Source organism: Chelonia mydas, chromosome 9, assembly GCF_015237465.2.
Source record: "Chelonia mydas isolate rCheMyd1 chromosome 9, rCheMyd1.pri.v2, whole genome shotgun sequence".
NCBI lineage: Eukaryota > Metazoa > Chordata > Testudines > Cheloniidae > Chelonia > Chelonia mydas.
In genome coordinates this window covers 36,815,573-37,103,930 of record NC_057855.1, presented here as the reverse complement: position 1 = coordinate 37,103,930, position 288,358 = coordinate 36,815,573, and the positions used below count along the sequence as shown (strand labels likewise).

Here is a 288,358-nt window from a genome sequence, read left to right as displayed (position 1 = left end):
TGCTTTAAAAACGGATGGTAAGATGTGGCCCTATATTATATATTTGTGTGTTTGTGTGTGTGTGTGTGTTAAAGCAAGTCTTGCTAACAAACATTTGTTCCCAGGAATTTATTGTAGTATTCAAACTAAACTGCTGGAAAAATAAAAGAAGTAAAGTCTGACTAGGAGCTGAAGTGACCACAGCAGGATATGACGCCAGGAGTGTTGTAAAGACTGTCTGTCCTTAAAGAAGGTACTATTGTGCATGTCCTTTTATTTATAACTTGGTAAGTGCCAGCAAACTCGCCTCCTTTACACTCTGAAGTGCCAGCCCGGCTTTGCACAGTGCTCTTTATTTGCAATAGTCTATTCAGTAACTGTCACTCTCGAGCCTCAAGTTATTCAAGACCTTAATCAATCAAAAGGATGAGAATCGTTCAGGTTTTCCCCCCTTTGAAATAAAGGAAACAATGAGTTCTAGGCTTAAAGTTTCCCCTTTCCCTTTACGATTTTGGGAATTTTTCTGTTGCTGATTCTGTTCTCTTTGGGGATTAATGTTAGTTTAAAAATGTATAACTAATAAACTGAGTCAGCCCGCAATAAATAAATAAATAAATAAATAAACAACGAAGAAGTCACAGGTCTCAGACTTTACTCAGTGAAAACTAAAGGGCACTGTAAAAAAGAATTTTAGACAGCAAAATGAAGGTAGTTTAGAGTGGAAGATTTGACGAAAGAGCCCTGCATTGATGCTACCATTATTTAAAAATAGACAGTAATTTAAACTAGAGTCACACAAATGCCATAACGATTAGTTATCTGCCTCCTAGATGTTTACGAGGTTCCGGACTGTTGATTCTGATCTCTCCGACCCTGCATATCAGAAAGAAAATAAAATAAACTAGATCACTTTTTAAATGCATCATATAAAAATGATTCAGCCCCTCTGGACTCCGACATTTGGGAACAGAGCCGGTAGGAAAACCTTTTTTTTTTAAAGAAAGAAAACAGGTTACTAATAAAAGTTTGTATACTTAAAAACTATTTTATATATTTTTCTACTATCAAAGTGTCTTAATTATTATTTATACCTAAAATACTGAGAGGAAAACTGCAGCTGCATCTGAAAAAACCTGGAGAAATGCTGTTTATCAAATTATTCTGTTTTTTTTTTTTTTTCATAGCTATTTATATTCCCCGTACATTACAATACTGACTTGTGGTCATGTTTTTAATGCACACGGTAATATAAAGATGTTTTAACATTGAAACGTACAGCTTGTCTAGAAAGTTTCCAGAAGTTTAATTTAGGCCACATGATTTGCCATTTAATTTTAGCTTCCTAAAATGAATATGTGGGAAATATATTGTTTGGTTTTAAAAGTTGAATCGTGCTTGAAAAAAAATCTAGAGCTAAAAGTGTGTGCATGCGGATTTCAGATACCCAATAGCAAATAGCTTACAATATTTCATAACCTGCACGATTTCAATGTAGGGAGCTCACCAGCAGTTGTACATTACAGAGCCCTGAAACTGGAAAATGCAGACAGATATTATTGCCACATTGCTGATGAAGTACAGCACAATCATTTTGACACCTGAATCTGGAACCGAAGTGTGTAGTATGATATAGGAATCCATGTATACACGATATAATATGGTACCACTCTCTGTTTTAGAAATAAGACGGTGGTAACTCACGGAGAGTAGCTGCACTGCAATGATAGGTGTTACATGAGTAAACTACATTGTTTCACTTCCCCACAGTATGTATTTTTCCTTTTGTCACTGCCCTGTGAGTGTATATATGGATTTAGCGGTAACTCCTGATAGCTTCACAGCTGTTATCCGGAGATAGGTTGACTCCCAAGCCCTCTTGGGCCGGGATGCATTTGCTGAAAGTCATTGCTTCGGTAAAATCTACAATGATACGATTTCGCTCACGTTGAAGGGATTTTTGCCATTGACTTCAAAGCCAGTAGGGTTAGACCCCCGAAGTGTTAACTTCCATTTACCTCACACAACCCTCGCCCATGATTTTGTGTTCATGTAGAAACTAGCTCAAGTCACTACCCTTCTGCGTGCAAGTTGCGGGTGCAAAATGGATTGGCTGGAGGGGTTATTTGGCCGACCACATTGCCAGTAAATCGCTCCATGTTCTCTCTCTCTGCCGATAACTAACATAATCTCTATTCCTCTACAACAGTCGCTGCCTTTTCTGGCTCAGAGTAGAACGGGCAGACTAAACTGGGCTTGATACCCAGCCACTTCGGTGACCACAGGATAGAACTCTTCTCTCATCTTCCCTGCCTAGCCAGGCCCCATCGCCGGGTCACATTATGGAGCCTTTCCTAGCAAGGAAGCCAGTTGTTGCTGTTGTGGTTGTGCCAGCTGCAGTCAATTGGGCCTCTGTACCAGACACATTAGCCCCCTTCTCTCCGCCATGTCAGGGCTCCGTTGAAGTGAGTCCGAGCCCAAGAGTTACATAAAGCAGAGAGAGGCTGGCTGGAGTCGGAGCTCGTAATTGGAAAACTAGTACCCTTTAGGGCCCACAGGCGGAAAAAGTGAACTCCAGAGAGCAACACCGCCCCAAGCCTGCCTGCAGTTTGAAACCTCTGCAAGCTTAAGTCCCGTCAGTGTTTTCCAAGAAACAGATTTATTTTCTCGACGGGGGGGGGGGGAGGGGGAAAGGGGGGGCGAGCATGTTATAGATATTATTTCCTTTTGCACCTCAGAGTCATATATGGCTGTATATTTTCCCATGGTAGGGAGCACACCCAATCTTCCTATATCATGCATGGAAAATTGTTGAATATACATGTCTTTCTTATTCAGTCAGAGGCTTCTTTCACGGCACACAATTCAGCGGGTTCCTGGGGATTCAGAATTGCCCCACAAACCAGAACGGTACGGAATAGGAAGGGGAAAAGGAATAACAAGACGCTCCATTCATTCGAAGTAAAGGCAATACAGCATTTCAAGGGTAATGTCTCTTTACTTGCTATAGTTCCTCCCTGGTGGCATGTTTCATTCAGAAATAATATGGTCAGCATAAAATGTGGAGCCTCCCGCTCGCTCATATAGCACGTAACAACCGTTTGCTTTGTAGGAGGGGAACGAAAATGTTTCATTGACTCGGGGCCCGATCCTGCGGCCACTGAACTCCATGGCAGTTGCTCCAGGGTTTGAACGGGGACAGGATCGGGCCCTCCCGGACATTTTTATAAACGCCAGGTTCTATCCTGCTTCCCAGTCAAGACAATATAAAAATGCCCGTTGACTCGAATGGGGCAGGATCAAATCTACAAAGTCTGAAAATGATTTTTAAAAACCACTTGCCCTGGGAGTTTGGCCTGTATTTGCAGTTTCTGGGTCGTGGATATCAATGTCACAAAAGTCGAAATAGTCCCTCATCTTCTCATGCACAGGAACTGTTAAAATTCCAGGCAAAATGATTAGACATGAATGCCTAGTCCCCCATATTAGAGTCTTTAGTCCAGCAGAGAGGATTTCACGGTTTTCTAGTGGAAATAGCTAAAAATACTCCTGCTAATTACAAAGCCCTTCCAGGCCAGGTGCACTTTTAATTGGATTAGTAAATGCTCTATATTAAACCTGCAGCACATCAAATGGGCAGTGAAAATTAGAGCTATTAGGAACAGAGGCAATTATTTATGAATGATAACAGTACTGTTTTCTCTTCTATTACAAAAAATCAGTTATAATGTTTTCGGGGCTCTCCAAATGCAGTGTGAATTGCTGTTATTCTTATTTATCATGAAGATTGTTTAGCCTGAATTCACCACACAACTACTTCCACGGCAAAATTTATCTTAAGTGTAAATTAATTTTGGACCATGTTTTGGAGAAAGAGAGAAAGAGAGAAGTCCGTTAGGTAGATTTCATTCTTCACTTTGTGTTTAGCTGATACGTTTGACAATATATTCGATTGGAAAGCAGGCAATGGTGTCTAGAGACAAATTCACATGTGGACTTGTAGTTCTAAATTGCCCATAAAGGAGCAAGACATCTTGCTGTCCGGATGATTTTGAATCTGGCCACTTTTTTCACAAAAAGGAATTTGATGGTTTCTACCTTACCTGGTGCCTGAAGATTTTGTTGTTGCTGCTGGTTTTGTCGGTCGATTTTTAGTAGGGAAAGAGTCCTGTGCCCCTTCCGCCTCCCCCCCCCCCCCCATGCCTGTTGTTTTGTTCTTTTTGTGTATCTAGAAATAACAGACAAAATAAAAGAAAGCATAATTCTGGGCACAGAGGGTGCTTTGTTTCCAGCTAGGGAATTTCTGCTTTGGAAGTTTGTAACCATATATCTTGCATAAAGGATGCACCGTTTTCTTGCTTTGAGGATGTTCCAAACTAGGTGTTGAGGATTTTCTGTGGTTAGCTAAGGAGAAGCAAAGGTTCACAGAGGAAAGGATGCACTTTGATCTTGGACATTATTCTGATACATTAAGAAGTAGAAGCCCAGATTGAAAGTGTTTGCTTATTGGTAAAGGGTATACATTTTACTCGATAGGATTGTATTTTTGTGCTGTAACAAATCAGATGCAAGCTCAGTTGAACAACTATCGACCATTTTGGAACGGAATTAAGGACACGTTACTGCAAGCTATAAAACCTTACTGAAGATAAACTTCAAAGAGAGACCAGTAATTTGGGATTCGTATTGTAAGAATGTTCAAAATTTCTTAGGCTTAGATTTTGGATTACATATTTTTCCATCACATATAAATAGAATGTAGAATATCCATAGATAGATAGATAGATAGACAGACGGTGTAATGTGGAGTGAAAACTTCTACAATCTACTAGCAAATTTCACTAACAAACCAGCTAAAACTATTCATAATCCAATCTCTTCCCTTAAAAAAAAAGCGGCAGCAAATTGTGTGCAACAAGTGTTGCTATTAACAAATAAAAAGAGAAAGCAATTTAGAGCAAGATTTTGACGCTCTTACTCGCATGCGAGTAGGAATTTACTTTACAAATGGACTCATTGATATCTTCTTGTGGAGTAAAGTATTACTCCAGGTAGTTAAATGTGGCAGAATCTGGTCCTTAGTGAGAAATAACAAATGAAAGGTCCTCAGGGAAAGATGAATGCTATCCTATGCAAAAGGTAATGATTAGTGACTATTGGATGAGATAGGAAATGTAGGACTTCCCTCTGGTTCTAGAATTAGGCAATTGCCATAGCAAATACACGCGCACCAGGGTATCTGCATTTTATAGGCTTTAGACAGTAACACCATAACGCTAACCAAAGGAATATCTATAGCAATGGACACGAAAAACTAAACAAGGAAGCATCGTTTAGATTTACAACCTGGCTGAAGAGAAACCAAAGGCTTGACAGATTTTCCCGTTCTCGAGAAGAAAATAAATCTTAAAAAACACAACAGTACCAACCAACAACAACATCGTTGTTTTTCTACAGGTTACAAAGAGCTATACCGGAAAGCCCCTAGCTGTGAAGTGTGTGTATGTTCTAAAGTATTGTTCATATCTGCTCAAGACAGTGCAAAGCAATGGGAGAAAGTTGCAAGAGACAACATGTCTGTGGAAGAATTACAAAGTGACATGTTCCCTTTGGAGTGGTTGGGTATGGTCTGGTTTTAAAAATCCCCGTGCTGGGTTAACAGCTCCACTAAAGCTTAGTAAAATATCAAACATATAAAGATTACCTCTATGGTATCCATTGGCGGACACACTGTCCCCCCTTTGCTTCGTCCTGTCTGGGAGAAACGTGACCAAAAACGGACCCAAACTCCAGAGAGCCTTCTTGCCTTCAGCCTTAGTAAATATTTTGAGACAAGTAGCCTAAAGATTAATTGTTTGAAGGACATTTTCCCCTCGAAACATAATACTATTTGGAGAAAAAATTAACAGCAAAGGGCCAGGAAGATTAACATTTGGAAACTTATGAAATGTAATCTGCATATCTAATTGATTCCCAGCATATCAGTTTAAAGGATAAAGATGTATATCTACGTGATGGATATTGCATTAATAGGCACATAAATAAAGGTTGAAAAGTCACCACTGAAACCTTTGAAGTTTATTCCATCGCTTTTATGTCGCATCCACACGTCTCAGCGCCGTCTTTGCTCCAGTTTTTCAGTTAGTTGGTTTCACAAAATTAAAAGGTGTTTGTAAAATAGCACGTTAGTTTTTGAATAGAGAGCTATAAAACACTTACCTTTGGGGGCGGGGGGGGAGCGCGAGGCTGCGGCAGGTGTACAAAGAGATCAGCACATGGAGTGAGGTGAAAGGAACACTCAGCAATGGACATAGAGTAATCAGCTGTTTGTAAAAGGAAATGTTTTCATACTGGGCCATGGAATCTGTGCGCGCGCGCGGGGTGAAGGGGGGGGGACTGAATTTATGCTGAGAACACCTTGAATTTAATTTAAAATCGAGTCCATCTGAATCAGAGGCAGCTGGTTCCAGAAGGCAATGCTAGGTTTATTTATTTATTCATTGGGATGGTGGGGGAAGGAGGTATATTTTTTTCATCTGTAGAGCTCAGTACAATATGGTATCAATGGAGCTCATTTGGACAAAATCCAGGGTTGACACTTTTACCATGAAAAGGAGGAAATAAAATAAAAGCCGACTGAATAATTGTCTCAATTCTCAATTGATCTAATATGACTCTATTGTTATTGCCAGGTGTCACTGGGAGAGAGTTGGATTCATCAGAATATAAATGTGTGTCTTCACTTTATGCTGATATGGCCAACATTCTGTTCTCAGTGACACTGCGAAGTAACTCCATTGAATCTGGTTTCACGGCTTCCAATAAACAGGGACTGAGAAACAAAGGTTAATAAGAGTAGTGAGAAGAAGACTTACTGTAGCTCTAAATTCTCTGAGGGCCCCTTTCTTCAGCAAAAGGGACATGTAATTGTTGGCTGCCTGGCAGAGGTAGCTATTGGAACAATGACTGAAACGAATCTGGGAGTCGATTCCTTGTCAATATTTCTGTCTTCATTGTGAAACCCGATTCCATGTAGCGGAGAGGGATTATTATTGAAAGAACCCTGAAACACTTAACCCTACAAATGACAGGACCAATCTCTTTCTACAATCTTTTTTAAAAACTGCAATAAATGCAACATGTATTTCACTAACGCCTCACCTTTCTGATTACTACCAGATCCTCCAGTAAAAGTTACTACAGCTGCCCCTTCATAATAATAAATGCCTTTTCGGGTGAGTATAGAGGTGCACCTATTATCTTATTGCTGATAGATACGGGTAGAGAATAGTGTTATATTCCCCCTCCATTTAAAATCTGTTAAGAGAGAGCACGTTTCTGCTTAGCCTGTAATGGGATCCATGCGCTGGAAACCCTGAAATTGCTGTCCAAACTCTCTCTGTTTTAAAGGATCTTATTTTACTGCTTTTGCACCCTGGAGTGGAGGAAAGATTTGCTCCAGAAAGCACTCTCCGAAGAGATCCAATTCATCTAATAATTTGCGCGTATTTCTGCAGAAAAATACGTCCAACGAAGTCTACTTTATCCCAAGCAAGTATTAAAGGGGCAGGATGTTGAAATAAAAACCTGTTGCGTTTTTGCTATTTATTCCATCTGCACTGGCGTCGTAATTGGTGGGAGGAAAGGCAACCTTTGGACAAACAGCAGAAGCACTGTAAAATCTTACTGTCTACTGGTATTGATGGTATTCTTCATGTAGGTGAAACTGCAAGGTAAATCCAGCAAGGAAAATAGGAGGAGGAATGGTTGGTTAGTTGCCAATAAATCGGTGGAATTAGCATTTTAAAAAGATGGAACTGAGCTGAACTTTGACTAGTCTCGGGGGGGGGGGGGGGGGAGTGAGCCATCGGGAAATCAAAGACATTTTCATTTCATACCGCAGGTATGTCGTAGATTACCGCACCAGCCTTAAATATCTGTATCTGGCGAATAGGATTTCACCTATACAAACCAGAAATGTATGGACGAAAAATGTTAATCAACATCCCTCCGAAGCTGTAACAGTGGCATTTTGAAACGAACGTTCTAATCCTTGTTACTTCCCTATTAATTGTAACACCAGGAATGACGGTTCATTCTTTCGGTATCGCAATAGACTTCAATGGGGTTGTTACTGTAACAAAGCATTATAAACTCGAGGCTTGATCAAATGCGTTTGTATTCAGAACAAGGGATTTTCATAATAGCGAAAGAAACACGAGAAATACATCTGGCTCTTTTTACCTATGCCTAATTTAGCTTAAATCCATGTTTAAGCATTCCAGGTCTTCCAACAGGTAATCGGTACTAAAAGAGTTTGCAACCCCTCATTTGAAAGACAGGTTTCAGAGTAGCAGCTGTGTTAGTCTGCATTCGCAAAAAGAAAAGGAGGACTTGTGGCACCTTAGAGACTAACAGATATATTTGAGCAGAAGCTTTCGTGAGCTAAGTGAGCTGTAGCTCACGAAAGCTTATGCTCAAATAAATTTGTTAGTCTCTAAGGTGCCACAAGTCCTCCTTTTCTTCATTTGAAAGAGTCGCTGCCATGTTATACTGGTACAGCAATGATTTTTGTATGACACGACACAGGCAGAAATTTTAAGAGGAAAGCGGTCTTTCCAGCACAGACATTGAATTCATTAATCTGTATGTCGCCTACAGCTATCTCCTTTCACCACTTATTCTTTTAAAGGTGAACTGGATTAAAATCGATTTCGAACGGAAAAAGAAAAGATCACTTCGATATGGAGGATTGATACGGGCTTGCTGTAGTTCTACACCGCGAAAACAAAGTTGTTTCATTCACCCTGTATGCAGTATACAGTTTGGACAGAGTAGATAGTCTAGACTAGACGCCAAGTATATAGTCTAAAGCGGAGTGTTACCGCTGCAGTTGTTCCATGGGTGTTTGGCAAATGTGAAGAACACCGGCTGATCTCTTTTCTACCGCTTTTAATTTTTTTGCAGTCACTGCGATATAACTGAGATCAAAATCTGACCCTGTATGGACTGGCAGTAGGCGTAACTGAAAGTTTTCGGCCTGTTGCGTGGAATCTTGGTCCTATGAAGTCAATGGGAGTTTCGCCATTAACTTCAGTGGGCCCAGGACGTCACCCCGACTGCAGCTGGCACCAAGATTTCTTCAGCGATATATTACAAAATCACTACCCAGACTAGCAGCTAAAAGTCAGATTCTTTTTTATGGGAAGGGGAAACATACAAGGAACCCTTTCATATGACTATACTTGGATCACATATTGACAGCATTTAATAACCCAAATGCAGAATATATACTCCAAAGCAAAGAAAGTACTTTGTTCATTAATTTCTGTTAGCTCTGTTGTTTGAGTCTCTCTCTCTCTCTGTAGGAATCCACAGAGGTAAAACTAAATTTAAAAAAATCCACAATGCGGTCGTCGGCCCTAAATCAATCAGTAATTGAAAATGTTTACGTTAGTACAACTAAATGGGAGACCACAAGAAAAGAAGAGGTAATAGCCAGTCATCACGAAGGGAGTTAAAACTAAAGACAAAGTCTGACTCACAAGAAAGCCACCCACTGGTCTTCTTTCTGACGTCCTGGTTCAAAATGGACAGCGATGAAATGACCAAGTAGAAAACTCCCCTTTCTCTGCCAAACAGATCTCACCCCTCTTGCTCTAACTCTTCTAACACGTCCGAATTGTCATCACACCTATTCCCCCCGCAACAGACTCGGACCGTTTTAGCTCGAACAAAAGAGGAAAGGCCTCCTGATATGAGGAAGAAACCCCCTCCTGCCAAAAATTACTCCGAAGAGTCAGTCTGGGCTGAGTTGCTCTCAGACACGAACTGAGGGTCGGATCATCATCGCACTGAGAGGGTATTTGGCACACTTAATATTAATGGGAGCAGGATCGGGCCCGATGTCTTCTCTACTGAAGGAACCTCCATGTTCATCTGAAAAGAATGCTTGCTGGTAGTAAGGTAGACCTTATTTATTCAAGTTGCCTTTTAAAACAGGAATGGTAGCGAACAGAAGTAACCAGGAATGATCACAGAGCTTTTGTTCTCGCCCCTTCTCCTGGTTATTTAGATACTTAATTTAGCATGGGTATCACAGATGTAAACAAACTATATGGCCAAGGAACATTTTCAGAGCCATAAAAAGGGGTGCCGTCACTGTTGAGTAACACCTTCACTTCAGGTTTCAGAGTAGCCCCCCTGTTAGTCTGTATTCGCAAAAAGAAAAGGAGTACTTGTGGCACCTTAGAGACTATACAGCACTGAATGCATCCGATGAAGTGAGCCATAGCTCAGGAAAGTTTATGCTCAAATAAATTTGCTAGTCTCTAAGGTGCCATAAGTACACCTTCACTTCAGAATATTTAATATGTGCTACATAGATGTCATATTTCAGGTTTCAGAGTAACAGCCGTGTTAGTCTGTATTCGTAAAAAGAAAAGGAGTACTTGTGGCACCTTAGAGACTAACCAGTTTATTTGAGCATGAGCTTTCGTGAGCTACAGCTCACTTCATCGGATGCATAGCATATCGTGGAAACTGCAGAAGACATTATATACACACAGAGACCATGAAACAAAACTTCCTCCCACCCCACTCTCCCGCTGGTAACAGCTTATCTAAAGTGATCATCAAGTAGTAGGGCCATTTCCAGCACAAATCCAAGTTTTCTCACCCTTCCCCCCCCTCCCCCCACGCAAACACATACAAACTCACTCTCCTGCTGGTAATAGCCCATCCCTCTTTGAAACCTCTCTTTATAATGCGCATGATAATCAAGGTGGGTCATTTCCAGCACTATGGAAGGTAGCCTATCTCCCCTTGTTTTTTTCCTACACCCCCCCCCCCAAGACGTTCTGGTTAAACTTGGATTATTGCTGTGCACATTGTAAGATGAGCTATTGCCAGCAGGAGAGTGAGTTTGTGTGTGTGGTTTTTGGAGGGGGGTGTGGGGGGGGGGGGGGTGAGAAAACCTGGATTAGTGCTGGAAATGACCCACCTTGATTATCATGCGCATTATAAAGAGAGGTTTCAAAGAGGGATGGGCTATTACCAGCAGGAGAGTGAGTTTGTATGTGTTTGGGGGGGGGGGGAAGGGTGAGAAAACTTGGATTTGTGCTGGAAATGGCCCTACTACTTGATGATCACTTTAGATAAGCTGTTACCAGCAGGAGAGTGGGGTGGGAGGAAGTTTTGTTTCATGGTCTCTGTGTGTATATAATGTCTTCTGCAGTTTCCACGATATGCTATGCATCCGATGAAGTGAGCTGTAGCTCATGAAAGCTCATGCTCAAATAAACTGGTTAGTCTCTAAGGTGCCACAAGTACTCCTTTTCTTTATAGATGTCATAGTATAGGAGCTCATTCCCCACCCAAAATAATTGCAATAGCATCAGAGAGAATTTTATAATTTTAATATTAATATATAAAACAAGTAATGTTTTGATCATCCTAAAAGTACAACACAAGGTATTTGCTAATGGGGAACATTTTTTTCTTGTGTATATAGGGTCCTTCTGTCTTGTGAGCAGCACACGTTTTAAAGGCTTAATTCTGTAATCCAGACAACTGGATTTTGTTGCTGGACTTTCTATTTCCTGAGCTGATTAGATCAGGTTTGCTCACGGTTGTGATTTCAGCTTTTCATAGAAGACAATCCCCTCAGCTAATTTAAAAAATAACCCCCAAGTTACACCTGCATTTCTGATCTCATTTTTGCATCAGATTTCAGAACACACCTCTTTCCCTTTGGAAGCAGATTGAAATTTAAATGTAATATTTTCCCCCACTTCTCATCCATGTTACTCAAAGAGCAGGATATTTTTTAGTAAAAGTAGATATAACCCACATTTTTCTGAGAAAAGGGGGCTGATTCTGAACCCACTAGAATAAGTGGCAAAATCCCAGAGGCTGGATGATTGGGTCCAGATGCTACGAAATATTGTTTTATTTATTAATTGGCCAGCAGAGAGCACCGGCAACATTTATTCAGAATTCAGTGCTGGTTACTTCCCCTATTCATTCAATTAGTAACTTTGGAAGAATCTGTGCCCACCTGTCTCTCTCCTTTCCCTCTTAGCTGAAAGAGGGGCACTAACAATGCAAAGCGCTTGCTTTCAGAAGTCATGTTTGGCCTCTGTTTTGAACATACTAAACACCTCATTTACTATATAGGCAGTAAGACTTTTCATCCTTATATAATACGCCTCAGTTATTCTTTCTGGAGGTTGGGGTTAGAAAGTTGTGAATTTTATAAGGAATTAAGGACTTGATCCTACAAGATAGCTAAGCACAACTACGTAGGTAACTTCAATGGAACTTAAGCAGGTGTTTAAGTGCTTTGTTGAGTGGAGATTGATTTCAGCACGTGCTTAAGTATTTTGCTGACTCTTGACCCAATATTGCTTGTGTGAGTCAAGAATAATATGAACAGATGTAGTACAAGATTCCTAACACAGCTCTCTCTGCAAAGGCCCTTCCATCCTGATGGCTCATTTGCTATTCCTTGCGCCAAGGCTGCCAGTGACGATGAACCACATCATGGTTTTGTGAGATGCATACTTCCATTTAGATTTTAACACCATGCTTATCCCCAGGAATTGAGAGTCTATTCAAGATAGCGCCTTCAGATTTATTTTCAGATAGCAGCATATAATCTGGAGACTCCCAAGGTGGCAGGTAAATGTATTAATCTATTATTCAGACGCTCAGGATATGGGTCAAACTCTCACATTCTTAATCCTTTCTCAAGCAAAATTTTCACTGATATCAATAGGAAAACTCTCACTGCCTGAGTAAAAATGGAATAAGAACTTCATGATTGTGCTACATAAGTTTTAAAACAATATTGCAGAGTGAAGATAAAAGATACACACCTGACCCACTGCTGTTGGAACACGACTAAATTGCTATCCTTAAAAATACCTATATAGATCTTAACCTTAAAAACTCTCCTACTCTTCCCTCTCCTTCAGCAGTGAAGTAGAAATCATTTGAAGCATCACTAGCATGGAACACATTTCCCATTTCATTTGTCTATTGCAGTAAGAGAGGATGTAAATGGGTATTGAAAATGTAACCAAGTTTACTACCTGAATAAAGGTAAGAGTAGGGTTTTTATTATAATTATTTCAAGTAATTCCACCCAATTTTTTTAATGAGTTTCCAACTGATACAAGAAAAATAATTTGTCATGGACAAATATTGCCAGCTAATCAAAAACGTTGTATTTAAAACGTGGAGCTAAAGCTAAGTTAACTTTTCCCTTCACATTTTGTAAGTCATAAAGGGCCTAATTATACCTCCAAACTTTAAACAGATCTCCCTGTATGGCAGTGTGGAGTTTTGCTTGCTTGAGATTCCCACAAATAAACATTTTTTGCAAATTTCAACCATTGTAAATAACAAAGAAAATAAAACTTAAAAATTGTACTATGGGTGTACAGAGGTTTTCCTGGATATAAAAAGTTAAAGGGAAAAGAAATAAAATCTTTCTTGTTTTTGTGACACAACACGTTAATAGGAGAGACAGATGGGCTGAAGAGACGCTGCATCTGAACTACATCTGAAAAATAAGCCTGGGTCCAGTTCTGCACCAAAGTTGCAGGGGCAGTTTCATATCATGGTACTGTAACAGGAAACACCCACCAAACTGAGCCCCAGGTTTTGTCCATCTCTTTAAAGCAAACCAATAAATATCATTTGTGCATCAAGGATCAAAGGTCATACATGCCTACATATATCTTCCTAGATACATACAGAGGGCTGTATGGCCATTGTTGTGACCACCTCTTCCAAATATTGCCAATTTCTAAATGGCTCAAATACAACAGAGAGAAGGAGAATTTGCAGTGTGACTGCTGAAATAACAACATGGAAGTCAAGGAACTCAGTTATAATGAAGATCCAATCTGCACTACAATTTGCAACTAGGGTGCCCATATTTCCCAAAGGGAAAATGGGACACCATGCGGGACCGGCCTGAGCCTTTCCCTCCCCCCTGGGACTGGCCTGAGGTGCCCCCCCCCCTGCTGGGATGGTGTAAGCTGCTTGTCCAAGCCCTCTTCCCCACACAGGGCCAGCCCAAGCCGCTCTCCAGAGCTCCGCTCCCTGCACAGGGTTGGGCTAAGCTGCTCATCCGAGTCCTGCCTGCCCCCCATGCCAGGCTGGGGTCATTGCTCACTCAAGCCTTGCCTCACCCCCCTGCATGGGGCTGGCATCACCCCTTCCTCTCTGGATGTTCCTCTGCACTGCACCCCCTTTTTTTGACAAAAGTGGGCATTTTTCCCATTTGCTCTTGCCAACTGATTAAGTCAGTAAGAGCAAATGGGACAAATGCCCACTTTTGGAAAAAAAAAAAAAAGCCAGGATGGCCAGGACAGGGCTTTAAAAAGGGACTGTCCCAGCCAAAACGGGACATATGGTCACCCTATTTGCAACCCTGTTGTATTATAAAACCAGACTATTGTTTTGGGCAGCTCAGGGCCCTGCACCACTACAAATTGTGACCATGATGTAACTGGGTGAAGGGACAAGTACACTGAAACCACATCTCCTGACTCATTCATATTTGTAGGATGAGAGGGACCTGCATACAGCTGGTGTGTCTGTGTGCTTTTATTATGCAATAGTGTAACCACCTGTAGGGACTTGCTCATGTGTCTGATGTGGTAAAGTGACTTGTGGTTAATACAAATACGTTTTTAGGTGTCTTATGGCAGTCAATTATTTTAGCAATGTAAATTGACTTTCTGTGATCTAGAATATATTTGTTATAGGTTAGCAGAAGGAATCCAGGGAATATTCTTTAGTATGCACATAGGCAAAGCTCTCATTGATTTCAGTAAGAAGATAGTCAAGTCAAGAGAACTGGGAAAGCACATTAATTTGTATTTTTGAGAGTTTAATTAAGGTGGCCATATATGTGAAAGTGGCTCTGTATCTTTTTGATCACTTGTCAGATACAGTAATTTCAATCTGCAGAGATTTTATACTGTTTTAGACAAAATCCTGCTTCCATTGGGAATTTTGACTTTGGACAAAACAGCGCTACCTGCTGACAAAGGACAACATGGACCTTAAAATAAGAACATCAATGTGAGAGGCAAATGGATTTACAATACACAATATGATCCAAAATATATAAACAAGAAGTTGTATCAGTAGAAGGAAATAGTTGTTTAATAATTTCCCAAAGCATAGATGTAGCCAATAACCTAATTTTTCAGAAGTGACTTGTGATTTTGGTTGCCCAAGATGAGACACTTTAAAGGACAAGAAAAGAAGTGGAGCCGCTGTGCAGTGAGGAAGAGGTGAAGATTAAGGATAATCTATGTATGGTCCCAAAACTAAATGAATACTTTATCTCAGTTTTCAATCAGGATGACAATGAGGAGTGGAGGGGGCAGCAGGAGAATGGTTAACAGGAATGAATGTACAGAAATGGAAACAAGGTGCAAGCAAAATTCAAAGAGTTTAATGTGCTCAAATTCCGAGATGGGGGGGACCGGATAATCTCAATCTCAGAATACAAAAAGAACTGGCCCATGAAATTGCAAGTCTGGTAGCAATTATTTTTAGGAAATTATCAATTTGAGGGTGGTATTGTATAACTGGAGAATAGCTAACATCATACCTATATTCCTCTTCTTAGTGTATGCGCAAAGTTCCTCAGGTAGCATGTGACCAGGATTCGTCACTCAATTTGGTCCGCTGGTTGGATCATTAGCTTCCCCGGCCCAGGCCGGGTACTGACAGGAAGTGTGACATGAACGCTGATCCATGCCCCCCATATGTATATTTAAGAAAAGGGGGAAAAGGTGATTTGGGCAACCAAAGACCCATTAGGCTGATCTCAATGGTACACAAAGTTTTAGAACAAATTTTGAAGGGAATAATTGAAGATATGAAGGTAAACAGAAAATAGGATAAAATGCAACATGGGTTTAACAAAGATAGGGCACGTTAGACTAACTTTGTATCTTTCTTTAATAAAATAACAGATTTTTTTGGACAGGAAAAATGAATAGATCTAATCTATTTGGACTTCAGTAAAGCATTTGACATGGTACCACTTAGTAAGTTATTAGTTAAGATGGAGAAGATGGGATTAGTTCAAGAATAGTAAGGTGTATAAGGACCTAACTAAAGGAGATGAAAATGGGTTGTGCTGAAAGGTGAACTACCAGTCTGGAGGGAGGTTACTAGTGGAGTTCCTCAAGATCGGTCTTATTTTCATTAATGACGTTGATACAAAAAGTAGGAGTGTGTTAATGAAATTTGGTGATGACACAAAGTTGGGAGGTATCATCAATACAGTGGAAAATCAGACGGTTATATATCAAGAATTGGATGGTTTTTAGAGGAATAATGGAAGTGGGATGAAATTTAATACTATGAAGTGCAAGGTCACATATTTAGGGACTATTGAGAAGAACTCCTGCAATATGGTGGGAGTTCACTTGGAAATGGCAGGGGAAGAGGGAGACCTAGGTGTATTAGTAGATGGCAGGATGGCTATGAGCCATCAACATGACGCAACTAAGAAAAAGACAAATGCAAGCCTAGGACATATCAGGCAAGGTATTTCCAACAGAGAGAGGGAAGAATTAATGCTACTGTACAAGGCACTCATGAGACCTCATCTGGAAATCTGTGTACAATTTTGGGGGTACCCGTGTTCAGGAAAGATAAATTCAAACTGGAACTGGTACCGATAAAGCTACTAGGATGATCAAGGAAACTGAGAGCCTACTTTATGAGAGGAAACTGGAAGAGTGTGGCTTGTTTAGCCTTGCCACAGACTAAAAGGGGTATGACCGTTCTTTATAAATCAGGGTGTAAACACCAAGGTGGGAAAAAAGCTATTGAAGCTGAAGGACAATGTTGGCCCAAGTACAAATGGGTATAACCTGTCTATGAATAAATTCAGGTTGAAAATTAGATGGATTCTAACTATCAGAGGAGTTAGATTGGGGAAAACAATTAACCAGTTTTAAGATGGAGTTTGATGAATGTATAAATGAGGATTATAAGACAGGGTTGCATGCAATAGCAGGGGACTAGATTTTGTGACCCAGGAGTTCCTATGTCCTATGCTCCTAAAGAGACCTGATTTTCAGAGGGCGGGTAATGAAGCTTTTGGGGTTAGATCACAAAAGTACTTGAGATCCTAACTGCCACTTTAGGTCCAACGTTTAGGTACCACAGAGATTCTCAAAACCTCTGTTCAGCTGCTGCCTAAACTTGGAGGCTCTAAAATCCCTAGATGCTGGAATTTCCATGGTTAATTTTCCCTAGGTACCTACAGTAAGTTTCTGCCAGTGAGCATGCGCACAGTTGCCTTAGCCTAGACACCCAGACACCTAAGTGGGATCATCAAACTAGGAGTTCCCCTGCCTTTCTCGTCTGTAGGGCCCAAACCTGTAGACACTTTCAGAGCATGCCTAAACCCACATAAAATAGTGTGGGAAGAGAGGGTTAAAGGAAGGAAGAGGAAGCAGCCTCTCTTAGAACCCTTAGCCAAGTGGTTAGAGCTCTCACCCAGGATGTGGGACACCTACGTTCAGTCTCCCTCCCCCTACTGTGGAATAGGGATCTGAACTTGGGTTTCCCATTTCTCAGGTGAATGCCCTAACTATAGGAGCATGGGATATGCTGGTGTGGGTTTCAATCTCTCCTACTGAAGCTGTTCCACTGTATATAAATAATTAACATGCATAAGGCCAAAAAGAGTGAAAATGACAATTAGTCAAATTAAGCCCCTCTCCTTGGCATTTCTTATGGGCTAAATTGTGAATAGTGCTCCAGTTATGGAGAAAAAGCAGATGTGCCCTGAATGTCAAGTGGCTTGCTTTAAATTAAACAGTAGAGAGAAGTAAGGAGGCCATAAGATAGAAGTGAGCTAACCCCTGAAAGTAGTAAGGGGCCTGGTTTCCCTGTAATTGGAGCACTGCTTATGCAGCTCCCCATTCAGCATGCTGCCCTTTGTGGATCCTATTCTTATGCCTCTAACTCTCCCCATTAATTGTATATGGAGTCTAGGGACCTGACTCAGGCCTGTGGATTCCAGTGGGTAGCAAGGCACCTAAAAGTTATACATTGCAATGTTGAGCAGTGCTAGGTCTACAAATTATGCATTGCAGTGCTGAGCACTGCAAGACCTAAGGACCTTTGTAGATCCATCACTTTCTGAAAATCAGACCCCTTTCAGGTATCCCAAACTGGGCAAATAGAAGCACCCAAAATCACTAACAACTTTTGGAAATGCAGGCCATCAATTTAAGTACTAAAGCAATATTGGTACCTTTGCACATAAGTGTACTTTGGTAGAGCACTCCCATGCTTGATGTCAAACATCTAAAAGGTGGCTACCTTTTATTTTATATGAATATAAAAGTAACTGCCAAGGATTCTTAACATCCCTGCTCATGTTGATTTTTGAGTAATATCAAAGGAATAGAAAATTAGTTCGGTAAGTAGACTTTAGAGGTTTAGAAATAGATTAGATACATTTATGAAATCTTCCATGGTTTTCTGACAAACATGTTTTTTAGAATATTCATATCTGCAATTAAGTAATTAACATTGTGTGACTATATACTGATGGCAGGCTACTGATGTGAAGATCACATTTAAAAACATAATTTCTCCCCTGTAATATGTTTGTTTAGTCAGAATATTTTCAGGCCCTTTCAAAGGAGAAAGCAAAGACAATTAAAAGTTTCTAGCTGTTGTACATATCATTGAACATGCACAAGTATGATGTGTCATTCTATATTCTTTATGAAAATATGCTTATGATATGAATATGACATAACTGAGATATACTTTATGCAAGATGGCTCATGTGGAAAGGTTATGATTTACTGAATATGATTATCCTATTTCTATGCATGTATCATTTCTGAATCTGAAATTAGGAATATTGACTATGTATCTATATTTCAGCTATGTTACTTTGGGTGACACCTGCTGCTAACACTTCAGATACAATAATGAAAAAACCTGACAGTGCTGATGGTCCATCAGCCAGAGATAATGGACTGTAAAAGAGTTTAGTCTTCCTGTGAACATGTGGGTCAGCCTGTGAAGAATGGCTACAGGGGCCTACAGAGTCAGGTGGTCTTGTCACCTGATACTAAAACATTACCTGGGACTTCTTGTAACTTTCCACTGGAAAGGAAGGGGGGTCAAACTAGGAAACAAAGGACTCCTGCCTTACGCAGATCCTATTTGAGGGTGAGGATGAGGTAATCCAGGTCCTCAGTTCTCCTCAGCTACCCCACCCAAGATGACTGCTGGAACAACTAAGACTGAACGGGGGAAAGAACAGGCCCAGGCTGGAAGGGGTCTGGCCTGTGAAGATTATTAGAACCACATTTAGCGTGAGAACTGACATGTAACCAGTTTCTTTAGTTAAGCTTAGATTGCATGCTCTTTTTATTTTCTTAGTAATCTGCCTTGTTCTGCCTGTTACCTCCTCAACTACTTAAAATACACCTGTTATAGTTAATAAATTTATTTCTGGTTTATAATACAACTCAGTTTATGTGATTTCTAACTGGGGGGGGGGGGAAGTTGTGCATACCCTTTTCCACATTGAGGGAAGAGGCAAATATAATATGTTTTTGGGTCTGTACTCCAAGAGAGGTAGACATCCGAGTGCTGGAGCAAGTCCTTTAAGATGAGTCTTCCCGGAGCTGATCTGCAGCTGGGTGTGGCCCTGCCTATGTGTGTGTATTAGAGGAGGTTTTAAGAGCATGGCTCAGCAAGACAGGTTAAAGGGGGAACACAGAACAGGTAGACTCAGTGGTTATCTCAGCACATCAGGTGACTTCCCAAGGGGTCCAACCCAGCGCAACAAATACTTGCTACAAATGTTATGGTGCTTTAAATAAAGAGGGACGCTAGAATGGAGTTATTTTGAAAGGTTCAAATAAAAAGAAGCAGCTCTATGACATGATAGAGTGTCAGGGTTAATCCTGCCCCCAAAACTTACAAAACAGAGTCCCATACACCTAGGGAAACAGCATACACAACGTTATAGCTTGTAAATTTAACATGTAAAGTATCCATTTCCAATTTAAAAAAAAAAAGTGCTGTTTATTTGAGGACACAATCCTGCATCCCCACCGACTTCAGTGAGAGTTTTCCATAAGTAATGACTACAGACATAAACCCTAGATAGGAAAGAAGGCAAAATCAAGACCTTTTACAACACTTTATCAACTCAGAGGAAAATCTTCCACAGCACCGGCCTCTGGCTGTGTTGACCAAAACAAAAGCTCATAGAATCATTGAACTGGAAGGGACCTTGAGACGTCTTTTAGTCCAGTCCCCTGCACTCAAGGCAGGATTAAGTATGATCTAGACCATCCCTGACAAGTATTTGTCTAACTTGCTCTTAAAAATCCCCAACGATGGAGATTCTACAACCTCCCTAGGCAATTTATTCCAGTCTTAACTACCGTGACATTTAGGAAGTTTTTCCTAATGTCCAGTCTATACCACCCTTGCTGCAATGTAAGCCCATTGCTTCTTGTTCTAGCCTCAGAGGTTAATGAGAACAATTTTTCTCCCTCTTCCTTGTAACAACCTTTTATATACTCGAAAGCTGTTATCTTGTCCCCCCTCAGTCTTCTCTTCTCCAAACTAAAGAAACCCAATTTTTTCAATCTTTCCTCATAGGTCATGCTTCATAGACCTTTAATCATTTTTGTTGCTCTTCTCTGGACCGTCTCCAATTTGTCCACATCTTTCCTGAAATGTGGCAACCAGAACTGGACACAATACTCCAGCTGAGGCCTAATATACCTAAGATGGTATATCAACTCCCTCCCTTCTACATCTATGGGCTGGATTCTGCTCTCAGACACACTGGTTTTACTCTGGAGTAAACTAAACTAAACTGAACTGAAGTCAACTGATTTATTCCAAATCTTCTGTGTAAAAATCTGACCCACCATCTTTTGGGTTTGGATCACTCCCTGTCATGGTAAAAATCATTAAAAGGAAGCTCAGCCATAGGAAAACTATCAGGAGTCTGAGATTTGTGGAGACAGTGTCACAGAGGCAACTCCCCTTCAAATCCCCCATCCCCATGTATTTAACATTTTAAAAACACTGAAAAAACGTAAGAGTTGTGGAACTGAGATGGTTATAGTAACAAATATACCTCAGTTCAGTTACATGGATTTTCTTTAGCAACAATTTTACCTGATTTTTTTAAACTGATATATGATCAAGGCTAGATTTAGCATAAGTAATCTGTAGTTTCAAGAGAATCCAGAAAACAAGCAGAATCCAATCACTGTATAGATGAATTCTTCGCTACTATGGTGTAAATCCAGAGTAACACTATTGAAATCAGCAAAGTTACTCTAAATTCACATAGATCTGGTCTACTGTCTGTGTTTCAATACCATTTTAATTTGACTCAGAAAAATCATGAAGGTGTATAATTTTGTGGAAGGAATAGAAAATACAGAGATGAAGCATATGCTTCCAACTGGGAGAATATGACACTGTTTAAAACTGTGAACATTATTGGTTCTTCACTAATAAAAATACTGATGAACTAATGCTATATTTGCATTAGAAACATGTACAATTAAATTATAAATTAGTGGATATGATATCCATAAGAATGTATATATTTTAAATTCTTGTTTATTTTTTCCTCAGTAAACATTACTGGGGAAAATGTCATCTAATTTACATACATTTATTCTTAAAATTATTTATAATGCTTTACACACTCCTATAACACCTTCTATCTCAGGATCTCAAATTATTTTAAACTTTGTAATGAATAAAGCCTTAGAACCCACCAGTTAGGGAGGTAAGTATTGCTATCCAATTTTACATGGATTAACTGAGGGACAGAGAGGTTAGAACCAAAATTTTCAAATGTTTGTGTCCGAAGTTGGGCATCCCAATTATCATACAGAAACTTAAATAAAAGTAGTCTGATTTCTTAGGTGCAAAGTATCCACATCTACTACTCAAGTCAATGCTACGCTCAGTTTTCAAAGGTATATTTTTATTTAGCTGCCTAATTTATTAATCCAAGTTTGAAAATACCGGCTTAAATAACTTGACCAAGGTCATGCAGAAAGTTAGAGCAGCGCCAGAACAGAATCCAGTAATTTATCTCCCCATAACATTTTTATTTTCTGTTGTGTGAAAAGGCTGGCGCAGATTTATGTGTTTATGAATATAAGTGACACAAAGATCACGTATGGTTTTCATCAAATACTTTCATTATAATAGATCTTTGTACAAATACTACATTTTTACAGGTTTGTGATAATCAAGACAATGCACACTAAACATCACTTCTGCAGTCATAAAACACATCACACTTAAAATAAATCTTCAGCTGCTGCTTTCTGCTCCTAAATAGTCAATACATTTCTTTTCACTTGTCATAAATAGAAGTGGTCAAGTAAGGATCTATTAATAGAATACTTGTCAGGATAGCATGCAGAAAGCTTGCATAAATACACAGGGAATAATATACAACCACCTTTAAATTCTCCAATTGTTAAGCACAAAAATTATCATTTCATTCCAATACAGTACTATGTAGAAATATGGAAGAAGAAGCAGTTTCTCATTCCAGATATAAGAGATAACAGCTAATTAAGTTTTTTTAAAAATTCAGGCACCAAATGAATTATCCTGCAACATACAATAGTACGTACATAGAGTGCTCTCCTTTGTACATTACAAAAGAAATTATATGGCATTATTTTTCATCTCTCATTATGAATATCTCACCATATATGAAATGCATTAAAGCCCCAACCTGACATATACAAAGTGTTCTCCTGGCCTTCTAGAGAAATTCATAATACAGAAGAGAAACATATCAAGAAGGGGGGAAAAACACTGTCTAGTTGTAACTATCATAACTGAAGGTTAATTATCAATACGCAAATGATACTATCATATTCCACTTTTACTGTGCTGTTGAAAAAAATCAATATTTTAATGTGGGATTCCTTTCACCATATAAAAGTTTAATGAATGGCCAATCAAACATTATTCTGTGCCTCAGAAATCTGTCATCCCAGTTTTAGAGCTATATTCTATTAATTAAACCACCTTCTGTAAATTGTTTAAAATGCACAAAACAGTGTTTCAGTTACTCACAACAACAATCTCTAAAAAAGAAATAGTAAAGCCTATTTTAAACAACCACTCAGGAGCCTGGCAAAAACTCATTTGCTTTATAGAGGCTGTTTTCTTATATGGGGGAACAGAGGTCTATTCGATACATGTGGGGATACTTTGGCGCAGTCTCTTTAAGACAGGAGTTTAAGACAGCTCTTTTGTACATGTACTGTAGTTCCTTTTTTTTACGGTTAAAAAGGGGAAAGTACAAAATACAATGAACACAGTCATCTCATTCTGATCATAACAACAACAATGCATCTCTTCAATTATCTTCCAGGTGGGGGCAACAGTAAGCCAGTTTTCTTTGATAAACGGCTCCATCCCCTCTGCATTAGCAAGCACAGAAACAAGGGTATGCTGATAAATCATAAAAGTGGGGAAATGGTGTGTGACCCTTTCCTACCCCTTGACTTTTCCTAATTTCCCAAGATGCCAAGCCATTGTATATCTGTTAGAGACATATATCTTACCCTCCAGTTGGCAAGAAGATAGCTGATAGATCTTACGCCTTAATTCTCCCACCTTGTTTGCTCCCTCCATCATACATCCCTCCCATCCCTCTATACATGTACACAATGCATTCATCTCAAACTCATTAATTGTCCATGATAGAGCTGAGACAGCATTCCTTCTATTATCCTCCCTTCCTTGATGTAGTGAAAAATAAATAATACTTAGCACTTATATAGCACTTGATATTTTCAAAGTGCTTTACAAACATTAACTAATTAGTCATCACAACTCCCTTTGAAATAGGTAAATAAGAATTATTATTCCCATTTTACAGAGGAGAAAACCACAATACAGAGATGCTAAATCACTTTCCCAAAGGCCCCTAGCAGATCAGCAGCAAGGCCAGGATTAGAATTCAGAAGTGCCTGGCTCCCGGTCTGTGCTCTATGCACTAGACAACACTTTTCAGAGTAGACAACACTGCCACTCAAAATAATGGCCCTGCATCCTTATCCACTAACAAGATCCTACTCTCCCAAAGGAAGGATTTGCATATCAGGATTGAGTCGAAAATAACTGACCCATCTCTTCCAATTCTCCCACTGATGGTCTTTCCCCTTAGGCTGGGAACATAAGGGAGAGAGCCATAAGAAGTTTGCATGTGTGGTGAGTAACAGGTAACAGTTCAAGTGAATTTGGAAAAATGGTTTCACCTCTCTCCATGACTAGGACTTTCCTTACACCCACAGACTGGGATCAAGAACTGTGTTCATGACTTTTGTGGAGGAAGTAGCAGGACAAGTGCATTGAGGTACAATGGTCCCACTTCCTCAAGACCCCGGCCCTGCACCCTCAAATCTGAAGCACAGATAAGTGCCCCGTGCACGTAGGAAAGAAGGCAAGTGCACTGAGGTGCAATGGTCCCACTTCCTTCAAGCCTCTTGCAGGGTCCCGACTCCTCAAGTGTGGAGCACAGACAAGGTAAGGTGCGTCCTCCACGTGCACAGAAGAGGCCAAGTGCAGGGAGGGCCAGCAGGTCCCCCCACCCCCAGGGGCTCCATGTATTCCCCCGTGGAGGCAGAGAGGCGATAAGGAGTGCAGGGTGTGTGGAAGGGACGAGACCAGGCCAATGCACCGAGGCTATGTAGTCCCCGTTCCTCTCACACTCGCCCGCCCTTTACCTCCCGGGACGAGAGGGGACCAGGCCCGGCGAGCGCGTAGGTGGCTGGAAACGCCCGGGCCGAGTACCCCGCCAGGCCCCCCGCTTTCCCGCACCCTGGGGGGGGGGCACCCAACCTCAGGCGGCGGCGGCAGCTGCAGGAGCAGCAACAGGCGGCCGCGGCCCCAACGCTACGTGTGGCTCCTCCTGCCGCCTGCAGCAGCAGCAGCCCGCCCCCTGGGGGTCCCGCTCCCGGGAGCCGCCCCGGCCCCCGCCTCGGGTCGGTACTTGAGCCAGCAGATGAGCCAGGTGACCACGACGGAGAAGAGGGCGAGGATGCTGGCGACCGAGAGGCAGATGGGCCCCACGGGGGAGGGCGAGGCCGGGCCGCCGGGCCCCGGCTCCCCCCCGTACTGGTTGACGAAGATGAGGCCGGTGAAGAGCAGCACCACCATGGAGAGGAAGGAGAACACCACGCACACGCAGCCCGCGCTCAGCGCCGCCCGCTTGCAGCTCTGGCAGCTCTCGTAGCCCCCGCCCGAGGAGCGCGGGCCGGGGCGCTGCGGCCGCGGGGCTGGGCCCGCCTCGTGGGGCGCGGCGCGCGGCTGGGGGCCGGCGGCGGGGCGCGGCGCGGGCGGCAGGCTGTCCTGGGGCAGCGGGTCGCGGGCCCGCAGCTGCAGGGGGAAGGCCTCGGCCAGCTTGGTGTTGACGGGCAGGCTGTGCACGCGCTGGTCGGGCAGGGCGGTGCGGTGGCGGCACACCGGGCAGCAGATGGTGCCGCTGGCCCCGGCCCGCCATGGCGCAGCGCCCGGCGGGCCGGGCTGCGCGGGCGGGGGGCGCTGGGCGGCCCGCAGGTGCAGCTGGCTCAGGCACTCCTGGCAGAAGGTGTGCAGGCACTCCAGCAGCTTGGGCGCGCGCCGCTCCAGGTCGAAGTAATTGTAGCAGATCTTGCACTCGTAGTCCTCGTAGTTAGGGGGGTTGGCGGCCCGGGCCTCCTCCTCCGACCCCCCGCCATCCGCCGCCTCCCCATCCTGCTGCTGCCGCCCGCCCGCCGCCCCTAGGCTGCCGCTGCCCTTCTCCGCCAGCTCGGCCATAACATCTTCTCAGCCGGGGGAGGGAGGGAGCGCCACCGAAAAAGAAAAGCTCGACCCTCCCCCACCGGCCTGTCTCTGCTCAGCCGGGGAGCTGGAGCCCCCGGCTCGCTGCCCGGCTGCCCTTGGGGTGCAGGCACCGTCGCATGGGAGGATGCCGAAGGGAGAGGCGGCTAGACCGGGTGGGGGTTGGTCTCCCCCTTAGCCCTCTTCTTTAATGCATGTCTCGTAACTCTTGCATCCTCCTCTAGCTGCGGGATTCCAGCCTCTCCTGCGTGCGCGGCCGCCCCTCCGCAGTAGCCTCCTCGCCCCCTGGCTCCTGAGTCTCTCCCTTCTCACCATCAGCAGCAGCCCCCCGGAGTCGCCGCTTTGCTCCTTCCCTCCCGAGAAGCGAGCGAGCGAGCCGGTGATGTAATGCGGGGTTCCTGCTCCGAACAGGCTCGGGCGGTAGGGGAGAGACAGACTCATACACCAGCGGTTGCCTCTGCATGATCAGCTGTGAGCTCATTTCTGTGTTCAAGGACGAAAGCCCACTGATCACAAGGCCAGCTTAACCTTTTGATTGTAATTAGGAAGCCCAGCGCCAGGCTGGAGCAGTAAGAGAGAGTGGGGTTTTCTTTCTTCTTGAAAATAATGATCTCTTACAAATGCCCTACTGCTGATGATTCTGAAGGAGGTTTTTCTTTGTTAGAATTGAACTGAGATCTAATGAATAGACCAGCACTGAGCCCTGATATGGGACTGTTTCAGAGTCAGAACAGGAGCTGACTACCAGATTAGAGACATGTATTTAAACAATTGTGCTCTCTCACTGTACTCTTTTATGTTTTAGAAATGCAATTATGAGGCCAATCCCACTGAAGTCAGTGGGATTTTTGTTATTCATTAAACTAAGAGCATATTCAGACCCCCTATATAGGATTTTTTCCCCATAGCACATTACTAGCCTTTCATTTACTTCAATCTTTTGACTTAATATAGGTGCCTTTACTGAGGATCCTCTACGGAAGTGTGATTTGTTTGTGGGTGTGGGTCTGGTTCAAGGACAGTTTCAGCTTATGTTGCCCAAATTTTTTTTCTTCAGCTCACTGTCAGTAGATTTGGATCTGGATATATTTTCTCACTCTTCACATAATTTTCTGCCAGGACCAAATATGGGACCAAACCCTCTTTGCCATGCTCATTTGAATGTAATATTATAGACTTAAATGGCACTACTTGTGTGAGTGAGTGGAGTGTGATTTGGCCCATGTTCATACAGAGGAAGCAGTGCTATTACTTTTTACAATTTGTGGTTTGTATTGATTTAAAAAAAAAAATCAAATATTTTGTGGCGCTATCATGGATATTTACATTTTTAAATATGTGTGGATTTCATGCAACTAACAAGAGCCATGTAGCAAATTTACTACAATAAATATGATCCTTTTTACCCATAATTTTGCCTTTTTATATACTTTTATTTATCTTTTGTTGTTCCTCCAATGTACCTCCCATCAGCTTTCAGAATTCCAAGTGGACTGCCAGATGGTCTATTCTTTACTAGCAATACCCATTTTACTAACTGCCTAGCATTATGTGAAGAATCATCAGTGGTTCTTTGAACCTCCAGTAACCTAAAAGAATGTTCATGATGGAGAATCCTGGATAAGTTCTCACAATCTTTAATTGTGATAAAAGATGTTGCATTGATTCTGTCAAAGGTACTCCAGTGAGAAGTACAATTTAGGATTAGTAGGTTTGATCTGGCTTTCTAGAAAATCATTCATTATGCTCTGACTAAGGCTAACTAGTGCTAGTATGATGTTGAGTACAGTTGCAGATACAGCTTTGTTCTGTTAAATAACGTTTGGTTACCAGTACACAGTGTTTTCTTTTTGGTGAGCTGCAAGGAACATACAGAGCAATATGATTCACCTTCCTTATGAATGCTGGAAATGCAAGATATTTCATGCATCATGGAATCTGGAGATGAAAGTAGCTTTGAAGGTTTCCTTCTTCACATTCTACCATTGCATTACAGCATCAAGTGCTTTGTCTGGTCTCATTTAAAATGACCCAAAATGATGATGCTTTCACCACTTCCAATGAGGTTATATTCCACAGTCTAACAGGTCTCACTAAACAAAATTTTGTCCTGTTACTTTTGTGTAAACCTGGATTAACTCCCCTGGCTTCAATTATTATATTATGATAGGCAAATTAGTTTCTCTAGAATGCACAATACTGCTGGTAGTTCTGGACATTTTAGTACCAGAAAGATTTGTACAAAATGGGGGGAACTGAGGGAGGTAAATACATTGTTACTTGTTCAGAGGGACTGATTTATCAGAGAACATTAAAACAAAAGGTGGATATTATTTGCTAAATGATAAGGGCAGATTAGAAAACTCTCTACACATATCTGAATGGTGAAACCAAGAGAGAGAAACTTATTTAAAGTAGGTGGTCATAGCGTAATGGGATAAAATTTAGTAGAGGAAAGAGTAGGCTGAATATAAAGAATAAAGCAGTGTAACACTGTACTGGTACTCAGGACATCTGGGCTTAAAGATTCCAAGGCCAGAAGGGACCACTGAGATCATCTTGCCTGAACTGCTGTATAATACAGGCCATAGAACTCTGCCAAAATAATTCCTTTTGAAGTAGAGCATATCTTTTAAACAAACATCCAGCCTTGATTTAAAAATTGCCAGTGATGAAGAAGCCACCATACACTTGGTAAATTGTTCCAATGGTTAATTACCCTCACTTAAAAAAATTTACACCTTATTGCCAGTCTGAGTTCTCCTAGTTTCAACTTCCAGCCATTAGATCTTGCTATATCTTTGTTGGCTAGATTGAAGAGCCCATTATCAAGTATTAGTTTCCCATGTAGGTATTTATAGTCTGTAATCAAGTTACCCCTTAATTTGATTTGAGCTCCTTGAGTCCTTCACTATGAAAGGCGTGTTTTCTAAACCTTTAACCTTTCTCATTCTCTCTGTTTCTCTTGCTGGCTCTGGCTCGTTGAGTGATCTTGGACAAGTCATTTTGTGCCTCAGTGTCTCCGCTGGTAAAATGGGAATAATGATACTGACCTTTGTAAAACACTTGGAGTTCTACTGATGAAAGGAGCTATATAACAGCTACATATTATTATTCTCCAAACAGTAGCTCTATTTTTTGCTTATTTACCTCAAAATGTAAATTCAAAATCACTCTACTGAATTCTACAGACTTGTAGGTTCAGTCTCCCTTCTGCAATACAGAGAGAGATTATTGCTTTCATAGTCCATAGTGTGCTGTTTCCATGTGTGTCCCAACAATCACACTTTTCTAAAATGCCATATTGATTTGCAGGCCCAGAGCTAATCTGCCATCCACAATCACCCTCAGGTCTTTTTCAATATTATTGTTTTTTCCAGTGCTGCATCTCTCTCCTAATGAATATCTGTGTTTTGGATTATTTCCCCTCAGATGCATTGGTCTACATTTTTTCCTACAGTGAATCTCATTTTATTTCCTGTAATATCTTTATTCTTATGGTTTCCTCATATACCGTTTTCTTCCTCACTGTGGTTTTTGACACCTCCCAGTTTAGTATTATCTGCACATTCAAGTAATGCACTGTTTCATTCTTCCAGAACTGTAATACAGTTGTAAATAAAATCATCCTTGACACCACCAGCTTGATATTATCGTCATTTTGCATTACTCTCTTTCAGTTAATTTTCAAGCCATCTGAAAGTGCTCAAACCCAAGTCACTTTGAATTAATTTTTCACATCAGATTTTTTTGAGGCACTGTATCAAACGTTTTAATGAAGTCCAGATCTATCTTCTGCATTCTCTTGTTTTAACTGCTTGGCCTTCATCTATATGTCCTGATTTCTCATATCTGATTTATATCTGCTTTGAGGTCAACTGAAGCTACACCTAATAAGGATATGCACGCTCTAAAACTTGGGAAAGCCTGTTATAACTCTGGCTTGAAAAACACATGGAACAAATTGAGAAGTTTGGGCATAATTATAAGATCAACAGAAATAAATGCTAATTAGCTAATGGGCAATATGTAAAATTCACATCTTGATAAAACAAGTGAAAAGAGGCATTCACTGGGTAAAAGCTTCACCTTAGCTATAATGATTGCTAGTGTGAACGCTATGATGATGTATAGACACATTCTGTCTAAGCAATGCTTATTGTGACATGCAGTCTCACAGTCTCACAGACCATTAGTGTATTAAAAATGTAAGCAACATGAAGAATCACATTAGCTATTGATATCTCTCTGTGTACGAGCTATGGGATATTCATCTATGTAGGGATGCAAATTGCTAGCAGTCATCTTTAACAGCCTTAACATGGAGTCACAGACAGTCCTCCTGGGTTTTCTGGTCTGTCTTGTCACCCAATTGAGTATATCTTTGTGGTAGATGGCTCCTTACATCAAGAATCACAGCAGTATTCAGGTTATTCCTGATTTCAAAGGACCGGTCAATTGTGCTTTAGGTCTCACACCAAAGCCAACACTCATAACTAATTCTATAGTAAACTATATGAAGATTTATTAAATAGAAAAAGGGAATTAGAGTTATTTACAAGGTTGAAGCAAGCAAACATAGACACACTAATGAGTTACAGTCTTAGGTGTCAAAAAGTAATATAGGCTTCTATAATCAGCAAGCATTATTTGACTTTTAGGGCTAGCCCAGGCTAAGCAGCTGGGGATCTCTTGCTTATGCCTAGAAATACCTTGCCCCTACCTCTCCCGAGTCCAAGCAGCATGGACATGCTTAGTTCCTTTGGTTTGGGGTTTTTATTTCCCTCCTACCAGGTGCTCTCAGCTGCAAACTCAGCTGATGGGAGAAGTCCACTTGCATGACTCATCTTAAGTGGAGAAGAGCACAACAATATGAGTCTTCAGTTCTTTTGTTGACTATTTCTCAATCCAGATGTAGGGAGTTTACAGTTGTGAAATCCAACCAGAGCCCATCTGGTATTGATGGGTCTCCTTTTTGTGGTGGGGCATAACAATTTCTGTAGAAGAGCAGCTTTTCACACTAGTTAATGTCCCTCTCCTGTATGGTGATTCATACAGTCACAGAGGCTCACAATACAACTGCTCAAATATTACATTACCATATGGAACACAAATATTATAAGTCAGATTAATGCATGCAGCAACTCACAAGCATTTAATAGAGTCAAAACACTTTCTTATAAATCTGATACCTACTTTATCAATATTAACCCACAAGTGAAGAAGTCTGATTCCAGCTATGTATTTGTCAGTGTTCAGTAGAAATATGAGGACCTTGGCATGAGCTGCCAGCGTCACAATAACTAGTACATACGTTAATCTAAACAAGGATATTGGTAAGCATAACATGCCAGCCCTCCTCAAGGGCCCCTGATAGCTGGAAAGTGCCCCAAAGCATCCAACCTCAGTTTTCTCCCTTCTCAGAGTCCCTCCAAACACTGTCTTGGGCTGTGAACCCTTGTCACAGGGTAATTTATTATACACATCTCAAAGGAATAAACTAAAGTCCCATATCTTCAGGACTGTCCTTAGGCATACACAGCTGCGTAGGGCACCACTGGGACCAGGGATGGCCTTTTTGGGGAGGGCAGTTGGGGTGGGTGCCTGGGGTGTGTGCCCGGGGTGGCCCGCCAAAGAGGGCGCCATGCGCTGGCCTGGCCCGATGTTCCATGCGCACCGCAGCCAAGGTGCTGGTTCCTCTCCAGCCCAGCCCCTCTCCCCACTGCTCTCGGCTGGTGGGCCCAGGGCTGTCTTCTCCTCCCCTTTCCTCACCCAGCCCACTTGCTCCTCTCAGCCAGCAAGCCGCCAGCTGAGGGCTTCTGCCAGTTACAGGGGCGGAGGGGAGCTCTCAGCCGCTGTGGCTCCGCTCTGGCCCCACCTCCTCCCCCCAGAGGCTCGTACTGCTTGGGGGGTGCGAGGGGTGGGAGGGAAGGTTTTGCGGCAGGCCTGGGTTTTTCTGGTTGCCGTGCCACTGCACACAGCTGAGCTCTCCCTTGGTGCCGCTCCCGCCTCCTCCCTGCACTCTCAGGCCCCTGCCAGGCCTGGGGCAGCACTGGTGGGAGGGTGCTGCGCATGCAGCTCCCTGCCGTGCGCCTGCCCCAGCCCTGCCATTACTTGAATGCTGAGGCTGGGAACATGGGGTTCCCGGACCATGCTGGGCAGGAGGCGGCACCGGCACCCAGTGGACGGACACCCTGACCAGTGGATGCTTCTTGTTCCAGATAAGCCCCCTTGGCCGGGGCCCCACCGAGCAACTGAAGACCCAGTTCCCCCTGCCCCATCCCCCCCACCAACAGGGCAGCTCGGTATCCTTTGCTGCCTCATCCCTCCCCTCCCGGTCCGCTGCAGCATCTGCTCCATTCAAAGCTTGGTGTGTGTCAGCAATGGAGGTGTGGGGGGGTACGACATAGTCCATCAGCATTATAGTGTGCTTAATTTGTTTAAACTGGTTTTAATAAAGTGCATGTAGTAAGTTTTCCAATATTGTAAGCTTATGTTTGTGTTGCTAAGAGCAAGTCGGGCACAGGAGCACCAGTTTAATAATACTGCGTAGGACCTCATAAATCCTAAGGATGGCCCTGCATATCTTAACTCAGTGGCTCTCAACCTTTCCAGACTCCTGTATCCCTTTCAATAGGCTGATTTGTCTTGTGTACCCCCAAGTTTCACCTCACTTAAAAACTACTTGCTTACAAAATCAGACAAAAAATACAAAAGTGTCACACAAATTTGTTAGTCTCTAAGGTGCCACAAGTACTCCTTTTCTTTTTACGGATACAGACTAACACGGCTACTACTCTGAAAAGTGTCAGAGTACACTATTACTGAAAAATTGCTTACTTTCTCATTTTTACCATATAATTATAAAATAAATCAATTGGAATATAAATCTTGTACTTATATTTCAGTGTATAGTATATAGAGCAGTATAAACAAGTTGTATGAAATTTTAGTTTGCACTGACTTCGCTAGTGCTTTTTATGTAGCTTGTTGTAAAACTAAGAAAATATCTAGATGAGTTGATGTACCCACTGGAAGACCTCTCCGTACCCACAGGGGTACGTGCATCCCTGGTTGAGAACAACTGTCATAACTCAAACCCTTCTGGCTCTCTTGTCTTTTATCACGCTTAACTCTTCTTCAGTCTGAGTCTGAAGGGAAGTATCCCTGTGCACTGCAATACAGTTCAGACACACAAATGAATTACACATACAGTGTCTACCCACCCCAGCCTTGATCTCTCCTGGATCCTTTCCCAGCTGCCTGCCCTTGGCAAGGACACTAGTCACAAGGCTGCTCCCCTGGGCATTCCTTCTCCCCACACTCAGGGACTTGCAGGAAACTTCCTCTTTACTGTTCTGCAGCCCCTTGGCTTCCTTCAGCTCTGGTTCTCTCCCAGTTCTCTACCGCTTATACAGGACAGTGGACACAGGGCCACCCCCTGGCCCTTCTTCTGGCTCCAGAGTCTCCATCATCCAAGCCTTCTTGCTTCTGACTCGTCTCTCCTTTCTACTGACCAAGACTCCTTATGTACTCTCCTAGCAGCAGGTGCTACCCTGACCCCTAATCAGGGTGCATCTGTTCAGTCACACAGTCACTCTTCCTTAAAGGGGTTCAGTCACCCTGTGACAGTAAGCAATTAATGTAGATGATTGCCAAACTTCCACTTACCTTGTTCTTTTGCTTCAATTTATTTTGGCTGGTTCTAAGATTAGTACTCATGGGTACACAGTAAACATCTTTTATATATATATATATAAAATCCCAAAATACTTTACAAATTATGACTCCAGTCCTGCAGACACTCATATGTTTTAATGTTACACAAATGAGATCCCCACTGAAGTCAGTGAGGCTATACGCGTATGTAAAGACATGTGTGTGCAAATGTTTGCAAGATTAAGGACTATATGCACACAACACCATTGAAATGCAGTAATCCCTGAGCTACGGGGCTCAGAAAAAACATGGTACACAGAAATACTGCAATTCAGATATTTATCTATCTGCTTGCTTACTTACTTAGTCTTTATCGCCCTAACATTTTAGCACCTCACAGACATTAATGGATTTTATCCTCACAACACCTCTATGAGGTAGAGAAGTGCTAGTCCCGGTTTACCAATAGGGAACTGAGACAGGATGGATTAAGTAATTTGCCCAAGATCAAACAAGAATTGTGAGGCTGAGCCAGGAATTGAGCCGAGGGGTGAAATCCTGACTCCACTGAAGTCAATGGCAAAACTCTCATTGACTTCGACGTAGTCAAAATTTCACTCTGGGTATCTCGAGTCCAATTCTACTTCCCTGCCTTGTATGTATAAGGATACTCTGGTACAGGACAACCCATGGGAAATGATCATTTCTTATGTCTCATGACTATCTGAAGAGTGACTGTATCCCTGTATCCACCAATGAATGTTATTACTTTTTCTAGGTTAGTATTTCTCTACATTTTTGAGCATAGCTTTTCTAGATGCACCTATTGCTGCTCCATTGATGCTATCAAAGGAAAGGGTGTTGTTGGAGTCAAAGCAATCATGAGTAACCTCTCTCACAAAATTTTAAAGATCCATACATACCTTGCATCCCCATAGTGTTCTTTCTGAACAATAGTGAAAATGTTTCAGATTTTGCACTACAAGAACCTCTCTTCCTTCTAAAGAGTTGGATTTGCTCTCCACTCTTTCCATGTTTCAGTTATAGTATTAATTTTTTTTTATTTGGGCTTTCAGATTGTTAAGACCAGTTCTTAGGGGCAAAATATATTAATTGAAGAAAAAAATAAAAATTTAAGTATCTACAGGAAAGGACGAGTTGACATTTGGCTGAACCAGTGTCTAAGGCTTTGGATGCTATTCAGCATAAATCTTGTTATCAATTCTGAGCAAAAGTGGCAAACAACTTTTAATGAAATACAGATTGTTCACTTTGCAATAATCTTTAATATTTTTCATCCTGCAGCTTGGATGAACTGAATTATAATGTTGGGCCTGATTCACTAGTGCATTGCTCCAATTTTATGCTGGGTAACGCCACTGATCTCAGTGGAGTTACACTGGTGTAAAATGAAGTAATGCATTTGGTGAATCAGTCCCAAAATGTAATAAAAGAAGTCACATTTTCCACCCAGCCTGTGTTGGCATAAATTCCCATAGCAATCATCTATCATTAAATTGTTTTAGCTATACACAGTCTCCATGTTGTTGTATTATAGACATATTAAAATAGATTAGGTTTGATATCTGGCTTATTTTATATATGAAAGACGCAAATGCTAGCTGATGAACACGTGACCCAGGAATGGACCTGATCCAGCCCAGACACAGGTAAATCTCCACTGAGATAAATCCATGTGTACTGATCCTGAATTAGGACTGTAGCATCAGATCCAGTATGGTGTCTCAACAATTCAGTATGAGGGCCAGTAGTAAAAATAAGTGCTGTAACATCTGTTATTTCAGACACATAAAAGACACAAATGCTAACAAAAAAAATTGAGAAAAAAATCAACAACCATTTTCATTCACTTTAACAAAGCAGGCAGTCTCATAAATTGAACTTCTTAATTATTAAAATTCATAAAAAATGAAAGAATATTTTAATAATTAAGTAGTTTAGTTAGGGCCAGATGCAAAGCCCATTGAGGTCAATGGGAGCTTTTCCATTGACTTCAGTCTGCTTTGGATAAGACCCTTAATGATTAAAAATTCTTTCCAGTGATATCAAAAGTGCACAGATGACATTTTAGTATCAAGGAAAAACATTTTTTACTGTATTCCTTTCTCTACATTTCTAGGCTGCATTAAATAAGTAAACCCATGGCTCACATGGTAAATATTTAACAAAGAACTCTTCTTCTCTTCCATCTTTTCACACAACTAATTCATTTACATAAGCAAGAAGACCTGAATTTCCCCTTCCTATCCAGTTTCTTCTCTCTTTTGAGGATTGACCAAAACTGTGTATTGTTTTTCATGACATGTCATTATATCACAAGTTTTAAGAGATCAGCTTCTGCTTTCTTCTTCACGTTAACAATTTACTTAATACATTGTAGTTCTGAATAATTTATTGTTAAAGTGCCTTCTTACCTTTTCCCTTTTGGAGCTGTTGCAAAAACTAGTGCAAATGCTGCATACTGAATGCAGTATGCCAGAAAAGAATTTTAATTTCCAATAATGTTTGCACTCTATGGTGGGAAGGTAAAGAAAAAAAAAAGATTACATTTATACCCAATCCCATGTGTCAGTCATAGATATCAGAGTTTAAGGCCAGAAGGAACAATTAGATCATCTAGTCTGACCTCCATTAATTTTTACCCAGTTACCCCGCTTTGACATTTAAAGTCTGAGGTTGAGATTTTAATTGCAGTGTAAGGGATTTAGACACTTCCTTTATTACAATCAGTGGAAGGCAAGTGTCTAGGGGCCTAATTTAGCAGTAGTTCAGACTAACTTCATGCCTTACTTTTGAGACATACAAATAGCCCCCTTATAGTCAACCCTCTTTTACAGAATCTAAGGCCAGAAGGAGCTATTATAATGCACATTTTAAAATCAAAATACCATGTGGTACTAATGCCTTGGAGAAATCCAAGTATATTATATCAGCACTGTTATCTTTATCAACCTCACCTGTAAACTTCTCAAAATAAAAGAGAACAGATTAGTTTGACAAGACCATGAGACCATGCCGACTGGCATTAATTATATTTTTATTATTATATCATATATTAGCCTCTAATTCTTTGTTGCTAGAGTCCTGAAATAACTGTTCTATTATTTTACCTGGGACTAGCATAAGGGTAACCAGTTTATAGTTCCCTGGCTCATCCCTTTTATCCTTTTTAAATATTGGAACTACACTGGCAGTCCTCCAATCTTTTGGAATTTCCCCAAGTTTTCCAAGATTTCTGAAAAAAATTAACATTATGGTTCCTTCAGTTGAATAGGAGAAATACTGTAATATTCAAGTACAGATGATGCTTATATAAGTATAAGCCTGATCCTTACCCCACAGCTGTGTATTGTACTGTAGCTGCTGAATATGGCTCTGTATCAGTTATCTCACAAACAGATTAAAAGATCCAAATGCTACTTAAAGCTAAACTGGGTGTTTTTAGAAGCAAGTTATTCCCCCAGAATTTGTGCACGCATCCAGATAAGTACCCATTTGCACATGCAGTAACTGGGTTAGACATGCAAATGTGGATTTTGCCAGTGCAACAGGTACAGGTAAAACCTCGGTATCAAAGTTTGACCTCTTGGCTCTTTGATACAAAATATGGTTGGCTCCAGTGTTTCAGTCACGACAGACTGTTTTAAGGATAGAGACAGACCTGAGCTGCAGAGTTCAGAATTGGATCCAAATCTCAATTTCCTCAAAACTGGACGATTCTTAAAGATATAAAGTTTTGGCTTGGGCCTGTGTCTAGCTGAAGAGTCATCACATTCATGAACTTTAAAATATTATCTTTTTTTCCCTCTTAGTGTTAAAACTAGGAACCTTCCAAGCTGTCTAGAGCAGACCTACACTACGGTCTCGGAGTGTGATTCCCTGCTTGTGTACACATACTTGGACTAGGTCTCACTGAGCTAGCCCTAGCATAAATAGCAGTGTAACTGCGGTAGCATGAGTAGCAGCAGTGCAGGCATGGCTGAGCTGTGCTGAGTACATACCTGCCACTTTCAGGCATGGCTCAGCGGTGGCTCCAATGCTGCTACCATGGCTACATTGTTATTTATACTCACACGAGTTCAATGAGCGCCAGCGTGAGTAAGCATACACAAGCAGGGGAATCACACTCCTAACATATAGCGTAGACAGCCTTTAAACAGCTGAGCCATTACATCCACAATTAACTTTAATGCTCCACTCCAGTCCGAGACATACTCTTCCCACCACTCTGACCATTCCACTCCTCCATTGTTGAAGGTTTCTACACTGGTTTCCCCTTTTCTTCTGCATTAAATTTGAGCTTCTCCTCTTCACTATCAACATACCCAGTGCCCTACGTGCTCCCCGGCAAGTGGGTCCTAAATTCAATGACAACCTCTGCCATCTTATTTCTACATCAATCTGGAAATTCTGCAGCACTTTCATTAAAATGGGGGAGGGCGAGGTTTATTGATTTAAATATGGAAATCAATAAACACAGTCACTACAGTAACCCTTGGCATTTTTTATATTCAGTTCCATTTCTTTTACACTCTCCTACATTTACAGTGTTCGGTGTGCCACAGCTTTTATATCAACTATACTGCAAAAGTTGCGAGGAAGACGCTGGAAGGTTTGGAAGCTTTGGTTTATGGCACCCAAGATGCCACAAAGGGCAGTTTGGAACCGTGGAATAAGCATATAAATTGAGTATTTCTCCTACACTGGTCGGCAGTGGAATAGTTAACAATGCTGATATTTCGATTGTCATCTTTAGGTTTAAGAATTAACATCCCAATGAGCTACAGAGCAATATTCACCTCTCAGAACCATTGTTTCAAGTGGACTGCAGCCATCACTGGAAGAATTTGCAAGAGGGGCAGGGGAGGAAGACCTTCAATCTGGGTTGCACTGTCTTAAGCTACACAATGCAAGGAGTTAATATGACCCTAAGCATTGTTTTGCCTATACATTTTTAGTAATAGTTCCTTGAGGCAAGGGACCATGTGTTTGTCTTAGGGTTGGTCTACTCAATTTTTGTACTGATTTAACTAAAACTGTAGAAAAAACAATTTAGTTACATTGGTACAACTCTCTAACATGGATGCAGTTATACTCACATAAATGCATTTATGTCAGTATAGCTTTTACTGAAACAAACTATACGGATCGAAACACCTTTGTATCAGTATAACTGAGTCCACATGCTTGGGGGTTGCATTGATTTAATTAAGTTATTTCAAACAATTTAGTTAAACAGGTGCAAAATTTGAGTGTAGACCAGCCCTTTGTTTTGTATAGCACCAAGGAAGCTGTCAGCACTAAAATAATAAGTCAGTGTGGCTTCGTGGATAGAGCACTGGACTGGGACTTAGGAGACCCAGGGTCTAATTACTGGCTCTGCCACTGGCCTACTGGGTAAGTTTTGGCAAGTCACTTCACCTGCCCGTGCCTCAGTTTTCCTGTCTGTAAAATGGAGATCAAGATATTGACCTCCTTTGTAAAGCGTGTTGGGATCTACTGATGAGAAGGGCTAGATAAGAGCTAGGTATCATTATAATGCCCATTTTCAAACTTAGGTGCCTGAATTTTTAGGCATTTAAGTGTCTACTTTGGCACTGATTTAGGCCTGATCCTTCAGGGGCTAGAAAAGGCACTCACTGAAGCCAATGGCAAAGTCTCATCGACTTTGATGGTGCAGGATCAGAATCTCAGTGCTCTTCACACAGGCACCATCAAAGTCTCTACTCCCTACATTTCTCAGCTGCATGAGGCTGTTCTATATGTAATCACTGTGAGCAGTTTGTTCAGCACTGTGGGAGATTTGCTTGAAAGGCTCTGCATAAATGTCAGTTATTATTATCATCACTGCCCACCATTAGCAATGTTGAACTAAGATAGGAATTATATTTGGGGTGAAATCCTGGCCCCATTGAAGTCAGTGGGAGTCTTGCCATTGACTTCAGTGTGGCCAGGATTTCACCCAAGATATTTATTCAGAGGGTTTTTTTTAAACAGTTCTTTTAAACATGTTTTGTCCAGTCAGACCACAATATTATGTACACATGTTCAACCAGATTTTGTCCAAAAGAGAGAAAATATTGAAGGGTTCAGGGGGTTTTGCACTCAGACTATCGTATCTAGTCAGGGATTACAATTACAATTGCTGTGTTTTGACCTGAAACGACAGTTTGTGTTTTTTAAAATTTTGTGTCCACCCACCAAAAAACCAATGTGTTAAAAAATACCAGATTAAAAAATTATTTTAAAGGGATTAAGCACTCAGTGCCTGATCTAAAGCGTATTGAAGTTTATGGGAGTCTTTCCTTTGACTGTAATGGACTTTGGATCAGCCTCTGAGAACTATTCTATACTGTAGAAGTTCACTATCTTTGTACTCTACAAGCATCTGCATAGAGAACCCCCCCCCCCCCCCACTCTCCCATACACACACAGAAGTTTGACCTGGCTGCGTTTTTTCTGATACTTCAGTTGTGAGGTCGGATGAAGACACAGGATTTGCCCCACCTCCAAAAGGTTAGGGAGTGTGTCCCTCTCCCGCAAGTCTGCAGGTCTTACAGGACCTTCCAAAGGCAAGTGTTGAAGTCTCTGCACTGCCATGCCAGGTCCCTGCAGCCCAGGGACAGTACAGCTCCTTGCACCAGCTATGTTGTCAGCCCCTCCTGTCTCACTGTGGCTGTTCCTGGATTACCCTGTGGGGAAGCCATTCAAATGTCTTTTGACACTGTCTGCAGTTACTTATAATGCATTGTCCTCCACAAGGGCTGCCTCCCTTCTGTTCGCACACATAAAGGGGAGCACAGGGGCTTTAGAAAATATCTCACAAAATAATTATGGGGAGGTTAGTTAATTGAGGCCTATGTCTGAAATGCTTTATTTTTAACACATTTTTAGTGACTACAGAAAGTAAAAGATGGTCAACCATGAAGACTAAAATCCTGTCTATCCAAAGAAGAGAAGGGTCACAGGGAGTGACAGTGCTGGGCTCCCTATACTCTGACCTGGAAGGATCTGATATAATAGAGGATTCATGCTCTATGCCCATGGCGTCCTTAGCCTTTGCTGAGCTGGCCAACAAGAGTGCCAGTAAGTATCAGTGATGATGCTGGTGTGGAAACTTCACCACTAAGCTTTCACCTCTGCCTTTAAGCAATCATCAGACAGTGATAACCTTTCGGGTATGTCTTCACTGCACAGTGAATCTGAGTGATAGGCCTGAGCACCTGGGTTAGCCTAGCCCAGAGGTAAGCGTCCCCACACCAAAACCCTACCGACATTACTGTGTGTTCATGGTTTCTACACTCACTCGCACGTCTGGGGGTGTATCCCATAGTTCTTCATGCTGAAACACTCTAGAGTTATTTCTACTCAGTAACCCTCTCCCCCCTTGAAGCAGCAAGTCTCAGAACCTGAGTCAACTGACTCTGGCTTGTGGGGCTAAAAATAGCAATGTAGATGTTCGGGATCAGGATGGAACCAGGGTTCCAAGACCCTCCTCCTCACTGGGTTTCAGAGCCCAGGCTCCACCTTGAGCTCAAATATCTACACAGACTTTTTTTAGCTGCAGAGCACGAGCCCAAATCAGTTGACTCGGGTCTTCTTTTGCAGGGTAGATGTACCCTTGGCTTCTTTCCCAGTCAGTTGTGGGAGAACTTGTCTGTCCTTTGTGCAGGAACTGTGGAAATGGCATTGGAGGAATAACAGCACCCACATGATTTAACCTGCATCTGTACTGCGAAGAGGGCAGGTTGCAGCCCAAATTAAACCAGAACTCATGTTCTAACCCACACACCCTCAACCAGGGAGGCTGGCTCAGGCTTAAAGCTTCTCCAAACCTGCCTGAGAGGTATTTCTGTGTGCACGGTAGGGAGGCTTGGGCTAAAACGCAGGTAAAAGCCTGAGTTAACCATGCAGCAAAGACATACCCTCAGCCACTACCACCTTGATCTGGATCAAACTACTGCTACTACTAATAATACCCCCTATATTGTGCTTTTCATCAGTAGAGGATAATGGCTTGATATAACTTTATTAATCCCCTGATCGCCACTCCCAAAACATCACAAAAGACCAGCAGGAGAAGATATATATAAACCATTTACTGTGGAGATATTCTCCAGTGACTGATCTTAAATTATTATTATGATAATGAAAAAGGCCCCAACTGAGATCAGAGGCCCATGGTGCTAGGCATGGTACAAACATAATAAGAGACAATCCCTGCCTTGAGAGCTCTAACAGAAAGAGACAAAGGGTGGGAGTGGAAACAGAGGCTCAGAGAGGTGAAATGATGGACCCAAGTTCAGACTGCTGGTCAGTGTCAGAGCTGTGACTAGAACCCATATCGCCTGTCTCCCAGTCCACTGGGCAATTCACCAGACCATGCTGCTCCCCATAAAATATAACTATTAACAAAACACTGCTTCACCCCTTTGTCACTGGCTCTCCCAATTTTCAGAAGTCCAATTAATGTTTAACTCAGGACTGCACATCTGAGCCTTACAGTTCACAAAATGAATCAAAAGTCTCTCACCGACCTAAATGCAAAGTGCACTCAGTCTTTGACCAGACCTGGCTCCCTGAGCTAAGGCAGTGGGAAGGTCCTTCCTCTTGGCTTCATCCAGAACTGCCACTTGATAGAAGCCGCCCCACCTTTTTATCTAGTCTGCTGGGCCCTGATTGGCCTCTGTCTCCAGTGCCGTCCCCAGATATTCTGGGGCCCTACGCAGCCCCCCCGGGGGGGGAGGGGAGGGCTGAGGTAGGGTGGGGCCGGGCCCTAGGCCTCTGTGGGGAGGGGAGTGGGGGGACTGGCTTGGCGGGCAGGGGGGAACCACCCCCCAGCACTCACCAGTAGCGCGGCTGGGCCCAGGTCACTGCACTTCCCGCCACCAGAAAGTACAGGCCCGGTGCTGCTGCAGAGCTCAGAGAGTGGGGGCGGGGCTGGGGCGGGGAAGAGGTGGGGGCGGAGCAGGGGTGGGGGCCCTGAGGAAGAGTCGTAGCAGGGGCTGGAGCAGCACGCAGCTGCGCAGAACACCAAGAAATTTGGTGCCCCAAATTTTCTGGTTCCCTAAGCAGCTGCGTACTTTGCTTGTGGGTAAGGACAGCCCTGTCTGTCTCCTCCCAGCCCTTCTAGTCTCTGGAGGACCAAGTGTCACTAGTTCCACCAGCAACTGACCCTGGGAGGCCTTGCTAGGTAACCCCTGGAGGTCCAGACTTGCTGCCCTTCTCCTTAAAGGGACACTTCCTGGGGCCAGGATGCACGAAGGCAGTTGGGTTTCTGGAGGGGGCAGTGAATGCCTGGTACACCCTATCATACCCTTACAAAAGTGTATGACTTTTTTATGGAAGTTACTAATTTAACCTTTTTTAACCCTTTATAAAACCAACACATGTTCAGCAAGAGTAACAATGTGCTTCTGATTCTGTTAGACAAGCCTAGCAACTCTGACATAGCTAACAAAACCCCAACATTATAAGGGGCAGCAAATTGCCAGAATAAATGTCAGAACAACTTTTCAACCTTCCCCCACCAAGAATGACTATAATTCTGGACGGAGAAGGACATCTGATCAGAGACTTGGTGTACATTCCTTGCATACTCTGCTATAATAGCCTACTAAATTTCATATCTGAAATGAAGAACAGGAACTTATTTCTAAAGGCTTGATTTGATATTAAATACCCCAATACAAACCAAATTAACAGTTGGAATGACTTTCTTATGGGAGTGAAAACTAAGGTTTCTAAGGTTACAAAGAAAAATTCTCCAATAATTAGCAAAAGATGTAGCCCCAGCAGAGTCAGGGAGAGTCTCCTACACCCTAGACTTGAATGATAGATTATTTTCTTTGAAGAGTATTTAGTCCATGAGTTTTATATACATCCTCCCACATAGCACCTGGCATTTTGGGGGTGCAAATAACTGCAAGGGCATATGAGATAATTATGCCACTAATGACATCAAGTTGGGCCCACAAAAAATTCATTGAAGTCACTAGAGTTACTCACACAGGTGTAAATCTAGAGTATAGGATCTGGCCATGCACTCATAGTGTTTTTTTCACTTGCAGAACTTCAGGAAAACAATGGAAGGTCAGGTTAAAGTACCATTCAGCATTAAGGTTAAGATTAATAGGCAGATAGTGAAACCAGTAGAAAACAAATCTGGCATGGCAATGATTTAAAAACAACCTTTAAACAATTTTCTCAACCACAACAAAAGAAAGAGGTAATTAATTGTTCATGTTAGCTCACAGATAACCTCTTAGGGATTAGCACATATATCAAACTGTGAGACACAGCATGTGACTCTTTTGTAGTCTTGTAATGCCTCTGAGCCCAAACCTTTTTAAACCTGAGGACATGTCTACACTACCGGCCAGATCGAGGGGCAGCAATCAATCCAGTGGGGGTTGATTTATTGTGTCTAATATAGATGAGATAAATCGACCGCCGATCGCTCTAGCGTCGACTCCGGTACTCCACCTCAACGAGAAGCACAAGGGGAATCGATGGGAGAGCGCGTGAAGACACCGCAGTAAGTAGATCTAAGTACGTCAACTTCAGCTACGTTACTCATGTAGCTGAAGTTGCGTAACTTAGATCAATCTCCCACTATAGTGTAGACCAGCCCTGAGTTACCTCTGCATCTGAACCTGCTTAAGCCTGATGAGTCATCCCTGAACCAGAGAGTGTGATGAGTCATCAGAGGCAATTACCTGCATGTCTTGTGTTAGGCCCCATGCGATCCAACCAGGGCTCAGCCAATCCAGGTGAGAACCCATCCAGGTGATTCCAAAGCAGATATATAGGGTCCTAAGGGAAACAGTCTCTCTAGTTTCTTCAACATCATTATCTTGTTGGGAATATGCCTATTGCTTCTGCTCTTACTCTAGCCCATGCCTGTTTGAGCTTGCATGTGCTTCTGCCTCAGTTGGCCACCTGGTGACTCTAATGTGTCTGTATTGACTGACCTTCAGACTAAGAGGAAATTACCAAATGTGTGGAAATTATTCCTTAGGATTATCATAATGTGTTGGAAGCTATCCTTCCTCTCAGCCCCTTCCAATCTGCCCTTTCTCATCCCTCTGCCACAAGACCCTATATAGCACTCTAAACCTAGAGCCATTTCTCCTCTAACATCTCAACAAGAGATATTGTTTTACACAAAAATATTGATCCAATGCATTTCAGTGTTTATTTATTTTTACAAACTTGTCTTATCTATTTGAACATCTGAAACTTCAAGTAAGATACCAGAAACTTGTCAAAAATGGTTTGAAATTCAAAGGGGCTTTCTAGATTCATTATAATAGGAATCTGGACCTTGAGTCTCAATCATGGCTTGAATTTGTAGATGTCAATGCAAGAAACAGCTGGGGGGGTGCTTCTTTCATCAGGGCCCATCTGCCTGGGGGCACTGTGGCTGCTCTCCAGCCACTAAAAGGAACCAAAAGGATGGAAGGGGCCACTTCCATCAAAGTCCTGCTCACCTGGTGACTGATGAGCAATCATGGCTCAAAGCCTTGCTCCTTCTCCAGCTGCTGCCACTGTCTTTGCAAAGAATGTGTGCCTGTAATTATTTTAAAGTTATATACAAATAAATGGGAATAATACAATAAATGTCTTCCATATACCAGCCAACTGACACTCCAAGCCCTTTGTTTTCATGTCATATCAACATATCAGGTATGTAATGCAAATCACATAGGTAGCAAGCCCACTTACCTGGTGTGCACCATTGGAAGTACAGCTGTGAATAGACAATAGCTCTGTAAGTTTAGTGGTGCTAGCATGATATTGAGCAACCCCACTTCTTCAGCTTGTGTGCGTGATCGACTTGTCTGGGTCACAAGCCAGGATGCAATACTATACATACTGGCCCAGCGTACTCACTTCCCCTCTGGTGCAAGCAGATGGTGACCATTCATCCTTCTTTAAAAAAGGATGAAACAGCTCCCATCACCCCAGATTTAGTAAAGTAAATTGCCTCTTGGCAGAGACCTGATATGCCAAATTTTGATACAGAGAAAATAGTTTTGCTATGATGATCAAAAATAAGGATTGTTACTGAACTGCTGACATTATTTAACTTTAGATAGAATTTACACATTAGAGAGGTGATACGCTCCAGCAAGTGGAATCTGGTAGTATTTTTTATCCAGCAAATACCCTAAAAATACCTTAGGCTTGAATAGAGACTGGGAGTGGCTAAGTCATTATGCAAGGTAACCTATTTCCCCTTGTTTTTTCCTACCGCCCCGCCCCAGACATTCTTGTTAAACCCTGGATTTGTGCTGGAAATGGCCCACCTTGATTATCATGCACATTGTAAGGAGAGTGGTCACTTTAGATAAGCTATTACCAGCAGGAGAGTGGGTTTGTGTGTGGGGGGAGGGGTGGGGTGAGAAAACCTGGATTTGTGCTGGAAATGGCCCAACTTGATTATCATACACATTGTAAGGAGAGTGATCACTTTAGATAAGCTATTACCAGCAGGAGACTGGAGTGGGGGGAGGTATTTTTTCATGCTTTGTGTGTATAAAAAGATCTTCTACACTTTCCACAGTATGCATCCGATGAAGTGAGCTGTAGCTCACAAAAGCTTATGCTCAAATAAATTGGTTAGTCTCTCAGGTGCCACAAGTACTCCTTTTCTTTTTGCGGATACAGACTAACACGGCTGTTACTCTGAAACCTAAAAATACCTGCCATTTGGTGAAAGCAAATGCATTCCAAAGGCAAAACATTTGCTCCTTGGAAGTATCTTTATGAACCAAGGATAACAGACAACTCTCATAGGACCAGTTATCAGAGAGGGGGATGGAAGAGGCAAGGAAATCCCCTACCTCCCTCTATTTTACATCAACCACTAATTACAGAGGTATGAGTAATGTCATTTTATGCAAAACTGTGTTTAGAAAAGGAAGGCAATATATCGGGCCTTGCCTACATTGAGAATTTTCCCTAATTCCAGCAATCAATGGTTAGCCACTGAAAGAGGTGCATTGGTGCAGCCCCAGTGTAGAAAAGAAAAGAAAAGCTGCAGTTTGCAACATTGGCACTTACCCTGGTTTCATTCTTGACACCAATGAAAATCACAGCTTTCCTTGTCTACATATTTGGGCTGCATCAGTCCAGCTACAGTGCTAGCTGGCTATCATTTGCTGGAATCAGGGCAAATTCCCAACGTAGACAAGGTTTACTGTGTTGTATGGTTCATTTGATATTTTATTATGAACAATCAAATTGGATGATCTACGTTGTTCCTAATGGACGAAGATTGACATTTTTAGACTTGCTAATGACCAGTTCTTCCTACAGTACCTTCCTTACATATATATGAAAAAAAATTTTTACTGCCAAATAGTCTATCAGTGTTCAAAAAAATATTTGACATGTGGGATTTTTTTAACAGGATCAGTGACATTGAAGAGGATTTTAATTTTTTTCAAAGAAAGTCCAAATGTTGCAAATAACAGAAAGCTGAAAGTCACTAGCTATGGGCTGTTTTAAGATGACATCTGTAATGTGGGCGGCTTCAGAGCTGCCTGTTTTTCTGAGAATGAAAAGTAAAGAGAGCGCTGCGATGCTCTCTCATTTAAATGAATCAACTGAACGTTTTTTTGGGTTGGTTTAAAAATATTAGTTACACTAATCTTGTGTGTGCAAACAAAAAATAAAATCTCTGAATTACAGTATTGCTGGTAAAAGATTTTCAGAACAAATGAAAATATTAGTCACGAACATTTCAAAAATATTAGTTATAAATAAAAATAAAAACATGTCTTTTGCATTCCAAAATCAGGATAAGTAATACGTACAGTAGAAACAAAAGTTGGAGTAAAAAAATAATTCAACAGCCCAATTGGTTTATGGACTTAGTCCTGCCTTTGTGTGGCTTATACAAGGGTCAAAGGGCATATTTGCAGGCTAGTAGGTCCCAATCTTGAAAAAAATTATATCTTGTTACATCTTTTTCCTAATTAAATCAGCTGTTGGGAGCAGTGACTCTTTTTATTTTATGTTTGTATACTACCTTGCAAAGTGGGACCCAAATCTTGTCTAAGCTCTGGGCTCACCTGCAATACAAATAAGTCAATGATATGTCAGTGATACCTGTCAAGTCCTGTGATTGGTCAATCACTATTCAAAAGAAGTCAACCAGGTAGTTTTTTTGTGTGAGGCTCTCTATTTCTACTTTGCTTGGTACACAGTGAAAGAAAAAAAAGCAGAGTATTGCTTGGGAGATCTTCTTTGTGGGTCTGACTCTCATGTACACTAAGAACCCTTCACATTACTCTGGCAGAGAGTAAAGATCAGGCCCTGTGAGCCTGTCTTCAATCCTGCAAAGAGCTCTGCATGGATGAATGCCCACACACACACGGTGTCCCAGTAAATCAACGTGGCTTCATGTAGAATTTTTTGCAGTTTCAGGGCCTTCTTCAGCAAAAGTTGACTGCACAGCATTTATATCTACAATCTCCCCGGGCAGCCTGGTGTCAGGCTGTACCACATTAGCCATGTAGAAATCAGGCACCCTGAGGTTTGTCAAGATACTTTGCAAAAATCCAGCATTATTCATTATTATTTATTACAGTTTTTATGTGTATTATGGTAGCACCTAGGAAACTCAATCAAGGTTCATGGCCCTATTGTGCTAGGCAACATACAAAGAAGACAGTGTCTGCCCCAGAGAGCTAACAGTCTAGGTATCCAACAGGATATATCTGGTGGTCAAACAGACAAACAGGTTGAAGAAGGAAGGAGGGTGACATAATTAAACAGAGAAATAGAAGTGTCAGATAACAAATACTTGACAACAGTGACTCACAGCAGAGATAGATTTTAAGGAGGGATTTTAAAACAGGTAATGTTACAGCTATATAATGCTGACAGAATGATTTTCCCAAGTATAAGGGGCAACACAAGAGAAAACATGGAGTTGCCTGAGGGAGACATAGACAAGCAGGTATCTTTGAAACGTATCTTCAGAATAGTAATCAAACCCGAGGTTTACCCAGTTTAAAGAACTATGGAAGATTCTGCAACCCAATGGAGGCCTTAGGAAACTGACTTCCCCAGAACAAAATAAATCCACACTGCTCCAGGTGAGTTAATGTCTGTAGATAACCAACCTATTTCCATTGTGGAAGTCATACACTTTTGTGGGGCTTGTGAAAGTAGCGGATCTTCATTAGCAGCTCCCCTCGCACAAATTTTTGCCAGCAATGTTTTATCTTTGATATCTTTCACACATAAAATGCTATTTCTTTACTGTTGGCATATGGACACAAAGCAACACTGGCCTTTCCAGCATTTAACGGCATTCTGGGAAGACAAGAGCTCATAAGAAGACAAGAGGTGCTGCATTGTGTGTCTTTCAATAGCAGCTGCCCAGGATCTGTCACTTTGTAGGCATTTCTCAGCATGCTGAATAAATGGCAGTTTATTAGCATCCATGTGGTGCTCAGAGAGAGTGGAGCCAACAGAACAAACACGTGGGTACATCTTGAGCTCCTTCACTCACACACTGCAATTCTGTGTTAATGGTGCAGTATCAGAACCACCATTCATGGGGAACTTGATTATGATTAGCTGGAAGCTGATCACCCGTTTTAAGAATTCCTTCTCCAATATCCCCTAACTGCACAGCAAACAAAAGCAATTAGTCCAAGCTGTTTGTGATCTGGTTGAATTCCCACTGTCTTTATACCATCCTCCTGCTTCCATCTCACAAGAGTCTCACAGAGAGTGTAATCCAAGTCCTAGAACTATTAAAGGAGCTAATCCAGGAGATTAGCCTTGACCAAGACAGCATTTCTGTGGTATTCCCCTGCAGTTCGAGTGCTGACAAGTTGCCTAAATGACAACATCACAGCCACTAAAAGAAAGAGTTTAGGAATCACTTCACATGGTTCCAAGCACATCAAGACAAAAGTCGCTGCTGGCTGCTGCCTAGAGAGGGGCAATATGGGTGCCAAGACAGTCAGCCAGGAGGAGGTTGCAATAGTCAGTGCAGGAAATGATCAGGAAATGAATGAGAGTTTTAGCTATTGAGAAGGATGTTGTGGAGGGAGAAGGAGCATGATTTGGCTCCAACTTGAATGTGTGGGGAGAATGAAAGAGGAAGGTTGGAAATGATCCTCTGGTTATAAATCAGGGAGAAAGGAGGAAGAGGAAAGGACTAAAGTGGAACAAGAAGGAGCTCAGTTTTAGCTCAGGTTGAGCTTAGAATGTGATTGAGACATCCAGGAAGAGATTTCTGAGATACAGGTTAAGATGTGGGATTGGACAGAAACTGGAAACAAATCAGATGGTGTAGCTATTAGAGACATTTCTAAAAGCATAAAATTATCTGTATTTCTCTTAGAGGATAAGACAATAATTACTTATGACACTGTCATTAAATTCATATGTTATTTCCCACAAACACTGAGAACATCCTATGGATAGCTGTACACTCTTAGAAAATGTGTAGGAATTTCTGTATTAGAGTTATGTGAAACTGAACCATCCCAACTTTCTTGTAAAATTAAAATCATTTGGTGAAGAGTAATTATTTAAATGCTATGCTAATCATCAATGGAAATTAGCAATCCCATTTTAAGCAATGCAAATCATAAGCAATTACATAGCATTATCTGGTTACTTACACTACAAACAGAAAAGTTAATTACTTCTACCCAAGACAGATAAATTTGCAGCAGGCAGAAGCTTTGACGCATGCTCTGTTAGCAATTCATGAAGATGCTTTCATCTCGCTGTGTTCTACAATTCACTCTGCTTTTGGACCAATGTTACCTAAAAATAAAATTTGGAACCAAATACGTAATATGTATTTATAATAAAATTATATCAAGAATTATTATACTCAGGGTCAGATTAAGGCACAGGCAACGTAGGCACGTGCCTGGGTCTCAACACCACTCACTCAAATTTGAGTCATGATGGGAGAGGTGGCAGGGCCAAACCTGAACACGCAGTGGGGAGGTGTGACCTGAAGAGCCCCTTTATGCCCACTGGCAAAGGATGCACCCAACAAACTACTGTCAGAATATTTAGGCAAAGAGTGTCTTGTAAGGGATCATATGATATCTGGCGACATGCTGGTCATGAATATCATTGTGTGATGTATGTATGGGTTGTGTGCTGGAAATATGTTCTTAAAATATGTTCTGAAGGCAGTTGACAAACAAGCCTGCTCTAGATAAAGGAATGTGGATTTACCTGCTGGCATGGATCAAGCTAACAGACAGATGAGAAAAGGGTATGGCTTGATTACAAGCAAAGAACAATGAAAGTACATTTGCATCTAAGGTAAATGAAGTGATCAAGGCAAAAAAGGAAGCAGTTTGACCAGAGGATGAAGAAGGGGTTTGGCACCTACACCTTGAAAAACAAGCAGCAGGGGAGAGGAACATTGTCTGGGCTTACTTTCCAATGGATACATTTCAAAGGCTTTAAGAGGGAAGAAAGGGGACTCCTTTGTTATCCACCACCGAGGGAACAAAGGGATCAGAGCCCTCTGATTCTGTGAATGGTGGATCCTCCAGCCTAAAGGACCGGAGATGCTGATAGCTTGATGTAAGTGAGAAAGGTTCTTAGGCAAAGATTTCAGATTTTTGGCATTAAGTATTAGACACTAGAAAGCATGTTATTTTTGTTTTGTTTGTAACCGTATCTGCCTCTTTTTTCTCTTGCTCAGTATTACTTAAATCTATGTTCTTTATTAATAAACTTATTCTTAGTTTTATTATAGACCAGTGTTTCTCAATGACCAGTCCATGGCCTGCACCAGTCCCTGAGATTTCCCTGAAACAGTTTAGGAAAGCAGCAAGCTGGTCCCTGGTATCAAAAAGGTTGATAAACACTGCTATAGACCATCTCAGTGCTGTGAATTAAAGTAAAGTGGGGTCTTCAGCTAAACTAACAGACTGGTGTGTGCTCTGTCCCTTTGGAGGCAGTGGACTTGGTAATTTCTGTGAGTGTCCAGTGATAGGGGTTAGATACTGCAGAAAGATGTCTCCGGGGAACTCAGGAACTGGGGTTCACTAATTTTACCTGCAAGGCAAGGTTTAGGTTTGATGTATATAATACACATTTACTTCCTGTTTACCTTTAAAACTTTTAAGGACTCTACTTTTTGCAGAGACAGTCAGCCACATTGTGTTCAGTTCAGTTTTAGGAGAGACATAAACTCTGTTGCTCGATCATGATGATTTTAGTTTATTCCTATCTTGTTTTGTTCTTCTCTTAATCTAAAAGAGAGGACATTGTGACAGAAAGGATTTGCTTATTGTTATTAAGAAAAAGCATAACACAGAGTATGCAGGTTTGAGACCCATTAGAGTTGTGCAAGACTTTTGTTACTAAACCAACCTGGTTTTGTGTCATTACCTGCTGAAAACAGAGATCAAACTTGTTAAGAGATTCACCAAAAATTGGACCTATTTATGGTTTTTGCATCGTACACATGAAAAACTGAACATTTTCCATGGTCATGCTGCAAAACCAGGTGAACATTGATAGTTCTGGTTGTGTTTAGTTTTTGAGATTTGGACAGAGCTGGGCAAAAAATGGAAAATATTTTTCATAGAAAATTGTTTTTCATCAACTTTTTCTGTTCAGATTTGGATTTCTTTAAATCAGAAGGTCAAAGTTATATTTAAGAAGTGTGAATACATGAGGATGAAAATACAGAGGTTCACACTCCCATGTGAATGGCAGCCACTAAATTTCACACTACTTTAAACACCATCTTTCATCTTATAAACTCTACAATTCTTCTGCATAAACTACTAAAGACCCCATGCCATTCCCATTGAATTCAATGGGAGTATTGGCGCTGACTTTAGTTGGAGATTTGGCAGACCTAAAATGTATGTGCTTAATAGCCTAACAGGTATATAAACCAAAGAAATCTATAATAGGCATATAAAAACGGTGTTCAGGGTTTGTGGTCATAAAAGTACATAATAAAATCTTATGTTCTTTTGACATGTAAATACTTTTAAGATACAAACTATCAAGCTGTGGGAAGAAAGATTCAAAAATGAACAGTGGGGCTCTGAAATACAGAAGAGTTGAGGAGAAAGAAAAGATATGATACAAAGCTCAGAGAGAAAATTTGTTTTAACCATGTTGTGAAGGTGTGTATACATCCCTCAAAATGCTTGTTCATAAAGGGACCAGACTATTTCTCCAGAGTAAGGAAAAAGAACATTCTGCTCTTTCAAAATATTGCCTTAAATTCAACATTGGGAATAAGTTTCATCAGATGACGAAGCAGTGGAGTTGCTAGCTGAACAGTGCTTGCGGCACTGCCTTCCCAAAACTAGCAAGCTTGACGTAGTCACAAAAGCATGAAGTAACCAACTAGCAGCCCTATGATAACAGGACATTGCAGATGTGGGCTGGTGAGGCTGCTTCCTTTTTGAGTCTGGACCTTTGACTCAGGATAAGAATGAATGGATGATCTTTGGTCAAGGCCAAAACCCCTCAGAAGTAGGTCTGTGGTGCCCAGACTAGTGCACTCTAGCTCCACAGTGCCAAATTTTCCACAACATGCTGTGTCTGACAGGAAAGATATAAAGGAGCCCTCTTCTCTAGTGCTAAACAAAGGCATCTGATGTACATTGTTCATCCGGGCCTGCTGTCAAGCACATCAGCTGATTGTTGCTCTATTTGTAGCACACATGTCCATGTCCAGATGAACCCCCAGATATTTTAGTTTATACTATTTATTTTGGAAATCTACAATTCTACTGCTTCTGTGCACAATTGATAGTGTTACCCTTTTTTGATCCAAGCAGCGAGCCATAATTCAGGGTCTAATGGGTTGTTTAGTTAGGAGAAGAAGCTGATGTTGGAGTCAAGTATTTCTTTGATGCAACCCTGCTTATTTACAAAGTCCTGTTTCCCCGAACACAGCAGAAATAAAATAGCAGGAGACCCTTTCTTTGTTCATGGTTCCAAGCCCCTTTCCAGCCAGCATTTAGCCCAAGAAGCTTTCTCTTTTTAGGCTTTCCTCAGGACCATGTTCCCAGTGCTTGTTCTGGCTGTGTCCTTGGCTTTCTACTTTTTCTTGTGCTTCTGCCCTGCTTTTCTCTCCCTCTCTCACACCCACACCACTACTAATCAATGCCCTAGCCTCTGCAGTTGCCATATCAGTTCCTAAGGAAACTTCTTTGCCTACATGGTTCAGCTTCTACTCAAGCCATGCCGCATGCCTGTGTTTTTGGCAGTGCTCTTATTGTTTCAGCTACCTATTTCCATAAAGTAGCTTAATCATGTCTTACGACTATCTTAAATGGAGGGCTGTTATGGCCAACAGCTTCAGTGAGGTTTCACCCAACCGAAAACTATAGGCTTGCTACTGAATCCAGAGAACATGGTGCTGGTTGGATTGGATATTGGCTGATATTTATAAGAAAGGACTATCGTCTCTGATAAAACGGTTACTGTCTGAAATGTGACTCTGCAAACAGCATCTTGGCATCCATATTTATTCTCCCTGAAATATTGTGGGTTTTTTAGTTTACAAGTCAAAACAAGACTTGTCTGACTGCCAGGACTGCAAGCTCAAGCTGGTATTTGAAAACTGAGCTGAGTTCTTACATCATCATTATCTGCCCCAGTTCTGGAATTTGTACTAAGCTGTTAGCTTTGTTGATGCTGGAGGCAAAATTGTATCGCATCACACTAATGACTCTAGCTATAGTTAAGGAAGTAGTTTCTTGTAAGCCACTGAGTTCTAATCTTTTATGCTTATTATCAGCCCAAAGGTGATTTTTCCTTGTGAATATTTAGTTGAACTCTGCCTGGCCATTTATGTACTACTGAGGTACTAAAAAGAGGTAGTTTCTCTAGTTTTAAAAGTTTTCTTGGCATCTGGATAATATATCATTAACTTCTTTTTAATACTTCAGACTTGCCATGGATTTAGTTCTCCATCATGATATTGTTTTTAATACATTTGAAGACAGTTTCATTTCTAAATAATGGACAATCTTGTATTATGCATGAGAAGTCTGGACCAAATCTTGAAGTTTTTTCCCCCTCAATTTATTCAATGCTTCACATCTTCAGATTCTATTGATGACAGTTGGAATTGGAGGGACTTAGCAGGAACTTAGCACCAAACAGGATTTTTCCAAAATAAGGACAAAGTATCCCTACTCTTGCTTTGAACAAGAATAAATAAAAAGAATAAAAACAAGAGCAAATCTTACAGTGATGAAACAACAACTTTCAGAGCTCCAGCAAAAGAGTTGTATGTACAAATCTCCAGTCCTGTCTATATTAGAAATATTTTTTTAAAAATTCTCTGGTGTAAGCAACATTGGGGGCCATTGTGTGTACAAGCTACTGCTTTCCACCACCAGTTTAACCAGCATGGGCCAAATTTATAAAGGTACTTAGGTGCTCAAAGATGCAGATAGGTATATAATGGAATCTTCAAAAGTGTCTAAGCTGGTAAGGCGCATAACTGGCTTATGTTAGTTCTACTACTGTCTCTTGGACAGTGTAGAGGCCACTGAATACATTATGTGTAGGGCCCTACCTAATTCATGGCCATGAAAACCCTGTCACGGACTATGAAATCTGGCCTCCCCCATGAAATTTGGTCTTTTGTATACTTTTACCTTATACTATACAGATTTCATGGGGGAGGTCAGAATTTCTCAAATTGGGGGCCCTGACCCAAAAGGGAGTTGTGGGGGGGGGGGGGAATCTCAAGGTTATTTTAGGAGGGTCGCAGTATTATCACCCTTACTTCTGCGCTGCCTTCAGAGCTGGGCGGCCGGAGAGTGGTGGCTGCTGACTGAGGGCCCAGTTCTGCAGACAGCAGTGCAGAAGTAAGGGTGGCAATACCAGACCATGCCATCCTTACTTCTGCGCTGCTGATGGTGGTGGCTCTGCCTTCAAAGCTGGGCTCCTGGCCAGCAGCGACCACTCTCCAGCTGCCCAGCTCTGAAGGCAGCACCACCATCAGCAGCAGCACTGAAGTAAGGGTAGCAGTATCACAACCCACCCCCTACAATAACCTTGTCACCCCCCCCCCCACATACACACACACTTCTTTTTGGGTCAGGATCCCTACAATTACAACACCCTGAAATTTCAGATTTAAATAGCTGAAATCATGAAATATACTATTTTAAAAATCCTGTGACCATGAAATTGACCAAAATGGACCCTGAATTTGATAGGGCCCTAATTATGTGACTCCATGATGTCCTGTTCTAAGCCAAACTGGTGTGTTACAGAGTAAAATTCCTGTGAGGGACAGGTGTCTGTTGATGCCGTCCACAGCTATCATGTTTTAGGTCTTCCAGGGTGTGTGTCTTCTATCCTGCTTTCTCCTTGGGTCAAAGTCAAAGATGATTCTCACAGGGAAGTTGGTAGGCATTTGGAGCAGACGACCATACCCCCTTGGAGAGCACTGGGCAACCATCTGAGAGAGTGGGACCTGTTTATTTAGAAAGTGAATCTCTTCATTCATCTTGACAGCAAGGGGGCATTTTTCAGTCAGATACTGACCACTGATGCATTATATATCCTCAGCTTCCTCTATTTATCAAGGTGTTTGATTTACAAAAAACATTCTTGATGAGGCACCCCATTACTGATGGCACTTTTGCAATGCAGGCTTCAGGTTCTTTCTCAATGCAGCCCATCTTATAAACAGCAGAACTGAGGGAGGCGAAATCACTGACCATCTCGACTGGATGATCACCCACTAAGACGCTAGAGCCTGCAGGATGTTCAAAATCACTGATAGGAAGAATTTATCCCAATTAATATGCAGGCCAAATTTTGCCAATGAGCTTTCCAGGGTGTGAAGTGCTGCAGCTAGCTCAGCTGTTGATTTGACAAACCGGAGCTACGTCATCAGAAAAATCAGCACTGGTGAGGTTTTCATTATCAAGGCTTTTCTCTAAAATACATTTACTTAGTGTATGGTCTAGCACATAGGCTATGACAGCATAGCCTGCTTAGACACTTTTGTAATTCCCACTAGATATCTTTAAGTACCTAAATAACTTTGTAAATCTGACAACGTTTTTAACCCTGTTTAGATCAGGTCTAATGAACGCAGTGCTTAAACTGGAGATGGTGGCCGATAGTCCTACACATAGGACTTGTTTGTCGGAGGTGTGAATATCTGCAGCTCCCATTGATTTCAATGGAGGTTGGGGGTGCTCTAAAGTTCTGAAAATCTGACATATTTTTAAAAACCAGTTTTCCCTACCTATCTTACTACTTAGACTGAAATTCTGGATTTGTCTTTCTCCTTGTTCATAATATTAATTATTTATATGCTGAGGTCTGTGCAAATGGCTATTACCAGCAGGAGAGTGAGTTTGTGTGTATGGTTTTTGGAGGGGGGTGAGGGAGTGAGAGAACCTGGATTTCTGCAGGAAATGGCCCACCTTGATTATCATACACATTGTGAAGACAGTGGTCACTTTGGATGGGCTATTACCAGCAAGAGAGTGAGTTTGTTTGTGGGAGGGCGGAGGGTGAGAAAACCTGGATTTGTGCTGGAAATGGCCCAACTTGATGATCACTTTAGATAAGCTATTACCAGCAGGAGAGTGGGGTGGGAGGAGGTATTGTTTCATGGTGTCTGTGTATATAATGTCTTCTGCGATTTCCACAGTATGCATCCGATGAAGTGAGCTGTAGCTCACGAAAGCTCATGCTCAAATAAATTGGTTAGTCTCTAAGGTGCCACAAGTCCTCCTTTTCTTTTTGCAAATGGAAAGAGTTTATTTACTCACTGTAGTGATTTCTGTCTCATACAACAGCACAGTGACATCATGGGCCTGGTTTTAGCTAGCATTTTTGCCACTGTTGGTCTATCAAAAGAAAACATAGTAGCAAAACTGCACGAGTCCAGTGTATTTACTAGCACTTCCACTGTCATTACCACAAGTAGAACTGCAGTGGTGTCACACCAATGGTAGAAAAAATGCTGAAAATTTCCAGTGTCGATGTTCATGCCCTGCTCTGGAAGCCATACACCTTCCCCTCCATCTATTAGAGCACTCGGAGATTAGCTGTTCAGAGCTGCGCATTAGGGTTAGGAATGGGAGAAAATGCTTATTGATAAATGAATTGTACCACTCAATTTTTTTTCTAAATTGTACTTCCTGTTTCTGTACAAGTTTATAACCCATGCCACACTATGTTTCTGACCATTCCCTCAACAGCACTCCGCTCCAAACACAACACATCCTACACGCTGGTAAGCCTCTCCACACCACACACAAATGCCACCCCTTGTATGCAGGCAGTACAACACAACATAACACTCACATAGACACGCAAGCTCTCCATACCACAACATGCACAGCACTCATACAGCAGCCTTTCCTCTCCCTCTCTGCCTGCACACAACATAAAATACATACAGAGATACCCATAAAGACATACCACTTGCAAGTCCTAATACCCAACCCCACATGTTATTTCCCCCATTACTCCAATACTGCACTGACTTGAAGGAGGATGCACTTCTCTTCATTCCCCCCACCTCACCCAGGGGAAGGCCCAGCTTGTATCTATCTATCCGGAGTCTTGTATGGTGCTCACGTCACTATGGTTTCTGTAGTGATGCCTCTTCACTACCCCTTGGGAAGGGAGGCCACTCCCAGAGAAGGTCCTGTTCCCCTCCTACCCACCCAGCCACTTCCTTTAGAGGGAGCAAAGCAATGGTGCCTCTTTGCATCCACTCAAAGGGGAGAACATCTCCTGGCAGCATCAGTTCCTCTCCCCTTTGTAGTCCAGTGCCAGAGGTGCTCCTGCTGTGGACCACAGGCCCATGACTTTGTGTGCATGCATGCATTCCCCTGCAATGTTTGTGTCAGTCACAAACAATAGAGTAGAATACTGACTAGCAACAAAACATTGCATCCACTATGATTCTAAAATAACGGAAACATTATTTTTAACAGAGATTTTGAAAACACCCCACCCACACACACACACCTAAATTTTAGGCCTGATTTTAGTTGCTAGTCTCCCCTTATGCCCTTCACCTTCAGCCTCCATTTTCAGCAATGGCCTCCAGCACTGCAAGCACAATTTTACACCTGCAGTTGCACTTGGGTGTAAAATTATGGCTGCAGTTAACTACACCTCTATTTTAAATTGTAGCCAACACCCAAAGGAAAGAAGATGCGTGATGTCTTGTTTTGAAATAGACAAAGATCAGATAGACCAAATTCACTGCTTGCATAAGTAGGTGAAACTGAGGAAGGTAGACGTTCATTTACTTACACCAATAGTAAACTTGACCTTGAAATTTCCTAAAACAAAGCAGAGCTTTGGCACAAACTTTCTTGGGAAAATGTAGTGAGTAGCTGGCAAAGACTCTGAGTAAAGTTTATGCTGAAAAGGTAGGAAGGAAATAAATGCAGCTTGCCCCCTCCCGCCCAAGGCATTTTCCTGAGGGGATCTTCAGTTTGTTTTCTCCAGTGTCTACCAGGGTCTTCAATGGCTTATGCTTTCTGTAGTTGCCCCATAAATGTATTTTTCTCTTTTTCTTTTTAATAGTTCTCCAGTTATATTTCTTGAAGACCGCCTGTTTGCACTGGAGTTACTGAGCCACTTTTCAGGTGGCCTAATTAGTCCTACTGCTACTTAGCCAAACACAACCATCCAGAGAAGAACTGAAATGAAAAGCTTCTAAACAAAACAGCAGAAAAATAATGCGGGAATTCCCACAAGCACAAACATCCAGCAACTCTTGGGTTCCTTCTAGCTTGAACTACCATAACAATAGCCTTCCTTGCAGTATTTTAGCTAAAACCAGAAGTGCAAAATAATATTTTAAAAAAATAAATAAATATTAGCCCAATACTTTTTAGCCCAAACAAAGTTTAGGTTCAAAGGTAAGATACAAGTTTGGAGGCAATTCTTATACGAGCTCATTCACTCAACTTTAATTTCATGGGTCAAATCCTGCTGGCTGTCTTCAGGAAAGCTTCTCATTGATTTCAGGGGGCATTTTGGCTGAATAAAGACTGAACAAAAATCAGGTAAGGATGTCAGGATTATTATTTCTATTTGAAAATAATTGGGAGGCATTTACATATTATGATAAGGACAATTTAAATACTTAGCTAGGCTGATCAGATAGATATAGGATTTGTGCCTGCAAAATAGATCTTTAAAAAGAAATAGCTGTTCCAAACTGTCCCACCTGTCACATTCTGTCAATACCAAAAACTATTCTGTATCTATCTGTCATTACATTGTTTCCTTTTTGTTCTTGTTGTTGCAAAGTTTGGGTGATATCCTGACCTCATTGATGTCAATGGCAAAATTTCCACTGACTTTAGTGGGGCTGAGATTTCACCCTTTGCAACCAATATGTTTACAACTTTTCATGTAGTTTTTCATATTGATGGATAAAATGGGAATGGAATGTCCTGGGGGATATTTCCTGTAATATGAAGAAACAGTCAAAGAATATATGAGGCAAATTCATCTCTGTTGCAACTTTATTGAAGTCACTCCAGGGATGAATTTGGCCCTATATCTGGAATTGAGAAATACAGATGTATTTCTTTTGTTAAATATTCCACCCCACAGAGGTTTGCTGAGTCCTAAAGAGAGAAAAGGCAGTGGGAAACAGTTTTCCCAGGTATTTATGAATGCACCCAAAGTATTATGCAGCCTCAAAGATCATTTCATAAAAATCATTTGTATAACACCTGCTTTTACACATAATAATGCCTGAATGGATGTCCCGCACCCTAAAGCTCGCGTGAACTGTTTCTGCATGATGCAAGGGAAACTCCATGCTGTTGTCCCAGGGGAAATCATGCTGACAAATAAGCTGAACTGTTTAATCATGAGAGCAGATGAGTTCACACAAACTATTCAAAATGCAGTTCTACCTGAAAAGTGACTGCAGATGGATTTGTGGTGGCTCAGCGCCTCTAAACATCAGACCCTGAGTGTCTCCGTTTTGGGAACCCAGAAACTGAAGCACTCAAAATTAGTGGCCTCTTCTGAAAATTTATACCTACAATATTTGACCAAGGCTGCAAATATCACACAAAGGGATTTAGCGCCTAATTGCCGGTTAGCTTTAGGCTACACCCCTCTCCTCAATATTTCCCTGGGCTAGTGTGGGGAATAGACAGACCTAGGTGTAATGTAGGTGATGTTATACTGGTGCAGAGCACAGGGATACTGACCTGCATACAGCTGTTTGAGGGAGGAGATGCCGAGGCTGGAATGTGTTGCATATACATGTGCAGAGAAGAGTGAATGCTGGGCCCAGAGTGGGGTGCAAGTTGCAACATCCACATGCCTGTACAGGGAGAGGGAGATACTGGGGCATCAGAGGAAGATGGGGTTAACATACCTGTATGGGGATGGGATTGCTCTAGGTCAGAATGGGGCCAGAGTGCTGTCAGCCAGTGTCAGAATTGTTGCAGAGTGCACATCTGGTGGTGGGGGTGAAGAGGTGCTAGGACTGCTGAGAAGTGAAGTACAGATATATCTTTGTGAGGCAGACATACTGGGTCAGAGTGTGGCATGGGACTCTTTCACACACAGCTATCTATGTTTTTTCTATAACATCCATCACTAAGTGTAATTCAGGTAAATTCCTCTGTGAAATGCAAGGGGGTTCATGCTCTTCTTCTCTCCCTGCTTGGATATTGTATATTAAATCACTGTTGTGGTAGAAATGCTTTGCCAAATACGAAGATTTTGAGAGTGCTCTGGAAGTGGTCAGGATCTAGATTAGTCTGATCCCCTCTAGAAGATTGTTCTACAGCCAAACCCCTTGAACAAAAATATTTTATCTCCAGCTAACAAGCTGGAGCTTTGTAAACTGCACAGTCCCAGAAGAGCACAGCTGTCTTGGCAGGTTATGATTAGAAGCATGGACACTCGTGTATCTCAGTCTTCAACCTGTAGTTAGCTTTGAAAATCAGGACCAAAGGTTTTGTTGAACAATGGAAACAGTCTGGGAGTTCAAAAGAGATAGCGGGGTGGTGTGCTCACAGCAGCTTGTACCATTAATAATGCAGACACTACTTCCCATACAAGCTAGAGCCTCTGCATTGCATCCTTGTTCAGTCCCAGATAGAGCGAGTGTCAATAATCTAGTCTGGACATGACAAAAGCATGGATAGCTGTGGCCAAGTCCTCATCCAGGAAGAGTTACATCTAGCAAGTTACAGCCAGAAGGCAGCTTCCCCCCATTATTGATGCTACCTAATCATCTAGGTGTAAGGATGAATCAACCAGGACACAAGACTTCAATTTTAGCACAGTTGCCTATAACCACTCCCCATATCGTCTCAGTGCTGGGGGGTGGGGTGTCTCATTGGGAGAAGAGCTCAGAGGGGTGCACACACCCCAGTGCCAGGGGGTGTGTGTCTTGGTGGGGAGATGGGCTTAGAGGGGCACACACAACCCATGGTGCCAGGGGGAGGGGACTCAGAGGGGCACACACACCCCATGGTGTCAGGGACAGGGGCTCCGAGGGGCACACACACCCCATGGTGGCAGGGGGAGGTGACTTGGGGGGGGGGGAGATGGGCTCAGAGGGGTGCGCACACCCTGGTGCCAGGGGGTGTGTGTTTTGGTGGGGAGATGGGCTCAGAGGGGTGCACACATCCCAGTGCTGGGGTGGGGATGAGACAGGCTCGGCGGGGCACACACAACCCATGGTGCTGGGGGAGGGGACTCAGGGGGGAGATGGGCTTAGAGGGGTGCACACACCCCAGTGCCAGGGGGAGGGGCTCAGAGGGGAGACACACCCCCTGGTGACGGGGAAGGGGACGCAGGGGGGGTGGGAGATGGGCTCAGAGGGGCGCACACACCCCATGGTGGCGGGGGGAGGGGACAGGGGAGATGGGCTCAGAGGGGAGCACACACCCCATGGTGGCAGAGGGAGGGGACTCGGGGGGGGGGAAGACGGGCTCAGGGGGAGCACACACCCCATGGTGCCGGGGGGGGGGAGTTTTCGGGGGGGAGATGGGCTTAGAGGGGCTCACACACTCCATGGTGCCGGGGGAGGGGTTTCGGGGGGGGGGGGGAGATGGGCTCAGAGGGGAGCACACACCCCATGGTGCCGGGGACAGGGGCTCAGAGGGGAGCACACCACCCTATGGTGCCGGGGGAGGGGTTTCGGGGGGGGGGAGATGGGCTCAGAGGGGCGCACACACTCCATGGTGCCGGGGCAGGGGTTTCGGGGGGGGGGGGAGACGGGCTCAGAGGGGAGCACACACCCCATGGAGCCGGGGACAGGGGCTCAGAGGGGAGCACACACCCCATGGTGCCGGGGGAGGGGTTTCGGGGGGGGGGAGATGGGCTCAGAGGGGCGCACACACTCCATGGTGCCGAGGGAGGGGATTCGAGGGGGGGAGACGGGCTCAGAGGGGCACACACACCCCATGGTGCCGGGGACAGGGGCTCAGAGGGGCGCCTGGTGCCGGAGTGCGGTGCAGGGAGCCGGACGGCGCGGGCACGCCGCAGGCAGCCACGGAGCCAGGCGGGGGAGGCCCACCTGCGCGGGGCGGAGCTGGGGCCGGGGCAGGCGGCTGCACCTGTTCAGTGACCCGCGGCCGCCGGCCTGGGGCGCTGCCTGTGCCGGGGCTCCCGCAGCGCGCAGGCGACTCGGGCGCTCGCTTCCTTGGAGTATGGCCCGGGTGCTCCGCAGCCTCCACAGCTCCCAGCCTGTCGCCCGCTTCCAGCGCTGCTGCGGGCTCTTCCCCGCCGCCGGGGAAGGAGCCGGCGATGGGCTGGCGGGGACCGTGGGCGGTGGGGACCATCTCCCGGCCCGGGACACCTGCCCCGGGGGCAGCCCCGCCAGACGGCGGCTGCCAGAGGCCAACGGTGTGAAGAGCAGCCCCCCGCCGCAGGTAACTCGCCAGCCAGGACTAGGGAAGCCCCCACCCTAGCCCCAGCCTCAGCCTCAGCAGCGAGGGGTGGTGGCGTCTTCTCATCGCGCCTATGCCCCCACTTCCCCGGTGGGGTAAATGCGGGGGAGTTCCCATTTCCCTCCCCTCCTTTTCCTGGTGCATCAGTGGCTTTGGGATATTTATTGATTTCCATGTCCTCTCTGCCTCATTTCTCTTGCAATCTTGGGGAAGGAGGGGTGTTTTCAATGATCTTGTTCTCTGCCTTCCTTCCCCCCTCCTTTATTCCGCAGGCCAAAGTGGAAGGGCGTGTACCCCTCGGGGAATTCCTTAATAACCTTTTGCTGTTAGAGGGTACTTTACTCTCTTGTAGGTGGATGCAGAAATTCATCATGATTTAAAAGTGTGAAGCTTTACTGGGAGCCTGGGAACTTTGGAAAGAGGCACTGAGGGACTGTAGGGAGTGGTGGGGTCACTTAAAGCAAGAGCGAGTCAGAAAGTTAGAAAATGACATTTCAAATGAAAGCGAAAGAGGCTCTGGTTATGTTTCCATTATCGGATCAGTTCTACTTTGCGCTGATACCAAAGGGTGTAACCTCTTTAAATCTTGCAGTCACTTTCATTTTGGCAGCGCCCTTGAACTCAGTGGGGCTCTGTGTGGGCATAAAAGCTGTCCATGTGGCTCCAGTTATTGGATCAGGACCTAAGATTGCAATTGTTACATGAAAAAAAATCAGAACTTTTTGTACCCTTCCTATAAACTTACCTGGAGAAACAGGTGGCGCATTTGCAAGTGGATGGGAAACAATGTGAGGAAAAAATCACAACTATTCAAGTTTGAGTAAATCAAGGCAAGTCACATGGGAAGATTTTTAATTTCCTAATACAAGACATCCTTAGGAAGAACCTGCAGCCTTTATCTAGGCAAAGTCAATGGGAGTTATGCCCACCCTAGCCTTGCAGGATCTGTCCTTTTGTTTCAACAATTGAACTTCCTTTTTAATGTTTCTCTCAGTGACTTATTCTTGTAGGTACAAGGTATACAGTGTCATTTCTTGACTCTTGTAGTCAGTAGATACCCTGCCAAAAGTACATATTAAATTGTATAATTTATATATATACTTGTATAATTGTTGCACACTATTTTCTAAATTAAAATAAACTTTATACTTAGAATTTCTGTTTGCTAGGTCTGTTTATGCTAGTGACTTTCAAAAACAAGCATGAGTAACTGAATTTCACATTTGAAGTTGTACAGTCAGATTCTTTGTTGATTGCTACCTAGAGTTTAGATTTGCTTTCATAATTTGCTTTTTTGTGTCTATGCTGTTGTTTGTTGCCATGAACAGGGCTAATGTTACAGTGTATATATATATATATATATATATATATATATAGCAGTGACTTTTTGTACAGTTGAAACTAGAAAATGAGACCATTGCTGTCTGTGTACAAACTGCAAAACAGATGGAATGCTGACTGGCTATGTCTGAACAAATAGAAAGATTGTGGCACTTGCTGATGGTAGGATAGCCTCCTGAATAAATCTCAAATGTGGAAAAGTTGAAGGATGTACTAAAATGTAAAAACTTTCCCTGAAGTGCCACTTACTATTATGAATGTTTCCTGAAATTAAGATGGAAATAGTGAGGAGTCTGATGGCACCTTAAAGACAAACAGATTTATTTAGGCATAAGCTTTCGTGGGTAAAATCCCCACTTCACATGCATGGAGTGAAAACTACAGATGCAGGCACAAATATACTGACACATGAAGAGTAGGAACTTACCATACAAGTGGAGAACCAGTGTTGACAAGGCCAGTTCAGTCAGGGTGGATGTGGTCCACTCCCAATAATTGATGAGGCGGTGTCAATACCAAGAGAGGGAAAATTGCTTTTGTAGTGAGCCAGCCACTCCCAATCCCTATTCAAGCCCAAATTAATGGTGTTACATTTGCAAATGAATCGTAGCTCTGCAGTTTCTCTCTGAAGTCTGTTTTTGAAGTTTTTTTGTTGAAGGATGGCTACTTTAAATCCACTGAATGCATCCGATGAAGTGAGCTGTAGCTCACAAAAGCTTACGCTCAAATAAATTTGTAGTCTCAAAGGTGCCACAAGTACTCCTTTTCTTTTTGCGAATACAGACTAACACGGCTGCTACTCTGAAACCTACTTTAAATCTGTTATAGAATGTCCAGGGAGATTGAAGTGTTCTCTTACTGGCTCTTGTATGTTACCATTCCTGATGTCTGATTTGTGTCCATTTATTCTTTTACATAGAGACTGTCCGATTTGGCCAATGTACATGGCAGAGGGGCATTGCTGGCACATGATAGCATATATCTCATTAGTAGATGTGCAGATGAATGAACCCCTGATGATGTGCCTCATATGGTCGGGTCCTCTGATGATGCTAGAGTACATATGGGGACAGAGTAGGCAATGCGGTTTGTTACAGGGATTGGTTCCTGGGTTAGTGTTTCTGTTGTGTAGTTGCTGGTGAGTATTTACTTCAGGTTGGGGGGCTGTCTTAAGCAAGGACTGGGCTGCCTCCCATGGTGTGTGAGAGTGAGGGATCATTTTCCAGGATAGGCTGTAGATCATTGATGTGCTGGAGAGGTTTTAGCTGGGGGCTGCATGTGATAGCTAGTGGTGGTCTGTTGTTTTCTCTGTTGGGCCTGTCCTGTAGTAGGTGACTTCTGGGTACCTGTCTTGCTCTATAAATCTGTTTCCTCACTTCCCCAGGTGGGTATTGTAGTTTTAAGAATGCTTGATGAAGATTTTGTCGGTGTTTGTCTCTGTCTGAGGGATTGGAGCAAATTCGGTTGTAACTTAGGGCTTGGCTGTAAACAATGGATCCATGCAGGGAAGTATAGCAGTCAATAGGTTTCCAGTATAGGGTAGTGTTTATGTGGCCATCACTTATTTGCACTGTAGTGTCCAGGAAGTGGGTCTCTTGTGTGGACTGGTCCAGGCTGAGGTTGATGGTGGTCTACAGATTGTTGAAATCCAGGTAGAATTCTTCAAGGGCCTCCTTTCCATGGGTCCATATGATGAAGATGTCATCAATGTAGCACAAGTCGAGGAGGGGTGCTAGGGGAAATAGTGTCCATGCTTAGATCACTGGGTTATTGATTAATCTGAAACTTCAAAATCACCTAGGGATACTGCGGTTTATAAAACTTGTCTGGTTTTCATTTTATCTATTTTTTTTTTTTAAGGCTATGAAGAAAATCTGATCTGAGGAGCATGGCCAAGTTTGTCAGTTTATAAGACCATGTCAGAAGAGGGAAAGGTGGATGACAAGGCAAAGTACTGGGGATGTTGTAGAGAAAAAGTGGTGTTGGGAAAGGAGATAAATATAGCTGGTTTCTGCATAGGAGATAGAAAGATAACATGGTTCAGATCCTCAGTCGCTGTGAACTGGCATAACTTCATTGAAGTAAATTTGCATCACTCCATTGACATGGCAGAGGATCAGACCCCGTAACTAAAAGGTTGTCTAACAGGTCAAAAAGCCACAGGTGTTGATATATGATATATGGATATACGATAAGTGTTAATCAGCTGTGGGATGGGGAGAACAGAACAGAAAGTAAATAAAGACTTGGTTCAAACACAAAGTTGCACCAGTTTAACTAAAAGTGTGATTTTTAAACACTTAGCTAAATCAACGCAACTTTGTGTAGACACATCAGCCTAAACCTGGTTTATATCTGTTTTGCTTGCTCCTGTAAATTCATAAGGGCAACCTTAAGTTGATATTGATTTTAAAATTGGTTAAAAGTGTCTCAGCACAGGGGTTTGCTTCAACTAAATTGATTGAATTAAACTGGTACAAATTTGTGTGTATACAATCCCTAATAGTTATAGCCAGAAAAGGGAACTAAAGAGCTAGAGTGGGGATAGATTAAAAATTCTCCTCTATATTTTGTCAAGTGAAAATCAGAGTGAAGTCTTCTTGACTAAAAACAAAGCCTGGGTCAATGAGGTGCACAGCACTAACTAAGGATACTAATTCAAGAAATTATTTGTAAGTTCTTATTCCAATTCTAAATGTAAAAGAAGCATTCTGAGGTGAGATGTTGCCTGAATTACCTTAATTTTTAAGAAGGCTGTTCTCTCCCTCCAACTATTATTATGATAGAGAGATGTTGACACCCCCATCGCTTCTAGACCCCCTTCTAGATTGCAGCCAGCAAGAACATCCTAAGGTCACTAAGCCAGACTGATAATTCACTAGAGGTCTCCATTGAAGTAGCTACACCAATGCTGCTAACCCCAAAGTGTAATTAGTCTACCTTAAAAACAACGAGGAGTCCGGTGGCACCTTGAAGACTAACAGATTTATTTGGGCATAAACTTTTATGGGTAAAAAACCCCACTTCTCCAGATGCATGGAGTGAAAATTACAGATACAGGCAAAAATATACTGGCACATGAAGAGAAGGGAATTATTTTACAAGTGGAAAGCCAGTGTTGACAAGGCCAATTCAGTCAGGGTGGATGTGGCCCACTCCCAATAATTGATGAGGAGGTGTCAATACCAAGAGAGGGAAAATTGCTTTTGTAGTGAGCCAGCCACTTCATCTGTGGATACAGACTAACTTGGCTACCCCTCTGATACTAGTCTACCTTAGTCAGCTCTGTCCATTGCGAGTGTGGCTGTATACAGGTAGTGCTTTCCTTGCTTTCTCTGGTCTTGACCAAGCAAGGAAAGCGCTGAAGGATTGAAATTTACAATGCACATATTTAGTCTTATGCATTTGTATTACACACAGAAAAAGTGCAAGAAGGGCCTGGTGCAGTGTGCATGTACAGTTGTCTCCCATTGCATCAAATTGGATTTGTTACAGATCATTCAGGAAAGGGCAGGGTGTGTACTTGGAGTTGTAATCTTTCAAGCTCAGCTCACAAAATAAACTCACCCACATGAAATTGTGCAAGTGTTCCAAGTATGCTCACTCATGCTCTTAGTTCTTGGGATCAGCTTCCTTTCATTGGGGTCTAAATACATGGGTTCTGCTGTTTCTCCCTACATGGCTTTTCTTCCTAGAGGCTTCTTGAACTCCGCTCCCCTTTGGAGGGCCTCAGATGCCCCATTGGTCTCTGCTTGGCTCTTTCTTGATTGGAGGGTCAGGAAGACTCACTCATGGTACTGTTCCAAGTCCTCTTGCTTGTAGTGTCAAAATGGTCTGCAGTCACAGTAAATTACGCAAATCTTCATAATAGGATCCTCCCTTCCAGAAATAGTTAATACAGAGAAATAGTTAATACTTTAACTGTCAGAGAAAGTTGTTATAACAATGTTGACATTTAAAATAATTGGTTTTCTGAGTTAATACACACTGAGATGAATGGATCAGTTCACACCTCTGACTTATTATTTCAGATTCTGCAGACATAGGCAGAGGAAGGATAACATGGTGGTTACGATGCTATCCTGAAATTTAGAAGACCAGGGTTCAATTTCCTGCTTTGCTACAGTCTGTGTGAGACTTTGTGCAAGTGTCACTTTTGGGCTGGGGGCGGGGGGTACATCAGCTCACCATCTGTAAAATGAGACTAATAGTACTTCCCAGCCTTATGAGGATAAACACCTAAAGATTGAGGTGCTCTTTGGAAGGGATTGGAAAAGATGAGGACCTTTAGTAATAGAGGTGCTTAAATATTTCCTAGGGACAGGTCTACGCTACTGAGTAAGTCGATCTAACTTATGTTGCTCAGGTATGTGAAAAAGTTCCTTCCCCAAGCTACACAAGTTTTGCACTGTTCATGCCGGCACTATTGTGGGCAGGAGATGCTCTCCCAATGCCATAGCTTCTGCTTCTTGCCAAGGTGGAGTAATTATCCGACGGGAGAACGCTCTCTCATTGGCATAGCGCGTCTTCACCAGATGTGCTATCGCAGTGCAGCTGTGCCAATGTAGCGCTGTAGTGTAGACTTGCCCCTAATCTTGATTATACCTGGGGCCAACCATCCTTTAATACTTCCTGATTTCCTGAACATCTTTGTGGTTTTAGTGTAACAGACTAACTGGGGTTTCATTTCTGAATTTTTTTGCTTTTAGGGAGTTTAGTCATGACAGTTTCTGAAGTCCTTGGCAGTTGAACACAAAACCATTACTGAAAAAACTTGCCCCATGTTATTTTGGCAAGTGTTCAGATTCCTAATCAAATGGAGGCTCTAGACAAACTATAACTGCATTTTAAAACAAGGTTCCCTTTGCTTACCAATAGTGTCCCAATTTCTGGATGATTCTTTCTTCTGTAGATAAGATCAGATAAAATTTTCTTCCTACATTTCTTTTAAGTTATAACAATAATTTAGGGATAGGTGAGAAATATAAATTTCCCCAAATAAATAGTTTGAATAAATGTTGTCTTAGCTTTGATGTCTTAACATTTCAACAGATGCTCAAGGGCATCTCATTGAACTATGGAAGGATATCTATATTTACTCTGTAGATACATTAATTGTCTAAAGGACTCCTGATGGGTATAATGTTTCCATATTGGCATCAGCCTGTCTCTCTCTCTCTCTCTTTCTGTCTTTTTTTTTTTAAAAGTGAATATAGTGCTGACCTCTGATAAAGATGTACTCTTGGTAAGGGTCTTGTAAGTTGACCTTTGTATAGATGAAATCTGTCCATAGCTGGAATGGGTTAGGAGAAATTGCACATCTGTTAATTCTAGATGCATTGCAGCCACATAAATGCAGTAATCAATGACTACTTGCAGACTAAGATATTGTTTAATGTAAAGGAGTTTGGATCATGTTTTGGAATCTGAAATGCTTTGATTTTTTTTTTTTTTTTACAATAGATTTTTAGCCTCTGTCCTCCCCCAATATATTTCCTTACCCTTTTGAAATTCAAACATAGATGCTTTGCTATATAAGGTCTTATTTCATAATGGGTTTTCAGGCCTCAAATGTGGCACTTTTTCTAGCTCCATCTGCAAAACAAGAGCAAAGAAAAACTCAACTCTCCTAGCTGGATAGTGTACCTATTATTACGGTGCCAGGAAGCAATACACCCCTCTGGATTCTATTATTAGAAACATCATTATTTCCAAGGCCTTGTGTACTTTGAGCTTGACCTAAACCAGGGGTCTCAAACTCAATTTACCTTAGGGCCAGGGCCAGTTCCAGTCCTCAAATCCTCCCAGTGGGCCAATAATGTCATTCATGCCACCCAGAACCCACCCCCCCAGAACTCTGCCCCCCACCTGCCTAAGGCTCTCAGAGGGAGTTTGGGTGCTGGGTGCAGGCTCTGGACTGGGGGTGGGGTTGCAGGCTCTGGGAAGGAGGATGGGGACAGGAGGGAGTGGGGGGTGCGATGCTTACCTGGGGCTCCAAGGTGTGGCGGGCTGGGGGGCCTCCACATGCTGCTGCCCCCAGGCACCGCCCCCGTAGCTTCCCATTGGCTGCAGGGGCAGCACGTGGAGACACAGCCCCGCCGGGCTGCAGGGAGGGGCTAGCAGCCACATGGAGTGAGCGCACAGGAAGCAGCTCGGCTCCGCTGCACTGACAGTGGTGGGTGGGGCTCCGGGCCATTTTAAATCGCCTGGGGGACGTGTGTGGGGGGGAGCACCCTGGGGTGGTTGGTGGGGCCAAGGGAGAGACCTGGCCCCAAAATTGCTGGAACCCTGCAGGCTACATTGGGGAGGTTCTTGGGCCGCAGATCGCCCGCAGGCCAGGAGTTTGAGACCTCTTACCTAAACTCTGAAACAAGACCCCTCACTTCTGGAGCTTCTGCACCAGCTTCAGAAATGAAAAAATGGAGATTTATTATTAGGTAAGAAAAATTCCATTGATAAGATGCATCTTCTGTTTAATTGATTTTACTTGGTAATTCAGGATTGGTTTGTCAAGAGCTGAATAAGAGACCTTTACTATAAAGTAAAACCCAGGAGCCTCACTGAAAGCTAGAACTAAGACCTTTTCAGCCAAAAGGGCAAGGAGATACAGCTGCTGTAATTTAGTCCACATTTTTAAAAACCAGCCTCAGATATGAGTGTGCTGCTGGAGAGACTTGGTGCCTGATATTTTTTCAGAGGGGCTGCTGAGCACCTGCAGATCAGCACTGCTGAAAAAGGGGGGCCTAAGCTGTCTGTTCGTCCTTTTTTTTCTTAGCTATTGTCAACCCACTACGTTTGCTTAGGAAACTCGTCCATTTGGTATGTACCCAATTTTTGCTCTCATCAAGGTTGGGGGTTCCATTGTTTCTGTGGAAAGCAGCTGTTATGGGAAGTTTTAATCATGCAGAATGAGGGGGGAGGGTTCCTTAGGTAACTTGGGCCAGTCCTATGGAGGACTTTGAACATGAAGATTGAAGTCTTGAATTTCATCTAAGATTCTTCAAGGGGAGTATATGTATAACAATCCCCCGGAGGGGTTGTCAGTGGGCACTGAACACAGGACCTCTAGTTCCAAAGCACAGACCTCTAGGACTTGAGCTAAAAGACTAAATTTGTTAGTTGGGACCAGCCACAGGTGGCTATCTGTGGACTAGCCACAAAGTCAGACATACGTTTGCCATTGTTACCAGTGTTTGGTAATCTAAAACCTTACTGAAGGGTGGACTCATCACAGTCCACCACTGTCAGGGCCACTGTTCTAGTCCCATCTTCTTTCCTGTCCTTGGAGGCCATTGTCTTCCATCCTAACGCCAAATCTGCAGTCCTGGAATCCTGGCAACGATTACAGTAGGCATTGCTAGTGGAGGAGGTAAGTTGCTTGATTTTTATGTAATTTTACTGAATATCTTAATCTTTTATGCTTATGTTTTTTGTCTTGTAGCTGAGTTAATGGTTTCTCATTCTCCCCCCATACTCCAGAGATTCACAGAAGTGGATTATACAGGACAGGTCTAGAGGAAAAGGACCTTCCTAGGAAAGTCATCTGACCCCCAACAAGTTACTCTTCTCCTTGCCAGATGTGGTGATGGTCCCTACAAGACACTTACTACTCATCTTGGGCATGGGGAAGGATTGCTGAGTGCTAGAGTCTCACCTGCTGGTAAGATTGAGGTCTAGGATTTCTTAAGGTTGGGTGGGTAGCTTTGCTTAAGCCTTGTTTACACATGCACAAGTTGCACCAGCCTTAATTAAAATCTCTGAAGGACAATTAAGCTTAAACTGGTGCAAAACTCTTTGTGGGAAACACCTGTTTAAAATGGTTCTGTGTAGCTTGCATATTTAAATCTACCTACACTCGCTAAATTTAAATCCAGTTTTAAACCTAAATAAAAGTTACCTATAGGGATTTGCACTGGTTTAAAAATGGTTTAGTTTATCTGGAGCAACCATGTGTAGGTCATTGTTTAGTGACAGTTTTGTTGTTTGTCTTACTGGAGGTCAGCTATGTTTCTTCCGTTGTTTTTCTCAAAGGTGTCTGGGATGTGTAAATTGCTGCAGTCAGTTCCCTGATGTCTACCAATCCTGATTCATATTAAGATAAGTTTTTAATATTGCAATATAAAACTACATTCTCTCCTTCCCTGCCCTCTTCTATGTAGTATGTAAGAGGAGTCTAATCAGTGTCATCTTTCATTTTACAGGAGAAGACCATACCATGGCTTTCACCAGTCCAGTTGTATTGTATTAAAATATGTATTAAACATTTGTATTACATTCAGTGGTGTGTTTCCAATAAGCACTGTTCAGTGATGACAGAGTTCCTTGGTTAGGATTAGCCTGTTTAAAAGGGGAAAGGAGCTGCTGTATGGAGAAGAGGATACAATGCTCTAAGCATTGTGGGAGGGAACTGGGAGGTTCAGTGACAACAGTCCACCTGCAGTGCCAGTTTTCCTCAAGTCTGGCAGCATGCTGATGTATAGTGAATTGATGTATTGTTAAGCCTTGATGAAGAAGGTGCACTCAATGTTATTGGCAGAACTGTGTAGTTAGGAGCACTCCTGGATTTGAAGGGTCTGCTCACCTTTTCAGGTGCCTGAATTTGTGGTTCTAATAGCTTCTCTTCAGTGTTGATAGATCATTAGGGTCTCTAGATAGTAGGAAGATGACTCAGTGCTGACAGTGGGTTCAAACTACTGCTCTCCTGGCCTCAATGACACTTCCTATAACTTTTTGAATCAGTTTGGCCTGGTCTACACTAGCAACTAATGATGTTGGGAAGAGTGAAGGAAGGACTTGCTTCCAGTGGTGCTGGAACAATTTTTATAGTGGGGGTGCTGAGAGCCATTGAACCAAAGTATAAATCCTGTATATGATGGAAACCACTTCAAGCCACTGCAGTTCAAGCTGCAGCATCCCTAGTTCCAGCACCTATGTTGCTATCTACAACCATCATCAACAATGGATCACTCTCTTAGTGTAGATGAAGTTAATGCACATCAGTGCTACTGTCACAGCTAAAATTAGAGCACTGTCCACTAAGCTGGTTATAACATGGCTTTGCCTTGTAGAGGAGAGTCTACCTGGGACCATAACCATCTTCTTAAACCACGTTAAAGTTTTACTTAGTCCAAGTTTAGAAAATTTTGATTTAGGATTTTAAATTCAGCTGCAAAGGAAACCAATTTTCCCCTCACCCATATCAATGAACTTACAAAATTTGTTGCACTACACTGGAGGAAATAAATTAGCTACCTACCTGAAAGTGGAACTGTGACACTATCAAATTTTGCCTTGTTGGTTTCTCTGAAATCTTGCTGCCTTGTGCCACTCGTCAAATTGTCATGAAAATAGAAACCTTGTTCTATAGCCAAATGAACAATATTAATTGAGCCATAGGCTAAATATACATCACAGTTGGTAGCAAATGACAAACTTTCATAGTGAAATTTCAAGCTTAGAATTGACTTCTAAAGCCAAACATTAAGAAAACTTTCTGTATTAAAAAAAAATAAAAACCCCCAACAACCCCAGAACCTTTGCCTTCCATGCTGGTTTTTCTACCAGTGAATGATGATGATCCTCTTACACAATTGCACTGTGTCATCCACAAAAAGCCAACAAACTGAGAAATAGCAAACACCTGGACATATTAGAAAAGGCGAACATATGCATTCCTCCTCAGGCTCTCCTGAAGTAACTTGCAGCCTTACAGCTCTCCACAATAGACCAGTCAACTTTCCTCTCAATCCCTACCAAAATAAAAACAAAGGGGTGATGAGATGAGAGGAATTGAAGAATGTATGTGGGCGGGGGGCAGGGCCGTCCTTAGCCATAGGCAGAATAGGCAGCCGCGTAGGGCACCACTCTGCCTAGGGCACCACTGTGCTGGGAGTCCGGACAGATGGGAAGCAGTGGAGCATGTAAGAGCAGGGCTGCTGGGTCCTAGAGAGAGCTGAATGCAGTACAGTCTGAGGGAGGAGATTGGCTGCTGGGGTCTCTGGGAAGGGGAGGGAATAGGGGTGGGGAAAGGAGGAACTCACCTGTGAGTGTGACTCTCTCCCCTGTCATGAGGTGAGGCAGGCTCGGCGGCTGCAGTATCCTTTGTTGCCCCCCCTAACGTCCATTCTTCTTTCCCCCCCCACGGAGCACCCCTCTCTCCCCCCTCCCCTCTGGCAGGGCTGGGTTGGGGGTGGGGGGGTGGGGGGCTGACTGGCTGCGTGCTGAGGAATGAAAGTGACGGTAACTCACCTCCTCGGCCAGGATTGGAATGGTCACACGCAGCTGGCTGGGCCAGATAGCATGTGTGAAAAATCAGGATGGGGGTTGGGGTAGGGTAACCAGATGTCCCACTCTTATAGGGACAATCCCAATTTTTGGGTCTTTTTCTTATATAGGCTCCTATTACCCCCCTCCGCCTGTCCTGATTTTTCACACTTGCTGTCTGATCACCCGAGGTGGGGGTAATTGGTACCTATATAGGACAAAGCCCCAAATATTGGGACTGGCCCTATAAAATCAGGACATCTGGTCACCCTAGCTGGGAAGCGCATCTCTCCCCTGGGCTGGCAGTGATCCATCTCATGCGGGGGGAGGGGAGCTGCGCAGGGCAGGATGAACTGCTGTGGCTCCATGGGTGCCCCGTCCCTGAGATCAGATGCTGTGCTAACTTCACCATAGGCTGGCGGTGGTGCCCACTGGTGTGTGATTGGAACTGAGGGTTTGCTGCTGCACCCCAAGGGGTGGATTTTGGGGTACTGCAGCTTCCCACCTATCTCCTCCTCTACTGCAGCTGTTGGACCAGCAGGCTGGGGGGTGAGTGAGCCAAGCCTGAAAACAGTACTGTGTTGCCATTTAGATTCATTTAACAACTCTATTTGCCAAAAATGCTTGCTAACAATCCTGAATCCAATTTCAATATTTTTTTTTAAATCAATATCTTAGCCAAAAACAGAAAATTAAGTTGTTGACAATTATTTGTGACAAGTTTGGTTTGGGGCAAGGAGTGGGCCAGTTTTCATCAGAGAAACAAAAAATGTTGACTGGCTTTCCTATAGCCCTGTTACTGCTAAATAGAGCCCTCCAACAACTGTAATATGCTCATCTCCTTACTAGTGTATAGAGTGACCGTATGTTGTACTAAGATTCTCTTGCTTTTTTTTTTTTTCCCAGTGAGTCAGTGAGGTTGGGCAGCCAATGTCTTACGTTTTCACAATGTTTGTCCAACTTTCATAAAGTAAATACACGGTTAATATGAGTTTAAGAAGGCCAGGGACACTTCCTTGTGAAGAATTGGTGCAGCAGATCATGCTAGAGCTGTGGAAATGTCAGTTTTTGATGGAACGTTAGAGGCAGTGATTTATCATGTATTTCTGGCCGTGCCCAAAACGTGCTGCTATTGCGAATGTCTTTCCAAACAAAAATAAGGCACAATAGGACTCCTGTAACATTTCTGTGCTACCTTAATCTAGATGAGATGATTCTGTGCTGACTTCATTTTGGTCACTTTGTGCTTTACCTGGGAGTAAAGCTAGGGTTATATTTTGCCACTGTTTGGAAACCCAGCTTATTTAACTGGATAATGCCATTGATCTATTTACAGTGTAAGGTGGATATAGAGTTGTAACTAACATTAAGACTGATGCCCACTATACATTTAAAACTAAAAAGTGGCTTTGTGAAAATGACATGGGTTTCCAACTCTACTGTGTCTCAGTCAGGGTGGAGCACCTTGTGAGGTGTCTTCACACTAGCTCAAGGTCACAGACTCACGACTATCCTATATTTAGTTATTTTAAATCTGATAATTTAAACAGTTATTTCTTTAAAAAACAACCTTATAAGTTATGTTGTATCAAAAACAACTTTCCAGGTCACAAAAAAGAAAATGGAAAGATGAAATAGGATTAGCTGTACAAGCACAGAAGGGTTCTATACTTAAGTTTGTACATCATGAAAACAACGAAGTTGATCAAGATCATCAAGTAACTGCTGAAGACAATTTTTATGCAGACGAAGCTCATGAAATGCAACATCACACAGAACAATCATTTGAAACAGATGCAGAAACAAAACAAGAAATTACAACAGTTGAAACTGTACTAGCATGGGATATAGATAACACTGACACATGGCCGCAATCTTTAAACAACTAATTCTGTGCCATTATACTTGAGAAAGGCCCTGGAGAATAAAAGGTCTTGAATAGGAAATTCACAGAAAACAATTACTACAAAAGACTTTCTAATGGTGAAATTGTCAACAGATGGTGGCTTGTGTACTCTAAATGCAAGGATGCTATATTTTGTTTCCCATGCAAGCTTTTCAATAGTTGCAATTTTAAGATAGCAACCATGGGTATTAATGATTGGAAAAATTTTAGTCATGTATTACCGCAACATGAAGAGGCACAACACCACATTGAAAGTTGCACAAATGGTTTGAGCTGAGTGTAAGGTTAAAAAAATCAGACAACTCTTGATGCCCAAAATCAAAGATTGCTGGAGTCAGAGAAGTAGCATTGGCGTCGTGTTCTTGAATGTCTATTATCTATTGTTGAATATCTATCGAGAAACAATCTTGCTTTTAGAGGAAGCGTTGAGAAATTATTCCAGCCCAAAAATGGCAATTTTTTGGGCCTTGTACAACTGCTGGAAAATTTGACATGGTGATGAGTGAACATCTCCGAAGAGTAACTGAAAATGAAATACATGATCACTATTTGGGACCAAGAATTCAAAATGAACTGATCATGCTAATGAGTGATAAAGAGAGAGACAAAATTGTTTTATTGGTCACTTTGGCAAAATATTTTGCCGTAATTCTAGATTGCACTCTGGACAGAAGTCATCAAGAACAGATGTCGTTAGTAGTGAGATTTGTCGACATTAGTGATTCATCACAGATTACAGTCAAGGAATCTTACCACATTTTTAGAAGTAGAAGAAACTATAGGTTTTGGACTTCTTCAAGCTCTCCTTGATGAACTAAAATGAATGGGATTGTCCGTAATGAACATTAGAGGATAAGGTTATGATGATGGTGCCAATATGAGAGGATGCATTTCTGACGTGCAAGCTAGATTGCTGGCAAAAAATCCACGAGCTTTTTTTGTTCTGTGTGTATGCCACAGCCTTAATTTGATTTTGTGTGATATGGCCAAGTCTTCTGTAGAAGCTATTTCTTTTTTTGGTTTGCTGCAACGCATTTACGTGCTCTTTTCAGCTTCCACTCGACAATGGCAAATATTCAAAGCACATGTCAATGGTGTTACCGTTAAGCCTCTATCTGAGACACACTGGGAAAGCAGAGTAGAAAGTGCAAAAACATTGAGATATCAATCTGAGGAAGTTTATGAAGCACTGGTTGCTATTTCGGAAGAAGCTAGAGATCCAAAAGCTAAAAGTGAAGCATAGTCATTGGCCCCTGAAATATCCAGCTTCAAGTTTCTAACATCTGTCGTAATATGGTATGACATTCTTGTTAAAATCTCAAGTGTAAGCAAAATAATGCAGAGTCCAACGATGCAGCTTGATTCAACACTTACCTTACTAAACAACACATGAGACTTTTTAGTGAAATACAGAGAAAATGGATTCAAAGAAGCACAGGTTACAGTCAGAGAGCTTGCACAGGCACTCAGTGTAGAACCAAAATTTCCATGTCCAAACGTGACACGAGTTTCAAGGAAAAAATGGCAAGCAGAATATGAAGAAGCAGATGAGCCCATAGATGATCCAGAAAAGAAATTTGAGGTTGAATTTTTTAATGTTGTGATTTTTAAAGCAATATCTGCCGTTGATGAAAGGTTTAATACCTTATGAGCACACCATGAACGGTTTGGATTTTTGTATGACACAACTAAATTCAACAAAATAGGAAGACAAGAGCAGCAAATGATGAAGTGCAAGAACCTAGAGAGCCTCCTGAAGCATGGTGATAGTTTTGATTTAAATGGACTTGAACTGTACAAAGAATTGAGTACACTGTCATCAACGTTGCCGCATGCAAAATCGGTGATGGACATTGTACAGTTTATTCATATCAGCAAACTTGTTGACATATCCTAATGTGTACATTGCCATTTGTATTCTACTCACAATTCCTATAACAGTAGCATCAGGAGAATGGAGTTTCTCAAAACTAAAGCTCATTAAAAACTATCTCCGTTCTACAATGAGTCAGGAACGATTGACTGGTCTTGCTATTCTTGCAATCGAACAAGACATCACTTTGTCTTTGTCATACGATGACATTATTACTGATTTTTGCAGCCAAAAAAGCCAGAAAGATCGCTTTTAATTAAAAACAAATCCTTGTTTCAATACCTCTTCATAGAAATTTCCAATAAAATGTTGACAAATTAAAAAAATTATATTATTTGCATCATTCTGTCAATAAATCAGAATTTTTTTCTATAGCACTACTTCTTTAGTGCTAGTCCATCAGCATTACAGTGTGCTTAATTAAGTTAAACTGTTTTTAATAAAGTGCATGTGGCAAGTTTTCCAATACTGTAAGCTTGTGTTTGTGTTGCTAAGAGCAAGTCAGGCATAGGGGCATCAGTTTAATAATCCCGCCTAGGGCACCATAAATCCTAAAGGTGGCCCGCGGGGGGGAGGGAACCTTGCTAGAGAATAGATTGAGAACCACTGGTCTGAGGCAAGTAGTTTTCCTGTCCAAATATGCAGCTGCTGATCTTTTCATTTTAGATGTCTAGAGCACAACTGAGTTCACAAATTTCTTCTGATGGCTATCTCTTGAAATCGGGAGGATGGGGATTTTAGTCTAATTCTGTAATCTCTCTCCATATAGCTTAAATTTTCACCATCTAATTTTTTCTTAAAACAGGATTTTTTCCATTCCTCAGATGTTTTGGCTTTAACAGAAGTAGTGTGAGGAATGAGGAAAACAGGACTTGCTAAAACATTTCAAATGTAGGCTCCTTGGTACCCCTCAGACCATGGGACAAACCTGGTTTTCCTCTCTAATGAAAATACAGAGGAACAGTTCTTTTGTGCAATAAGGAAGTAACAATGCAAGTAGGGAGAAAATAAATCATTCAATTCCTTTCCCTTCCTTTCTTGTTCCTTCCAAAACAAGCATCTGCCTTCCAGTTGGTGCTTAAGAATGTGGAAATCCCCCTCTTTGCAATGCTATTTCCTACAGTCTATGCCAAAGTTGTTCAAATTTTGTGACCCCAAACACCACATTGGATACCTCTGAAGAGGCTGAGGGATGCACCTTCCACACTTATCAAAAATATACACCGCTTTATTTATTTATTTGCGCGGCTTCCTTAATAGCAATCTTTTGGTTTGAGTTAATCATCAATTAAAAAAAGAAGCTGTTGAATAGCTTTGTTTTCACACTGGAGGATGTTCTTAGTTGCACAGGCTGTGTCCTTGGCCTGACACATGACCTGATAGAAGAGAGAGTAGATATTATTATAGACTTCTCCAAATTTAGCTTTTATGTTGGTTCAATGGGCAATTTTCTATCTAAATGAACTATGCTCAGGGATGAATTTGTCATTGAAGTCCTGAGTTTTGGGTGGGGGGCGGGGGTTCTGGTAGAACCAGAAATGAAGGAAAATCTCGGAACTGATTAAGAGGAGAAAATATTGAAAAGTAGAAAATGTGGGGGCTGTGGGAGTTAGGCTGGAAGCAAGTCAGCTACATGGACAGAGCAGTACACGGGGTTTAAAAAAGTTCCACTTGTTCAGCTTAACCTGTATTCAGCCTTACTCTGAGTGAAACATGGTCACACTGTTCATTCCCTGAAGTGCAGCAGCTGGCAGCATGAGCTATGGAACTTGGTCTGAAGCCCTCTAGATCCCTGGATTTTGCAGACACAAACCTAGCCCAGCAGTGGACCCCAGTAGAAAGAGGAGTTAGAGCTGTAAGTAGACATGGCCAGGCTGCAAGATACCACCAGGAACCTAAAATTGTTACTTTGCCTTATTGGGGAACAAGACAGAGAGGTCTGCACCACTCTGAAACTCACCACTGCCTCAGTCCTAGAAGCCCTGAGGACCTATTGCTCTCCAAAGCAAAACAAAGCTATGGAAGGACACAGGTTTTTTCACTAGATACCAGTCCAAAGGGGAAGGGATGAAGCCTTATGCAAGAGCCTTATGAACACAGTGACTGCTACATACAAATTTGGGGAAAATGTGACCTCATAGTAAATAACCTGAAATATAAGACAGTACCTACTTAAGTTTGTGTTGGTGGATGATAAGCACCATGGACCCTTCTTGGGGAATATAGCCATACAAGCCGTGGATCTGATCAGGGTGCAGTGTCCAAATTTTATAGCTGCAGTGCAAGTAGAGAAAAGGGGAGTCCCAATGGACAATGGAGACAATTTTAAGTGCATATGGGGATGTTTTCAAAGGTGACAGCTGCCTTGAAGGAAAGCTGTGACTCGACGTAGACCCCAGAGTAGAAACTGTATGCTTATTACAGAATAAAATTCAAGCAACACTATGTAGTCCAGGATGTGAAAGTCTGCAGAGCTGGGGTATTGTAGTATCTGTATAGGAGAGTACAGCCTGGGTGAGTAGCATGGTGATAAAGAGGCCATCAGGTAGGTTACACATCTGTGTAGACACAAAGCCATTGAATGGATTTTGAAAAGATACTATTTTCCACTGCACACAATTGATGGCATTTTGATAGAACTTTCCAAAGCCAGAGTCTTTGCGATCTGTGATGTGAGGAATGGGTTTTGGCATATAGGAGTGGATAAAGAATCCAGTATGCTGACAACCTTTGCAACAACATTTGGTCATTACAAATGGCTGCGCATGTTGATGGGCATAAGCCCAGCAGCAAAAGTGTCAGTCCCTTAGGGAACATGGGCCTTCTGACTCCAGTTCCACTCATGATACATCTTCCCTATTTTAGACAGTTTAATATCAACATTAAAACAAATAATTTTTGCCCAGATCCCACCCTCGTCCCTTTGGCCAGAGGCTGCTAGCACATAGCTGAGCTGGAGTCTAGTCTTCACCACAACACAGCTGGTTAAATAGTCTTTCAGATGGTCTGGTTTCCTGTTGAGGAGAATAAACTGGGAGTGACCTCTCCCAGGCTAGCAAACTCTTGGTGGAGTCTCTTCCCTCTCTGTGGAGGTGACCTCCAGATGATTCTCCATCTCTGTTCTGTGATTATCTCTGTAGGCTTTCTCTGGGTGTTGTCTGCTGGTTTGTAAGTGTCTTCTGTCCCTTTAGATCACTTGTCCCTCTTGTACAGTCACCCCGTGAGAGCTGGCTGCCACTGCACCCCTCATGACTCCCTGAATTCACTTCACTCCTCCTGGTGTTTTTTCAATGGCTGGATCCTCACAGGAATTCCTGTCTTCATGGCCAGTAGGTAAGGCTAAAATTTAATCATGGAGGTCACGGATTCCGTGACTTCAGCCATCCCTGGCTGGGAGCTGCAGGGTCCCCTGCCGCCTTGGACAGCAAGGGGAACCCCGCTGTCGCTCCCAGCGGGGGGAACCCTGCTGCTGTCTGGTGGGGGGACCCCCAGAGTGTCTGGCTGCTGTGGGGCAAAGGGGGAACCCCCACTGCCCCCTGCTGCTGCTCCTGGCAGTGGGAACTCCTGGAGCTCCTGGCTGCTGCGGGGGGCAGGGAGACCCCCGGAGGGGAGCCAGCAGCAAAGGGGGACCCTGGAGCTCCAAGCCCACCCACGGCTGTCCAGGCTCCTCCTTTTATTATGGATATTTTTAGAAAAAAAAGTCAGAGACAGGTCACAGGCTTCCATGAATATTTCGTGGATTCCCCATGACCTGTCCATGACTTTTACTAAAAATATCTATGACAAAATCTTAGCCTTACCAGTAGGTCATTGGCTAACCTGTTGTACTTTAGCGCATGCTTCCTCTGATTGTTCTCTATCTCCTCTGTGTTATCACCATCCTTCTGGCTGCAACAGGCCTCCTCATTCATAGCAGGGTTTTTGGGCTTCGTCACAGCAACAGACTATTTTAGAACTCCTGTGAGGGGGTATTCCTGTGTGCCAAAGATGCTCGCAAGGGATCTGAATCAGAAGAAACAGCCTTGTGTAACACTCTTAGCAGCTTTCACAGCTGATTCCACCTTGCCATTACTCTGAATATGCTAAGGAGGAGATGTGGTGGTCAAACTCCCATTTTCATGCAAATTCCTTGAATTCCTCCAAGGCAAATTGGGGTCCATTGTGGGTGAATATTGTGCCCAGAATGTCATCTCTGTGGGCCTTCAGTTTCCCAAACACAGACTTGCTTCCTGTATCAGGTAGGGCATCAGCCTCCCAAAATTTTGAATAATAGTCCACTGTAATCATGGTAAATAAGTCCATTCTCATTTTCCCATAGCCAAGTGAACAGCCTATGTGGTAAGTCTTTCTGCTGGTGGTTATCACACAACTGGCAGGTTCAAACCCTTCTGTCATGAAATGGAGCTGTGTATTCATTCCTGGCCTGTAAACATACTCTTGAGCCCACATAAGACCACTGTCAATGCCCAGGGGCAAGGCACGTATTTTTTGCATTATCTCCTTATATGAGAGTCTGGGACAACAGCTCTGTCCTCAAAATATGGTTTCCATTCTGTACGCTCAGCTCATCTTTAGTTTGAAAATATAGTTCTGCTCCTATGGGTAGATGGCGTTTGTCTGCTGGCCACACTGCTAGTATCACAGTATCAGCCAAGAGGGACTGATATTGAGGGGACCAGTGGAACAGGGAACGCAAGGAGTTAGGCTGGAATTAACTCAATACCATGATTAGAATAGCCCACAAGGTTTAATAAAGTTCCATGTATTCAACTTAACCTGTATTCTGCTTCACTCTTTACTACTGAAAGAGGGAGGACGGAATTCAGGTAACCTGAGTTCTAGCATTTCCTATCTTGAGTGCCTCTCTTTGCAACCTAAATGTTTTAATTTAGGGTTTATTATTATTTAATTTCCTAATCTTTAAAAACAGTAAAATAGGAATTCTATTGCCTAGAATCCGAACCTGGGTCACTAACAGTGTTTGGATCTTTACCTCCACAGCACCGACCTCTGCCATGTGTGCTAACATAGTAATTGGGAGAAGTAGTAGGCTGACTGTGGGGTAGATCAGGCACTAAAGCTGGTTGGGAACTCTTCAGCTTTTTTTTCATTAGAAAATATTGATTTGTCAAAACAAACTTTTTTCAGACACTTACGTTTGGACAAAATTTGTGTCAGGAAGGCTTCTCTGGTCCAAGATGGCATTTCAGAGAAAGAGAGAGACACCCACCCTTACAGAGCAGGGACTTGAACCTAGGTGAATTACCTAGCCACGGGGCTATTGGCTGTTCTTGGAGGCTGTGTCTGTGTGACCACACATTCCAATTTGGACCTGAGAAGCCTTCCTGTTAAAGCAGATTATTTATGTGAAAAGTTTCAGTTTAGACAAATTAGTCTAGTTTAATTTTTCATTGAAAAAAAGTATGTTAAAACCTTAAGAGTTTTTCACAAAACTGCATTTTTGTTTTCTGGTCAGCACTCACACACACTACCAGGAGGTTTCAAGATTATTTGCTGACACAGCAGAGGAACATAGAAATGCTGGGCCTTGGGTGAATTTCCAGGTTTTGCTAGGGAGTGTGCTCTAGGTGTTAATATTTGTGCTTCTGTTTTCCCCTCTTCCTGTCTCCTAGCCACCCTCACGCTCTCTCTCCCCCCTCACCCGACAGCACAAAGTACAAGGGAGAGTCTGCCTGCTCTCAGTTGCTGTGGCTAGCACCATAGCAACCTGTGGTAGCCAGGAAGATCAATTTCAGGGAAAGCTTGCTCAGCCCACACTTTAAGCAGATGGAATCTCTCAAATTTTTTTGCCAAACTCTCTAACAAGCCTTTACTGACGATGTATGAACAGATTTCTTTCAAGGGCTTCTAACTTGGCTAAATTTGGGCAGATTTTCATGGGACATGAAAAGATATATTCCCTGACACCCTCCCCATCACCACATTTTGTTCTAGTGTGTGGAGTTTTGGAACCCTGTCCAAAGAAATGGTTGTGTAAGAATTTCATCTGGGCATAACAATTTCCCTAGACTCATTCTCTGAAACAGCTGAACCATTTTAGCAGAAACTTTCCAAAAATATTCAGCCTAATTATTCAGACTGTTGCCCCCTTACTAACATTCAGTGGGGGTGTTTTAGTTTCTAGCTCCCAGTATTAAAAAGGGGGAAGGGTCGATGGGGAATCAGGACCCTGAGGCTGACAGCCCCCAGGAACAATGGGGAGAGGCCAATGGTCCAAGTCAGCCTGAATGACAGAGCGAGCAGGCTAATCAGGGAGTCAGGAGGCCAGGAAGGTCCCGTCCGCCATGTGAGCTGGAATTGCCTGGGTCACACAGAGTGGGGCCAAGCTAAGGAGAAAGCAGGGGCCCAAGCTGAGCTGCGGAGCAGAGCTTGTGCCAGATCCAGAGAGAGCAGACCCTGTCCTGGGAGCAGAGCTGCAGCCCCAAAGCCAGAGGCACAGCCCAGAGAGCAAACTTGCCCTGGGAACAGAGCTGCAGCAACCAGAGCCAGAGGGGCCAGAGAAGCAGCCCAGGAAGCAGGTCAGTGCTGGGAGCAGAGTCACAGGAGCAGCCTGCAGAGCAGATCTGTCCTGGGAGCAGAGCTGTAGCAACCAGAGCCAGAGGGGCCAAAGCAGCAGCCCAGGGAGCTGGAGGCAGAGCAGCAGCAGTGCTGAGACAGAGTGGTGGAGCTGGAGCAGTCCAGAGCTGGGTGCGGTGAGCAGCTGCGGAGAGTGAGGGGGACCCTGGGCAGCAGGCCCAGCACAGGGAGACACCTCAGCCAAGAGGCTCTGCAGGCCAGGCTTGGATCGTAACCCCGACAGGGCGGGGGCGACACTGGGAAGAAGGGTCCTACCACTTAGAGCCTGAGAGCGTGAGGCCACCACCAGAGCAAGTGTCCAACCCGCAGTATCCCTGCAGCACAGCCAGGGCCTGAGAAGAAGGCCTGGGACTTACAAGGAACAGACTGTGAACTGCCCTGACATTCCAGAGACACTGTTTGTGATGTTCCCTGCCACAGAGCTGGTTGATGTGTTTCCTTTCACCTTTCCCATTTTCCCTTATTCTTTTTAAAATAAATTGTTGATGAAATAACTTGCATTTGCTTTAACTTGTATGTAATGGCCAGTGGGTCAGAGAAGTGCCCAGTGCAGAGAGAGTACCCCGGAGCGGGGACACCCTAGCCCCTGTCCTAGGTGACCACAGCAGGGTTGGGGGTCAAGCCCCCCAGGAATCCTGGGCCCAGCCTTGTTGGGGTTACGAGGACTCTGCCAGACAGGAGAGTGGAAGGGGAGTCCTCAAGGGCAGGGAGGCCACTGGGTAAAGGAAGTGGGAGCGAGGACCCAGATCCTTTCGCTAGCCCACTTCACCGGGGTAGTACAGAAGCCAGGAAAGTTCCCCACAATAGCGGGACTATTCCCCCACTTACATAAGGCAGACACTCAGCCTGGGAAACTTCAGCCTGAATAGTTAAAGTCTGGAAAATGTATAAGTAACTGTAATGGGGTCTTATGTTTACCTAACAGTTCCCAAGGTAACTATAAGTTATGATACCAGCTCCGACTATAGTAAGACTTTCAGCTGTCCAGCATCTTTCTTGGCATTAAATATTTGGTCTCACTGCTAAACAGCAAATTGTCTTGTAATCTGCATAATGATTTATGCTTTTGAGCTGAAAGTCCTGGTTTTCTTAGCTCTAGCAATAGAGTCTCTTTTTTAGATCCAGAGATCTGAGCCCAGCTGCAGATGACCTATGCAGGGTCATCACAGTGACTTGAGTCTCATATTGTAGGGGAGAGGATACAATTGATTTCTGCCTCCAAACACTGTATAATAGGATGAAGTTGATAAATGGCAGCAACCTTCTTGTAGTAAGCACAAAGCAATGGTTTACTATAAGCTAGGTTCAAACTTAACTTATTGTTGTTGCTAGTCAAAGAATGAAGAAGTGGCAAATGTTAACTAAGCATGTGAAAATCCTTTGCACAAATTCCTAATAGTGTCTCCCGAAGGGTATGTCTACACTACAAAATTAGGGCAATTTTATAGAAGTTGATTTCTAAAAATCAACTTTGTACAGTTGATTGTGTATGTCCTCACTAAGTACGTTAAGTCGGTGGAGTGTGTCCTTGATACTGTGGCTAGCATTGACTTATGGAGCAGTGCACTGTGGGTAGCTTTCCCGCCGTCTCCATTGCCCATTGGAATTCTGGATTAAGCTCCTAATGCCTGATGGAGCAAAAACATTGTCAAGGGTGGTTTTGGGTACATGGTATCAGTCGCTCCTCCCTCCCTTCCATGAAAGCAATGGCAGACAATCATTTTGGACCTTTTTTCCTGGGTTACCTGTGCAGATGCCATACCACAGCAAGCATGGAACCTGCTCAGCTCACCGCTGCTGTTGTGAGCATTGTAAACTCCTCACACGTTATCCTGGAGTATGTGCAGAACTGAGTTAAGAGACGCCAGCACAAGGATGATTGTGATGAGGACATGGACGCAGATGTTCCTGAAAGCATGGGCTGTGGCAATTGGGACATCCTGGCGGCAGTGGGGCTGGTTGATACAGTGGAACGCCGACTCTGGGAAATGTGCCAGTCATACTGGATGACTTTGCTGCAATGGGGTTCCCTAACTGTGGTGGGGCAATAGACGGAACACATATCCCTATCTTGGCACCAGACCACCTTGCCAATCAGTATGTAAACTGCAAGGGGTACTTCTCAATGGTGCTGCAAGCACTGGTGGATCACCCATATCAGTGTGGGATGGCTGGGAAAGGTGCATGCTTAGGAACTCTGGGCTGTTCGAGCAGATGCAAGAAGGGACTTACTTCCCAGACCAGAAAATTACCATTGGAGATGGTGAAATGCCACTAGTTATCCTTGGGGACCCAGCCTACCCCTTGCTCCCATGGCTCATGAAGCCGTACACAGGCAGCCTGGACGGTAGTAAGGAGCAGTTCAACTGTAGGCTGGGCAAGTGCAGAAAGGTGGTAGAATGTGCCTTTGGATGTTTAAAAGCTCACTGGCGCTGTTTGCTGACTAGGTTAGACCTCAGCACAATCAACATTCTCATTGTTGTTGCTGCTTGCTGTGTGCTCCATAATATCTGTGAGAGTAAGGGGGAAGATATTTATGGTGGGGTGGGAGGTTGAGGCAAATCACCTGGTGGCTGATTTTGAGCAGCCAGACACCAGGGTGATTAGAAGAGCACAGGTAGGCATGCTGCACATCAGATAGGCTTTAAAAACCAGTTTCATGACTGGCCAGGCTTTGGTCTGACAGCTGTGTGTGTTTCTCCCTGCTGCAAGCCCATCCCCTTTGTTGATTTTAATTCCCTGTAAGCCAACCACCCTCCCCCCTTCAGTCACAGCTGGCAAAGGAAATAAAGTCACTATTGTTTTGAAACCATGCATTCTTTCTTTATTAATTAAGTAGAGATAACTGACAAGGTAGCCCAGGTGGGGTAGGGTGCTGGAAGAGGGAAGGACAAGGCCACATTGCTTATTGTAGCCACACTACAAATCAAAACTGTTTGAATGACAGCCTTCTGTTGCTTGGGCCATCCTCTGGAGTGCAGTGGCTGGGTGCCCAGAGCCTCTCCCCCTCCCCCACACATTCTGGGGTCTCTGGGTGAGGAGGATATGAAACTTGGGGAGGAGGGCAGGCAGTTATACAATAGATGCAGCGGGGGTCTGTGCTCTTGTTGGCTTTCCTGCAGCTCCAACAGACACTTCATGTTCATTTGCTCCCCCATTAGGTTCAGCATCACAGCCTGCCTCTGCTCTTTAGGCTCACTTAATGCTTTCCTGGCCTCTGCCACTGAATGCATTAAGCTGTGTCCTATCAGTGTGGGAGGACTGCATGAGCTCAGAAAATGTCATCATGAGTGCATTTTTTTCCTCCTTCTAATCTACAATAACCTCAGGGATGGAGATGATAGGAGGAGCATAGAAACATTTGCACCTTGGGGGAGATAAAGGGAGAATAAAATTTAAGAGGATACATTTGAGACCAAAAGGGAAACTTTCACTGTGAATCAAGCAATTCACAGCAGACAGCACATGTGCTTTAGGTACAAGGTTGCATTTTGCCTTTTATATTGAGCACCTGTCAGTATGGTGACACATCACACATGGCTGGGCAACAGAATTCAGTTTCCAGGCAGCCATTGTAAGCCTTTTGATATGCAGGGTTGGCTTCTTCCACCTTCATAACATGTGGGAATGGTTTCAAACTGCAGCGCCATCCTTTTCCATAGCAAGCAATGCTGGTTGGGTTTTACATTTAAAAAAGGAGGGGCTGTGGTTTCCGGGTGGATGTGCAGCACACACCTCCCCCCAACACCACTGCCTGGCTATTCTCTGGGACGATCCCTTTTAGCCAAGCACAAACAACCCAGCATGAGTGGGGTCCTTTTACTGTTCCTTACAAAAATTCCCCTATTTCAACCAGGTGACCAGGAATGATATCACTCTCCTGAGGCTAACACAGAAAGATAAATACCAAATGTTTCTTGAATCTGACCAAAACCCAGGACCATTCGCTGCCATGCTTTGTGCTGCAGTGTTTCCAGACTACTTGCTACTGTCTTGGCATGGTAAAGTGTCCTACTGTGAAGGATGAAATAAGGCAGCCCTCCCCTGAAACCTTCTGCAAAGACTTTCAGAGTACTCCAGGAGAGCTTCATGGAGATGTCCCTGGAGGATTCCTGCTCCATCCCCAGACATGTTAACAGACTTTTCCAGTAGCTGTAGTGGGTGCAAATGCATCCTGATTCTTCAGGGCAAAACACTATTGCTTTTAATCCCTGTACTGTAGTTACAAATGTGCACTTACCAGAGCTGCCTTTCTCCTGCTTCAGGGTCAGGGATCCTGCCTTGGGAGGGTATTGGCTCCAGGGTGATGAAAAGGCCTTGGCTGCCAAGGAGAACGGATTCACCACTTGCCTGCTGTGCATTCTTCTCCTCCTCCTCCACAAAATCCTCCTCCCTGTGGTGTGAGACTCCCCCCTTGCAGGTGTCCACGGACAGTGGTGGGGTAGTGGTAGGGTCCCCCCCCTAGAATGCCATGCAGCTGATCATAGAAGCGGCATATATGGGGCTCTGACCTGGAGTGACAGTTTGCCTCTTGTGTCTTGTGGTAAGCTTGCCTGAACTCCTTGATTTTCACGTGGCACTGCTGTGTGTCCCTGTTGTAGCCTCTCTCCACCATGCCTTGTGCGATTTTGGCATATATATTAGCATTTCTTCTTTTTGATCGGAGTTCAGCCTGCACAGATTCTTCTCCCCATACAGCAATCAGATCCAGTGTCTCCCTTTTGGTCCATGCTGGAGCTCGTTTGCAATTCTGGAGGGACTGCATGGTCACCTGTGCTGCTGAGCTCGCCATGCTGACCAAACAGGAAATGAAATTCAAAATTTCCCAGGGCTTTTCCTTTGTACCTGGCTAGTGCATCGGAGTTGAAAGTGCTGTCCAGAGTGGTCACATTGGAACACTCTGGGATAGCTCCCGGAGGCCAATTGCATCTGCACTACCCCAAATTCGATCCAGAAAAGTCAATTTTTAGCGGTACTCTCCTCTCCGGGGAGCAGTACAGAAGTCAATTTTAAGAACCTTTTAGGTCGACGGAACAAGGTTGGTTGTGTGGTTGCATTAATTTTAAAATAGACCTAACATGGCCAAATTCAACCTAACCCCGTAGGGTAGACCAGAGCTGAGGCTTCAGTGTAAAGAGTAAGTTTCCTTCAATGTTGTTGACCCTTAGACCAGCCATCCTAAATTTTAATCATCCAAAGTACTTAACAGACTCCAGCTAGGTCAGTTAAAACTATAGTTCTATCATATTTTCAGGATTTCAGACAGGTGTCTGTGTTTCCATACATGTTTTCCCTCCTCAACTCACTGTTAAACAAGAAAAACCTTTGTAAATTTAACATTCTCTACCCCCTACTAAAAATTGTTTTAATTAACATGTATAGAAGCCAGGATGAACTCTGAAAGGTATTTATCTGCCAAGATCTAAGTTCAGTATAGTGCGTTTCTGCTACAACTGTTGACAATTAGAACCTGATGATTTGGGGTGGAAGGTGGGAATAATAAATTTCCTGAAAAATACATTTTTTTCTTGAGCACCAAAGGTAGTTGTGAATTTGTCAAATAGATATGGCTGAAAAATGATTTTTTTCTAAGTCAAAATAGTTTTAACTTACTAAAATGGTCAGTTAAAAAAGTTAAATAAAAAAAAAATACCCCAAATGAAATGAAAAACTGAATTTTCTTTTTGGGTTTGAGCAAAATATTTCATTCAACCCTAAACTATTTGTTTTCATATTAGTGAGAAAAATAAAGATATATATGGTTTAACTGAACTGATTTTGGGGAGGGCTGGGTGCGCTCCCCCTCTGAACTGAAAAATCAGTTATTCGTTCAGTTTGATAATACATCTCACAGCAAGTGTAAATGGGGATCTTTATGCTGCCTAAGAATTTGAAGTCAATTGCATAAAACAGCATTATGAGCTGCATTTAGCGTTCAGTATTTCTCCTCCCCAGGCTAGGCTACCACTTGCGCACACAAAACTTTAGCATTGGCTGGTAAGCAAAGGAGAAACTGATTTTACACATTTGTCTAGCTTTTAAGTCCTAAACATTCAGGAAACAGTTGAATTTTTAATTTGAAAAGAACTTTTCAATTGTTACAAATAGAACAATGCTTTGACATCTTGGGCATATCTAAACCCAAAACAAAGTAGGGGGCAGTAGAGTTCACGACTTTAGGGGGTTGGCCAGACCACAAGGTGAGAGAGAGCCTATAGCACAACTTGGATTTTTTCCTGAACCATGTGGTTAACCCTGAATGATGGGTATGTGCACTTCATTTGTGCTGATTGAATCTCAGTCACATGGAACATAAAGCTCTATTCTAGGCTGAAAAGGGAGTCTTATTCACAAAGGCATCAATGAGTCTGAATCAGACTTGCTCAACTGACAAATAAAAATGTTTCTTTCCATTAGTGCAACCTCATCTGGAGATCAAACTATGCTCTGTTCTCCCCCCGCCCCCAATGTAGAATTTACCCATATCCCTGACACCTGGATCAGAAGTATTTTAGGTAGGCAGCTACATTACATCTTGTCACAGCCTTGGTAAATCTTTGCCTGGTGGACACTCACTAGGCTGCTGTGTTTGGGTCCTACCACATTGGACTCTTGCACTTTTAGGCTTCCTGAGCCCGAGCAGAATCCAGGAACTGCCTGTGACACTGGGTTTCTAGGCACATACTCAGGGGACAGATTTTCCATCTAGCACCCTTTCACGGAGCTGAGACACCACAGTTCAGCTGCCTAGGCCCTGACACTAGTGCTGGATTCCGCAGCAGCATAAGTATACCCTTCCCTAGTGCTCCAAGGTTTTGGGTTTACCAGTTACCTTTCCAGGGATAGTTGAAGCACATAACACACAGGCTTTGTAAAGGCCCTATCACAATAAATATACAGAGCTAGACAAAACACCTGTATGCATTTGTCTCTATTTCCTCACCACCCTTGAGCATTTGGGGGGCTCAGGTCAGAGTCTTTTAAATTGTCCAGCATCTTTCCTCTCACCCTTCCCTCCTGCATATAGCTTCTCCTTTGGAATAATGCGACTCTCCTCTTACTCCTGTAGCCAGCTTTCTGGTCTCTTCTCCCTCTCTTTCTAAAATGGCTAGTCAGAGACCCCTTTCTTCTCTTATAACTGTTTGTCCCCTTTGTCAGGTGACCTGCTGATCAACCTTTTCAGGTGGCCAGTCCCCACCAGGCAATTTGTTGCTTAGTTATCAGCGCACCTGAGCTGACTGGTTTTTCTGGGTGGTAGCCAACTTTTTGTCCAAAGAGGCTTCTACGTGAATAGAGGATCAGCAACGTTTAGCAACCCTCATTGTTAGTCCTGTGTCACTACCCTCTTGGAATTTCAGTCCAACATGGAGATGAGAAGACAAGGGAGAAGGCAGACAAGCTCATTATTCAAAATGGAGTTTATAGACAAAGATATATATGCAGAGTTCAGAATCCTCAACAGGAACTCATAAGTTGTACATAGATTCCCCAAGTCATGACACACCTTAATAAACTACATCTATAATACATTTCAGGTGGGTTACAGTCATGGATAGCAGAGATTTTCTCCTCACTCCCATGGAAAAAGACAGACTTTATTTTGAGGGGGGTGAAAACTATCGAATTGTCATTACCAATAGCTGCCCTTCATTTCATTTATAATCCTTTAACTTAGGGAGAAAATATTGAATGAACAGGGACAAAAACAACATTTGGTCTATAATTATAAACGATGGATATATTTTACCATTTGCACACAAAACTGTGTCCTGATAGCCTATAATAATAGTTTGAGTGTGGCTCTGCTGGAATTTGTTTGGTCTCTTATCCTTTCTCTGCAGACTTCTGCCATGGCTTCTTGCTAGAAGCAGAATTTAGTAACATTATACTGAAGGGTAACATGTTCCACTGGAACATCAGCATATCAGTGTAGCTACCTGGTGTTGCACTGAAGCCAGAAATAAATGTACATTTTCCCCACTCCTACCTGCCAGTGCATTAGGAAGGACTCAAGTGGTTAACTTAATCAGAGCTACATATTCAGGTAGCACTGCATCTTATGAATGTGCAATTTTGTTTTCCGAGTTGATGTTTTTCAAATGGAACTATGTCCTGGGGTATTATACGCAAACCCTTTCCAAAAGTGTTCTTAAAATTCCCATTTCCACTACACTTTTGTGCATGGTATTTGTGCAAAACCGATTGCAACTCAGCTGGATGCCTCTCGCTCCCTGAGCCAAGTGGGCTGTGGGCTAAATTATTAAAAACATACCTCATAGAATATTAAAGACATCAAATCACTTCAGCAGGTTAAGTACAAACAATTTTTAGACTGTCTCAGGAGACTCACAAATTATTTAAATGAGCTATTCTTAAGAAGAGGTTGGAGGGATAAACTGCTATGAACATGAGATAATGTCAAATGTTCATCTAAATTAATTGCAATAACTTTCTGTATAAAGTAGTGATTCAAGTGCTTCAGCGGTCTTAAAATGGGATTAGCTCCCACAGAAATCCCATGCCAGGGTTAGACAGGGGGTAAAAAGGGGACTGTGCTCTACCAAAGCTCCTACCACGATCCCAGCTTTATTCTGAAATGATTGTCAAGAAATAGTAAATGTTACCATAGTTAGCACCCTATGGAAATGAATGTGAGGAGGTTCCACCTCTTAAAGGGACTGATCTAATTTTGCTTATGGGCCTCCCATGCTCAGAGTATTTCATAACCATAAGGGTTAGAAACTATTTTTTTTAAAAGCTTAATTTATGCTGAAACTGCTGGGGCCACCAGAGAAACGCAGATCAAGTATTAATGAAGTGATAAATCTCAAAGCTTGTTCAAGTCTACTACTACTCAGGACAGACCATGTTACTGTAAGCTACCATTTCCCTAGGAAGCAAACAGGTGTGAATGCCAGAACTATCACACACACTTTTTTCTTAAAATGTTTATCTAAATGAAGGAAAGTAACAAACAGTGCAGACCAGAGTAACAAGTTCCCACACCCTATGCTACTCTATAGTGTTAGTGAGAGAGAGAGAAAGATAATGACATAATAAATACCTCAAGCAGATTCTACTGGGGATGAGGAAAGAATAATGAAAAAAAATTCCCCAAATGGATCCATTTCAAATCCTGAGAAGTCAATAAAACTAACATTTTTCACAGAACTGTTTCCATTTTTGGGCCAGTTCTATTTTTAAATAACTTCTAGTTACAACAGTCTTTATCTGATTTCTTAAGAATTGAATAACTGACCTTGGGAGTGTGCTGCTCATTTTCAGTTTAAGACACATGAGCACATAATTCCTAACACAAAGATTGTTGCTTAATGGAGAATGAGCACACTAAGGAGTGAGGATTCTTTTGGGATAAGCATAAGTATGTCCAAATACAGTTTAATGATATTAGACACAAAGCACCATCGTCGCTAATTAGTCCATGTTATGTTCTAATTGGCATACTAGACTCAAGATATTTGGCATGATTCTTCCTTAATTCATTCAGTGCTGCAGAACTGCTAAGTTTACTTACGGAGATGTCTGTTACTAATATATGACTTCTACTACTAATACATGGGGGAATAAGCCCATCAAATTGGTGTTTCAAGAACACTGACTTCTTTTCTGTCTCTTGTCTATCTGAAGTGAATTTAAATAAATGATCTTTTCTTAGATGAGTTAGTTGAATGGATGCAGCTCCTTTAGGTTTCTTGCTATTATCATCCTCAGGCAATTACTAAAAGAATTACAGCTGCATGACATTCCAGGATGTAATCCAGACCAGTGAGGGGCCGATTCCCCACTTGCCCTGCAATCTGAGATGCCTCCCACTGCTTTGCTGTTGTAGTTCCCAACCTACATGCAGGTCACACCCTGAGTGTCTGCATATAGCCACAGCTCTGGTCCAGAAGTTCTGACTCTAGCCGCCTGTCAGTAAACACCAGCCACACTCTGGCTTCCATCAGCTTTGGTTACTAGGTGCAGGTGACCCCCAGCACACTCCCAGATTTCCCCTCAAAACGGTGTGCTTTGCACTGTCCAACCCTCTTCTGGACAGTACAGTTGTATTAAGTCCCTTGCCCCTTTAAGGGGGGGTCAATATACAACAGTCTGCTACCTTAAATGCATGCTTAATACATGCATCCGACAAACTGGGTATTCACCCATGAAAGCTTACGTTCCAATACGTCTGTTAGTCTATAAGGTGCCACAGGACTCTTTGCCACTTTTACCTTAAATGAAGTTATCCAAACAAGTCACAACACTGGATTAAATTTTAATGAAAGAATAAAATAAGTGCATTTATTTACAGAGAGAGAGAGAGATTTCAAGTGAGTAGACGAAATGAAGCATTAAAGTCAGAAATGGTTACAAGGAAAATAAAGATTAAACTCTTTCTAAACATAACGCTCTAGACTTGGTTCAAGGAGAAGTCCCTTACCACATTTCCAGTAACACTGCTGACCAAACTCTCAGGCTAGGATCTGCTCCCAAAGTCTAATGGCTGTTTCTTTTGTCTTTTTAGGAGAAAAGAGAGCTATGAATAGGGAGAGAGAACTTGGCATGGTTTTGCCTCTCACTTTTCTAGTCCAGTCCCCCTTCAAGATGCATTTTCCTGAAGGTTACCCCTCAAAGCAAAGTTTATTCAAACAGAAAAGAAGGCAACATGGTTCCTAGTAGTGAAAGAGGATGCATACTGTTTCTTCTTACCTCTGTTTGCTGAAATGCAGATTTTCCTTGTTTCTTATCTCCCCCCCTCACTGTCCGAGGGCTGTTTGCAACTTTATGTAATGTGACAGACCTAGACCAGGGAGGTACAGGAATCTGGTCCTATTGGGATCCAGGAAGTGGGCGGGCAAAGCTCGCCCACTGCTAAAGGATCCCCCCCCAGCCTAAGGGGGAGATCCACAGGACCTGGAAGCCAAGTAATTACGGGGGACAACTAATGAAGAACAGGGACGGGAGTGCGGTCAAAGGGTCAAAAAAAGGGAACCGGATGGGGACACCGAGCAGAGGACCCCGGACAGCGCCCACCGCTCCTCAAAGGCATCAAGGGAGTCGGTGGACGCCGCCCAGAGGAACTCTGCCCGGAGGCGTGAACGGACAGAGGATCGGAAATAGGCCCCGCAGTCGCAGGAGACTCCATCGGCCAACCTCCTCACCCTGGTTTTATAGATGGCCACTTTAGCATCTGGTCCTATTGGGATCCAGGAAGTGGGCGGGCAAAGCTCGCCCACTGCTAAAGGATCCCCCCCCAGCCTAAGGGGGAGATCCACAGGACCTGGAAGCCAAGTAATTACGGGGGACAACTAATGAAGAACAGGGACGGGAGTGCGGTCAAAGGGTCAAAAGAAGGGAACCGGACGGGGACACCGAGCAGAGGACCCCGGACAGCGCCCACCACTCCTCAAAGGCGTCAAGGGAGTCGGTGGACGTCGCCCAGAGGAACTCTGCCCGGAGGCGTGAACGGACGGAGGATCGGAAATAGGCCCCGCAGTCGCAGGAGACTCCGTCGGCCAACCTCCTCACCCTGGTTTTATAGATGGCCACTTTAGCATCTGGTAGAAGGTAAATGTACTGGCTTTTGGTTGAATAGTTTTCTGCTCCCTGAGTGACCAGGGCAGGAACTGCCTTAGAGCAATCAGGAACCTGCTAGAACCAGTTAAGACAGGCAAGCTAATTAAGACACCTGGAGCCAATTAAGAACTTACTAGAATCAATTATTGCAGGCAGGCTAATCAGAACACCTGGTTTAAAAAGGACCTCCCATCAGTTAGTGTGGGGGTGTGCTTCTAGAGGACTGAAGAGTACAAGCATGATCAGGTGGAAGATCCTGCAGTGAGAATAAAGAAGGTGCTAGGGGAAGGCCTTGGGGAAGTAGCCCAGGGAGTTGTAACTATCATGCAGCTGATACAGGGAACATTGTAGACAGCTGCTATCCACAGGGCCCTGGGCTGGAACCCAGTGTAGAGGGTGGGCCTGGGTTCCCTCCATCCCCCCAGTTCCTGATTGGATGTAGGAGGAGTTGACCTGGTCTGTGAGAAACACCAGAAAGGAAGGTCTAATTTGGAAAGGGATCTGGCCTGCCCCTGACCCACTAGGTGGGACAACAGAGACTGCAGGTTCAGAGTACTGCAGAGATTGTTTTCCATTTTCCCCCATGCTGGCCAGTGATGAGGTTAGCTGAGTGAATGGTGGGTTTGAGCCTCCAGCAGAAGTGGCCAAACTGAGGGCTGCTGTGAACCTCTGAGGCGAGCAAATCTGCCAAAAAGCACAGGATCCACCAAGGCGGCGGAGGAACTTTGTCGTAGTAAATTGAGGTAAACACGCACTCCCCTGTTTAAGGCCTGCTGATATTTTCAAAGCAGACTAAGGGATTTGGCTGCCTAATTCCCTTTTAAAATTAATGGGAATTGGGTGTTCAGATTCCATAGGAGCTTTGAAAATCTCAGCCTAAACACTATTGAGAAGGTGCATCTTTGCCAGAGTTGAATTTTGAACTGCTTCCTAGTTGTTTAATCTGTGGGGACTTAAGCAACAGGAGGATATGCAATCAGCAGGAAAAATAAGTGATGGGCTCTGCTGTCTCTGAGGGCAGACTGTGAACTCTGGTGATAAAAGTAGAAGGCAAGGAGACACCCCTTAATTCTGCACCAAGGAAGTAAATGGACAGTGCCTGTACATTCATGAAAATGGGATCCCAACCAGCCTTGGTTGCAAATGCTGCAAAGGACATTTGGGATGAGATATGCTTCTTTAGACAAATGATTCGCCTGTTAAAGTAAAGCTTTAAGAATCATACAATGATTTTACTTTATATGTAACCCCTTCTGTTTCCATTATCCTTACTCACTATGTCTTAAATCTTAATCTTTGATAATAAACTTATAAATATGACTCAGTGCGGTGGTATTGTATAAGGAGCTGACCCTGAATTGAATCATTCAAGCCGGTGGGTACATGGTTCCCCTGAGGACAGCTGATCTGGTAGTTCTGTGAGTGTTCAGTAGCTAAGAAACCGAATACTACAGAAGTATGCTTCAAATGGACTTGGGGACTGGAGTGCACCTTATATTAACCTTCAAGGCAAAGCAGGGGCTGGCATAGCCATGAGGAGAGTTCTGGGTGGCTGACAGATTCGAGGTTTGAGCTGTTCCACTTTGTGTAAATTATTCATTGAGCCAAAGAAAGGCTGACTCTAGCCCAGTGATTAAGACACTTATGTGGGGTGTGGGAGACCCAGATTCAATAAATGAATAGAAAGTGGAACAGCTCCAAACAGGAGAGATTGAGAGAGACCTACCCCAGAAAAGCCAATAGGCCACACCTCAAGTGAGTGCTCTCACCACTGGGCTATAGACTATTCTGGGGTTGGTCTTTGTCATTTCCCCCTCCACCCCCACCATGGTTCTGAGAAACCTTTCCCAATGAAAGGTTCATTGAAACTAGTATGTTTCTTCAAAATCTTTGGTTTCGACAAATCAGCATTTTCTGATGAAAAATAATTTCATTGGAAACCTCCCAACTAATTCTACTACTGAAAAATTATTTAGCTTTTGTCACTGTCAGAAAACTGCTCCTCATACCATTTCACAACCACATGGAGGTTTAAGCCTACTTTGTGTAGGTGGGTGATGGCTGCTCAGACATAATTGATTAATCCTTTAACATAAGCGGAGTTCAGCTGCACAGATATAGCATCTACTCCCTTGCCCAACTCCATTTACACAATGTGTAGTGACTTGACTCAATCTTAGTGTCTGTGTGCCTTTTATGTACTATCTCTCTTCTGAAACCTAATTTCCCTCCAGTCAGGAATGAGATTTTTAACCCAGCTCTTCACATCTTTGCCTGCTCAGTCTGTGTCATTTCCCGGATGTGCCACATCTGATGTGGGTGATATTTTTTAAAAAAGGTACATCTGACACTTGACCGTTATTCTGCTGAAATGAATCTGTGCATCCATCTGTTTTTTATGCTAATTGTCTCTTTTACAAGTTATAAGTCTCCAGACTACACTGTCCACTGTCTTATTTCCAGAGTTTTGCAGTGTGGCTAGTTTGTCAGTTTCCCACAGAGTTAGGAGTCAGAGACATCAGTGGACTGAGTTTGAGGAAGTATCAGGGGCTTCCCCTAGTGGACCTCTCCCTTCCAGTGGCTTGTATCTTCATGCAGTGGGAATAGCATGACTATTTCAGATCCACTAATAGATCATCAATTTAGTCCTCAGTTTTTTTGGAAGTTAGTTTTGGTGACAAATGTCAGGGGCTTTGTATGCTATGTGTGACAGATGTAATGCTTTGGGAATATGAAATATTCAGTGATTATGTGGAGAGATATGACAGATGTTACATTTAAAGACTACTGTATCAAATTTATAAGTTATGTGTATCTTTATGGGCTCGTCTGTGATTGTATTGTTAGTGGGTGAGCTAAAGCTAAACAATGCTTCTGTAGGAGCTAAAGACAATAAGGAATAATTAATGCAAATCCCAACTATGGAAAAAATACAGGTAATGCACCTGTGGAAGCTTTATGCTTAGGGAGAATATCATATACTAGTGTGACCTGGGTCAAGAGGTCAAGCAGACAAAGGACTAGAAACTATGTAAAGCGACTGCCCTGACCTAGGGAGGGAGTCACTTACACTTAATGTAAGAACTGACATAAGATTGTGATGAAGTGACAGGCCCTGTGACAGAGCCTGTAGTACTAGAAGTCCCATCAGGGTCTCCATTTGGAAGACGGGTGATGGCCTGATAAGTTAGACATACATGTAAGCTGTTTATTATAGGTTTTCTCTGTCATGACAGAGGGGCATCTGGGCACAATTTGAATGGTGGTGTGACCCAGTGTGACCCAGTGTGTCAGGACACAATGCCGCTTACTCAAATTTGGCTCAGCTGTCCCACCATCATAATGGAGAGGTGGCTGGGCCAATTTCTGCTGCCCTAGGCCTGTGGGAGGGGAGTGGCACACTGATGTTTTGCCTGGGGCGGTAGATCGCCTTGAGCAGCCACACCTCAGCCAACACCCTCCGGACCCAGAACTGTGCAGTGGAGGATCCCCCCATTCTGGGGAAACTAGCAGTCAGGTGGGGCCTAACCCTCTCTCCCCTCCTCCCTCACCACATGGCCTTAGGGGGGAAAAATGCAGAGAGGAGCTAGGCAGAGACTCCAGCAGGTAGGACAGGTTTCAGAGTAGCAGCCATGTTAGTCTGTATCCGCAAAAAGAACAGGAGTACTTGTGGAAATGGCCCATCTTGATCATCACTACAAAAGAATTTTTTTTTGTTTTTGTTTTTCCTTCTCTCTTCTGCTGGTAATAGCTCACCTTAACTGATCACTCTCGTTATAGTGTGCATGGTAACACCCATTGTTTCATGTTCTCTGTGTATATAAAATAGTCTTACCGTATTTTCCACTGAATGCATCTGATGAAGTGGGCTGTAGCCCACGAAAGCTTATGCTCAAATAAATTTGTTAGTCTGTAAGGTGCCACAAGTACTCCTGTTCTTCCTTCAGCAGGTAGGAGCAGCTGCACGAGCAGCCAAAGCAGAAACCTTTGGACATTCAGAGCATTTCAGTTTTGATTGGGTGTTCTCTGCCCTGCACTGATTGGCTGTTTACTCCAACTCTCCCACCTGTCCCCCCAAAGTCTCTTCATCTCAGCTACACTACCCTGCCACCCCCTCAGCTCACTTCCCTTCAGCATCCCCTCTCCCTTCACTTTTCTTTCCATTAGCTGATCTCCCTACCAAAAAAATGGTAGAACTAATAGGACACTTACCATCACATTGTTCACTCTGCTTGTCTGTTCTATTTCCTCCCCCTGCTCACTCTGTTATAGTTAGATTGTAAACTCTTCAGGGCAGAGACCATCTGCAACTCCATGTTCGTATAGTGCCTAGCACAATGGGGCCCATTCTTGGTTGGTCCTTAGGCACTACCACAATAAACAAACATTAAAGATGTACATCTTCAAAGGGCAATTACAGGTAATAACCTATTATAAGAGATGGGTGCTCTGGAAGGTTTTGGTCTGTAGAATCATGTTGTGTATTGACATACAAAAAATAGGAGAGGGATGAAAAACAGGGAGTATTAAAGCACATAACAATAGGAGAACTATTTCTTACCCTTGGTTCACAGATACCCACCTCATTTTGCAGTCTGCTCATGCAGCCCTTTTAAAAGTTGAATCAAGTTAAATTTAAGCAATTTAGCTTATAAATTACCTCTGTCACGAAGCACAGCATTTACTGAGTTTTTAAAAAGTTACATCAATCTTCTTGTCCCACTGCAGCGTCTTGTCAGGACCTCACATGGTGGAGAGGATATGCTATTTCCACAGTTGCTTAATCCCCCGTTGAGATAGAGGGAGAGTTTCTGGCCCTCTGGATAAGAGAGCTGGGGAAAAATGGAGGTTGAAAGTAAAAAATGGTTTATAAAGGAGGGATGCCACTTGCTATCCTAGGGCAAATTTCAGGATGTATAAAGGCAACTGTTAATCCAGTCTCCTTAGGCAGTGAGGCAAAGCGCAAAAAACACAAGTTGCTTTATTTACTATTCTATTTGATTTTTGGGTTTTGCTTTCTCGTCACATTCTTCTGTCAAGAGCAGTAGTTCTTCCTTGTATCTAAAGCTGCATAAGCTCCCTAAATTTAGGGCCAGGAGGGTTCCACGTCTGACCCTCCAAAAACAGAGACTAGTCCAGGTCTGAACCTTTGCGCGTGCGTGTGTCTAATTGTCTTCCTGTATATCACTTGTCATAACTGATTGGGGGAGGAGGGAAAACACATTTCATCTATGCATCAGTTAGTTATAAAATTCACTTTAATGTGAAAACCTAAACCTACAGTTCTGGAGTCGCACTGCACCAAATTGCTGTTTGAATTGCAAACTGGTTTGTAGCCCTAGTTGTTTAAATTGCTGTCATAAAAATAAAGGAAAGGGTAACCACCTTTCTGTATACAGTGCTATAAAATCCCTCCTGACCAGAGGCAAACCCCTTTCACCTGTAAAGGGTTAAGAAACTAAAATAACCTCCCTGGCACCTGACCAAAATGACCAATGAGGAAACAAGATACTTTCAAAGCTGGAGTGGTGGAAACAAAGGGTCTGTCTATCTGTGCGATGCTTTTGCCAGGAACAGATCAGGAATGCAGTCTCAAAAACTCTGTCAGTAAGTAATCTAGCTAGAAATGCATTAGATTTCCTTTTGTTAAATGGCTGGTAAAATAAGCTGTGCTGAATGGAATGTATATTCCTGTTTTTGTGCCTTTTTGTAACTTAAGGTTTTGCCTAGAGAGATTCTCTATGTTTTAAATCTGATTACCCTGTAAAGTAAAGTATTTACCATCCTGATTTTACAGAGGTGATTCTTTTACCTTTTCTTTTTAAGAACCTGATTGATTTTTCATTGTTCTTAAGATCCAAGGGTTTGGGTCTGTGTTCACCTGTACAAATTGGTAAGGATTTTTATCAAGCCTTCCCCAGGAAAGGGGGTGTAGGGTTTGGGGGGATATTTTAGGGGAAGATGTCTCCAAGTGGGCTCTTTCCCTGTTCTTTGTTTAACGCGCTTGGTCGTGGCAGCATAGGGTTCAAGGACAAGGCAAAGTTTGTACCTTGGGGAAGTTTTTAATCTAAGCTGGTAAGAATAATTTTAGGGGGTCTTTCATGCAGGTCCCCACATCTGTACCCTAGAGTTCAGAGTGAGGAAGGAACCTTTACAATTGCACTGCTAACAATTTAATTCAATAAGTTTACTGAAACATGCTAAAAACATTTCACTTTCAGGATTGTGCACAGAAATATGTTGTGAAGAATTATTTCTACTACTACCTGTTCAAGTTTTCATCTACCTTGGGTGAAGAGATTTTTTACATCACATTCCTTCCATTCACCTACTGGAACATCAATCATGATGTGTCGAGGAGGCTGATAATGATGTGGTGTGTAAGTACGGATGTGATTATTAATACATTTATTAATTCCATTACTGTAACACCATAATAATCAACTTCTTCTGGCTTTTGATTGTCTTGTTTTTATCAAAAACTAAAGTAAAATGAATTATGCTTCCAGAAGCACAAGTATAATTTTTCAAACTACTTTTACAAAGGGATTTTCTTTACACTGTTTCAAAGACACATAATCAACCTTGTATCACTCCTTTTGGGAAGTATGGTTGCACTTGCAGCTGGGAAGAGAGGTGACCACAAGCTATGAAAAAGATAGAGTGCATCCACTCTCCCTATCCCCAAAGTGGCAATGAGAGAGCTAAAATATTTGGCTATTTCTCTCTACCCCAAGCCCCCAGTATGCTACTGATGTTAATTTAAAACTTGAAATTTATCATTTGGATTTCATTTTAATGTTGCTCTTCTGAATTTGTTCTGATTCCAGCTATGGATAAAGCCTTATCTGATACCTTGATTTTAAGTTAGTGGTCACCACAGTCACCGACAGCCCATTGCAAATTATTTGTGTTTTGTCCAGAGTAACCGTAATAAATACTTCTGTAATCATATATGGCTACAAATTTTAATCAAAGACCACAAAGAGTGAAGACCTACTTATTGCCATGTTCATACTTGGCATACTTCTCTTTGCTGTTCCATCCACTCTAGAAGTGGGGGTCTATGAGTAAAAGTGGCTGTAAAAATAGCATTTTGGAGCTCCAGGTCTATTTTCACTCAGTGATTCTGTGTCTTGGGTACTCAGTCAACAAGCAAAAACCTGGTGTTGTTTTCAAACTGCCAGTACATCAAACTAAGCCTGGGATCTGAGAGTCAAGATGGGTTCTTTCCTTCTTCCATCATCACTAATCATAAAGATTCTTGAGGCCAAATTAAGTTTATTATATCCATGCAGTCACATTGTCATCAGAAGCTTTGCACAGGTATAAATTACTGACCCTAATGGAAACCTGGTAAGCGATTCTACTAATGTACAGGAGGGGAAGGATTCCAGTTCATACCTATTTTAACATGTTTTAGTCACTACAGTAGATCAGATATGACTGACTGCACATAGAGAGCAAAGCTGTGTAGTTGTGACCTCTGCTGGAGCAAGCAGACCGGAGTGACAGTTCTCTCAAGAGAGCCAGATGAAGAAAAAATTCCGAGAAACGTATTGTTTCTAATTGACACTACATGTGTCATGTAGGTGGTTAAATACCATGGTATGTAAAACAGAATAAGTCATTACAATAGGTTTATGAAGCAACGGTAGTGGGAAGTTTGAGAGAGGTAGATATCATTATGGGGGAGAAATGTCACCATCTTGAAGGTTTCAACACCCAGTTATTAAAGGTATTACATTTTGAATGTTTATTTTCCCCCCATTTGATAACCAGTTTGTTTCCTTTTTACAGGCTCTCCAGCAGGACTAGCTAGAAAACATTCCTTTTTCAGTATGACAGATTTGTCTAAGAACCTTCCAGTTTATACAGCAGTATTTTCTCTCTGTTACCCTTATCTCTTTCACTTAACCTTCTTCATATCCAACTCCTCATGCTAGCAGAATCCAGTGTGTAGGCATGAAAAATGGGAATCCAGAGCCTGGATTTGAAAAAAGAAATATCCATAATCTCATTTCAGACAAAGAATAAGGGCCCTGATTCTATGTCCATTGAAGTCAGTGGTAAAGAGTTAAGTGACCAGTGGTGCAGGGTCAGTATAAGATCATACCCCCAAATGAGCAGGCTTTAACTCCATTTTCAGTCTGATAACTTCTGAAGATGTTTGAAAAACACAAAACACAGTGGTACAATTGCAGGCTAGTGCTAACAAGAGTTAATACAAGAATAAAAACGTGCCTGGTTACCCATTAATAACTGCAGTTTTGTTGATATTAATTCTTTTTTTGTAATACTACAATCCTATTTGTACAGCAGTAATCTGATCAGGATGGAGGGAGGGATATCTTTTCATTTTAAACATGAAAGTGGAGCATTTAAGAATTTGGTTAGTAGCTTTAGAGAAATGTATTATCTGGATTGGGTGTGACGCTGAACCAGGTCTGAAATTCACATTTCACCATTGTGAATGGTTTGGTCAATTGCAGGTGAGGATTTTTTTTTTTTCATCCAGCTATTTTCTGTAGTATCTCCTACAGACAGATTAGTGGATCCGGCCACTCATCCAGACTAGCCTGGGAGAAATTTAGTGTCAGTGAAAACTTGTCTGTGATGTATAGCAGTGGTCCCCAAACTTTAGGGGGCACCCCCCTAAAAGGACACGGAAGGACATTCAGGGAGGGGGGGATGGTGCAGCAGGGCCCAGGCCAGCCCCCACAGGAGGCAGAGAGGGAGCATCACCCAGCCTCATTCTGCTCCCAGCTCTGCTTTGTCCCCGCCCCCAGCCGCGGTCCCAGCCATGCGCCTGGCACTGGCTGCAGCCTTGGCCCCCAGCTGCAGACTGCTCCTGGCCCCAAACCTGCCCCCAGCCTCGGCCCCCTTACCCTATCCATGTTTCCACCCCCCACCCCACCCCACCCCCCAGGAACCGCGGCCCTGCTCCTGGCCTTGGCTGATGGGTGTGTGGACAGGAGTAAGGAGGATGCAACCCTGAAAAGTTTGGGAACTACTGATATAATTTAAGCCCTTTCTGATGGGAATTCTCCATGTCTTTATCATGGCTGTCTGATATTTTTTGAATGAAAGGCACCATAAAATATCTTCTGAAGTAATATGCCTTATGTATATCTTCCACTAAAATGCAACCATTTCGGGAGTGGAAGATAACAGCCATTCTTTGCCTATAATTATAGACAATAAATTCTTCAACTGGAACTAGGAGTAGGTGGACAGCATATAATTAGAGTTGGGCTCTGGTCAGGAATACTCCCACTCTTTTTGGAAAAGTGCCATAGAATCTTGTAATAAGTAATTAGTGCCTCTTTTTTACATCTCAGTCAAAAGATGGTCTCTTCTGACCTTAAAGTCTGAGTCTATCATGATCATCTAGTCTGACCTCCTGCACGTTGTAGTAACCCAGAGCCTTCCCCATCTAGTGGTCCATCTCTGGCAGTTGGAGATTTTTGCTCCTGGAAGTTGCCAGTGGGCCACATGCAGTTGTAGACAGTCCTGTCTTATCATCCCCTCCATAAATTTATCAAGCTCAGTCTTGAAGCCAGTTAAGTTTTTTTTTGTCCCCACTGCTCCCCTTGGAAGATGACACTTCCAGCATCACAATACTTTCTAACACCACACATAGGCACTGGTTTGATATTCAGAGGGAAGAGTGATTCCTACTGAACTGCTAACATCTCCTCATGGGACACTTTTAAGGAAAACCAGGTCCTATCCAAGTACTGACCAGGTCTAGCCCTGTGGAATTCAAGAGATAATTCAAGGTCAGAATACTAGGTTGTATGGCTACCATTATTTCTTGTTTCTGACTTCTAAGTGATACATTGTGGCTTTGGCAATGAAAGGAAAAAGGAAGCTTACTTTTAAAATACGGATTTTCACAGGTTTTTATTTTTAAACATTTTCATTATATTTAGTTGAAGACTATGAATACTAAGCATTATTATATATTCCATTTGGCAAATGCAACTGGATGGTTTGTTGTGAAGCCATACAGCCTTTGAACAATAAACAGCATTCACTGCACTACCCATGGCCTTTATAACCTGTCCTAGGGGTCCTTGTTCCTGTAGCATACAGTAGCCTAGAGGAATGGGATATACAAGGGTTGTTACTTTTTTCCCAACTGGACCAAAGAAAAAAAAATTCCCGGTTGTAGGGAAAAAAAAGCACAGGAATGTTTTATTAAATGAAATGCAGAATACCCATACTATGTGATTCACTTTGTCCACCTGTTTGTTCCACAAAAACAATGCATATGTTGCCAAAATGAAACACTTTCAATTCTGTAAGTAAAACACAGACATGCTAATTGAGACTCCAGCCCTATTAACTAGTTAGGATTATCAGTCTTTTCTATCTGCTCTTGGATAATGGTACATTTTTACCTACTTACTATCCCCATCAGCACTAGGCCTGTTATAAAGTTTTAACCAAACCATTCTGACTGAGCAGCAAACAGACTCGATTGGTGTTGAGCTGACTGGGCAGGAGTGCAGATCTTTTAAAAACTGACAGTTTCAAATCCCATTGTCTTGTCTTTCATGATTTTACTGTCAAAACTTCCCACTATTTTGATGCAACAATCTGTGGTGAAACCTCCTTCCCAAATACAGTCATGGGGCAGAAGTTGGCATCTTCAATTCTGAATGCGAGAGGAGATGGAAGGCCCTGAGAATTGTGTTCCATCCGTTCATCTTCTCTTCTATGCCCAACCTATGCTTGTTACATTCAGGATCAGTCATTAGCTAAGAAATTGAAATGATCTGTAGCTTCTCTGAATCATTTTTCAGTTTTGCCCTTGGACGGTTCCAGGTCTCAGTTAATTAGATTGTACAGGATTTCCAATGAAGAGTGCAACAGTAGTGTTATTGGCCTCTACAGTGTCAAGTTCTTGCAAAACCATCATCAGTTTCTTTTGTAAATGTAGTGCCTCCCTGTTGATGAAACCACACAGCTTGCATTTTACACAAGAGTGGAGCTGATTGACATTTTACAACTGAATATTATGTGATCAAAAACAGCCTTTTATAAAAAATAGAATCTTTTTGTAAAGAAGTTAAATTTTTAAAGAGATTTCCTTTTTTTTTCAACAAAATTGGAAAAACAAAAAATTGGGCCTCAGGTTTTCTTTTTTCTTTTCCCTCCCTTTTCCGGCGATGATAAAGGAAGAAGGAAAGAACACACACACATTTTTTGAAACTAAAAATGTTCAACAACAATTCTCATGAAAAATTTTGAATAAATGAAAAATTGTCCCTTTTTGAGACCTGCAGAACAACAGTGACTAACATATTTGGAACATTTCCTCACACATCCTATTTTTTTTGACCAGCTTTAATCACAAGTCATCCTCGTTCACAGCATACAGTACTTATCATAGTTGAATGCCAGTGAGGGATAAAATCTTCCTGGCAGCTCCACCAATTGTTATTGCGCAGCCATATAAATTCTCCTCTTTCAGTCAGTCAGTTAACAATGAGGCTGATGGTGGTTGTGGGAAAAAATAAGAGTTCTGCAATATGCTCTAGGACAGTAAGGTTTAGATACTGTGCTGAACACCCATCCATCTGAATAATCCATCATTCATTAGGAGGGTAAACCAATACATTGCACTGCTATAATACCACCCACCAGAGGATCTCAAAAGACTTGACAAACATTAATCACCAGCAACCTATCAGATACATAGGTGTTACCTCTCTCTTTAAAATGGGGATAATTATTTGCTCAAAGTTACCTAGCAAGAGGCTGGAAGAGCTGTGAAAACAATCCAGGTGTCTTGACTCCCATCCTTAAGCTCTAAGAACCTGAAAATCCTTCTCTGATTCATCCAAATTCTCTTGAATCCGCACAGTTTGGGCTGGAAATCTGAACAGCATTTGTCATCAGATTAAATTCCTGGCTGAAGCAGACATGTCAAACAAACCTGCTTAAACGTCTTTGAGTCTCACAACAGGTTTGAGTTCATAAGGGGAAAGTTTGGGACAGTTATTTTATCTCAACTGATTTATCTCAACCGAATACTGCATATTGGTACATATTCAGAGACAGATCAAGAAACTACTTTGTTACACTTTTCCCCTCCTGCTTGTCATTCAGTATGCTTAAGATTACATTTAAACAAAACAAAAAACAAAGGAAGATTAACAGTTACCCCAGTACTTTTTATTGTTGTGTTGTGTGCGCACCCGTGTGGGTGTATAGTACGTACACAATGCATATATATGTGTGTATGCGCGTACTGCATTCGCTTTCTGACCCTGTAGTATGTTGACACCTACGGCAGTACACAGAATATGTGAGCAATGTGGACTTTGCCAGGGGAGTGTTTGAGGTTGCCTTTGTGTCACAGAGATAAGCTGGTATTTACTGAAGAGCTGGCATTTGAGGAACAAGCTGGCCTTCCTGATCAGTATACAGTATGTATTCTGATGAGTAGAACTGGAGAAATGGAATCAGGTTTCAGAAGGGGCACAGTTCGGTGTGAGACTGGGGGGCTTGGGAATCACAGAATCATAGAATCATAGAATCATAGAATATCAGGGTTGGAAGGGACCCCAGAAGGTCATCTAGTCCAACCCCCTGCTCGAAGCAGGACCAATTCCCAGTTCAGAGTGCAGACTGGGACCAGACTTGCCAAAAATGAAAATCCTGCGTCATATTTATATAAACTGATAATTAAATAAAGATCATTAATGTCAAATTGGAACAAAAATATCCACAAAAATCACATTAAAAACAAACTTACTTATTTTTCATAGAATAAGAGGTTGTGATTGAGACTTCAAATCTGAATTCCTGATAAAATCTTTAGTTTAATAGATTTAATTTAATAGAAAAAAATAGATTTTCTTCTAAGGTCAGGATGCACCACTGTGATTGTTTAGTCTGGCTTCCTGCAAAACACAAGCCATAGAACCTCACCCAGAATTCTGCATCAAGCCCATAAATTCTATTTGAACTTGAGCATACATCTCTTAGAAAGCTATCCAGTCTTGATTTAGAGTTCAAGTGATGGAAAAACCCACTATATCCCTAGGTAAATGTAGGAGGGTTTGGATTCAAAATCCTCATCTGAACATGCCTGAAAGCAGGTGGTCTTGTTTTTTTATATCTGATTTGGATGTGGGCCAAAACAATGTAGATATCATAAGATGAGTATTTCTTGCAAGATATTTCCGCAATTTGGGTCTCAAATAATGTTTAAATAGTTAATGAGATTTTAGAGATGTGCCACTTGAGCCATTAGTCCCGGTTTGACTTCAAACCCAGATTCTGAACCCTCGGCCAAAGCTAATCTCTACTGTATGTAGGTTCTTATACTGCCCTCATCACTAGTATCTGAGCACTTTCAAGCAGTGCATTAAGCAACATGACTAGCAATACAGATCAGTATACTAAACTCCTGTGCATAGGCTACATTTCAGAGGGGTGAGTGGGGGATGAAGAGGGAAATTAAGATTAATGTTCGTTTGTTGCAAGAATTTCATTCAGAATTGCCCTCTTTCAGTCTGCTACTGTCTCCTATTGCTCTCAGTGGGAGTGAAGTCAAGTCTTTTTGAAGTTCTCTGTAGAATATTTGTGAGCACTCGTTGAAAAAGCTTTTTTCTGTCAGTCTTCATAACTGAAAGCAAAAAGTAACCATTAATCCTAAACGTTTCTTTTTAAAAAGCACCTGTTGCACCAGAACTACAGAGGAATACAGGAGACAGGAAAGAGAGAGAGAGGGGAATCAGTGTGTGCATCATGGAACGTGGGGATAGGAGAATGTTGGGGTGCCAAAGAAAGTGGTAGAGGGGAGGAGGAAGGTGGAAAACAGAATTAAAGTTCGGGTGCCTTAATTGTGCATTTCCATACCTTAACTTGTTTGTTCCTTTTAGCTTTAACGTTAACTCTGAATTGCTTGGGTGTGTAAAGCTTGGGCTTGCAATAATTAAACCATCCCTGTAATGTTTTACCTTTAAGTTAGAGATAAGTATTCAATCTTACTTCTAGTTTTACAGCGCTTTTATCTGGGGAATTTTGTACAAGTCGTGTGAAATTAGTAAAAAATATCCCACTATGACCTTGCCTACATTAAGAAGCTCTCTCAATTCAATTCTTGAACAATTGAGATAGCTACCATGATTAGCTAATCATAACAGCCTGATCAGTGCAGATGAAATCAAGTTGTATGCTTAAGTTAGTGAGGCTGTGCTGATTTATGCTATCAGAGGACATGGTCCCTGGTTTGTGGGTGGGTAGGAGAAGATTCCCTCTTTCAATTAATGAGACAGTTTGCATGACACGTTGCCTTGCAATGGAACAGTAGTTGAAAGCTGTTGGTATTTACAAGACTTGTAAATGATGTGTTTTGACTTTAAGGGTAAATATTTGTTAACAAACTGGACTTTAACTGTATTCGTGGTTCCAATTGACATTACTGCTGTTGGATTCTTGGGCACCACTTTGAAAACTTATTTATTGATCAATTGTGATTTCATTGTGGTATGTTTTGGCTTGGAAGGATTAGAGTTTTGGTCAGTAAATGCCAATTTCACCATACACAGACAAAAATATATATTTCCATTGACGATGATTTACAGATAGGAAAAGCAAGAAAAACGCTGCTTGAGAACGTAGTTTGATTTAAGGATGTTTACTTTGTATATTTTGACACGTGATGCTGACATTTGTGTTTGAACAGTTAAAGTTTAAAGTTTTTGAATCTCACCATCTGCTATCATTAAATAATAATTTTCACACACACACACCCCGTTAATTTCCCACAACTGTGAAAAAGGTACAAATCAGAAAAAATGCTTAAACCCATAATTTTGTACAACTGTGAAAGTGTAAAATTGATGCATTTAAAAAAAACCTCTAAAACAAACCAGAATTATCTGGCAAAATTATAAAAATTAAAATTGGATTCTGCCAAGCCAACACATTTTATTGTGTATTAATGTGTCCTCAGCATTCCAGGGGAAGACACTTTCACAAGCGGATAAACGCAACTGTGTTTGTTACTGATGAACACTGCCACTTCACACCGTGGGCCCGATTTTCAAATGTCGGTCCCCAGACAGGACATCCAAATCCTGTATTTAGATGTGTAAAACTGTGCTTCACACCACATGTACATAGTCATTTGCATACTTAAAGGCAGTATTGAGCATCCCGCTCAGATATTTGGGCATCCACCTTGGTGCCCATATTTGAAATTTGAGCTCCCCAAAGAAGTGAAGAGTCTAAGAAAAATAAAGTAATACCAAGCTTGGGTTACCTACTAAATTTCCATAGTACTTGGGGACCAAAATAAGTGATCCATAGATGGAAGTAGTATTATCTTCCAACCCCGGCTTTGTATTACTTTGAAATGATTCTGCAAGTGCTGGGAATTAACTATCTGCTCACAATAGAAAGTGCAACGAAAGTTCCCACACTTAAAGCAAATAATGCTTTATCTGTCTTCATACAACAGGTGCCTGATGTTGCATTTCCAGCGTGTTAAGGTGCAGCAAGCTGTTTGCTAGAGATTCAGACCTTGGTGAACAGGCTCCTGCTATGTTTTTCTTTAAGAAAGAAAAAAGAGTTTCTTGGAACAAAGTCACTGTTTCACCAGAGCTGCAAACTGCTGGCGTTTTTCAGTTTGAGGGAGAGATCAGATAATATACAAAACCAGTGTTACAATAACTTACATAGCCTTTCTCCTGAAGTTGAGCTTGATTCATTGTTGGGTGTAACTCCACTGAATCCAGTCAAAATACATCAGGGATGAATGTAGCACATCACTTTTTGCCACTGAATTTTAAAGACTTTGTAAGACCCCAGTTTGTTCTCAAGAGGACCCAAGGAAAGACCGATCTAATAATCTATAGAGTAAGACTTTTGTCTGTTCTCTTCCCTATTTCCGAATTTTCCCTCTAGTTTATTTCTAGGTCTGTAAGCTGGAAGAATTTGAAGTTTTCAAAAGTGTGGGAAGTGGCTTTGTGGCAATCCAGGGAATTTTCAAAGCTGGTATTGGTCATGTCCAAATCCAAGAACCCAGTGGCTTGAGCACTGGGGCAGGGTGGAGGTGTGGTCTAAGAAATGGGTGCCCAAACAGTATTCTCAGGAAATCCCAAGGTTGCTCATGGGCTCTTCCAGGTACTGCTCCTCCTCATTCTTTCTGACATCATCTGTTTGGCAGTGTCTGAAAATAGCCTGCTTTTTTAAAATGCACACTACACAGGGGTGTCTAGGCCTCATTATCGTATATAAAATGTAGGAGTAATTTTGAAAATCCCATTGAACAGTATGTGCTCAGGCAACTTAAGTGTGGTCAAGCGCTAGTTTGTAAGTCTTTTGGGAATCCAACTCTTACTTAGCCTCCTAAGTGACTCTCTGATCCTGCCAAAGCTTTTGAAAATGTTGGCATCAGTGTGCAGAAACTCCCCCCACCCTTATCTGCTTCATGTTCAGTCTCAGTCATGTTCCAGCACAGCAAATGGCTGAAATCGTTTTATGCCAGGTCTACACTATGAGTTTGCGTGTGATTGTCTTGCTCATATATATGTACTCGCCCTAGCTCTCATCGAGCCAGCAGGAGTATAAATAGCAGCATGGCCACAGTAGCACAGACAGTAGCAGTGGAGACATAATTTAGCTGGGCCGAGTACATACCCACTGGTTTCAGAGGGTTTGTGCTCAGCACAGCTAAGCTCTGTCTCTGCTGCCACTGGCCATGCTCCTGTGGCTACAAGATAAGCACGAGCATGTGTACACAAGCAGGGGAGCTCACACCCATGGCTCATAGTGTAGACACAGCCTTAATGTCATTTAAACACGCACACCCCCCTGACACTTTTCTATCCATTCTGATGCTGGAGAGACTGTTGTAGCATTGTGCAGACACCCGATAGGAGCAATGGGTGAGCTTGTACCACAGGGAGACCGTGGTACGTGGGGGAGAATACTTGTCTCTTGAGAACATATCATAAGAATGTTACTGGACATACAAGACATACTGGGTCAGACCAAAGGGCCATCCAGCCCAGTATCCTGTCTACCAACAATGGCCAATGCCAGGTGCCCCAGATGGAGTGACTCTAACAGGTAATGATCTAGTGATCTCTCTCCTGCCATCCATCTCCACCCTCTGACAACAGGGGCTAGGGACACCATTCCTTAGCCATTAATGGACTTAACCTCCATGAATTTATCCAGTTCTCTTTTAAACCATGTTACAGTCCTCACCTTCACAACCTCTTCAGGCAAGGAGTTTCACAGGTTGACCATGCGCTGAGTGAAGAAGAACTTCCTTTTATTTGTTTTAAACCTGCTACCTATTAATTTCATTTGGTGGCCCCAAGTTCTTATATGGGAATAAGTAAATAACTTTTCCTTATTCACTTTCTCCACAGCACTCATGATTTTAGAAACCTCTATCATATCCCCTCTTAGTCTCCTCTTTTCCAAGCTGAAAAGTCCTAGCCTCTTTAATCTCTCCTCATATGGGACCTGTTCCAAACCCCTAATCATTTTAGTTGCCCTTTTCTGAACCTTTTCTAATGCCAGTATATCTTTTTTGAGATGAGGGGACCACATAGAATCATAGAATATCAGGGTTGGAAGGGACCTCAGGAGATCATCTAGTCCGACCCCCTGCTCAAAGCAGGACCAATCCCCAATTTTTGCCCCAGACCCCTAAATGGCCCCCTCAAGGATTGAACTCACAACCCTGGGTGTAGCAGGCCAATGCTCAAACCACTGAGCTATCCCTCCCCCCTGAATCTGTGTGCAGTATTCAAGATGTGGGCGTACCATGGATTTATATAAGGTCAATAAGATATTCTCCGTCTTATTCTCTATCCCTTTTTTAATGATTCCTAACATCCCGTTTGCTTTTTTGACTGCCGCTGCACGGACATCTTCAAAGAACTATCCACGATGACTCCAAGATCTTTCTCCTGATTAGTTGTAGCTAAATTAGCCCCCATCATGTTGTATGTATAGTTGGGGTTATTTTTTCCAATGTGCATTACTTTACATTTATCCACATTAAATTTCATTTGCAAATGAAATCATATACCAGTGAGGCTGTGAAAAGCCCAATGTCTGAGCACCCAGCTAAGCATGAGTGGATAGACAACTTGGGTATCTACTACTGTGAGTATTTTTCAAAAAGCAGCAGCGTCCACATCCTCCTATGAAAATTCAGCTTGTCGTCTGAGTGTCTGATTTTGGGCATCCTCTACAGAAAGCCCTTTTAAAAATTCTGCTGAAAAGTCTCCTTTGAACCAGATTATTCTTCTGCTTGCAAAGCACTTGAGTGAGTTCTCACTTTGGATCTATGCTGCCTTAAAATTAACAAAGAACAGAAAAATAGGAACGTTCACAAGCTCTCGCTATACAGTAGCATGCCAGAGCCACTCTTTCCTCTTTTGATTTTTTCCTGATTCCAAGTAGACTCTACTTTAGATCTAGTTAAACATTAAATTTAGAATCCGAAGGGGATATGCTGCAAACAAAAATGTTTGGCCTTTTTAGAATCACTGTGAAACAATAAGGGATGTTTCCCATTTTTGCCCTCCTCGACACACACACACAGAAAATAAATTTTGGTTCTTTGGAATTACCACTATAATCTGAAAAATGGCTCTCTGTCTTGATGACTAGAAACTTGCACATGCACATTTCCATAGAACCTAGTCTCAGCTGTCTGTCCCTTTGATCAAACAAACTAAATCCACCTAGTTACAGGCCAGCCCTCCTCATCTTTGTTTAAATTTCTCATCTGAGTGGCTATGAAAAGAGGTGGGGTTTTTCTGTTTTTGTTTAAGAAAAGCTTGTTTAAATGAGGAATTTGTTTGAAATGCAGAGGTCCCAAAGACAAGGTAGCTTAATAACGCTGCTGGATCAGACAGGTCGGAAATCATATTAAAGACTAAATCTCCTTGCAGAGTTTAAACAGATTTCAGTAGTTTCCTTGCATTTTTGTTTTGAATGGCTTGTGTGTGTCCTAAAGAAAACTAGCATATCCAAATCTAATGCAAATCTGAAACTTAGTTATTTTTAACACAAGGCTTGTTAGTGTTTGACTGTATTTTTAAAAAACATTCTTCATTTTGAGTAAATTGTGTTAGAGAACATTGTCTGGATAAGTTACTCTTTCATATTCACAACTAAGATGTTCTTTCTTAAAGTGAAACAACTGAATGGTGCAAAACTCAAAAGAACCAAATTTCCTTTAGAGGGTTATTTAGTAAGATATAGCTTCGGAATTGTACAAAGTACACCAGGAAGGTATCCTGCTTTTTTATTCTCTTCTCACAATGGCTTTTGTCCTGCTTTATTACATGTAGTAGTAATTAGAGTCACTTATTTAAGGCCAGATCATCTAGTTTGACCTTCTGTATATCACAGGCGGCCACCACCTGCACAGTGCACACTAAACCCAACAACTGAAATGAGACCAAAAGTATTACAGCCCACAGGCACGGGTGAAAGTAATTTAAATGACTTACTGGTACGCAGGGTGGCCGGGGTCCTGGGCAAGGTGCGGGGGGGAGGGAGGGTGTCTCTGGGTCCCTGGAAGGGGCAGGGCCTTGGGTGGAAGGGGCAGGGCTGGGGCCAAAATTCCCCAGCCAGCCCTTCAGCACTGTCCAGCCCATGCCACTTGGGGCTTCGGCAGCAATTTAAAGGACCCAGGGCTCTGGCCGTTTAAATTGCTGCCGGAGCCCGGGGCCCTTTTATATCACCGGGCCCTGGGGCAGTTGCCCCTTCCTCCCCCTACCTCATCAGCGGCCCTGTTGCTACAGTTGGCACTTTCTTACCGGTGCATCGTACCAGACCAGACTGGCTTACTGTCACCTCTGCCCACAGTAGGGTGACCAGACAGCAAATGTGAAAAATTGGGACAGGGGGTAATAGGAGCCTATATAAGAAAAAGACCCAAAAATTGGGACTGTCCCTATAAAATCAGGACATCTGGTCACCCTAGCCTACAGGAGCCTATTATGTGCTATGGGCAGATAATAGGAGGGACCAAGGTGCATCAGTAGTGATATACCAAAATAATCCCAGCAAGTGACCCATACACACATGCTTCAGAAGAAAGGGAAAAACCCCAACATTCCTGCCAATCTAACCTGAGGGAAAATTCCACATATGGCAATCAGTTAGACCATGAGCAAGAACCAGCCAGCCAAGCACCTGAGGGAAAATATTCGATTCTAAATGGGTTGGTTATTTTTTTTGTTTGTCATGGACCGACCTTGCACACATTATTTAGAAGTGCAATATTGCAAAGGTGTATTTTTCTCTTATCTTCCAAAGTCTGTTCCCCACGCACACCCTAGGGAAAGTCAAGGACAGAAAGTAATGGCTGCTTGTTTATGACATTATGGTGAAATCTTGGCCCTTTTGCAGACAATGTTAATGCTTTCATAGTCTGTAGTGGGATTAGGCTTTGACCCTAATATACAGCTGGGAAATAGTTGTTCCCAAGACAGTACTTTCTCTTTGGGTATAACAGCTACAAGCGTCTCCTTAGCAGAAGGGTTCTATTTTTGTCTTTCCTTCACACAATCACAAAATAGCTCCTGCTTTTTCTTCTTTCTCAGCTAAGGAATAAAAAGGTATTCAGAGTGGGTATTTTAAAAAAATTTTTTTTCTTTTAGATTGTTAAAAAGTACTATTTTTATATATAAACCGGTTATCTCTCCTACTTTGAGTTTAGGTCTTCTGGTAAACCCAAGATCTAATGCATCTGAACTCTATCATTGGTCTAAGTTAGAACGTAAGCTTGAGTCAGGGATGGGGTCTTCTTCCAGCACACCTTCAACTCTATCTCCTCTCACTTACATTTGTGTAATCACTGAAGTCAGTGGAGCCACATCAGAATAAAACCAGTGTGAGCAAGAGAATCAGACCCTCAGTATTCAGCCTGTCTAGGAACTTCTTAGGCAAAGGTCAAGATCTCTTGCTAGGAGCATTTGTATATAGTTAAATCTTAGCTCTGTTTAGAAAACCTTGGCACTTTTCTCTGAGCATTAACAAATTAACTCATTTTCAATAATGTGAATTTCTGAGTTGCCCACTATATTCTCATGTTTGCCTAGTGTGTAAGCTGCTTTGGGGACAAGGACTTTTAATTACATCTGCGTACAGCACACAAGACAGTGGGGGCACCTTTCTTAACCAGGGCCTCTAGGTGCCAATATTGTCTCTATTGCAATATTTCCTATACTGCATATTGGGAATATATATAATCCCAGTTCATTGAAAATGCATCTTATTTAGGGAGCTAATTCTCCAAGCTCACCTTGAAGACAGAACAGCCCTGTCCAGCATGGAAATAATCAGTCCACGGAATCACATCTCCTTTATCTGGAGGAAAAATAGGGTGTCTGAACTAGAGCTGGAGGGCCATAGAGGAACTTTTGCCTTATTCAAAGACTAAAGGGGGTCTACCTTTGCAATGCAGCATTGGGTGTCCATTTAAGGTTTCCAGCTCTACCACAAGGCCAAGTACTGAATGGACGCTGCATCTGGGAGAGTATTCTGAGGCAAAAATCTCCCATTTTATGAGCAGCCCACAGTTTGCAGCTTTAATTACTCCTCTTAAAATTAAAAAAAAAAAATGATGTTTTTATGAGGAAATATAGGGAATAAGACATTTACCAACCATGAGCTAAATGTCAGATGAAAAATTTCAGTTTATCTGAATGACGCAACTGATCTGGTGTTGACACACCTTTACTGTCTAGTTGCAGGAAAATCTTGAGTAGGTGAGGTGGAGCTCACTGTCAAATTTCAAGTCCCTGCTCCAAAATACAGAGGTGCTAACGTTTCTTAATGAAAGAGCTGGGAGACTTTTTTAAAAAAAAAATCCAGAACCCACATGCAACCACGGGCAAAAACATTTTGTCCTAAACTTAGTCTTAGAAAAAATTGAACCATTTTAGCTGAAACTTTTCAAACAAACAAAAACCAAAATACCTGAGGGAAACACCCAGCAAGGAAGACTTCCGCCCCAAACGGTTCAACAAAGTTATAAGCAACTGAAAACAGGGTTGTATAATGGACAGTGTCAGCTAACCTTTTATATAGGCTTCGCTATCTGTGCTGCACATAATAAATGTGTACAGGAAGCAGATTATATATTGCACTCCCTTGAGAGTGTTTGCTTAAACTATTACCTCTGATTCACAAATAAAGGAATCTAAGAAAGAATGTAGCTTAAAAAGGTGGTTGCTTTTTTATCTTCTGTTCATCAGAAGCTGTAATGTTATGCCTAAAGCAGTTCACCCTTTCACAGAGGGATAGGGAAACTAGAGAGACACCGTGAGCAATAGTTGCACCGTTTGAACTGGTTAACTGCCCTGAAGCCCTTGGCTAGCTGTGGTAAAAGATTCTTTGCAAAAAGGTCATGGAAAGGTTGCTGCTCTGCCTCTCTAGACGGTGACTACTATGTGTGATAAATAGCCCTCTTATGAAATAATCGTATTTCATAACTCCATGCTTATTACAAAGGTTAGGGTACTGGAAGAGTTAATGGTGCTTTCCCTTCTTTTCTACTTTGATTTTTTTCCCAGGCCTTTTTATTTTAACTTGGATAATGAATAAGGGTGAGATGCAGAAATGTGGCTCCAGCAGTCTCAGCAGTTGTAGCAACTGCCAGGCACTCTGTTTCTTTGTTGCAAATCACCCATGTAAAAAGCAGGTAACAGGGCAGGTGTTTAAAAAGAGCTAGAGGAAATGGCACACCAGTACACAGTTGTCTGAGGCTGCTCCTTGTTTCAGTAATACCGTTGGTTTCTGATCATCCTTTAAAAAGGAGGTAAAGCTTTGGGCAACAAGGAAGAGGTGAGATGGGGAGAGAGGAATGAAGTAATAAGTGGGAGTTGTGTGTAAAATTGGTACGATCAATAAGGGGGAATAGTGAATTATAATTAACTTTGTGGAGGTGACTGTGGCACGCTGATGAAAATAATAAGCATTTCATTTAGAACTGATGTAAAAGAAAGCACTACTTTATCCAGTAGCCAGTCTGTGGAAATCACTGTACCAGGAAACCCTCATGCCAAGTAGGGTTGCCAGCTTTCTACTCACACAAAACTGAACACTCTTGCCCCGTCCCCTGCCTCACCCCTCCTCTGCAGCCCCGCCCATGCCCTGCCCCTTCTCCAAGGGCCTCCCCCCCACGTTGTTTGCTCTCCCCATCATCACTTGCTCATTTTCACCGGGCTGGCTCAGGGGGCTGGGGTGTTAGAGGGGGTGAGGGCTGTGGCTGGGGGTGAGGGCTCTGGGGTGGGGCTGAGAATGCCAGGGTTTATGCAGGCATCATGGATAACATGTCCATGAGGACACCTTGCTTGTTTCTTTAGAGATCTGTAGGAGGTAAACTGATGGAAAGGCGGATAATTGGGGATTTAGTGGATCTACTCCTAAGTGGATCCACCAGCAATTCCCTTTCTGAGGAGGTAGGCGGTAGCCAGTGCAGAGACTAATAGCTGTGTACCCACAAAACAGAACAGGTCTACAACCTTAGGCTTTCTCCTTAGGCCAACCCCTCCTCGTTCTTGGGCTTGGCACAAGGAATCAGATATACCCCTGAAAGAATATACTCCCTTAGTCTCTTCACAATTTCAGGTCTCCCTCTCAATGAATCAAGCAGTTAAATGTATGGGTTACACTGTTCATCTACTCACTTAGGCTTTTGCCAGAGGAGGCTAGGTAGGGTGATCTGTAAAGCAATGCATCCTAGATTTTTGTTTTAATCTCTGTACGTGCACCTAGAGTCAGACATCCATTTTATAAATCTGAAAAATAAAGACTGCTTTCACAGGTTTTGTCTTTCTACCTTTCCTTCTCTTAACCAGCTTATTTGTAGCAAATATCACTTGCAAATGACACCAGTCCTTACATTTTCACTCTCCAATGTGTTTGATGCTCTAAAGTCACTTCTGTCCAGATACAACAGCCAGGTTAAAACAAAGGCAGCCTGATTGCTAATAGCAGTGTGTTAATCTAGGAAAGAAAGTGGATATGCAGGATTTCTGGTGCCAGTCTACACAAATGCTTTAGAAAGAAAAGCAAACCCACAGGTTCAAAGTCAGGCAGTCAGAGTAAGTAGAAGCCTCAAGGAAAAATTCACCAATGTCATTGACCCCACAGATATTCTCTTGACTTTCATTAATGGATCAATAGTTCAGATAACAAGAACTCAAAATAGAAAGCTGAAAATAAATAAAATATAATGGATGCATTCTGGCTTCTTTGTTAGACAGCAAAAGAATATTTCAGAGTATAAAAATAGATCAAAGTGCTCTGCCAAGTCTTCAGACATCTGAGGAACAATGGACCTTTCTAGCTCACATACTGAAGCTCTCACAGTAGATTTTCTTGGAGACCTCAATTAGAAGTAGGTTGCTGTTTTTATATCAGGATAATGTCCTGCACAACAGAATGATTAGGATTAGATGTAGTCACCCCAGAGTTCGCAAATGTAACAACCAACTTCAGAAACCTGGCACTACTGTGCAAATATTGTAAAATGGGAAATTACATATTCTCACAGAAGAAACTGCAGCAAAAATAGTGCCACTTATTATATTAAGGTACCAAGCCACTGTCTAGATGATTTTCTCTATTGTATTCTCAGACTTTTTCCCTTCAATAGTTACTCAAGTGGGACTTTTGTGATGATTCTATGGAACCACCGTAACAATATGAGGGATGAGAGCTTAGACTCCCTATCTCTTCCCACACCATATATCATATGTGTGTGTGTATACACACGCACACACACTTTGTATATGTGTGTAGGAGTGTGTATATAATAATACCTAGCTCTTATATAGCTTCTTTTTAAAAGTAGTAGATCTCAAAAGCACTTCACACTCATTGAGGTATTTAACGGATATCTTGTGTGTTGATACAATTTGCATGCATCCTGCAGAGGAAGAACAGTTAAAGGCAATGGCTGATACGGTGACATATGAGAGAGAACTATTTAAAATGCAGGATCATTTAGTTGAGTATGAATTTAAGATACATGAAAACCCTTTTTTGGTTATATAAAGCAGGACTGAAATGATAATCAACACTGATATACATGCTGAAAACACAAAAAAACCTACAAGTAAATATTGATGGAAAGACATGCACTCATTATTGTCTGTATAAGAAGTGGTAAAACTAGTCCCGGATAAAAGGTCAAGCAGCCAGCTGCACAATGGAGAACTCTGGCACCCATGGATGAGAGGAACCCTCTGCCTTTCAAGCTATGGAGATGCTACAGAGCTGCTCCTGCAAATTAAGGTGCTGCAATGGCTCCCTCAGCCACTACGTTTCCCCCTTTAAAATGTGGCACTGACCAGTGCTTCTGCATAGTAATGGATCCCTCAGCCTTCTTCAGGCCTCCTTTCTTGCAATTGCACAAAGGGTCCATCCTATCTTCCCACACAATGTACCTACTCCACTAGATCAAGGTGGTGGTGGTGGTGGGGTGGGGTTATCTCAAGACAGCATTTTCCCAAAAAATACATATTTAATACAGTCTAGAAAATATGTTGGGTGTTATACAGAAATTCAAAATAAGTGCCTTTTTGAGTAACATACATTTATAAAAACAGAGTTAAGCCTTGACAACCCACACTCAGCAATTCACAAGCAAATACAGTGATGTCTCCCATTTTAGCAGCAATGTAATAAAGGGAGTTCCAGGGGCTTTATAATCTCTACAGAAGACAAAATACCATTTCTATTGCACTGAGGCCCTGTGAATTAAAACAAGAGCTGTCAAAGTAAATAGTATATTGTGGGTTACGTTATCCGTGTTTGAACTAGTTTTGATTACTGAATTTTGAAAGATAGGGAGTATTTTGCAACAGACCTCACAGTTACTAGTTAGAACTAGTACTAGTCTTTTTTTTTAAAGTAGCAATTCTTAAAATAGCAGAGGATCTTGTGAGTGCCAAGGTTTGTTTGTGTGGAATGGCATTAATGGAAAGCCTAGAGCACTGCTAAATTCTAAGGGTAGGGAATTTCAGGAGTGCTAATCATTGTCCTACTCTGCTTCCATTGAAGTGAATGGGAGTTTGATTGATTTCAAATGGGACAGAATTAGGCCAGTGTTTAAACCACCATCTGAAAAGCCTAAGAGCATGATTCTGCAGACCATTTCCTGGGGTCTCATCATATCACATAAGGGTTGAGTAGACCACTAGGTCACTCCATAGTTGGGAGATCCAACAAATGGTGGAGGAATGGGACATCCACAGATAAGAAAGTCCCCAGATATAGATGGGGAGAGTACCTTAATGTGACTACAACAAAGCAAATTTCAAATCCAGGCTGATTTACTCTTTGTATCACTATTTAAAAATGCAAATTGCTGTGGAGTTGCATTCTGTTCTTGACGCTGGTCAGGTGGCTGTTTCAGATGAAGGGGCTGGGACTGCTGGAGGTGACGCATGACTTGCTGTTACTATCCTTTTGTTGTTGCTGCTCATTGTCAAGCAGGCCCACCAACAGAAATTCTGGGCCCCAGGGGAAGTTCTCAAGTATTCCTCTCACACAGGTTGGGTTCCCCTCACTGACCTTGCTGCCAACTCACACAAGAGAATGTAGGTTTGGAGGCTGACCACCTTTTGACATGAAGACAAACTCATGATGCAGATCAAGAAAAGTCAGCTGCAGTTAGTTGATTCTTAATGATTTGTCATGTCCCTGTAGTAACACTGTAATTATGGTTGATGTAATAAAGGTGTTGACAAGAAACTAAACTTTATTTCCTGATCTCAATCACCTGATGCATAAGGGTTATAAAAGGTGTCACACAACACAGGGCTGTCAACTGTCACCAATGACTAATGTTACCATTGAGAAGCTTCTCCATTCTGAAGTCTTGTTTTCAGCTGCTTATAACTTACTTTAAAAATTGCCTTTGGGGCTGAAATTTTACATACTTGTCTCAATGCAGAAGTAAACCATTTGATTAAATTAGTTCAGCTATTTGAATTCTCAGTGTGGAATGGAAGTGAAGGGGACAACTTTCACTTAGGTAATTTTTCATACTTCTTGCACGCAGTTCAAACAGCTTTCATTTTAAAAAAGTGCAGACCTAATACATGCATAGTCCTGAATCGGGGAGGGGGGGGGGAGGAGTGTGTGAGAGAGAGAGAGCGCGAGCGTGAGCTAGTTTGAAGAAATTTGGCTTTGAAATAGCAGAGATGAATGTTCAGTAAGAACACTCTGAACATGCTTTGACTTCACGAAAATAAAATGATTGCAATGTGATGCTCAGTGTCTTCACACCTGCATTGCAGCTTGGAGAGAGCAGAGCACTCCTTTTCACAGAAGGACATGAAAAACTTTGACTTGGGGGTGCGGGGGGAGGGAGAAAACCATCCTCTTTCCTGTAACCCTCAGCAGCCCCCTTCTCAGCAGTATGTACAAATGCAGTGCTAATAGTATAAAACGCTATACTATTGCAGCTGTAGAAGGGCATTCTGTCAATTATGGGAGTCATAAGCTAAATCACAGGCTTCGGTGAAGATCTACGCCAGACCATTTGATATTTCACCAACTGTGCTAAGTACATGTCTAGTCATGATGCCCCTTGTTGAAAGCTAGAACTAGGATATTGTTATGATCCCTTCAGACTTTGACTATGGAACAAGCTACCTATAACACAGTAGTCCTGCAAGGTGTGCTAGACCATCTACTTTCTTTGGCTTCTAATTGCAACATATTCTTCTTCAACCCAGCTCTTTACTATTCTGCAGCTTAGGGATTCTCAAACTGAGGGTCGTGACCCCTCGGGGGGGTTGTGAGGTTATTACACAGGAGGTCACAGCTGTCAGCCTCCACCCCCAAACCCTGCTTCACCTCCAGCATTTATAATAGCATTAAATATATTAAAGTGTTTTGAAATATAAGGAGGTGGGGCAGACTCAGAGGACTGCTGTGTGAAAGGGGTCACCAATACAGGAGTTTGAGAACCACTGCTGTAACTGATCTATTTGGGAGAAGGAGGGGTAGGAGTTTGAGGGGTATTATAATAGACTGGGGCCTTGTGCTACTCACTGTACAACATAGAGTAAGAGTTGGCCCCGGCCTGGAAGAGTGTACAATTTAAACTCATACAGAAAAGATGTTATCCCCATTGTACAGATAAGGAACAGAGGCATGATGAGATTAAGTGATCTGGCTAAGGTCATGTTGGGAATCTGTGCCAGAAAGGAGACATGGTCTCAGATCTCCTGAGTCTCAGTCCAGCGCCTCCACCACAAGCTCATCCTTCCTCTCAAGTACATGACAAGCATTAATGAGGCTCCATGACACCCCTGTGAGGGAGGCAATTAAGGACACTGCTGAGAAGTTGTACTGTGTGTGCCTTACTATGTAAAGAGGAGGAAAAAAAGCCTGACTCTCACTCAACCCTCCCCGTCTGCCTCTGAATATGCACCTGGCTCAACTTTTAGCTGCCTTAGTCCTTCCACTGTGATCTTGGACATGACTCCATCCTACCTTCTCACTTCCCAGATGCCTCAGAGTTCCTTCTGCTCCTCATCCCTCCCTCCTGCCAACATCCAGTCTCTACTGTTTCTATACTAACCTCAGCAGTCCCATTTTTCCTTAGGAATTTGCATCCCAACCTGGCTTGCAAATAATTCAGGCATGAAAGAGTTAAAAACACTATGCTGTAAAAGCAAAACAGCTCCATACTGTGAGGTACCTTGCATTTAGATACACTTCCTTAAGTTTTCAAAACAACCTAAAGGGAATTAGCCATGCTCCTCCCACCACATTTCATGAATCACTCAACTTAAATCCCCATGCATTGCTTTGTAACTGTCTCCTCAAGTTAATTATGTCTTGCACAATCCATTATGTTTCTTGATTTTCTTACTTCAGTAATGGAAAAGAGAAGTCTTTAGGTTCAGACAAATTCCACATGCCAAGACAAACAAAATACATTTATTAATGTGCAAATTAAAGTGATTTATGCTGAAATTGCCTGTATGTTTTCCACCAGAACTGCAAAAAAAAAAAAAAAAAAAAGCATTTGATCTGCATCACTCAGAAATTGAACGGAACAGAGTGCATCCTAGAAATAAACTTAGGAGCAATGCAGTTAAAGCCAAAACCATAGTTCGCTAGCTACGTGTTGAACACTAGCCACACAGGAAAGAAGCAAAAGTGTTTAGCCAAGTTTCCATAGCATAGTGGTTATCATGTTCGCCTAACATGCGAAAGATCTCCGGTTTGAAACTGGGCAGAAACAGTTTGGGGGGAGGGATAGCTCAGTGGTTTGAGCTTTGGCCTGCTAAACCCAGTGTTGTGAGTTCAATCCTTGAGGGGGCCATTTAGGGATATGGGGCAAAAATTGGGGATTGGTCCTGCTTTGAGCAGGGGGTTGGACTAGATAACCTCCTGAGGTCCCTTCCAACCCTGATATTCCATGATTCTATGAAAATTGAGCACCAAAGCAGGGAAATGATACTTCGCTTGGGGAAAGGTTTCTTTCTGTGTGGCTCTGGCTAATGCTTTTCCTGTATATTTATATGACGACAAATTCTGTCTTCTCACCCAACTTTTCAAATCCTGCTCCTTTTTCCTTTCTAAACTTTTAGGTATGGGCCTATAGGCAGATTTTCCATGAGAGATTGTTGGATGGAAAGTTTTGCAGGCATGTGGGGTCTGCTGGAATGAATTTTACTTACAGAAATTCTAAAGATTCTTGTGAGATTGGCAAAGTTTTGCCATAGGCAAGCTCAGGAACAGTAGGAACGTTTTATAGTCAGCCCCACTAACATCCTAATTTTGTCTACACTCCTGTGAAGACAACTGGGAGATGTTGAAAATTCATAAGAAGGCCCTAAGAAAATATATAAAGAGCTTACTCTTATGATGTATACTTTCTAAGTGTAAAACCAACTATACGTGTCTATCTTGCTGCATTCATCTATATTTGCTGGTCATTGCTGTAGAATATTTTTCAGATTTGACTTTCTCTTGGTCAAGTTCTTTTGCTGACGTATATCAGTATAACCAAGAACAGAACCTGACCTACAGTTCTTACAAGAGCTGTCCTTGTGTGGAGTCTGAGATGCCTCTGGAAGTGTGAGCAAACATGTTCTATTTAGAGTGAAAAAAGATCAACTGTAGAGCCGCCACAGAAATACCAATTCCCAGCCTTCTCTAGATGTGACCCAATCACAAAGGAACCTGTTTAACTTTCCTGTGACCTTGTAACCATAACCAGTCCCAGAATTACTTGGTCTATGGTCGTGGCCATCTCTAGCTATGCTAAACTTGTTCCACAGCCATCACAGGTTCTGAGACACTTTGAAAACGAGTGATTCAAGTCAAGGATTGAAGATGAAGTGCCCTACTGTCTAGATCTTTATCTTGGTACTACCACTCCCATGCCTCCAGGTTCCCTTCTGCCCCATCTTGATTTACCCACATCACCCTCAACCTTCCTAAGGAAAGCTTGGATTAAAGGAGACTTGCAGTATCTTTGCCCTCAATACAGTGTTGTCCTCATTACACTTTTCTAGGAAGTACAGGCACATTGACTTCTTGGGCACAAACCCAAAGGCTCAGTGTGAGCCTTCCACTGCCTAATATATAGTGGTAGCAGCATGAGCTTTTAAATTTTAACATGACGTGTTTTCTAGTCTACGCTGCCATTTAAAAAACATTAGCGATGAAACTTAATTACTTCCATTCATTATATAGCATTTGCATGGGACTTCCAACCTCTGCTTTCATGTCAACAATAATCCAGCTCAGACTGGCTTGCCCTGCCTTATCTCTAGACTAATGCCAAAAACAGTAGGCTTCATAATAATAGTGGAATATATTTCTCGACCCATCAGAGATAATTTTTGCTTTTAGTTCTGGAATTTAATTGGTTTATGGAAATGCATCTCTGCTTGGAAATGGTACAGAATTTTAAACCACAGAAATCCACTAGGATTTTTTCTCCCTTTGACCCACAGTATGCTGTGAACAGTCTGGGACACTGCAGTTTAAAACCCACTCCCAGAATGCTACTGAGAAATGGAAAAGATCATTAGGGCCATATTGCTGGTGTTAAATTGGCCACATATACAAATTCATGAGACAACAAAGGGGTTAAATGATATAAAACCTCAAGGGAATCATTTTTACTAGGGTCTGTCCCCTCCAACAGAGATAGGACCCAGACCTTTGTTTCCCCGAAGTTCAGGGGATGTTTGGTTATGACATTTTGGTCACATAATGGTCTGGTCTCATTGCTACCTTGTATAGGCCAGATTTTGTTTTCAAAAGTAGATTGAGTGCAGATTCCTGAGTCTCAAGGCCTCTCCTTATAAGGAGAAATCACTTCTGAAATAGAAAATGAAATAAAAACAACCTTAGCACTATTATAAATATTTCATGACCAAGACCAGTTTTAAAAAATTATGCTTTTAAGAAAACTTCTCATCACACAGTGCTAGAGCAGAACAAAGAATCATCTTAGACAGTAATTGAATAGTTTCCATGATAGACAGTCACAGCTGAATCTAATTTTTATGTAGAGAGTTTTTATTTTGTTTTATGAGACTTACTTTGCATATCTCTAGCTGCATCATCCTCATGGCAAAAGACTAATGAAAGCTTGTTTTCCATTCTTTAAAAATGCTGACACTTGGCAGCAAAGGACAGACCAACGTTCTAAGCAGACTTGTTTCAAAAGCAATGTTTTATATAGTAACCTCATAGTCAGAGGTGCAGAGAGCACAGGGCCTTCAGGTTTCCCTCACTGTAATTGGGAAAGGGTGTTGCAGCACTACCTGATCCTTAATGAATAAAGAACTAACTTCTGCTTAGCTTCTCCCTCTTACACAAATGCTCAGGTGGCTTGAAGAGTGGCAGCTTATAATCCTGTTTTTGGGAAGAGCACATATTGCACCCAGGACCATGGGCTGAGTGGAAGCCCAAAGTTGGAGTCTATGTTTGTCTTCTGCTATGTTAACTTATTTTATTTTCTGATCACAAATACTATCCATCTGGGGAGATGGGGGACTTCACTGACAACAGCTATGTCTTTTCTTTTAGTCTCTCTACCTGCTTACAAGCAATAACTGCTTGAGAGGATAACTTTTTTCTTCCCTTTGATAAATAAAAATCTTTCAAACAACATCTGTGTTTCAGTGGTTAATAACATATTAATAGTTCCCTGACCTAACTCCTTCTGGTATTAGAAAGTGGCTCAGTTACTTGGAATTGTCCAAGCAGTGCATGAAAGCAGTTTGTTACCGGGAAGTCTGGCAGGAGGAGGAACTTTGAAAACATGGTGCTGCCTATCCTGCTGTCTCCACTGCGTCCACCCAAGGATGTTAAAACAGTATATCCACCAACGCCTATGGGTGCCTCAAATGCCACATTGTGGGGCTGGCAGAATTGAGAAATGCCAAACATCAGGGTGGAATTAATCCTTGCGGAGAACCAGTGTTTAATTTTTTTTTTTTTTACAGTGTACATTTCAAAGATGAAACCTGATAATTTCATGGGCCTGAAAAATAAGTAATAAGGAAGTCTCTAATCTGCCTGTTGGCTCAGAGTCGAGTAGTTGTGAATGGAGGAGGAGAAACCTTTACATTTAAAATAAATGTTTAATAATGTGTTAGTGGTGAGGAAACAAATGCCGGAGGATGGGAACCACTTGTCTCAAACTGTGATTTATCCATGCTGTACCTCTTCTGAGTAACATCCTTCTGATCTGAGATCTGATCCAGTGACAACACTGTGCAGTAAAACTGCTGCTCCTCTCATGTGCCAGTATAATGAAGTACTCTTTAGTTATTCAGGGGATAAATTCTGATCTCAAACTAATGGATTTTATACTATATGCTGTAATAGTTGCCCACATAGCTGAGACTGAAATTAGGCCTTTGGGTGAGTGGAGTGAGAATTCCCTCGCCTTAACAGGTTTATCTAATTGTGTGCTCTGTTTTCCCCCAGATTGCTATGTACATAGGCCAAGTCACTAAGGACATCCTGAAGTGGCCTCGTCCTCATTCACCTCCTGTTGTGAAGCTGGAAATGAGAGCAGAATATGGAATGCCATCCACCCATGCCATGGCAGCTACATCCATTTCCTTCACATTTTGTATTGCAACAATAAACCAAAACAAGGTAGGGAGGAACAAGCATGTGTCTGATCCCACTGAACTGCAGCAAGCATGAAAAGGTCCAATGCTTTTACCCACCAATACTTCCATCATCACTCACTCCTACCTTCCATTGTTGTAGTGGGTTAATACTAGATATGACAAGAACTGTTGTAGAAAATTTCCCAACTCATCTGGGATGGCACTAGTTCAGTGTCATTGTTGGATTTTGTTACTGTGTTAAGCTTCAGGGAAATGTTCTGTGTTTTCACTAGGTACTGACCACTGCATCACACAGAAGGAACTCCTCACAACAGTCATAGTATGAAGTATGCCTTGTATTGTACAGTTACAGTGAAATAGTTACACTGGAGCAGTTGCAGAGTAGTGTTTTAAGAGAGCTCAACATTGCACATGAGGAACTGCAAAGTCCCATGGACAGCAGAGGGGCTCTCTACTGCCATTGACAATGATAATGGAGGATGCAGAAGAAATATTTTTGTGAAATTCCTCTAAAAATTTAATCTCTTTAATAGTCCTGTTGCACTTTTCAAATTAATAGATATTAAAATATTTTATAATGTACTATTGGAAAATATTACCAAGACCTGATGGGCAAGTCACACTGTCCAGTTCACTGCACACTCACTATTATTGTGGGCTACTCAGAGAATCCTCATCAAAAAGACTCATTGGGAAATTCAGGTTTGAAGAGTCAGGCTGTGTGTAGATTTTCCTCTCCTTGTTACCATGTATTGACAAGAACTAGAGAAACTCACTTGAATAGTGCCTAGTGAGGGTGTACAATCAATGTGAGCGTGAGGCACAACATGTCTTTCTTCTTGCTCTATTGAGGACATAATCTTAGTATAGTGACCCAATTGGCAAAGCTGCAGAACACCTGCAGATTCCATTAATTTCCAGGGGGTGTGCGAGCTCAGCACCTTAGAAAAGCAGACCATGTGCTACTGTTCTTTAAAAATGAAGAAACTGTCGCAAATTTAGGACCACTTAGAACTTCACATTTGCCACTATAGTATATAACATGGCTATAAGGAGTTCATAATGACAGCATGCCTAGAGCTCTGGTCTTACTCCTGCTAAACCAGGGTTGGGCAATAATTTTCACAGGAGGGCCACTCTATGAATTGTGGTAAGTCGTCACGGGCCACACATTTCTACTATATTAATGGAGAGGGTGCGGAGTCTGGGTGCAGGAGGGAGCTCCGGGCTGCTACAGAGTGTTGGGGTGCAGGAGAGGGTGGAGGGTGAGGGGTATGGGCTCTGGGAGGGAGTTTGGTGCAGGAAGGGGCACCGAGCTGGGGCGGGGGATTGGGGTGCAGGGTCTGGGAGGGAGTTCGGGTGCAGGAGGGGGTTCTGACATGGGGCAGGGGAGGGGGGGCAGGTGGGGGTGCAAGTTGCAGGCTCCAACCAGGTGGCACTTACCACACGCGGCTCCTGGCTGGCGGCACAGCAGGGCTCAGGCTGGCTGCCTGCATGCCATGGCCTCATGCCACTCCCAGAAGCGGCTGCGGCCGGCTGCTGCTCAAATGTCTCTGTGCACCCCTTGGAGGGGAGGGGGCAGCGGGCCTCCATGCACTGACCATGCCCGCAAGCACCACCCCTGCAGCTCCCATTGGCCAGTTTCTGGGCAATGGGAGCTGTGAGGACAGTGCTGGGGGCAGGGGCAGCGTGCAGAGTTGCCTCCCACCCTGTCAGGGGCATGCAGAGATGTGCCAGCAGCAGCTGGCCACTTCCAGGAGCGGCGTGGGGCTGTGGCAGGCAGGCAGCCTGCCTGAGCGCCCCACTGCGCCGTGGGACTTTTCGTGGCCTGGACTCTGAGATCGCGAGGAGGCAGAAGAGGCTGAACAGAAATGTTAGTCATGGCAAGCCGGACAGAAATGTTAGACGGGCTGGATCCAGCCCAGGGGCCGTATTTTGCCTACCCTTGTGCTAAGCCCTACTTCTGGAACTAAAGGAAAACTTCTTTATCTGTTAGCAGTACTGGGCCAAGGCACCCAGTTAGGTAGTTCTGACCCTGCCCAGCAGAGGACAGCAGTACACATCCATACTACCTTATTCATTACAGTACTTTATTTTCACCCATATATAAATTTGTGCACTAATACTGCAACCTACATTTTTCTGAAGAGCTGTATTGTACTTGCTGTAAAATACAGACCACCATAAAGCAACTTTTTAAATGGTTTCTATTAGAAAATATCTGCTGGTACATTCCTTTGATGTCATCTAGAGCTGCAATTGATCATTAGTAATCCTTCATGAATAATAGATTATTTATCTGTACCAGCCCCTAAACTGTGTGAGGAGGAGAGAATAAATTGGGAATACTCTATTTAGGAGATAAATCCGAGGCTCAGGAAAGTGAAGGGAAAACAGCATTAAAGGGAGTCAGATCAGTGTGTGCAAGCTTTCCAGAGGAGGGTCTTGGATACTACATTTACTATGGGGCCACATAAATAGATTGTCAAACGTACAGCTCTGCAAAAGCATTTCTGACCTGACCTACAATCCCCCATACCATCCATCCAGTCATGGCACTCTCCTGAGTCAATTGTGCCAATCGAGTGGTGATTTTTGTTATACAGACAAATGTCCCCTTGGAGTAAGATGAGGCCATCAGACTCGTTTTCATGGATGACCTAAGCCAGGATTTGAATGAAGGCGTGAAAGGCTAATACATTAACCTAGTTCTCTACCAAGTATTTCTCCCCTCTCTGTAATCTGAAAATACTGTACCAAATAATTTAAAATAGTTGATTCCATGTTGGTAAGGCCATTCTGAGAAAGAATAAAATGAATAAACCTTATATAAACCCTAGATGACAAAAGAAAGTTTGATATTACGGTTAGACTGCTATAATAACTGGATTACACTTTTAGGCTAACCATCCCACCCCCCATTAAGAAAAAAAAAAAAAAACTACAGGTGCCTTATCATTCATGCCATCATTAGTCATAGCTTCCAGTGGGGGAAAATGGACTCTTAAGACCTTCCACAGGCTACAGGTAATAAAGTAGCTTTCAGCATGATACAGTGCTGCCAACATTCAGCCTGAGAGTACCTGAATGCATAACTCTGACACACATTAGCTCTCTGGAACGTTAGAAATCGAGAGCTGATTCTAGATTACCATGTGGGTGATGGCCATTGGATAATTTATTTGAGGTACTGACAGACAATATATGTACTTAATCTGAATGCTGGTAACATTTCTCTTTCTTTCTACAGTACTCACTTGTGCTAGGACTAATGGCAGCATTTGTATTTTCTACTCTGGTGTGTCTCAGCAGACTTTACACTGGAATGCACACTATACTGGTAAGGATAAAGATATACTGTCCTTCTGTCTGTGTCATTTTACTGGCAGCCATCCCCTTAGTATCTAAGCACATCTTATGAGTAAAAAAAAAGCCAATTTCTGGCTTCCTTCCCTACCAACCAGAGGGAAAGTTGGAATTTTTTATGTAAAAATATATTTTAAAAGGTATGTTTTACATACACACAGATTTAGGTGTGTGAAATAGTATTGCAGTGACAGTGCATAAATGGTACTTCTAGGAACAGTAGGACAAAAAGGTGGATTGGCATTTCTCTCTGAATGTGGAAAGGCAAGTGGTATTTTAACTGCTAGCGATTTCCATATTGTTGGTCCTGCTCCCATGAAGCTCTGTCTCCCATGGCCATAAGCTACTTTCTGTTGATTAACAGTTTGACTAAGTAGAAGGTGGCTGTAGACTAGGCCAATAGCTAGGACTTCTGGAGGAGTGCCAGCGCTAGTCACTGTGGTTATCCCATGCACAAAGCATTGTGAACTTCAACTTAAAAACTTTCCTAAATGCATTTCTCAAACACAATCATTAAAAATCCAGGAAATTGTTAGTTAAGCAATATTTCCACCCAAACCAACCTCACTGTGCATACCTTCCCCCAAAACACACTCTCCAGCACCACAAGAAACTCTCTTTGAATTCCAATACCTAACCAACCGTAATACACACATCCAGTTTCTCATAACCACACACAAATGCACAACCTGAATTCTGACCACATGCTTTTTCATGTACAAATGACTCATTATACATTTTCCTCTAGGGAGATATCTGAATGTAGCTGAATTTGGGGTTAAACTTGTGTATTTGAGTTCATTTGAGAAACTGGATGTTTGCACGTTGGCTGATAAATATGTAACTGAAAAAGAATGTGTCATGCAGCTGAGGAGCCTGGCGGAGTGTTGGGTATTACAGTGTTTGGGTAAAAAGGCAGGTGAGAGGAGGTTGGTGTGAATGTGAATCTCCATTTAATTGTTGATGTCCTGGCCATTCAGTGATTGCATTGATCGGAAATGTACTTAAGCAAGGTAACAGTATTGTGTGTGTGGTAGTTTCACTATTGCATTCCAGAACTACTAAGTAGGGATTGATTTAGTCAGGAGGTAAATGTAATGTGCTGAAGTGCCAAATCAGTGAGGCATGCTAGACACTTACTTCTGTTCCTCCAGTGCAGGCCGAACTCAGTTAAATCTGTTTGTGTATGTGGAGCTAAGTTAGGTTATGACATATGAGGAATAGCACTTTTCTGTTAAGTACACATCTCAATGTAAACCTTAATTAGGGAGTCACGAGTGACCTCCTTAATAACAGGAAGCTTTATGATAATTGGTATGTAGTTAGCAGAGATGTGCAGCACTTTCCTAAATATGAAATTCAGTGAATGAAAAACATTTTCAACTTACATAATACATCATTCACAGTATATGAAGAAATATTGTATTAGTAGTAATGAAGTATATTCTGAATTTTGAATAAAGTAATTGTATTAGTTGTAATGAAGACATAAATTTGATATATTGCAAATTAAATAAATAAATAAATAAAATTCCTAATAAAATGGTGGTTGTCCATGAGATATGGCCTGACCTTTCCTTCCAACCTTACTGGATCAAAACAATGTCTTAAAAAAAGAGAGGATGTCTCCAGTCTAGATTTAACTGATGACCCTAAGTCAATCAGTAAAAATTCTTAGCATATTTCCGTTGGTGTTCCATGATAATGAAAGAGACTTTTCTAAATTGGGGTAAAGAAGAAAAAGCCCTTTGTGCCTATCTCAGATTGCCTCTAACCCCCAACTCCTTAGTTTAACAGCGAGAAACATATTTCCGTAGAGTCTTCGTCTTAAAAAATGGCATGGTAGTGAGTGGAGTTGAGGAAATAATTCACATAGAATAATTATTTCATAAATATAATCTCTTTCTGTTCACAAACTGGCCATGTGCAATTTAAGATTCTTCTGGGATAATGAGTAAAATATTGAGAACAATTTGCCAAATTTCTATAAATATCTTTGTCTGAAAACTGCTGCTCAAGTGGTTCAGTGCAATTATTCAGTATTCGACATCCAAGTTTGGACACAGGTCTCATTTTATGTTCATCAGGAAGCAGAAACAATAATTCTTAGAATTGGGTTTCTGGTACAAAATGATCACATTTGAGCTCAGTTTACTCCCCTCAAAGGTTTTGTCCACCTAAATTTCTCACTAGACTATTGATGGAAAACTAACACTGAAGGTGCATGAACACATCTGTAGGGAAATGAATATTTTCTTCAAGCAAATATTCACACAAAACATGCTGATTCACTGAGGTTTACTGAATTTCTCAAATTTAGCAAGTGAATGAACACATGTAATTTACAAAAATTAGCAAGAATATTGCAACACAGCATTTCATAGAATCATAGAATATCAGGGTTGGAAGGGACCTCAAGAGGTCATCTAGTCCAACCCCCTGCTCAAAGCAGGACCAATCCCCAATTTTTGCCCCAGATCCCTAAATGGCCCCCTCAAGAATTGAACTCACAACCCTGGGTTTAGCAGGCCAATGCTCAAACCACTGAGATTTACTTGGTTTCTTTGAGTTTTAATAATAGCACACAATGTAATAAGTGCATTGTACTATAGGCTGTAAAAGTAAGGAAATCTAAAGTCTGATGTATACTTGCAGTTTTACTGGTAGAACTATTTTGGTTAGGAGCATGGTGGTTTGTGTGTGTTTATTTTATTGAAATAGTTATACCTGTAAAAGGACTAATGTGGATTCCATTATGGTGACTTCACCATTATAGTTATTCCCCATACGGGATGGGAATAGCTATACTGGTGTAAAAGCATCTTTTTATTAATAACTGAATTTACACTCTAGGGGGTTGTACTGCTTTAACTGCTTTAACTAGTTAACTAACTAGCTTGTTAGTGTAGAGAAGCCCTAACTAATATGCATAGGTGCTGGAATTAGGGGTGCTGGAGGTGCTGCTGCACCTCCTGGCTTGAAGTGGTTTCCATCATATACAGGGTGTAAGTTTGGTTCAATGGCCCCCAGCACCCTCACTATACAAATTGTTCCAGCGCCCCTACTATTATGAGAACCTTCTACAACATCTGCTAATAATGAACCTTGGTTGAGAAGTGGGGAGATGCCACTCTTTTGGGGGATTGCAAATTATAGGGTGTGAAGAACTAGCAAAGTGGGAATTAGTGATGTTCTGTATGTAAATCAGGGAAACTGTCACTCAAAGGCACAACCAAACTCTTGATTAACTTTTCTGCAGAGATTCCGTAATTAGGAGGAAGTTTTAAAAGGCATAAAGGGCAATTAGGTGCTCCAATCAAGAGTCAATGGGAGTCTGGGGCCTACCTCCAATGGTATCTATGAAAATCTCCCCCAGATTCTGTGCCTGAAAACTGAGCCAACTCCTGATATCCTTGATCACTTACTTCATTTGCAGGACTGAGGCAAACAGGACTTGGTGCACTGTCTAAAGATCAGTACAATGGGTGTGGGGGAGGGGACAAAATTCATCTACATCTACTAGGATTTGAAAACTATGCATGCTGACTTTCATTTGTGGGACAGTATAACACAGAGGCATAAGGAATCACATCACAGACAACACTAAACATACACAGTGGGAAGACTTTCATCCTTTTAACCCTTCAATGCCAGCATTGGGAATTTTCTAATGCATCAAACTAACCCATTTTGCATTAGTGATCACAGCAGAGCTCAGTTTCCCCTTGACCGTAATGCATACATTCCTGTCTCCAAGAATCATAGAATATCAGGGTTGGAAGGGATCGCAGGAGGTTATCTAGTCCAACCCCCTGCTCAAAGCAGGACCAATCCTCAATTTTTGCCCCAGATCCCAAATGGCCCCCTCAAGGATTGAACTCACAACCCTGGGCTTAGCAGGCTAATGCTCAAACCACTCAGCTATCCCTCCCCCCGAAAACACCCAGCTAGGTAAGCTTTTTACAGTCATTAATTGCTTAAAGCTCACACACCCCTTGTGAGTGTCCATTGATTTTTGAGGCCAGAGGGACCCTCTTGCCTGTTTGGATTCATTGGACTTCCTCAAAACAGGCCAGAGAATTCCATACCCATAAAACACCTGCTCCAGGTGAGGCTCAAACTCACAACCTCAGCATTGCTCAGTCAAGTACTGCTTTATAAATACTGTGCGCTAACCAGTTGCGCCACTGGAGCTACATGAGATGGTAGAAGCAGACAGTCGCTTGAGAGCCACATTTAATCTTGCAAAAGGTTATCAGTACTGCAGTTCACAATGTATACAGTCATGATTTAAAAAGCAATAATATCTTATGCTATTCTAAATATTGGCCAGTATATAAGGAAAAGTCTAAAGGTAATTTGTTATTTAATTCTAAAAAAGTTTCCTCTGAAAACAAAGTAAATAATTTGTGTAAGAAATATAGATCTAAGATTCATGCATTTATTGCTGATTATACAATTACAAAGACATAGAAAAGAAGCAGATTATGTTCTGTAATATGCATCCCACAATATGCACCTATATTCTCTGTTACATCTTGTTTTTTTCCCCCCAATAGCACCATTAGTCCTGAAGGGATTTTCAATGGTTTACAAACTGACATACAAACTATGGGTCATTTCGCCCACCGTGGAAAGGCAGTCCAATATTTGTATGTAGCAAATATTATTCAACAGTTTGGGACAAGCAGTGTGGTAGAATATCATATCCAAACAAAACAATCAGAGGAATTAAAGTAAGCAAAAGAATACCCAAGATGAAATAGGATTAGCTTTTTTGAGACATGGGTCTCCCCCCAAGATAGACCTGAAAAAGAGCTCTGTGTAAGCTCAACAGCTAGTCTCGCTCCCCCCCAGTAGAAGTTGGCCCAATAAAAAAAATCTAAATAGTAATAAACATCTTTTTATATACAATGTTGAGCTTTTAGAGAATGTATTTGAATGATAAGCTTCACTTGTTTATTGCTCATATTTAGAAGAAATTCCTGTTGACTGTAGGTAATATTTTCAAAAGCACCTACATGATTTAGGAGCATAAGGTCATTTTCAAAAATGACTTAAGGACTTAGGAACCTTTCAATGAGTCTTGGGCTTCTAAGTTACTCAGGCGCTTAAAATTTTTTTTACTCAGTATTATTAGCCTTTGGGATCAAGATTTAAAACTGTCTCTGTTAACCAGAAAAATCATGTACAAGTTAAGATCTCTATAATCATTGTAGAGGGAGTTCAGTCTTGTCTGTCATGCCGTAATTGTGTGTGTGTGTGTGTGTGCCCGCGCACACGCGCATGTAGGTAAATCTCAGGTTAGTCATACAAAATTAAACCCACCAAAAAAGTATACTGGAAGAAAATACATCTGGTATATGCACTATCGTACAGCATACCAAATTATTTCAGTCCAAATTTTTTTAATCCAGTTTCCCATAAGGAACAAAACTTTTATTCCATTATGAAATGACTGACAGAATAAAAGTGTGCACAAAGGAAAACTTTAACTAATCAACACAGTAAATAGAGGTTCTCTGTTCAGGAGTTATTATCCAAATGTAAGTAGTCTTTAGTGATCATATAGTGTAGGTAGCAAAATAGGTATTAACTGGAAAGAGAAGCTATTCATATGCAAAATGGATGAATTTTACCATATGCTTATTTCCACTAAGGCTGAGTCCTTCCTTTTTACATTGTATTCTTTAAGAATTAATGAATCTCTGACTTCACATAGCAGCAATGAAATCCACATTCAGATTTACAAAGGTATTCCTTGAAGTCACCACTAAGGATTTGGGGGAGAAGTGTACCTTGGAAAGTATAAGAAGCTTTTTGGATTTAAGTGTGCTAATAAGCCTTAATATTTGCAGTTTAGGTAGCTAATTAAAGGCAGTCTGGGTTAATGAAGAGCCATAAACAGGCGCATAACTTTTCTCCTTGCATCTCATTGATCTTTAAACTTAGATTTCTTTTCCATGGTGTTTCACCCAGCTTGATGCTGATCAAATATGGCATTGGTATAGGCACATTTCTAAATAAAAGAGTGCTCTGAACAGAATGACCAGCACCTGAATGCAGAAATTGAATTCAGTATTTCCTCAGTTTTTTTAAAGCAACCAATTAAACCCTTTTTCATCTGCACCTTCCTTTCCTTCCTCTCAGCCCCTGAAATCTAGTATCTGGGATCGCTTTCTATATAGTTTCAGAGTAGCAGCCATGTTAGTCTGTATTCGCAAAAAGAAAAGGAGTACTTGTGGCACCTTAGAGACTAACAAATTTATTTGAGCATAAGCTTTCGTGAGCTACAGCTCCCATCAGATGAAGTGAGCTGTAGCTCACGAAAGCTTATGCTCAAATAAATTTGTTAGTCTCTAAGGTGCCACAAGTACTCCTTTTCTTTCTATGAAGTGTTAACTGTTGACAAATAGAGACAAAAATAAATTGCATTTACTCATAAAAGAAAAACTACAAGTAAAATGAATGTAGGAGGAAAAGGTGAAGGAGAATTAAGATTTCTATAGCCATCCTTTAAAGCCACATCATAGCCTCTCTTTTTGGTGGGGGATGGAGGGAAGTGAAGTTTATTCACTGCAAATGTTTTACAGATTTTTGTATGGTATGGATGCTACCAAAGTCAATACCACATTAGGCCCTTCCCCACTTCCCATGCATCTATTGTTCAGATTAGCTTGCACCACTGTAGGTTGCGGTTGGTGCATATATAGTTATCTGAATAGGAAAGCTCTGTCTGAAATAACCCCGTGTTCCAAATGAGTAAATAATATTCTCTTGGTTAGGTTTATGAGTTTGGTTAATTAGACAATGCAACATCAGCCAATATTTCTGAGTTTATCAACCACCTTCTACTAGCAGTCCAAAGCACCAGCTTTAGAGCAGAGACTTGCACCCCTAATGTGACTGAATGGCTCAGAAAGAGGTGTGTTTATTACCATGCAGAAAGTACTGTGACTAATCATTCCCTGTGCAGACACGACTGAGACTCTCTAAGCCCGGGCAAGCTAGACTCACTCAGACCTTTAAGTCTAACTTATTATTGTTGTTTAATAAAAAGATCTGTTTGTAAAGGGTCCTCTGGTGATTTTCTCTCCACTTACTTGGATTTGTGTACATTCAGTTTTGGAGCTTTGAGAGCAATAAGTAATCATCATCATGAGCTTTATGTAATTCACTTGAGGACAGGGAGTGAGATGCGTGCCACTGAAGTGAAGTGGAATTTGGGTTTGCTTTTGATGCTTGATTCTCTTTTTGGCTATTCATTAAACTACAACTATTTAAAAACAACAACACTGAATTTACTGAGAGGTTTTGGTGACTTTCTGGTTGCTTCGGTATTGCCAACCCCAAGTATTAAAAAAAAAATGAGTCATGCCCCAAAAATCATGATTGGTTTAAAAGTCATGAGTAGTTTTTTTTGTTTATTTTGTTTTTTTTAAAGCAAATGTTGGATTCTTTTTATTTGCTTTCTGGTTTTTCCAAGCTTTGTTTTCCTAAACATTTTTTTTTTAAATGAAAGCTGAGATTCTAAAACAATCCCAAAACTCCAGGAGCTGGAGTTTTTAGAAAAGCATTAAATGTCGCACAACTGATGACTAAAATTGCAAGAGTAGACAATGCTGCGATTTCAGGATCAGATTCTATATTTTGAGCAACAGAAATTGGGGCCACGTTGTGCTGGGTACTTTACAAACATGAGAGAGAGTCCCTGCCCCAAACAGCTTACATCCTACATACATAAGACAGACAAAGGATGGGAGGGGAAAGAGGCATGAAGAGGTGAAGTGATCCTGAGGAAAATCACCCAGTAAATCTAGCTTGGGTATATAACCCAGGCCTCCTGACTCTCAGGCCAGGACCTTCTATGCTAGATCAAGTAGAGCGTTAGCATATTAATTGTTAATAATCCCTTTATTGATAACAGTTTACAGTTACTGTGGATCCTTGATAGTAAAATAGCAATACCAAGTTGCATCTTGGTAAGCAACATCAATATTATGTATTTACATAATTTTCTTGTAATTGTAATACTAAACTTAATGGAAACTGGTACTGAGCATATGCAAAAATGATTCTTTGAATAAATTTTTTTTTAATTTCAAATTTGCTTGGAACCTAGCACGTGAAAATTCTCAGCCTCTAACATTCACCCATGTTTGAGTTATGTGCTTGTCACAAAATATTTCTGGAAAAAAAAAAATCCAGCCTTGATGATTCTAAATGGAGTTTGCTCAAAAACAATTCACCTATGGGCTATGACCAAGCATAGAAATTTTCGATTGTAAAGAACTTTTCAGAAAGTTATGATCTTGTGAAACCAGGGAATTTTTAGTATTTACTTGACTCGCACTTTTGCAGTATTACACTGAGTCTGCTATTTATGCAGGTTCTTCAGCTAGATAATGATAATAGAACAGTATTTATGAGGAAAATAATCTCTGTATTGCTTTTGACCTTCCTACCTGCAGCGGGCTGCAAAAGTAAGAGTGTTTGTCACAGGGTAGTATGTGTCTCCTTTCCCAGTATCACTGTTGACAACAGTTTTATAAAAGTCCTCAAAGCAGCTTATTTATTTCAGTTAATAAATTAGGTTTTAACCTCCATGGTCTTGCCTCAGGCAATTAACTAACAATCCAGACTTCAATTACTGCTATAAGAAGAGTTCTTATGCATTGTTATTGCCTAAAGGAGCCTGTGCCCAACCAAACTAGAGAAATGCATCATTTAAATATTTTACATTGTCTCATATCTCTGCAGTTGTTTCCCCCTTCAAATTTAATATAAAGTTTCTTTTGATAAAGGAACCATATAACCTTTCTCCTGCTTGCGCAAAAGAAGAAATCATAATCCTGTTGCCATGGAATGAAATTAGCTTTGGGATTATGGGTGGGGAAAGGTTTGAATTAATAGAAATCTGCTGTTTAAACTTGTTTTAATAGAGATCCTGAAACTAAGTCATGCAAATAGTTTCTCCCATTTAATTAATTATCAGAAGTTAACTGGCTCTCAAAAAACCAGTCTACAAGGGGCAGGATGGATTTGATTTAGATCAAATTGATTTAAATCATGGTTTAAATCACTAATCAGGAAGACTCGATTTAATCATGGTTTTCTACAACAGGTTAATCATTAATATTTGGAGGATTTTCTTGCCATGCTATATTAGGAGGAAAACATCATGAAACGGATATTTAAATTGTTTTATTTAACTAAAATAACGTTAAGTATTCTGAATTTTTTCCTTCAATGGCAAACATATAATATTTTAACAAAACAAGCATACGTCCCTTGCTTCTCACCTCTCTATCCAGACTTCTCCTTGTCCAGATCTATTCCGCCCCAACAATCTTCTCTTCATTGGACTTTTTGAAACTTTGCACTTTTAGAAAGAGGTAAGGGATTGACTCTGCGTACACAAATTTGCAGAGGGGCAATAGGTCTGTTATTTCTCACCTCTCTATATTATTTATTTATTTAGAAACATTTTTGCTGTTAACAAGCATGTTACCTCTGGAGACACAAATCCATAGTTTGAGAACTGCAAAACTAAGCATTTCTGATGGTATCTTCTAGACTGAGCACTGAATCCCATTGGGTAGATAGAAAGATTAACCTAAATAATCTATACAGAAGCCTGTGGAACCCCATAAGATTGGGTCCCCTAATCCATGAACTATTGGAACTCATTTACAAAACTTCTTAAACATTACATGAATATATTGTCTTATACTATAGAATTAGAATTTATGATCCCTATTCCCTGATGAGATATCTTTGAGCTATAATCTATAATTAAAACTATAGTTATAACTATAAAACTATAACTATAATATAAAATCTATAATTAATTCCCTGATGAGATATCTTTGAGCTATATCTTAATTAAAACTATCTTTAGATAAAATGCTTTTTGAGGGAAAAAAAGCAATAAAAAAACCTGATTTTTTAAAATTTTTTAAAAAATCATTGATTTTTATCCACCCTGACAATGGGTAAAATCTTGCTTATCCTACTCAGGAGGAAAAAATCCTCTCTGAAGTCAAGAGGAATACTCACATGTGTGAGACAAGAAGGATCAGGGCCAATGTATACTTTGTTTTGTCTCTCATAAATCTGTGTATCTAATCTGTGTTTATACATCCACTCTTCAGCATAGGATCTTGACTCTGGCTACAAAACACTACATTTAACAATGAATTAAGCCTGAAAGAGGGACACTTGTTTAGCTAATATATTCCTTTGCTCAGGGAAAGGTTTCTTTCGTATCTAAAGAAATGGGGCTTCAAATGTGCATTGAATGTGGCCAACCTGGTTCATCCTGATCACCTGTAGCAGTGTTCTAGAATGTAGGGCCTGCAAAGCTCTGCCCACTGAGTAGTACATTGGCCCTGTACAGCGCTTCTCCTACCTCCCTTGTTTAAAAAGCAATGTGCAAACCAACAGGCTTTTGCAGGGTTGTGTCAATGTCTGAAGTGTGCTAAAAGAGTCCAGAATAACAAAGTTAAATGCAGTGTTGTTAAATCATGGAGTAACTGAAAAATTGTAATTAACAGAAAGTAAACTCAGAAAATAATTGCTGATGACTGTCAGAAGTTAAGATGATGGCCTGTTACACAGTGGAGACCAGAAATGTCTATTAAAAACATATAGGATGGCAGGTTAGCTTAGTACTTAGGGTATGAATTTGGAAGTCAGCAGTTTTGACTTCAGCCAGTACTGAAAGGCTGCAGTTTATCTTTGGGCAATAAGTGAAAAACACTAGCCAACTGACACTGCAGAGGGAATTTGGGTAGATAGAATCTTTATGTGGCCAAGATAAAAGGTCTGTTTTGCTGTATAACATCTTATGAAGCACTGAGGGAATTGCAGCCAGTCGAATCACATTTTTAGCTGAACACTCTGTTACCTCTCTTTTTGGCAAGTAATTCATTATTAGTGCACTGGACTGGTGGGGGGGAGGGGAAGGAGGAGGGAAGGACAGGATACGTGTTCATTTGAAAAAATAAGATACTTGATGCTATTAATGTTCCTGTTTCTCACTATATTAATGCTTTACTTCGTAGTTAACTGTATTTTTGGGGAAAAAAACCATAGCGTGTTCAATCTTAGAGTATACATTTAAAAAATAAAAAAAAGAAATTTAAATGTAAAAAGACTGCATCTTCCTAATTTACTCCCCACTTTTGAACTGAAAAATTGGCTTGATAGTCTGATAACCTGTTTATACTTCCATGTTTTAACAAGTTTTTTTTTTTTTTAATTCCCATGTTTACAGGATGTTATTGGTGGAGCTCTGATTTCAGCTGCGTTAATTGCACTCACATATCCTGCATGGGATGTCATAGACCACTTGATGTTAACTAGTCCATTCTGCCCTATACTTTCTATAATTGTGCCCCTTCTCCTATGTTACAACTATCCCAAACTAGAGGATTACAGCCCTACCCGAGCAGACACAACTACTGTCCTTGGAGCAGGAGCTGGAGCAACCATAGGATTCTGGTTAAATAACCTATATGCAGCACCAAACTATCCCAACAAAAGTCTTCTCCTCAGCTTTCCTCCAATCAGTGAGATGATGGTGGTGGTGCTGGCAAAGTTCTTAGTAGGTATTTTTATTCTTTTGGTTACACGTTATTTCATCAAAGGCATGGCCCTCCGGGTGTTGTGTTCTAGGTACCAGGTTTCTGTCAACGATCTAGAAGCCAGACGACGACTGGAAATAGAAGTGCCCTACAAATTTATAACATATTCTTCTGTTGGCTTCAGTGCTACAGTGCTTGTACCATTATTGCATGAGTTATTAGGATTAATATGAGTGCGGTGCATTGTTAGAAATAATTTATGGCAAAACCATGTCAGAGATGCAAAAAAATTTACACAAAGGTAAAGATTTGACCAAAAAGTGTGTTGTGCCTTTCTGCACTGGCGTAAAATACCTACTTTTGAATATCCCAGGGAATCACTGAATGTAAATAATTTAAGATTAGAAATTACTGGCTAGTCTGTACCCACAGCTACAGATCTGTGATCCAGGTGGTTAGTATGACGAGTACAAAAACAAGAACTCCTGTTTATATGGCTTTTGTTTATTTTCCAAAAAGTTAGCACGTGCTACAGTGTCAGTGTTGTGTCACTCAGGGTTCAGCCTCAGTACTTCACTCCTCCGTTTTGGAAACATCACTCAGGGGATGCTCACATGGCTGGAGATAGGGTAGGTTCCCCTCATGGCATCTGCAATCCCTGCTGGTCTCCCACACTTCAAGTAAGGGATTCTATTTTATGCATGCCATGTAGGGTGTAGCAGATGCAAGAGAGCAATTCTGCTGCAGGGACAGAACCAGCTCCACAGTGGTCAGGAATTGGGGTTAGTGTAAATACTACTATTAAGGGGGGGATAAAAAAGCGTGCACGTGTGTTCAGCAGGGTTGAGGAGGCCTCATGTGGGGAAGAAGCTGCCAATCTAGTATTAAAGCAGGGGTCCTCAAACTGAGGTCGGGACCCCTCCGGGGGTTGCAAGCTGTCAGCCTCCACCCCAAACCCTGCTTTGCCTCCAGCATTTATAATGGTGTTAAATATATAAACAAGTGTTTTAATTTATAAGGGGAGTTGCATTCGGAGGCTTGCTATTTGAAAGGGTTCACCAGTACAAAAGTTTGAGAACCACTGTATTAAAGCTTCACTCTCCAGCCTATCAATGCTCAATATTGTGTTCTCCTGGGTAATTGGGCAGCCAAAGGAAGAAGTTGCTGAGGGGGGCAAATCCAGAGGGAAGGTAGCAGGAAATTAGAAGTGATCAGAAAGAATTAAGCCTGGCTCAGTGGGTGGTTAGCCAAAACTAAAATGGCTGGAAATGATGTAGGGCCTGATGCTGCCATGAAGCTGCACTTTAAAACTGGCATGGATTCAGTGGAAGTGTCCTGCTGACTAACATGTCAGGCTCTCTGAATAGATGCCCTTGGGAACTAACATGCACAGAAACCATAAACCTAGATAAGGTTTCATGTGTGTGTTTCCCTTGTGACTGCTCTTAATTGTTAAATGTTGAAATTTTATGACACTTTTTGTCCTTGCTACTTGACGTAATCTGTCTTCTCCGTACACAGACAGCTTTCCTTGTTAAGACTTGTTTTACCTATTGGAATTCTTCAGAGAACTACCGGTAACTTTTTTCTTTTGTGTTTCATACCAAAAATGTGACTGAAGTGTTACTGAAAATTCTGCTTGGCTATGCTTCAACTAGGGAAGTGAGCACACAACTGGGAGCCACATGCTCCTGAATCAATATCGCACCTGACATGGATTCCCCTCTTGGGCAAGTCACTTATCCACCTTGCCTCAGCTCCCCCATCTGTAAAAGTGCAACAATAATGTCTGCCTACCTCACAGGGATGTTGTGAGGACTAATTAGTGTTTGAAGTGTATTGTGGAAAGTGCTGAGTATTAATATTCAAGTGACCATAAAATAACTGATACAATGGCCATACATTTCTGATGCTAAGCTCCACTATTATTTGTCTTCTATGTATCTGGCATTAGTACACAAGAATAGTCATGTTCTTAACCATTAATAGTTAAGGGTGTCTGCTGCTGCTGTGACTTCCAGGCTACTAAAAAGTATTACAGATTGCACCAATAAGCTGCTAGAAGTTCAGCTGTGATTGTGGTTTAAAAAATAAATAAATAAATAAATGGGTAATGCTGCTAGACCTTGACTCCTCCTACGCTCCCCCCCCCGTCATATTATGAATGTACCAACCTACACATTATACTGTTGCATTTAGAACTGAAAGCATGGCCTGGGGGCCTTTTTCTTAGATAATTTATAAGAAGTAGAGCCATCACTCTTTCCTGTTGGCCACTGCTTTTTTTAAATTTGTGAGCAGCATTAAATGTGGAAGAAGAATGTAAATGGAGCGAATGGCCAGTGGTTGGCTAGTTTTAGATTAATGTATTCAAACAGTATGGCTTTGCCCTGATCGCCACTGAATAGACTTGGAAGCGATTCTTGCTTTTAGAAAAAGTTAGCAACCACTCCAGGAGAATAGGAGATGCAAGCTGACATTTTAAATACAGCGCTTCTCTTTAGATTCATAAGGGCCGTGGTTTAACTGAATTTAAAATTGTGTACACACACACAGCCTACCCCAAATTTAATAGCAGTTTAGTAAATACGAACACTTCAGTACCAAAATGTATAGAAGACTGTAGCTAAATCAAGCTGCACTTCACCACTACACCACAAGAAGTACCTTAAAACACCTTCCAATAAAGGAATTTTATGATATAGGGCTGCATGAAGGCAAAAGATCTGAAGCCCTGTGGAGGTGTTATTTCATGTCACAGTGGAAGGGACTAAAGCAGAAAAAAGGTACAATAAGTGGAAGTTCCTTAACTCATAACACTAAGTCAACTAGACTCAAAAAGTGGCTTAAGTTTAGCTGGGTCTTTCATACGGTTTTAGTTAAAATATTGCTTTTCTGAACTGCGGCTATTCTATGCTATCAAATTATATATATATATAGGCTTGGATTTATAAAGTATGTGGACATTTTTATTTTTTGTAGCATTCAGTTTCCTGTGATTTATGCAACCCCTACAAACTGTTCTCTTCCAGAAGTCCTACCTGGTTTGCCTCAAACTTTAAAATAAATATATTTCCAAAAGCTGGTGGGTTTTATTTACTTTGTAACTTGCTACACATCTTTATTAATCTTTGAAATTGGTTGATATAGCAGGGAAATGGCTTGCCGTTTGAAACGTGACCATGACCTGTGCAATCCATTGCCACCTCCATCTGCAGTAAACCTATAATCTCCCACAGTAGACCTGTTATGGTCACTAATGTAGATGTTCTGTAGTTACAACTATCCCAGCAAGATGTTAATAAAGATTGGAAGAAGAATTAAAAAAGCCTACCAAACCGCATAAATATGCTAGCCACAGAAAATTAAATGTTTTTTTAATTCGGTGTGCAAACCTTTAATTATGGGAGCAGTGATTAATAGTGGCCCTAAATGTCAGAGAGTAGAAAATCCCTCTGCATAACCAGTCTAGATTTGGAAAAAAGGTATGGTTATTTTTATTAAACAGCACTAGCTAACAATTTTAAATGCCACTTAGAACCAAGCATAATTGAGGTTTAACACTTCTACAATTGTGGTATCAAGTCACAATCAACCCTGCATGAGCCCTCGTGTAAAACAGCATGAGGTTAGTGCCAATTTATAGCCAAGAACGTGGTGGCAATAAACAAAAACATGTCTCAGGATCAACAACTGTGTTACCTAAAAAGTCCATAATAGGGTTCCAAATAGCCTCAAGTAAATCCCCTCTCTTCCTCAAACTACATGTGCTCTTTTCCTGCACAGCTGTTGGGCACAATCAAGTGAAAATATTCAGCCTCTGTTGTGTGGTACTGATTTTCCAGTGTCTCAGTAAGACATTGCAGCCATTAGTCCAAGTACTAAATCTTTTTTTTTTTTTTTTTTTTTAAAAAAGGATTGGATCAAAATAGTAGAAAAACTTCTCTTTTCTGTATTTAAAAATAATTTTGGAAAGGATCCTGCACACTCCCTGCCCTCCCTCTCTACTGCTCAATTTAACACACATGCTCATTATTATGACTTCACATGGTCCTCTGCAGTGTATGTGACCAACTGTGAAGTGAGGCCTTCTTTAGAAACTCTCCTAGTATGCAGCTATTTCTCTGTGATTGGATATCAGGCATTAGAGGTGGGAGATGATTCCTAACACAGGCAGACCTAAGACATACCTGAGTTTAATACCTTGTGTCACTGATTCAGATCCACAGTTAGTTGGCTGTGATGGACAAAAATTGTCTAATAACTGTTCGGTGACTTACATAGAAGGTCCAGTTCTTGCTCAACAAATGCCCACACTGCAAACGCTACTTCTGCAGATGGTGCTACATGGCTTTGTTGCTTGCTGGTAATCTGGCCAAAGATAGCGTGGCTGCGCTTCAACCAGAGTAACTAGTCAAATTTTGGATATTCCAGTTGGAAGCAGAAATTGATGGAGTCTGGTATTCCCCTCGATACAATCTTATTTACAAGGAATATACAAAGTCCACCTTCTCCAAATACAGGAGGAACCAAGAACAAAAGGAACAGGTTCTTAGCTTACAGCTCCAAGCCTCTTTAAACAACAGACCCAAAAGCTCTCGCTCTAGATTTTCCCAGGGTCACACTGTGCTCATAGGCTACTGGTGGCTTTCTTGCTTTTTGCCTGTGCTTCTCTCTCTCTCTCTCTCACTCCCCACCTGATCACAATCCTTAGTCAAACCCTTAGCCCAAGTGATGGTAGTTTCCTGGCAGAGTCTATTAGGACTTATTTTAGGTGTCAGCCCCTTAAATGGGTCTTATAACTATCTTAATTGAAGGGTGCGTTCCTACCCATCAGTCTCATTGAAGTTTTAACTCAACCCATACTAAGGTGTAACCTGGCTCTTAACAATAGCACCAAATATGTCTTGGCTTCCTCAGCGCTCTAATCTACATTTAAAATTTAGATTGACCTAGCTACATCACTCAGGAGCGTGAAAAATTCATACCGCTGAGTGATCTAGTTAAGGTGATCTAATCCTGCCCCAGTCTAGAATTCTTCCGTCACCCTTGCTACCAACACTCAGGGTAGTAGTCTGTCACCCTAGGAAGTGTCTAAAATACAGCATAGTTGCAGCTGTGCCAATGTAGTGCCCATGGTGTAGACATGTTCTGTGTGCATATACGTGATACTTTTCCTGCCTCACTGTGCCCGTTCTGCACAAATATATCGATAAAGGGATCACTAGCCAGAGAACCCAGGATTGTAGCAGTGCAAGCCTCATTTTGGGGAAGTTAGGTTTCTATGTTTGGTGTGCATATACATATGTATATGTGTGCATGTACAATTTTTACATCAACACTATGTCTCAAAATAATTCGCTCTCAGCTGTTGCATTGTTTCTCATAGGCTTAGATAACAGGCTGGCTTCTCTGATTATACAACATAGTGCCAGAGTGGCCAGTGTGATGTGTGAAAACTGTCATTCTTGTCCTGCCAGCTAAAGATTACTAAGTTATTTTCAAAATATTTGTGGTGGCTGTCATCCTGTGTGAAATCACAAATGGGAGGGCACCAATCAGACGTCCATGGGTTTGTAAGGAAAGGGAGCATTAGAAGCTCCTATTACTGGTAATGACTGCCTTAAGTAGCTCCACACAGGCACTGGGTTGCCACACTGATTTTAAATGAGCATATGCAATTACAAGGTGAAGTTCCATAAATTGTCAGATTTATCATATGGAGAGAAGGAGATAACTCCATCCTTTTAAAAATCTTGTTATCAGAGATGATGGGGCTAGATCCCCCAGTTATAGATTTTCCATCTGGGAGTCAACTGCTCCAGGACTTTTAAGTAATATTAGTAACTACAAATGACTTTTCATGTATTTGGATTAGTGGAAATGTCTCTGAGCTATCTCCGAGGCCTATTCGGAAATTTCAGCTAGTGCAAAAAGCAGCTGGCTGCAACCAAGGGGTGGTCTGTGTATGGAGCATGTGTTGTCTGTTTTTTCCAGGTTCAGTTTAAGGTGTTGATGTATAAAGCTGTATCCATGCTACTAGAGAGCACTCGCTCCCTGTGCACCATTTCAGCAGTAAGTGCAATTATGATAAATGGATTTTGCACAGTAGGAAGTTCATTTTCAGTTGACTTGTCAGTTTTTCATCTCTGATATACATTTAATAGTGGAACTACACCTGCTGACTATTGCTGGATCCCTGTATACAAATGAAACAAAATCTAGTCTCTGTGGTGACGCTAGGCTAGGAGATGGGTTATAAGTCGCAATAGATCTGGGCATAAGGTGATCGCTAGCTGGAAGTAGGAAGAGGTTTCCTCCCACCATATACTTTGGTCTGGTCCAGCAGGATGGTTCCCTCTATTCTGAATACTACATGTGTTTGACTAGTTATCTTTTTTTTTTAATTTTACTGTTGTCAGTTCCCTAGGGCAAGGGGTCTCAAACTTCATTGTACCGTGACCCCCTTCTGACAACAAAAATTGCTACATGACCCCAGGAGGGGGGGATGGAAGCCTGAGCTTGCCAGAGCTCCATCGCCATGGGTGGGGCTAGGGGGCCAAAGCCAAAGGGCTTCAGCCCTACGCAGGTGGCCTGTAACCTGAGCCCTGCCACTCAGAGCTGAAGCTCTCAGGCTTTGGCTTCGGCCCTGGGCCCCAGCAAGTCTAAGCCAGCCTTGTCGACCCCATTAAAACAGGGTTGTGTCCCACAGTTTGAGAACCCCTGCCCAAGGGTAAACTCACTTTATGGGCCCAAACCGCCCACTCTCTTTACCACCTACATGCAAAATTAGCAAACTTCTCTTCTGGTAGGGGGATTCTAGTGCTTTATTGATTTGGGGGCTAGAGGAAGGAAGAAAGGGAAACAACATTCCTGGTCTGCATTCTAGTTCTAAGCCATATGCTCCCTGAATAGGGAGGAAGCTAGGACGTGCAATATATACAGGTTTCAGAGTAACAGCCGTGTTAGTCTGTATTCGCAAAAAGAAAAGGAGTACTTGTGGCACCTTAGAGACTAACAAATTTATTTGAACACAAGCTTTCGTGAGCTACAGCTCACTTCATCGGATATATGCTCAAATAAATTTGTTAGTCTCTAAGGTGCCACAAGTACTCCTTTTCTTTTGCAATATATACAGGCACTAGAGGGAGCTTCACAAACCAACCAGAAGGGGAAGAGAGAATAACAAGATGGTGGAGATTTGCATGTACAGAGTTTGCTTGCACAAAAATCCAATTTAATCCTACTTTTGTCAAACTACATTTTCTCTCTGTGTGTGTGTGTGGATGAGGGGCTGGGGGAAGGGGGTTAGCACATGCTGTGTTTGATTGTGAGAAGAAAAACAAACAAGTAAACTGACACTGTGTGTATGTGTACACACACCTCTACACAAATCCCCTACCATATAGCCTTAGCTATGCTGGCTGTCACTCCACATACAGGGCTGTGATGGTCCCCCATTCCTCCCCTACCCATCCTGATTGGTGATCCTTCCCAAAGGACAACTAGTCTGAGGTGATTCCTGTCACATGACGTGTGGAGGTGGGAGGTTGCCAGTTTACAAGAAGCTCTGTAATGTGCACAGCAGTCTCCCAGCTGAAGCAGGAACCTAGAGCCTGGCTCTCTGATTTCCTGTTGTGCTTGTTTAGCGCCCCTTGGCAAAGCTAAGAATCATTGAAACTGTAAACAAGAGTGGCATCTGTCCAAAAGTAGAAACTGCCCAAGGACAGAAGTTGCCTTAATGTAGACATTAATCCATAATAGAAATAGTAGTTGTAACCATAGACTAGGGTAGAGAGATATATATCAGATAACTTCTAGTTCCTCCCACTTACTGTATAGAGCAAATTTCAGAGGAACTCAATTATTAAACCTCACAAGACATCGGAGCAGTAAGTTGTATACTTGTTTTATAGATGGTTGAACTGAGCCACCTTCCAAAGGTCATCCAGCAGGTTAGTGGGAATAAGACCCAAGAATCCCAACCTCCTGCTATCTCCATCAGTTCATTATCCCCACTTCAACCTGTAAAAACAAATAAATGCACGTCAGTCAGACCTTGTAATAGATGAGGGAAAAACATTCTAAGTAGACATTAAATACACACTGTCAAGGTTCCTTCCCCATTCTGAACTCTAGGGTACAGATGTGGGGACCTGCATGAAAACCCCCTAAGCTTATTTTTACCAGCTTAGGTAAAAACTTCCCCAAGGTACAAACTATTTTACCTTTTGTCCTTGGACTTTATTTTGCTGCCACCACCAAGCATCTAACAAATATATAATCGGGAAAGAGCCCGCTTGGAAACGTCTTTCCCCCCAAAATCCTCCCCAAGCCCTACACCCCCTTTCCTGGGGAAGGCTTGATAAAAATCCTCACCAATTTGCATAGGTGAACACAGACCCAAACCCTTGGATCTTAAGAACAATGAAAAAAGCATTCAGGTTCTTAAAAGAAGAATTTTAATAGAAGAAAAAGTAAAAGAATCACCTCTGTAAAATCAGGATGGTAAATACCTTACAGGGTAATCAGATTCAAAACATAGAGAATCCCTCTAGGCAAAACCTTAAGTTACAAAAAGACACAAAAACAGGAATATCCATTCCATTCAGCACAGCTATTTTATCAGCCATTTAAACAAAACAGAATCTAACGCATATCTAGCTAGATTACTTACTAAGTTCTAAGACTCCCTTCCTTTTCTGTTCCCGGCAAAAACATCACACAGACAGCGAGAGCCTTTGTTTCTCCCCCCCCTCCAGCTTTGAAAGTATCTTGTCTCTTCATTGGTCATTTTGGTCAGGTGCCAGCGAGGTTATCCTAGCTTCTTAACCCTTTACAGGTGAAAGGGTTTTTCCTCTGGCCAGGAGGGATTTTAAAGGTGTTTATCTTTCCCTTTATATTTATGACACACACACACCTCTGAATTATGAGAGCTGACAGGAAAATGAAATGTTAAGTGCAGGTATTCTGATGAATACGGTAGTTACCGTAATGTTAGCAGTAAGGGAAATGCATGATGAGGTGTTGCTATGCTCCCTTTCTCTGTGAAGAGGTTTGTCTTTATTTTTCTAGCTCTTTCATACTCAGTACTAGTATCTGGTAACTGGTAAAGAAATATGCACTGTACTGGTCAGTTTGGGGATTATATACTGAGAAGGAATAAAATGTAACATCCTCCTCTCCAGAGTTTGGATAATGAGTATTTACTTAGACCAAAGACAGGAAACTGGTCTAAACACTTGGAAATCCAAGGTAACTGTAAAATATTGTGATCCATTGGTAAGCCTCTCAGTTGACAATAGTAAATCCTCAGTTACTCAGACTGTGATCTCCTAATACAATTCAGCTTTAATTTTGGCTGACAATTTCTCTGCAGACGCTCCTTCCCAGAACCCATGTTACAAGGAGGTTGAATTGTCTAAGAAGCAAGAAGGCCCACGACCTCTTCTGTTTTGTTCCCATCATTGGCCACCTAACCTTGACAAGAGCCAATCATTTTGCTGCCTAGGTGCTACTGCTGCTTGACTGAATTCTAAATGTGTTATAAAAGGAATCAGCCTGCTAACAGTTATCTGGAAAAAGAAACAAAAAATTGAACTTCCCCCCCTCCCCATCTCATATGTTTTCTGACCAGTTCTACTCTATAGACAAGTCTGTACCTTCAACCCTCAGCATGTTGGGTCTCTCACCTGTACAAAATTCAGAATCTTCAAGATCCTTCCCTCCCGAAGCTGCAAGTCATTTCTCAGTTTTGCTCCCACTTATGGCCAGAGTTCAAAGCTAATGAAGAGAGGCTCTATCCATGACCAGTGGACTATGCTAGCAATAATTGTTTGGGATCAGTAGTGAGACAAACTAATTTTGAACCTCTCTAAAAGTTGTCAGTTTGAAAGTTTTGCCTTGTTATTGGCTTCCAATGGTGTCAGAGAGAGGTATTCAAGCAAAGGGAGGCATAAAAATAATCTATTGCAATAAACCACCTAACTGTGGTTTCCTTTGGCAATGAATGCTAAGTTAGTGTAATGGATACCGTGGCTAAGAGTAAATGTAGTATCTTTTGCAGAAGGAGCTGGGTATATAGACTGGAGACTTACTGCTGCTGCAAGAAAGGTATAAACTCTTGCAGTACAAACTGCACGAGATTTGGGTTCAATTCCCAGATGTCAGACTTCTCAGATGACCTTGGACAACTCACTTACTAGAACCTTCCAGTTACTGAGCACTTGCAGCTCCACTGTCGTTAAGTACAGTTGTGGGGAGCCAGAAACTGAAAAACAGCTCCTTAGTGCCTCAGTTTCCCTCCCTGTAACAAGTATAATTTTCTCTGTCACAAGGAATTATTGGATAACATCACTGGTTGTGAGGCATTCAGATGCCAAGGCGATATAAAACCAGAGGGAAAAAACCTGACCCATAACCCTTCCCACAGAGACCACTGCAGCACAGTGATTAGTAACAACCTAACCAGGGCATTATTCAGTAGAGGGTAAGCTCAAAGGAGAATTGGGACACCCAGTGTCCAAAAATCTTGTGTATAGAAGTATATTTAATGTACAGAAGTATGCCTGTGCGATGCTGAAATACAAATCTGCCTTACTGTGGTTCTAATCCCCACGTATGACCCACTAATAAAAAGGGTTTTTTAATACTTACCATCTGTGCTCAAGATTGCTTCCCACACTGAAAGCTTGCCTGGTTGTAGTTGTGTAGGCATCACAGAGAATATACCTTTCAGCTGACAAGGTATGATAATCCCCGAGGGACTTTAAACTGCAAGCTGCAGTTTTCTCTGTGCGCGGTAGTCTCAGCTGCCTTACGTATGTAATATCTTCTCATTTCATATTTGTCATGCAGAGAAGTAAAATCTACACTTCCCTGTGACAGTAACTATAACTCACTGATAATAGGATTTCCAGATGGGTAGCTGTAATGCATTTTTCATAATATATTAACACATAGTCCCCCACCTGTTAAGAATAATGAAAGATTTACCATTAAAAAGACCTAATGGTTCCATTCATGGGGGCTTTGAAGTAATACATCTTGGAAGACTGAGTTGACCTTACCACCACCATTTTCTACAAATCTCCCGTTATTTAGTTGGCAGTTGTAACACTCTTGTCCACCACCACTCAGCTGCTTACATTTATACTGTCCCTGCCCTACGGGACTAGATCTGGCAGGCTCTCCCAGTAGAAATAATGGTATACTGTATTGGTGCAAGATATGTAACAGTCATAACAGGCAACTTTAGAACTGGCTATAATGCAGTGTGAAAAATTGTCAAGTTTATCAGACAATGAGTAAAGAGCTTGCTTAAAAGCAACACAAGAAGTCTACGGACTCAGATGTTCTATGCGGGAATGGATATCTGGAGAAATGCTACAGCTTGGGGCAGGCTCATTTTCCAGGCTAGTGGAGGCCATGAAGAAGAAAGCTGTTGTGCTACCTTTGTGAAAACTGACCTACATGAACAGCAATACCTCTGTCAGACTGAGAGGCTCCAACAGGCGATCAGAGCAAATGACAACTGCACGGAGAGGCCTTGAGGTTTGGAAAGACAAGGCAGGTAACACAGATGGTCAGTCATTACAGCAAATGCACAAGGCTGGGTAAGGAGGTGCAAAACAACTGTATCAATGTCCACTCTCATATGCTGTGGCAGGAGTTGTGAAATCCATTGCTACGGCTATGCAAGTGCAGCATGAAATGTATCAGGTTCTGCAGGCATACATCATAGCCTCCATCCCATAAAACCTTTGATCAATATTTTTGGACTCTAAGCAAAAAGGTCAGTCTGCTTTTTGTTTTTTTACATTTTTCTCTCCAATTTGGTTAGTGCCGAGCTTCAAAGTGATAAGGCTTATATCTACCACAAAATAATTTCAACTTTGATTTTTCTTTGACTTTAGAATGATAAGAGTTCAAAGGTTTTGCTTACTGCATTGCAGCAGATATTGTATAAGTCCTGCTTACAAAATAACTCTGGTTTTCATGAAAAAGTTTATTTTCCTCCCCCAACCAATGATGAGCAAATGACAACCGTACAGAATAAAAGCTCAATTCCTTAGTTCTGCTCACATTCGTTCAACATTTGTGCTAATCAATTATCTTATTTCATGCAATAAGAAAAGAATGAGATTCCTGTTATGCAGCCATAATCAGTTACAGTGTGAAGCTTTGTCGGTGGAACATTTTTGATTTTGAAAACTAATCACGTGCTTTGCCATTACATTTCTCTTGTAAGACCTTGGGATTTTACCCAACTTTTTTGGGGGGTGGGGAGAGTAAACACATGGATGCCACATTCTAGCCCTAGATACCACATTCTTACATTGCAGATGCTAGCCTAATTGTAATATAAGGAACATATTTACACATGGAGCCAGACCATGTTTTTCTGGTTTATTAGCACATTGAAGTGTAAGTGGATGTTCTCTGCAGAGAGAGACTAAAGGGCATGGCTGCATGTGAAGTGGATATTTGGAGGTGATATAACAGTCTTGTCTTCACAAGAAGGGCTCAATATTGATCTCTAGGGCAGAGCATGGCATGGTGAGCTCAAATTTGGTGATAACATCAGGGTGAAGGACTCCAAGCTTCCCAATACTTTGACCTTTGGCAAGGATTTCAGCACAACGGCCAGGGAAGAAAGCAGAGTCTGAAAAGAAAGTGAGAGAAAAATCAATATTTCTTCAGGCTAAAAAGTTAATAGACATTTAACAGTGAGAACAAAGCTTTTATTATTCAACGGTTTTCTCTGCTAAGAATGAGCTCTCTCACTTTCTAGCATTAATAGATGTGCAATGATTGACAAAACAAGGAAACACTTCAAGTTAAAAATAAAACGTGGAGCCCTAACATGGACATTTTCCCCCACTCTAAAGTTGTTTTGACAAGCATTTTTCCTATAACAGAAATCAGTGCAGATGAGTAAAGTCAGCAGAGACACACCGAAGTTAAGAAATTTAGTATACTTCAAGTATTATCCAAAACCTGAATGTTTCCCACCTTATTATGTTTAGGAAAATAAAGCTTGCTGTCATCTAAGGGGCGAGCAGGAATGTCACGCTTGATTACATGCCACATTACTAGTAACATGACCTACATTCCTTATCTGGAGAAGAGCTTTTAAGCAGTTTCATGTATACTGTAAAACCACAGCAACGACTAACTCAAAGGAAGGCTGAGATCTTCCTCTATATATCTCAAATCAAGCACCAAGTTTTTAAATGTTATTTGGTAGGTTTTTTTGTTTTTGTTTTTTTAAAATTAGTTGTAACAGTAACAGAGGAAGTCAGCAAAGGAAGAAACATGAGGATTTCTCACTGAGGGCCCAGTATGAGTTCCCCTGTCTGGGAACTTATACACCAACATTAAGGTCTTGCCTACCTAGGGAAGTTATACCAGTATAAGCTAAATAGTGAATTTAAACCAATATAGTTACACAGGTCTATTCCCCCACATTATAAAAGTGGCTTTTATTTTGGATTAGCTCACGTCACTTTGGAAGGGTATTAAGCTACACTGAAGAGAGTCACTCTTATACTTGGAAATAGTATACACACGGGGAGTTGTGTAGGTATAACTACACTGGTTTAACAATGTCTATATAATTATACCAATATAACTGGTAAAACTTTCCTGTGTACACAGGCCTTAAATGCCACAGATGCAGAAAGTTCTACTCTGCTAACAAATTTCTGAAACAGTTGATAAATATTTCCTTCTATCTTCTCTAATAATGAAGTGCAGGATTCAATCATCAACAACAATTAGCAATGGGAGCTTAAGAACAAAGTTTTGTACTATTGGTAGTTATTCCCTGTGACTGCTGTAGGCAGACATTACTGGATAGTATTTCCAAGTTAGTAAGATTTAAGATTCCAAAAATGCTTTTTTAGATTCAGGAAAAACATGTTCCAGGGAGAAGTGGAGAAGGGAGGGAAAATACTGGGAAAAACAACTCTTCCCTCTCTTTTCCTGTCAGGCCAGTCTCAAACAAAGCACTAAACTGCACCAGTAGATGGGAGTTATTTTATTACACCAGAAGGAACCTGCAAGGGTCTATGGTCTATTTGATCTCATCTTAAATTACTAAAAATGAGACCTGTGACTCATGTCCTAGTGTACTGGGACCTCCTGGAATCAAAGCATATAACTCTGGACCACAGTGATTTACCCAATGGGACCAGAAGAACTGTAGTTAGTAGCTCTAGCAGAGTTCCTTGTGTACAGTCCCCTCAAGAGAGGGGAGGGGTACAAGGAGTAGGCAAGGCCTCTTAACTCCATTGATCGCCCACAGTGTTCTGCTGCTACCCAGAGGGATTTCCACTCAGAAGTCTGATGAGTCACCAGGGGACAGTACCACAAAGAGTAGTCAATCCCCAACTCTACTGCGCCCTACACTTCCCTTCACTGTACTAAAAAAAAAAAAAATCCCACAAAACACCTTCTACAAGAAAATCCAATGGAGCACTCCTTGTACGGTGAGAATCAGGGGACGACACAGCAGGGGAGAAGCTCATCTCCCCACCACCCACTTCTGGAGATGCACAGCACATCCCTGTGCTGAGGGGTCATTCAGCAGACACATCCTCTGTGGCAGGGAGGCCACCGTTTTATTGACACTCCACTGACTCAGCTCCCACCAGAGCCCTGGGCCAACATGCTCTGGGCACTGCATAAGGCCAGAGAGAGATTCCCTAATGGCAGTTTTCTCTTTGGTTGCTCTGCCAAGTGCTATTAAAATTCTGGCAGAAATGCTCAGGTCATTATAATGTCCTTAGGAAGAGCCACTTAAAATGGCAACATCGGGTCAAATTCAGCCCTGAACCTCAGATTCATCTTTTATGAAACTCAAAGGGCCAACAGACACTGGGCCCCCAATTTTTTCTTCTTTAAAACATCAATGGAAACTTATTTTGAAATGTCCCCCTGCAGTGTTTGTCTACAAAGTTTACACGGGCAAGAATCTGAAAGTAAAATCAATTATCCTGTTTTCATTAGCCAACCTCTGGGAAATACCAATAGAATGTAAATGTATTTTTCACTCTGTACTACTTGTTTACCAACACTTTCAGTTTTAACAACCATAGTAATGTAAATAAGGAGATACTTTAAAAAATATTTTGAATGAGCAAGTGTGTCTTTAAATCTAATCACACTATTCCAGTCTCAGTTATAAGGACAATCCAACTTTCGTATACGTATTTATATTGGACATTTAAAACTGAAATTATGTGAACCCTAAATTCTACTGAAATGTTGATCTAGCCAAATAGTCTCTTTCTACAGCCTAAGCTGTACCCAGAATGGTCCCTTAAAGTAAAACTTGACAAAATAAATTTAGAAAAGCTAAACAAGTGTAGTGTATACTAATCTCTCTTCCACTTTCAATGAAAACCTACTCAAGAAATAAGAGTATGCTTGCTGTCAGTGACGACAGAGTTATCCATTTGGTGAATAAACCTGGTATTGTACCAACTTATTTGAATAGGATACAGTGATGTTCTCGTCAAGATCTGAGTTTTTAATGTAGGCACAAGAACAATGTGTCAATATGGTCTTATAGCAAGAGACTGTGTCAAGGTCATTAAACTGTAGCCAAAAAATGCTGTTAACAATATGCCTAGCGGTTAGTCAGGAGACAGAGTCAGGACTCCTGATATCTACTCCTCCAATTTCTGTCTGTGCCACTCAGTGTGTAGTAAGGTTACTTTATCCTCTGGTGCCTCAGTTTTCTGGGTACACCACCCTCCATCCTTAGGTTAAATTGTTTTTAACATGCATTGAGATCTTTGGATCATGCTATAATAATATTGTACTGAGGTCACCCCAAAATAAAATCAGTTTTTGTCACTGAATCTTTATTGTGGCTATACAAACTGCCCTTTTGTTAGAAGAGAGATATATAACCTATGGTATTCAGTGAGTTAATACTAAGCCATATATTTAGGCAGGGACTTAATCGTCACTGGGCTTAATAAGGACCATATTATACCACATCTCTCTCTGGGAGTTCTGACTGATTCATTTGCGCAGCAAAGAGTAGTCGCGTAGAGTCCCAACTATAAAAAGGCATATGTATATTGGATACTCCTTTGCTAGAGGTCATAATGAGCGGGGCTGCTGAAGTAATTGGTTTCAGAATGGCTGCATTACTGGAAGGGGGCTGTTATTGGAATCAAAAGTTAAATAAGTTATTAGCAAAAGCTTCCATAAAGTAATCCACAGCCACGCCGGTATTTTGTTTTGGTTCTAAAACGGTTGCCTCAGAAGAGTTAGGTTTCAGAGTAGCAGCCGTGTTAGTCTGTATTCGCAAAAAGAAAAGGAGTACTAGTGGCACCTTAGAGACTAACCAATTTATTTGAGCATAAGCTTTCGTGAGCTACAGCTCACTTCATCGGATGCATTGGTTAGTCTCTAAGGTGCCACTAGTACTCCTTTTCTTTTTTCAGAAGAGTTAGAATCATATGACCAATACACATTCCAGAAGATGGCACACTTTCTTCAGAATATAAAGCAGTAAGCCATGCTACATGTAGAATGTTTTATTTGGACGTCCTGGAAACTGTTACAGTATTTGCTGTTATAAGTCTGCGGGGAGCTTAGGGGCACTTAATGAAGAGTGGTCACATTTCTCAGGCTTTATGCTGCTTCCCATTGTGTGAAACTAGTTTACATAGGAATGCTCTACTAGCCAGGCATTTCTAATATGCACACAACCTAGTAGCAGTTAGGTGGGAAAAAAAAAGTTTGCTATGCCCAGCTTTGCCCTACCCAAAAGCAGTGGTATTAATGAAATTATACATGTTTTTGAGAAAGATATTTCCCAAAATACTAACACCCTAAACTTGAAACACTAAAACTTTAGGATGCCATGGGATAAAATGCTAAACTGGTTACTTTTTCTAACAAAGCAATAATGTGTAATTTTACCATAATCAACCTCTTATAAAAGCAATAACTAAAATTCAGTATTGTACAAGTACTAGTTTGTAAACTCTTTAGGGCAGGGAGTTTATCCTTGTTTTGTAAAGGCATTTCTTTAGTACTACACCGGTAATGAGCAATAATGTAACAAATGAAAGCACCAGCAGGAAGAAAAAAGGTCAGCTAGAACCTGAACACTGATATAGGTGTGGTCCCAGTAGCCATCACTGGCTGAGAATAGAACAGAACTCACTGTGGTTCTGGGGGTTCTCTTTCAGGCTGTTTGTCAATGTCTTGCTGCTCTCATTCCTATCAGCTAAGTTTGGAGAATGCACTCTGATTTCATATCTTACTTTGAGGTTCCTTGTCGCCATCAGTGTGAGGAATTAGACATAAAACTCCCATTAACAGGGGTCATGCCATGGACTCCCAGGACATGGTGCTGACAATTCAACCCTCCACACCTGCTCTTTACTTCTGTTTCTACTCTGTCTGGGATGTCCATTATTTATCAAACGCAATAGGTGTGCAGGCTACTTTACAAACAAGAAAATCACATAACAGAGGTGAGATTCTATAGTAAATAAGCAATGAGAACAAGTGGTTGGGGCCATAAGCTTTAGGCTCTCTCCTGGACCAGTCAACTGTTGAACTCTGCAGTGGACAAGCAAGGGTTCCTGCCTTGTTTGAATTAAACTGGACTGTTCACATATGAAGTTAAAATTAAATTGAAGTCAATTTTCAACACAGCCTCAATGCAGAAAAGGGTCAAAATGGCATTCTCCCAGCAAAGCTAGCAGCAGGCGATTTGTGGTCTTTGTGTGGGCATACAGAATCAACAGTAATATCTGTGGAAAGGATATCTACACAGTCACCTCAAGAGTTCTATGGTTGTGAAAAGTTGGTAAGTCCAAGTTCACCTCTAAAGTTCCCGTAATGATCAGCTAGCATACGGACCGTGCCTTAACCCTTTGCTGCTAGGTGAGATTTCACATCAATAATTACTGAAGCAATTATGTTGTAAGTCTCCTAAAGGAGATCCTGGCTGCTTGTGCCATAAGCTTATTAAAAGCCCACACTTAGTTAAAGATTGTAATTTACTACTCCATTCACTTTCACAATTAACATTTATTAGATAAAAAATAGTGTCTCCTGATTTAACTAATCCCCTCATGCTCTGTAAACAAACCTGTCTAACTAGGAGAAATTCAAAAAGCTTCACTTGCAAATACCAGTTCAAGTGTCTAAAATTCACCTTGAAATCCAGTTAGAGATCTAATTGTCATTGCTGATAGAGACTCCTGACATGTCAGAAGAAGCCAAACAAAGGTGGTAGTGGGGGAAAATCATCTTTTAATATGTCAACATTATAACCAGCAGCTATGACAGGGGTAGGGTGAAATGCAATACAACGCCTTCTGACAAAAAGACTCTCAAGCCAGTAATGTCTTAGGCATACTACATGCAAGCAACAGACAAAAGCCGTATCTTCTAGGTGCAAACAAGAATTTAATTTCCAGCACTCAGTGAGGTGGAAATAATGCCTTTAATTAAAGCTTTTGTAGCATCTCCTCAAAATCTATAATTGTCTTTCTGTGTTCAAACAGTAGGGCCACTTTGATTGCTTTGGGGGTAATTCTTTGGCCAGTAATCCAATGAAGAACGTAGTCTTTACCACATTTTCTGGCTAATTGACCTTCAAAAGGCTTGGTGAGCTCTCTATGCTCTTCGTTGTCAAACACCTTGCACAGTTTCTTTTCTCTGCCCATTCCTGGCCCCTCCCTCCTTTAAAAGAGATTAAGGTAATATTATAGGCCTAGAGTTAGGATAAGCTTTAGAACATACCAATTCATTCCTATAATTTGAGGGAACTTCGGAAGTCGAAGCTTAAGAGGGTAACTGAGTGGACCTTGAATTCTAAAAGCAGCAGAGCTGTGTTATTGAGCATGTGGCTTCTAAAGTCTTTCATCTTAATTCCCATTCCCACTGGTTACTTTATCTGCCCATTCACTTGCTTATCCTGGATTTCTCTTTTTAAGTGTCTCACCTGCTCTCTATATTTGCAGATTTTCTTTGAATCATGTTCTTCATTTTATACATTTGCTTTTTTTCTTGCTAATATACAAAAAAAGTCATGATTCAGTACCTGACAAGTCAACATCTGAAAAGAAACTGGCATTCCTTGCGCATTCTGTGCAGGCTCAGGCCCCATAAACTTAGACCTACCTATAACAGTCAGTGGAAATAATCTCTTCCCCACTCCAGGGAGAAAATAAGTTTCTATATTCATCTCTATTTTGGTTTATTCTAAAAATGGTAGATTTACTAATATTGTATTTCTGATCATCGGTTTAAGACAATACATGATCTATATAACAATACACAATCTATCGGCACAAATTAGCATAGCTGTATGCAGTATAAACTGCATAAATATTAATTAGACTTCAAAATACACTATTCTGCACGACTACATCTTGTCATGATACAATTCAAGGTGTCCAATAATAGGATCCTAAAATGAAGCTCCCAAATCCCTCTGTCACAGCTAGTGAATACAGTTAGTTATTGAGGCCAATGGCAGCTGCTGGGGGGTCCATTAACTTTAAGCTCCTGGTTTTGAAAAACTTGACCTTTCTCTCGACAAGATGTCTTATTACACAGGATACCCCAAATGACGATTGTATAACCTGGCTAATAGGGCAAACAAATCAGTATGGTCACATTACATGTGTTCCTTTACATGCCCCACCCCCTTTTTTTAAAGAGGTAATATTAAATGTAAAAATTTTAGGGGGAGAAAAGGCAAAGCCACAAAAATTACTAAGTTATAATTACTGAAATATCAACACAGTCACCTGCAATGACACACTGATATAACAGATTCACAGCATGTGTTAAATTAAATGTATATTTATCATACTGGTTCTCTTTCATTTTCACAGGTATTAATACAAAAGGTTTTGGAGGGAAGGTCAATGGCACAGTCAATTATGTACCTGTGTGGTATACTGGATACCCCCCAAAATAGGGCTCACCTTGGAAGTCCTTGAGAGGAGGACAATAAGCCCAGGGACTGCAGAATCCTGGACATACTTTGAATTATCAGCAAACAAATCTTCTGTTCACAATGCAAATTTTAAATAAGAGACTACATTTTTATCAAACTATTATTGTGTAAAAATATAAGCACTCAGACAAAAGCTAAATTGTTTGTATATGTCACCAGACCCCCAAGATACAGATACAACTCTATAATATATTTCAGAATAGCAGCCGTGTTAGTCTGTATCCGCAAAAAGAAAAGGAGGACTTGTGGCACCTTAGAGACCAACAAATCTATTTGAGCATGAGCTTTCGTGAGCTATAGCTCACTTCATCGGATGCATTCAGTGGAAAATACAGTGGGAAGATTTATATGCACAGAGAACATGAAACAATGGGTGTTACCATACACACTGTAACTAGAGTGATCAGATAAGGTGAGCTATTACCAGCAGGAGGGGGGGAGGGGAACCTTTTGTAGTGGTAATAAAGGTGGGCCATTTCCAGCAGTTGACAAGAACGTCTGAGGAACAGTGGGGGGAGGGGGAGAATAAACATGGGGAAATAGTTTTACTTTGTGTAATGACCCATCCACTCCCAGTCTTTATTCAAGCCTAAGTTAATTGTATCCAGTTTGCAAATTAATTCCAATTCAGCAGTCTCTCGTTGGAGTCTGTTTTTGAAGTTTTTTTGTTGAAGAATTGCCACTTTTAGGTCTGTAATCGAGTGACCAAAGAGACTGAAGTGTTCTCCAACTGGTTTTTGAATGTTATAATTCTTGACATCTGATTTGTGTCCATTTATTCTTTTACGTAGAGACTGTCCAGTTTGGCCAATGTACATAGCAGAGGGCATTGCTGGAACATGATGGCATATATCACATTGGTAGATGTGCAGGTGAATGAGCCTCTGATAGTGTGGCTGATGTGATTAGGCCCTATGATGGTGTCCCCTGAATAAATACGTGGACACATTTGGCAACATGCTTCCTGGTGTTAGTGGTTCTGTTGCATAGTGTGTGATTGCTGGTGAGTATTTGCTTCAGGTTGGGGGGCTGTCTGTAAGCAAGGACTGGCCTGTCTCCCAAGATCTGTGAGAGTGATGGGTCGTCCTTCAGGATAGGTTGTAGATCCTTGATGATGCGTTGGAGAGGTTTTAGTTGGGGGCTGAAGGTGATGGCTAATGGCGTTCTGTTATTTTCTTTGTTGGGACTTGTTACCGTAGTAGGTAACTTCTGGGTACTCTTCTGGCTCTGTCAATCTGTTTCTTCACTTCAGCAGGTGGGTACTGTAGTTGTAAGAACACTTGATAGAGATCTTGTAGGTGTTTGTCTCTGTCTGAGGGTTGGAGCAAATGTGGTTGTTGTATCGTAGAGCTTGGCTGTAGACAATGGATCGTGTGGTGTGGTCTGGGTGAAAGCTGGAGGCATGTAGGTAGGCATAGTGGTCAGTAGGTTTCCGGTATAGGGTGGTGTTTATGTGACCATCGCTTATTAGCACTGTAGTGTCCAGGAAGTGGATCTCTTGTGTGGACTGGACCAGGCTGAGGTTGATGGTGGGAAGGAAATTGTTGAAATCATGGTGGAATTCCTCAAGGGCTTCTTTTTCATGGGTCCAGATGATAAAGATGTCATCAATGTAGCGCAAGTAGAGTAGGGGCATTAGGGGACGAGAGCTGAGGAAGCATTGTTCTAAGTCAGCCATAAAAATGTTGGCATACTGTGGGGCCATGCGGGTACCCATAGCAGTGCCGCTGATTTGAAGGTATTCATTGTCGCCAAATGTGAAGTAGTTATGGGTGAGGACAAAGTCACAAAGTTCAGCCACTAGGTTTACCGTGACATTACCGGGGATACTATTCCTGACGGCTTGTAGTCCATCTTTGTGTGGAATGCTGGTGTAGAGGGCTTCTACATCCATAGTGGCTAGGATGGTGTTTTCAGGAAGATCACCGATGGATTGTAGTTTCCTCAGGAAGTCAGTGGTGTCTTGAAGATAGCTGGGAGTGCTGGTAGCGTCGGGCCTGAGGAGGGAGTCTACATAGCCAGACAATCCTGCTGTCAGGGTGCCAATGCCTGAGATGATGGGGCGTCCAGGATTTCCAGTTTTATGGATCTTGGGTAGCAGATAGAATACCCCTGGTCGGGGTTCCAGGGGTGTGTCTGTGCAGATTTGTTCTTCTGCTTTTTCAGGGAGTTTCTTGAGCAAATGCTGTAGTTTCTTTTGGTAACCCTCAGTGGGATCAGAGATGAATGGCTTGTAGAAAGTGGTGTTGGAGAGCTGCCTAGCAGCCTCTTGTTCATATTCCGACCTATTCATGATGACGACAGCACCTCCTTTGTCAGCCTTTTTGATTATGATGTCAGAGTTGTTTCTGAGGCTGTGGATGGGATTGTGTTCTGCACTGCTGAGGTTATGGGGCAAGTGATGCTGCTTTTCCACAATTTCAGCCCGTGCACGTCGGCGGAAGCACTCTATGTAGAAGTCCAGTCTGTTGATTGTCCAGTCTGGTCTCGATTACAGACCTAAAAGTGGCAATTCTTCAACAAAAAAACTGCAAAAACAGACTCCAACGAGAGACTGCTGAATTGGAATTAATTTGCAAACTGGATACAATTAACTTAGGCTTGAATAAAGACTGGGAGTGGATGGGTCATAACACAAAGTAAAACTATTTCCCCATGTTTATTCCCCCTCTCCTCCCACTGTTCCTCAGACGTTCTTGTCAATTGCTAGAAATGGCCCACCTTTATTATCACTACAAAAGGTTCCCCCCCACCCCCCGCTCTCCTGCTGGTAATAGCTCACCTTACCTGATCACTCTCGTTACAGTGTGTATGGTAACACCCATTGTTTCATGTTCTCTGTGTATATAAATCTCCCCACTGTATTTTCCACTGAATGCATCCGATAAAGTGAGCTGTAGCTCATGAAAGCTTATGCTCAAATAAATTGGTTAGTCTCTAAGGTGCCACAAGTCCTCCTTTTCTTTTTATAATATATTTGTAAGTCATATTTAGATAAAATAGAAGCTTATACTCATCTTAGAGTATCTCTGTGACTTGTAATGATTTTATTTCTATGGATGTGTCTGCTCTAAAACCCTCCCAGCAGATCTGGGTATATTTTATCGTAATATGTTGGCTGAAATTCTGTTTATTTAGTTCCTGTCCATAATCTGGCTTTTAACAATGCCTGAAATAGTTTTCAAACACAGTTGCAGTCCACAGTCATAACACTGTTTGGGCCCTCAGTTAATGGTTACAACCATGCCAAGGAACCATGTTATTTATATAGGCTCCAAAGCCGCCTCTATACTAGTATTTCTCTTCCTGTTGTACTGGAGCACACAAGCAACTTCCATCCCATCTACTCCAAGCTCTAGTCTAGAATTCTTGCTCCCCCTGTGGCAGTAGTAGTTGGAGTACTAGAATAAACTCTGTGCTGGTATTTTAACTTTGTCATTTGGTAGCTTAGAAATATAACAGACAGGAGACAAAATAGGAGCAGTAAAACAGTGTTGTACATATAGATACAGTACCTCCAATGTAACTGAACATTATCTGTAAAAATAATGTACTACTACCACTCCCACAAGAGCCTGATTATCTCTGTGAATGTTGAGGATGACTAAGGGAAATGAGTGATTCAGATCACTGATTTCAATGACAGGATTTAATTTATTCTTTGAAAGCAGAACAGAATGAGTGTTTAAATTATATGCCCATGGAAAAATTTATACTGAGTATAGTATATATTGAATACAAATCCTTGGGAGAATTCTCCCACCATTTCTGTATGTTTCTTTAGGAATTCACATGTGCACAGTAAATGCACTAAGCTCACAGCATTTGCTTTGGTGCAGCAGTTAGGAAAAATGGCAGGCCTGGATCAGAATTTACCTGTGTTATATAAGCTAACTTTATGAAGCAGCTACACCTTTGTCTATTTTTAAGGACCATTCCGAAATCCAGATCTCAGTAATACTATACATGATTAAGTAGTGGTTTCACACTGAAGTACACTGAAATCTTACATCCTGTCTAGCCCAAACGTTAATCTGGCATTATTTATGTCATTGCTCATTTATAAGACAGGAGAATTCCTAACTGCAAACAACCATAAAGACCGGACTTTTTTCAAATGTATAACCATTTAATTTATACTTGAAATGAAATATTTACGGAACCTAAAGTCTTTAACATTGGAAAGCCTAATCCTCCAATTCAATGGCTACCTTTCATCTCCTTTTGAACATCAAAAGGAAGGAAACCCTTCTAAAACATTAAAGTCCTTTGAATCTGACAGACAGACCGGGGAACAAAGTATTATTAAGTCTAATTTTCTAAAGCTCTTTGGAGCAGGGACTGTAATTTATTATATGCTTGTACAGCACCTAGCACAACAGGGCTCCAGTTTATTTGTGGCCATTAGGCATGACCCAAATATAAATGTTAAATAATAATAAGTCTAGAGTCAAGTCACAGTCTACATGTGCATCAGAAAGAACTTATTTAAGATGGACAGAAAAACTGTCTATTTTATTTGGATTATTTGATTTCAAGCCCCAGAGTAAGCCATCTTCTTTTGTGATCTGCTGACATTACCTGGTTTGAAATTCATAGAACAACTTGTGATTGGACTTTCATGACTGTCACTTTTCCTGCTATTTAGAAAACAGCTTAGCCAATTAACCTGCAGAATACTATATAATTAAACTGAAGACCTCAGCCATCACTCATCTTTAAGGGGAATTTTTAAGATTATTAGGACTAAGATCTTTAGCTATGTTAAGGATGAAATAAACCATTTTCAACTTGAAAATTCAGTGATTCTAAGTGAACGTAAAGTCAATTCCTCAGTCACAGGAGTCCACATTTCCTACTCTTTACAAAACAAGCTTGAAGGGAAGATTTTCCTGAAAATTATTCTGTTTTGGGTGTCTACTGCATCCACCTGTGCACGGAGAACAGAATCCTGAACTCAACACTTGCCAGTTAAGTGCAAGAGAAACACGTGTGTGTTCTAAAGAGAAAGATTTGGAAGGCTCTGCTTAGGTCTGGAATTTTACAGCAATTTCAAGATGAATGATTTTCCTCAGGAATTTATTTTTAAAAAATCTTGTTTGAATGCTAACAACTGTTTAACTGTATGTTGCATTACAAGGAGCCGGACGCTGTGTTTTGTAGCATACTTCAGGCTGATGAGCCCCAAACTTTAAAATCAGAATCTCACAAGACAGATGGCACGCAATGTGTCTCTACATTTCTGTCACAACAGATGCATACGTGGGAAAAGGTCTACACCAGTTCTTAAAAAGTTACACCGAAAAAAAACAAAAACAAAAAACCAGAATAATCAGGGCTAAGTAAAATTAGAACTATTTTAACAAACAGTACTTACATGACTGCTTTTTATATCCACCCATTTTATGGGCTTTTAATTTGGATACATAAAAATGACCATTATTTACATGTGTTTTGTAGTAGACCACTGAGGTCTCAGCTGAGATCAGGGGAGGGCCTCATTGTATTAGATGATGCACAAAATACATAAACACAGTCACTGTCTGAAAGAGCTTAAAATGTAAATTGGAAAGACAGACCGGATTGGGGGGAGGGGCACAAAGCAGAGGCACAGAGAGGGGAAGCGTCTTGCGTAAGATCACAGGAGGTTAGTGCAAGAGCTGGGATAGAACTGAAGGATGAAATTCTGGCTCTGCTGAAGTCAAAGGGAGTTTCATCATTGACTTAAATGGGGACAGAACTGCACCCCAAGTCTTTGGGATCCCAGTCCATTGTCCTAGCCACAAGACCATGCTGCCTCCCCAAAGAAAGGAGGCTTGTAATATGGATGCTATTGTTGATGTTTAACTACTTATATAAATCATCTTGGGGGGGAGGGGGCGACACAAAACAGTTGAAAATACAATATCTGGTCTAGCTATGAAATAGTTTGTCATCTGAGGAGGGAAGGGGCTGAAGGAGGAAGATAGTGACAACCTAATGTTTTAATATGTGAGTCAGGCTGGAGGTTCTAGACTTCTGAGACTAAGGAAGAGACACTACTTACGATGTACAATTAGAAAAAGATAGTCACATTAGGAAAGCAAGGGATTAAACCCAGAAGTCTCCACAATGAAGAAAGAGCAATGAAGCAAAGAACAAAGGGCAGAGAGAAGAAAAACATCTAGAGAGCCAGATCAGAGCTCGGAATACCAGGGTCAGAAGGAAGACCTCTTAAGGAAGACCTCTCACATGGAACTGGTAGACAGTGAAATCACTACTGCAATGTATTGAGATGTAAAGGAGAATTTTATATTTTTGAATGTTTCTACCCAGTCATGCAGAAAACCAGATGGAGCAGGAACAAGGTAATCACCACACTTATGACAGAAGGAAGGGGGATAGAAAAATATTTTTCAGCTCAAAAGGTGATTTGACAATGAAGCAAAAACCAAACACCTTTCCCACTGACTTTTCACCAGAAGTCCTTGCTCAGATGCTTCCCACTGCCACTCCTGTGCTGGACCACAGGAAGATATTACTAAACAGGCCAATTCAAATGACAGCAATTCAGCTTAAGAGAGGAGCTATCCTGGCACAGTTTCTTCTTCCTTTGCACTTCTTTGTCCCCCCCATCTTTAAAAAAAACAAACAAACACACCCACAACACCCACCCATCCCACCAATGGTATCATGCTCACATATATCACTGTAAGAAGTTGCTGATAGTGTTGTATTTTTAAATTTCCATCAAGCACTTTATTGTTCTGTGTTGGACTGAGATAAAAACCTTTCTTCCTCTCTCCCCTACCTGACAAAGCTTTCCTTTCTGAGATGAGACCTCTGCAGCCAGACTACTTGGAGAGTATAGGACAAGAACACTCCAATCAAAAACTTTCAGAGGCAGACTAGAAACAAGATAACAGTCTCACTAGCTCCTAGCTCACTAGCTATTCTTTTGGAGTATCTATGACTGGCTGTATATGACTGGCTGTATAATATAAAGCTACTAAATGCATTATATTTGCATTGGACGGTGCATATTTTTATTAGGTTCTCACACACCGTAAAAGTTTTGAATTTCACAGACAGAATCAAAGTGACTACAGGCCACAGATAATTTTATAGTGTAGTGGCTTTGAGGCTGTGATGAGTGGATCACTGCCCTTTCCACAGAGTGTTACAAAGTTTGACATAACTATTGTCATTACAATCCTCAAACATCTGCCAGGCAAGTTGCAAAGCTCCCTATTACTTGCAGTAATCTAGGTCTCTCTTCGAACCTCCAGAGGCTTTTCAAGCCAATTAAACAAAACACAAAAACAACTTTCCACACCCAGGGCTGTTGCTTCACATCTTTCTTAGGTGTTTCCTTGGATGTAAATTCAACCCTGATCAGATCTGTAGTACCAAACTGGAGGGACAGTATATACACAGCAGGTCAAATTAACACGACAGCAACCTGCAAAGATTAGAGCAGCTGGGGTATGAAGAAAGAAGTGAAAATTTGGTATTGAAGTGTAAAAGTAAAGAGGACATAAATAGATTTTTTAAAAATGTGACAGTAAGCGAGCAGCCGCACCCATCTAATTAAAGTGAGTTTAGTTTTATCTTGTCTTCTTAAAACGGTCCTAATCTTACTTTTTCATGTAACCAAGCACTCTCGGTGCCACAAGGAAAGTTGCTCAAGAGAATTAGATTGTGAGATTAGCAGGGGTGGTGGTACACAAGACCTCCATCTTAAAAAGTGGCCCACAGATGGAGAAGGTTTGAGAACTAGTGATTTCATGTTAGTAATAATGAAGGTCATCATTATTTGAACAGTGTCAAGCTGTGGGTGGAGACCACCTGTTCCCTACCTCATTAATAGAGGATAGACATCTAGTACCCATGACAAGCTTCTTTTTATTCCTTTATGCTGTACTATTTGATAGTCTCAACACTGGAGCTGTACATTTTCCACATATTAACAGACAAGATGAACCATCTAAGTAGAAAGGGCATAGTTTATACTAGCAGAGGCATAAACATGATTTATTATGTTTATACTGGCGCTGTAGTACCACCTAGATGTACTGTCAGAAGCCAGGGTCCTTTCTACTAGGCACTGTACATACATACACAAAATGAAAAGACAGTCCCTGCCTCAAAGACCTTGCAGTCATGAGACATAACAGGTAGATACCACCAACAGACAGGGGAGCACAAGGTAACAATGAGATGATTATGAACAGCAGATTAAGCACTGGTCACCGCACACAAGTTGTCTAGCTATTGTACATACGTACAATATTTTAGGTTCTTATATGGCCCCCACTGCAGTACAGTAGCATCTGAACACCCCTCAATCTTTAACATATTTATCCTACAACACATGTGAGAAAGGGAAGTGCGATTACTCCATTTTACAGATGGGGAACTGAGGCATAGGGAGACTAAATGACTTGGTCACGATGACACAGGGAGTCTGTAGCACAGCAGGAAATGGAACCTGGCTCTCCCAAGGCCTAGACTGTAGCTGAACCACTGGATCATCCTTCCTCTCTGAAGAGGTTTGTAGGCATCACACTACAGATAGTGGACAGACTGTGAATTAAGGTCAACTAAGCTCAAGAGAGTCTTCAGGTCTGTTGCATATTTATTGTAAAAAAACAAAACAAAAATGTTCATCACATTCTTAGTTATGGAGAGATAGCTACTTATACCTCTATAATTTCACAGCCATACCTTATTAGATGAAAAGCTATTACTATGATTTACTGTGTCATTAAAATTTTCTACACTTTACCACACCTTTCATTTAATTAAATGGGGGCAGGTGAAGGAAAGTAATGTAGTCTTTGTAAAGATTAAATGTTATTACACAACTGGCAATTAGTGACAGAAGCAAAACTAAAGATTTGTAAGTATGTAATTTTTAAGTTGAATCCAAACTGGCTCATTTCCCAGCATATCTACAGTATTAAGCTGTTGCATGCCCTACAAGAATGATTGACATGAACTGAACTCATATTAAAAAGGTCCTGTGAAAGCTGTTAAAGTACACAACAAAAAACAACAACGAGGAGTCCGGTGGCACCTTAAAGACTAACAGATTTATCTGGGCATGAGCTTTCTTGGGTAAAAAACCCAGATTTTTTACCCACGAAAGCTTATGCCCAAATAAATCTGTTAGTCTTTAAGGTGCCACCGGACTCCTTGTTGTTTTTGTGGATACAGACTAACATGGCTACCCCGATACTCGACACCAAAAAAAAAAAAAAAAAATCATACAAGTTTCAGAGGGTACAAAAGCAGCGTGTGCTGTGGGCTCGCACACACACACACCAGATTTTAAAAAAACCTTTTTGTTGAAATAAATACTATTCCCAGACTTTCTGATAAATCTCATTATGAAGGCACGTGGAACTAAAAGTCAAGCAATCTGATTTCTGTTCCTAGCTTTGCTGCTGAGCTTTTCTGAGAGTCTGGGCAAGTCGCTTCACCTCTGTGCCCCACTTACCTATGTGAAAGTTGTAAATAACAATACTTATCTTCTTCATACAGAGGTTGTTAAGTTTAATTCATTGATGTTTGTCAAATGCTTCGAGAATCAGATAAAAGACGCTGGAGGGGCACATTAAAAAGGGTTATTTTCCCACACACAAATCTTAAATATTTGCATTTTAATAACACTTAGTATAGTACCATAGGCGTCCCTGGCAAGTAAATACTTTGCATTTTTAATACTATTGTACCTTGTGTTTGAGGATTTCAAAGCAGAACGTTATGCCGATATTAAGGATAAAAAACCTGTATTTTTAAGTTTCAGGACTCCACTATAGACTAGCATGGGCCGGACTCCTAGTACAGCATCCTCTTTTATGATACTGAACTCAGCTACCGGAGTGAAGAAGAATAGTTCTCTAGTACACTGGTCCAACAGGAACAAGAGATGACCAATATTATCGGAAAGAGTTATTTTAAGTTTAAGCAGAGACTACAAGCTTGGATTCACATTACACTACCTTTCAATCCATCTATCTAAATGCCGTTAGTTTCCATTTCAAGACAGTGAAACCCATAACAAAGAGAAATGAATCAGGAATGAAGGCATTTCATATCCAGGTTGACTGGATGGCTCTTCTCAGCTCATATCTTTTTGTTACTTCTCCTTGATAGACTGGTTACTCGAAAAGGGTTTAGACCGCTTATTGATTCTTTTTCCCTGACGGCTGTACAGTCCATAAACTTTGATCTTTATATTACTAATTACATGGAACTAGCTAAAATGTCAATAAAAGAATTTTATTTAAAGAAACAGCACTTAAGAGTGAACAGATTAGAGGACCAATACAAAACTCTGCTCTTTTTAACACATTTAAAGTTTGGTTATAGATGTATGAATTGTTATCTGCTACAAAGGAAGTAAAACATTTTTTCTATGCCAACAGTTATAGGATCCATTAATCTACAGACATGTCAGTATTGTACACTTTCCAAAGTGGGGTAGAACTTCAACTTTCCCCCTTCAGGAATGTATCATTTTAATACTACCACTAGTAGCAAGAAAATATTAACTGGTCATAGCATCCTTTGAGAAACTGAAATCACTAACTATCAGATATATATTGAAATCCTTCAACTTAGTCACTTAAAAACAGCCTATTCTGCCAGGCCTCTCACAACGTCTTTTCTTTTCCATTTATTGTACAGCTCAGATTACACTAAAGAGTGGTGTGAAGGCCAGAGGAACATCACAATTTCACCCATATTTTCCAGCATCTGTAATTTTTCCACAGGTGTTGCTAGAGGGGCAAAAAGGCTATGACCCTAAGGTCAAGTCAATGGGCATTTAGGTGTTAGTATAACAGAAGGTGCTTAAATAACCATGGTTTGCACATATGGTAAAAAGAAACGAACAGACACACAGGCACTTCACTCGATGAATTCAGAAAGGAGGTGAAGCAGCATTGAAGCCTTATGGGAATTATATTTAAACATGCAACAAACTGTCTTCTCAGACACTTTCTGAAATGAAATCAGTACTTTATGTTCCAAATTAAGTCAAACCACTGCCATCATTTAAACAAGGAATACAGAACTATCAGAGGACTAAAACACAAATCTTTATATTATACCACAAATTAGTTTCAAGATTTGGCTGAAGACTACAAAAACAAAAAATGTTTGACTCCTTCCAGCTCAGAAATGGTTTTATATGGTAAACCCATTTTTAAAGTGTACAAATTTTCATGTGGTGTAGCTCCTAAAACTGTTTCCTCCATAAAAATTAAGATTACACATGATATAATATCCTAATCTAAAACCTCTACGGCAAGGAGCACTAACTCTTTTTTGAATCCTTCAGTACTCTGCAGTCTTTTAAGATGTTATAAGATATCTTTTTTTCACACAATTGACCTTACTTCATCATTGGCTTGACATTCTATCTCTCATATATGCTTAATTGGCAGGGTGAAAGGCAAGTAAAAAAAACCCAAAAACTTTGACTTCCAACTTTCTCCGCAGTCAAGGACTTTCCAAGTAAGTTGGTGCAGTGACACTGCGTTCACTCCAGCACCAGAGTATCAGCCATCTGCACTGTTACCAAGGTTAAATTCCAATGTCAGTAGAAATGCATGGAATCTACAAGTCATTCCGACAGAGTTTCTGGATCTCTCTTGTAACAGGAAGGAAGGAAGTGTTTTCAAACATACAGAACAGGATTCTACTCATCCACTCCCAAAAGCTGTTTGCAGCCTGTTGTACATAGCAAGTCTTAATCCATTCATTAGGTATCTCCAGAGTAAGCGGATATAGGAAGATTATTATGGGGGTGTTGGAATTATTAAAGGAACCAATATGTGCTGAGGCAGAAGGAATACTAAACGGCATTAGTATCAAGAAAATAATTATATATTGTATAAGAATTCTTTATTGTGATCTTTTTCCTGTTCTTTGTAAGGTGCTCAGACATTATGGTGATGGGTACAGTATAGAACGCAAGACATTTAGAAATATTTCTATCTATAAAACAAACACTTTCGACACATCTGTTCAATAAGAATTTACAGCTAGAATATTCAAAAACAGCCTAATGGAGTTAGGTAGGTGCTCAGCTCCAATGGAAACTCAATAAGAGTTAGGCACCTAGCTCCCTGAGGATCCTTTGAAAATACAAGCCTACAAATGGAATTAGAAGTCTTGCTCCTATCCCTGTTGGGAACAAGAACTGGATTGATGGCACAGCCATATGGTCACCCTGAACAAATGTACTTTCAGCATTACATTTCACTGGCCAACAGTCAGCTCTTACTATATTTTTCAGTACTTCAGCTAGCAAATCTTTTGAAAATCTGCAAGAATTAAAAGGGCATTACTTAGTAAAATAGAAAAAAGTTACATTAAAAATGTGAGCATGTATATGTTCATCAAGGATAAGTGCTAGGAGACTGCATCTGCTGTTATATTCAGTAAGCTGACAAGCCAGCAACACACAACTAAAAAATCAGCACATACAATAGAACCTCAAAGTTACGAACACCAGAGTTACAAACTGACCAGTCAACCACACATCTCATTTGGAACCGGAAGTATACAACCAGGCAGCAGCAGAGACAAATAAAAAAAGCAAATACAGTACAATTTTGTGTTAAATATAAAAATAAAGAGAAAGCAGCATTTTTCTTCTGCATAATACAGCTTTGAAACATTACTAAGTCAATTTTCCGTTGTAAACTTTTGAAGGAACAGCAATAATGTTTTGTTCAAGTTATCAACATTTCAGAGTTATGAACAACCTCCATTCCCAAGGTGTTTGTAACTCTGAGGTTCTACTGTATATCTAACAAAGTTGCTTTAGACTCAAACATGCTTTCTTATGTACTGTCAAAAATGTTGTGTCAGGGTCATTAGTTACAGTAAATGCAGAGCTAAGACTTCTCCTCAAGCAGGACAGAGGTCATAATTTCTCTCTCACATACTTGTATACTAACGAATGGTGAGTAGACAAAATAGCAGCTGCTATCCCCAGAGTCTTGTTTTTTTCTGTCATATTGATTTTGTCATTATTTTAAGAAACAGAATGGATGACTTGCCTGTTCTTGTTCTTTTGTACAGATTCCTGCTTCTTTTCTTTTGGAAGACAGCTAGCCCTTGCTTCAGGAGCAATCTCAAGAACTACCATGATTTTTTTGGTCCCTGGGCCCCTTTAAACCTCCCACAAACACACTCATGCAACAAACCAGAAAAGAGAGGTGGGAGTGGAGATAAATCACCATCATCCTCAAGTAACAATTTTCTGATCTAAAGTTCCACTGTAAATTTCCTAGGCAAGAAATAGAGGAACAAGTAGATTCCAATTCTTGTGGGAAAGAATATACAGCAGGCAGAGATCTCAGTCTATTCTAGGCCTTTTCCTAGCCCAGAAAGTAATTTAGATAACAAACATGTTTCCAGCATGTTGGAACAAGGGCTGAATATGGGATACCAATCCCAAAAGCAACATTGTCCTGGGAATGCTGCAATCCCCACTTTCCCTGAGATATACACTGCTACCCTTGGGATTTGACCTCTTTCATTCAAAAATCGAGAAAATGTAGCACAAAAATTATCTCAAATTTTCAGCATTGAGACAGCCTTGCTGCAAGTTCAAGATGGTTTATGAATTGCTTTGATGCAGATGTACAGGATGAATCTTTGCTCACTTATTTAATTAAACCCCCTTTCCCACATCTGAGTTTTGCAAGTTTGATAGTACCGATCAAGGAGAAAGTACCTTAAAGATATATTTATGAAAGGTTTTGGAGGCTTTCTGGGGTACATTCTCTAATTTTGTCAACCAAGGATTCTCTGTATAGGAATTAAACTGCTCCTTAACAGTATTAAAAGACAGAGACAGAAAGATAAAGAAAAAGCAAAAGGGGTTGTAAGGCTGGAGGATTCTGGTAGCTGGGTGGAATCAGAATGAGTAGACAGCTACTGAGCGTACAGCGCCTCCTTAACACATGGGAGGCGAGGTAGAAGAGGAGGGAGGGGGAGAGATGGTTATAGCAGTTAGAAATTGACACTGAATTCTCCATACAATTCATAATTTCTTCCTGAACTGGAAACTTTCTCAAAATTTCTGGAAGCTTTGAAAACCCCTTCCAATGCATGCACCAGAGCCAAGCAACTCAGGAACATTGATCTAGGAGTAATATCTGAGTTTAGAGGGTTCTGTTTCATAACAGATGGAGACTTGCAACTGTGCACCTACCTGAGGGCAACTAAAGAATCCTCAGGAGCCTTGGCCAGTACAGTTCTTGCAGGAAATGCATGGCCAAGGGGCAGCACAGAAGTGGGAGGTCAGGTGCTGGAGCAGAAGCTAGGGGGCTGTAGATGGGCAGCCCTCATATGCCTCGCCTAGAGAGGGTCTCCAGCAATTTTTCTTTACAGGGGTTATAGCCCAGCCACTTCTGCTGGTGGGCCAGCACACACTCCTCTCTCTTGCGTGTGCACACACACACACACGAAGAATAAAGAGTAAGTAAGGATTTCATGTCCAGTCCCCTACATGTAACTAACCTGGCATAAAGAAGCATGAGGCCTATTGTATAAATATAACTAATACAGCAGCAGGTTCATTTGTCTAGAAGACAGCACACTTGTGCAGCAGCTCTAGTTCCACAATAATTAGGTAACGTTTCAAGCTAGAATATTAGGAGTAACGAGTCATCTTTTGTCTGTTTCCAGGCATTTCTAGCAATAGGAAAGCAGCAGATACCTGGTGTTAATTAAAACTCATTCAATAAACTGACAGCTAACCCTTAAATTGCTGGATTCACTCATTGTGAAGAGCACATTCCTATACACATGCAGCTTACTCATGTAAGAAATATCCACTGTACTAGGATTCTCTCTTATGTAAAGATCACCACCACAGAAGCTAGCTAAAAATACGGAGACCAAAAAAAAAAAGTCCAATTCCATTTCCTAATGTGTAAGAGGCAATGAGAATACAGAGTCCCATTTGCCCCATAGTATTTTTCAGCATGCTAACACATATTCAAAACAACTCTTGTACTGTAGTGCCAACAGTTAATGACAATATAAAATTAAATCCACATAGTAATGGGATCGTAGGACTCCTTTATATGTCCCTCTCCATGCTGCTGCTCTCCTACCTTCAGCTGCCTTGATTAGATATCCACTCTCTTTGCTTGGTGGCACAGCCAGCAGCTGCATGACTCTATCCAGCAACCCATGGATGACCTCAAACCCGGGGTTCTTGTTGTAGTAAATGGCACAGAGATTCCTCTGGTTCCTTGCACCTACATCTGCAGAAGAAACAAACAGTTGTACTTCTGGGTTTTGTCACGTGTTTATCCTTCCCTTTTGCATCAGTTTTTACAGTTGTGCATGGAAACATCTGTACCTCAGGGAGAAATTGAGAATGCGGAATGGCCTCTCCCACAGACATCCATCCCACACTCTGCGGAGTTGATTATAGGCACTGGCCATGCTTTAACTCATAGGTCTCCCATCATTTGGAAAAATCATGCTGCACAGATTTTAAATACTGTACTTTATTAGGATGGAAATGGAGAAGAAATGTGGTAAGGAGAAATATCTTGCCAAGTAAACAACAGAACTCAGTATATTTCCAACATGTTATTAAAAGGTTAAAGGATTTAAAAAGCAGATTAACCAAAATATGTATATTCAACAAGAATCAACAAGATCCTGATACTTAGAATCTATTATTTTTGACATTTACAATTTAAGGTTGGTGGCGAAAGTAGATTTATGAACAGGGAGACACAGCCTTTTACCAGTACAAAACAAGCTCACTTCTGTAAGTAGCCAAATATAGTTATACTCTCATGGATGTTTGGGGCTGTGTGTGAAGAGAGATCTTGGTCTAAGTCTAATTCCAAGAAGACAGGTTTCCACATCACAGAAGCCATCCACACAGTTAAAACCTTCCTTGGTAGTCCTAGAAGCAAGAAAGATCCAATGAGAGTGCACTGCATTTTCACATCAGCTTTCAGGACAGGATTGAAATACTGGTGGTGGAGCAGAGACGCTACAGTGCACCCGTTTTATGGATATCAGTCTCAGACTGTCAAATCAAACACCTCAAATGTATATTTTAAAAAGCTTCGTAATTTCCAAAATTACCATATATCATGTGTTCACACAAAGCACTAAAACTACAGCAGCCTTCCCCTCCCCCCCCCGCTTAATTTAAATTAATTTTGATTAGACTGTTCATTCCACCAGAATACTGTGTCATTTTCTTGTCACATGGATACATTTTAGACACAAGTGTATTACAGTATCATTATATTCCTGTGCCTCTCCAGACTAGACCATGGCAGTGCACTCCGCTTGAGTCTGTCAAAGGTTACTCAGAAGATTCAACTAATGCAGAATCCTGCTTTTTAATTTTTTGAGAGGAAAAGGATAATACATGTGTTCTTATCATCTGTCAGTTCACTTATGGTGAAATTCAAGATACTGGTTAGTACACCACCATCCTGCTAAGCTGTCTATATCTAGGCTTGGCAGACTTTTTAAAAAAAAATATATTTTCAACAGATATCAATGTTTATTTTTAAGCATTTTCCCTATTTTTTTATTGATTGCAATTTTCAGTTATGTAAAATGGGTTTTAAGCTTTTTTATCTTTATCAATTAAAATGTCCAGTTATGGGAAATTATGGGGGGGATGGACAATATAGGGGACAGAATCATTTAATGACAGTAGATGTGGAGATTCAAAAAGTTAAAGCTTTATAACCATTAAAATACAAACTGTCAATCTCAAATTTCAAGATATTCAGAGTAAACATCCTTAAATCAAATGAATAACTTCTCACACTGCATCTTCTTTACTTTGTCTGTCTGAAATTTCAATCATCATTGATGGAAATATTTTTTCGTTAATTTCTCTGTGTGTGGTGAAATCAATATTTACCAGCATTTATTAATGAAAATCTAATCCTCCCAAACCTATCTATAGCCCAGTTCTCAGAAGTCACTTCTCCCCTTATGGTGCACTCAGCAGAAACCCCTTGCCTGGCTGTGCCAAGGGTGGGGCTTGCTGGTTGGCTGTGCCAAAGCTGGCCGGCTGTGCCAAAGCTGGCCCTTGCAGAAGTCAGGAAGGGCTGGTCTACACTACTGCTTAAGTGTGAAAAAGACACCCCCCTGAGCGACACAAGTTACAGCAACTTAAGTATGTCCACATCAGCTCTATGTCGACAGGAGATTCTCTCCCACCAATAAAGCTTCAGCCTCTCGCGGAGGTGGAATAATTATGCTGACGAGAGAGCTCTCTCCTGTTGGAATAGCGCATCTTCACCAGATGCACTACAGAGGTTCAGCTGCGCTGCAGTGTAGACTTGCCCTCATTGGCAGTCCCTTTCTTCTAGGATAGAATTTGCTCACAACAAAATACCAGCTAGAGCCTGATTATTTGTACAGCACCACACAAGATGTATGGATTTTTTCAGATTGTAGAGAGTCCTCCAACATGTAGCCAACTGATTAGGTTTTGTTCCCCTCCGAGTCCATCTCTTCTCCCCTAAAGTGGGAGAGGAGGGTTGCCTTAATTCTCCTCCTTTTGGAGAAAATATGTTATGAGACATGTTTTTATAAGCCTCCAAAATTAAAGTTACAGTTATTTATGAAGATGACTCATTTTACTGCAAAATATATTTCATGCTTTTCCCCTTGTGCCTTTCATTCAACATCTGTGTGTAGCCAATGGGAAAGATCATGAGATGCTAGAGACTTCAAAGGAATCAGGGAACATCAGGGTCCGAGCCCGTTTTCAAACAAACATGGACAACAGAGTTCTCAATATGAAACAAAGCCTGAAAGAAGAAGAGCAGGTCGGATTACCATAGCTAAAATATTTTTGCACCTGGATGCCTAAAATAGCAGCAGTAGGCAGAACTGTATTCTCTCTCTCATAAGCCCCATCCACTGACCAGACCACTCTGTCCATTTTTCTCCAGTGAAGACCTAGCAGCAGTGATTCACATATTTATCATTCTAAATTTGATTAGTGCATACTTCTGTATACTGGGTCGACCCGCTCCACTCGCTACGATGGCTGCCATTCAAATGCCAGGTGCATTCTTAAAGAGATTTGGAACGCCAATTTGGAATCCCTGTCAGACAGAATTTGGGTTTGGCCTTCGACTGCTCCAAAAATAATTGGTCAATTCAGCAAATTTGGTCAAATAATGTCCAAAATGTCCAAATATTTTAAACACACTAATTTATTAGAACAGTAACAACAGTAACAAAAAAGACTAAGACTTTATGGTCTCCTGAGGGGTAAGGTAGATACTCATGTCTAATTACAAAAACCAAGTTACTTAACTGAGTTATTTTAACTCAGAAAAATGTAAAATGAAACAAAGTTCTACAAAACGAAAGAATAATTATCTTTTTTTTAGTAATGTTAGATTAGCATTTAAATGTCAATGTTATTCAAGGCTGAAGAGTTACAAAAAAAGAAAAATTAAACAAATAAAAGAAACCCATAGCAACTATAAAAGAAAAAAGTTATTTTTAAATGCAGTTATGCTAGGTAGGCAGCAGGCCAACTCTTCAAGCATCCTGCTTTTCATTATCTTCTTTTTCTTTATCAGCTTCAACTGCTTCATCTATATCTTTGCATTGATGGCTTGGTATACAAATAAAGACATATACAGTGTTTGTCTGGAATCTTCCAGGACAATCAAGATGTTCAACTTTCTGTCAGTTTGCCTTTTTCCCAACAGGTGACATAAATGTATAGCAAAGTTAGTGATTTAAGACATTTGTGTAGGCTTGCTAACACACACTACCATACCACAATCAAAAAGGTAGGCCACTGCCTATATCAGGGCATTCTTGATGGAATGTGTGACAACACTTGACCATGGACAAATAATATGTGGTCAACTGACCAGCTTGCCAAGCCTAGACAGAATACCAGAAGTTCATGTCTCTTCACCAGATGCTGGGATCAAGAAGCAGCAGCCTCAACACTAGAACCCAGTTGAAGCCAGTCAGCCTTTTCCATCCCTTTCTATCCTTACCTTGATGGAGACAATTCAGTTGGAAAGTAATTTTAACACCATCTTACCAGCCCCAGAGGCTCTGGCTGTCTGGCATGAAGGAGCTGTCCCCTACACTCCTATTTCATCTGTTGGAGTGGAAAGAGCATCTGTGTCAAGGCTCCCTTAAGCACTTAGATGGAGGGAAGCTTGAAAAATCCCCTAACAGCTGGAGATTGAGCAATTAAAAAAAAAAATAAAACCTGCCAGCTATTCTCCAGGAGTCCTGATGGGTTCAGGAAAAGTTTCCAAGCTCAGAATGCTCCAAGATCTCTACTGAAATCAAGTACTAACTAGTACAGAACAAGTAGGGTGAAGAAGGATAAAAAATTATTCAAATCTTGGAATACCAACAGTTTGGGTCTGACTAAGCTTTTTTCAGGAAATATTTGTCAGCGGTCTCCTCAATAACAGGAGTAGAACAAAGGTGGATTTCATCTCGCTCACATGTTAGGTGATTCATGAGGACATCATTACTGATAAATCCTCAGAAAATTCAAAGTAGGTCACTTGGATTTTGGTTTGATCCTGGTACAAGTTATCAAACCACTATCTGAACCCATTTCTTCAGTGTCACTCTTCTAATACAAAGTAGTAAATCTGGTAGCTATCACATCTGCATGCAGAATATCTGAGCTGTACTCCACAGATCTCACGAGACACTTCTCTCCTTATTCTATACCAAGCTTAAACACAACAAAAGAGAAACTCTGCCACATGTTGGACATACTCAGAGTGGTTAATATCAACAAGGCAAGAACTCAGGCATATAACTAACCTATACCTACTGTATCATCTCCCAGTGAACAACAAAAAAGGCATTTAAAACCATCAGTTACTAGGTGGCTAATGTATTGCATTAAAAAGGAATACAAAGTACAAGAGTAAAAGCTCACAGGCAAGATCAAAGCTCATCCTTGTGGACCAAAAGTCATTCATGTCTTCAGAAGATATTTACAAAGCAGCAGGCAGATAATCTAGTACCATGTTTGCTAGACTCTAACAGTGGCTCTCAACCTGCAGCCCAGTGACCACTGCTAGAAGCTAGACATGCAGGCCTCTGCAGACACTGCCTTCAGTGAAGGGTTCTCTGTTATCCAAGAAGCTTCTAAATACTAGAATTGTAGCTTTCAGCTTGTAAAAAGTAACTGTAGTTTCACTAGGGTTAATTCCCAATGCGGGAATGGCAAACCTAGACAAAACAGATCTGATGCCTGGTACATCTGATATCTCTTCTCGGGGTATCCAAGGTTTGCAATTCAAACCTAATACTTTCTTCATTTGTATCCCACCTCTCCCTGATGCCTATAAGTAACCATAACATCACGGTTATAGGATAATTTGTACATACATATGCAATATATATATTACTATGTTATTGCAGCCTATAAATCAGGTTAGACCAGGCACAGAAACTTCACATCCTCCCTAACCATGATGAAAATATACATTTTACCCCCTCAAAAAGTTCTCTGACCAATGACCTAGTAGAATTTTGCAAATATGCAAAAGTTTACATATATAAACAACTGATAAGAAGAAAACCTTGTTTACTATTTCCTATTCCCATGGGCTGTTATGTCCTTTGAGAATGCAAGCTTTTTGGAGATATCTTTTTGTACAGTGCTTAGCATATTGTAGGCACTATTAGAAACCACAGCAACAAAAGTTAGGTTGAATTTTACTTCACAATTACTCAGGTAATTTATGACTTCGTCATATCTTTATCCCGAACAAAAAGATGGTCATGACAAAAAAAATACTTCAAATTCTTATACTTCACATTTTCAAAATCACTGTACAAACCTTAACTAATGAGTACATTTTGTGTTCACTCAATCCTTCCAAGCCTTGTAAGTGCTGTAACGCTCAGTCTTTCAGAGAGTCAATACATTATATCACAGGAAGTTCATTCACTGCACACTACGGGGAAAACAGTATTTGGAACTTTATGCCAAAGCTGGGGTTTGTTGGAAATGCCTCAGTTCTTTGTAAATCATTTAAGAGAGCACTTGTGTCATGCCATGAAACAATTCTGTGGGCCTGCCAAATATGTCAGCCTAAATTATATATGTATTTCACCGACTTCAAAGCACTGCCTGGAGATGCTGCTCTAAAATAACTTAAAGGATGGGCAGCTGGCTATGACTTTGCGAGCCAAAACGATGTAATGAAAGATAGAACCGTGGTGCATGCTGCCCCCTAGTAACTTTAAAGGGTTTAGAAAAGATGGGATTTTGAAAGAGTACACCTGCTCAGTTAAACACTAGTCTCACAATCAATCAATTTCACAGAAATCCTCATTTTGTATATAATTACAGTAAGGCCTGCAAGAAAATGCACACAAACAACTTCAAGTGCATCCACAATTTAATCTCAACCATGTTAGAGGCAGACTGCTGCATTCTTGCAAAATTCTACTAGGTCATTGGTCAGAGAACTTTTTGAAGGGGTAAAATGTATATTTTCATCATGGTTAGGGAGGATGTGAAGTTTCTGTGCCTGGTCTAACCTGATTTATAGGCTGCAATAACATAGTAATAGCACTAGAGAAGACTTTACCAACCTAACAATAAGACCAAACCTCAAGACAATATTCTATGCAACTCTGCAGAGGGTGCACAGAACTGTGCGACACATACTCAAACCCTGCATTTTCTCTCTCTCTCATCTTTTGAGAAGGAAACTTTAGTCAGATTTGGACTTATTTTTATTAAATCTGGCATGCATTTTCCAAATTTAGTAAATCAAAATCTATGTCTCATATGTGAGGAGGAGAAGCATGTTTTGTTCACCTTAGTAAAGATGAAGTGTGTGCAAAAAATATTTTTATTAAAGAACAATGCATTTATACAGCTATATTTATTCACATACAAATGACTACTTCACATTCCGTGAGTGTCAGTGCTCTTCTGATCCATACTTTTTAAATTAATTGGAAATTTTGCATGGCAAAAATATGAAATAGTAAAATTAAGTTAGTCAGAATGATAACATAAGTGTACTGCAGGGAGTCTCATTCCATATGTGAAAACAGGACAACCCCATATTGTTTAATGTCTACAGAACTGTTGTTGATTTCTCATTCCTTTTTTCTTTTGAAACTATGAATTACAGCACATTTAGATTTAAGGCCCAAAAATTAATTTGGGAAAGACATTAAGCAGATTTACCGAAAATATATACCACAAAACAATTTTATTATTTGTATTCTGGTAATTCTCAAACTGTACCAGGCACTGTGCAAATACATCGGAATACAAAGCCCTTATCTCAAAGAACTTATGTTTAATCCACAGCAATGATTACTGCTAAACTTAAAGTACACTTTAAGAGTAGGCTTTTATAACACAGTTAAGTGGCCATTTGTATAAGTGGAAGCTTAAAAAAATCCTACAGTGAGAACCCATGAAATAACAGTAATTTATTTAACTAGTATATTTCATGCAGCCAGAAGGAATGCTCTCTTCCCTCCAACATAAATAACCCCTACACCAGTTATGAAGAATGCTAAAGCTATTCTGCCATCTGTACCATGTTTTGTGCATGCTGGCAGCCTCCTTGCCCAACAAGTAATGAGCCTGGATCACCAAACTGTCTGCATTTAATAAAGAGTCTGCATGCTTTGCTAAAATTGCTTATTTTTCCTGGCAATTTTTAAAAAATAATCCACAAATTAAGTTAATCAACAAAGCAATTTACTTGCTATTTTGTTTACGTCTTATGTAAACCTTTGTTTCATAGACACCAAATAGGTTAAACACAGCATGAAAAGCTGAAATCAGATAACACAGCAGCACTCATTTCTGTTACTGTATTTAAGGTAGTGTCAGGATTTTTCATTATGAAGTGGCAGAAATTTGCTTCAGGGTTGCAACGCAGCACACAAGGTCTTGCCAGCAGAGAAACAGATCTATATACACCCTTCTCCACCAAGCCACCGTGTGAAGAAAAACTAATTCAGTAACTTGAGTTTGATTTTTTTTTTTTTTTTTTTACAGTTTAGTTTTTTTTCCTTACAGCTTGCAGCACTTTTATATATTTCCAAATAAAAATTATGCTGTTTTAGGCCCCGATCCTGGAGTCAGACACCTACAACCAGGCAGAATACCATTAAAATCCTTGAAACGTGAACTGACTGCTTTGGCTATTTAAAATATAACCCAACTAAGACTGCAGCATGATACTAAAGGAGACATGTTTATCTCAGCACTCTGCATAAAATGGGAACATACTCTCAAGTAGATGATTTGATAGATGTGTGGGAATTTTATAACACCAAGAATTTCTTTCTTTGTTTTTTTTTTTGCACGTGGACTTGCCCCAGTCTTCACCAAGAAACAGCAATACACTTGCAAGACATCCACTTACACAAGGGGAGGGTGTGCACAGCCCCAGTATTGATCTAACATAGGTTACATATCTATTACAATGGTAAAGGAGACATTAGCTATCGAGTGAGGGATGGTATCACAAAATAAAGAGTACTTAAACAGACAAATCTGTCAGATCAGATGATCACTTTTTACTAAACCCCTAAAAGGAAAAAAAGTTATTTATAAATTCTGCAGATTTGATGGTATTATCCTGTAGGATTCTCTCCTATGTCTCACACTCCCAGTACAGGTCCTCCTGGGCCTCAGATATGGTAATTCAGCACAAGACGGCTCCCCGCCCCCACACTGGGATCTCAGCATCAACAAAGGCTGTCCCAGGTGGAGATGTGCAATAGAGATTTAAAAATACCATTGCAATCATCAGACCCAACTTCTGTAGCATGGTCTGAGCTGTCGCGTGATGAGTGACAAATCCTCACTGGCAAACTTACTATGCCCTGGATCCTGCCCTGGGCCAAGGCGGCTATGAGTTGAGCTTTTCTTATTGATCTCTGACCTACTTAGTTCTCTATGGGGGACAAGCCAAGACTTTGGAATCACTTGGTTTAGGTACCTAGCGAGCTTTTCAAAAGTGCACAGGAACCATTGATTTCAGTGCGTGTTAGGCACCTATCTGCATGTTGCCCAAATACCATTAAAAATCTGGCCTTTGAAGCAAGGGAGTTCCACGCTGGTGCTGTGAGCATGAGCTAAGTGAGAATGAATTCTGTAGCAATATTTTTGATAAACAGAGATTTACCCACTATTACCATTTATCAAGTAAATAAGCATTTCTTGAGAGGCACTTGCCCATGAAGTTGGGTACAGTACAGATTCCCTGAAGGACATAGGCCAAAACAGCTAAAGGGTTGGACATTATAAAAATTAAAACCACTAAAACTGTAGGACCTGTTTTAATAGAGTTATAGAAGTAGCACCTCTTAAAAAAGAGCAACTTAAAACAGAGCAGGCCAGAGTTCTTTCAGAAAATCATGAATCCTTGCACAGAAGGTATGAAAAACTCTTGGGTGCTCAGTGGGGTTCTCTTACCTTTGGTGGAATCTTTTAAGACAACGTCAGAGATTTCAAAAAGTTTCAGAGGCAAAGGCATCTTTCTATTAGCAGCAATAGTCTTCAGGAGGCCAGGCAAGAGGCTGGTGCGTGCCACCTACAGGTCAAACATGAAATTGCATGGGTAAAACAACCTGGTAGGTTGCTTAGGTGCTTTATCTTTGCTGGGTTTGCTTATTTGGAATTAGTTTTAAAATAACCAGGTGAAATAATGCAGTAATTTCAGAAGTTTATCGCTCTCTATTTTAGAATTATTAAACCTGAAAATGTAGATTCATGCATTTACTGTTCAAGGATCTCAAAGTGTCTTACGACTGTGCATGAACATTCATACCCACATTTTGCAGGGGAAACCGAGGCACAGAGCACTTCAGAGGCTTGTCTGAATTTGTATGGCACATCCATGACACAGGAAGGGAAAAAAACCCAGGACTTCTCATTCTCTGTCCCCAGCTCTAACTACAAGGTAACACTGCTTCCAAATACATAGATTGAGAATTTCTCTAAGGAACTAAAACAATTCATACATATTTCTGATGCAAAGTGACATGTATCATCAGTTATACTTTCAAGGAATGTGGGTCATCATATTGTCATCATATTGCAAGGGTCCTCATGAATTTTTAAGCAAGAGAATGGCTGAGGGATGGGATGCTTCCTCTACTTCTCATTGTCAGTGGTGTGAGTTCAAAGGGTTCTTGCTCCAGAATAGAGGATTTAGTGGCTAGGAGCTCAGCAGCTCTTTTGCTTTGCAGTAGTGTATATATAATGGACAACTGAAAGCTATTTATTTGTAAGCCAGCTGTGAACCAACCTTAAAAATTCAAGACATCAGCCAGATGACTGATGAGTGGTGCAAAGCAGCAGCAAAGAGACCTGGCAAGGTGGCAGCCAGGTACACAGGGAAGTTAAAATATGGGTTTAAACTTAATTTTGAAATTTGGATTAAGCTGATGGGGGCATAAATATATGAAGTTTAAACATATAAAGACAATTCCTGTTGATACAGAAAGTAAATACTAAGATGACTCCTGAACAGTCATTCATAGGCCTGCTGGTGACTATCAATAGCACAGGTGATACTGTAAGATACTGTACTGTAGTATGCTTAAAATATGTGGAGAGACTACAGTGATGGACAACCAGAAGTATCTATGATAGAAAAACAAGAAACAAACACCAGGTACTCACGTTAGTGTTTTTTCAAATGCAATTCACCCACATTTACTGTGCCCTGCCTTCAAATGCTGTCTTAATAAAGTGCCCCAGTTTTCAGATTGGCTCTGTGGGACTAGATTTTCCACTGGAATTTACAAATCATGGAAACACTTCTACTGAACTTAGATTCTCAAAAAGCCTGACTTTACTAACCTATATTTTGAGTGAAACTTGATCTCTCTGCTGAATTTTGGACTCTGCAACTAGTCTAGATTCTGCTGATACAAATGGACATTTAGAGATTTAGGATTTAAAGGTGGAAATTACTGTAACAAAACAGGGCCCAATTTTGTCACCCCTAATCCCACTGGGTAGTACCTCATTCCACTAAGTTTACACTGTTTAAAATATTATTAAGTATAAGGGGGATAGAATTGGGCCCTCAGAAGAAACTGCAAGCAACTGTATTTTACATGTGCATAATCTCTCTATTGACTTCTAACTGCATTAAAAGTGGTCACCACATTTTATGTATTTTCTTCCCTTTCGATATTTAAGTTACCTCCCAAATTGCAGGCTTTAAATGTATTTTTGTAATGTTATCTTGCTGATTGGTAACTACCTTCTCAGATGTTTAGGGAAGCTGGTAGTGCAACAATTAGACCTGAAATTAAACTACTCACCTGAAATTCTGCTGTTTTGGGATTAGCTATGTGTACTGCTTTTGTTGAAGAGATGTCCACACCAAGTTTATCAGCAATATCTTCTTGGGAACACTGAAGAGAGAAAAAAAAACAAACACACACAGTCAAATGGTTAAAATATACAGAGAACCAATGATAGAACTTGATATCAAGAACAATGCAAGATCAGAGAGAGTCGTGTTAAGGGGCATCAGAGCTATTGCTGATCTGCAATACTCACTTGTAAGCACAAAAGAAAGCGAAGAATGAAGCCTCAGCCTTATATCTAAATGGGCTGGTTTATTTATGCATCAATTACTAACCAAAATAATGCTAGATTAACAGGAAAAGGCAAGAGTGTATTAGCTTTTATCATGGGTAATTATTTTAATTTATTTAACTATTTTAAAAATAAGAGGACAGATTCTTCCACTCTGATTTCCATTGAATAGTGGATTTCCTGTGCAAGCAGTCCCCGTGGAATCAGTCCTACACTGAGCCTTCGCACAGAGAAAACAATCCCACTGGGACTACTTGCAGAATAAGCTACTACTGTGCATTGATAAGGGTTACACAATCTAGCCCTCAACTATCATGGCTCCATTAGGCTCTCAAGGTATCATTAAAAAGCTAGTTACTAAAATAGTACAAGTGACCTATTTAGCTCACTGATCACCTGTGCACACTGAGTGACAGAAACTACCATTAAGGCCATGCCTACACTTACAAGCTTACAGTGGCACAGCTGTACCAATACAGCTGTGTTGCTATAAGATCACTCCGGTAGCCGCGTTACGTAGACAGGAGAGCGCTCTTCCATCAACATAATAAAACCAGCTCAACAAGCAGCGGTAGCTATGTCAGCAGAAGACACACTCCCGCCAACAAGCGCTTATGCCGACAAAAAATATGTCGCTCAGGGGTGTGTTTTTTCACATCCTCTGAGCAATAAAAGTTTTGCCGACATAAATGCTAGTGTAGACATGACCTAAGGTTCACAGCCCAGATTTCCAGAATTTATAGCTCTACTAATGCATTAGGAAATTGATACATGAACTCTGCATGTAACTGAGGATTTGCTAGTATTCTGCAATCCTCCCAGAGTGTTCTGTTTGCGTTGGCAGTGCTCCAAAAGGGGTGTTGATTGAGCAAATGTGAGCAAAATTAGCAGCTGACACCATTGGAAAGCGTGGGCTTCTGAATGGAAAAAAATTCATTGCTGACCTTAACAGGAATTTTTTATGGTCAAGTGTTTTCAGATGTCTAGCTAAACTTTGTTAGCTGACTATGATGGGACTGAATACACACTAGCTAAATCATACAGAACTCAATGTTACTCTTTTGAAGCTATAGTTTTGGGCTCAAACCAAAGAATGGATTACATGTGAGAATGACTAATGGACATTTCTCATCCAAAATGTACATGAGGTTGCGGAATGGTGCAGCATGTATGACACTGAAATGATAGGTGTGTTTCATATCTGTGTTTTAAGAACCTGGCAGTGATATGCCAGAGCTCAGATATCAATGCCACAGCAAAAACACAGATGTGAAACATGCATGACATGATGTAAGTGCCCGATCTCACAAATCCCTACCTATGTGAACAGCTCTTACTATTGTAATCACATGCTGCTGCAATTCATAAAGATCAGATAACTTGTACTGCTGGGATGCATATAAATTCAGCATTTTGAAGCATCCCAGTTATCTGATGTTGAGAACACTGAAGAGACATTCATTGAACTAATACATGAACATAATCTGTGAAAGCTTTGAACACAGGAACACACTGTGCTGCCCCATCATTGTACTACTACAGATAATCTTACTACACTGCATATTGGTATAGTGAGAAATAACTGGTAGCTATTATCCTGGATAGTCCACTGGGATTGTGCACTAGTTAGATGGGCCAAAGTTGAAAAAAAATAAAAATCACATCTGAACCTCCTGGAAGTCAAGAGACAGAAGTTTGAAGCCAATTTTTATCGTTTTACATTATTCCATTACATTGGGATTATGGTATTTGGTTTCAAAGGGTAAAATTTTCAAAGGCACTTAAGTGCTGTAGGGGCCTAAGTCCAATTGAAAGTCAGTGTCAAAAGACACTTAGATGATTTCGAAAATATTATCCAAATATTAACTGCGAATCAGATAACAGTCTCTGAAAGGAGGATGAGTGTCCTTTCAGGGTGCATGTGTGCACGTGTATGTATTTTTTGCACCACATACAGGGTCAGCTATTAGTTATATAAATCTCATGCATTTCTGAAAATCCTTTATACATCTACATCTACTCAAATATAAGGGCACAATTTGGTACAAATTCTGTGGCCATATTAGCACATGGGCACCTGCCATTATGTTCACCCAAGTACTTTTATTCTAAAGAACTTATTTAGCATACTAAAAAATGTTTTAAAATCTATTCTGAGGAGTTGCTGTACACTGATATCTGATTTGCTAAACTAAATATGGTCATGTGCATTTAATATTTTTTAAAAACATTTACTAGTCTGTATTATCAACTAATGGTCTGCACAATTCCAGTTTTCAAAACTACACTAACTGCAGTTACGGACATAACTGTGGTAAGAAGTACTCTTTGCTGTGAAACCCCAATCCCTTGCAAGGGTCTGAGTACTACTGTAACAATTATAACAGTCTATATCTGTGCAGGAAGCTGGAAGTGAGACTGTTGCATGGGGACGTCAGAGTACAATTAATGCATAATTTATACTTTTTTAAATACTTTAAAAAGATCTGTAAAAAAAACAAAACAGTTTTGCTGACTGAGGCTTTGCATAACACTAAAACAGCTGAAGCAAGCATTCACAGACAAGTTACAATACCCAAGAAAGGGTTCAGAATGGAATGGCTGTGAACTATATGAACTGCAGTGTTATATATGGGGTATCACTATTCATTTTGTTTCCACATTATTAAATTGTAACCAAATACATTTGGTTTGTTATTAAACTCTGGCAATCTTGAGAAACAGTGACAGTCTTCTACCTCAGTACTATTCATGTTAAGTGAAATTTAGAACAGTCCATTTCAGCATCCATATTTCACCTCTATATTTTGAAATATATGCCAGATTAACAGTCAGCCATTCAATTCCTCTGAGGATACAAACTCACACAACACGCATTATATTGTAATACCAAAACATTAGCAAACAAGCATGTCCCAAAACAAGATCACATAACATTTGCTGCATTTACACTGCATGACACCATAAGACTATTATGTTCTGATTTGGCTCCCTAATTGTTTCAGTATACAACCAAAAAATCCCAAAGTTAATAAAAATGTACCAGTGCAAAAGTGAGTGCTTCAGTGAATCCAGCAGCTGCCAAGTCCTGTCTCAGAAGTTCTGTGAGCTTATTGAGAGGAAACTAAAAGAAATCAAGACAGTTTTCATCTTCAATCTGAAAATATTTATGATGCTTTTCCTTGATAACTCCGCATGTTACACTACAGTGAATATTGCTAGTAAGGTTGCTTGCATGCTTTAAAAAACAACAAAAAGCATCAACCAGCTGACTGAGAAAATGAATCTCCCAATTAAAGATCTAATAACAGGTCCACGCTTAAACCCTGTCTTTTTTCCAAGCACCAGCAACCACTGGTCTTGGCTCTACTCAGATCAGTTGGGCATATGTTTTGTATCCAATCCATGGTAAATGCCTTTCACAGCAAAGCATGTCCAAATATTGTTTAATTCTTTGGCTCTGTTTTTCTCAAAACCCTTCTAGCGTACACTAGTCATTTACTGACAATATAGAAATGTATTTATGGGGACAATCTTACTTGATTGGCTATGGTGTATGTTTTTGGAATAGTCATCTGAATGTTGTTATAACCATAAGCTATTGCTGCATCTTCTATGATATCACATGCATGGATAATGTCCGCTCTGGTAGGAGGGATTTCAATTTCTATATTGTTCCCATTCCCTGTGACATGTGACTTCAAACACATCCTGGTCAGCAGCTTTGCAAGACTTGATGGTGTTTCACTAAAACAAGACAACAGAATCAATATTAGGAGACTTCTACTTCACATTGATTAGCTTTTAAATAAGATACTACCTTTCATTTGCACAGTGTCTTCCATGATAAAGAATCTCAAAGTACTTTCAAACTGTATACATATGTATCACCTATCAGTGCCATCTCTTAGACAAAACATGACAGCAATTCTCTGCCAGCAAGACTACACAATAATTATAGGAGGGAATGAAGAATCACTCACTTAGTTGAAGAGCATCTTTAGGTAGCTGATATAATTACTCAAGTTAACATGCCAGTTTTTAGTGCATTCTAAAATTCAACTGAATACACAATATATACATTATAAAAATATCACAATAACCGGTGTATTTTACCACAGCTCATTAATTTCAATTAAAATAAAAGCTAGGTTTGCACAACATACCTGATTCCAATTTTCTTGTTAATTAAATCAGGTTTCACTTTTTCTCTTCTGTAAGCCAGTTCCTACAAGGGAAAAAAAGGGTTTACACAGAATATTACACAGAAAGTTACATTTGTGCCTACTAAGATCCAGCTGTGACATCTTTCTAATCCAACTTCTTCTGATACCACTGACAGCCACAGAAGAGAATTCTGGAATGCAGGGTTGGGCTTAATATTTTAGAATAACCATAATACACTTTAAACAAACAACATCCTGATAGGCTCCAATAAAGTTACTTTTAGTTAAGATGTAAGTTTTTAGGCACCTTTAATGCCTTTCAAGTGAACATTTGACAAAGAGAATACCAAAAACAAAGCACTTACACGATTAATGGTCATGCCTGGGAGCTCAGGTTTCTGGAATGGACTTTGGAATTCTGCTATTGGGAGTAGGGCAAATCAAACTATCAGGAAGGTAGCAATTCCTGACACCTTGAGCAGAGCAGAGAGATGACATAATTCTCTCTTCCTTGTTTTACCAGATGTATAAATCAGATCAGACATAGGCTTCTGTAAAACTCAGTGCAGCTCTTGCAGCCACAGAAAGCAGGAAAACACACACACAAACCAAAAAATAAAACAAGACCCTGTGATAAATTCGTTAGTAAAATTGTTTAAATACAAAACAAACCCTCCTAAACAGTTGCCTCCAGAGGGAAAAAGTGAGTTAGTTCTTTTTTTGCTGTATAAAGGCCTGGAAATTTTGGGGGTTAAAGATTTTTGTTCTGCTTTAGAAGTATCTGGAATGATGTCTGGTTTTCTCCATTTTTCTGGAGGTCTGACCCAGAGATGTAGATACTGGATACTTAATTTGAAGGGGAGGGATTTGGAATCTAACGAGAGGTTCCTCCCCCCACCCCGCTGTTCATTTACCGCACTGAGTCAAAAAGACATTATCAAAACAAAAGATACCAATATAGGACTATAAGAAGTCTGAATCTAAATAAAAGTCACTTCCCCTCTCAATTAACCAAACTTCACTTGCTTGATATCTATGCTAAGCCTAACTAGATCTCCAGTTGTCCACAGCTGCTTTCAGGGAAAACGTGGGACCATTTCCATTCTGCTTATTTTTAACAAAGCAAAAACAGCACTAGCTATCACCCTAATCCTACAGAGAAATCCATGGGTGGGCACCTGAGCACACGCAGAGCCCCTCTGAAGTCACTGAGCAGGCATCTGCCCACAGGCAGTTCCTTGTATGATTGGAGCTTCCAAGAGCAAAGGACCAAAAAAGCAACATTAAAGTTATTTAACTGAAAGGCATCAAAAATTTTCCAGATCTGATAAGCAAAAAAGTTAAGCCAAGGATGACTTCAATTGCCCATCAATTTATAGGGGGTGACAGCTGTGGGGGCAAAACTTCAAGCTAAGCAATCATTGCAGGAAAAAACAAGTTCTATGGGCTTTTGACCCTAGATTACATGCCTTGATTGTAGCTATACTTACTACTGGATCAGGCATAATACATTTCAAATGGGTTCTAAGCTACAGCAGTGACCTCAAACCTGTTTCAAACTTTCCCCTTCTTTTGGGATATCAGACTACTTTAGCAGTCCTATATTTTTAGCTTTGACAGAAATGGAATGTTTACAGTGAACAGGCTAGTGGGATTGCAGGAAATGAGGACTGTTCCATTGTCTTTTACCAAACCTTCATGGGTATAGAAATCCTTATCCCCCAGTCATCTCTAGAATACTTACTGGATAGATGCAGGTTTTTCCATTAAAATAAGTTACCTCTGCTGCTTCAACCCTGAGGAGGAAAAAAAGTCAAAGTGTGTAAAATGTGGGATTTGACCAACGAGTCTGATCTCATTGACAGTAAAGGATTATACTACTCACGTGAATTGCTTCTCACAATATTCACTAAACATCGTGACTAAGATATCGAGGACAATTTTTGCCTACAAGAATGAAGAAATACAACCACATTAAAATCTGTGTGTTCTGCTATTTAATTTTAAATGACACAAAATATCAGACTTTCTTTGTCATGCTTCAGATGTTTAACTTAGAATAGAGTGAACACTGCTCTGTTTATTCCTTTAACGAAAAAATGGAAATCTAGAATGCAAGATACAACTTTACATCTCATGGGTCACATTCAATTAAAAAAAAAATTGGCTTCTGTAACAAAGAAGTCCCTTCAAAGACATGAAAAATGGAAGGCTTTGGATGGCACTGAAGTAGACAGAGATTTTAGCTAAATTCAGCTCCCAAAGACATGAGAGCCTTTATTACAATATGGGTCTGGATCTTGCAAAGACTTACTCTAATGAACAGTCCCACTGAAGTTAAAGAAAGTAAGAGTTTATAAACTCTAGGGCTGTGCGTTTTCTGTAAAAAAAACATGATCAGATCGACCTAAACTGTAAAATCTGTTTTTTGAGGAGGATATTTTGAGAAGTTAGTGCATGAGTCATAAGATTCAAATCAGTTTCTGTGAGACATCAAAAAACCTATTTAGCCTGAGGCAGACATTTCCTTTACACATACTGAACATCCAGTTTAATGTTCATAAGTTGTAAAGAAGTAAAAAAAGCACAATAAAGGTGCTTATTGTTTGGATTCCCTCCAAGACCTCTTTCCACTCAACTTCCCAAGAACTCAGTTCGACTCCAGACTTCGTCACTCAGGTAATTTTATTCGGCATACAGCAATGCTAGGCTGAGTTGATCAGACTCAAATGCAGGGGGTGATGGATGCAGGATACATCACAGCTCCAAAGTTACACAAAAACCCTCTCCCTTTATATACATTACACATCTCATTGTATTTATTATACATTGCATCACATGTTTTTGGATTGGCTTGGTTACTTTGCAGCATGCACTGTCCACGCACTGTTCATGGTTTGACTTCCTCTTTACCTCATCTTCACATTTCTAATTTATTTTGTCCTTGTTATCTGGTTCATAGTAAATAGTTCCATGGGTCTTTTCCCTCTTCTCTTAGTTGGCTCAGACATTCTGTCTTCTTAGCCTGCTGACCTATGCACTTATCTTATTTAGAACAAACATACTGTTTTCAACCTGATGATTCATTAGCTTCCCTACTTCTATCTTTCAAAAAATGAGGCCTCCCTCAATGTGTTAATTACATTTATGAGCCCCGAGAATGTCCTCCCATCACACAAAAATCTAGTTTAACCCTTGTAGTATATGGATTAATTTTAAAAAAGTGTTCTTGCTTTTACAAAGCATAAGTTGGACTCTGCCAAAATTCTCAAAGGAGTGAACGTGCATCCACAAAAGTTGCCTGGACTTGCGATTACCAAAATTGCGTGGGGAAAGGTTGCCCCTGGGTTGACACAATGAGAATTGTACCCCTACAAAGAAGTGTACTCATGCTTGGAAACTTGGTCTTCAGTTTCATTTGACTCTCTCTCTTTAAACAAATTAGAATAGAATTATCAAGAAGAAAGGCATCCCCAAGAAGTTTTATTGCTAAGGGGTCAAGGGGGAAATGATTCTTTGTGAAGAGAACTCTGCTAAAATATAATAATCTCAAGGTATTTTTCACTTTTCAGAGCTGTTCAAGCACAGAACAACTATCAACAAGAAAGAGTATTTAATCTGAATTACTCTCAAATTGAACACTCAGTATCCATTCAGGAACAAAAATGTCTGACCCTGAACAAATGGAACTAGAAACATTTTAAAAAACTTGAGTTATCCCCAGAGCAGTCATAAAAATGAAGCATGAAGAGAAGCTGGTTAATACACTCCCCAAATGGCCCCTCAACTTTTCCTGCTCCAAAATGTATAGTATATGCCCATCTACTCTATTTGTTTGCATGATGGTCCTGTTACCCCAGAAGAAAACAGTTACATGTACACCATGATATCACAGCATATCAAAGACAGTAAAGCTTCATTTACCTTTGTAATATCAGTGGCTGTGCATTCAACAAACACATTTCTGGTATTTAGGCTTATTTTTGTATGGTCTCCTACAATAAAAAAATACAAACACACATATTAAAAGATGTTAGCATATTTCTTGGAACAACACAGATATTGATTCACCTTATTCGGAATCCAATGACATTGCTGTTGTCTTCCACTGGCCAGAAAATCACTTTTCTTGCAGCACCAACAGCTCTTAAATAGAAAATTCGAGTCTCCTCTTATAAATCAAGAGGCAAGAGTGAATGCATAATAGCAGGGACACACACTCTTGTGTGGAAGACTGGGGTTCAAAGTGAACTTGGGATATCCATTTCTGGGAGGTTGCATGGGTCTGTGGGAGCTATGAAGGCAATATCAGCCTCCAGTCAGGGAAGGCAAAATAGCAAAACAATGCCCACCTCGTGGTCATAACTAGCACTGCACTCTCAGAGGATGTGGTTTGCTCTAGCAAGTGCCAACATCATAATTGAGGCTTATTAGGCTGTAGGATTAGGAAAGCACCCCTGAATAAAGAGAATGAACATTTTTAAAACATCACTCAGATTGACAAATAGCCTAAGGGTAGGACTACACTTGTGGAGATGTGTAGACTACAGAAATTGCACACCCAGCTAACATGGGTATAAAGAACAGCGTAGACAGTAAGGCATTGCTTGGGCGAGCCAAGCAGAGACAAGCTTGAACTCTAGAGTATAGACCCTTCATGGCTCTCTACACACCAAGCAGTGCTTCCCACATTTTTTTAGCAGTGTAGCGTCCCCCTGCTAGAGCCTTTCCCTGCTGCAGTGAAAGACTTTGGCAGCAGAGAAAGACTCTGGCAGTGAGGAGGCAGCGGTGAAAGGCTCCAGCAGCGCCCTGCTGCCACCACCTTTCCTGCACCTTTGTGCCTGCCCTGGTGGAGTCTTTCACTGCCACGTGTAGCTACGCAGCCTGTCTTTCACTGGGGTTTGTAGGTTCACGTACCCAACATACCACCACAAGTGTAGGCAAGGTCTAAGTCACTACTCTGAAGAACTGAGGGCTTTTTCTTGACATGTCCTAGGTAAAGCCTAATGGGAAGCACATTGGGATACACAGGGTCTTCCCTGCTTTAAAATGAGAGAGAAAACAAACAGCCTGTATTTAAACCAAGGATATAAGTAAGTCAATACTTATCAGTCTAGTGGTCAGACACTTCTTACTTGTGGAAATTCAATAACCTTCCCCACCTCTGCCCCTCCCTCAAAATTGCCGAAAGGATGGACAGAAAGGATAGCGCACTGGTTAGAACACTCGCCTGGGACTTGGAAGACCTGGGTTCAATTCCTTGTTTTGTTACAGACTTCCTGTGTGACCTTGGTCAAGTCTGTGTCTAAGTTCCCCTTGGGGAGGGCTGGAGGAGAATAGCACTGACCTACTTCACATGGTGATGAAAGGAGAAATATGTAAAAATTGTGAGTGCTCAGATCCCATGGTAATGGGAGCTGTATAACCTGGATAGCAGAACAACATTGACAAGAAAGAATTGGTTACTGGGTTTTGTTGTTTTTTTTGGCCAGTTCACAATTTGGAGGATTCCAACTTGCAGCACAAAAGCTAAAAAAGAACAAGTAAAATTTTGGAGCGCTCTCAGACTGATGTAAAGAAGTTTTTAGGATTCAAAAATTTTTCCATTCCGTATCAGGACAAACCTGAAACCTTTTGATTTTTTTTTTTTTTTTGGTGATAAACTAGAGAGAAATCCGCACTAGGGCACTCACCTGGTCTAACAGAGCAGGAATTTGAACGTGCGTCTCCCACATCCCAGGTGAGTACCCTAACGACTTGGCTACTGGCTATTCTGCTTTCTCTGCCCCTCAGCTCCAGCCTCATCCATTCATCCTTGGTCTGAGAAACCTCTCTCAACAAAACTTTTGTAGGAACTGGTATGCACTGGCAAAAAGTTCTGTTTCAACATTTTCCAAAGAAAAAATGTTTAGTTGGAAAGTTCCTGACCAGCTCTAGTTAATGTTCCCACAATAATCTAAAATGAGCACTCACGTGTTTACATTTCAAGAACTATACGATGCATTGATTCTAACTTTGAAACATCTCTGAAACATCATCCCTTAAAATACACCAAGGTATGTGAAATTTAATTCAGCCTTTTGAATTATTAAAATGCAAGCAGCTGGAATGTTTAGAGCTAGAATAATCTGAAGCTGCAATAAGCCTAATCAAGAACATTTCCAAAAGGATCAGAGACTGTGGCTGACATCATATTCGAATTTGGAACAGGTGTTAAACATCAGAGATAGATAAAAGTACACTGCCTCTTAAAATTCAGGTCAGCTGTTTAAGATTTGTAGGGATGACTAAAAAAAACACATCCAAAGTGAGAATGTCATTGGTGATCAGATCAGTCATTGTAGAGAGAGTGTCAGACCCTGATTACATCAGAGATACTGACTCTTGGTCTAAACTCTTATTATGGGTAAAATGAAACTACATCTCTCTTTTTGTCTAGGGAAATATTCTTGCCATTATCATTGATCTGCTTCACTAGTCACCAGAAATGCCTTCCCCAAATCCTCCATGAGTCCCTCTTATACTCAGAGGAAACACTGTTTGAAACCGTGCCAACAAAAATTGCAGCCCAAAAATTTATTTATTTAATCAAAGCCTTCTGGACTAATTTTTTATATACCAAATGCTCTCACAGTAATTGATTAACAGTACTGATAATTACACTGGATTCACGCCCAGGCAAATGGACCAGCATTCACTATTACCTACAACACAATGAGAGATACAAATTCTACCAGTTATTGATTCACCTTGAACTAAACTCTTCAGCCAAATGACCGATGAGAATAGGTCTGTACCTGTTATGCCTATCCCATAGTTGCTCATGAAAGCCCCACCAAAGAAGTCCGTCATTTAGTTTCCAGTGGCAAGGGTACCAGAAACATACCTGGCATTAGTAGTGAAGAATAAATGAAAAAATCGTGACACCATTTTAAGAAAAATGCAACAACCCACATAATACTCAAATGTTTGTTGGCTACACCATCAGAAAAATAATAGTGGCAAAATAATATGTAATCTTACCATTGATAATTGGTGGCATGGAAAGAACGACACTGTTGCTATCATAGATAACTGGATAGAGTGGTTTGTTTTCAATTATGTGTAAATAATGCTTAAGCTGGCTGTCAGTCTGGAGAAATAAAGTACAAGTTGAATTTCAGATTATCTTAATCACGAACCATCACCATATGACATAATCCATCCACATTGGCATTAACAGGCATTTTGCCTGAGTAAAGGATTAGGCTCACAGATATTACTTCACTACAGAAAGTTATTTAAAAAAGGAGGGAAGCCCAGAAACAATTTTCTATTTTCTCATTTTAACACTAACTTCAAAATATTACTTCTTAACCTGTGAGTAGGAGGATCACAGCCACACTATCTTACTCAAGCCAAACATTGTGATTGTTCATCGTAAAGGAACTTCCATTTCTTGTCCTAAGCAGAGAGCACTAAGCATGCGAAACTGTGTCCCTGGTTTACAGCAATTGGTTTTAAAGGTGGCAAACGTTAGCTCTAGAACAATAAAGAAAAAAAAATTTCTAGTCTCTTAGTACTGATGGGTTTACACGGAGATGCTCTCCCGTATCTGATCCAAACGATTTCATCTTAAAAGACCCATGATATGAGGGGTGTTGGGGGTGGGTGGGTGTTATTTTAAATATAAACATCTGTTGCCAGAACATAGACAACACAGTTTTCTTCTGTGTATTCCTTCTAGCCTCTCTAGTCCTCCTTGCTTGTTCTCTACCTCAGTGTCCTGTCATATCAGCTTAGATAGAGCATACTGGGGCTCTCTTTACTTGTTATGAAAAGCTCATGTGTCCCATGGTGCTTTATAGAAATGACAACACTATGAACACTTCCATATTAGAAAAGTTACTATTTAAAACAGACTTGATACGACTTCTTCCCACTAATTATCGACCCACACATGGGGTTCTTTTCATTGCGGAGGGGAGCCAAGAATGGCATCTTGTTAAGCTTGAGCACTTTAAACAGCCACCCTGTCCTGCTACAGCCAGGCGAATATTTCAACATCTTCCGCAAATACATGATCAAATAAAAAAACTGCACTTGCTTCAGTTCACCCTTCATGTGTTCAGTTTCCTGTCAGTAAGCTCATTCCTAGAATATTCATGGGATGTTCCAGAACCTTGAGCATTAAGGCAAAATGTTCATGGAAAGCAATCTTTGTGTTGATAAATGTGACTATCTGCATCAGAAGCCTGATTCCAAGAGTTATGTTTATCCAAAAAACAATACCATGTGACTTACATGGGTAATAAAAACTGAACAGCACAGCACAATTTTGAATATCAAATACAACCAAATGCTCATGAACAATTCTAACACCAACGGTGAAATGCTCGCTCCATTAGACTCAGTTGCAAAACTCCCATTGATGTCAATGGGGCCGGATTTCACCCCAAGAGCTAGTTGCAGAAATTAGGTGAGTAATGTCAAATAAATATGAGAGAAACAGAAGTTGCTCAATTCAAAACAACTGTAAGGATTCAAATGGAGAAAGGCTAAATTATTTCAGTCAATCACACTGTCTTAGACATCACAACAGTAAAAAGATGCATAGGGGGTTTTTTTGTTGTTGTTTTTTTTAAAAAGGTAAAATCCAGATATGTTCTATTAGTGATAAGAATTCATCGCATTGAATTAAAAAAAACAAACAAACCACCTCACTGTATTTTTATTACAATTTCTATAGCAACAAAATTTAAAACCAGTTCCACCAACATATGAGGCTGATACTTTGTTCACTATAATATGTTTCAGTGAGCACACATAGGAATTTTAAGGTATTTTTGTGACAACTGGTGGACCTCTATTTTGTCCCATGAAAACAAAAGGAGCATTTTGAGGCGGAATTAAAAAAAAGACAGCTGAATACACCAGTTATAATCCTTCAAATAAAATATTTGTCATATTTCATACAACCATCTCCAGGACTGAGATAACTGGGTATGGAGCCTTTTAGCTTGTCTACCATTTCACATTTGTACATTAGACTGTGATCTCACATCAGCAGTAAACAAAAGTTACCTTTTCATGTGTCTGTTTGGTGCTCTGCATAAAGTGAACTTGTGATCTAGTTCCAGTTCCTAGCGAAGAGGTGGCCACAACATAAAATTACCACCACTATTGGCAAGATCTGCAGAGGTGCCAATCCCAAGTCTTGCAATCCCTCTAGAAATTGAGATTTCAGCACTGCATGTGAAGAGTTTGGAAAGGACACCTACCCTATATAGATCCATAATTTCAGAAGCAGTATACTCCTTGGACTGATTCAGGGGCTTGAACCTAATTTCTGAAGGAGGTCTAGCTGTATAAGTAAATGGACCAGAGATGGTGTCCAGGTCATGGGTACCAATTGCTACTAATGCTCTTTTCCTACAAAGGAAACAAGGCGAAACAACAAATGACTTTTCTATAGGTATTTGGAGTTCATTTAAGGTAATGTCCTCTGAGGCACTACAGTCTCAAACATGCACATAGCTAATTGTTGAAGCAGAATAGCAATTTTTACAAGTGTGGAAGCACTTACACCTAGTAGCATTCTGACTGCAGTATGCATGGTACATTGGCTTTGTAACAACACGCACAACAGTCAAATGCAAAATCTAATGGGACTGTGGCAGAGAGTTTACCCAAGAGGCTTCTTCCACAACTTATGTAGCAGACGTCACCCCCTTATGGAAAAAAGCATTGAGAATTGCCAGCATCAAGCAAGACAAATAAAGAATGTCAAAGAGCATTGCTGAAAAATATTTGTCTAAGCATGAGTGTAAACATAACATCTCTTTGGAAAAGTGAACCTCAAGTCCACCTCAAGAATAAAATTAAATATTTCACAATAAAAAATATTAAGTCAATATAAATGGTGATGTATCATATGCTTTATTCTCACTGGATTTAAAAACTAACCTGCAGATGTTCTGATGTAGTTTTTCTTGCAAGTCAATGAAACTATCATAGCGATCCTTGGAAAAAGTTATGTTACGAAGGACTGCAGCTACAGCATGAGGACGAACTTGAGCAGTCTACAATTTATAAGAGCAGTACAGTTACAAACGATAAAAAATTTCATATATGCAGAATTTATAAAATTTAATTCTCACATTGAAAACAATGTGTGTCTTGAACTTTTTGACGTGCTTAACACTTTCTTATAAAAATGGAAAATGCACAAAGAGTACCCATATCCCCAAAGGAAATAGTTTACTTTTAGTTTGGTAAAGGAAACAGGATTTTCTCTACAGAGAATATGGTTTCAGAAAACCATTGGAGATGCACAGGTATGAATTTTCCTGGAATTACATGGTTATCCTTTACAAAGTAATTTGTTCAGTATTCCCATATGAGCTACAATGAAGACCACTAGTTACAATGTACATTACTGAATGGAGAAAACATTTAAACTTCTATTGCATAGGAAATAAGTTGTAGCCTTAGTTTGACTAAAATTTAAAACAAACTCAGTTATTACAGAGTATGTTTGCTGGTGATGAAGCTTTCAAGATATGGACAAAGGTTCAGCAAATAATTTCACCTCTTCAGTAATAATCAGCCTTTGAACGTCAACATTCACTGGCATAATCCTTTTGTATCTAGGGGCCTTTATCCTGAAACAAAAATGGAAATAAAGTTTACAACTGAGGGTGAAACATTCTTCCAAAAAGAGCACCAGGAGGAAACATTAGAACAGTGTCAATGCACTTTATGGTCAAAATGTTATCAATTTTTATTAGCATTTAAAATTCTGTAAAAACTGTTAACGTATATGTAAAAGTTTCCTACCAGGATATTACTAACTTAAGTACAGTGTACTATGAAACACATACGCTCAAAAAGACAATTCCACTGCTGTCAAAGATTCCTAAAAAACCCCTTAGATTTAAAGAAAACAAGAACACACCTGGAGAAAACTGGTTCTGTCACAGGGGATTCGATCCTGGGTACCCTCAACTTCTACTACCTTCAAGCAGAGGTGAGGGCACTTAGCACCTTGCAGGATCGATCCCAGGTTGTCTAACCAGATCAATCATTAATGTTAATGGTAATTACTTACACAGAAAATTTCAGAGAAATTGTGAATTGAAAAAAGAGAAAATTTTGATAACATTGTATATTATTTCAATAACAATATCAACAATCAATAATAATAAATAATAATAACAACAACAACAACAACCCTAAAGACCTCCTTTAGGAAATTAGGAGAAGGAATCATCATGGTCATTCTCAGACTATGCATATCACACACAGCTGCCTTCTACTCTGTGAAAGAGTATTGCTGTGAGCCTCTCTGGACAAGATTTCTGGAGCGTAGAAAACATTTTGGCAATTACAGTGAAGTTATAGATCAGAGATCCCTCACAGGCCAAGCAAATAGCACTTTTATTAATCAGCTGCTTAACATTAATAAGTAATGTATGATTAGTCTAATCAAATACTGAAGTATAAAAAAAATCTCACAGTGCTACAGTACCTTTCTTTAAAGACCTGAAGCCCTCGGACCAATCCTTCCAGACAAAGAAGATCATATCGGTTAGCAGGAACATCGATTTTATAGAGAATGATATCTGATGCACCCTCCGCCTTTCCATCACCTTGTTCTTTGCTTATTATGTCCTTCTCAGACGTCTACAATTAAATGAAAACTGAGTCATGAATAATGGAGTAAATGAGCATTGAAGGTGCTTAGAAAATAGCATAATTTTAAATTAAAAAAATAAATAACATTCATTAACAAGTGTGGTTTAAAGGGCATAATGTGGGTTTATACGTGAAAAGGGTGCTTAAAGCATCAGAAACTGTACTAATCGAAAGTACCTCTCAGATTCAGAAGTCTTAATACAATAACCCAAAGGAATATTTGTTTATTATTGGAACTGAATTATTGGAAACAAAGACTAGCCCAGGCATAAGTGGCTAGACTAGTAGATCCCAGTACAGAACTGGACCTAATTATTTCTTCCATTTTGGCTGTAAATCAGTATCCCGTCAGTAATGTCTGAAGTCTATTCTGAAATAGAGCATACAGGAAAAGAGCCTTTGAATACATATAAATGATCTGATCAGAAGATCAACTTAATCACTTCAGACTAAACCAGAAATTAAAAAAACATCAACACAGTATTAGATTCAGCAGAACTCTGCAAAAATGTGGGTGCCAGTGCTAGAAAATTCTGATGCAGGATCAAGACCTCAACCACTACTTTTAAGTCACTATAATAAAATAGTCAAAACACTAAGTTTATGTGGAAGTTGTACAACCTTGCATAAAAAAAATAAAGCCAAAGTACAGTTTGTAAAGTATTTGCAACACAGAGTCTCTAACTGGGATGCCAACGTTGGAAGTTCTTGGCCACTACAGCAGAACAGTAGTGTCTGTGGGTCATATACGCTACTTATGATGTTCAGGAAGAAGGCGCTTTTACTGGTGGAGGGCAGCTAAACTGCCAAAGACACAACAGACTGGTTCCCTCTATCAAAACAGAACTGCAATCAATCCCGCACAGCCAAATGGCTAAAGACAAATGTAAATGTGACAAATGACAACATATTACTTACAATTTCATCAAGCTCCAGACCAAACTCAAAGCAAAGTTCATCAAATTCTTCATCAGCTAAGAAGAAAGAAAAATACTCTGGTTAATTCTGGTTTCCAAAAAACAGATCTCAGACTTCTGAAGACAACTTTCCCTGAATAGAATACTAAATACTATTTGCAAGGGGAAGGAGAGGAAGTCATTGAGAATTTTATCTTTACTTTTATTTTAGTAACAATATCTGCTATACATATTGTAGCTATTGATTTGTGAAATTCATAGCAAAAGATTTAGATCACAATATACCAGAGTTAGTATTGAATACAATTTGTTGTACCATTAGCTTTTTTTCAGATTAGTCTCCACACAGTATAACAGAACAGGAACACATCACATCAGCAAAAGAACAGACAAGCCTATGAGAAGCAGTGCACTATCAACCATTACCTTCTCAGTCAGCTGGGTATAAATTAGATGCATAACTCACCTTATGACTTATGGGGAGGTCCAGTCTGCCAGAGAAATTAGGAAAAAGGAAGGGCTGCGGGAAAAGGTAATTTGCCTAAACTATCTTACCTATCAGGCCTACCTATCTTCCCTAATTTTTTAAAAATGTATTTCTGAATCCATGAACTATTACAATGAAAAACAGAATCCAGAACTCAGGGTTCAGAAGCCAAGCAAATTAAAAACTGCTTTCCCCAATACGCTGTTTTAAAATTAGATTGTAATTTTAAGTGTATACCTATATTTTATCAGTAAGCGAGACTCAAATAACATGTATGCGCACACAGAACCTGAAAAATCCACCAAGCCACGGTAAGCAAGAAGCTTCCCCAAGCAAATGCTAGGAACTTCTGAAGAAACCAAGCTTTAATTAAAAGCGTTTTGAGCCCTTATGGCTGTGCAAACACACCGCCACCTGGGAATTAAGTGTAAGTTATTGCAGTGACGTCTAAGCCTACATACAGCCAACGCCACACGGCATAGACGGCTCCTTTCCCCCAATGAAAGCGGCCCAGAGTCTTGCCAGTTTCACGGCTGGCCGCTATTACAGCCAGGACACTCAGATCGGATAGGCAGCATCGTGCTGCTAACTGGGAGAGCCCCGAGCAAAGGCAGACACAGGCACCGGAGCTAGCAGTCGGTGGGGAGCAGCCCCCAGAAACAGAAGCTGGAAGAGGCGGGAGGGCAACTAAGTGCCCCGGTGGCAGTGACCTGAGAGCTGGTGACAGGCCAGAGCAACAGAGAGCCCCCCTCGCCCGCCAAGCCCCACCCGCTCCTGCCCAGCCCCCGCTCCGGCACCGCGGCTCGCCGCCCGCACTCACTATAGCGCCTGCCCAGCGCCTGGAAGAGCAGCTCCCGCTTCACACTGACCGTCGGCATGTCACACACCTGCACTACAGCCGCACTGCGCATGCGCCGCCCGCAGGAAGGCCCCCGACTCCGCCACACTAACCAGGCCTTGGGACTGTCCAACAGCATCGCCTGATTTTCCGAGTCTCCTTCTGCTCCTGTACCAGCGCGGCTGCTCTCCCCATCTCACGCCGCCCCGGTGGCCGGCTGGCACACGCGCTCCCCGTGCGGCACCCGCGGCGTGCGAGCGGAACGAAAGGAAGGATGTGACTGGTGTGATCAGGCAGAGCCAGGACAGCTGCACGCGCAGGACGATACGTCAGCGGGTCGGTTTGGCTGAGCCGGCTCCGGACGGTGAACAGACAGCGCGTCGGGCTGGGTTAGGGGCTACCCCCCTCCGTGCAGGGCTTGGCCCTCTCCCTGGCCGTCCCGTGCTCCTTACTCAGCGGCTCCCAGCCAGGGCCCTGTGCTGAGCGGTGCGCCTTTGGGTAGGTCGAAACGTGACACTTCCACCCCAAATGGTGGCGTGGGGGGCGTTCCCCCCGGGCTGGTCAGCGCCCCGGTGCGGGGGGCTGCGGCACAGACAGAGCACCGCAGCCCCCCTGGGAATGGCACCGGGCAGCCGTGATTGTGCCGCTTGTGGGCCCGTCTTGCAGTCCCTGCACCTGCTTAAAGCTCCCTGTGACTGTGCTGGGCGCTAGTGATTTCTTTTTTGTGGGGGGACTAAAGGCTTGTACCGGGTTGTTTCAAAGTGGGGCTCACCCAGTCAGAGTCAAAAGGCTGAGTTTCCAGGCATGTAAGCTGTGCCTTGGACAAATATAACCCCAAAATCAGTGTGAAATTTAGCTGTTTAACTAACAAACACCTGCTTTTCAGCAGACAGCTTATAATGATGGGTGTTATAGCTATAGTGCTAGCTTGCAACCCTGGGACTTTCTAAGTAGTGATAAAGGGGAATTGTTGAGGTAACAGCAAAGTGCAGTTTCCAGGATCTTTAGCTGGACATTTAAAGTGAGAAATAGTGGAAAACAGAAGATGCACTTGAGGAAGGTTGTTTGCTTGAAGCTTTGCAGGTTTTGTGTCAGATTTGCATTTGGAGAGCTAAAGCTGCTTCTCCATTACCCCTGCACATTCTGTAGCAAACGGAACATAAAATGTTACTGAACTGATTAGATAGTGTTTATGCCCATTTTGCACTCTGCAGTGGTGTAAATGAGCGCACAAAGAGCGGGGCAACAGAAAATCAGGCCCCAGGAACCGAGAGACTTCTTTCTGGAAGGAGTGCAGTTGTGAGAGCTGACTCTCTCCTCTCACACTAGTATAAATTGAGAATAACTCCAGTGAAATCAATAGGTCTGATGCTCTTCTAAGTTAAACTGGTGTAAATCAAGAGTAATTGTATTGAAGTCAAAGCTATGCTGATGTAATACAGGTGTAAATAAGAGCAGGAGACCCCTAGTGTTCATGAGTCCTGCAGAGAACCCTTAAGAGGGTATATTCTCCTGGATATTGGTATTTTAATTGCCAGTCTGTGAAACTTTCCATTGATCTGAATGACCATTGAAATGAGCATAATAAATCCAAGAAAGAAGATTAGTGAGACATGTGAGGACTAGTTACTACAGGTTAGACTAGGACTCAACACAGGTAATAAAAGTTGTCATTATTACAAGTATAGAAGAAGTGAGTCTAGTTGTTTTATCAGACAGGCAGTACGAAGACAAAAATTGAATTTTCATATATTTCATATTAGTATTTTCTTGTGCATACTGCCCCTTTGTGACACTCTGTACCTTGGGGGAGTGCCCTGTAACCCCCATATTTATCATTTATATATAATTGTGATATTTCATATAAAGCATGCCATGTGAGGTATCAGGGGAAAGGTTATGATCTGCAGAAAGCCATTGTTCTATCTAAATATGTATATCATTGGTACATAGGAAGTTATGAGATTGTGTTGTATGGTTGTCACTAAAATATGCTGTGTGGAATTGCCCAGATATTCGATCCCCAGAGATTAGAACAAGGGAGCTAACCAACGCCCTGGCAGGTGTCGAACAACCATCAACAGCCATTGTCCAGCAAGGAAGATACAATGAAATCACTCATTTGCACAAGATGACGCCAGGGGAATTGCTCTACCTTGCCTGGTGACTCAGCAGCGCCCACCAGACAGGCCTGGACTTACGTTCTCCAAGCATATGGAACAAGGGTATAAAACCGAACACAGTGTGGCCCCATGCTTGGCCTTTTCTCCTCCCCGCACCTACGCTGCAAGCGACAAGATTGCTCAGAAGACTGAAGACACCAGCAGAGGAGACTGGCCCAGGTTTCAAGGGTGAAACCTGTGCCTTATGAAATGTAACATCCAGTGGAGTGAGAGAACTGCTTGATCTAAATACTGCCTAGTGTCTTACAGGTTTAGGATTTAGATTGTGTGCTGATTTTGTTTTCTTTGGTAACGAATTCTGACTTTTTGCCTGCCACTTAGATTTTAAGCGATTATATCTTTTGTAATGAATAAACTTGTTTTACTGTTTATCTTTACCAGTGAGTTTGCCTGAAGTGTTTGTGACCTGAGCAGATTTATCAAAGGTTGGTGCATGTCCACTTTCCATTGATGAAGTGGCAAACCAATTAATAAACTTGTTTTGCTCGAGATGGTATATTCTTAGGGTGCAAGGCTGGGACCTGGGGGGATGTGGCTGGCGCCTTTCTCTGTGTGATTCATGCGTGGCTCTGGGAGCATTCATGCAATCTAGCTGGGTGTGGGGCTCCACATGCTGTTGTGCTGAGTGATGACAGCATCTGGAGGGGTTTGCTGTTTGCCACCAATAAGGCATTGTGAGAATAGTGAGTAAATGGGGTAGAGTGGTCCCACAGTCCCAGGTTTCATCTGAGGATCCTGTCACCCTTGTTTTGTTACCTGGTAATTCCTGGTTTGTTGCTTTGTTTTTATTTCTCTTCCACTTTTCCTTAAACTTCATTTTTAGTGCATATATCAATTAATTAACCTACTGTTTTATTCTACATTTATGTTCTGCTACATTTAGTGTGTATAAGAATATATACAAATTGAATAAAAAGCCTAACATGTAACCACCCTTTTAAACACTATTCAGTTATATCAGATAAGTGACTAAAGCATTTCCATTCTGTCCTAAAGATCTAAGAGTGCCTGATGTCACCCGCAACTATTACAAAAACTGTCTTCAGCATTGTTTTGTAAAGAATGGATTATGCTATCATGGAGATATCTGTGACACTCCTTATAATTGTTTTCTAAGAGGTGTTTTTTATTTTCAGATTTCAAGGTGTTTCACCCATGTTGGTGTTCATTCTTTTCTTTATTCTCCCACACCCTCGGGTGCATAGAGTGTCCACCAGTTTCCACCATTTATTTTGGTATTATGCTGGTCTTTTCAGGCTTCTGAGTGTCATGTTGATGGATTTGGCTTCCTTCTCTATTGTTCTACATAATGTTTTTCTAGGTTGCCCTCTTTTTCCTCTTTCCAGGTGATGCCCATATCATAGGTGCCGACTCCGTGGATGCTCCAGGGCTGGAGCACCCACAGAAAAAAATTAGTGGGTGCTTAGCACCCACTGGCAGCCAGCTTCCCTCCCCCTCCCCTCCAGCGCCTCCCGTCCACCAGCAGCTCCACCAATCAACTCCTCCCCCTCCCTCCAGTGCCTCCCGCCCGCCATGATCAGTTCTGTGGTGTGCAGGAGGGGCTGGGGGGGCAGGGGAGGGAGGAGGAGGGATGGACCGTGCTAGGGGGTGGGGGTGGGGGCATAGGCTTGGGAGAAGGAGTTGGGTGAGGGCGGGTCCTGGAGCAGGGCAGGGAGTTGAGCACCCTGGGGCCTGGAGAAGCCGGTGCCTGTGGCCCATATTATCACTTGCTATGGAAGTTATGTTGGGGCATCCTTAAAGCATGTCCTAAATATGTCCATTGGCATTGTCTGACCATACGGTATTTGATGCTGTAGATTGGTTTGTTCTACTTAGAATTTCTGATGTTGCAAGAAACTCTTTCCAATGGACTTTGAAGATCTTCCGCAGGCATTTATTTTGGAATTAATTGATCTTATCAATTTTTGTTATAGATTTCCATGACCTTGCTCCATAGAGGAGGACAGACATGATGCAGGTGTTAAAAATGTATATTTTTATGTAATGTCAATGTCAATAATGCTACTTTTCCAAATCTTTTCATTTTGCTGCTTTTGATATTGTCGTTTGACATCTAACATGGTGTCACCATCATTGCACGTACCACTCCTTATATGGGTAAAATGACTTGTAATATTTCTTTATCTACTCTAATGGTTACTTTTGCAACACTGATAGCCTTATATTTTATCTTCCCCTTGTTGATGAACAGACCAATTTGTTTTGTTGTACCTGCCAAAAACTGAGTCTCTTTTTCCATTAAGTGACATGTAGAACTAAGCAGAACAATGTCATCAGCAAAAATGCGGTCCTCCAGTTGTGGTTTATCATTTATCCATAAAAATGATATGCTATTATGGGTCCTTTATAAAAGCAATAACTCTGTATAGAGGAGACCGTAACAGCAATGTCTCTCCCACATAAGAAGTCAAAGTCCGTCTGTCTTGCACAGAAATAATCCCCTCTCTTTCTTTGGGAATATATGGCAAGGCAAACTAGTTCTCTTCCTGTCTTGTAGCTAGCTGGAAGTCCAAATAACTATGCTGCTTCATTTAAAAATGCATTTTATTGCAAAAACATTTTACGCTATTTGTTTAAACAAGAATTAATTATAGCAGTTGACACTAGTTTTAATAATATAATGTATGGAATTGACTTAAATTAAGATCAAAGTAACCTTCACAAGGTTTGATTTCAAAAAGAAAACAAAACAAAAAAACACTTTAATGAAAATAAAATCAGTGGACTCCCTTAGAAAAGGATAGACAACTCATTTTTCTCTTTTTTATCAGTAGCAGCAGAACCTTGATCATTTACGTTAATGACCCAGCAGCCCATTTCTGATAAACTTTCCAAATTAGCAAACAAGCGCAACTTTAAGAAAAATCAAGGATATTGCATTTTTATTCAGTTATGCTGCCGTGTATTTTAGTTTTAATTATTTATATTTCAGCATGTTACTAAATGTTGTCATGTTTACTAAGATCTCATTATTATTTTTTTGAATGTGAGGCCTCGCTGAATCTCTCTGTTGTTAAATCTGTTGTTGAAAAGGGAGATGAGGTGCCAAATCCTCGCTGATATCAACTCACAAGATTGGGCCCTTTTTTGTAAAAATTATCCAGAAGCCCTATGCCTGCTCCTACACGTTCTTTGTGCACGGAACTATCATTGAAGTCATGATTAATGTTTTAAACTGGTTTGTGGAAATATAAATGTAATTGAGTTGGGAAACCCAAGATCAAGCAAGTAGCATAACAGGTTTTCCAAAGGAGGTAACTTATTCACATGCACTCTGGGAGCATGTTCCTGCATGGTACTAAGCACCTCCTAAGAGGCCCTGAATGCTCTCAATTCCCATTAACATCAATTAAAGTCACTCTGAGCCTTGTGGGATCAGGTGCATTCAAAGCAAGGGTAGGCTAGTATTTGAAAATCATAGCCTACACCCCATTTGGCTGTGCCAGGGGATTGGTGATGATGACTCAGAAGTTCCTTGCAACTCTATAATTTCTTACTCAAATTGGACTTTCACTGAGCTTTCCCACAGAAAATTCTTACAAAATCTGAGCTAAATAATGAGCTATACAATGTGCAAATGTGACTCAGATTTTTGGTTTTTATTTCTGTTTTGGGTTGGGGAAATTTGACAGGACAGTGAGTCCTCTTGCACCTAATACATAATCTTGGCAGAACTAATTTTTTAATTTTTATAATTTTGACAGTTAAGCATTTTGTAAATTTTATTGCTTCAATTTTTCACAGTTGTGGGAAATTATGGGGTGGATTCAGACAACAGGATGGGTTAGACAGTAATTACTGTCAGTAGACATTAATTTTAAAAGTTAAACTTTATAACAGTTAAAATATATTGTCAAAATATACAAAATAAATAAAGTTCTCAAGCAGTATTTTTCTTACTTTGCCTGTTTGTAAACTTCTCTTATGGTAAGTAAAAATAGTTTTTTGTTGGCTTGTTCATATATGGTGAAATCAATTTGTACCAACATTTGCCAATTAAAAACCTAATCCTTCCAACCTTGCTTATGTAGTTCCAGCCAGCTGACCTTGGCTGGAATATTAATTTATTGCCATGACATTGTTATTAATTATTAATGTTAATTAATATTAATTTATTGCCATGACATTGTGCAGAACAGTAGACAGGTAGATGTGGGGTTGAGGGTACAAAGTTGATGAGGGGATGCATAATTAATGGCCGCACTGAGGAGTGGACAGATGGGGAGCTGGTGGCATAAAAAATTAGAGTTTTTGGTTTGGAAAACAAGCTTGAAGTTCTGCACCATCAGGCAGCCAGTGAAAGCTCTTGCAGTGGAGATCAAAATCACTTGATAAGGACATGTCCACACAGTGAGTAACTGTGTGGCAAGTCATAGTGTGAATCTGCAGCACACCAGCTGAAAGTCCAAAAGTGCAGCAAGCAGCACACAAAGCCGTAATCCAGGTCTTTCACTGCACTGTAACAGTGTCCACACTGCAAATTAATGCACAGCAAGCTGTGTGCAGTACATTCACACCCTGGCTTGCTATGCAGTAATGTCTCATGTAGACTCAGGCTGTCTGGAGTGGCTCACGGCCCTGAGTGCTAACCCTCAGGGCAGACTGTCAAAGAAGTAGGGCAGAGACTCCAAACTGGTTGTTTTATAATTAGATTACACCAACCCAGTAACAACTGTGAACTCCTAAAGCAATATAACAGGCTTACCATGGAGTCACAGACAGTCCTTTTGGGCATTCCAGTCTATCTTGTCACCCAGACAAGCTGGACTTACTGATAGTTGCTATACACCAAAAATCACAAAATATTCAGGTTGTTTCCAGTCCTAAGAGACCAGTCACTTACCCAGTTCGATTTGTACTTTAGATCTCTCGCCAAAGACAACACTTGTAGCCAATCCTGTATTAAACTAACTAAAGATTTATTAACTAGGAAAAAGAAATGAGACAGTAACCACAAGGCTAAAGCAAGAAATTGTATATACAAAAATGAGTTAGTCTATGGATTTAAAAGGTGACAGTGTTGTAGTAACCTGTCAGCTCTGAATGTATTTTAAGGCTAACCCAGGTTGACCCTGGGGATCTCTGCTTCTGTTTCGTAGCTCTGGCCCTGTCAGAGACCAAACAGCAAAAGCAATGAAAAACTGAAAAATTTTCCTGTCAGATATTTTTATTTCTTTCTTCCAGAATTCAAGCTGATGGGAGGAGCCCTTTTTTATTTATCCTCTTTATGGGTGTTAAGAGGCAGTTAACAAAGTCGTTGTGTTGTGATGTCCTACAATGGCCCATTTAGGGCATGGCTACACTTGCAAATGTAGAGCACTTTGAGTTAAACCAGCCTTTGGAGAGCGCAGTAGGGAAAGCGCTGCAGTCTGTCCACACTGACAGCTGCAAGCACACTGGTGTGGCCACATTTGCGGCACTTGCAGCAGCATTGGGAGCGGTGCGTTATGGGCAGCTATCCCACAGAGCACCTCTTCCCATTCTGGCGCTGTGGCTTGTGGGAAGGGTGCTGGCGGGGCATTCTGGGTCCTGTCCCAACGCCCCGTGATGCATCGGTTCGCATCCCAGCAATCCCTGTGCTTCTGTCCACATTTGGCGCTATTTTTCAATGTTTTTTGTATTGCGCGCTCTGTCTTCTCTTTTGGTCTGCGGGAATGGAGCCCGAACTGCTGAGGAGTATGCTGACGAGTCTCGCCAGCATGTCACGTTTGGCAGTCGAGTTATTCCTTATGATCCAAAGTGACAGTGAGGGCTCCGACTATGATATCGACTCGCGTAACGCATCTGACACAAGTTTGCTTGTGGCATTCACGGACATGCTCACCACCACGGAACGCCGCTTTTGGATTCAGGAAACAAGTACTGAGTGGTGGGATCGCATTGTCATACAAGTCTGGGATGACGAGCAGTGGCTGCAGAACTTTTGGATGAGAAAAGCCACTTCTTCGAGTGATTGCTCATGTGTATTCCACAATAGGTGTGTGTGCTTGCCACGTGCACCGGTGCCGAAAGTTTTTCCCCTAGCAGTACCCGTAGGGGGAACACCCCAGTGACTCCTGGAGTGACACCTCTATGGCACGGTATAAAGGGAGCTGCGTGCTCCCCCCACCCTCAGTTCCTTCTTGCCGCCAGTGAAGGTGCATCGGAATTGCTATGCTCCAGCTTTTCTGTAGCTCGTCCCCAGAACTTTTTGTTCGTTCAGTGCTAGTACCTGTAGTTAGTTAGCTGTTACAGTTAGTTCATTTAGTTAGAGTGCCCGGGCTGGGGCATGCCCTGTGCCCCGAGTTTTAAGGCGTGCAACACTTATAGGCGATCTATGCCAAGGAGTGATCAGCATGCAGAATGTTTACGCTGTTTGGGTGAGTCTCATATCAGTGATCATTGCAAGATTTGCAAGCTGTTTAAACCTTGGATTAAGAGCGAAAGAGACATTAGGCTCTGGGCCATTCTCATGGAGTTGGCACTGACCCTGGCTCGGGCGCGCTGCTCCGAGTCGGCACCAGACACCGTGACATCAGTGTGTGGCGACCTCCCGGTGCCTTCGACTAGTTGGCACTGCTCCCCGTCTACGGGGCATAAGAAGGCTAAGAAAGTGCCTTCTTTGCAGCGGCACTGAGGTAAACCAGGGGCAGAGACTAGACCCATGTCGGGCAGTCCTCAATCCCCTCCAGCCTCTAGGCCTCTGACTCACGTTGAGCGGAGTAGCCCAGCTGCGTCAGACCGGGCCTCCCCGGATGTCCGGATGCCTTCCACGCTGGAGACTCTGCAGGTGGCCAGAGACGTCATGACCATGTCGGTACCAGGAGCGCCGCCGGTGTCGGCCCCCAGCTCCAGAGGCAAGCCACTGCTGAGTTCTCCACAGTGGTCTCTGGTGCAGCACCAGTTTTGGTCACGGGAACGTTCCCAATGCCGTTCTCCACCCAGCGAGTGTTCACGGCACAGCCCATGTGGATCGCCCTCAACTCCCAGCAGACTGTCTGGTTGGGTACCATCCGACCGGGACTCCTGGCACCACTCCACGCCATGGAGCGATTACCGACGGGACCGAGGCAGATGTCGCCAGAGGTCCTCATCTCGCAGGGGATACCGCAGCCAGTTGCAGCACGGACGTCGTTGCCGTTCCCGCTTGGAATCCCGCTCCGAGTCTCCGCCAAGGCACCGTCTCCGCAGCCCGGGGCATAGATCGCCAGCACCGTGCCGTCGCCGGTCCACCCATCCGAGCAGACTGTGGAGCAGCAGTTACAGGCGGTACCGGTCCTCTGCATTGAGATCGTGGTCCCATGGGCGACATCGCTCCCGGCACCACTGTTCCTCCCGGGCCCATGACAGCAGCAGGTCGTTCGTCAGCCCGGTCCCCCCGCCCCTCACGGCACAGTGGTGCGGACAAGTTAGCCTTACTGGGACAAGGACCACAGTGGCTCTCCCGAGAAACCTACACAAGCGCATTGCCCAAGTTCTGGATGAGACCTTTGAAGAGATCACTGAGGTCGATTACTGCAATGTGAGAGAGCACATCAGTGCTCTATTCCGCATTTAGGCATGCATGCAGCCCTAACCCTCCTCGCCCCAAGAGCCCGCACCAAATAATTTCCTTCCCAAAATGAAAGCCGCTTACCGGGAACCTCCTCTGGTGTTTGTCCTTCCCCAAGCACCGGCCACCGTGACTGGCTACCTTTCTCCTGGCTTGAGAACAGCTCCTGGCTGCATGCATCTAGGGATGCCGGGGTGTTTTCCTCCTCCTCAGCACCCTTGCTCCCGCTTTGCTCCTCTTTTTCCTCCTGCCTTGTTGAACTGGGTTCTGAAGTGTCCATGGTGGTACTCGGGGGTGACCCCATCTCCACTCCAAGTACTGCATCCAGCTCTTTGTAGAAATGGCAGGTTACAGGGGCAGCACCGGAGTGGCTGTTTTCCTCGCAGGCTTCGCGGTAGGCATCCCGCAGCTCCTTCACTTTAACCCTGCACTAGAGTGTGTCCCGGGCATGGCCCCTGTTCATCATTTCCCTTGATATCTGCCCGAAGGTATCATAATTCCTATGGCTGGAGCACAGCTGGGACTGGACAGCTTCCTCCCCCCAAACACTGATGAGGTCCAGCACCTCGCCATTGCTCCATACTGGGGATCACCTGGTACGTGGAAGCATGGTCACCTGAAAAGATTCGCTGAGAACGCTCCACGCCTGGCTGAGCAAACAGGAAGGGGATTTTCAAAATTCCCAGAGAATTTAAAGGGCGGGTCTGACGGTTGGTCACCTGAGGGCAGTAGAGTTCAAAGTGATGACCAGAGTAACTAGAACAGGCATTGTGGGACACTTCTAGAGGCCTGTCAGAGCGCACCAACAGACCACAGCGTCCACACTGGTGCCGCAGTGCTCCAGCAGGGGCGCACAAAACGTTATTCCACTCGCCGAGATGAAGTACCAGGAGTGCTCCAGCCACGGAGTCAGAGCGCTCTATGTGCCTTGCCAGTGTGGAAGTGTCTTAAATTAGGGTGCCCGGGGCTCCTTTAATGCGCTCTAAGTCGCCAGTGTAGCCAAGCTCTTAGTTGTGATAGCTTTCTTGATGAGCAGGAGACAATCTTTCCTGACATGTTCAAAGTTCCAGATTAAACATTTTTTCAGTTATAAAGCAAAAACTTAAATATTACTTTATAGCAGGTGATAAAGATAGAAGCAAGATTAACATGTGCAGCAATTTACAAACATTTCATAAAGCCTACAACACTAATACAATGTTATGAGTTGAATACCCACCTTAGCCATGCTAACACATAGGTGAAACCAGGGCTGGCCTTACCATGAGGCGAACTAAGGCGGCCACCTCAGGTGCCAAACTATGGGGGGGCGCCACTACGACCCAAAGTGTACAAAATTGTGTCTGCTGCTGGTGCATATGTATTCTCTCTGCTCTAGATGCACAGAGATGGTGGAGTGCTGTGCTGGAGGAAGGAGGACACAAAAGACATAGCAGGCAGGAGAAAAGGTGAGCGGGAATAACAGAAAGCAGCAGGAGCTGCAGGGAGAGAGAGGAGGAGGAGCCTCTTATGTACCTCTCTAGAACCCCCAGGAGCCTGGACTGATTAACACCAGCTTTTCACGAAGCTTCCTGTTTTCTGCTGCTTCCCTGAACCCACTTGAGGAGAACAGGCAGTCAACTAAAGTAGTAGGAGCCAGTTAGGCCTTTAAGACGCTGATATCTTCCCTCACTCAGGCCCTGCTACCAGCCTCCTTATTTGTCCCCTTCAATTGAGTGTTGAGAGCCACTATAGCTGGCACAGAACAGCAGTCATCAGTGAAAGAAGAAAACGCCCTTCTGGGGCAGCATTCAGAAAAAGAAAGAAAGTAAAGGAAGCTTTTCTGTCTAAGCAGGAAGGAGTGCTCCTGAGATACATAGACACAAATAGAAAAGGAGTACTTGTGGCACCTTAGAGACTAACAAATTTATTTGAGCATAAGCTTTTGTGAGCTACAGCTCACTTCATCGGATGCATTCAGTGGAAAATACAGTGGGGAGATTTATATACATAGAGAACATGAAACAATGGGTGTTACCATGCACACTGTAAGGAGAGTGATCACTTAAGGTGAGCTATTACCAGCAGGAGAGTGGCGGGGGGGCGGGGGAGGAAGAAAACCTTTTGTAGTGATAATCAAGGTGGGCCATTTCCAACAGTTGACAAGAATGTCTGAGGAACGGTGGGGGGTGAGAAATAAACATGGGGAAATAGTTTTACTTTGTGTAATGACCCATCCGCTCCCAGTCTCTTTTCAAGACCAAGTTAATTGTATCCAGTTTGCAAATTAATTCCAATTCAGCAGTCTCTCGTTGGAGTCTGTTTTTGAAGTTTTTTTTGTTGAAGAATTGCCACTTTTAGGTCTGTAATCGAGTGACCAGAGAGATTGAAGTGTTCTCCGACTGGTTTTTGATTGTTATAATTCTTGACGTCTGATTTGTGTCCATTTATTCTTTTACATAGAGACTATCCAGTTTGACCAATGTACATAGCAGAGGGGCATTGCTGGCACATGATGGCATATATCACATTGGTAGATGTGCAGGTGAACGAGCCTCTGATAGTGTGGCTGATGTGATTAGGACCTATGATGGTGTCCCCTGAATAGATATGTGGACACAGTTGGCAATGGGCTTTGTTGCAAGTGTTATACCAATAAAATAAAAACCAGCAGGATCTCATTAAAGGGAAAAAGGCAAAATACCACATTTATTGTGAATACAGAAAGAATCATAGTAAGCAGTTAGTTATAGCTATAACATTCCATTCAATCTCATATTTATTCACACATTCATTCATGAAACACACACACACAGGTTCTGCAAGGTTGTTATCATAGTTACCAGCCTTAGAGTTGCTCATGCCAAGCCACTGGCCAGGTGGCCTGGACATGCGGAGGGAGCAGGGCCTTGTCAGATGCTCATCTGATGCTCCTGGAAGTTTGTTTGCAGAATCAGACCCCAAAGTTCTCACTTTCTAGAGTCTATTTTTATAGGAATTTCTTCCTATGCCAGTCTATGGGAATTGCTTCATCATGCTGTTGCTGAATCAATCAGCAGATAGCACATTCCTGACGGCTCCGTGCTGCTAGATGTTATCTTGTTCTTTGGTTCTCCCATTCTTGAGGCTGTTGGGTGGATTCCAGTCTGCCCTCTGGGGGTCCTCTGGTTATTTCCACTTGACGCCTTCTTCAGCCGATGGACACTGGATTCTTAGGCTGGCACCTCCCTGATCATTCAGTTATTATCCACACCAAGCATCCATCCACATACATCCTCTATCTCTATTTTAATCACAATTGTTAATACAACAAAAGGGTGGGGAGTCTCTGGGTGCTGTTTCTGTTGTTAGAGTATTGCTTTGAGTCTCTCTCTCTGTGAATTGCTTTGAGAACAGACTCTGTCTTAGAATGTACTAACACAATTAGCAGCTTGCAAGTTTCACACATAGAGGGAGAGAAACACTACCAAAAACCAAGAGACCTCTTAATTAGTAATACCCTGGAATTTAAACTATGGGGAATCAAACTCATTTGTGATTTTAATACAGAACTTCTTTAATATGATCCAACGCAAGGATAGGTTCCTGGGTTAGTGGTTCTGTTGCGTGGTGTGTGGTTGCTGGTGAATATTTGCTTCAGGTTGTGGGGCTGTCTGTAAGCAAGGACTGGCCTGTCTCCCAAGATCTATGAGAGTGATGGGTCGTCCTTCAGGATAGGTTGTAGATCCTTGATGATGCGTTGAAGAGGTTTTAGTTGGGGGCTGAAGGTGATGGCTAGTGGCGTTCTGTTATGTTCTTTGTTGCACCTGTCCTGTAGTAGGTGACTTCTGGGTACTCTTCTGGCTCTGTCAATCTGTTTCTTCACTTCAGCAGGTGGGTATTGTAGTTGTAAGAATGCTTGATAGAGATCTTGTAGGTGTTTGTCTCTGTCTGAGGGGTTGGAGCAAATGCGGTTGTATCGCAGAGCTTGGCTGTAGACAATGGATCGTGTGGTGTGGTCTGGGTGAAAGCTGGAGGCATGTAGGTAGGAATAGCGGTCAGTAGGTTTCCGGTATAGGGTGGTGTTTATGTGACCATTGCTTATTAGCACCATAGTGTCTAGGAAGTGGATCTCTTATGTGGACTGGTCCAGGCTGAGGTTGATGGTGGGATGGAAATTGTTGAAATCATGGTGGAATACCTCAAGGGCTTCTTTTCCATGGGTCCAGATGATGAAGATGTCATCAGTGTAGCACAAGTAGAGTAGGGGCATTAGGGGATGAGAGCTGAGGAAGCGTTGTTCTAAGTCAGCCATAAAAATGTTGGCATACTGTGCGGCCATGCGGGTACCCATAGCAGTGCCACTGATTTGAAGGTAAACATTGTCCCCAAATGTGAAGTAGTTATGGGTGAGGACAAAGTCAAAGTTCAGCCATCAGGTTTGCTGTGACATTTTCGGGGATACTGTTCCTGATGGCTTGTAGTCCATCTTTGTGTGGAATGTTGGTGTGGAGGGCTTCTACATCCATAGTGGCCAGGATGGTGTTTTCAGGAAGATCACCAATGGATTGTAGTTTCCTCAGGCTTGAATAGAGACTGGGCGTGGATGGGTCATTACACAAAGTAAAACTATTTCCCCATGTTTATTTCCCACCGCCTATCCCTCACTGTTCCTCAGACGTTCAACTGCTGGAAATGGCCCACCTTGATTATCACTACAAAATGTTTTCTTCCTCTTTCCCCCCCCCACCGCCCGCCCCAGCTCTCCTGCTGGTAATAGCTCACCTTAAGTGATCACTCTCCTTACAGTGTGTATGGTAACACCCATTGTTTCATGTTCTCTATGTATATAAATCTCCCCACTGTATATTCCACTGAATGCATCCGATGAAGTGAGCTGTAGCTCACGAAAGCTTATGCTCAAATAAATTGGTTAGTCTCTAAGGTGCCACAAGTACTCCTTTTCTTTTTGAGAATACAGACTAACACGGCTGCTACTCTGAAACCTGTTGATAGACACAAATGTTCATGGTGAGCCTTCCGGCCCCAGTGAGGATGTGAGTGGTGGGGAGATGCCTGATTTTCCAGTTAGTCAGAGTGCAGGTGACCTGGCAGCTACTGCAACATCCATATCTCATCTCAAATGGATGTAACCATGCACGTTCCTGAAGAAAAGTGTAGATCAGAGACGAGTGTGGTGGAGGTGCAAGAAATAGCTGCTGCTGAGGTTAGTTCCTTAAGTCTAGATGGTCCAGGACTGTGGACCCACTTGAGAAGTAGCCTGAGGGACTTCCTTGTATTGCATGGGCCCCAAAGACAATGAAAATAGAAGTTTCCATCCAACACATTACTGGTGTGAATCCCCAATGGTGACAAAGTGGAGAGGCCATGGCTTATGTACTCAAAACCCCAGAATGCTGCATATAGTTTTTGTTGTAGACTCTTCCAATCTAATGTTCCAGCCACATTGGATTCTACAGGAACAAAGGTCTGGAAAAATCTGGCTAGAAATCTGGCATGCCATGAGAAGGCAGCAAATCACCAGAGAGCATTCCACAAGTGGAAAGAGCTTGAGATGAGACTAAGGTTAAAGGCCACCATAGATGATCAGCATCAAGAGAAGATTGCATCAGAGTCTCTTTACTGGCAAAATGTTCTGAAAAGGCTCATTGCCATTGTGAGAATGCTTGCTACCCAAAACCTAGCGCTGCGTGGCACTTCAGATCAGCTGTATGTGCCAAACAATGGAAAATTCCTTAAAATGGTGGCGCTGATGGCTGAGTTTGATGCTGTACTCCAGGAGCATCTAAGAAGAGTCACCACCCAAGAAATGTACACGCACCACTATCTTGGAAAAACAATTCAAAATGAGATCATACAGTTACTGGCAACACAAATCAAACAGATATTAGAAGTCAGCAAGATATTACTGTGTTATTCTGGACTGCACACCTGACATCAGCCATACGGAACAAATTACTTTAATGGTGTGTTTTGCAACAACAACAGAACTTAGTGAAAATGTCCCTGCAATGGTGACTGTCAGAGAGCATTTTCTAGAATTTATTGACATTGATGATACTACAGGAGCTGGTATGACAAATGTGCTTCTTAAAAAGCTAGAAGATACGGGAATTGCGATAGCTGACATGAGAGGTCAGGGCTACGATAATGGTGCCAACATGAGAGGAAAGAACAGAGGAGTATAGACACGGATCCGAGAGTTAAACCCTTGAGCTTTTTTTGTCCCATGCAGTTCTCATTCATTGAACTTGGTGGTCAGTGATGCAGCATCAGCTTCTAGTGAGGCTGCTGAATTTTTTAATGTAATTGAAAGCATCTATGTATTTTTCTCTGCATCAACTCATCGATGGCAAATTTTGAAGCAACATCTGGGAACATCCTCTCTGACACTGAAACCACTGAGTGTCACACAATGGGAAAGTTGAGTGGAGGCGATAAAGCCTATCAAACACCAAATTGGGAAGATAGATGATGCCATATGGAGGATAATGCTATGACAGGAACTGTTCGTGGGAGAACTGTGGCAGAGGGAACTGGAATCACCAGAAACATACATAACTTCAGATTTCTGTGTGGCTTAGTGTTGTGGCATGACATACTGTTTGAAATAAATATTGTAAGCAAGAGACTCCAAGATGTTGACCTTGGTATATCTGGAGCAATGGAATAACTGGACAAAGCAAAGTCATACCTACAGTCTTACCAGTCAGATGAGGGATTTCAAAATGTTCTGAAGAGTGCACAGAAGTTGGCAGAGGAACTTCACACTGAAGCTATTTTCCCACCCATTCAAGAATACAAGAGTCACCGAAGAAGAAGACATTTTGATTACGAGGCACGGGATAATCCCATAAGAGACCCCAAACAACAATTCAAAGTTGAATTCTTTAAGCAGGTGCTAGTTTGTGCAATACAGTGAGTTGAAGAATGTTTCATGCAGCTCAAGGAACACAGCAGTATATTTTGGATGTTGTATGATATTCCAAAACTCCTCACTATACCCGAAGAAGACCTACACCAGCAGTGCAGGGCACTAGAGGCAGTGCTGACACATGATGACATGCGCAATATTGATGGGAGTGATTTAGGTGATGAACTGAAAGCCCTTTCAGGATACATTTCAGCAGGGTCAATTCCAAAGGCTGTTCTGGAATATATGTGCACCCTCTTTCCAAATGCTTTTGTTGCTCTGCACACACTTCTAACACTTCCTGTGACAGTTGCCAGTGGAGAACACAGCTTCTCCAAGCTGAAGTTAATAAAAATACATCTGCCCTCCAAAATGACACAGGAGAGGCTGGTGGGCCTTGCAACCATCTCAATAGAGCAGGGGTTGGCAACCTTTCAGAAGTGGTGTGCTGAGTCTTCATTTATTCACTCTAATTTAAGGTTTTGCATGCCAGTAATACATTTTAACGTTTTTTAGAAGGTCTCTCTCTATAAGTCTATATATGATATAACTAAACTATTGTCGTATGTAAAGTAAACAAGGTTTTCAAAATGTTTAAGAAGCTTCATTTAAAATTCAATTAAAATGCTGATCTTACACTGCCGGCCCGCTGCCAGCCTGGGGTTCCATTCACCGAGGCCGGCAGCGGCTGAACGGCATGGCAAGGGGCCGGCAGCCAGAACCCCAGACTGGCAGTGGGCTGAGCGGCAGTGGGCTGTCTGCCGGCCCCGCTCAGCCCTCTGCTGGTCTGGGATCCCGGCCCTGCCCACATAGAGTGGGTACCTACCTTATAGCCCATTCTCTTCCTCTCTCTCTGCACTGAGCTGAGGGTGGGAGTGCACTGAGCACAGGGCTGGGGGTGAAGGAGCAGGCTGGGGGTTGGGGTGTAGGGTCTGGCCAGGAGCTAGAAAGAGGGAGGGGGCTCAGGGTTGGGGCAGGAGGTTTGGGTGTGGAGTGCTTACCTGGGCAAAGGGTGCAGGTAGGAATGTGGGGGGGTGTGTGTGCAGGAGCTCCTGTTTGGTTCTCACAGTGGGGGTGAGAATGTGGGGGGTGCAAGAGTCAGGGCACAGGGTGTGGGGGTGCAGGAGTCAGGGCAGGGGACTGGGGGTGTGTGAGGAGGGTGCAGGAGTCAGGGTGTGGGGGTGCTGGAGTCAAGGCTGGGGTTGTGGGGGGTACAGGGGTCAGGACAGAGGGCTGGGAGTGTGTGAGAAGGGTGCAGGAGTCGGGCAGAGGGCATGTGAGGGGGGTGCTGGAGTCAGGGCTGGGGTCGTTGGGGGATGCAGGGGTCAGGGCAGGAGGCTGGGGTGTGTGAGGGGATGCAGGGGTGAGGGCAGAGGTTTGGGTGTGTGTGTGGGGGGTGCAGGGTGCAGGGGTCAGGGCCAAGGGCTGGGGGTGTGGGCTCAGGTCGTGGGGGTGCTCCCAGCCTGTCCCCACCCTCTTTCGGCCTTCTCCCCAGAGCAGCTTCTTCCCCTCCCTGGCAAGGGCTATCAGCTGATCAGTGGCAGGGAGGGAGGGGCAGGAACCCAGTATGGCGGGGGGAGGGGTGAGTTTCCCTGCTCTGCAGCAGTAGCTGGCAGCACCAAGCTTCTTCACTCTGCCCCGCGGGGGGGGGGGGGCGGAGAAGAGCGGGCTGGGGCGGGCAGTATTTTTAATGGCACACTGCTGCCTGCTGGGATCCCAGCCTGCTTTCGGCAACAGGCGCTGAGCGGGGCCGGCGGCTGGGACCCGGCAGGCAGCAGCGTGCCATTAAAAACCGGCTCTCATGCCTTCTTTGGCACATGTGCCATAGGTTGCCAACCCCTGCAATAGAGCATGAGCTGGCCCAGACTGTGGACTTTCAGGAAGCAGTTCAAATCTTTGCAACCAGGAAGGCACGGAAACCACCACTTTGATTATTCAAACAGATAAAAATGCCAGTGTTTACTGTGTAGAAAGTTAAGTGTTACTTAAAATTTTTGAACAAGGCATTTTAAGTTGTTTGTTCTCCTTTATTAGGGTACGTAGCAGAGCAGTACCATGAGAGGAGTAAAACAGGAAGAAGGCAGAATTGAGACCTTTCAAAGTTTTGGGCCAAGCGAGGGGGCATCATTTGAGCTCCACACCTCAGGTGCCAAAATGTTGTGGGCTGGCCCAGGGTGAAACAGACTGATTTCCAGCAATTAATTTGTCAGTGCTTGGCGGGGGTGTAAAGCCTTGGCAAGAGCTGGCCCCTGGTTTGCCAGTGTCACATAGCCAAGCCCTAAATTAGGAAGAGTTGTTAATACTGTAACTGACACACACACTGGGTTGGACGTGTGTGCATGCACACACACCAGGGCGGGCAGAGGGAGTTCAAAAGATTAAAGACAGTGTAGTTTAAAAAATTGTAGTTAAACAGTGTAGTTTAAAATTACAGTGTAGTTTAAAAAATCATATTTGGGCCAATCTCATAATTTTTTGGAGTTTGACTTGTGATTTTTGAACCTTTTGGGTTGGCAATACTGTTTAGGGACCATAGAAATGTGGAGGCAGCTGCTTAAAGCTATGGGGGAAATCTTATGCAGGTTTTGGGTGTTTTAAGAGTTCTGTGTAGGCTGAATGCGTCCGTTGAAGTGAGCTGTAGCTCACGAAAGCTTTCGCTCAAATAAATTTGGTTAGTCTTTAAGGTGCCACAGGTACTCCTTTTCTTTTTACTCTGCTCGTATTTGTTGGACCCACGCCCCTAATGCGAGGCACCTTTTCCACAGTCCAATGGTACAGGGTCGAGCTTCACGTGGAAAGGATCAGCTGATGGTTCCTATTTGTACCGACAAGCCACATCTTATTACAACCACCTCTTCTCGGATCTCCCCTTGTCACTGGCCCGGCACTGTCCCTCCCCGCTGGGATCGTCTCTTGGCCTGCAATGCTCCCTTGCTGCACTACAGTCAGAGTTTCCCCCGGCCCTCACCTCGCTGACCTGCAGTCTCTCCACTGCTGGAGCAGGCGGCCCCCGCCCAGAGCTGCAGCCTATCACGTCCCAGCAAAGTGGTTCCTGCTCGGCGGGCCGCCCTCTTGGCCCGGGCCTGCCCCTCTCCACCTTCGCTGCCCCCGCGGGCGCGGGCCCTGCCTCTGGCGGGAGGAGCCGAGGGCAGCGAGTTGCCTTAAGGTAGGTGCATGCGGGCTGTGGTCTGAGTCTGCTACTTTTGCGCCGCTTGGCTGACTCACATGCAAGCCCCGAGGCTTTGGCTGCGCTCAGTGACGTTTCACCCTAAGGCAGCAGGCTGCCCCGGCGCCGGGAACCTTCACCCCCTGAACTTCAACTTGCTGGGAGCGATGGCCAGCCGGAGCACTGGGGACCTGATTTAATCCTGGCGGGATCAGAGCTGGGAGTCGGTTGTTTGCTTTCCTCTTTTTGCTGCTATCCGCCTCTCCGGGGAAGAGCGAAGGTTGTAACTCTGCAGGACAGGACAGACGCAGCATGAAGGTCGAGTTTGCTCCCATCAACATTCCCCTGGCCAGGAGAATTCAGACAGTTGCCGTCATTCAGTGGCTCTTCTCCTTCCTCTTACTAGGTAACAGCCTTTTTCCTGCTTACGTCTTGGAGGAAAAATCATTAATCTTTATTATTAAAAAAAAAAGCAACAGGCAGGATTGCTCCAGACTGAGTCGCCTCGTGGAGACTAAGTCTGGCTTGCTGAATATGTAGTAAACGTTGGTGAATTCCCACGGTGCTTTCTTACTATATTATTTTAGTCAAATGGACAGGGCATTTCAGAGTGGAAGGAGTAAGGAGATCACTTCTAGTTTTGTTGGCTCTGTGTTGTCTGAAAAGCTGTTGCTGTTTTTCTTCTAAATTACTTGTTTTTGTTATGCATGGATATATTTTTTTAAAAGCAGCTACAAATGAATTTCACAATGACCATATCTTCCCATTAAAACAATTCCCCCACGCTGAGCTAGATTTATGTTGAGTAATATCCTATCCCCACAACAAAAAAGAATTCAGAATGTCTGATGTAAAGATTTGTATATGATTGATGTAGCTTTGAATATTAAACTATTTTTGTAGGACAGTTTTCTGTGGTGAATCTCAATGCAAATCGAACTTAAATCATCAGTGATAAGGGACTACTCTGTCATTAACCTCCTGCTTCAGGGGATGGGACTCTACCTGTTTCATATGCTTGTTTATTTTTATCTAAAATTAACCTAGTTTGTGATGCTAAGTTATCTTACTAAATTAGTTCCATTGACTAACTTATCACTGGATGGTGATTTTTTTCCTAATATTTCAGTTAGGAGTCTTGCCACTAAATGTTTAATCATAGGAGTAAGTCTGAGAATCAAGGTTTATCCACATGAGTAAGATAGGTTTCAGAGTAGCAGCCGTGTTAGTCTGTATTCACAAAAAGAAAAGGAGTACTTGTGGCACCTTAGAGACTAACCAATTTATTTGAGCATAAGCTTTCGTGAGCTACAGCTCACTTCATCGGATGCATTCAGTGGAAAATACAGAAGATGTTTTTATACACACAAATCATGAAAAAATGGGTGTTAATCACTACAAAAGGTCCCCCCCCCCAACGGGGGGGGGGGGGAGAGAAAACCTAGATTTGTGCTGGAAATGGCCCACCTTGATTAGCATACACATTGTAAGGAGAGTGATCACTTTACATAAGCTATTACCAGCAGGAGAGTGGGGGGGGGGGGAAGAGAAAAATCTTTTGTAGTGATTAACACCCATTTTTTCATGATTTGTGTGTATAAAAACATCTTCTGTATTTTCCACAGTATGCATCCGATGAAGTGAGCTGTAGCTCACGAAAGCTTGTGCTCAAATAAATTGGTTAGTCTCTAAGGTGCCACAAGTCCTCCTTTTCTTTTTGCGAATACAGACTAACACGGCTGCTACTCTGAAACCTGTCATTCAGTGGAAAATACATATTCTGTGTGTATATAAATCTCCTCACTGTATTTTCCACTGAATGCATCTGATGAAGTGAGCTGTAGCTCATGAAAGCTTGTGCTCAAATAAATTGGTTAGTCTCTAAGGTGCCACAAGTCCTCCTTTCCTTTTTATGAGTAAGGTAGTATAAATTGGCATAGCTTTGCTGAAGTCAATGGAGTACACTGTGATGCATCCACTGAGAAGGCTCACTATTCTATGTATTAGTGGTGGTGGTCAGGTGATTTCAGTATTCCCACAGTTTGAGTTTTACAAACACGTCTTCCTTACAAAGCCTGCCAATATATTATTTTATTTTTTTTAAATCCCAAAATTGTGTCTGGATCAGTATAGACATTAAGGTGTGGTCTAATTACCTACAAACAAAGAGGAAAAAATGTAAATTTAACCCTTTTTCCAGGTGTGTGTATGTATGTGGTGGTTGTTTTTTAACCTTTACATATTTGCCTTTAGCCCCTTATATTTTTAATGTATTCTCCAGTTTACAAATAATTGTATTTGAGGTCTGAACAGTTTATGCTTATAGTCGCATAATTGCCCATTGTCTGTGCAGCTTTTATAGTGTTGGGCCAAACCCCTGAACCTTCATACAACCCTAGTATAAATGTCACGTGCAGTGGAAATCTACTGGAGTTGTGGGAGGAATCCACAATCCTTGCTCCGCCCAAGACCATGGAGTGTCACTTTCCAAGACAAATACAGTAGATCACATCCTTTTGGCATACTGGAAACGAGTGTAGATTGCAGAGGTACAACGAACTTCCTTGCTGCAATCCTATGAACAAACAGACAGCTGTGTTCTGCAACTGTTGCGCCCCATGGATCAATTTTAGGGGAAGTCCAGTTAGACATCTATTTCAGTAGTCTAAACTGAATATAACAAATGCACACATGCCTTTGAAAAGGGCCATGCTCGCAAGAATCAGTCTGATATTCTGGATAAATTGGAGATGGCAATAATAGGAATTCACCACTGGGTGCCATGCTGGGAGAGCTTCCATGCTGAGGGAGCTGTCAAGGTAACCTCCACATTTTGTGTCCATACTCCTTGCATAATGGAAGCACAGGTTGTCAACTGTCCTCAAAATGTTTCACCGTACCTAGGAGCATCATCTTATCTGACTTGAATCTTAATCAAATGTCTCTAATCCATCTAAAAATGTTGGGTGGATAATATGAGAGTGGAGAGAGAGTTCATAATGGGTTGGCCAACAATGAGGCATAGAGTTGAGTACCGTCGTCATTCTTTCTTGTCCTGGATGTCCAGTAGAGAATTCTTTTCTACTGAACAAATATAGATATGCCATGATCTAATCATTCAAGAGCTCCTGATCTATATATCTCAAAAATGTCTTTTTTTTAAATGAATCGTCATCCTACATGCTTAGAACAAGTGGCGTATTTCCCTTTATTGGTAGGTTTCACTGGGTAGCATGCTATTGGTCACATGGTAGGTTTAGTCATCCCAGATATCCTGCAGTGACGGGACCTCTCCTGTGTAAAGCAGTTTGTCCACGACTAACACTAGCTAATACCATATGGTTTAACCCAGGGTTTCTCAAACGGGGGTCTGTGATCCTGGAGGTCTGTGAGGGTACTCCAGGGGGTCTGCAAGTCGTGTCCAGGGCCGCTGGCCCTGCTGAGCAGCTCCTTCCCCTCCCTCCCATCGCCTCCTGCACGCCGTGGAACAGCTGTTCAGTGGTGTGCAGGAGGCGCTGGGAGGGAGCGGAAGGAGTGAGGACGGGGCGCACTCAGGGGAGGGGCAGAAAGAGGCAGGGAAGAGGAGAGGCAAGAGTGGAGCAGGGGCGGGAAGAGGTGGGGCAGGGGTGGGGCCTTGGTGGAAGGTGTGGAGTGGGGGCAGGGCCTGGGGCTGAGCAGGGGACTTAGGGGTCCACAAAACATTTAAATCAAAATGGGGGTCCTCGGGTTGCTAAAGTTTGAGAACCACTGGTTTAACCCATTTAATTAAGTCAGTGAAACCTCTTCAGAATTCTGGAACCAAGTTCCTTTGCCTCCCTTTTCTTGTATTTTAAGCTGCCAAAGTCTATCCTAAAGCAGAAAAGACATTAAGAACATAAGAATGGCCATACTGGGTCAGAATAATGGTCTATCTAGCCCAGTATCCTGTCTTCTGACAGTGGCCAATGCCAGATACTTCAGAGGGAATGAGCAGAACAGGGCAATTTATTGAGTGATCTATACCCTGTTATCCAGACCCATCTTCTGGCTATCAGGTTTAGGGACACCTAGAGCCGCATCCATGACCATCTTGGCTAATTGCCACAGATAGGCCTATCCTTCATGAATTTATCTAATTCCGTGGGCAGTTGGTGACCCAGCAGTTGGGGGAGGCTAGCCCCCAGCCCCTCCCCTTGTGCCCAAGGCCCGGCCCCGCCCCTCCCCTTCTGCCCCCTTCCCCCTCAGGATCCCAGAGCACGCTCACAGCGGCCCCCAGCGCTGGGCGGCGAGACCCAGCTTTGGGCGGCTGGGTGGCGCAGCCAGCCCTGGTGTGCCAGGCAGCAGCAGCCCTGGTGCTCCAGGTGGCATGGCTGCAGCACCTCCAACCCCAGTGCGCTGAGTGGCATGGCCCCAGAACCAGCCACCCTGAGTCCCTGCGAGAGGCAGGCCAGCCAGCCCCAGCCAGCCTGAGCCAGCCAGCCAGGGCAGAGCACTGGGAACCACAGGAGGGGGCCTGGCCTGCGGGCAGAGTGTGGGCGGGGCCATAGTAGGCTGTTTAGGGAGGCACAGCTGCCCCCTGCCTATGATACCACTGCCCATGCCTAATTCTGTTGTAAACTTTTATTATAGCAGTTGTTCTCCTATTAATCGTCCGTAGGGTGAACAGATGTCCTGTTTTTATAGGGACAGTCCTGTTTTTTGGGACTTTTTCTTATGCAGGCACCTACTACCCTCCACCCCCTGTCCTGTATTTTCACAGTTGCTATCTGATCACCTTAATCATCCGTAAAGGTAAGGGACATAGCATCAGAGATAAACATGAACCTAAAATTATTGGGAGTGATGCCTAGAAATACATAGATCAGGTAAGAGGAACTTCCTTCCAATATCTCTTCCTCTGAACCTGCTAAAACTACATCATATGTTTCACCTCAGTGTGCATCATCATGAAAGCCAAGGTTGCTGTAGGTTAAAAAAAAATTTCGTAAAGTTCTTAATGGCTTATTTTTATTTTCAATTTTTCATTCTGTTTAAATAAGTTGTGTTTTTAAAAAAATAATGTAAATTTGAAATCTAGTAGTGTAATTTGGTCGTGTTAAAAATTTCTTTTGGACACTATGGTGATCCATGAGTGCTGCAGCCAATTTTTGTGCTTTTATAATCACATTTTACTATTTTAAAATATAGTTTTACACTCATGTACTTGTATGAAAGATCTAAAGCAAATAACATGGGAATCTGACTGCACCGAAACAGTGAAATTAACCGTACACAGAGTGCTGTCAAATCCACAAAATTAAACCTGAAAAAAATACGCAAAGTCCTTTTGCTCTTGGCTGTCTCTTTTGTAATATTCATCAACGCTACTTTTAACAACAGAAGGTCAAAAAACTTCAGACAGAAATGTGATTTTTTTTTTTTTAAATTGATAGTGGTCCTCTAGTAACTCATTACATGCAGTTTTGCAATATATTAACAATGTGAACTTTGGGTATTAAACAAAAAGAAAAAAGTTGAAACAAACAATATTTCGATAAGAAACCTAACTTTATTCCTACAAACCATGTACTAAAACAGCACACATGTCTCAAAAGCAGCAAGTCCTGTTGAAAAGTGGAATCTGCAAACTTTTGAGAATCACACAGGTCGGGGGTGGGCAGTAAGTGTTGGAGTCGGATTTCGTCCTTTTTTGTGTGTGTGATTTTTCTATTTAACCTTTATAAAGAAATTAAATGAAATTTAATGCTTCCAAAATGTCCTGGGCTAACAGCCCTGGAGACAGAAGCCCTCTGACTTTGGACTTGGACACTTTGTCAAAACCTTTGTTGAAATGTGTTCAGCTATTGCTACGATCCCACATCTTCTTGATGGGAAACCCACTAGATGGTGACGTACACCATCCCCCTACCCAATATATTGCTTATAGATCCACTCCAGTATACATACAGTACTTATCCCTTGTATTTGAGGATCACAGGTATGCTGGGGTGAGTGATATAATACTGCAGATCTATTAATGATAGCAAGTCAATTTGTATCAGTCTGCCGGGACACGGTCAATGTTTAGGAAGAAAGATTTAATTTTCCTTCTCCCTTGAAATGAAGATAATTTAATCACAGTGAATAACATTTATCAGGTTTGGTTTTATGAGCTGTTGTGGAGATGCAATAGTTGTTATTTCCCTTCCTCTTTGATCCATATTTTGGAAGAATCAAATTACAGAAGAGCATTGAAAGAACTAAAGATCTTTTACAAGCTGGTGAGTTAGGTCAGCAATAACATTCTTATTTCTTTACTGCCAACTTCCGTGTACCAGGTGCGCACAGGGACAATGGAAACTGTGTACAAAGATAAATACAAAACTATGCAACTTATTGGGGGGGCCTCACTCCATGCAGCAAGGGGGAGCTTAAGGAGCAAAGAAAACAGTGCAAAGGGCTCTAAGTCTGCCGGCGCGGGGCAGTGAGTGAGTGGAGTCTCTATGGCATGCTCTCACTGAGCCACGGGTCGAGGAGCCAGGAAGTGGCTGTTCTGCATGGAATATTTCCTATCAAATCTGGTGGATTACCAAGTGGTGATTCACATGGGGACTGATGCAGCTAGTTGCAGCACCTCTGTGTTTGCACAGCAGGTAACACAGTGGTTTTCAACCTTTTTTCATTTGCGGACCCTTAAAAAATGTCAAATGGAGGTAGATATTCAACCTGGTGTCCACAGACCCCTACCATAGAAGTCTTAGACTGAAAACTGACTGAACAGAATTCAACTATAATTGTTGCAGGTACTCAGCATGGCATTTGACGCAGCGTGAGAAAGGGCACTGAACGGTGGGCTCCTGGAGTAACGCCAACGCTTCTGGGTTTTGACCTGTGGGGGTATTCGCATACTTTTGATTGATCAGAAAAACAGAATGCCTTTTGTGGGATCCAAAACTTCATTTTCAGTCACTTTTCGTGGACTTAGTGTGGATGTAGCTATACCAGTATAAGGTGCCTTATACTGGTATAACTTATTCTGGTTAGGGTAGGTGAATAAGGGTATGTCTACACTACGAAATTAGGTCGAATTTATAGAAGTCAGTTTTTAGGAAGCGATTTTATACAGTCGATTGTGTGTATCCCCACTAAGCGCATTAAGTCGGCGGAGTGCATCCACAGTTCCATGGCTAGCGTCAACTTTCAGAGCATTGCACCGTGGGTAGCTATCTTACAGTTCCCGCAGTCTCGGCTGCCCATTGGAATTCTGGGTTGAGCTCCCTGATGGGGCAAAACCATTGTCACGGGTGGTTTTGGGTACATGTCGTCAGTCGCCCCTCCCTCCGTGAAAGCAACGGCAGACAATCATTTCGCGCCTTTTTTCCGTGCAGACGCCGTACTGCTGTCAGCAGACGGTGCAGTAAGACTGCTAACTGTCATCGTCATCCACCGCTTCCGCTGCAACTCTGCTCTCCTGGTGCCATGAATCCACCTCGCAGGTCCTCTCGTCGTTCTGTATAAATATATTTTCTCATGGCATCCGTCGTCATCCACCGCTTTCGCTGCAACTCTGCTCTCCTACTTTCCTGCAAACGACATACCACGGAAAGCATGGAGTCCGCTCAGCTCACCGCTGCTGTTGTGAGCATTGTAAACACCTTGCACATTATCCTGCAGTATGTGCAGAACCTGCAAAAGCAGGTGAGGAGGCGACGACAGCGTGATCACAATAGTGATGAGGACATGGACACAGACTTCTCTCAAAGCACGGGCCCTGGCAATTTGGACATCATGGTGGTAATGGGGCAGGTTCCTGCAGTGGAACGCTGATTCTAGGCCCGGGAAACGAGTACAGACTGGTGGGACCGCATAGTGTTGCAGGTCTGGGATGATTCCCAGTGGCTGCGAAACTTTTGCATGCATAAGGGGACTTTCATGGAACTTTGTGATTTGCTTTCCTCTGCCCTGAAGCACAAGAATACCAAGATGAGAGCAGCCCTCACAGCTGAGAAGCGAGTGGTGATAGCCCTGTGGAAGTTTGCAATGCCAGACAGCTACCGGTCAGTCGGAAATCAGTTTGGAGTGGGTAAATCTACTGTGGGGGCTGCTATGATCCAAGTAGCCAACGCAATCACTGAGCTGCTGCTATTAAGGGTAGTGACCCTGGGAAATGTGCAGGTCATACTGGATGGCTTTGCTGCAATGGGGTTCCCTAACTGTGGTGCGGCAATAGACGGAACGGATATCCCTATCTTGGGACCGGACCACCTTGGCAGCCAGTACATAAACCGCAAGGGGTACTTTTCAATGGCACTGCAAGCACTGGTGGATCACAAGGGACGTTTCACCAACATCGATGTGGGATGGCCTGTAAAGGTCCACCAGAAGCCACAAAGAGTCGGAGCACTGAGGGGGAAGAGGATCGTGATGTTAGACTGGCCAAACCAAGAGACCGGGGAACGCCTGCGGCTCCATACAGATGTTACACCTGCAGGGAGTGGGGACACATAGCTGCGCAGTATCCCAATGCTGAGGGGCCTATGCAGTGTAACCTGGGGAACTGGGCAGAGCCATGCTCAGTAATCCACCTTGTAGGGGTCTCACTAACCCCATATTTGTACACCAGACCAGTGAAGCTAAATGGGGTAGAGACCATGGCACTGGTTGATTTGGGAAGTGCTATCACGCTTGTCTCGGGGAAGCTCGTGAAGCGTAGTCAGCTGCTGCTGGCTAAGCGTATGGGGATAACGTGCCCATGGGACAGTTGGTTATTACCCCACCATCCCAGTAAAAATCAAGATTCAGGGGAACACTACTGAGGTAGCAGCAGGTGTAGTCCCTAAACTCCCATACCCATTGCTCATAGGGAGGGACTTCCCAGGGTTTGCAGACTTACACCTGGTAGGGGAATTGGAGAAAGGGGGAAACCCTGAAGTCAGTGAGGCATCCACAGTAGACTGTCAACCCCCAATCTTCTCTGAAATATCCCCAGATTTGTTCTCCACTCCCAGACAAGGTAGAAAGTTGAAAAGGGAAAGGAGGGCAGCTAAGGTCTTGGGAACCCGAATACTGATCCAAAGCCAGAGGGTCGCTCTCGTAGGTAGGCGGACCTGAGCAGCTGAAAAGGAGGCCACCCAGGAGGGAGAAGCACCTGAGTCTGACCCACACCCTAATGCCTCTGAACCAGTAGAGGCAACAGAGTCTGGCCTCCTAGATCTCGGGCAGATTAGCCCCGGGAGAGGAAATTTTGGACGGGACCAGGCTGAAGACCCAAGGTACGACAACATTAGGAAGGAGGTGACTGAAATAGATGGGGTCCCCGTGGAAGGGAAAACCCAGGGACCAAGACCCTACTTCATAATGAAGAAGAATCTCTTATACCGGGTTGCACCAGTACAGGGGCAGAACGTACAGCAGATCCTAGTACCTCAGAAACACCAGAATGCTGTATTAGGTCTTGCCCATAGTCATCTTTTTGGGGGGCATTTGGGGCTAGAGAAGACCCTGGCATGGGTCCTGCAATGATTCTTCTAGCCCGGAGTACATGAAGAAGTGTGGAGGTACTGTGCGTCCTGCCCAGAGTGCCAGCTGCGCAGTCCCCGTCCCTAATTGAGGGCACCTTTAGTACCCCTTCCCATCATAGAGGTCCCCTTCGAGTGAATAGCCATGGACCTAGTGGGACCCCTGGAGAAGACAGCCTGGGGCCACCGATATATACTTGTTGTTCTGGATTATGCTACTCGCTACCCGGAAGCTGTCCCCCTGCGGAACACGGCCTCTAAAACAATAGCTAAAGAGTTGGTGGGGATTTTTGCCTGAGTGGGGCTAGCAAAGGAGATATTAACAGACCAAGGTACCCCATTTATGTCGAAACTAACGAAGAACCTCTATACGCTGCTCCATATCCATACCCTGAGAATTTCAGTCTATCATCCGCAGACCAATGGGCTGGTAGGTTTAACCAAACCCTCAAGGCAATGATAAGGAAAGTGGTAAGTTGGGACGGGAAGGATTGGGACATCTTACTACCCTACCTTATGTTCGCAATCTGGAAGGTACCTCAGGCCTCAACTGGGTTTTCCCCCTTTGAGTTATTATACGGACGCCACCCCCATGGCATACAAGATGTCGCAAAAGAAATCTGGGAAGAGGAACCCAATGAGAGGAGAAATATAATTGACCATGTGTTGCAGATGCAAGAACGGATAGCCCGGGTCACCCCTATTGTATGGGAACATTTGGAAAAGGCACAGGAGGCCCAGCGAACCCATTACAATCGCCAGGCAAAAGTCCGACAGTTCCAACCAGGGGATTGGGTGATGGTGTTGGTACCCATGGCAGAAAGCAAGCATTGGGCCCAATGGCAGGGGCCCTATGAGGTGGTTGAACCAGGGGGAAGTAACCTACAAGGTGCGGCAGCCAGCACGCCGGAAACGAACAAATTTATCACATTAACCTCTTAAAGCCTTGGCACCAACGAGAGGCATGTGTAGTGGCCCAAGAGATCCCAATCCAGGGAAATAACATGCAGGAGCAGATCAGGATATCCACTGATCTGACACCAAACAAGAAGAAGGAGGTGACTGAGATGATCAACCAATACCAGGACGTGTTTTCAACCAAACCAGGTCGGACCACCGAATCATATCACCACATTATCACAGACCCTGGGGCAAAGGTAACTTTAAGGCCCTATCGGGTCCCAGTGGCAAAAAGGGAGTAGATCAAGGCAGAGGTAAAAAGGATGTTGGAGCTGGGAGTCATCGAAGAGTCCCACAGTCAGTGGTCAAGCCCGATTGTGTTGGTGCCCAAATCCCCATGTTGTTTAATTAGCTGGTGGCAACAGCTGATTTCCTTTGTTTTCCTTTCTCAGCTCTTTCCTGGGGGGGGAGGAGGGCTTGAGGGTACCCCACAGGAAGGAATTCCCAAGTGCACCTTTCTGGGTTCTCAAAATGGGGTTTTTGCACTTGGGTGGTAGCAGCATCTACCCATCCAAGTTCAGAGAAAAGCTGTAATCTTGAGAGTTTAACACAAGCCTGGAGTGGACAGTATTAATTTTTTAGATCCTTGCAGGCCCCCACCTTCAGCACTCAAAGTGCCAGAGTGGGGGATTAGCCTTGACAGATATTTTAGGATGGAAATACTGGGAGATGCTTAACAACGAACTTGCCTTGGGGCTGAATTGATGTATGTAAGTTAAAATTATTAACATACTAACCTGTAGGATAAAGACACCCCAACATTATTAGGGTGAGGAAGTTAGATATGGACAAAGGGTGGCATTTGTATGAATAGTCCTGATAACCAGTAGGCCCTATAATAGGCCAGACCACCATGTAAGGGGGAGATCTGGGATATCGGACTTGTTTGGCATGCCAGGGTGTTGCCCAGTTCTTTAGTGGTTATTGATTATCATTGGTTTCCAGTTAATTACAAGTCTAAAGAACTGGGTATTGCAGGGTTCTAGTCCTGGAATCACGCACAACAGAATTCAGGTTAAGTTCAGTATCTGGTTGGGAACCCCAAAGTGCACAATGATGTCATCACTGAAGACAAAGCCAAACTTTAAGCAATTTTATTAGCACAGTTAGTAAAGATGCTGTCATAAATATAAAGGGAAGGGTAAACACCTTGAAATCCCTCCTGGCCAGAGGAAAAACCCTCTCACCTGTAAAGGGTTAAGAAGCTAAGATAACCTTGCTGGCACCTGACCAAAATGACCAATGAGGAGACAAGGTACTTTCAAAGCTGGAGCGGGGGAAAAAACAAAGGCTTCTCTCTGTCTGTGTGTTGCTCTGGCCGGGACCAGAGCAGGAATGCAGGTCAGAACTCCTGTAAAGAGTTAATAAGCAATGTAATTAGATATGCATTAGATTCTGTTTTGTTTAAATGGCTGATAAAATAAGTTGTGCTGAATGAAATGTATATTCCTGATTTTGTGTCTTTGTGTAACTTAAGGTTTTGCCTAGAGGGATTCTTTATGTTTTGAATCTGATTACCCTGTAGGTATTTACCATCCTGATTTCACAGAGGTGATTCTTTTACTTTTTCTTTAATTAAAATTCTTCTTTTAAGAACCTGATTGCTTTTTCCTTGTTCTTAAGATCCAAGGGTTTGGGTCTGTGTTCACCTATGCAAATTGGTGAGGATTTTTATCAAGCCTTCCCCAGGAAAGTGGCTGTAGGGCTTGGGGGGATTTTGGGGGGGAAAGACATTTTCAGGTGGGCTCTTTCCCTGTTGTTTTTGTTAGACGCTTGGTGGTGGCAGCAATAAGGTCCAGGGACAAAAGGTAAAATAGGTTGTACCTTTAACCTAAGTTTTAACCTAAGCTGGTAAAAATAAGCTTACTCTAGAGTTCAGAGTGGGGAAGGAACCTTGACAGCTCGCCGGGGCTTTCCCTGCACAAGCGGCGGAACAAGTTTGGGAACCACTGCTGTAAGGCATTATCTTAAGCAGCAGACTCATTTGGCATGCCAGGGACAGAGCAAGACCCTCCGTGGATGACTGTCTCTTACCACCCGATCCCCAAGAAAGGGTGTGAGTAAGGCATGGTACAATATATTAGCTTATTATATTACTGTTACCTTTTTATGTGATTTGGAGCATTTGCGTCTGTCAAGGTTCCTTCCCCACTCTGAACTCTAGGGTACAGATGTGGGGACCTGCATGAAAAACCCCCTAAGCTTATTTTTACCAGCTTAGCTTAAAACATTGGCCTGGAGCAGCGAACCACAGCCACTGGGAGCCGCGATCGGCCTAACCTGCGGGCACGGCAGGTAAACAAACCGGCCCGGCAAGGGCTTTCCCCACACAAGTGGCGGAACAAGTTTGGGAACCACTGCCTTACAGGCTATAGACCCGTAGGTTTCTTGCACTTCTGCTAAATGGAATGCTAAGCTAGCTCTATGGGGTACAAGGGACAGGGTAGGAACTTCATGGATGACCACCTGTCTCTTACCACTAGATCTCCTTGAGAAGATGTGAGTACATGTAAGGAATGATACAAAACATTAGCTTAATTCTATGTTACTGCATCCTTTTATATGGTTTGGAGCATTTGTGACTTTACTAATCATGCTTATAAAATTGTTAAAGCTTTTATTTGCCCCCAGTGTGAGTGTCATCACTGTGCACAGCGGGGTTCCCGACCAGACACTGAACTTGGTAACCTGAATTAGCTCAACATGTCTCACTGTTATCTACTTTTCCCATTTACTCTAGAGTGATTCACCATCTGCTGTGAAATCCTCCCCTTCCAGCTGCCAGGCTGCAAACCAGGTTGATGTAGTTCCCACAAACTATTTTACTCTTCAAAGATGAAACAAAAACTGGTTTGTAAAATATTCCTGTTCAGCAAGGGTCGTGCTTATTTGCTTTTACACCACAGTAATGGTCAGAGGCTCCAGTCAGGATTGGGGCCTCATTGTGCCAGGCACTATACAAAGACACAGTTCATGCCCAAGGAGTTCACAATCCAAGTTTAGCTCTTTCTACCCTCTGATATCTATGTGCAATGCCCTTTGTGCAAGTCTTGTTGGGTACTCTAAATTCCTCCCACAATTTGCTACTCTCTGTGCCATATAGTAGAGGGTAGCATGGGGCCCAGAATTTCCTTTTAACCAGCTTTGTACATCACAACCAGAGTTATCCCAGAGCTTCTTAATACAGGGACAAATCCTGCAGGCCCTACACAGGAAATATTCCCATAGACATGACTGGGACTTTTTCCTGAGTAAAAATTGCAGGAGTTAGCCCACCGCTAACATATCCTGGCTAATACCGTATTATAAATCCACATGATTCAGAAAACTAAGGAAATGGTGTCAATATGCTTCCTATCTACTGCAGTTATATTAGGATGTTACAATTGCTTTCTCATTAATTTGAGTGTCCCTTATTCTGAAAGTGGCAAGACTGTAGACTCTTATTAAATTAGGTTCCCTTTCAGTAACAAGACCTAGCTCTTTTCATCAGTAAATCTCAAAGCACTTTGCAAAGGTCACCCCGCAGGTCAGTGGTAGAGCCAGGGAACAGAATTGGAGTCTCAAGTCCCAGCCCAATGCTCTATCCACTCCCTCCCCATCATGCTGCCTCCCTCTCAGTCAGCCCTTCTCCATCTCCTCGCCCACCGGAATATATGAAGTCGTTGCTCACTCTTGCTCTCTCCTTCCCCCTACCCTTAAGTGAATAAGACTCCTTTGACCTGAATTGCTGCTGGCACCCTGCCGAGTGCTGGACTACGCAGACCTTTTCCCCAAGCTCCTGTTTAGTCCTATTAGAGGTGAAGGGGTTCAGCACCTTACAGGATCCATCCCTCACACACATGCTGGGGTAAAAATAAACCCAAGTGAATATGTATCTTCTTTGTCAGGCAGCATCTCTCTTCACTGATAGAGATTCAAATAATAGACAATAGGCCAACTTCAGTTTGATACTGGTGGATAGCCAGAGTAACTTCTATGGAGTTCCTCTGGTTTTACACAGGTGTAAATGAAAACAAAACTGGGTCCAAGGACTCTTTCCTATCATGAGATAGTAATGAATAATCACTGTAGTTTTCTTTTTGTGTCTTGTAGCACAGTGTTGCTGGGGAGTCTTTATCATCTTGCTTTTGGGAAACTACTGGTTCCTACCTGTCCTCTATGCACTGTGGCTCTATCTTGATTGGGAGACCCCCCAAACTGGAGGGAGAAGATCAAAGTGGGTCAGAAACTGGACTGTTTGGAAGTACTTCAAGGATTACTTTCCAATTCATGTGAGTAAAAAGTTTCACACTAAATTGTGAAAATGCAGCTCAAGGTGGCTTTTTATCATGAACGTTTTGGGCCGTAAAATTGACCTCTCTTCTGTAACACGAGCTTAGATGAAGAAAATCTGGGGTTAGTGACAGGAAGACTAGCTGGGGACTGGTTCTTTTGAGCTGAACCTTTCTAGCCACAAGATAGAAGCTCAAATATTGTAGAGATTACAGAACTATTAATCTGAGACTGAACTAAGCTCTTTATATTTACTTCGCTTAGGATCACCTAAGATGCTCATAACAGGGAAAAAAAGTATCAGTGATCTACTATGTGCAGCCTCCCTACTCTTAAAATCCTTCCTGCGTTTATGAAGCAGTGTGATGAAAATGGTTTTAAACTCAGACTCCATTTATATTATTTGCAGCTCATAAAAACGTCAGATTTGGATCCAAGCCATAACTATCTGTTTGGATTTCACCCTCATGGTATTCTTGCTACTGGAGCCTTTGGAAACTTTTGCACAGAATATACAGGTTTTAAAGAATTATTCCCTGGTTTTACTCCATATCTTCACATCTTGCCTGTCTGGTTCGGATGCCCTTTCTTCAGAGATTACATTTTGGGTACTGGTAGGTGGAGCCAAGATTTCTTAGCCACTGCTTCAGATACGGCATTTGTTTAAAATGAGTCGTATAAAGTGATCTCAGATATAGGGTCTTATCCTGTATCTATTGAAGTCTATGAAAAGTTCTGCCATTTAACTTCAATAGGACCAGGACTGGCCCTGTAGAAAATCTGTTTACAGTGAACGATTGTTTCAAAAGCAATTCAGAATGCTTTGTTGTACTTTTAATGAACTCTGATATAGTGAATCATCATTGAAAGCAACTTGTAATGAAATTCCTGAATGATTTTAATACATAATAATGTGGGAATTGTAATTGCAGTTACGCAGCCCAATTCTGTACCACTGAAGTCAATGAGAGCTTTGTCAAGGGAGCAGAATCAGGCCCATAGCAAATCTGTCATGCAGTGAGATTGTTTGGTGAACGGGTGACTATACTATATGAGGAATCTAAGCTAGAAGACTTTTTGATTGAGCAATGATCTTTAATTTTTTAAAACATAATTTTAGTGAAAGCTGATAAGTCATTACAGGTTGTGTATGCACTGGTCATGATGGATAATATTAATTATTTTCAAGTGTTTTTGATTTTTATTTACTATTTTTGCATTGACTGTAAATAAAAAGACAACCTTAGATGCAAAATGTCATTCAAAATATAATGGTAGTAGATGCTGGTATTCCAAAATAAAATCATAATATATGAATACCATAATATTTCACATTATGTAGGAGCAGGACGCTCACAACAAAAGAATTAACCAGTTGCCTACAGCTGCACATTCAGATCTGTTGCAAGTGGTTGCAAGTCCATTTACTTTAATGAGTTACACTGGCTTACACAAGGTTCAGTTGACTCATCCAGACCCTTACTAAACTGAGTCATCTTTGCTCATGCAAAGTAATCCCCATTGTGGTCAATATGACTGCATGTGTAAGTAAGTGTAGCAGGATTGGGCACCTCCCACATATATTGATAAGTAAGGCCTGTAGGTCTATCTCACCTGCACAGAAAGAACTCACTACCACACCTAGAGTCTTTTTCCAGACACAGTTTTATTCTCCAAACGTACAATTTAGGCAGACATCAAACACAAGAGCCGTTCCTCAGCCCACCCTGGGCTATAGATTCCAAGGGCTTTTCTCCTTTGCCTCTCTCTCCTTTCTGTTTCAGGGCCTACTGTAGCAGCCTGTCTCCCTCCTCCAGGCCATCTACCTGGGAGATACTCTTCCTCAGGGTCTACTAGAGGAGCCAGCAGAGGTGAAAGTAAGCCGGTACGCCCCGGTGCGCCGTACCGGGGTGGATCTGCTTCCCCAGGCGCAATTTAAAGGGCCTGCAGCTCCCAGCAGCGGCTGGAGCCCCCGGCCCTTTAAATTGCTGCCAGAGCTCTGGGGTAGCAGTGGCGGGGCTGGGGCAGCGATTTAAAGGGCCCAGGGCAGTAGCAGCGGCCGAGCCCTGGGCCCTTTAAATCGTCCCTGGAGCCCCACCGCTGCTTCCCCAGGGCTCCGGCAGGCTCTGGAGACGATTTAAAGGGCCCAGGGTTCTGGCCGCCGCTACCGCCCCTGGCCCTTTAAACCGCTGCCAGAGCCCCCGGCTGCCACTGTTACCCCGGTGGGGGGAAGGGAGGGTAGGGGGAAGGAGGCACTTACCGGTACAGGGTGGGCCGGGGCTGGCTCTGACCCCCCCCCCGCCCCACCCCTTCCGCCCAAGGCCCCACCCCTTTGGGGGGCCAGAGGTGGCCCCAGCCCAGCCCAGTACCGGTAGGTCCCTAGACTGACTTTCACCCCTGGGAGCCAGATAGCCTTCTGCAGCTTCCCCTAGTATCTGAGCTCTCAATGAAATCAATGGAGCTCTGCCTGTCACAGAGGTTCATCTACAAGGATCAGATTGCAGGATGGGAGCGTAAAACTTTTATTTATGGTGGGATCAATTTTTGAGTTGAAGGAGAAACTAGCTATGTTAGGTACTTGTATGGCCTCCCTATTATTACAATATCTGAGTACCTCACAACCTTTGATGTATTTATGAGAGCTGTATTTATTAAGGAAAGATAACCTACCTCACTCAGAATTTCGCTATTTCTAAATTTGGGTTTGTTCCAATTCAGAATGGAAACCAAAAATTTCAAAACTTTCCTCAATAAGGGATGGAGCCCCAGCTCCAGGGCAGGCTGACCCAGAGCACTGGACTCTGGAAATGTGGGTTCTCCTGCAGCCTGCCACATTGACTACTGAGGAGGTGGGTTGGCAGAATGCAGATAGATTTCTGTCAGAACTCTGCCTGGTTTCCAGAGGAACTTCATCAAAATCAAACTGTCTCAGCAAAATGTTTTGATCTCGATGAATTGACAAATTCTGACAAAAAAAACCTTTTCATCAGAATTTTTCCAGTCAGCTCTAGTATTTCTCCTCAAAATCCTTCTGTGAGGTAGGGCAGTGTTGTTATCCCCATTTTACAGATGGGGAACTGAGGCATGAGAGGGCTAAAGTGACTTGCCCGTGGAAGTCTCTGATGGAGCAAGTACTTGAGCCCAAGTGCTAGGCTAGGTGTTAACTACTGGAACATCCTTCTTCTCTGACAATTACTGAGCTTTCTCTATTATTTTCCCATGCCTACCCATGAGCTGTTTTATTCCTGTCCTAAGTACTGGTTACATGGGAAGAATAGGGCAGGTGGAGTTAAGTACAGTATTGTTTATTAAACAATGATACTATGTTCTGTGGTGTTGAAGAACAAGCTTGGAGATAGTTCCTGTCCCAAGAACATTCTAGTCCTATTCAGTACAAACATCATTCCAGTGGAGGACTTGATTACTTACCGGGGTCTGAAGGGCTTCACTTACACTTTTGTTTTACGTGTAGTTACACCATAAACCCCAAGCTCTTTGGGGGAAGGAACTATCCTTTTTGTTGTTGTTGTTCCATGTCTGCCCAGCACTTAGCACAATGGGGTCTTGGTCCATGACTAGAGCTCCTAGGTGTTACCACAATACAAATAGTAAATAATAGTAAAAGCAGGAGGAATGGAAGGAAGCATGAGCCTGCTTCTCCTCTCGCCACGGTGTAAATCATGAGTTATTTTATTTAAGTTCATGAAGTTATAGCAAGAAGGCAAAATGGCATAGTGGGAAGAGTGCTGTGTAGCCAGGAGACTTAGGTTCTATTCCTGGCTCTGACATTAACTCAGTGTGTGTGTCTTAAGGCTGGTGGTTCAACCTTGCTGTGCTTCCATTCACCCATTGCTAAAATGAGAATATCTGTAGGCTTTTTTTCTGAGATCTGCAGATGAAATGAACTAATTATTGTACGAGAGAAGAGAAACGTCTAATATGTAAAAACGTCTAATATGTAGTACAACATAATCTGAATGTACTTCCAATTATAATCATATGACATTGCAAAGGAATCAACTTCCACCAAGATACAATTTTTCAGTGGATTTTTGTTAAACTTGCACAGGTCAGGAATTGGTGGTAATGGAAACTGAGCATATCTGACCTGACAGAATGTTATTCATAATCTAAATATAGCTCAGTACAGAAGTGTTTCCACACGGCTTTGCCACTCTGACCCATAGGAACAATCCTTTTACTTTCTCGATGAGAAGTAATTTTGACATGCCCCAAAATTGCCAGTGTTGTAGAATAGTCTGAGTGATTTTTATAGACACACAGGTCTTAGAGCCACAGGGGACCATTATGATCATCTCATCTGATCCCCTGTATAATACAGGCCATAGAATTTCCCCCATTTCAAACAATGTAATGACTGCTGTGTACTCTGTGAGGACACAGCTGGAATATGGAAAAATCTGTACATTGAGCTCTCCTATCAGCATTTGAAGCACATTTAGTCAGTTAACTTATTCCTGGTCATATTTACAAGTCTCCCTAGAACATTAGTTAAACTTAATTCAGTGTCTGTTAGCAAGATATTTCTCTTAGTATGTAGCAACACAATTGCATTACTTTTCTCACATTATAACTTCCCTAATAGCAGAAAAGATGGGAAACAGCAGCTCAAGTTGGGGCCATTTGTTTATTTGAATCCAAAAGAAAAGGCATTCAGTGCCAGTTTAAAGAAGCACAAGCTGGATTTGATCCCTAGACTGTTCTTTAAAAAATATTACTCTAAGATAGTGTGGTTGCACAAAGCGCTAGTAAATATGCTGTGGGGAAGAATCCTGCGGGAGATTAGGTTAGGTTAGGCAAAGGTATGTTTTCCTTTCTAATTTCTGTAATTCTCAGTCTTCAAAGGGCCAGATTCAGTCCAAATCTGTCATGGCTTCAGCTGATGTGAAGGTTCCCATGCAGCAGAAAGTCAGCTATGGAAGAGGGGTTGGTTGTGTCAGCAGAGAAGAAGGCAAGGCCTCCTTTTGCCCGAGATGGGTTATGTAGAGAATTAGTGCAGCCCACATAATGGGAAGTGTAGCCCAAGTAATGGGATGGGCAGCACAGGCTTGGGAGGTTGCATGGCCAGGGTGCCTCAAGGAAAAGCTAATGAAGTAGTTTAAGTGAGCTGATTCTGCTCCTTATTACACTGTCATTCCATTGACTTCAGTTCTGGCACTATGGGTCCTAGTTTAGATTGCAACATCCTATATCCACCCTTCTCAAACTCCCAAATTCTCTTTTATTGTTTATATGCGTCTGCTTCTCAATTAACCCCTCCACCTGCCATGGCGTTAGCTTCAGCTTGTCGACTCTCTCCACATGATTCTGTAGTCTCGCATTTCTGAGAAGGAAATGCATTATTAGAATCATTGAGATGAGAAATGCCTGATTATTAGGAATTTGTATTTACATTGTGTGGACCCCTCCTCTCTGAAGATCTCACAATGTTCCAGTGTGGCAGGAAAACAGAATTTAGCACGAAGGGGAAAGAGGCACAGAAAACTTTGTCAAATACAAATTTGTTACAGAACCAGGATCAAATCCCATGTCTCTTGACTCCATCCTGGGCCTTAGCCATTCAAAATATTTTTAAACTATGTCTAGCTTCTCTTGGTGTTATACAAATGGTTTACTGATCCCCTGTTACAAACGTTTGATCCTTAAGGACTGGTCTCAGCCTCCGAGAAGAGTTTGTCCCATGTGCTGAACAATGACAGAGGTGGACACATTGCAGTGATTGTGATTGGAGGAGCAGAAGAGTCTTTGGATGCCTATCCCGGAAGTTTAACTCTGAATATCCTCAAGAGGAGAGGTTTTATTAAAATGGCTTTGAAAAATGGGTGGGTGTCCCATTAGCACTGTTGGCTGTGACTGTACTTCTTGCAGTGTTAATACAACATAGAAACTGTGAATCTGACAATGTTATTTGTGTATTGACCTGGTATGCAGATGTCTAAAATAAGAGCCAGAACTGATGTACCTTGATTAAAACAGAATAGAGAAATAATACAGGGGCAGTTGTGAAATCCCTTTTCTTATCATTTGCAGAAATAATCCAACGGTCAGTGGAGGTTTTGGGACATCCTGATGATTAGACTGTCTTGTTTTAAACCACAGCAGCAAACAAACTGTGACACTCTATGTAGTAACATTTTGTAGTTCCTCAGGTTGTGTTGCTGAGTCACTCAGCCACACTATTTATTGGCTGTCCCATAGCACTTCTGCTGACTCTACTGTTCCTGTACTTCTAAACACTACTGATTTTAAAGAGTATTTTTTCTCTTTGACTTGATTGTGATAACCCTTAGGCCCGGATTCAGCAAAGCGCAGAATTGTGTGCTTAAGTGTGTTGATGAATCGGGATGGATTTAAGCAAACGCTTAAGTGCTTTGGAGAAACAGAGCCATAATCCTGGGGGAAAAAGGGCATCTTTTTCCTTTAAAGATGACCCACAAAGTGGGGGAGGTAAAAACCAAGCATACAGATGCACTTCAGGCCTCCTTCATAAGTCTGTATAGTAGTAATATTAATAACTTGTTTAAGCAGAAGAAATCATCAAAAATAGAGACCAAGATCTATCCTCCTACTCCAGTGGTTCTCAAACTGTGGGTCGGGACCCCAAAGTGGGTCTTGACCCCATTTTAATGGGGTTGCCAGGGCTGGCTTAGACTTGCTGGGGCCCAGAGCTGAAACTGAAGCCCAAGCCTTCTCACCCGCGGCCAAAGCTGAAGCCCCAGGGCTTCGGCCCTGGGTGTCGGGACTCAGGTTACGGGCCCCTGCCTGGGGCTGAAGCACCTGGGCTTTGTCTTTGGTCTCCCCTGCCTGGGGTAGTGGGGCTCGGGCTTTGACCCTCCACCCCCTTCTCCCGAGGGTGGCAGGGTTCGGGAAGGCTCAGTCTTCAGTCCCCTCTGCCAGGGTCATGTAGTAATTTTTGTTATCAGAAGGGGGTCGCGGTGCAATAAAGTTTGAGAACGCCTGTCTTACTCCTATATGAAGCTCCCATTTAAACCAAGCGCAGCTCTGTGTGATACAGTGTGGCTTTGTGTTCTTATTCACAATGGTGGGTTGTCCAAGGTCATTCACAATGGTGAGTTGCTACTATTTAACTGACACGCAGAACTTCAGATAAGGAGCCAAATCCTGCTCCCCTTGTTCAACTGCTGTGGAGATCAAAGGGAGTCTTTCCATTTATTTTAGTGGGAGATGGATCAAGTCCCTTAAGCATTTCAGTAGTTCCATTCTCTCCAATGGGACTACTGGCAAGGGCAGTTGATTCAAGGTCATACAAACGATGAATACAAAACAGAAAAATCATAATTACACAGCACAAGTAGAGAATAAACTAGTTTCTCGTGAGTTTCACAACCAGAACTCCATGTTACTTATTTCAGTGTATCAACCCTCTGTAGGAAGTCTTTCAGATGAAAACGAAAGCTAGTATATTCACAGGCCATGTAGAGAAATGCCTTTGCACCACAAGGTTTTCCTGTTCATCATCTTTAGTGGTCTAACAAAAACTTGGCAGCCTATAAATCCACTCTGCTTACAGAGTCTTCAGATGTGTCTTTCAGTGGCAGCAGTATGATGCAGAACTGTCATTGCTGAGAAAGCCGCCTCAAAATTTTAGGCCAGGCAGGCACCATTAGAGGGGCAAGGGGGCGTGGGGTAGGGAATGGTATTTCTTATGAATCCCAGAGTCTAAGAAGCCACATAAATAGTTATCTTAGTTCCACGCAAACAACTCATAACTATCCATTGTACATACCAGACAGCTGCATCCTTGCTTCAGGAGGATTCATTTTCATTACCCTTATTAGCATACCCAACTGATGCATTCCAAGTTCTAAAATCTTCACCTTGAGTAATCTTGCTGCAAGACTGCCATTTTAACAGCCATGCACCGTAGAGATAGATTGTCAAACATGGTGTAAGATGAAAATGCTTAGGAAACATATTGATTGCCTAGGATTTTAGTGCAAAAAAACTGAGAGCTATTAAGCTTCTGGAGAGAACACTTAAGATAACTCTTTATTTTAATTTTATACAATAGTATTGTATTGGTTCCCCACGCTTTCTAACAGCCACATACGTTTACCAGACTGACAGCTCAGCTGTAGTAGCCAGGGCTTTCAATAAAGGTTTCCCCTTTCACCCTGACAACAGCAGAACCATTGCAGTTCCGATGCTTAGGATGGGGTGAAATTTGGAGAGTTTCTGCAGGTGCTATATAACCCCTTTCAAGCCACAGATTCCTGCTGAGGAGAAGAACAAGAATTCCTTATGATGTGGAGAGTCTGAGTTCAAAACTGAAACAGACTACTAGAGCAACTCCTGCAAACAGGATTCAGCCTCTAATGTTAAAAGATCAACACTGGGATTTTCACAGGCACTACATAGAGTTAGACACCCAACCCCCATTGAATGTCGCCTATAAGATAGAGAAGGTGCTATGAAACTACAGCAAACTCAGTGAAACTGTGATGGCCCAAATCCAACAGCTGTTTGTCACGAATAAGATTTTAGCAGTTGCCATAAAATCAGAAAAAAGGGATTCCTCTGTCTTTAATGGAAACCTTCACTTAGGTTTGCTGCGGTTTGAACACTGTGCAGGAGGCGGTAGGTGGCTATGTTTTTTGTTTTTACTAAATATTGTGCCCCCTTCCAGCTGCACAAAGAAGCATTTCAGCTGCATTTCAGTGAAGAGTTGAATGCATAATGCAAATACTGATGAATTTGATAAGCATTGGGGAAATTACCTGCATTTATTAATCTGACTCATCATGCTGTAGATGTGAGTTGCAAGTCATGCTTCATTGAGTGCCCTGTGATTATTAATTCTGTTTACTTTACAGGGCTCACTTGGTTCCAGTATTTTCCTTTGGTGAAAATGAACTGTTTAAGCAAGTTGCAAACCCCGAAGGATCGTGGCTCAGAAATTTACAGGAGAGACTGAGGAAGACAGTGGGGTTTACTTTACCACTATTTCATGCTAGAGGAATATTTCAGTACAGTTTTGGCTTGATGCCTTACAGGAAATCTATTCACACTGTTGGTAAGTTCCTTAGTGGTTTCTGTCATTCTTATGGGAATGTTTAAAATGTGTGATTTGTGGTTAAATCCAGTAACAGTGTTTCTTTAAAAATCTGGTCTGCCAGAAGGAACTGGCTGCTGTGCATCTAACTCAAGCACATGAGGTTTGAAATAAATGTTTGTCTTTCCTAATGTCTTTATCCTGTTCTGTTGGCAGTGGGGAGGAGATAAAGGCAAAAGGCTTTATAAATAATTTACGCCAACTGGGCCACACTGTAATAAGTGATTACAGTAGATTGAAACAGGAGGAGGAGCTTTGACTGCATCAACCATGGGGTGGGGTGTAGGGGAGCACTGTTTACACAAGCCAAAGAGGGGAAGGGGAGCGTCCCTCTGCTGTTTGCACTCCCCTGCACTTTAATCCCTGCCCAAATCCTTTCCTCAGCGTGCAGCCCACCTGAGACGGCTGAGTGCTCAAGAATTCCTAAGGAAGTCGGGGAGATGTTCCAATCCATTGAAGAGCAGTGGAGCATCTCCATAGCCTTGCAGTTTCATCAGAAGATATTTAGCCCCTCATCCCTCTCTCTGGGCAAGTTTGGCAGCTAGATCCACAGGTCCCCACCCCACCCACAGTAAAACACAGTAGTCAGCACACAACACAGCTCCAGGTCAGGGTATGTGCCTCCTCCAGCTCCTGTAATCTCTGTTCTGCACCCTTCAGGTTCTTCCACATCTGCAGGATGCATGTGGCATGCAGGATTTGTAGCTCCATAGAATGGGTCTTTTTCTTTTAAAGAGAGTTTTTAATGGACAGATCATTAAATGTTTAATTGAAACGTATATATATATAATACACTAGGTGCTGACAGATCAAATTTGGGGGCATTTTTTTCAAAATTGGCCCAACTCTTCTCTCATCAAAGACAGAGTTGAACTGCTATGAACTTCAATGGAGTTAGGCCAATGCTGAATGCTTTTGAAAAATCCCACCCTTTAATCAAGGTCATACTGCAAGCTACCCAAAGCCAAAGGTTGAAAACCTAGATATTTATCAGGTAAAGCCATTTTCTAGTACAATGGAATTCCGTCTTCATTCCAACACGCTAGTCAGTCTGTATTTCCCTGTGTCCTGTTCTGTTTGCCCATATAGTCTGGGGTGGGGGGGTGGGGAAATCCATTCATTAAAAAACCTGGACTTTTTATTTAAATGAAACAGAGGTTTATGTTCTTTAAAAATAAACCTATTTAAAATTAAACTTGTAGTTATGACAACCTATGTTGAGGCCAAAATTTACTGTAACCTATTCATTTAAATTTAAAAAAAAGGAAAAGAAAAAGAAAAAACAAAAGAAAGAAAGAAAAAAAGCAGTATGTTTGCTGCCAGGTTTTAAAGAAAATCAGACCGATGCGCTGGTGGAAATCACTGGCTAATCACCTGGAACCAGAATTTGTTGAAGTGCTAAACTAGCTTAGGACAGCAGTATCCTTTTGTGCATATATAGAGAAAATAAACTGAAATGAAGACTATACCCTACTTGTTTAGTGCAATCACTAGTTCATTCAAAGTTAAAAAATCAATTGGGAATTGAAAAAACAGTAAACTTGTTTTTCTCTTCCAATGTATGAATAAAATCAAGGTGTGAGATGATGAAATCTACTAGTTCTAAAATCCTGAAGGATATAGTGACCCAAAACAATCAGTTCAATTCACTAACTACAGATAATTCCTCTGTTTAATTAGTTTTAAATGCAAAATATGTTTAGATAAACTTTTTTCTTGTGTCCAGCACATTTGATGATTTTTATTAATTGAATAAAACTAACTTTAAAATGATGGTTTTGTGCATTTTTAATTGAATTTGAATTTCCATCCAAATAGAGCTCAAATCACAAGTAAAAAGTTATCCATTTAGTAAATGAGAAATGAATCATTCATCATTTTCTAACAATAAAAAATTAAAAGTTAAGAATCTGAACAATTGTAAGTTAAGCTATATAAATAAATGTGTAACTTCCTGGTTAGCAAAAAGAAGCACCAAATTTAGTGCAAAGGCTATATTTATTTGCAGGTCAGCATGTTTCAATCGTTTCCAACCATTGAAAATCAACTTTTCTTGGGAAAATAACTAAAAAGTACAAGTGCAAAACAAGATTAAGATCAATTTAAATCAAGACTTCCTGCTTGCTGATTTAATGCTAGGTGAAATTTTAGCCCCACTGAAGTCAAAGGGAGTTCTGCTGGTGACTTCAATGGACCCAGGATTTCATCAACCATCTGTAAAACAACAAAACTAAGCATCTGGCCAATATGGAAGAGTACTTTTATCTGCAGTAAATAGATGTCAGTGTAGCTAACGTCATTGCTGTTTTGTTTGTTGTTTGCAGTGGGGAAACCTATCACTGTAAAACAGAATTTGAAACCTACTCTTGAAGAGATCGAGCAGCTGCATCAAACATACCTGCGAGAACTAAGTAAATTATTTGAAGAACACAAAGATAAATATGGGATACCAGACCATGAATCGCTCATCTTTAAATAACTGCAAATTCAGGATGTCCAGATGTAAGACAGTGGCCTTGTGATGAAACAAAACAGTTCTCAATTTGCAACCACTCGTCTATAAGAAAACTCTGTGTGTATTTGATTAAATAGATAGAATTCCTTCCCATCTTCTTAGTCATGGAGAATCCTTCTTCGTTTAGTGTCTGTTCCTGCAAACCTTCTCTGTGTGAGTCTCTGTGGCTTAATCAGCACTGAAAATTGTAAGTACTTTTCCCACTAGTGGCTGAGCAGCTCTGCTGGTGCGAATGCTAGTGTAGACAGAACACAGGTGTCTTCACCATCATGTGGTCCAGCCCTAGTTTCAGAAGGTGGAGCTGCACTGGTGCTAGATCAACAGTGGGAAAAGTGTTAGTGTAGACAAGGCCCTTGACTGCAGCAACTTTGTTCCTATCTTTTACTCAACGAGTGTGTAAGTTAAGGTTAGGGGATTTACTAAACTTCTATTCGGTGTGACATTGAGTTGTTCTCTGAATACCAAGAAAAACACATGTAATCTTCAGTAGAAATGAAGCTGTGTGTATAGAGCTCATGGCCATGAAGAACAGAACCTGAATATGCAAAACACTGGATAGTTTGAAGTTGCTGTCCAAAATGGGTAGGGTGACCAGACATCCTGTTTTTAACGCGACAATCCGGTATTTAAGCCTTCTTCCAGGTGTGCCAACTTTTTGTTAAATACGGGCCAATTGTCCCGTATTTTCTGGGATCCCAGCTCAGAGCTGCAGTGGGGGGCAGCAAGTGGCTGTGCCCCCACCTTTGCTCTCCCCAACGCGTGCCCACACCAGAGTCTCCCTGCCCTTCTCCTCCAGTGGCAGCAGCAGTGCCGGGGATGGGCAGTGAGAGCATGGCCGGAGGGGAGCAGTCCGGTCTCCACCATTCCCGCTACTGCCCTACCACCCCCCCTTCCCACCCCAGGAAGCAACGCCGCCAGCAGCTCCCACCTTGCACGGGTGAATAGCCAGGGCAGGGTGTGCTCCCCATCCTCCATATACCTACTGTGCTCTCTGCCAGATGCTTGGGACAGCCTATGGGGATGGGGGTCCCTGCTCAGCTGTGGTGGGATCCCTAATCCCCTGAGCGGAGGGGCTCTGCTGGTGTGGGGAGCAGGCTGTGAGCAGTATTTCACCTCACTGCCGACCCCCCATGCACGTGGGACCCCTAGTAGGGTACAGAGGAACGTAGCGGGGGAGGGCGGAGTGGCAATGCTAGCCCTGTGCTGGAGGGAGGGCTAGGGAGAATGGCTCGAGCTGGCTGGCCTGCCCCATATGCGGGGGGCGGGGGGGGTCTTTGACCACCAGTCCCGTGGGCATGCGTGTGGCGGGCTTGGACCTGCCTGTGGGCAGGCGGGCAGCAGGAGGATTGCGGCCGTGCAGCAGAGGGGCTCGGACTGGGAAGGGGGGTTTGCGGGTGGGTAGCGGGGTAGCCTCGGGCAGCCCTGCGTGAGGGGGGTGGTGTGGCATGGGCCGGCCCAGGGGTTTCCCTTTTTCCCTTTGGGAAAATATGGTCACCCTATAAATGGGCCCTACTTAAAGTGGTTCACCCTATAAGATGATATTTAACAGATTCACCCCTCATTTTGAAGGGCTGATAGGGCTTTGTGAGGTTTTAGTATTGGGTGTGTGTGTGTACATGTACGTACATATGTTGCATGATGGGAGAGAAATAACAGTAATTTTTAGTAAAGGTTGAATTTTGGGTCATGGGTTTCTAAAATACAATAAACTTTATAGGAAAAGGCGGTCACCGTTCTGTAAATAGCTGTTTGTTTGGGAGCTACTTTACCAAGGAGACCTGTAGGAATCATACAATTTTGGCATGACTAGGCTGTGACTATTACAAATGAATACCAAACTCTTAGGTCAGGTATCTTTAAGAGAAGGAAAACCACCCTCATTTTGCTCAGTACAGTCCTGAAACATCACTGAGAGAACATACATTAGTTTATACTTCTTTCCAGTGATGAAAAAGATTGGAGTCCAGCAGCTAGAGCCAGGGACCAGGAGTCAGATTCTGAAATGTTATTCCTGCTGCTGACTTGCTGTTTGACTGAGCAAGCCACTTAACTGCCCCGTGCCTCAGTTTCCACATCTAAAGTGTCAGGCCCATTGCAAAGGGAGGCAATAAGGGTTGCCACTTTCTTCTCCCCTGCAGTTGGTTCTGTATGAGTGTTGATCATGTTGAAAAGCTGCTCTTTCTCTCCATTGCTGCAGCTGCTCAATATGTGACTCCACTGGTTGCCTGCCATTACCTGGATTAGGAGCAAGGCGGGAAGGGAAGGTCTGGCTGCTCTGCTCTAGTTGCTACCTACCTGCTTTCTTGCTGGACAGTGCTCAAGGAAAGGAGCTCCGCTGACTCTGTTTGGACCCAATGGGGGAGGAGAATGCTTAGCACAGGATGTTTCTCCAATTTATAGAGCAGTGGCGGCCAAGTTAGGGGAGGCAGATGAAAACTGATGAAAACTGCCTCTCCTTCTCTGTCTTGGGGAGAGCCAGGGATACAGGATCAATTTGCTAGTGTTGGTGGCGCAGCATTAATTTTGGGAATGGAGCAAGGATGAATTTTTAGAGAGTGGAGAAGGGGATCTGTTTGCTATTGGGGAGGAAGGTAGAAGATGAATTTGCTGGGGGAACCTGAGAGGGAGGGTCAATGTAGTGAGCAGATGAGGGGAGCAGAGGATCAGTTGGATGGGGTTGGCTGTGGATCAAGGAATCAACTCATGGTGGTGAGGGCTGGAGAGAAAGAGATCCCTCCTCCCCTCCATACGTGCACACATTCCCTGCACCAAACAGTGCTCAACCAGAACTGACAACTGGGCTCTGGGAGTTTAAGAAATGCTGGGTGGGTACCTCTGAAATGGAGTTATGAGCAGTAAAACTCCTACATTAATCATGTGTCTTCCTATCAAAGCATAATGACTTAACTGTAGGGACATAACTCTCACCAGAAATGACTTTTTGGAACAGTGTGCTGAGCAAAATAGGGACGACTTGTACTAATTAAATTTTGAAAGAAAAATCCTGACCGCACCAAAAACCTGCACTGGAAGGAAAATGGGATAATCTAGTGGGCCTTTCCCAATTTGAATCATCAACATTTTATGGGAATTTTTTTATCATGTCCATATGCTGGGAAAGTGTAGGCTGCTCCATTCCCACAATGTCAGAGCAGTGACATTCACTTCCATCCTGTATATTGTATTCATCCTTCAGAAGAAAGGTTAACACTTCATGGATACATGAATTTCTCCCTAATAAAATGTAAGCCCGCAGGCTCCTATATACTGCAGAATTAGTCTGATTTAGGTCTCTGTGGTGTTGTTATAGCAAAAATGTCCTAATGAGACAGCAAAAAAGTTGGAGTTGGGCATGATCTGAATGCTGTAATATCTCGATGTCTTGTGGTTTTGTAAGTGTCTAATCATCGTGAGCACAATGTTGGAGTTTAAGCAGATTGAAGAGATTTTTTTCCCCATAAATCAGGCCACATATTTGTTACCAAAATATGGATATTGGAGCCTTACTTTGGGCACCCATTATTGAAAATCTTTGCCTAACTCTCAGGTACCCTAATGCTTGGGTCCCAAAAATAATGACATTTAGTGGAGAAAATTATATTAATATTTTTTATATTTAAGAAAGTAATGTATATATTTGTAAATGCTTTCCACATGGAGGAAAGCCTTTGTCTGCAGTTTAGTTGAAAAGAGTTTGCCTCACTGCAAATAGTTCTCCAACTTGTTGATGGCAACTGCAACATAAATTAGAGCAGACTTCATTCATGAGCTCTGACCGGCTGTGCATGAGTCCTGAGTTTGATTTCCAGTCCCAGGGTTCTGCTTCCAGGACTGTCTGCCACCCAGTATACTCTGGAGGCAATGCTGTTGGGGTGGGCAAAAGTAGGGAATGCATCATATCACTGGACAATTAAGGAGCTGCTTGACAGGCTCAGAAGGGAGTATCAGCAAAAGGAATGTGTGTGTGATTCATGTAGGGGTTAAAACAGTAGGAGGAAGAGAGAGAAAAACTTTTCAAGACACGTGTTGTCATGGGGGACTACAAATACAAAAGCAGCCAGCATCAAACCAACTACAGTTAGTTAACAACAGATCCAGTATATTTTTGTGACACTAAGCGCCCCTGTATTCACACCTATACACTATTGTAATAATTTGTTTACAGAATATGCCTTGTGGGGTATCATTTGAAAACTCATAATTCACTGATCATTAATATCTTCTGTGATGTATGTACGTGGTGGATAGTCAGAGTTACGAATATATGCTGGAATTATGACTGAAGTATGTGTAAACCAAGTGTGTCGGGGGAGCTGTTAGACATGTTTATCATAAACAAAGGAATAGATGTTTACCTCAATTTACATATAAGCAGTAAACAGGACATCAAGACAGCAGAGGGAGGAGATGGCAAGAAACAGAACCGTTTGCATTTCAGCAACCACAAGTAGGGGAAGGAAGAGCATAGAGCTTCCTTCACTACCAGACTCCATGTAATCTTCCTCACAGCTTGAATAATCTTTACTTTGAGGGGTAACCTTCAGAAGAATATATTGCAGAGGTTTACTGGACTATAAATACCGGGGCTGAACCTCATGTGCTAAGCAATTGAATCAAATGATTGTATGCCATATTACTGTATTATAAAAGTGTGTAGAGTGAGGCTTTTCTGAAAGCTAATGATACGCTGGTGATTAATATAATTCTGAAGTGTATGTATTCATACTGTATGAGGAAATATGGATATTTAATGATATTATGTTTTACTATCTGTGGCCGAACAGGGAGAAACAGGTTCTCTCCCAGACAGGAGCAGCAAAGGCAGCTATATACCTGTCACCTATGCAAAATAAGCATGGTGGACTCAGAACAAGGGAAGTTCCATTTACATCCCGGGGGATGGGAAGCCCACAGGAAGGAAAGAATAGCAGGCGGTCATCCTGCCTCTTGAAACAAAGTCACTGAACTTTGGAAGATGTAAGCACGGACAGATGTCTTCGGCATCCATAACTAGACAGACACAAGGGAAAAGAGCTCTTGCAAGCTGAGAAAGGTGGGTCCTTCAACCAAGGGAGGTTTGAAGTCTGGGACCTGAATATAGGTGAGAAACCATCTTGAACAAAGCCTGTATTTTGCTAGATTAAGTTTTAGACTTTTAGATGCATTTTCACTATTATTTGCTTGTAACCCTTTCTAACATCATTCCTTTTACTTGGCATCACTTAACCTTTGTCCTGTTGTTAATAAACTTGTTTTATTTTTACTATAAACCAAATCAGTGCAGTGTTTAAATTGAGGGTGTATTTACCCCAGTTAAGTTAATAAATGGTGATGTGCTTTTGTGTCTTTAGAGGGACAAACAGACCTTATTATTACTCTGAGCTGTCCAGGAAGCACAAAGTTTTGAGAAAGTTCAGCACGGGAAGTGTGTTGGGGTCACCCTGCAAGTAGTAACTGAGGCTGATGGAAGCCAGAGTGGGGGTATAGACAGGCTGCTGGGGTCAGAGCTGCTGAACCAGGGCTGTCTAGTACACAGACACTTCAAGGTGTCACCTGCATGCTTGTAGGCCGGTTGGGGGAATCCCAGATTGGGAGCTACAGCAGCAAAGCATTGTGAGGCAGCCAGGGTTGCAAGGCAAGTGGCGTCCCAAACCAAACCCTGTCAGTTCCCTCGCCTTTTTCCTGTTCTCAGGGCTGTAGATGCCTTGGAGAGAGCTAGCATTGCTGCTCTCTGGAGAAGCAGCTGTTTTCTCTCTAGATAGATTGCTGGCAAATTGTCAGCAATCACTTCCTCCTTTCTGTTCCTCCTTGAAGCCACATATACTTCTTCTCATTGCCAGGCCTTATGCAGTTGTGTAACTGCTGTAGTGTTACAAAGCCCATGATCTCCTGATGCACCAGGCTCCTCTTTCTGGGTTGGGATCTCTGAAGGTGTTGGGTGGGGGGAGATCTGCAGGCTGTTCATCACTGAGCAAGGAAAAGAGTTTTGGAATCAGGATTTGGGGGTCACATCTGGGTGCTTATCATTAGCAGAAAATCTGGAGGGTTTCTGCACTTAGCAGTGGGCATGATCAAGAATTTGTCCAGGGAAGGAAACTCAGGAGGGGTTGACAGTTGCAAAGATGGGGAGAAGGAAGAGCAAATGCTTGTTTTACCCATGCATTGGGTCCTGGACCATCTACATTAGTTGCTGGTACCTTTCTTCTTGCCATGGTCTGGGAATCTCTGGCTGTTCACCAATTACTTCTCTGCCACTGGACTTGATGACATTCAAGCTTGGGTGTGAACTAAAACACTATGTGGGTGTAAGGAGAGGATGCAGAATGATATTTGGACTCCTGTTGCTCAAATTAACCACTGATTCCAGGGATTTTGAGAAAGGGTAACAAGAAGGGATTCTACTGGTATATTAGCAACAAGAAGTTGTTCAGGTAAAGTGTGGGACTCATACTGAATGGGGGACACAACATATGATGTGGAAAAAGCTGAAGTACTCAATGCTTTTTTTGCCTCAGTCTTCACAGAAAAGGTCAGCTCCCAGACTGCTGCACTGGGCAACACAGTTTGGGGAGGAGGCGAGCAGTCCTCAGTGGTGAAAGAACAAGTTAAGGACTATTTAGAAAAGCTGGACATGCACAAGTCCCTAGGTCCAGATCTAATGCATCCAAGGGTGACGAGGGAGTTGGCTGATGTGATTGCAGAGCCATTGGCCATTATCTTTGAAAACTCATGGTGATCGGGGGAAGTCCCAGACGATTGGAAAAAGGTAAATATAGGGGAAGAAGGAGAATCTGGGGAACTACAGACCAGTCAGCCTCACCTCAGTCCCTGGAAAAATCATGGTATTGAGGACACACTCCGCCGACTTAATGCGCTTAGTGGGGACATACACAATTGACTGTATAAAATTGATTTCTAAAAATTGACTACTATAAGATCAATCTAATTTCGTAGTGTAGACATACCCTTAGAGTAGGTTCTGAGCAGCATGGGGTACAAAAAAGGAAGAGGAAGAGGCCAAATAAGAAAATTAGTGATCCGCAAATGGATAGGTGAGAAGAGTAGGGAGAAAGCATTGATTTGGTATATGAAGAACTTCTTTTGTGATGTCGTTCCCCAGCCCTTCTGAAGAATAGTGTCACTTTTATCTATTAGATGTTGGCAAGGATTCTGCTCCATTTAATGGGTGTCTGCCGTTATGATTCCTCTCCTTTTCCCTCTCTGGACCTTATTAACTTATCCACAGTTCTTGTGCTAGCACTATTTCCTTTTACACCTTAGCAGGCTGGAGTTCTCAGATCTGCCTCTCACTTTATTTTTTCTTATCTCCACACTTGTTCTTCATCACCCAGCCAAATACAATAAAGCATTATGGAAGGTTTTGAATCCCTAGGTCCTAAGCCACTTCCAGTGAACAAACTGGTCTTTCTTTCAAGGAGCAAAACGTCTCCATATTCCAAACAGGTGTGCATAGTGGTCAGTTCTTATGCACCCCTGAACATGCCCCGCCTGCTTCAGCATGCACTAGTGGACTGCAGATTGCCAGGACAGTTATCCTGCATACTATGCTGGTCCAAACAGCTGGCATCAGTCCCACTCTCTCTGAGAATAGACTCCAGAGCTGGAGTATAAGTACCCCACTCACTGACAGCTCCTGCTGACAACCCTGTATGTATTCAAGGTGAATGCAATGGGAATTTGACTCTAGGAGACAAATCCTGCTTGCCTTACTTGCACAAGTAGTCTCATTGAAACCGAGAAGGCTACTTCCCTAGAAAGGGACAACCTGGCTTCCTTTATACCCTGCAAGTAAGTACTGTAAAATCTGCGGTTTCTCTACTCACTCGGGTTGCTAATGCCCACGTATTCCGTTATGGATGGTGGTCATAACATCTTAGTTCTCCCAACAGAAGTTGCAAAAACTTTTGAATGTAAGTTTTGATCCTCCTTCCACCTACTGGATTTTATTTCTTAATCTGTTATGTGTGTCGTGGAAATTGTGAGCTATGAATTTCAGTTGTCCTATATTGTTTTTTTTATAATTATGACTGGTTGGGAAGTGTGGGGAAATACATGTGTTTTTGTACCAAAGTAGGCTTGTGTTTAGCTGAATTTAAATGTTTTCTCACTGTCGCCTGTACCTGGATTAGCCCACCTCCCCAGGGAAAGAGAGCGAGACCAGTGGTGTCATGATGTGGCTCAGAATCAGGCCTGCTGAGTTCTGGAAGAGACTCAAAGGAGCGTGTGAGGGTGTGAGAGTTGCCCTACAGGCACATTAGAATCTAGACAGGTGGCCTGAGGAGTGAGAGAGACCTGAAGTGAGGCTCCTGCAGGGGATCTAGAGGTAGAAGAAGGAAGGGGTCCTATATATAAGCTCCATAGCTGGAGCTTTCTGTAGCCAGACTCAGGAACAAAACCCTTTAGAGGAGTGCAATGGGCCACAGAACCCAGGAAGCACCTAATGAACTATCGAGTCTGGAGAAGCAGGCTGGGAAATCATTTGAACTGTTAATGTTAATAAGCCAGTTCCTAGAAAGGGAGAGTCATTACAAAGCATCAGGTGGGAAATTTTGTATGGCTGTGGAAGTGGGGAAGCAGCAGGGTTCGACACTGGTTTGGATAAGACCTTTTGCAATCATGCTCTTGACTACTGCTGATAAGGGAGAAGAAAGAGACTGAAATTCATGTCTCTCTCTGACTGCTGCTTTACTATATCATCAATGACAAGCTCTTTAGAGTGGCAACCGTTCTGCCAGGTTCATGTGTAGACATTTCCCAAGCTCGGAGTCCACTTAAGATTTGGGCGCCTGTCTTTTTTAGTATTCTTTTTATTGGAGTATACAGCAAGCTAAAATGCACATTAGGAAAGGAAAGATTTGATAAAACTGAAAAAAAAAAAATACAGCAACAAATGCCTTCAAATGTCAATTTGAAATATTGAGTCCTTCTGTTTGGATGGATGAAAACAACAGCTGTATCACAGTACCAAACACACAGGTTTAAAAACAATGGCTCAATATCATGTCTTGGTGCTATATAAATACAAAGTAAGCAGTACATATGAACGAGAGAAGTAGAGAAAAATGGGGAAATGAGGGTGACTGGTGTCTTATACTGTCAAAGTGCTGTCAAATATTAATCCTGTGTGGTGGGTACGTAAATATTACAACATTTTAGGCAGCCACTCATTGATAGCCTTAATTCATCTCTTGGTAGACACCTATTTGTATCACAAGAGGCAATACTAGGCAGTACCAGGCAGTGGTGTTGCCAGTCTCCGTAAATAAGCCAAAGGCTGAAAGGAGCCCAAACTACTCTCTCACTCCTGGAGGGACTTGTCCTAGATGGGGGAAGCTTATGCTGCCATTTCCCACGGTGTAAATAAATGGAGGACTTCAGGCTCGCAGGTTTACATCCGACACCTTTCACAAGCACAACAACATTTGGGGGAAGTTCAGTAGTCAAAACCAGATATGATGGATGTATGATATCTAAGAGGCATTGAAAAACATACCATGCTGATTTAAAAAAAAAAAGTTATTGTGGAAGTTAATATCTGAGAATATGTTAGGTGCCCGGTGCTTGTTGCTGTCTTTATACAAGTTTGAGACTGTTTTTTTCCAGTTTCCTTGTTAGCACAGAACCATTTCTCCAATAAATAAAAGGAACATAGCATTTTCCCATTTATTTTGTTAGGTAGCGTGAATTCTCCTTCTTTGCAGTTATACATCCCTTCATTTATAACTGAAAATTAAAAATGGGTATTTAATTATTTACATGTGTTCTTTAGGTCACTTTTTTTTGTTTTTGCTGCTGCACTATAGAAAACTGATTGTTTTAATGTTGACCTTGTTATTTGCAAAGTTTACCTTTCCATAGGAAGAAGAATATTACCAGTTACCTGTTTGAGGGACTCTGTATCATGCAAGCTCTCATATTAAAGCTGTTCAAATATATTGAACAGAATGCAAATTTTCCACAGGGTCATTTCTATATCTATAGACTGACTAGTTAATTTTTATACAGTGCTTTGAAAATGGACAGCTTGATATAAGGAGTGAGTATTACTGAGGGGCCAAAAGCTGGCCCCTGGTTTAACAAGAGCAAGAGATGCGGTAACCCCTTGCACCAGCAGAAGCAAGCTCAGCAATGGTGCAATGAATCCTGAACCACTAGGGTCTAGTGCATAGCGAGTACTCAGTGCACAGCAGCAACTGCTCAGAAAGGAGAATATGGAACCTCTTGAGCAGACAGCTCATGCAGATGAGTTTTCTCAGCACCCACCTGGTAGCCTTCTGAATATCTTTCCCTTCTCTTTTGACATCAGTGGTCTCTGCAGTTGTTTCAGGGGTGAGAGAAGGGCGGGAGCCACATCCTCAGGTTTCCCAACTGGTCTCCTCTTTCCCTTCTTGTTACCTGTTGTGGCATGTATCTTTGCATGCCTGTCTGCCCTTCTATAACCCGGCAGCTGGCGTGATGTGTTCTTTAGCTGAATGTGCTCTGTGCTTCTCCTAGTATTCCACACTTTAGGAGGTAAGGCAGCTGTTTTATGGTCCTGCATGGTGGACTGTCAGACAGTCAGTTGCAGACAGCTGCCTCAGTCTGCAGAGCCAGGTAGGCCCTGTCCATGCACACATCCTCCTCGACATACTTCCCGAAGGTTCAGAAGGTGCAGTCAGGCACTTGGGAACCGGGGGTGAGAAGTGCAGAGCGACTATGTAGTAATCCTGAGATGGGGGTATCTACATCCTGTACAAGATACATACAGCACTCTATGGTCATGGAGCCCAACTCAGCCACACAGCTCCATCCAGGCTCCAGCACACACAAATCACAGGGCCAGGATTTAGCCCATTGTTATTGATCTGGTCAAGACTATGTATCTGCTAGCTGTGCACATGCTCCCTCAGCGAATGTATTACTACAGAGAACAGAATCATTTCCTTCTTGGGTACTCACTCCTAAGGACTCTTTTGTATGTGTGGCATTAAGATAAAGGAATAATGTTATCTGATGAAATTTTACATTGAAATTTGAGTGAGTATTTGCACGACTTCCTAAGTAGCATGAACAAGATGACTTGTTTATCAAGTTTCCATGAAATGAAATTAAGCCAAAAATATCCATAGTAAATAAGTCAAATGAATGGGGCTATTCAGCACTTGAATAACACATTTCATGTACAAGTGACTGATTTCAAACCTTTGAGAAGGTTCTCTAGGACAGATAAACCACATGCTGGCTGAATCATTTCCTCTGCTGACTTTTGTCTTGTACTCAGCCTGATGGCAATGGAAGGGAAAGTAGCTTCACTGCAGAAATGACCATAGCTGCTACAGACCACTTAATTTTTTGTCTTCTGTAGTGTTTCCAGTGGAAGAAGCCTGTTTAAAAAATAACATACATTCAATAACATGTCTAGAAGTGAATAATCTCAATGAAGACATTGTTTTTAGGGTGAAATTCACCTTTCTCTGCACAAAGCTGAAGTAGAAGGCTGCATCAGTTTCAGACTATGGGTTGGAATAGTCACTATTCTTCACTTTCTGTCCAGGATTGTTGCTGTCAGTTTTTTAATGGCTGACACCTTCCACCCCAGAAGGGGGTGCACTCTCCTCTTAGCAGGCTCCACTGTCCCTTTGCAGGTTAGTCATAGATACGCTCCAAGTCCTCTGAGTATCCCCCTGGTGTGTCAGGCTCCTGGTCCACTGGACACTCTCAGAATTCACAGATTTGCTGTTCCCAAAGGAACAGTACCTACCAGCTTATCAGTTTCACCTCAGGATCACTGCTCCACTTAACACACAGCACTTAGATATGTTTGTAGTGGAAACAAGAATAAGTTTATTTTAACAAAGACTAGAGATTTGAGAAGAAACAAGTAGGATAAATGGAAACAAATAGTTTATAAAACAAAATCATAACACACATTCTAGAACCTAAAGTCAACTAACAAGATGCCCTCTTGTTAAATAAGATACATCTCAGCCTGCTGGCAGCTTGTTTCCCCAGACGAAGGATGCCCAAGTGTCACTTTGCAGCCCCAGATATATTAGACCAGTCTTTTGTTCTTCATCTGCAAACAGGGCGCCCTCCCTCCCTGGTCACGTCTTACTTCCCGCAATTTCTTCATTAGCATTTGACTCAGTATGCAAAATGTTTCCATTGGTCAGCCAGAAAGATAAGTGTCTCCCACCTCCTGCCTGGTAGAACCTGTTTAAGGCATGTTACCTCTGGGTGATCTGGTTTTTAGCTTCAAGTTAAAAACATAATCTCCAATATATATACATATGGCCTTACATATTATCCACACATACGTTTCCCAAAGGTTTTGATGATCAGTTGACACAGACTTTCAATAGAGACCTTATGTGCCACTCTTTGGTGGACTAGTATATAAATACCAAACCTAGGGGATCCCTGTAACTCTTATAAACCCTCTGCCAGCTGGCATCAAGAGATCTTTGGGTCACATATGAGAGTATCCACCAACTATCATTTTCAAAGGAAAATTTTATCTTCCGTATGCTGCTAACACTCTCCTACTTATAGAGCATGTGATGAGTTTTCTGTTTAATTCACTAAGCTCCATGAGTGACTGTTCTCTGCTAGAGCTCTTTGGCAAAACTCTTTCATAGAATAATTTTCGTGTATTCCAATGGTTACTTGATCCAAAAGGAATTTCCTGCATCTCCTGGTGAAATCATAGAGCATACATTCCAATCAAGGTTCCTTGGTGATTTTCAAGAAGTGGGAAAGGCAGGCAGTGTTTAACTTTTACTGTTTCTAGACACACTCTTTCAGTGTTGTTCTGCATACCTTTCTCTTGCCCAGTTCCTTTGAGACCTCTCTCTACTCAAATATATCCAGAGATGTTTGTCCAGCCTTTTTCCTCCTTGGTTGGATATGTAACACGGCAGATGCATTGCAGAGTCTTCATTACTTAGCCAGAGTTCAAAAGTTTGTATGAATGTTGTAAAGCACATTAGTACAAGAATGGGCCTGAACCAAACACTAGATCTGAACTCTGGGAAAGTTTCGATTTGGATCTGATTCTAGACTTAAGCATTACAAAATGGATCCCACTTTAGCACTAAACATGGAAATTCTCCATCCACCAGCAGAAGAATGTTAAGTGAAATGAAACTACTTTAAATCATAGGGACTGAAATATTGTGTGTGTTCCTTTAAGCTCCTTTTCATTTTTCTTATTCTCCATTGAAATACAATCTCTTCTGAATGTCATTATAAAATGCAATGGTACCATCATATTATTTTATCCCTGCCATTTTTTCACTAGACTATTGAGGAATAATTTTAATGTGCCAGTCTCTTCTGAAAAGTAGCTACGTACAAGTTTACAGTATTTTACTCAATGGATCGGCTCCCTGCGTGTATTCAAAGTCATAACAGCTACTAAGATATAGTTAAACTATTTTTTACTTTTATTAGCACTTGAGATCCATCACAGTAAAGACAGAGGGCGCTGGATTTAATTCCTCATTGCACATTAACAGAATGGCTAGCAAGTTCCAATTACAGCACTGTTACACAATCAGTTATTATGACCCCATGAAAAACAATAGGTTTCACAGGTATAATTGAGAGCTTGATTTGAAGAACGTGGGGGTGGGTTACACAGCTGCAACTGAGGGCCTAATTGGGCTTGCCAACTAGTGTTGGTGCATGAAAGAGAAAATATCTAGCTTAACTTTCTGTTTCCAGATTGAGTTAGCTGGCCTGGCAGCTAAAAGAAACATCTTTTTAATAGTAAATTGAGCAAAACTGATCAGGATTCATTAAATGACAAAGAACACAGAACCTCTGTGTACCATTTTAGTGTCCTTTTTCAGTCTAGAGCAGTAGTCTAGATCCAGAAAAAGACTGAGATACCCCAGGTTACAAAAAAGCTTGTAAAACTATTAGAAAAGCTTTACAAGAAGCGGATTTGGTAAAAAAATTTTTAGAAATGATACACTTACAGGCTTTACAATAGGTTACATTTATGTGCCACCTTTCTTCCTGAAAAATCTCCAAAGTGCTTTATAAGCTAATACACAGGGAATATTACTTTCATCACTGAAATGCATCCATCTCTAGGGTAAAATGCAGCAAGTATTTAATAGTTACACTAAACAACAGTTTAGGTCTCACACTGAAGAAGAGAACCAGATTGACCAAAATACTAGGTTAACTGAATTTAGTTATCCAAGTTGGAATTTGTTCAGTTTGTTACAATCCAAGTTTTAATGAAGTTCCTGCATCTGTATTCTACACATCCATTGTTATGTAGCAGGAGATTGTCTGACAGATGTCCAGAGCAAATGGAGGAGCAGATGGAACATCCAACAGCAGTCAGGAAAGAGAGAGCATGTAATTGTTAGCATACTACAGAGGACAGCATTTGTTTGGAGATTCCCACTGATGTCAAGATATGTTTGTGTATTAAAAATATACCACACTGTGCACAACTGAGGGTATATCTGCAATGAGGGGTGTGACTGCAGCATGCATAGACATACCTAAGCTAGTTTGAGTAACAAACACAGCATACCAGCTCAAATACATACACAGGGTCCGAGGTGAGCTTGTACAGCCTATGCTGCCACCCACCTGCTATGGATTTACTGCTATTTTTACTGGAGCTAACTAGAGCAAAGGTAGCCCGGGTATATCTGTACATGTCAACGTCACGCCGCTGAGAGTCCCAAGACAATGACTAGTGGGAAATGGAAGGACAGAATCAGCAAGGTAAGTAAAAAATGGACTGAGGCACTAAGGCACAGGTGGGCAAACTTTTTGGCCTGAGGTCCACATTGGGGTGCGAAACTATGTGGAGGGCCGGGTAGGGAAGGCTGTGCCTCCCCAGACAGCCTGGCCCCTGCCTCCTATCCGCCCCCTCCCACTTCCTGCCCCCTGACTGCCCCCCCTCAGAACTCCCGACCCATCCAACCCGTCCCTGCTCCTTGTCCCCTGACCGCCCCCTCCCGGGACCCCCCACCCCTAACTGTCCCCCCAGGACCTCACCCCCTATCCAAGCTCCCCCCATCCCTGTCCCCTGACTGCCCCAACCCCTATCCACACCCCTGCCCCCTGACAGGCCCCCTGGGACTCCCATGCCTATCCAACCCCCCCATCCCCTGACAGCCCCCCCCCCCGAACTTCCTCCCCATTCAACTCCCCCCCGTTCCCCATCCCCTATCTGTCCCCCCAGAAACTCCACCCCATCCAACTTCCCCCTGCCCCCCGGACCCCCCTACCCCATATCCAACCTCCCCACTCCCTGCCCCCTCACCATGCTGCTCAGAGTGGCAGGACTAGCAGCCGCGCCGCCCGGCTGGAGTCAGCTGCACTGCCTACCTGGCGGCATGGCTGTGGGGCAGGGGTGACAGCAGGGGAGGCTAGCCTCCCCTGTCGGGAGCTCAAGGGCTGGGCAGGATGCTCCCGTGGGCCAGATGTGGCCCATGGGCCATAATTTGCCCACCTCTGCACCAAGGGATCAACCTCAAGTATGTAGGCAGCTAGAAAAATAACAGAGGTGTGTAAAGGAGGAGATTGGGGGTTGATTGGGAGAATGTTGGGGCTGCCTTGGGAAGCTATGAAGCATGGTTTGTTCTCCTACTATACTATCTTACTTGTTATATCATATACATATGATATGAACACTTCAGAGTGGACAAATGCTAAAATGGTACTGCAGACTGGGGAAGCTACGGTATGTGGCTTGTTGTCAAGCTGTAACTCACTATACTGTATTTAGTTCTCAAATTCCTGTTGATTTCAGCATGACCCTGAATACTGGGGGCTTAATTCGGCTTCATTAACACTGGTGTAAACTAGCAGTAGCTTTGCTGAAGCCAAGGGAGCTACATACGAGTAAATGAGGTCAGATTCAGGCCCTGTAATACTGAGTCTTGAAAAGTTTTTAGGTTTCGGACAGCAGCCCCATTAAATGATTATTTTGTGCGTGCACCCTGAGCAGGGCACATTCTACATGAATGATTGGGAATAGCAGGTGTTTGCAGCTGAAAGGGAGGGAGAATTGGAGTGACATGTTGTGACGGAACACATTGTATAGTTGGCAAAGGATGTGAAAGAGAGAGAGAGAACTGGGTTAGCGTGCACAATTGATTGTAAAGGAGTAAGGGGACCTTGGTTAGTATCACATAAGGGCATAATTCTACTCAAGTACTGGGACAAAATTTGCTTTCTTTCATTGTCCCTCCAGTTCCACTAGATGGCACCTCTCATTCAACTTCCATTTTTTATCATTGCTGCTAACTGGTTCAATAGACTTTGGGAGAAGAGAACTGGAAATTGTGGGTCTGTGCCTGTATGATGATATCATTTATTTTCTCATCCTCTGCTACCATTTTCTTGAAGCCTCAGGGTAAGGCAGAGGTCCCGAAACTATGGGGCGCCTCCCCCAAGGAGGGGGCAGAGGAACATTTGCGGGGAGGGGGGGTGGGCACGGCTGAGGCCCAGGCCAGCCCCCATGTGGTGCAGAGAGGGAGCACCACCCAGTTCCACTCCTGGCCCTGGCTGCTGGCCCCACAGCCAGAGCCCCAACTGGCAGCCTTGGCCCCCTGGCCAAGGTTCTGCTCCCCCAACCCCAGCTGTGGTCCCAGCCTCAGCCCTCTTATCCTTGTCTGTATCACCCCCTCCTGGAGGGGGCACGGATACGGCTGCGGGGGGTGGGCATGAGGTAAAAAGTTTGGGGACCACTGGGGTAAAGCAATGAAATCCTGTCTGATGGTACATATAAGGTTGCCAATTTTGGTTGGACATATTCCTGGAGGTTTCATCACATGACATAATCTTTAATTAAAGATTAATGTTTAATTCCTGGAGATTCCAGGACAATCCTGGAGGGTTGGTAATCCTAGGTACATAGCATCCTGTGCAAACTTCAACTGTCAATTCTTATACTGTGTCAATAGGAGTCTGTGGTCATTATGTTATGATGTGCAACAGAAGAGCAGTTCCCATGACAGGGTATGAAAACCCATAGTCACCAACACCACTCTGTCAACCAAAAATGTCATCTCTACCTTTAGCAAATAGCATGGCCTTAACTTTGTGAGGGTTTGTGAACCTGTTTTTGTCCTAGAAACTTGCAAGGCTAAGAGAACAGGGAGTCCTTTCTTTAGTTCAGTGAGTTATGTCTCTGGCAGTGTAAAAACCCACAGCAGCTTCTGTTTGCTTTAACTTTTCTATGACCTAGTGTGGCTGGATGTTCACTATTAAGCCTGCTCTCTTTTTCTCAGTGCCATGGATAGTGATGTATAATCTTGTCTTTGTGATATATGTAACACACCCTCTTGGGCATTTATCTGCTAGACAGACTTGGCAGTGCCAGCTGCCAATATGAGTCACATGCATGTGTGTATATATCTAAGGCAGAACACACTGAGTGCGATTTACTTCAGGGCGGGGTTAAGATAGTAAAAGGCCTTTGGATGCTATCGATTTAGGCCCCTAATTCTCATATGAAGTCCGATTTGTGTTGGGACTCTGCTACAGTACATATTAAATATCACGTGAGGCTGGGATCTCCTATTGCCTTCACAAGCTCTGGCCTTGATTCTGTTTACTTCATGAAGTACAAGCAGCTATGAAAAGAAGTATTACAAGTGTTACCTGCCAGACAGTGGATTGAGGGTGGGGATTGGGAGATTTAAATGGGAATTGTTTTGCCAGCCAAGTCAACATGAATATTATGTAAGAATGTAAAACCTAAAGATCTTGGGTTCGTCTGGAGTAACTAAACTTTGTATGATAACAGTTCACCCCAGGAAATATATATTTTTTCACCAAGTAACCTTTAAAAGAATCTCACCGCTAGAAAGAACCTTTTAAAAATGCGGAGTAGTTTAAAGCTGCTGAACAGAAATCTGATGAGGTTCAACAAGCACAAGTGCAGAGTCCTGCACTTAGGATGGAAGAATCCCATGCACTGCTACAGACTAGGGACCGAGTGGCTAGGCAGCAGTTCTGCAGAAAAGGACCTAGGGGTTACAGTGGACGAGAAGCCGGATATGAGTCAACAGTGTGCCCTTGTTGCCAAGAAGGCCAATGGCATTTTGGGATGTATAAGTCGGGGCATTGCCAGCAGATCGAGGGACGTGATCATTCCCATCTATTCGACATTAGTGAGGCCTCATCTGGAGTACTGTGTGCAGTTTTGGGCCCCACACTACAAGAAGGATATGGAAAAATTGGAAAGAGTCCAGCGGAGGGCAACAGAAATGATTAGGGGACTGGAACACATGACTTATGAGCAGAGGCTGAGGGAACTGAGATTGTTTAGTCTGCAGAAGAGAAGAATGAGGGGGGATTTGATAGCTGCTTTCAACTACCTGAAAGGGGGTTCCAAAGAGGATGAATCTAGACTGTTCTCAGTGGTAGCAGATGACAGAATGAGGAGTAATGGTCTCAAGTTGCAGTGGGGGAGGTTTAGGTTGGATATTAGGAAAAACTTTTTCACTAGGAGGGTGGTGAAACACTGGAATGCGTTACCTAGGGAGGTGGTGGAATCTCCTTCCTTAGAAGTTTTTAAGGTCAGGCTTGACAAAGTCCTGGCTGGGATGATTTAGTTGGGGATTGGTCCTGCTTTGAGCAGGGGGTTGGACTAGATGACCTCCTGAGGTCCCTTCCAACCCTGATATTCTATGATTCTATGAACAGGGCAAAATGTTATGTTACACCACAATCTCTATTAAGAATCTCTCATTGTTTACATTTAAACTTTCCTTTCTGAAATATCATTAAGTTTTAATCTAACACTTATACAGTGCTTCTTATCCATAGATCCCAAAAGTTCCAGATCCTCCAACTTGGAAGTTAGGAGCCTCAATACCTTGGAAGATCTAGGCCAAAGCACTTTCATGTTATGTAGCCTTCTTCAGAACTTATTTTTACAGATGTGGAAACCAAGGTATAGAAAAGTAAAGTGACTTGCCCATTGTCACATCAAGTGAGTGGTAGAGATGGGAGTAGAACCCAGGTCTCCTGACTTGATCTGCTGCTCTCGCCACTAGACCATGTCACCATTTCACTTGTTAAGCTGCATATGAAATCTGAACCTTGATCAAGCTTGTATTTATTTTTACACAATTTAGTTTACATTGAAATAACTTAAGAGGAAGAGGAAGGCAAGGAAAAAATATGTAATGTATTCATTTGTTTTGGGCAGCTACTTGCACCTCCTTTAAAGAGCATGAACTTAGCATTTACATAACACTTTTCACACCAACTCACCCTTAAATCCCCTGTGAGGTAATTTGACACATGATAAAACAGAGGCAGAAAGATTAAGGTCCAAATGTTTTGAAAGTGAGCCCTCAAAAACTCCATCTGAACTCAATGGCTACTTTGGGTGCTCAGAACTTAGGAAAATTATGATATATAGACCAGATTTTCCAAAAAGCTCAGGACCAGGTTCTGGAGCCAGATTTTTCAAAAGAGCTCAACTTCCATTCCAAATTCAGATTTTCAAAAATCTTGGGCACCACATTCTTTGGAACATCTGGTCATAAGTGTCAACACAATGGGTGCTTCCAGGTGCTGAGAGTATCTGAAAATCTGGCGCCAATTGAGAGAGCAATGAGTACTTGAAAATCTGCCCCCGGAAATGGAGGCATCCAAACTCAGAGGCTACTTTTGCAGACAGTCATGGAAGTTCTTTGCTGCACTCTAGGTGCATGTCTTCATAATCAGAGCCTGAAGAAAAGGCATTTCTACTGCCTCAGGAATAGGAAACAAAGCTAGGTGGGACACACTGGATGATGGGGAAGGACAGCTGTGCTGCTACTCCTGCTTAAAGGGGCCATGGGACAGACTCACTGCAGCTTGTAAAGCTCAATAAGTAAACTCTGACTCCTTAACCCTCCTCATGTTTTGAATCTTGACTCCTCTATAGGGGAAGCTCCTCCTCCTCTAGTGAACTGCCCTCCCTGCTTCCAGGATATCTCCTTCTACCACCTTCACTTACTTGCTTTTTCTTTTGGTTGGAAACTTCCTCTCTTTATACTACTTTATAGTCTAACTTCCTTCTGGAAAGGGAGACCTTAACACGATCAGTCTGAAGAAACGCACTTGCTGTTGTGGGACCTAATTGATAAGCGACACTAGAAGCCATTTGCAGTGTATAACAACTTTTTTTGGTTCTAGATAACTTACAGATGCTGCATATTCATCAGCACCATCTACTAGAACCTTATTTGTTGACTGGCAAGGATTTACTCTCCATTCTCTCTATCCCTATTTTGACCTTTTAGGCCTCACCACTCCCCCTTTAATTCCTCTAAACTGCCCTAATCCCCCTATTGTCTTTTTAATCTATAAATTTTCTAGGGTACAAGAGATGCTGATATTTCTACCTAGTGAATCCCCTAAGAATGATCATGATCTTTCTAGTGCTTTCTGTAACGAAGGCAGAGTGGCAGGTGGCTGCCTGCCACACGTGTCCCTAACCGCTGTTCTGGGCACCATCTTCTGAGCCACTACCTATGAAGGCAGAGCCATGTTCCACCTTGCTCTGACCTTACACTTGCAAACTGCAAATAGCATGACTGCTGCTTTTGCACAACCACTGTGTTCTGGCAAGCTGATTTCTGAGTGTCTATCCACCACTTCCCACTAATCCCGAGATGGTATTCGCCCCACAGTGGTCCAGAGCAACATGCTCTAATAGGGCAAGATTATATCTGGCTGCTCTTTACTTGTGCCCTCCACACCATTACACTCTTCCTTCTACTTTGGCAATGGGGTTGAGGAGGGACTACCCCCTGAGGGCTTCAGGTACCAGTCTACCTGTGACAGGCTCTGCTAAGGAGTATGAGCCAATCCAGATTCACCTGTGAATAGTTAGGTGGCTAAGTAGTTGGGCAGCAGTTAATTAGGTAAGGAGCACTGGAGCCGAGTACAGGATTATGAGAGTTCAGAAAGTCTATCCTTAGAGAAGAGGAAGCTTCTGAGCAGACAGACACAGACAACTAATTAACGTAAAGAAGCTGGCTGGGAAGCTACCTCCAATAGTGTTGCAAAGAAAGAAGGAACAGGCCCAGGGAGATTGTGCTTTTAGGCAAGATACTAGAGCTGCCCCAGAGAATGAACTGGGTGTGGGACTTCCTGGGGAGTTACTAGAGACTGACTTAGCAAAGAGTGATGTGCTGTCAGAAGATGACTGGTGTCTGGCAGAATGCTCTACAGAAACCCAAGCTCCAGGCAGGGAATTCAGCCGGAGAGTACTCTGGGCCTAGAGGTAGAAGAAATAGGTCTGATTAATCCAGGCTGGAGAGTTTCCAGTGGAGTAGCTGACTGAAGCTTTAGTTTATGTTTTCCTTTTCTGTTAGATAAATGAGACCCTCCAAATAGGGTGCTCTTTAATACTAGAAATGTGAGCCCTGACTCCATCTATACCCTGAGTGAGGGGAAACTGAGTCAGGGAGTTATCTGCAGTGCCCTGCTTGTACCACAGGGGGTATGCTAGTGTGACCTCCACACTATTACACATCTCCTCTACCTCTGATCTTTGAAGAGGTGTGGTGTTTAGATGTTGCTTGTAATTATTAGAATTGGGAGCACTGGCTGTTGGGAGTCTGAAAGGACAAGAAACAGGAAGGATGGGGGAGGAGTTGAGAGGCTGGGAGAAAGCTACAGAGCGTGCAGCAGCAGCTTGGTAAAGAGGTTTCTACTTTGAAAATAAAGTCAAGCAATTCAGAGTTAGTTAACATGCTTTTAACAAAAACAACGAGGAGTCCTAGTGGCACCTTAGAGACAAACAAATGTATTTGGGCATAAGCTTTCGTGGTCTAAAACCCACTTCAGCAGATACATGGACTGAAAAATACAGTAGGCAGGTGTGTATATGTGTGTGTGTGTGTGTGTGTGTGTAATATATATTACAGCACATGAAAAGATGGGAGTTCCCTTACCAAGTGGGGGCGGGGGGCAATGCTAATGGGGCCAATTCAATCAGGGTGGATGTTGCCCATTCCAAACAGTTGTCAAAAAGGTGTGAGTATCAACAGACAGAAAATTACTTTTTGTAGTGACCCAGCCACTCCCCATCTTTATTCAGGACTAATTTGATGGTGTCAAGTTTGCAAATTAATTCCAGTTCTGCAGTTTCTTGTTGAAGTCTGTTTTTGAAGTTTTGTTGTTGTTGTTAAAGAACAGCTACTTTCTATACTGAGTGTCCAAGGAGATTGAAGTGCTTTCCTACTAGTTTTTGAATGTTACAATTCTTGATGTCTGATTTGTGTCCACTTATTCTTTCGCATAGAGACTGTCCAGTTTGGCCAATGTACATGGCAGAGGGGCATTGCTGGAACATAATGGCGTATATCACATTGGCAGATGTGCAGGTGAACAAGCCCCTGATGGTTTAGCTGATGTGGTTAGGTCCTATGATGATGTCCCTTGAATAGATATGCGGACCGAGTTGGCAACGGGGTTTGTTGTAGGGATTGGTTCCTGAGTTAGTGTTTTGTTGCGTAGTGTGTAGTTGCTGGTGAGTGTTTGCTTCAGGTTGGGGGCTGTCTGTAAGTGAGGACTGGCCTGTCTCCCAAGGTCTGTGAGTAAGGGATCGTCTTTCAGGATAGGTTGTAGTTTGTTGATGATGTGCTGGAGAGGTTTTAGTTGGGAGCTGTAGGTGATTGCTAGTGGCGTTCTGTTACTTTCGTTGTTGGGCCTGACCTGTAGTAGGTGACATCTGGGTACGCGTCTGGCTCTCTCAATCTGTCTCTTCACTTCCTCAGGTGGGTAGTGTAGTTTTAAGAATGCCTGATAGAGATCCTATAGGTGTTTGTCTCTGTCTGAGGGATTGGAGCAAATGCGGTTATATCTTAGTGCTTGGCTGTAGACCATGGATCATGTGATGTGGTCTGGATGAAAGCTGGAGGCATGTAGGTAAGTATAGCGGTCACTAGGTTTCCGGCATAGGGGGGTGTTTGTGTGACCGTTGCTTATTTGCATTGTAGTGTCCAGGAAGTGGATCTCTTGTGTGGACTAGTCCAGGCTGAGGTTGATGGTGGGGTAGAAATTGTTGAAATCATGGTGGAGTTCCTCAAGGGCCTCATTCCTATGTACTACATTGATGACATCTTCATCATCTGGACGCAAGTAGAGTAGGGGCGCTAGGGGACGAGAGCTGAGGAAGTGTTGTTCTAAGTCAGCCATAAAAATGTTGGCATACTGTGGAGCCATGCGGGTACCCATAGCAGTGCCACTGACTTGAAGGTATAAATTATGTATACCTTTACAATTATTGTCTCTACAGTTGGAGATGCATGGGTAGCGTCTGCACTGAAGTGCTACAGTGGCATAGCTGCAACTGCCGCTGTACTGCTAAGTGTAGACAAACCCTAAGCCTTCTTAGATTCTGTCAATGGCATTTGTAACCTTTCTATTCGTTAGAAGTAGAGAATTTTGCAGATCAAAATTATGCTGTATAATTAGGGACAGTGTCTGAAAACAGTGTGGATATTAGCTATCTATATTTTCCTTTAAATTTGCTGATGTTCTACTTAATTTATTGCTGTATAAAGAACACAACTACATCAAATAACTATGTTTTGCAATGGTATTCACTCCAGCTTGCAATGATGCTGTGGCTCACAGGACCGTGCTAACACTTTCTGGAATGAGCCCAACCATTCTGCTTACAAATACAAACTGAACTTTCCAAGCATGCAATATTTCAGTTTGTACTACTGCTAAGATAAAGAACCCACTCACAAAGATGCAGTGATTTTTACATTGTGTTTTCAGAATTCCTGTTCTGTCGGCAGTGCAGCTGCTAATTCTCATCTAGAGAGCAGGAAGATAGCCTCCCTGGAGCAGCAACAGGCTACAGCTGGCATAGACCTATCTCTCAACTAGGCATTTATATCTCACTCATTGGGTATCTAAGTGTACTTTAAAAATCTCATTTAAAATGCATTTAAAAATCTCCTTATTGTCCTTAACTCTGCTGGCCATAGATTTCATCTTGTGTCCCTTGGTTTCCCTTATCAATGTTTTACAGTTCCTAACTTCTAATTTATATTAGTTACTATCAGCCTTCTCTTTCTTCCATTTGTTTTATTTACCCTTTACCCTCTACCCTTTGTTTACGCTTACCCTTTAAGCCAGCTTGTTTTTTTTTTTTTTGACCAGCATGGCCTTCTTCCTTAATTGGGGGATTGAAGCTTTTTGGGTATCTAGTAAGGTTTTCTTTGATAATCAGGAAATCAATTTTTTTGCATTTTTCTGACTAAATTCTTCCTTCCTGCTGATTTGGCTTATAATTGTTTTCAGCTTTGTGAAATTGGCCCTGTTAAAGCACCAAACATATATATTGCTGATCTGGATTTTATTCTGCTTGCACATTTTGAATGTGATCAAGTCATGATCACTGTACCTAAGTTGCCATTAATTTTTAGTTCTGTGATTAGTTCTTCTTTATCTGTTAGAACAAGGTCTAATAAAGAATTCCCCCTGATGGCTGCAATGCTTTTTGAGTTAGGAAGTTGTCATCTATAATGTTTGCAGATTCCAAGGATGTTTTAGCACTGGCATCATGAGATCTTTAGCATGTCACTCAAATTTGATTTCCCCCATGATCACAGAGCTTCCCCCCCCCCACACACACACTCTATAGATAAGTGTGTAAGGCGGTGGTCGTCCTGTTCCCTAGTGTGATTTTGGTGGTCTGTAGCAGCAGACCAAAGCTAATGCCACATCTTGTACTTTATTTATTAGGACACTGATCCATAAGCATTCAAGTTCATTTTCTTCTGAATTATCAGTGACTTGGAAACAAATAATGGCATAGAGTGCCATTTCCCCTCCCCTTTTGTCCACTTGATCCTTCCTAAATATGTTATAACCACTGATTTTAACATTCCAATCATGCAAAATAATCCCACCAGGGTTTCAGTAATACCAGCTAGATTGAATTTATACTTCTAAATGAGCAATTCCAGTTCCACTTGTTTGTAACCCAGGCTCCTAAAATTGGTTTATAGGGAATTAAAGAATTTCTTCTCTTCATATCCTTTCATCCTTTGATTAATTTTGTTCTCAACATCTCATTTTTGTGCTGAGGCTCATATCTTCCCTCTTTTTACCCTCCCCTTTTGTTATTAGTTTAACCCCCTTCTGACTAGCCTAGCCAGCCTGTCCCCGAGGAGACTTGTCCCCATTCTAGTGAGGTGGAGGCCATCCAAAACATGAAGCCTTCTCTGCCCATATTCCACAAAACCAAAATCCTCCACCCTATACCACTTTCCTAGCCAGCAGTTCATTTCAAGAATTTTCTGCCTTCTGTCTTCCTTTGCTCATGGGACAGGAAGGAGCTCAGAGCAGATTGCTTAGACATTCTTCTTCAGCATGCTTCCAAGTTCCCTGAAGTAATCTACTATCTAGCTGCAAGATATCCCACAATACAATATCAATGGTGCCCATATGAACCATCACGAATGGGTCCTTGCCTAGTGACTTCAGGAACCATCCAATCTTAGTGACATCTCTTGTCTTGGCTCTGGTAAGGCAGCACACTGTCCTGTTATCCACCTGTGTGGATAACCAGAGTGTTCTTTCAGATCTTCTGAGTACTGAATCTGCAACAACTATCATCCATCTTCCTTACATGCAAACTTGATTTTCTTACAGGTTGGGCAGAGCTGCCATCCACATGTGTCTGGTATATCTTTCCATTCTCTTGAACCTGCTGGATCTTGAGATGTGGCTTCCAAAGTTTCCATGTTGTGGACCTGGTATTGATTTTAAACCTCTAGCTGTGTGGAATACCTCCTGGTCCTCTTCTCTCAGGTAGCCACAGCCTGCCCATCCTCATCTATCTTCAGCCATGTAGAATACTGCTGCGACCCACTGGCTTTGGTGGTTCCGATCCTCCAGGCCTCCTTCTTGACTTCCTCTCTCTTCAATTCCTTGATGGCCAGTGCCATTCTTCCTTGAATTTGGGATGTGACACTTTATCAGGGCTTTTCCCAGGACTGAGAGCAACTTTAACTCCCTGCCTTAGCAAAAGAGAGGCGTGTTGGTGCTAAACTGGGTGTCAGCTCCCTGTCAGCCCTGTCTGTTAGCCATCCAAACAATCTCCTCAGAGGCTCTGCTAGCCTTTTTCTCTGCCTTGCAGGTAACTCTGGTGTACCCGAGTCCTCAACACTTCAGAAGCATCTCTTTCTATTGTCCAGCCCCAGGACACTCACAGTAATGACCAAGTCTGCTGTCTCCAAAGAGATTGTACGCAACAGCTTGCTTGATTCAACTGAGGATGCACATTTTACTTAACAGCACAACATTGAGAGATGAATTTATAATAAAAAGAATGTTGTGAACAAAGAACAGAGATTCACAGATTCAAGTGAGTACTGAGTAAGAAAAAAGGAAACAGAAATGGCTACAAAAGTATGACACACTTCTAAGACTAATCATAACTTTGTATGCAGTGTTGCTGTAGCTGTGTTGGTCCCGGGATATTCGAGAGACAAGGTGAGTGAGGTAATATCTTTTATTGGACCAAGCTTTGACAGGCTACACCAGAGGTCCCCAAACTGTGGGGCACAGCCCCTAGTGGGGCATGGAAGAACATTGAGGGAGGCGCAGTGAAGCCAAGGCTAGCCCCCTCTGGGGACCGGGCGCCCCCTACTCCACCCCTGGCTGTGGCTCTGCACCTAGCCATGGCCTTGGCTGCCGGCCCTGATCATGGCTCTGCTCTCAGGCCCAGCCCTGCCCTCAGCCTTGGCCCCCACCATGACCTGGCTGCGGCTCTGCTCCTAGCCCCTGCCCCACTCCCGGCCTGGCTACAGCTCTGACCCCAGCCTTGGCCCCCTTAACCCTGTCCGTGCCACTCCCAGGAGCCGCAGGCTGGTTCCTGGCCCTGGCTTCTGACTGTGGCTCCTGGGGGGCATGACGTGAAAAGTTTGGGGACCATAGGGCTACACTCCTTTGTCTCAAACAGTTTCTCACCTTCAAAGTCCTTTGCAGAGCTTGCTGATTTTAAGTTGAATCAAGATCCAATCGTTAATGAATCTCCCCCACTCCACCAATGATGTTCCTCAGTGAAATAGATATCAAAGGGGTTCTTTTCCTTTCCTCTTATAGTCCAGTAAACCTTTGAAATGTATCCTTTTGAAGTGCACACACAGATACAACTCTTCACCCCCACTCACCTCTGTTGGCCCCTTGCTTGTTCTCCAGTGTGCGGATGCCATGTTGCCTTCACATCCTCCCATTAACTTGTTTTTCCTGTTTACTCCACTCACAAATCTAACTCCCATTGTATTTGTCTCACAATACTCAATTTACATAGAGGCAGGGATATTAGCATAGACAGGCTTTTGTCTGGCAAGAGACCTGTTTATGCACTCTGCTTTGTTACAGACTTTATAGCATGAAATCAGTAGGTGTATATTATATAGATATAGGTACATTTCTCATATACTGTGAATACATGCATTTCACAATGATATTTAATGACCAGGGTGTCACCAGCTTGCATTTGACACCTTACACAATATTCTTTATAGATAAATACTATGACAGCAATGTGTTAGATGAAGTGAGTTTGTCAGGTGTCCTAGGAGTTGCTGATAGAGTAGTGAGCCTCTGTCAGGTACTCGTATTTCCTGATCCTGGCTGTCGAGGAACTCTTCAGCTTCTCTGATTCTCAGTAGTGTCTTTATTTGCCCCTCCATTCCAAGAATCTTCTCCTCCAGTCCAGCCACCAACTTACACTTCATGCACATGATGTCCCTTCTGTTTTCAGGCAATAAAGAATGTGGCACATGCGCTGCAGGTTACTCCACTGTTCCATCGCTGGCCTTCTTGATATATCACACAGTGCTGCACCTGAAAGAAAAGCCTCTTACATTCTCCAAACAACTTCTGAAACTCTCCTGTGTGTGTGGCTGATAACACTCTTCCCATTCCACTAGTATCTCTGGAAGATGTTAAACAGAAGCCACTAAAGGTAGACATTTTTAAATCAGCAGGTCCCGATAACTTACATCCAAGAGTTTTAAAAGAACTAGCCGAGGAGCTTGCTGGACTGTTAATGTTGAGTTTCAATAAGTCTCGGAGCACTGAATTAGTTCCAGAAGACTGGGAGAAAGCTATTGTTGTGCCAAGTTTTATAAAGGGTAAATGGGATGACCTGGGTAATTATAGGCCTGTCAGCTTGACATCAATCCCAGACAAGATAATGGAGCAGTTGACATGGGACTCGATTAATAAAGAATTATAGGAGGGTAGTGTAATTAATGCAAATCAACATAAGTTTAAGGACAATAGATCCTGTCTAACTTGATAGCTTTTCTAGAGGAGATCATAAATTTAGTTAATAAAGATAATAGTGGACATAATATACTTAGACTTCTGTAAGGCGTTTGACTTGATACCACACAACATTTTGATTAAAAAAAACTAGAATGATATCAAATGAATATGGTATACATTAAATGGATTAAGAACTGGCTAACTGAGAGATCTCAAAATATCACTGTAAATGGGGAAGAGTCATCAAGCAGGTGTGTTTCCAGTGCAGTCCTGTAAGGATTGGTTCTTGGCCCTACACTTTTTAATATTTGTATCAATGACCTGGAAGAAAACATAAAATTCATCACTGAAACTTTGCAGAGGACCTAAAAATTAGGAGTGGAAAATAATGAAGAGGATGGGTCACTGATTCAGTGCAATATGGTTCGCTTGGTAAACTGGGTGCAAGCAAACAATATATATTTTAATATGGCTCTACATAAACGTACTCCTCTAGGAACAAAGAATGCAGGCCATACTTACAGACTGGAGGACTCTATTCTAGGAAGCAGTGACTGTGAAAAGATCTGGGGGTCAGAGTGAGTAGGCAGCTGAACATGAGCTCCCAGTGTGACAATGTGGCCAAAAGAGCTAACATGATCCTTGGATACATAAATAGGGGAATCTTGCGTAGGAGTAGAGCAATTATTTTACCTCTGTATTTGGCCTTGGTGCAACTGCTGTTGCAATACTGTGTCCAGTTCTGGTGCTCACAATTCAAGAAGGATATTAATAAACTGGATGGTTCAGAGAGGAGCTGCAGGAATGATTAAAGGATCACAAAATGACTTATAGACTAAAAACTTAATCTATTTATCTTAACAAAGAGAAGGTTAAGGAGTGACTTGATTAGTCTATAAGTGTCTACCTGGGGAACAAATTTAATAATGGACTCTTCAATCTAGCAGAGAAAGGTAACATGATAACCAATAAAGGTAATAGATAGCACGAGCCAATGGCTGGAAGTTGAAACTAGACAAATTAAGACTAGAAATAAGGTGTAAATTTTTGACAGTGAGGGTTATTAACCTTTGGAGCAATTTACAAAAGGTCCTGGTGGATTCTTCATCACTGACAATTTTTAAAATCAAGATTGGATTTTTTTTTAAAAGATAAGCGCTAGGAATTATTTTGGGGAAGTTCTATGGTCTGTGTTATACAGGAGGATGGATTAGATGATCACAATGATCTCTGCTGGCCCTGAAATCTATGAATCTGAGCACCTAGGGCCTCCATTATTATCTTCCCCTTCAGAAATCATGGATCAGAACGAACATTTGGATGGAATGGGCCAAACCATTGAAATCAATGTTGGTGTTGTCACTGGATTGCAGAAGACTGACTAACTTTGACTTAATCTGGGAGTGAGAGTGGAAAGCAGCTTTCATCTGTGAGTGTAGATGGACATCTGTGTTTTTAATCTATTTCATTTAAAATGAAAATTGTTTGAGTACGATGTGCCCTTCTTCCTGACATAGTTAGTGTGCTCCACCCCATCACCAAGACATTATATGCTGCAAGACATTACATGCTTTCTCACTAGTTCTAACTGTACATATGATTTTTTTCTGGCTCCTTTAAACTGCAGTGCTGAGTCCAAGTGAAAACTGCATACTTGGCTATTGTCCAGAGTTGTAACTCAGTTGCTAGAACCTGTGGAGAGCTCCATATAATTTAATCTTGCCTCCTATCATGAAAGCATAAAAGGTATAAAGGTGTGTTTTTTAAAGCAGCATGGCTCAATCCCAGCAAAATTCCAACACTGTTATTTTCCCGTTGGTATTATGAGTTTAGAGGGCTTTTAATTAAATCTCAGGGGGGGAAATATGGCCATGTCTACACTTACCGGGGATTGATGCTGCTGTGATTGATGCAGTGGGGAATCGATTTAGCAGGTCTAGTGAAATTGCCGGTCGACTCCACTGGAACGAGAGGAGTAAGGTAAGTCAATGGGAGAGCATCTCCCATTGACTTAGCGCAATGTAGACACTGTGCTAAATCGACCTAAGCTACTTTAATTCCAACTACGTCATTCACGTAGCTGGAGTAGTGTAATTTAGGTCGACTTACCCTGGTAGTGTAGACAAGGCCTACGTGTCAGTTGTGTGTTCACTAGAAATGCATCATTTTGAGATGTCGGATGCTGGAGTGGTAATATTAAAATAGCATACATAGGGTTGGATATAACATGATATTTTAGTCTATGGCACAATTTTTCAACTTTCCTCTTTTAACACATTTATAAAATTTGGAGCATATTTCTTGGCTCTCTTAATGCTTGAAATGAGATTTGCAGCTGTCTCTTTACATTTTGGTAATGATCTACAGCTGAAAATTATCATATAAGGGTGGTATAATTAAGGTCCTGTGCCTGCAAAGACTTTTGCAATTTTATATGCATGTGAATAGTCCAACTGATATATGATAAAGAATGGAATCTTGATCTAGTTTCTGTTCGCAAAACAATTTTAGAGCTTTTGAATGATGGGTTTTTATAAGATAATTGCTTGAAAGTAATACCTTAAAATCTGAGTGCAGCAGGGAAATGTTTATCTTCAAGTCTGCATTAGTAATAATAAATTGAAGGTTTATTTCTAAGATTAAAAATCAGCCAAAGGTGCGGAAACAACTATCATTGATCTTGGCTTAGTTGCATCTTTTAAATATGAATGAATGTACCTAGTGCCCCAAGGGCACCTCTGCTTGTATTATGAGTGGAGATGGGTGAAACTTCACTATGAAACACAAAACTACTTGAAACTCCCCTGGTTTTGGGTTTCATTACAAACTTGAAATTCAGCCCAAGTTCCTCAAAAGGTTCATGAACCTGGCTCCACTTTCAAGCAAATTTGGGCAAATGAATGGTTTTGCAGAAAGAATTGGAGATGAGGCTGAATTGGAACTCCACATCCAACCCTTTGAGTTTTGTGAAAGTGCAGATCTGGACCCTAACTTCATGGCTAGTTGAATCTGTGCATTGTTTTGCTGCAAACCAGGTGAATGGCAGCAGTTTCAGGTGAGTTTCAATTGATTTCTTGGGGATGATTCCATTCAAATCAAATACTGAGAATAAAGTTTGCATGAACCCCTTTGATCCAAAACCACCAATTTATAGATAATCCTAATTCTGCAAAATCTTATGCAACAGCAATTTTAGATTCTGGACCATAAAGTTACAATGAGGCTGAATAGTTCTATCCTGGATGTAAATGAGATCTTACGTTCAGAAAGGAGTGTCAGCCCTGGATCTGAACTTCCATCAAGTCTGGAGGTGTCTGGATATGGAGTGAAATCCTAGCCCCATTGAAGTTAATAGCAAAACTCTTATTGATTTCAGTGGGGAGATGATTTCACCAATGGTGATTTAATTCACCTGTAAAAAGGAAGGCCCAGCTTTAAAGTATGGGTCTAAACTTCAGCAGAGATCAGAGATGTACAGCCATACCTGTAGTTACAATATAAACTTACATTGGGGTAGCTGAGTGTAGCATTTGGCCTGCTGACGTCAGTGGAAGTTTTCTTGAATTAGGGATGAGAAAAAATGTAAGGACTTTGGGATTTGACCCCATAATAAATACAATATGTAAACTTTTTGGTCTTACGTGTAATAACATTTTTACAGCCTATTCATGTACCTCAGGCCTTGTCTACACTGAGTTTATAGTCGTTGTAGCTTCGCTGTGTTGGTATAGACATGCTGCAGTGATGGAAATGGTGACCAGTGCAACTTACTCTTATTTAAAATACGTGTGTGTGTGTGTGTGTGTAGGCAGAGAATCAATGTAGATGGGGCAGATTGTGGAGCTCTTACTCACACTGGGTGAGTACTTGGACAAGTAGTTCCATGGTGTTTTGTTTTTTAATTTATTACTTAAGGAATGGACTGGAGGAGAAGAAAAAAGAAAGGTAGGGAGTTGTTAGTCAAATGATATAGAAAAGGGGGTGAGTCATCCATCCTCAATAAAAATGTTGATAATTATAAGCCAAACAATGTTTGAAATGAACCTTTCACTCCCTCAGTATTTGATATTTAGATGTGGAAACAGTCCTTTGAATAGA

The 288,358-nt window shown here is 42.1% G+C and overlaps 4 protein-coding genes, 1 long non-coding RNA gene and 1 other non-coding gene across 8 annotated transcripts; 3 read left to right on the top strand and 3 right to left on the bottom strand.

Moving 5' to 3' along the window:
* Window positions 1-21,821: 21,821 nt before the first annotated feature.
* On the bottom strand, window positions 21,822-26,536 carry LOC122461767 (RING finger protein 223-like). Its single transcript, XM_043522848.1, has one exon. The coding sequence runs from the start codon at window positions 25,864-25,866 to the stop codon at window positions 24,964-24,966; it is 903 nt and encodes a 300-aa protein (XP_043378783.1). The 5' UTR covers window positions 25,867-26,536; the 3' UTR covers window positions 21,822-24,963.
* Window positions 26,537-63,189: 36,653 nt separating this feature from the next.
* On the top strand, window positions 63,190-149,844 carry SGPP2 (sphingosine-1-phosphate phosphatase 2). Its single transcript, XM_007058186.4, has 5 exons — window positions 63,190-63,470; window positions 103,270-103,428; window positions 130,040-130,213; window positions 133,442-133,531; window positions 144,836-149,844. The coding sequence occupies exons 1-5, from the start codon at window positions 63,249-63,251 to the stop codon at window positions 145,376-145,378; spliced, it is 1,188 nt and encodes a 395-aa protein (XP_007058248.3). The 5' UTR covers window positions 63,190-63,248; the 3' UTR covers window positions 145,379-149,844.
* Window positions 137,658-137,751, bottom strand: TRNAI-UAU. The gene is made up of 2 exons: window positions 137,714-137,751; window positions 137,658-137,693 (listed from the first exon to the last, which is right to left on the bottom strand). It is a non-coding gene; the product is annotated as a tRNA-Ile (tRNA).
* A 7,293-nt stretch (window positions 149,845-157,137) lies between the features above and the next one.
* FARSB (phenylalanyl-tRNA synthetase subunit beta) lies at window positions 157,138-210,182 on the bottom strand. 3 transcript variants are annotated; one of them, XM_007058185.4, is made up of 17 exons: window positions 209,843-210,182; window positions 208,537-208,592; window positions 207,452-207,606; window positions 206,513-206,585; window positions 205,888-206,003; window positions 205,203-205,353; window positions 202,966-203,074; window positions 199,867-199,937; window positions 197,828-197,889; window positions 197,687-197,738; window positions 195,943-196,004; window positions 195,316-195,523; window positions 194,820-194,900; window positions 191,497-191,589; window positions 189,635-189,752; window positions 180,279-180,431; window positions 157,138-157,809 (listed from the first exon to the last, which is right to left on the bottom strand). In XM_007058185.4, exons 1-17 carry the CDS (start codon window positions 209,997-209,999, stop codon window positions 157,658-157,660), a joined length of 1,869 nt encoding a protein of 622 aa, XP_007058247.4. In that variant the 5' UTR covers window positions 210,000-210,182; the 3' UTR covers window positions 157,138-157,657. The 3 variants fall into 3 exon arrangements, 2 of the variants coding, with proteins under 2 accessions (XP_007058247.4, XP_043377571.1); XM_043521636.1 differs by having other exon boundaries at window positions 209,974-210,182; XR_005226776.2 differs by lacking the exon at window positions 157,138-157,809 and adding an exon at window positions 180,530-181,090 and having other exon boundaries at window positions 180,301-180,431; window positions 209,843-209,972.
* Window positions 210,183-210,226: 44 nt separating this feature from the next.
* Window positions 210,227-215,954, top strand: LOC114019130. The gene is made up of 2 exons (XR_006283528.1): window positions 210,227-210,358; window positions 213,978-215,954. It is a non-coding gene; the product is annotated as an uncharacterized LOC114019130 (long non-coding RNA).
* A 13,252-nt stretch (window positions 215,955-229,206) lies between these two features.
* MOGAT1 (monoacylglycerol O-acyltransferase 1) lies at window positions 229,207-259,762 on the top strand. The gene is made up of 6 exons (XM_007058184.4): window positions 229,207-230,059; window positions 244,185-244,363; window positions 244,774-244,978; window positions 250,033-250,207; window positions 253,220-253,419; window positions 255,783-259,762. The coding sequence occupies exons 1-6, from the start codon at window positions 229,966-229,968 to the stop codon at window positions 255,935-255,937; spliced, it is 1,008 nt and encodes a 335-aa protein (XP_007058246.1). The 5' UTR covers window positions 229,207-229,965; the 3' UTR covers window positions 255,938-259,762.
* Window positions 259,763-288,358: the final 28,596 nt, after the last annotated feature.

Coding starts and splice junctions, on each gene's coding strand:
- LOC122461767 (XM_043522848.1), bottom strand. CDS start 25,866: ATGGCCGAGCTGGCGGAGAAGGGCAGCGGCAGCCTAGGGGCGGCGGGC.
- SGPP2 (XM_007058186.4), top strand. CDS start 63,249: ATGGCCCGGGTGCTCCGCAGCCTCCACAGCTCCCAGCCTGTCGCCCGC. Junction 63,471..103,269: donor AGAGCAGCCCCCCGCCGCAG/GTAACTCGCCAG, acceptor TTTCACTTTCAG/GATTGTGCACAGAAATATGT. Junction 133,532..144,835: donor CTGGAATGCACACTATACTG/GTAAGGATAAAG, acceptor CCATGTTTACAG/GATGTTATTGGTGGAGCTCT.
- FARSB (XM_007058185.4), bottom strand. CDS start 209,999: ATGCTGTTGGACAGTCCCAAGGCCTGGTTAGTGTGGCGGAGTCGGGGG. Junction 196,005..197,686: donor GAAAAACCTGCATCTATCCA/GTAAGTATTCTA, acceptor TTTCCCTTGTAG/GAACTGGCTTACAGAAGAGA. Junction 189,753..191,496: donor CCAAAACAGCAGAATTTCAG/GTGAGTAGTTTA, acceptor TTTGACCTGTAG/GTGGCACGCACCAGCCTCTT.
- MOGAT1 (XM_007058184.4), top strand. CDS start 229,966: ATGAAGGTCGAGTTTGCTCCCATCAACATTCCCCTGGCCAGGAGAATT. Junction 230,060..244,184: donor CTTCTCCTTCCTCTTACTAG/GTAACAGCCTTT, acceptor TGTGTCTTGTAG/CACAGTGTTGCTGGGGAGTC. Junction 244,979..250,032: donor AGATTACATTTTGGGTACTG/GTAGGTGGAGCC, acceptor TTGATCCTTAAG/GACTGGTCTCAGCCTCCGAG.